The sequence below is a fragment of the Hylobates moloch genome, unplaced genomic scaffold (genome assembly GCF_009828535.3).
Source record: "Hylobates moloch isolate HMO894 unplaced genomic scaffold, HMol_V3 SCAFFOLD_18, whole genome shotgun sequence".
Taxonomy (NCBI): Eukaryota; Metazoa; Chordata; class Mammalia; order Primates; family Hylobatidae; genus Hylobates; species Hylobates moloch.
Window position 1 is genome coordinate 61,016,655 of NW_026652293.1, and position 281,737 is coordinate 61,298,391.

The 281,737-nt window shown below is 52.2% G+C and overlaps 7 protein-coding genes, 2 long non-coding RNA genes and 1 pseudogene across 15 annotated transcripts in view; 3 read left to right on the plus strand and 7 right to left on the minus strand.

Annotated features, from left to right (window-relative positions):
• Window positions 1-2,193: 2,193 nt before the first annotated feature.
• LOC116457237 (uncharacterized) lies at window positions 2,194-5,379 on the minus strand. Its single transcript, XR_004244977.2, has 3 exons — window positions 2,836-5,379; window positions 2,532-2,661; window positions 2,194-2,292 (listed from the first exon to the last, which is right to left on the minus strand). It is a non-coding gene; the product is annotated as an uncharacterized LOC116457237 (long non-coding RNA).
• Window positions 5,380-9,661: 4,282 nt separating this feature from the next.
• Window positions 9,662-177,958, plus strand: OBSCN (obscurin, cytoskeletal calmodulin and titin-interacting RhoGEF). Of its 2 annotated transcripts, XM_032136250.2 has the most exons (115): window positions 9,662-11,329; window positions 11,998-12,267; window positions 12,710-12,970; window positions 13,324-13,632; window positions 14,096-14,362; window positions 14,945-15,226; window positions 15,537-15,812; window positions 17,786-18,061; window positions 22,929-23,204; window positions 41,695-41,970; window positions 42,810-43,085; window positions 44,398-44,673; window positions 45,513-45,788; window positions 48,954-49,229; window positions 55,588-55,863; window positions 58,450-58,725; window positions 63,045-63,320; window positions 67,455-67,730; window positions 70,260-70,535; window positions 71,585-71,860; window positions 72,087-72,365; window positions 72,488-72,754; window positions 72,882-73,151; window positions 74,069-74,335; window positions 74,773-75,039; window positions 75,259-75,371; window positions 75,489-75,642; window positions 75,826-75,987; window positions 76,075-76,179; window positions 77,015-77,281; window positions 77,501-77,770; window positions 78,150-78,416; window positions 78,508-78,774; window positions 78,860-79,126; window positions 80,248-80,520; window positions 81,332-81,598; window positions 81,818-82,084; window positions 84,382-84,654; window positions 85,077-85,343; window positions 85,997-86,263; window positions 86,364-86,627; window positions 86,930-87,193; window positions 90,402-90,665; window positions 91,027-91,290; window positions 91,857-92,120; window positions 92,651-92,914; window positions 93,279-93,542; window positions 96,941-97,204; window positions 97,736-97,999; window positions 98,359-98,622; window positions 102,226-102,489; window positions 102,854-103,117; window positions 103,648-103,911; window positions 104,891-105,157; window positions 105,424-105,690; window positions 105,782-106,054; window positions 106,642-106,914; window positions 107,622-107,818; window positions 108,007-108,082; window positions 114,370-114,642; window positions 115,193-115,468; window positions 115,951-116,238; window positions 116,347-116,628; window positions 117,340-117,713; window positions 119,832-120,702; window positions 121,814-122,092; window positions 131,310-131,388; window positions 131,652-131,776; window positions 132,036-132,233; window positions 132,964-132,996; window positions 133,267-133,365; window positions 133,532-133,750; window positions 134,240-134,300; window positions 134,649-134,719; window positions 135,453-135,575; window positions 135,693-135,832; window positions 136,392-136,592; window positions 136,728-136,810; window positions 137,291-137,464; window positions 138,359-138,515; window positions 138,918-139,034; window positions 139,136-139,300; window positions 139,507-139,665; window positions 139,850-140,027; window positions 140,569-140,682; window positions 148,323-148,490; window positions 149,219-149,321; window positions 149,721-149,850; window positions 151,302-151,413; window positions 161,127-161,306; window positions 164,126-164,222; window positions 164,581-164,705; window positions 165,220-165,332; window positions 165,547-165,715; window positions 165,935-166,016; window positions 166,102-166,302; window positions 167,004-167,064; window positions 167,467-167,544; window positions 167,854-168,026; window positions 168,273-168,299; window positions 169,049-169,201; window positions 169,300-169,345; window positions 169,784-169,861; window positions 170,127-172,146; window positions 172,998-173,078; window positions 173,383-173,493; window positions 173,654-173,821; window positions 174,765-174,887; window positions 175,071-175,241; window positions 175,839-175,920; window positions 176,099-176,338; window positions 176,536-176,759; window positions 176,978-177,053; window positions 177,353-177,502; window positions 177,682-177,958. In XM_032136250.2, the coding sequence occupies exons 1-115, from the start codon at window positions 10,342-10,344 to the stop codon at window positions 177,857-177,859; spliced, it is 26,721 nt and encodes an 8,906-aa protein (XP_031992141.1). In that variant the 5' UTR covers window positions 9,662-10,341; the 3' UTR covers window positions 177,860-177,958. The 2 variants fall into 2 exon arrangements, with proteins under 2 accessions (XP_031992141.1, XP_058286464.1); XM_058430481.1 differs by lacking the exons at window positions 9,662-11,329; window positions 11,998-12,267; window positions 12,710-12,970; ... (4 more) ...; window positions 17,786-18,061; window positions 48,954-49,229 and adding an exon at window positions 23,979-24,030 and having other exon boundaries at window positions 23,069-23,204; window positions 164,123-164,222.
• A 14,403-nt stretch (window positions 177,959-192,361) lies between these two features.
• On the minus strand, window positions 192,362-205,240 carry TRIM11 (tripartite motif containing 11). The gene is made up of 6 exons (XM_032136761.2): window positions 204,818-205,240; window positions 200,761-200,856; window positions 199,668-199,898; window positions 195,825-195,847; window positions 195,632-195,732; window positions 192,362-193,955 (listed from the first exon to the last, which is right to left on the minus strand). The coding sequence occupies exons 1-6, from the start codon at window positions 205,223-205,225 to the stop codon at window positions 193,408-193,410; spliced, it is 1,407 nt and encodes a 468-aa protein (XP_031992652.1). The 5' UTR covers window positions 205,226-205,240; the 3' UTR covers window positions 192,362-193,407.
• Window positions 205,241-205,571: 331 nt separating this feature from the next.
• On the minus strand, window positions 205,572-215,465 carry TRIM17 (tripartite motif containing 17). Of its 6 annotated transcripts, none has more exons than XM_032136757.3 (8): window positions 215,127-215,295; window positions 213,200-213,633; window positions 212,356-212,451; window positions 209,553-209,783; window positions 207,998-208,020; window positions 207,782-207,885; window positions 207,176-207,354; window positions 205,572-205,711 (listed from the first exon to the last, which is right to left on the minus strand). In XM_032136757.3, the coding sequence occupies exons 2-8, from the start codon at window positions 213,626-213,628 to the stop codon at window positions 205,691-205,693; spliced, it is 1,083 nt and encodes a 360-aa protein (XP_031992648.1). In that variant the 5' UTR covers window positions 213,629-213,633; window positions 215,127-215,295; the 3' UTR covers window positions 205,572-205,690. The 6 variants fall into 6 exon arrangements, with proteins under 6 accessions (XP_031992648.1, XP_031992647.1, XP_031992650.1 ...); XM_032136756.3 differs by having other exon boundaries at window positions 205,589-205,701; window positions 215,127-215,296; XM_032136759.3 differs by lacking the exon at window positions 205,572-205,711 and adding an exon at window positions 206,067-206,143.
• Window positions 215,466-223,432: 7,967 nt separating this feature from the next.
• Window positions 223,433-224,004, minus strand: H3-4 (H3.4 histone, cluster member). Its single transcript, XM_032137038.2, has one exon. It carries the CDS (start codon window positions 223,933-223,935, stop codon window positions 223,525-223,527), a length of 411 nt encoding a protein of 136 aa, XP_031992929.1. The 5' UTR covers window positions 223,936-224,004; the 3' UTR covers window positions 223,433-223,524.
• A 22,989-nt stretch (window positions 224,005-246,993) lies between these two features.
• Window positions 246,994-247,527, minus strand: LOC116457758 (large ribosomal subunit protein uL23-like; annotated as a pseudogene).
• A 7,294-nt stretch (window positions 247,528-254,821) lies between these two features.
• On the minus strand, window positions 254,822-255,767 carry LOC116457646 (histone H2A type 3). Its single transcript, XM_032136960.2, has one exon. It carries the CDS (start codon window positions 255,660-255,662, stop codon window positions 255,270-255,272), a length of 393 nt encoding a protein of 130 aa, XP_031992851.1. The 5' UTR covers window positions 255,663-255,767; the 3' UTR covers window positions 254,822-255,269.
• A 124-nt stretch (window positions 255,768-255,891) lies between these two features.
• LOC116457647 (histone H2B type 3-B) lies at window positions 255,892-256,441 on the plus strand. The gene has a single exon (XM_032136961.2). It carries the CDS (start codon window positions 255,973-255,975, stop codon window positions 256,351-256,353), a length of 381 nt encoding a protein of 126 aa, XP_031992852.1. The 5' UTR covers window positions 255,892-255,972; the 3' UTR covers window positions 256,354-256,441.
• Window positions 256,442-262,268: 5,827 nt separating this feature from the next.
• On the minus strand, window positions 262,269-262,860 carry LOC116457222 (H2B.U histone 2-like). Its single transcript, XM_032136228.3, has one exon. It carries the CDS (start codon window positions 262,740-262,742, stop codon window positions 262,362-262,364), a length of 381 nt encoding a protein of 126 aa, XP_031992119.1. The 5' UTR covers window positions 262,743-262,860; the 3' UTR covers window positions 262,269-262,361.
• A 12,051-nt stretch (window positions 262,861-274,911) lies between these two features.
• LOC131381789 (uncharacterized) overlaps window positions 274,912-281,737 on the plus strand; it is an 8,861-nt gene continuing 2,035 nt past the window's right edge. Inside the window, exons 1-2 of the long non-coding RNA XR_009210727.1 lie at window positions 274,912-274,985; window positions 276,682-276,729. This is a non-coding gene — a long non-coding RNA (uncharacterized LOC131381789). The remainder of the gene's footprint in view (window positions 274,986-276,681; window positions 276,730-281,737) is intronic.

A 281,737-nucleotide genomic window follows, 5' to 3' on the forward strand; every position in this document is an offset into this window, starting at 1 on the left:
TTGTGATTGGTTGTCTCAGTGGCTAGCTCTTCACTTTCCCTCATTCTTCTTATTGCGTTAAAATACAGAGAACACAACATTTACCGTTTTGACCATTTTAAGTGTCCAGTTCAGTGGCATTAAGCGCATTCATGTGGTTGTGCAGCCATCACCATCACCCATCTCCAGAGCTTCTTCATGTTCCAAACCTGACAATCTCTCCCCATGACACACCAATCCCCATACCCCCACCCGAGCCCTGGAACCCCCATTCTACCCTCTGTCTCTGTGGGCATGAATCCTCTGGGGACCTCACAGGAATGGAATCAGTCTTTGTCTTTCTGTGCCTGGCTTATTCACTCAGCATAATGTCCTCAAGAATTATCTCTATTGTAGATGTTACAAATGTCCTGCTTTTAAAAGCTGAATTAAAAATAAACTGAAAGCCTGGCGCGGTGGCTCCCACCTGTAATCCCAGCACTTTGGGAGGTCAAGGTGGGTGGATCACCTGAGGTCAGGAGTTCAAGACCAGCCTGACCAACATGGTGAAACCCTGTCTCTACTAAAAATACAAAATTAGCTGGGTGTGGTGGCGCATGCCTATAATCCCAACTACTTGGGAGGCTGAGGCAGGAGAATCGGTTGAACCAGGGAGGCGGAGGTTGCAGTGAGCTGAGACTGCACCATTGCACTCCAGCCTGGGCAACAAGAGTGAAACTCCATCTCAATAAATAAATAAATAAATAAATAAATAAAATAAACTGAATAGCTGTCCTTTGTGTGTATCCACCACCTTTTGTTCATCCACTCATCTGTTGATGGACACTTGGGTTGCTTCCAGCTCTTGGCTGTTGGGAATAGTGCTGAAATAAATATGGGTGGGCCGGCTGTGGTGGCTCACATCTGTAACCCTGGTGCTTTGGGAGGCTGCAGCAGGAGGATCACTTGAGCCCAGGAGGTCAAGACCAGCCTGGGCAACATGGTGAGACCCTGTCTCTATTAAAAAATGTTTTAAAATTAAAAATAAAATGTGTGTACAAATATCTTTTCGAGACCCTGCTTTCAATTCTTTTGGGTGCATACTGATAGATGGAATTGCTGGGTCACATGGGGATTCTATATTTAATTTTTTAGGAACCATCATACTGTTTTCCACAGCGGCTGTGCACCAACTCTTTATTTTAATAAACCTTCTACAATGTAAAGGTGAAATAAATGATCGTATTTAGTAATTGTCATTTATTTCTCTACAATTTTCCTTATCTAAAAAGGTAGCATTTTCCATTTTATTTCCCATTTTTGGTGTGACTTTGCCTAATTTTGGAATAGATGATTTTAAAAATATATTTTGTCACCATAGAATAGATTTTTTTTTTTCAGCACAAACTGAAAAACCAAGAGCTTCTACCCCTTGGTCTTGAAATAGAAACAAAATGGACAAAACCATTTCAAATCAGGAGAACAAGAGAATTGAAATAAGAGATCTTTTCCTCCATAATAGCATATCTTGTTGTCAGACCAGCTTTACAAAGTAGCCTAACGTGTGATCTAAAGAGGAATGTGCTGAGGTAGGCCCAGGAGAAAAATCCCAGGAAGACAAAGGCCCTGTTATTTTTATGGTGCAATTTAATACACATGAATAACTTTGTAAATTAGGTGTTTTTCAAAATAGCTTTAGTCTGTTTCTAATATATAAGGAAAATAACTTTCTTTTGTTTTATGCTACCTAAGTGTGTGGTGTCTATCCATTATGTTACTAGGGTACATGTTCACTGTAGCTATTCATGATAGCCAAGATATGGAATCAACTTGAATGTCCAAGAAAACATGTTACATATACACAATGGAGTATTATTCAGCCATCAAAAAATGAGATCCTGTCATTAGCAGCAACGTGGATGGAACTGGAGGCCATTATGTTAAGTGAAATAAGCCAGGCACAGAAAGGCAAATATGACATGTTGTCATTCCTATGTGGGAGCTAATTTGCACTATGTAGACATATATCAAAACATCACATTGTACACTTTAAATATGTATAATTTTTATTTGTTATGCATGAGTAAAGCTGGGATTGGGGATGTGATGGTATAAAAACTAACTCTCCTCTCTACTTGTGCAAGTGCAAGATTCTCATCTGGGCAGTTGTCTTCAGATTTTTTTGTGTCCTCCTCAAGAATGTTTAGCCTCTTACAGTGAAAAAAAAAAAAAAAAAAAAAAAAAAAGCTAAACTCGAGACTATGTTTGGGTTTCACCAGTTCTCACTCATGTTGATTTCATGGAGGTAGAGCGTTGAATGATGGTTACCAGGGGCTGAGGAGGGAAGCGGGAAGGGAGATGAAGAGAGGCTGGTTAACGGGTAGAGACACACAGTCAGAGAAAATGAATCAGTTCTAGTGTTTAGTAGCATGGTAGAGTGACTGTAGGTAACAATAATTCATCATATATAGTTGACCCTTGAACAACATGGGTTTGCACCACTGGGTCCACTTATATGCAGATTTTCTGGAACCAAATGGAAGGGAACCAACAGTGTTCTCGGGATGTCAAACCTGGTGTATAGGGAGGGCCGGCTTGTCCTATACTTGGGTTCCACAGGGCCGACTGTAGAACTTGAGTATGCACAGATTTTGGTATATGTGGGGGTCCAGGAACCAGCTTTCCGTGTATGCTTCAAAATAGCTAGAAGAGAAGATTTGGAGTGTGAAGAAATGATCAGTGTTTGAGGGAATGGTGTCATAAACCCTGACTTGATCATTACACATTGTAGACAGGCATCAGGACATCACATGTGCCCTGTAAATATGTACAGTTATGTATCAATAACAAGCAAGTAAAATTAAAACAATAACTTACTGGGGTAGCAGTCAGATTTACTTGCTCCAAGTAGATTTTACTTTGCTCCTGATATGTTACTAGAGAAAGTTTACTTTGAAGTAGTGTATTTGTAAGCAACCCAGCTGCAATGAAAGGAGGTATTTCCATTAAAATATGACAGCATGACTTACAGAAGCCTTTAATTATAATTCACCATTTCTGGCCAGGCACAGTAGCTCATGCCTGTAATACCATCACTTTGGGAGGCCGAGGCGGGATGATTGCTTGAGCCCAGGAGTTCAAGACCAGCCTGGCAAACAGGGAGGCCCTGTCTCTTAAAAAAAAAATAAATAAATAAATTAGCCAGGCATTGTGGCTCACACCTGTTGTTCTAGCTACTCAGGAGTCTGAGGAAGGAGGATCATGAGCCTGCGCAGTTAAAACTGCACCACTTCACTCCAGCCTGGGTGATAAGATTATGTCTCAAAACAAAACAAAACAAAAAGGCTACATCACATTGTACACTTTAAATATAAACAATTTTTGCTTGTCAATTATAACTCAATAAAGCTGGGGCAGGTAGGGGACACGGCAGTACAATAAAAATTCCTCACCTATCTGCTTGCATAAATGCAAGCAGATTTCCATCTGGGCAGCTTTTTTCAAACTTTTGGCAGTTGCATCCTCACAACTGCCTTATTAATTACATAATATTTAACCCCTTATGCTTAAAAAAAAACAAACCCCACAAAACTACAGACTTCATCAGTCTTTGCACTAATGTCCTTTTGTTAAGGAAGAATCTCCTTCAGGGTGGGACAATGCACTTAGCAGTCACATCTCTGTGGCCACAAAGGCTGCTTCTCATTTATACCGGGAGAAACGTTGCCAGCACAGCCGCTGTGTAGGCTTAAGCAAGTTGTTTTCACCCTGTGAGCCTCAGGCCCCTCTTCTATAAGATGAGAAAACACCCTTGTTTGGGAATATCTAATAAAATACTGACATGAAAAGGCCTTATGAACGCAAAAGCGTGACACACCTGTGTGTTCTCTCGGTGCTGCTGGGAGTGTGTGTTTGCTGAATGTGTGTCATCTACAAGCTGGTCAAGGATGGAAAATGCCTTCCCTCCTAACATTCAGAAGGGAATGAAAACCCTCTTTCCTCCTAGAATACAGAGGAGGAAAGAACTTCATCTTTACACCCAAGCCAAGACACCAGAGATTCTTGACATGTTCAGATACGACTCGGGGATCATAAAATGTTCAGGAAACCCTGCAGAACTGACTTACAGTTTTTTTTGCCTATAGTTCATGGGCACCCAGGGCCCAGCCACCCCATCGCCTGGGCAGCAGGTGCAGGTCTGAGGCCTCTGGGCCCACCATCCCCCAGGCCTTGGGAGGTGGCTGTGAGAACACCCCCTTCAGTTAAACTGCACCCAGGATACCAGCCCACCCAGCTGTGAAAGCTCCTGGGAGGAGGGCTCATGGCGGGACATCCCTGTGGAAGCTGGCAACTTAAGGGACACAGTGACATTTGCTTTCCTCAGGAAATTGTGTCTGCTCCTCCTCCACCTGTACCCCTTTGAACAGACAGCAGCTCCATGAAAGTTCTCTTTGCAGTGGATTCCAGCCAGGAATAGGCAAGGTCCATGGCCAGCCACTGCGTCCTGTGGCCTCCCGTGGTGTGAAGGACACCCAGGGCGCAGTGCCTCTAGAAGCTCTGTAGGGTGAATATCTCACTGTCTTCAACAAATACATTGCAGGGAAATAAGGAACAATAGGGGTCCTGTGAAGGAGGCAGAAAATCCAGCCTGATGGCTGGCAGTGGTGTTTGGAGATGCAGCGGAGCAGGCAGCAGTGAAGAGGGTCAGGAGGGGAGGGCAGGCCGCTCCTGGAGGCTGTGGGGGCATCGCTTCTCCCAGGTCCAGGAGGACCTGCAAGGGGCTGGCCCGCACAGCCGTTTTCTCTGCACCCTCCACGGCCCTGTCCTGGAGAGGGTGGGCATGTATTCGAGCACACACAATGCACACACACTTCTGCATGGCTGGGGCAGCTCAGGGCCAAGCTCCTGGTGGGGGAGTGGGCTCTCCTTCCAGCCTTTCCTTTCTCCCTGGTGCTGTGGTCTGAATGTGTGTCCCGGAGATTCACACGTTGAAATGCTCACACCCAAGGTGACAGGATTAGAATGTGAGCTTTTGGAAGTGATCAGTCATGAGATAAGGCTGCAGAATGGCATGACCGTTACTCCAGAGACCCCTCGCCCTCTTTCTGATTGAGGATGAGAGATGTTGGCCATTGCCCGGAAGAGCCTGAGGTACCCTGTGAGAACACATAGAGGCCTGGCACTGGATCAGGGATGGGGGGAAGCCTGGAGGCACACAGCAGATTCTGAGCACTCCCATCTTCCCCACCCTCCCTCCTGCCACAGCCTGAGCTGTCCTCCTGGGCCCAGCTCCAGACCCTGTCCGGCCGGCCCCTTCTTTGGCTCCCTGGTGCTGGTAGCTGGGGCCCTGTTGGCAGCACACCTCAGGATAAGTGCCCCCAGGTGCAGGTTGCAGGGTCCAGCCTCACATGCCACTCTGGCTCCCTCCTCCCTCCATGGAGGCCCCTGTGGGTAGAGCCTTGGCTCCTCCTCTGGACCTGGGCCCTTCCTGGAAAGGCACAGGGCTCCCACTGGGTGGCCCTCTCTGGCTGCTCTTTCCCCGGTTGGGCCTGCCCAGTGCCCGGTCCACACTTCTTCCTGGCCAGGGCCGTGGGGACGGGGCCAGCCCCTCTTGGGTATGAAGCAGGGTGCCATCAGCATCCCCTCGCCAGGGCTGGTCCCTCCCCGGGGCAGGTTGGGTTCTCACAGGACACTCCTGTGCTCCCATGTAAGGATGACTCTGAGACCCAGCTGAGGGTTCCAGGAGGGCCCCGGGTGGGCAGCGGCTTGCCACAGGCCTGGGCCTGGCCAAGCAGGGTGCACCAGGCTCCTGCCCCCATCCCTCCACCGCTGGCCCTCAGGTGGGTGCTGGGTCCTTCTAGGGGGTGGTCCTGGGTCCCCTCTGGGGGCAGTACTGGGGCTGCCTCAAGATCCATCCTGGGCTCCCCTGGGGTGGTCCCTTGTCTCCCTCAGAGCCTTCCTGGGTCCCCCAGGCTCCTTCCTGCCCCACACGCCAGGATGCTGGTTTGAGGCGGGGAGCAGGCCAGCTACGGCCCCTGGCCGGCATCACTGCTAAGGACACAGGGTCCCCCCCATCCCTGGCTGTGGTACCCGGCCCGCATCACTGCTAAGGACAAGGGTCTCTCCATCCCTGACTGTGGCCCCTGGCCTGCATCACTGCTGAGAACACAGGCAACCCTGGCCTCCATCACTGCTGAGGACACAGGCAACCCTGGCCTCCATCACTGCTGAGGACACAGGGTCCCCCCGTCCCTGGCTGTGGCCCCCAGCCTGCATCACTGCTGAGGACACAGGTGTTCCCTGTCCGTGGCCGTGGCCCCCAGCCTCCATCACTGCTGAGGACACAGGTGTCTGTTCCCCATCCCTAGCCGTTGCCCCCCGGCCGGCATCACTGCTGAGGACACAGGGTCCCCCGTCCCTGGCTGTGACCTCTGGCCTCCATCATTGCTGAGGACACAGACGTTTGTCCCCCACTCCCTTGCTGTGGCCCCGAGCATCTGCCCTTTGCCTCCCACAGGGCCGAGGGTGAAACTGAATCTGGGACAGTGACACCCAGGCTATTTTGGAGCTGGGCTGGGCCGGCCTGGCCGGCACAGGGGGTGGAGTGGGGGCGGGCCCAGGCTTCTCCAGCTGACAGTGTCCGCCTGTCCTTTTGTCCCCGTCCAGTTTGAGGAGCGGCCGGAGTGTGGGCTGCTGGTAGGCAGCCTGCTGGTCCTGGGCCCTCAGAGGGAGGTGAGACCCGGCAGCCCCTGCCTCCCAGCCTGTGCCCCCAGCCTGCGTGCTGCCCAGAGCCCCCATAGAGAGAGGTGAGGAGACAGAGCCGGGCAGGGTGGGGGCCATTCTGTGCCCTGGAGGGTGGCTCTACTAAAGGTCACGTCTGGGGAGTGGGGAAGCCTTCAGGGTCTGGCCACAGTACAGCTCCCTGTGGTGGGGCTGGGGTTCCAGCCTCTGCTCCCTCTGAGCCCCAGAGCTGGGCCCCTCACATGGGAATTGAGCCACTAGGCTGGCCTGGGGCTGTGGGGTAGCTGGGGCGGTGCCCTACACCCACCATCCCCTCTACCCCGGAGTTGACCCTCGCTCAGAGAGCGGCCTGGGGGTCCGGCTGGCCCTGCCCCCAGCACTGCTGAGATAGATGCCCGCTGACAGCTGGGGCTATTTTGGGCCTGTTGGCTCAGCGGCGGAGGGGACAGCCAGAGGGGCGCTGACACTTGACTCCAGGAAAGAATTTCTCCAGAACGCTTGAAGCCTCCCGTGGGGTCTAAGGTGAAGCACAGCCCTGGGGCGCTGCCCTTGGAACTTCATGCTAGAAGGGCACGGGAGCACAGGCTGCCCAGGTTGCCTGTCAGTGTAGGGGTGGGGAGGGCCAGCGAGGTGGCGCCCTGGGAGCTGCCTCCCACTCTGGACTCTTCCGTATGATGGTCCCGGGCCCCTGGAGGACCAGAGTGGCAAAGTTCTGCAACAGTCAGGGTGGGCGGCTGTGGGCAGGGCCTGTCACCCGGCGCATGGTTGTGGGGGGGGGGGGTCCCACAGGGTTGGAGTGAGGCCTCAAGGGGCTGAGGAGCCCAAGTGTGGTCCATGGTGGGTAAAAGACTTTCCTGGGAGGCTGAAGTCTCCCCCTCCTGGGGAAGCTCGTGGGGTGCCCAGACCCAAAATGTGGCAGAGAAAAAAGACAGCCTCTGCAGATGTCCCAGTGCCCGATGGATTCCTGGGAGCCCCACGGGTGACTGTGGTGGCCCCCTTCCTGCTCGGCCTGTTTCCTCATCTGTGATACGAGTTGTCAGGGAGGAAGATGACTCCTGAACCCTCAAGTGTCCTTGCTTGGCGAGCCCCTCTCTGGCCCTAGGCCTGCTGACTGGTGGGGACGCCTCCTGACGGGGCTGCCATGAGCCCCCCAGACCCTGCAGTCGGCCCCCCAGACCCTGCACCAGGTGACAGAATGCAGGGCCATAGTGCCGTCCCTGGCAGCTGATGAGGACCTCAGTGTCTACCCGCTCTTCCCAGGCCAAGGTCAGCCTGTGCACCTCTGTCCCTTCAGCATGGGCAGTAACGGGAGCTCCCTGACCTGTCCGGTCCTCTAGGCCCAGAGAGGCTACCCACACATGCTGCCTCATCTGTTCCACTGTGACCCTGGCAGGGCCAGCTGGGGATCTGGGTGTGGAGGAGGCTGGGGGAAAGGATGCCCCGTTCTGCTTTTGGGGAACCCACAGACCTGCTATATAATTTTTTTTTTTTTAAGAGACTGGGCCTTGCTCTGTCACCCAGGCTGGAGGGCAGTGGCATAATCACAGCTCACTGCAGCTTTGACCTCCTGGGCTCAAGCCATCCTCCTGTCTCAGTCTCTTGAGTAGCTGGGACAACAGGCACCTGCCACCATGTAGAGTTAATTTTTTTAAATTGTTTTTGTAGAGATGGGGTCTCACATGTTGCCCAGGCTGGCCTCGAACTCCAGGGCTCAAGGGATCTTCCCACCTCTGCCTCCCACAGTGCTGGGATTACATGTGCTTGCCACCACACCTGGCCTGACTGTATGACTTTGGACAGTGCTGGGGACAGCCCAGAGCTCGTGGGCCCTGCAGAGTTGATGTCAAAGTAGCCCTTTGAGTCCTGGGAAGAGCCCATAGAGGCAAATTCCCAGAAAGGGTGAAACTCAGACCCTGGTCCCTGCTGTGGGCAGGCCCCTGCCCAGGTCCTCCCTAGCCCCAGAGCCCTGCTGTGGGTGGGGAGGCTGGGCTGCAGCAGAGGTGCTGACTGCACAGTGAGTCAGCAGACTGGTACCCGCTGCCCGTAGTCCAGCCCTGCTCCAGCCTCAGACTGTCCAAGGGGATTAAGGGGGATTAACTACCTGAATCACAGGACCAGGAGGAGGGCCCAGGAACGTCGCCCTGGCTCAGCCCACAGTGGGCAGCCCAGGCCCAGAAGCTGGTGGCTCTGGCCTGAGGGAGAGTGCAGGCGAGGTGCCCTGGCGGGGGCCTCTCCACCATGAAGTGGTTGTGCCTCTGCCAGGGCTGGAGGGAGTTAAGGCACCCCGGGCCAGCCCAGTGCCAGCGGGGCCCACTCACACCCGCTATGTTCCTACAGAAGAGCTGCATAGGCATAGTGTCACCCCACACCATCTATATGGGGGGATCTGTACTGGGGCGGCTGGCCTGCCAGGCTCGGCCTGGGGTGGTCAAAGGACAGCGTCACCCGGGGCCTTTGGCACTGGTGTCTACCCTCAATCCTGCAGCATGTCCAGCTGGCCAGTGTGGCTAAGAACTGTGGGGTGACCAAGTTGGGCCTGGCTGACCCAGCCCAGCTGGTCTCAGCCTGGAGGTCTCTAGCCCTTCCAGGGGGATGTTGCTGGCCTTGCCAGCTCCAGACTCTGGGGTCCCCCAGCTATGCTCCCAAGCCGGATCCCTATGTGCCGCCCTTGCCTCCCAATCCGACCCTGGGGCTCAGTGGAGGGGCCTGGGAGCAAGCAGCTAAGTGGTTTCCAGTCCTTCCCGCTCATGGATGAAGAGCATGCCCCTGGGGAGGAGGGAGGTGTGTGACCCTGCAGAAGAGGTGAGGCCCCTCTGCAGCAAGGACAGCTTCAGGCGGGACTGGCCCCTCAGTGCAACCTGGAGGGGCTGCTGAAGGAGAGCTGCATAGGGGTTGGGCGGAAGAGGAGGGAGTAAGGGCGTTCGTTGCCCAGGGCAGAGGGTGCATCTCACCTAGAAGAGGCTCAGAGGGGAGCCTGCCAGGGTGGAGAACCGGTGACCTCGTTGTGCGATAGGCAGAGGAGACACGCATGAGACCGGTGCCCATGATGGGCCTCCTGCACCAGGCCTACCGGGGCTCAGCGAGCCTCCCCTTCTTGGTGTGGGGGACACACAGGCCAGCTGAAGTTTTAGGCCCGAGAGGCAGCAGTGTGTGGGGTAGGAGAAAGGATACTCCCCCGCAGGTAGGGAGTGGCCTACAGTGCACCAGGCAGGTCTGCCTGCCTCAGGGAGGTGCAGCAAAGCTTGTAGGCTGGGAGGAACCGAAAATAGCGGGCACTGGGCGGGAGGGGGCCCTGTCTGGTTGCTAAGGGGTGTAGTTTTGGGACATGTGCTCCAGTAACTGCAGCTGGGGCAGTGGGTCCCTGTAGGTAAGGAGAGGGAAGGAGATGTTCTCAGAGGCTAGAAGAGCCATTTTCAGGTGAGGGTACCAAAACCCAATTGCCCAGAAAGGGGCAAGTCTGCACTGCTGGGCCACGGTGCCATCCGGTGATGCTTCCTCAGGGCGCGGGGAGTGGGGGGGAAATAGGATGTGTGGAGCTGTTGAACTGGGTTCCTCAGGCGGCACGGTGGGGTGCACCCGGGCCTCATTCCAATCCCCACTAAGGCCATCCCCACCTACTCACAGGTCCCCGCCACCACCCTCATGGATCAGCCACAGTTCAGTGGGGCGCCCCGCTTTCTCACCCGGCCCAAGGCCTTCGTGGTGTCGGTGGGCAAGGACGCCACCCTCAGCTGCCAGATAGTGGGTAATCCCACGCCACAGGTGAGTTGGGAGAAGGACCAGCAGCCGGTGGCGGCGGGCGCGCGCTTCCGTCTGGCCCAGGACGGCGACCTCTACCGCCTCACTATCCTGGACCTGGCGCTGGGCGACAGTGGGCAATACGTGTGCCGCGCGCGCAATGCCATAGGCGAGGCCTTCGCTGCAGTAGGCCTGCAAGTGGATGCGGAAGCCGCGTGCGCCGAGCAGGCGCCGCACTTCCTGCTGCGGCCCACGTCCATCCGCGTGCGCGAGGGCTCAGAAGCCACCTTCCGTTGCCGCGTGGGTGGCTCCCCGAAGCCGGCAGTGAGCTGGTCTAAGGACGGGCAGCGCCTGGGTGAGCCCGACGGCCCCCGCGTGCGCGTGGAGGAGCTCGGCGAGGCGAGTGCGCTGCGCATTCGGGCGGCGCGGCCGCGCGACGGCGGCACTTACGAGGTCCGCGCCGAGAACCCGCTGGGCGCCGCCAGCGCCGCCGCGGCGCTCGTGGTGGACTCGGACGCCGCGGACACGGCCAGCCGGCCCGGGACCTCCACGGCCGCGCTCCTGGCGCACTTGCAGCGGCGGCGCGAGGCCATGCGCGCCGAGGGCGCCCCCGCCTCACCGCCCAGCACCGGCACGCGCACCTGCACGGTGACCGAAGGCAAGCACGCGCGCCTCAGCTGCTACGTGACCGGCGAGCCCAAGCCCGAGACGGTGTGGAAGAAGGACGGCCAGGTGGTGACCGAGGGCCGGCGCCACGTGGTGTACGAGGACGCGCAGGAGAACTTCGTGCTCAAGATCCTCTTCTGCAAGCAGTCGGACCGCGGCCTCTACACCTGCACGGCGTCCAACCTCGTGGGCCAGACCTACAGCTCCGTGCTGGTCGTAGTGCGCGGTGAGCTCCTGGGTGCGGGGCGCGCGGACCCAGGCTCCTCCCCAACCCCTGCACCTGGGTCCTTTCGCCCTTGCCGTCTGCTGTTTCCCACCCGCTTCTGTCCGGTCGTGGAATCCAGGGTTGCAGGTGTCCGTTCCTGGTGCGCAAAATGCGGGCGACGCCCCACGACCTGTCCTAATGACCCTCAACCCGCTTTCCCACCCAGTCCCCTGCCCGCCCCGCCCCCTTCGCATGCCACCCCACCCCACGCTACCGCTGGCCCACAGACAGGGGCGAGAGGTGTGAGAGGGGCGGGGCCGCAGGGGATCCCACCTCCTCAGCCCCGCCCTCTCCCTCGCGCTGCTCCCAACCCAACCTCCACCACTCTGCCTTCTGCTCTTCTACTCCCCCGCCCCCCCGACTTCCCGTCTCCTCCCCTGCGCCCTTCCCAACCCTTAGCCCCTCTGCCTTCTGCTCGCTCCTCTCCCCACCCTACTCCTCTACCCTGCACCCTCTCCTTTCCAGCCTCTCAGCCTCTCTGCTCCTGTCCCCTATTCCTTCCCACACCCTCACCTCTGCATCCTCCAGTCTCCTTTCCCGCCCACAATCCCCCAATTTCCTCCTTCCCACCCCACCGTCGTTCTGCACCCTCCGGCCCTGCCCCTCTCACCAGTCTCCTCTCCTGGCAGAGCCCGCGGTCCCCTTCAAAAAGCGGCTGCAAGATCTGGAGGTGCAGGAGAAGGAGTCGGCCACGTTCTTGTGCGAGGTGCCCCAGCCGTCCACTGAGGCCGCGTGGTTCAAGGAGGAGACGCGGTTGTGGGCGAGCGCCAAGTACGGCATCGAGGAGGAGGGCACCGAGCGCCGCCTGACCGTGCGCAATGTCTCGGCCGACGACGACGCGGTGTACATCTGCGAGACGCCAGAGGGCAGCCGCACGGTGGCGGAGCTCGCAGTCCAAGGCAGGCGGGGCGGGGCACAGGGCGGCTTCGGGGAGGTAGCGGGGGCAAGGAGGCCGAGGAGGGAGCGAGGGGGTGGGGAGCCAGGCCGCACGGGCTGGGCGGGCACGGGGGCGGGCAGGGTGCGGACGGACTGGGCTTGCGAGGTACGAGTTGGGACCGGGGCAGGCAGGGGCGGGACTGGGGCGGGAAGGGCAGGTAAGGTGGGGGCGGAGGAGCAAGCTCGGGCGGGGCACGGGCTGGGGATTGGGGGGAAGGGGAGACGGAGTGGGCAGGGGTCTTGCGGGACCGAGCTGGGACTTGGGCCGGCGGGACAGGTAAGGGGTTGCGCGGAGGAGTGAATCGGAGGCAGTTGGGAACCGGGAGACAGGGAGCGAGCGGAGGAGCGAGTCTTGAGCGGGGCGTGCCGGGGCTGGTCTGACCGGCCCGGCTCCCTCCACCCCAGGAAACCTCCTCCGAAAGCTCCCTCGGAAGACGGCGGTGCGCGTGGGCGACACGGCCATGTTTTGCGTGGAGCTGGCGGTCCCGGTGGTCCCCGTCCACTGGCTGCGGAACCAGGAGGAGGTGGTGGCCGGGGGCCGCGTGGCCATCTCTGCGGAGGGCACGCGCCACACACTGACCATCTCCCAGTGCTGCCTGGAGGATGTGGGCCAGGTGGCCTTTATGGCTGGCGACTGCCGGACGTCCACCCAGTTCTGCGTGTCGGGTGAGGGCCTGAGGGTGCTCCCAGGATAGAGTCACTTCCCTGCTGTCTCCCTGGTCCCAGTCCCCTGCCCTCCATTAGCTCAGCTCTCTGGGCTTCAGCCTGCTGCACGGAGGGCCGCGGGGCGAGACCATAGCCCTGGCCCTCCAAGGTTAGGCTCACTGAGCCCCCGCAGTCTTTCAGCTGCAGTCAGAGAAGTGGCTGCAGGTCTGGGGCTGGAGGTTGTGGCCAGTGATCCAGGTCCCCAGAGCAGCCCCAAGAGAGCTGGGGATCCTGTGACACTCCTCCAGGTGATTCCAGACCCCGGGCTCAGGAAGAGGCTCCCAGTAGGTGACCTCTGCCCACCCTCTACACAGCCCCCAGGAAGCCTCCCCTGCAACCCCCGGTGGACCCTGTGGTGAAGGCCAGGACGGAGAGTTCTGTGATCCTCAGCTGGTCCCCACCACCCCATGGGGAACGCCCTGTCACTATCGACGGCTACCTGGTAGAGAAGAAGAAGCTTGGCACCTACACCTGGATCAGGTGCCACGAGGCTGAATGGGTGGCTACACCTGAGCTGACCGTGGCTGATGTGGCGGAGGAGGGGAACTTCCAGTTCCGAGTGTCAGCTCTCAACAGCTTTGGTCAGAGTCCCTACCTCGAGTTCCCAGGGACTGTCCACCTGGGTAAGTGGGGCCTCCCTGTTACAACCTACGGGGCTGCTCACCTGCCCCGGAATCCCCCAGGTCCAGCCTCAGGAGAGGCCAGAGTGGCCTCATGGAGACCTTCTGTGGGGAGGGGGGCTGCCAAGGCCTTGCCCTGGTGCAGTGTCCGTGGTGGGAAGGATAGGTGACCCCACAAAGGGCCCCTGGGAGGCTGCCTGTCTCCAGCAGACCTAGGGGACAGGGTTCCAGGGCTGTCCCACTCTGGTGGGGCTTGTAGGATGCTGGAGGGGTCTCAGGGCAGCTGTACCTTGTCCTTGTTCCTTCATGAGCCTGACTTGTGCTATGGTCGCTCTGTGTACTGGCTGGGCTTTCTGGAGGAGAAACATTTGGGTCTCGGCTCTGTAGGAAGAGGAGGGGAAGGCAGAGACCCCCTCAGCACTCCCTACTCCTCTTTGGCCCCTTTCTGACGCTGCCCGCCCCACAGCCCCCCAGCTGGCCGTGAGGACACCGCTGAAGGCAGTGCAGGCGGTAGAGGGTGGCGAGGTCACTTTCTCCGTGGACCTTACGGTGGCCTCAGCGGGTGAGTGGTTCCTGGATGGGCAGGCCCTGAAGGCCAGCAGTGTGTATGAGATCCACTGTGATCGCACCCGGCACACGCTTACCATCCGGGAGGTGCCCGCCAGCCTGCACGGGGCACAGCTGAAGTTCGTGGCCAACGGCATTGAGAGCAGCATCCGGATGGAGGTCCGGGGTAGGTGGAGGGCCCCAGCTTGCGACCCTGTGCCTCATTTCTCCAGGGTGGGCGGGGTCAGGGCTCCAGGTAGGGCTGCTACAGGTCTGAGGGCCCCAGGACACCCTGTCAGCCTGCAGGTCACCTGGATGAAGCAGGCAGAGTGGTGGGCGTGCGAGGACTCACCCAGGCACTGGTACCTGGTGTCTGGGTGAGGGCCTGGGGCTGCAGGGGTCCTGCTGGGCAGAGCCTCATGTCTGTCTCCCTCCTTTCCTCCTTTCCACCTCCTCCCTCCTCTCTCTTGTTCATCTTCTCCCTTCTGTTTCTTTCCTGCCTCTTTCTGTCTCTGCTGTCCCATGCCTGGCTGTTCCACCTCCGTCTCCCCTGCTTCTCTGGTGTATTTGTGACCTCTGTTCTGCCATTGTCTCCCCTGCCTGCCTCTCCCTCGCTGTCCTCCCATGCTGTTCTCCTGGGTCCCTCCCTTTATCTCTTTCTGTGCTCCGTGTCTGTCTCTCCTTGTTTCCCCTTCCGTCCATTCCCCTCTGTTCACCTTTCTGTGCCCCTCCATCCATTCCCCTCTGGCCATGCATACCCGGCCCCCAGCGGCACCAGGGCTGACTGCCAACAAGCCGCCAGCCGCAGCTGCCCGGGAGGTGCTGGCTCGGCTGCACGAGGAGGCGCAGCTGCTGGCTGAGCTGTCAGATCAGGCTGCGGCTGTGACGTGGCTGAAGGATGGTCGTACACTGCCCCCAGGCCCCAAGTATGAGGTGCAGGCATCGGCCGGGCGGCGGGTGCTCCTTGTGCGAGATGTGGCCCGGGACGATGCAGGCCTCTACGAGTGCGTCAGCCGCGGGGGCCGCATCGCCTACCAGCTGTCCGTGCAAGGTGGGGGCAGCTGGCAGCCTCCGCGGGGTTCTCTGACTTTGTGGGGAGGGTGAGGGACAGGGCAGTGGTGGTGAGCCCAGCTTGGTAGTGGGAGGGACTCCATAACTGGGTGGTTGCTCCAGTGGGCACAAGTCCCAAGGTTAGAGTCAGCAGGCCCAGCTGGCTGCTTGCCCAAGCAGGGTCCCTCTGGCCTGGTGAGCCTGGGTGTCCTGTGTGGTCCCAGAAGCCGGAGCAGCTCCAGCTTGTGAGCACTGTGGCCGAGTTCTTGCTCAGGCCCTCTGCAGCCCCTGACCCACCCTGTGTCCTGCAGGCCTCACGTGCTTTCTGCACAAGGACATGGCGGGCAGCTGTGTGGATGCCGTGGCTGGGGGCCCGGCGCAGTTTGAGTGTGAGACCTCCGAAGCCCACGTCCCCGTGCACTGGTACAAGGATGGCATAGAGCTGGGCCACTCCGGTGAGCGCTTCTTGCAGGAGGATGTGGGGACGCGGCACCGGCTGGTGGCAGCCACAGTCACCAGGCAGGATGAGGGCACCTATTCCTGCCGTGTGGGCGAGGACTCTGTGGACTTCCGGCTCCGCGTCTCTGGTGAGCACGCTCTATGTGCACGCGTCCGGGCCCATGCGGGGTGGGGAGCAGGTCCGGCTGCCTCCAGCAGAGCAGGATTGACCTTCCTGACCCTTCTTTTCTCCAGCAAATGGTTGAGGGTGTCAACTGAAAAAAAAATCAAGGTTTTAAAAGAATTAGTTTTATTCAGAAGGCTCGAGGATTGCGGTCCAGGAGGGTCTTTCAGACTTTCTGTTAAGCTGCTACAAAGCAGAGTTTCAGCCTGCAGCTCATACATAGGTGGGGAAGGCTCTGCAGCTGCTCAGAAGGTACCTTTAGAGCCAGAGCTCCTCACAGCCTGGGTGCACCTGGTTACAGATGACAGAGGCACAGTCATGAATACTGCCAGACGTCATCTCACGTGCAGGGATAAGAAGAGGCCAGCACCATTGAACTTACCTTTCCCAAAATTGCCATACTTCAGGCAAGAGTCATGGGAACATGCGCTCTGTCCCCCAGGGCTGTTCTCATTCACTGGGCCAGGATTGGTGAATTCTGCTGGCAGACCAGGATGAGCAAACACAGCTTCCTATGTTTGCTGCCTTGTCCCAGGGGACATTTGCTTCTCTGTTTGGGAAAAGAAATGACATGAAAAACTAAAGTTTACATGGATAAAGAATCTAAATGTAGAAAATAAGAAAAGATAACATGAAGGAAATTGTGGAAAGTGGATGTGGACCTGGTTTTTTTAGGCGTTAGGAGAATCTTTTCCATCTGCACCTGGGCCTCTGTCTCCTGTTGTGTCTCGTCCTCGCCGCCAGGGCTCACTCACAGCTCTGCAGACGCTTTTGTGTACTGTGTGTTTGTGGGCCAGGCCTAGGGCTGGCACTTCATTTAAAATGTGTTTTTATTTTATTTTGTATTTTATTTATTTTATTATTTTATTTTTTTTGAGACAGGGTCCGCCCAGGCTGGGGTTCAGTGGTGCCATCTCGGCTCACTGAAGCCTCAACTTCGCAGATTCAAGCAATCCTCCCACCTCAGCCTCCCAAGTACCTGGGACCATAGGTGTGCACTATCAAGCCCAGCTAATTTTTGTATTTTTTGTAGAGATGAGGTCTTGCTATGTTGCCCAGGCTTGTCTCAAGCAATCCTCCCAGCTCAGCCTCCCAAAGTGCTTGGGCCAAAAATGTTTCTAAAGCCCTTCTCTTGGTTTTTAAGATGAGGGGACTGAGGTTGAGCAGAGCCACAGACTGGAGTGTCTTTGACAGATTAAGATTTGAATGTAGGTGGCTCTGAGCCCTCGCTCTTTCTGGAAGCCTCCTGGGCTCAGAGATGTTGGCTGGGAGGCTGAAGGAGGAACACAGAGGGCTTCTCAAGGAGCATGGCTGCCGGGCCTCCATGGGCCAGGTCCCGCTCACAGACCCCACAACAGGGAAGGCCCCAAGGCCAGGCTCTGGAAAACTATCCTGCTGGCTTCCATGGGGAAGTATGTGGACGTTTAACATATGAAAGTTTAAAAATCATGCCAGCCCAGCCCTCCTAACTTTCACAGTCCAATGGCCAATTCATCCACAATGTAGAACACACCCTGTGCCTGCTCTCTGTTGTTTGAGTAATCAGGGGAGTGTCTGTGAGGCTGAACCCTCTCTCTGTCTTGGTCCACGTGATGGCCCGTGTCCATAGGTGGTGGACCTCCAGGACAGGCAGGAGTTTAGGGGAGAGAGAGACAGCATGCTGGGTCTGCGAAGGACACTCGGGCCACCAGGCCCTATTGACAGCTTCTTGTAGGCACACGCTCTGCCCTCCTGGCGCATGCCAGGGCCCTCACTGGGCAGGAGTTGGGCATCGCAGCTGCCTGTGCGTGGGAAGAGCTACGCCTGAGCACACGGACCACAGAGGAGCCCGTGGCAGGACTGCGTGCCTGGGGTACAGAATCTGATAACCTGAACCAGGCCCTGCAAACCTCACTTGGAAGGGCCTCTGACCCCACCGCCCCCCCTTATCCATCCCAGAGCCCAAGGCGGTGTTTGCCAAGGAGCAGCCGGCGCACAGGGAGGTGCAGGCCGAGGCGGGGACCAGCGCCACGCTGAGCTGCGAGGTGGCCCAGGACCAGACGGAGGTGACGTGGTACAAGGACGGGAAGAAGCTGAGCTCCAGCTCGAAAGTGCGTATGGAGGCCGTGGGCTGTACGCGGAGGCTGGTGGTGCAGCAGGCGGGCCAGGCAGACGCCGGAGAGTACAGCTGTGAGGCCAGAGGACAGAGGGTCTCCTTCCACCTGGACGTTGCAGGTGAGTCCCTAGTGGCACGGTCAGCACCTGTCCAGGCGGTGGAGCGTGTGCTGCACTGGCACTCAGCGCCCCTGCCCCTCTCTGCGTCACCTGTTCCTGGCCTGTAAGGGATGGCTGTGCTGCCCGCAGTGGTTCTGTTAGAAAATCCAGCATTCTTGTGCACACCCACAGAGCACTGTGCTGCACTAGCCAGGATCCCTCGTATGTTTATTCAGAAGCCTGTTTTCTGCTCCTGGTTGAGACCTTGCACAGACCTGTGGCTTTTGTCTTTGTTCTGAGGGAGCTTCAGTTGTGCCTTCTGTTTAGGGCACTGCAGTCTCAGCTGACCATGGAGTCTCCTCTCCCTTGGGGACCCTTAGTGTGTCCCCTCTGCTCCCAGACTCAGCACGTGGGGACGGCGTTCCTTGTCTTCCCCTCCTGGCTGCACTACTACCTGCAGCTTCTGCCTCTAGAGTAGAAGGAACCAGGAAGGTGCTGGAAACTCACGCTTGATTGGAGTTGCCTTAAGATGACCTTGTGTGGGCCCTGCCAGGGCTTTAGAGTGAGCCCCCCAGGTGGGTTCGTCGGCAGCCCCATCACCTGCCCCTGAGGGTCCACATGCCTGTGCCCTGCCGAGGTCATGCTTTCCTCCGGGCCACCTCGTTCTCTTCCTCTGCTTCCTAAAACACCAGACATCTTCATCTTCTTCCTGCGGAGGACGCTGGGACCTCTGGGCAGTCCTGTCGCTCCTGCAGACCCCTCCTGCTGCCTCGGCTCAGCCCGATCCTGGCTGAGGAAGCCCTGTGCATCTGTCGCCTGCGTGATTCGGGGAGGCCTCTGGCCGCTCCCCCCTTAGTGTTCAGGGTTTTTGGTGGGAGGCAGAATGCCCCTGTGGTTGGCGACCAGCTCTGGGACAGCTTTGGCACCACTCCCCGTGGAGTAAATGAACCCACCCCTGCCCATCTCAAGCTCCACATGTGGCTTTGCTGAGTTTGGGGTTGGGAAAGACGGTGGTGGCTCTCAGGAGTATGTGAGCAGCTCTGGCTGCTGTGGTGCCTTGGTGACTACAGGTGCTCCGTGTGTCCCCTGGAGGTGCTGGTCTTGATTGTAGGAGGAGCAGCCCTCTCCTCTCGGTGCTCCATGGGTGGGGGATGGGATGCAGGGATGCAGCATGTCCCTGTCCAGCGAGGTCTTTCCCGAGACCCTCCTCCGTAGCTGCCATGCTACTGTGGCTGCTACCCTGTGTGCAGGGAGAGGGTCAAATCAGCAAAACTGTTTTTTTTTTTTTTTTTTTTTTTTGGTAATTTTTTGTTGGTTTTTGCTTTTTGCTAACTTCTTTCAAGATTTGTCTCTCCTCCCGGCTTCCTATGTTAGAGTATCATATCTACTTTGTCTTGGTGCCTGAGCTAAAATTTCCAGTGTAATATTTGATTGCACATATAAAGTTGTTTTTGTTATCATGAAATTAAGGAAGCTCTGGTGCCAACAGTTTTTTTGTTTTGTTTTGAGACAGAGTCTCATTGTGTCACCCAGGCTGGAGTGCAGTGGTGTGATCTTGGCTCACTGCAGCCTCAACCTTTTGGGTTCAGGTGATCTTCCCGACTTGGCCTCCTGAGTTGCCGGAACCACAGGCATCTGCCACCACACGTGGTTATTTTTTAAGAATTTTTTTGTAGAGATGGGGTCTTGCTGTGTTGCCCAGACTGGTCTTGAACTCCTGGCCTCAAGCAGTCCCTCTGCCTCGGCCTCCCAAAGTGCTGGGATTACAGGTGTGAGCCACTGCACCTGACCTACAATTTTTTTTTCTTTTTGAGGTGGAGTCTTACTCTGTTGCCCAGGCTGGAATACAGTGGCGCAGTCTCAGCTCACTGCAACCTCTGCCTCCTGGGTTCAAGCGATTCTCCTGCCTCAGCATCCCGAGTAGCTGGGATTACAGGCACCCACCACCATGCCCAGCTAATTTTTTTATTTTTTATTTTTAGTAGAGACAAGGGTTTCGCCATGTTTGCTAGGCTGGTCTCAAACTCTTGACCTCAAATGATCCGCCCACCTCGGCTTCCCAACGTGCTGGGATTACAGGCATGAGCCACTGTGCGTGGCCCAACAATTTTTTAATAATGACATTTGAGATGTAATTAAGTGTATCATTTGAGGGATTTTGGAAAATGTAGATACCGTGCACCACCATGTCTGCGTCAAGGCACTGAGCATCTCTGTCCCTCTAGAAAGTTCCCTCATACAGTCCACCCTCCACTCTGCCCCAGGCAGCTGCTGCCCTGATTCTCTCCCCATAGGTCAGTTGTGCCTTGTCTTTCTTCTTTCTTTCTTTTTTTTTTTTTTTGAGATGGAGTCTCACTCTGTCTCCCAGGCTGGAGTGCAATGGTGCAATCCCAGCTCACTGCAAGCTCCGCCTCCCGGATTCACACCATTCTTCTGCCTCAGCCTCCTGAGTAGCTGGGACTACAGGCGCCCGCCACCATGCCTGGCTAATTTTTTGTATTTTTAGTAGAGACAGGGTTTCGCTGTGTTAGCCAGGATGGTCTCGATCTCCTGACCTCCTGATCCGCCTGCCTCGGCCTCCCGAAGTGCTGGGATTACAGGTGTGAGCCACCATGCCTGGCCCAGTTCTGTCTTTTCTAGAACGTCATTGAAATGTTCAGAAACCCACCCTCTACAAAATGACTTGAAATGGGACATCAAATGTATAAAGAACTTTGAAAAAAGGGATTGCCTAGGGACCAAAAAATAAGAGGGAACTGTAGGATGGGTGCAGTGGCTCACACTTGTAGTCCCAACACTTTCGTGGGCCAAGGAGGGAGGATCAGTTGAGCCAGAAATTTCAAGACTAGCCTGGGCAACATAGTGAGACCCCGCCTTTACAAAACATAAAAAAGTAGAATAATAATAATAATAATAAAACACAAAAGAATGACTGGGTGAAGTTGGGATCTGCATGTACCTTGCAGTACCATAGAGCAGTCAAAACGAGCAGGAGCACAGGGCTGTGCATTGCAGCTGAAGAAGGGCGATTGACGCATGTGGCGTTGTGCTGGAAAAGCAGGTTACAAAGCACAGCATGACGTTATGTGTTTAGTGGTTAACAACACGCAGTGGCAGCAACACACGGCAGCTGTGGTTTGTCTCCTGCCTGGAATCTCCGGAGATGCTCTTCTTAGCGTGCCACACACCTCACCTGTGTGAATCCTCGGTCATTCTATTTCAGACAGCAGGAAGTCGATGCACAGAGGTGAAGTCACTTTGTCCAAGGTCACACAGTGGGTAAACGGTTGAGCAGAGCAGCCTGACTTGCACATTCACCCTCAATAAACACACGTACTGAGATATAATAAAAGGAGATTCCAAAACCAGGATTCAGGCTGGAGTTACCTCTGAGGGGCTGGGAACTAGTGGTGATGGCGTTCTTCTTTCTTCACCAGGTGGGGAGTCTGTGGGTGTTCATTGTATTGGTTTTTTCTTTATTTTCTGCATATTCTTTCTTACCCACTGATCAACAGCATGTACATATTGTTTAGAAATAGGAAGGCAGAACCCAGGGGAAAAATGAAAGGACTTTAAACTGGAGTTTCTGCAGAGCGAAGTAGGGTGTGGGGACAGGTGGAGGGGTAGGGCATGGTGCGTTTTGGTGTGTTTTAGCTTATGTTTTTTTTTGTGGTATTCTAGTTTTTAATACTATTTTGTCTGCATGTGTATTTGTAGCTAGTTAATGGGCACAGATAGCACCCAAAGAGAAAACTGTTCTGATTTCATTTATTCAGAGTTCAAAGACAGGTTCTACGGTTAGGAATGAGAATGGTGGTCGCTTTTGTGGGGGAGGTAGCTGGGAACTGTGTGGGTGTGGGGTGTGGGTTACACAGGTGCACATAGCTGTCAGAACTCATAGAATTGTGCACCAGATCTGTGCATATCACTGTGCGTACATGTTTGTGCATATCACTGTGTGTACATGTTATCCTAGTTAAGAGGTAGCGTAAGAGATTTTTGTTTTTAGAGACAGGATTTTGTTCTGTTGCCCAGGCTGGAGTGCAGTGGTGCAGTCATGGCTTACTGCAACTTTGACCTCTCAGGCTCAAGCAATCCTCCCACCTCAGCCTCCTGAGGAGCTGGGCACTTGCATACCACCATGCTTAGCTAATTTTTAAATTTTTTTGTAGATACAGGGTCTCACTATGTTGTCTTGGCTGGTCTTGAACTCCTGGGCTCAAGCAGTCCACCCAGCTTGCCCTCCCAAAGTGCCAGGATTACAGGTGTGAGCCACTGTGCCTGGCCTCATAAGCAATTTTTCGATGTATGAGTTTCCTCTCTGTGTTGAGAGAAACCCCAGGCAGGTACAGGGCAGCTCTGGCTTTAGTGCAAACCAGGGGAGAAGTGGCCAGGGGATGGTCTGTTTGGGTCATGGTTTTGTGGGAGAGAGGTTCCCACATCTCCTGGGATTTTCAGCGTGAACCCAAGAGGGTGTCTGTGTTTGCTATTTCTCCAGGCTTTCTGGGTTCTCAGGCAGAGTTTTTATAAGTGCTGAGGGCATGATGTGGGCATTCCACACAGTACCAGCAGCTTTTTCTTTCAAAGGGGCACTCTGCCAGGGTGGTGCTTTTTTCTAAGGCGTTACAGAATGTTTGGACTCCAGAGTATCTGCTGCATGTTGCTGATGGGCCTTGGGAAATTCTTCCCTGTGCTGATGCTTGAAGCTTCCAATATGCGTTCTCTCTTACTCAAACCCATGTCCAGCTGGCAGTTGGCGAGGCCACTGTTCATGGGCCACAGACAGCCCGTCATCAGTGGGCTCCAGCCTGAGCAGCCTCTGCATCTGAAACTTCAGTTTCTGTGCTCTGGAGTCTCTGACTGTGCATCCTTCTCTGTCCATCCCCAGAGCCGAAGGTGGTGTTTGCCAAGGAGCAGCTGGCACGCAGGAAGCTGCAGGCAGAGGCAGGAGCCAGTGCCACACTGAGCTGCGAGGTGGCCCAGGCCCAGACGGAGGTGACGTGGTACAAGGATGGGAAGAAGCTGAGCTCCAGCTCGAAAGTGTGCATGGAGGCCACAGGCTGCATGCGCAGGCTGGTTGTGCAGCAGGCAGGCCAGGCGGATGCAGGGGAGTACAGCTGTGAGGCTGGGGGCCAGCGACTCTCCTTCCATCTGGACGTCAAAGGTCAGTTGATCGAGCAGACATTTGAGCATCTCATGGGAGCAGGCCTGGGGGCAGTGTTTCAGCATAGGCTGGGACAGTGCTTGGCGGCCTCCTAAGGGCCTGTTTCAGGTAGTTATCTGCTGCTGTATAACAGATCACTCCAAACTTAGAGGCCTGAAAGAATGATCAGTTTACCTCTCACCATTCTGCAGGTTGAGAATTTGGTCAGGGCTCAGCAGGGGTGGCTCATCTGTATTTCATGTGGTGTTGGCTGGGGCTGGGGGATCTGACTGGCCTCATTGGTGCAGTCCAAGCTGAGGTCCAAGCTGGGATGGCTCCAGTGTATGGGGGATGGCCAGGACGATGGACCTGTCTCTTCTTGTGGTGTCCTCTGGCCTCACTTCCATGTCTGCAACCTCACTCTTTCCTCCATGGTTGCTGTCTTTCTGGACTTCTTTCCATGGTGACTGGATTCTTCTCCTAGGGAATGGTAGAAACTATGAGGCTTGTTAAGCTGGGTTCTCGGGACTCCCAGAGTGTTACTTTCCCCCATGTTCTGTTGCTCAAAGCTAAGCATAAGGCCAGCCTAGTCTGCAGGAACTAGGGTGTAGAGAAGTAGACCCTACTGTCAGTGGGGGAGTGGCATGTCCTGTTGTAGAACATTGTGCACCCAGGGTGTCTTGACTCATCACAACCTTTTTAACAGTCTATCACAAGGACATGGGATCTGTTTGATTCTCTGCCATCCTGAACATGTTACCTTTTTCTTTCGAATGCTTGCCTCATGGTCACAAGGTGGCTTCCATAGCTCCAGCCATCATGTTCAAGATGGGAAGATGTGGAAAGGGTGTGTATTAGTGTTTTGTTTTCTGCTTATTTTTAAAACTGCTTTGTAACAAATCATCACCAACTTAGTGGCTTAAAACAATGCTCACTGAGTAGCTCACAGTTCTGTAAGTCAGAAGTGCAGGCATGGTGTGCCTGGGTTCTCTGTTCAGGGTCTCAGAAGCTGAAGTCAGGTGCCTGCTGATTAGTTCTCTTGGTTCCTATTTCCAGCTTACCCAAGTTGTTGGCAGAATTCAGTTCCTTGCAAATGTGGGTCTGTGAGCTCATGGGTCTGAGGCCCTATTTCTTGGCTGGCTGTCAGCCAGGGAGCTGCTGTCAGATCCTAGAGGCCACCTCATTCTTTGCCATGTGGCCTTCATCATCAGGCCAGTAATGGATAATCTCCCTTGTGTCAAGTCACTCTCAGACTTCAAATCTCTTTTGTCAGGGAAGAGACCCCTCCCATTTATGGCCTCACCTGATGAGGTCCAGCTCACTCAAGATCATCTTCCTTTGGAGGAACTTAAAGTCAACTGATTTGAGACCTCATTCCATCTGCAGGCTTCCTTCACAGCAGCACCTAGATTTAGTGTTTGGGCATTCTTAGAATTCTGCCTCCCTCATTGTGGATGTTTCTGGCTGTCTCTTCTGTTTGGAAAACAAAAACTTTTCTTGAAGTCGTGAGTACATCAACCCCCATGCCTCCCTGACTTGGTGGGGGTCTTGCAAGACCATGCTCAGCTCCAGGTAGCCTGGAGAATGTACCCCTGGCCTTATAGCCTTGGCAGGGGGATGTGGAGGAGGAGGAGGTGGACCTGGGATGGGAGAAGCTGGCCTGGGACTGGCCCCACAGCCCATACCCCACAGCCTGGGTTTCCACCCCTTTCTGAGGCAGGCTGGCGGCAGGATCGGTGCGTGTGTAGGGTCAAACTGCCGCGTGTGTCTCATTCCCGTCTGTCTGCTGAGTGACCTTGGGTGAGTTGTTGATGTTGTGTCATCCCCAAATTCACATCCACCTGGAACCTCGGAATGGGGCCTCATTTGGAAACAGGGTCTTTGCAGATGTAATTAAGTGAGGCACCTTGTGATGAGGTCATGGACTAGGGTGGGCCCTGAATCCAGTGACAGTGTCCTTAGACAGACCAGGAGACACACACAGAGGAGGCAACCATGGGAGATGGAGGCTGACACTGGAGTGATGCGGCCACAAGCCCAGAGACGCCGGGAGCCCCCAGGAGCTGGGAGAGGTAGGGTGGGTCCTCCCCTAGAGCTTCCTGAGGGAGCACAGCCCTGCTACACCTTGATCTCAAATTTCTGGCCTCCAGAACTGTAAGAGGATGATTTTCTGTCATTCTGAGCCACTTAGCTTGTGGTGAGCTTTTACGGCAGCCCCCAGAAACTCAGACAGTTGGCCTCTCTGTGCCTCAGTTTCCTCATCTGTAACATGGGAGTCGTGATTGTGGCGTCTGGGGACTGTGCTTGTGCAGGGCACTGTGAATTATAGCTGCTGGGATTGGGTTTTGGGGGATAAATAGGTCAAGGAAGGAGGGCAGGGCCAGCTTGGTGGTGTAGACACTGGCTAGCCTTCACCCCAGAGGGCCGTGGTGCAGGGTGGGAGGGGACAGAGGTGTGCCAGGCTGCAGGAGCTCAGAGGCACTAGCTGCCAGCAGAGTGGGTACCAGGGTCTCCGGAAAGGTCTCAGTGGCAGTGGCTCATCCAGCCTGCTTCCCTGTCTGTAAAACGCGGATCCCAAAGTGCACCCGGCTCTGAGGGCAGGAGAGGGGATTAACATGAGATGGTGCTTGGCAGGGGTGCACTAATTGCTTCATCCCATCTTCCTGCTGCTGTTTTTATCCCTGGGGTGACACACGACTCAGACACTAGGGGGCCCAGGCTTGCACATCTGCGGGCTCTGTCACATTGGTGCTCCAGGGAAAGAAGCAGACAATGTCTGCAGCGTGGGCCAGGGGTCCTGTGTGGCCACACAGAGGAATGCTGATGCTTAGCAAGTGCCTCAGTCCATGAGGGCTGCTAGAGCAGAACACCATAGCCTGGGTGGCTCAGAAACCACGGAAGTGTGAAGTGTGCTGCTTGCAGCTCTGGAGGTCAGAAGTCCAAGAGCAAGGTGCCAGCAGATTCCGTGTCTGGTGAGGCCGCTTTCTGGTTCATAGATGGTGCCTTCTCACTGAGTCTTCACAGTGGAAGGGGCAAGGGAGCTTTTGAGGTCTCTTTTATAAGGGCATTTATCTCATTCATGACCCAAGTGTCTCCTAAAGGCTCCTCCTCCTAACACCATGACCTTGGGGATAAGGATTTCAACGTGGGAATTTTGGGGGCCACAGACATTGCAACCATAGCAGTGAGAATGGGGGAGCTAGGTTTTGTGATGCTCTCAGGGTTTTACCCCAAAGGCAGGACTTGCAGGCTAGTGTGTCCTCTGTGTAAGTGCTTTTGTTAAATTGACTTCTTAACATATTGTATCACGCCTGTCTGCTGTTCTTGGAATGTTGTGTCCCCTCCACAGTTCATGTTGAAACTTAGTCCCCTGAGCAACAGTGTTAAGAGGGGGCCTTTGGGAGGTGATTAGGCATCGAAGGCTCCACCCTCGTGAATGGATGAGTACCCCTAGATTATAAAAGGGCGAGTTCACCACTTCCATCCTGTCTCGCATGTGAGACACAGCAATAATGCGCTGTCTTGGAAGCAGAGAGCAGCCCTCACCAGGCAGCTGAACCTGCCGGCACCTTTTCATTTGTTTGCTTTTTGAGACAGGGTCCTGCTCTGTCACCCAGACTGGAGTGCAGTGGTGTGACCACGACTCACTGCAGCCTCGACCGCCTGGGCTCAAGCAATCCTCCTGCCTCAGCCTCCTGAGTAGCTGGAACTACAGGCACGTGCCACCATACCTGGCTAATATTCTCAATTTTTTGTTTGTAGAGATGGGGTCTTGCTATGTTGCCCAGGCTGATCTCAAACTCCTGGGCTCAAGCAATCCTCCCACCTCAGCTTCCCAAAGTGCTGGGATTACAGGAATGAGCCACTGCACCAGACCTGATTGATTTTTTAAAGTACGTAATTCAAGTAACATAAAATTCACCCTTTTACAGTGTACGATTTGCTGGTTTTTAGGTTGCATAACCACACCACAGTCTAATTCCAGAACATTTTCATCAACCCTAAAAGAAACTCTATGCCCCTTCATAGTCACTCCCCATTCCCCTTCCCCTCAGCACTTAGCAACCACTAACGTGCTTTTTGTCTCCCTGGATTTGCCTGTTCTGGACATTTCATTTAAACAGAATCATATAATATGTGGCCTTTTATGTCTGTGTTTTTTTTACTGGGCATGATGTTTTCAAGGCTCATCATGTTGTAACATGTATCAGTACTTCCTTTTCATAGCTGAGTCACATTCCATTGTATGAACAGATCACATTTTGTTTATCTATGCATCAGTGGACAGGCATTTGAATTGTTCCCACTCTGGCAACTATACATAATGCTGCTATAAACATTTGTATGCAGGCTTTGTGTGAATGTATGTTGTCAGTTCTCTTGAGTAGATACCTAAAGAGTAGGGTTGCCAGGTCATACGATAATATTATTTGCCTTAGTGAGGAACTGTCAGACTGTTTTCTAGAGTGGCTGCACCATTTTACATTCTTCAATCAGCAATGTATGAAGGTTCCAGTTTCTCTACATCCTCACCAACTCTTCTTGTTTTCCATTTATTTATTTATATTTTATTTATTCTTTTTTTAGAGTCGGGGTCTCACTCTATTGCCCAGGCTGGAATGCAGCGGTGTGATCATGGTTCACTGCAGCATTGAACTCCCAGGATCAAGCAATCCTCCCATCCCAGCCTCCTGAGGAGCTGGGACTACAGGTGTGCACCACCACACCCAGCTAATTTTTGTATTTTCAGTAGAGATGGGATTTCACCATGCTGGTCTTGAACTCCTCACCCCAAGTGATCCACCCACCTCAGCCTCCCAAAGTGCTGGGATTACAGGTGTGAGCCACCATGCCCAGCCATGATGCTAGACCTTTTTTTTAGATAAATGATTTGCAAATATTTTCTTTCATTCTTTTTTTGATTATGTCTTTTGCTGCATGAAGCTTTTAATTTTGATAAAGTTTAGGCTGGACATAGTGATGTGTGCCTGTAATCCCAGCTACTTGGGAGGCTGAGGTGGGAGGATTGCTTGAGCCCAGGAGACTGAAGCTGCAGTGAGCTATGTTTGCACCACTTTACTCCAGCCTGGGCAACAGAGTGAGACCCTGTCTAAAAAAAAATTTTTTTTAAAATAAAGCTTAATTTATGCGCTTTTGTTGCTTGTGTGTTAGGTGTCATTTCTAAGAAATCATTGCCCAATCCAAGGTCATGAGATATACACCTCTGTTTTCTTCTAAGATTTTAGTAGTTTTAGCTGTTACATTTAGGGCTTTGATCCATTTTAAGTTAATTTTTGAATATGATGTGAAATAGTGGTCCAGCTTCATAATTTGCATGTGGAAATGCAGTCGTCCTAGCATCATTTGTTGAAGACATTTTTCTCCATTGAATTTTCTTGGCACCCTTGACCATGAATGAAAAGGGTTTATTTCAGATTCTCAATTCTGTTCCATCATTTCTAAGTTTATCTTTATGTCAATACCACAGTCTTGATTACCATATCTTTGTAGTAAGTTTTGAAATCAGAAAGTGTGAGTTTTCCAACTTTGTGTGTTTTCAAGATTGTTTTGGCTATTCAAGGTCTACTGCATTTACATGTGAATTTTAGAATCAGCTTTTCAAATTTTGGAAAAAAGGTAGGTGGGATTTTGATAGGGTTTTCATTGAATGTGTAGATCAATTTGGAGAGTATTGCTGTTTCTTCTAATCCATGAGTATGGGATACATTTCTGTTTATCTGGGTCTTTTAAGATTTCTTTCAGTGGTGTTTTCTAATTGTCAACATATAAAGTTTGCAGTTCCTCTGTAAATTTATTGCTAAGTAGTTAATATTTTGGATGCTACTGTCCATGGAACTGTTTTCATAATTTCAGTTTTGGAGTGCCATTGCTAAGGTACAGAAATAGAATTGACTTTTGTATATTGGTCTTTTATCCTGCAACCTTGTTGAACTTGCTGATTAGCTCTAATATTTCTTTTGTGGATTCCTGAGGATTTTCTGTACACAAGATCGTGCTATCTCTGAATAGAGACAGTTTTACTTCCTAATTTGGGACGTTTCTTCTTTTTAAAGTGTAGGCATTTACAGCTGTGCATGTCCCCCGAGCAGTGCTTTCACTGCATCCTGAAGTTTGGTATGTTGTGTTTTCATTTTCATTCATCTTAAAGTATTTTCTAATTTTTGTTTTAATTTTTTTTTTAAAAGTGTGTTGCTTTATTTCCACATATTTGTGTATTTTCCAGTTTTCTTTCTGTTTTCTAGCTTTATTCCATCATGGTCAGAGAAGATACTTTGCCTGACTTCAACTTTTAAAAATGTATTGACACTTATTTTGTGGCCTAATAGATGGCCTATCCTGGACAGTGTTCCATACACACTGGAGGAAAATGTGTATTCTTCTCCTGTTGATTGGAATATTCTATGTAGTCTCGTGTTGATTGGAATATTCTATAGAGTGTTCCCTGTGGGGGATAGGTTCCAGGACTCCTGTAGATACCAAAGTCCATAGATCATCAAGTTCCTTATATAGAATGATGTAGTATTTGCATATAACCTACGCATATCCTTCCTTATATTTTAAATCATGTCTAGATTACTCATAGTACCTAATACAATGTAAATGCTGTATAAATAGTTGTTATACTGTATTTATAAAAATTTATATTACTTTATTGTTGTGTCATCATTTTTTTTCCAGAATATTTTTGATCCTCGGTTGGCTGAATCCGCACACGTGTAACCTGTGAATTTGGAGGGCTGACTGTATGAATCAGTTAGGTCTAGTTGATTTATAGCATTGTGCAAGTCCTCTTGGTTTTAATAGATCTTTTTTCTAGTCATTCTGTCTATTATTGAAAGTGGGGTATTGAAGTCTCTAATATTGTAGACATTTTTTCTTTCTTTAATTCTGTTGATTTTTGCTTCTCATATATTGCCCTCTGCTTTAGGTGAGTATATGTTTATAATTGTGATATCTTATTGAGAGATTGGCCCTTTCACAGTGTGTAGTGTTGTTTGTTTCTTCTGGCGGTTTGGTTTTGGGGTCTGCCTTGCCTGGTGTTTGGGAGCCATTCCTGCTCTCTTTTGGCTGCTATGGTTTATGGAGCATCTTCGAGCCCTCCACCTGTTTGCGTCTTTGGCTCTAAAGTGTATGTCTTATAGATAGATGGATAATGACTTTTTAATTAAGAATTAGTTTTATAATTGAGCTGAAACTCATATACCATACAGTTAACCATTTTGAAGTGTATACTTCAGTGGCATTTAATGCATTCTCAATGTTGTGCAACCACCACCTCTGTCTAGTTTCAAAATTTTTCATCAGAAATTTTTCACCAGAACACCCCATAGTCATTGGGTTATTACTTTACACTCTTCCCTCCCCCCATCATCTGGCCACCCTGCATTTTGCTCGTTGTCTCTGCAGATTCGTTTGTTCTGGATACTTCATGTAATAGAAATCATGCAATATGTGTACCTTGTATCTGGTTCTTTTACTTTGTGTAAACTTTTCAAGATTCCTCCAAGTTGTGCATAACATGTTCCAGTGCTTCATTACTTTTTATGGCTGAATAATGTTCCATTGGATGTATATATCACAGCATATCACAGATGCTGTTAATTTTTGTTGCTGTTTCTGTTGCTTTTGTTTGTGTATGTTTAGTGACTTTTCTGAACTAATTCTGTAAAGCCTATGTTCCTTATCATGGGTGGCCACTGAAACCTCTGCTTAGTGAGCTTATTGGCCAGCTGATGATTGGAACAGTGATTTTACTAGATGTCTCCAACAATAAGTCTCCCTGTCTTTGGGGCCTGTGTGTGGGAGTTGGCCCATGCATTCAACACAGCTAGGCAGATGACAGCTGTACCTGTGCCTTTACTTCTGGCCTCACAGAACCTCAAGACTAGCCACATGGGTGAGTGTTAGGCCTTCTCAGGCGTTGCCTGAGTGTGCACACAGCCTGTGCATATGTGTGACTCTCTCTGTGCCTAGGAGTATGTTGTTGGAGCTTTCCAAAGCCTCCTGTGGATGTCTTGTTCTCCAGCATTTCCTTTTAGGCTGGAGACTTTTGGTTAGACTATTGTTCATTGCAACCGTTCTCCACTGCTTCAAGCAGCCATGGTGTTTGTAATTACCTCTGATATTTTTTCAAAAAATCCTTCTGGAGAAAATGCTTTTGCACTGGGTGAATTACTCAGGCCAAATAAATTCAGCCCTGGTGAGCGAGTTTTCCAGGGAGCTACCAAACCGGTGAAATAATGACAGTGCTCTAGGAATGGCCCTCTCTGCTGGTTGCCATGGTGCTGGTCTTCATCCTGATTGTGGACTGTTGGTTTTCACAGTTATCTCAGAGCTAGAGGCTGGTAGGTTTAAGAATTGGGTGAGTTAAAACACCACACATCTAGCTGTTCTTACTGAGATGCAGTTGTTTTTCGTGGGTGAATGCTCCCCAGATTGCTGCAAGTCTTTGATTAATTTTCAGACTTCTGAAAAGTTGAATTTCAACATTTTTTTGGCCAATGTTTTTCTTTCTTTTGTGGAGGAGAAGTTTTTCAGAAGTTATTATTTTGTCATTTTTGCTGACATCTCTGCCAGGGGTTTTTGAATATTGAACCAGCCTTGCATTCTTGGGATGTGTTTGTGTTTGTGGTGTGTTAATCTTTTTACATACTGGATTCAGTCGGCTGATATGTTGCTGAGTATTTTTATTTTTATGTTAATGGAGAATTTTAGTTTGTGGCTTTCATATACTGTCCGTCTGGTTTTGATATCAGGGTAATGCTGTCCTCAAAAAAATGGGATGGAAAGCATTTCCCTTCTCTTTTGTTTTCAAGAAGATATTGTGTAGAATTGATGTTATTTCTGTTACTTTTAAAACATCTTTTTAAGTTATTTCATTGACGATGCAAGTAAAGCCATCTTGGCCTAGAGATTTCTTTTTGTGGAATATTTAAATCACCAAGACAATTTATTTAATAGATGTGGGACTGTACAAGTTGTCTATTTCATCTTGGGTGAGTATTGGTAATTTGTGGTTTCTGAGGAATTGGTCCATTTATTCAAACGGATTTAATTTATGTGCATGGAATTGTTTGTAGTGTTTCCTTATTACCATAGTGTCTGTAGGGTCTGCAGGGATACCCTTGTTTCATTACTGATATTGTTAGTTTGTCTTTTCTCTCTCTTTTTTTCTTTGTCTTGATAGAGGTTTTTCAGTTTTATTGATCTTTTCAAGGAACCAGCTTTAGGTTTCATTGATTTTTCTCTATTTTCATCGATGTTATTGATTTCTGCTTTTTTCTTTATTTCCATCCTTCATCTTGCTCTGGGTTTATTTTGCTCCTCCTTTCCTAATTTCTTAAGGTAGACTATTAGTTTCCTGATTGAAATACTTCTTGCTAATATAAATATTTCATACAGCAATTTTTTTCTGTAAGCACTGTGTTAGCTTTATCACACACATTCTGATGTGGTATTTTCTTTTTTTTGGAGACGAAGTCTCACTCTTATCCCCCAGGCTGGAGTGCGATGGCACGATCTCAGCTCACTGCAACCTCCGCCTCCCAGATTCAAGCGATTCTCCTGCCTCACCCTCCCGTGTAGCTGGGATTACAGGCATACACCCCCATATCTGGCTAATTTTTGTATTTTTAGTAGAGACGGGGTTTCACCATGTTGGCCAGGCTGGTCTTGAACTCCTGACCTCAGGTGATCTGCCTGCCCCAGCCTCCCAAAGTGCTAGGATTACAGGCATGAGCCACCACGCCCGGCCCCGATGTGGTATTTTCATTGTTGTCCAGTTGAAGATAATTTCTAATTTCCCTTGATACTGCCTCTTAAATGTGTAGATTATTCAGAAGTGTGTTTAATTTCCATGTGTTCAGAGATTTTACTATTACCTTTCTGTTACTGATTTGTAGTCTAATTCCATTTTGGTCAGAGAACATAACTTTGAAACATTTCAATTCCCTTTAATTTGTTTCCTGAACCAGAATATGTCCTAGGTGGGTGAACATTCTATGTGTTCTGGAAAGGAGTGTTTTCTGCTGTTGTTGGGTGGATCCTACCAGTGTCACTTAGATCATGATGGCTCATGGTTCAGTTCACCTGTATCCTTGATGCTTTTCTGTCTGCCAGTTTTATCAGTTATTGAGAGAAGAGTGTTGAAATCCTCAGCTATGATTGTGGATTTGTCTGTTTTTACTTTCAGTGTTATCGATTTTTGCAGCATGTATTTTGAAGTTACATTGTGAAGATCATTTTGTCTTCTTTGCAAATTGACATCTTTATCCCTATGTAATGTCCCTCGTTCTCCCTGGTAATTTTCTTTGTTCTGAAATTTTCGTTGTTTGATATTAATATGAACAAACAATCCAGACTTGTGTTATTAGTGTTTGTATTACATGTATTTTGCCATTCCTGTACTTTGAACCTGCCCATATAATTATATTGGAGGTGAGTTTCTTGTAGATAACATGTAGTTGGCTCACTATTTTCCAACTGATAATCTCTGTCCTACTATGGATGTGTTTAGTCCATTTTCATTTATGTTGTGATTAATATGTTTGGATCTAGGTTGACTATTTTATTACGTTTTTCTGTTTTTTCCCCTTTTTTTGGTTCTTCTGTTGCAACTTTTCTGCCCATTTTGGGTTATTTAGATTTTTTTTTTTTAGTATTTCTTTTTAATTTATCTATTGTGATTTTTTTTTGTTCACCTAGGGATTGCACTTAACATACTTAACTCTTCATCATCTACTTAAGATCAGTATTTTATCACCTCCACTGGAATACAGAACTCCTCCCATCACATAGGTCTCTTTTACTCCCTGACCTTTAAATTATTATGGTAGTTATCTTACATATTATCTCTACATTCATTGAAAACCTCATCAGATAATATAATTTTTCTTTTTTAACTATGAAATTTATTTTAAATAACTCAAGAGGAGGAATATAATCTGTTTTATTTGCCTAGATGTTCAGCATTTCTGTTACTCTTGCCTCATTCCTGCTGTTGCAAGTTTCCCTGAGATATCATTTCCCTTCTGTCTGAAGGACATCCTTTAGCAATTCTTTTAGAGCAGCTCTGCCATCAATGCATTTTCTTAGTTTTCCTTTATTCAGAATGTGTCTATTTCACCTGCATTCCTGAAAGATATTTTTGGTGGATTGAGAATTCTGGGTTGATGCTTCTTTTATTTTAGCACTTGAAAAAATGTTCCACTTCCTTCTGGCCTCCATGATTAAAACAATATTTAATTGACAAATAAAGATTGAATATATTTAAGCTGTACAACATCATGATTTTACACACACACACACACACACACACACACACACACACACACACAGAGTGAGAAATTAACAGTCATTCAAACTGTTCCCCTACAAATAATGTAATAATGTGTTGGTCTTCTCTGCCTGCTTTAAAATTTTTCTTTGTCTTTAATTTTTAACTCTTTTAAAATGATACATGTGGGTGTGGATTTTTTGGGGGTTTATTCTGTTTGGGGCTTGCCAAATTCTTTTAATCTGGTTTATGTCTTCTTCCAAATTTGGGAGATTTTTAGTCATCATTTCTTCAGATTATTGTTTCTGAACTATATTTTATCTTCTGCTTGTAGGGATAATGACTTCAATGTTAGATCTTTCAGAATCATCTTACAGGTCCCTGAGCCTCTGTTTTTTTGTTTTGTTTTGTTTTGTTTTGTTTTAAATCCCTTTCTCTCTGTTGTTTGGATTGGATAATTTCTATTGATCTGTCTTCAATTTCACTAATTTTCTTCTGTTACTAATATTCAACTATTGAGCCTATACAGTGAATTATTTCAATTACTCTCTTTTCTTCTTATGAACTTTCCACTTGGTTCTTCTTTATATCTTCTCTTTCTTTGCTGAGACTTTTTAATGTTCCCATTCCTTTCAAGGGTATTTGCTTTTACTTGTTGAAGCATTTTTGTATTAGCTGCTTGAAAATCGTCGACACCAGCATTGGTGTCATCTTGACAGTGGTATCTCTTGGTAGTCTTTTCATGTGCGTGCTACTTGATTCTTCCTATGCCCAGTAATTTCAGATGGTGTCCTGGGTATTTTGAAGACTACGTTACATGACTTCAGGTTTTCTTTACATCCTAGGGGAATGTTGATTTTTTTTTTCTAAGCTGGAAATCAGCCTGGTTGACTTCTGTGGGTTGATGTCTTCAAAGCCTGTGCGGTTTGATCTGTCCTGCCTGTGCACCTCCTGTGGTCATGTGTACGTGGGCAGTGGTTTGTCCCCGAGTACAGTGACATATGCCTCTAGGGGGAGCCCTGGAGTTCATGAACAACTTTATGTTGTATTTTTCGAGCGTCTCCCTTTCCAGGACCCTCTCCAGGACTTTTTGCTTTCCTGGAGCTTCCCTTTCAGTTCTACAGACAAAAAACTGGAGCTTTGTGTTTGCTGCCCTGATACTGCTTCTTATGGTTGCAACTGTATGTGCCAGAGCTGAGCGCCAGGAGGACAGAGAAAAAAAAAATCAACAGTGCTTCAGTGCTTACCCTTGAAATCAGAGCCCCTTCCATTGAAGATGAGTGTTTCCTTTTTTTTTTTTTTTTTTTTTTGAAATGGAGTCTCGCTCTGTCACCCAGGCTATAGTGCAGTGGCACAATCTTGGCTCACTGCGACCTCCACCTCCTGGGTTCAAGTGATTCCCCTGCCTCAGCCTCCCAAGTATCTGGGACTACAGGCACCTGCCACCACACCCAACTAATTTGTTTTTTTTTTTTTTTTGCTTTTTGATTTTTTTTTAATTGAGACAGGGTCTCACTCTGTTGCCCAGGCTGGAGTGCAGTGGCACGATCTTGGCTCACTGCAACCTCTGCCTCCCAGGTTCAAGTGATTCTCCTGTCTCAGCCTCCCGAGTAGCTGGGATTACAGGCATGTGCCACCACACCTGGCAATTTTTGTGTTTGTAGTAGAGATGGGATTTTGCCATGTTAGCCAGGCTGATCAGGTGATCCATCCGCCTCAGCCTCCCAAAGTGCTAGGATTACAGGCGTGAGCCACTGTGCCTGGCCACATCTGGCTAATTTGTGTATTTTTAGTAGAGGCAGGGTTTCACCATGTGGCCAGGCTGGTCTTGAACTCCTGACCTCAAATGATCCACCCACTTCAGCCTCCCAAAGTGCTGGAATTACAGGCGTGAGCCATTGTGCCTGGACAGAGTGTTTCCTTTATCAGGAGTTTAGTTGTTCACACCTGCATGGTCTGGGGTGTGAGAAAGAAGAAGAAGCAGGGTGTCTTCTGTCCTCTCTGAGCACTTGTGCTTCTCTCTTCCATACCTTGAGGGAGGCTGCAGGATTCTCTGGGAGCCCGCTCTGCACAATTGCCCGCCTCTGGGTTTTGGGTGCACAGGTCGTGGGATGAAGGGTTCTGGGACTTTGAATGCTGTTCCTCTGCCGCCCCCATCCACCTGCTGCTCTCCTTTCTGAGTGTTCAGACATCAGCTCCTTGGTCTCACGGGTGAAATGTGGGGTGTGCACCTCCAGGACTGGAGCCACCAGTAGGTGCTTTTGAAAACTGCAAGTTTTATTATAAATATGCAAATGAACCCAGACCTTGGCATTTCTTGTGTGAGACAAGTCTAAGCATCCTTGGGAGGGTATTTGTATCTCATTCAGGCAAATGTGGCAGGTAAACCACCAGGTAGATAGCTGGGGGCCTGATAGGGTGGCTCAGCTGCACTGAGGGGCCGCCAAGACTGTTGCATGCTTCCTCCCTAGTGCAGCTGCAGGCGGGCAGTCACCTATGCACTCACATACACATGCATGCACACAGTGCACTTACACACACATGCACTCTCACACACGCCTACACATACATGTGCACACACACAATGCACTCATATGCACACACACAGTCTAACATGCACACCTACACACACATGCACTCACACGTATGAACATACACATATATGCACACGTGCACTCACATGCACCTCCACACACCTGCACAACATACACATGCACACATGCACTCATACACCACCCGCACATATGAACACACACACAAAGTCACACACACACTTGCACATACATGCATACATCCCCCAACATCACATTTACATATGCATACATACATTTAAACACACACAAACAACACACAAGACATATATACACACACATACATAGACACACACAAACCTAAACATAATACATACATAATACCTACATGTGCACTTACCTACATATATACACGCACAGACACCTCACTCCCACATATACCCTATACACATATACCCCCATACACACTTATACCATATACATACATTCAAACACATGTACACTTGCACACATACATACACACATTTAAACACACATATACACAAACACGTACACATGTGCATACACATGCTTCATCTCATGCACACAAATACATGCATGATACACATACATACACACACATGAAAACACTTAAACATACACACACACTTGCTCGTACATATTACATACACATATTAAAACACATTCCCATTCTCAAACACATCCACATGCAGTGTGATTGTGAGTGATTTTGTGAAGTGCATATCAGAGAGACACAGTTTCCTTGAAAGTACTTTGTGAGTCCTTCTCTAAAGCAAACATAACAAATGTCAAAGAGCTTGGGGAAGCCCTCCCTTGGTGATCAGGCTGATTCGAGGGCCATGGAATGAGCGGCAGATGCAGCTGCCCAGCTGGTTGAGCATGCTGCGGCTGTGTGACTGGATTTGCCTCTGTGCTCATGCTTAGAGGTGCTCACGCGGGATGCCGGTCTGCCACGTGCCCAGTGCTAGCACCGCTGCTGAAGATGTGTTGCTGACAGGCCGCTGTGTGGGTCCTTGCAAGATCCTTGCAGTGCCTGAATCCATACCCGGGTCCCTGAGAACATCTGGCTGCAGAGATTCGGCTCTGGGACTCCTCAGCATGCTCAGTGAGGCGGTAACACTTAGTCAACTTGGTTTAAAAACACAGCAGCTCTTTTAGTGATCATTTTGAAGACAGGTGTGGACTTGGAGGTGCATTTGAAAGCTGGTATCCACTCACTTGGGCTGTCCTGCACACCTCTGGAGTGGACTTTGGTCCTTAATTCCTGGGGATGAAAACATAGAAGTTTCACAGTTAGACTTTGATTGCACCATGGAGACTAGATTAGGATGAGGGGGGATCAGGGGCAGGAGGCTCTGCCCTGCCTGGTCCAGGGAGGGGAGGACCGGGCCTACAGAGGGACAGCGGTCCCGAGGGTGGAGGAGAGGGCTGGGCCTGCAGAGGGCCCCAGGTGCCGAGGGCGGAGAGGAGGCCGTAGGCTCAAGAGCCATTTAAGAGGTGGAGCACAGGCTGGGCGCGGTGGTTCACGCCTGTAATCCCAGCACTTTGGGAGGCCGAGGTGGGCAGATCTCGAGGTCAGGAGATTGAGACCATCCTGGCTAACACGGTGAAACCCCGTCTCTATTAAAAATACAAAAAATTAGCCGGGTATGGTGGCAGGCGCCTGTAGTCCCAGCTACTCGGGAGGCTGAGGCAGGAGAATGGCGTGAACCCAGGAGGCGGAGCTTGCAGTGAGCCAAGATTGCGCCACTGCGCTCCAGCCTGGGCGACAGAGCAAGACTCCGTCTCAAAAAAAAAAAAAAAAAAAAAGAGGTGGAGCACAGCAGAGGGGTGGCCGGGCGGGTTCAGGGTTGAGAACAGAGGAGATGGGAAGTGAACTGCAAGCTTGGGCAGATGCGTAGATGCAGGGGCTGTATCTGAGATGGGGCAGTAGGCAAGGAGTAGGTGTGCAGGGAGAAATGGGTAAGGAGCTGTTCCATCCTGTCCAACCTGGGGCTGGAGTTGCCACAAAGGCAGTGGCAAGGAGTTCCCACAAGGGAGTGCCCCAAACTGTCCCACAGTGGGATGGTTAGGATTCCACAGAAAGAAGCACCAAACCCCAGGGTGATGAGTCCAGAGCTTTATTAGAGGAACTTGCGTACAGAGGAGGACTGCAGTGTATGCTTGTAACAGACAGCAAGAAGGCAGAGGTCCCACCCAGGCATGTCTGCTATGAGGGGTCAGGCTATGGAGTTTATCTCAGGGTTGAGGACTCTGGCTCAGGGCCAAGCAGGACGGCTTTCTCTGTATTTAGCAAGATGGCTGATTTCTCAGAGTCTTGAGCAATGCCTAAACACCTTTATCCATGCCTGGTTCAAGCCTGGAGGGGAAAACTTGCAGGTGGGTCAGGACAGATAAAGAATGTGCTGGGGGTGCTGAGGGATGCTATATTAGCCTATGTGGGACATCCAGGAGGCAGTAGCTCTCTGGGCTGGACCTCGATCAATGCTGAGCTGACAAGGGATTTGTTGGCATGTCAACGGCAGGAGAGGATGGGCGTGCACTGGGGCACCATGGGCAAGGGACCATGATAACAAGGCTCGCCCTGGGGCAACACTGAGGAGGCTGAGACCACCAAGGAAGAGGCCCAAAGGAGCAGGAGGAGAATCTAGAGAGTTGTGTTTTGGGGTCAGTGAAGACTTTGATGCATAAGTGATGTGCCGGTGTGAATGCCATGGTGAAACATGAGCGGCTGGGGAAGGGCCGAAGGACCGCAGCCCCAGTGGGCACAGGTGACCTTAGCAGGAGCAAGGGCTCCATGGCTGCTGAGCAGATCTGAGATGAGGATGTGGACACAGCTGGTGTCTACGGCTGTTTCCCGAAGCCAGGCTTTGAAGGGCAAGAGAGAGAGCAGGGGTAAGATGCAGGGCTGGTTCTGGCCCCTGTGGTCCCTGGTCACTGCTGTGTCATGAGGGGGTGTCAGAGCCTCACCACCTGCCGCTGTCCATCTGCCGGCCCTAGCAGAGCCACCAGGTCACCAAGGATGAGCTAGTGAAAGGCAGGCAGCTGGATGCATCATTATTTCCTTTGTAAAAATTAATTTACAACATAAAAACACCACCTTTTGTATGTTGGGCACAAATATGTTTTTGAAAAGATTTTTAAAAAGTCTAAGTGTCCAACAGCAGATGAATGGATGAAGAATATGTGTTGTATATTATAGTATGCAGGGGGATGCTGTTCAGCTGCCACTCAACAACATGGGTGAAGCTGGAGGATGTTATGTTAAGTGAAATAAAACATAAAGACAGTTACTGCACAGTCTCACTTATATGTGGAATCTAAAAATGTTGAACTCGTAGAAGTGGAGAGTGAAGTACCAGAGGCTTGAGGAGGTGGTAGGTCATGGAGATGTTGGTCAAAGTGTACAAAGTTTCAGTTTGGAGGAATAAGTTCAAGACATCTATTATACAACATGGTGACTATAGTTAATAACAATGTATTGTATTCTTGAAAATTGCTAAGAGAGTGGATTTTTAGTGTTCTCACCACAAAACAATACATATGTGAGGTAATGCATATGTTAACTAGCACAATTTAGCAATTCCACAGTATATACGTATTTCAAAACACATTGCTTATAATAAATGTATACTTTTTTGTAAATTTAAAAAATTACTTTTAGGATAAACTACAGAGAGTGAGGAAGAAGCAAAAATAATAAAAGAGGTCATGCAGAAAAATTTCAGAAATGATAAACAACATGAATCCTAAAATTTATAGATTCACAAGGAATCATTGTAAGTGTAAAGAAGATAAATTCTCAGCTAGACATATCATAGTGAATTGCAGAAGGCCAAAAACCAAGAGGAGAGCCTTAAAACTACCAGACAGAAGAATATATTAACAGAACAACAGTTACCGTTCCTATAGATTATTCAGCAGTAATGAGGAGCCCAGAAATGAAATAATGGCATAATGTCCCAATTAGCAAGGGAAAACAACTGTCAACCTAGAATTCTGTACGCAGCTAAGCTATCATTCAAAAGTGAGTGTGAAATAAAGACATTTTCAGGAAGTAGATTGACAGAGTTTACCATTCACAAAACCTTCCTAAGAGAATTACCAATAGATACACTTCATAAGAGGAAAATGTCATCTAAAGTAACAGAATAGGTGCTGAAAGTAGTTATATGAGGAAATCAAAATAATGAAAAGATCCAATCCCAAGGCCTAGGATTAGATTATACCAATGGCAATTGGCCCTCTAGAAGTTGTAGGCTGCATTAGCAGTCCTTTGTGTGAGTCAGGGCTACTGCCCATTCTGCCAGTGTTACTTAAGGAATTATCTCTGAAAATACCTATGCATTGGCGTGCAGGTCACAAACTGTGCTTCTCTTTGTTTGTATACTTAGGAGATCACAACTGGTAAATAAATGGCAGAGCCTGAATTGCAACATATACCAGTCTGAAAATTATCTAACTGGGAGGCTTCAGATTCTGAGAACTAACCTATTGTCTGCCCTGTGCATCTTCAAAATGTAAAGTTCCTTTTGTTGAGAAACCCAGGAACAGGGCAGGTTTGTGGCTGAACCATCAGAGTTTTGAGATCAAGAAGGTGGGCCCTCATTCAGTTCTAGTAATTGGAATATGTCTGACCCTGTGTGTCCCACTCTGTCCCCAGAGCCCAAGGTGGTGTTTGCCAAGGACCAGGTGGCACACAGTGAGGTGCAGGCTGAGGCAGGGGCCAGTGCCACGCTGAGCTGTGAGGTGGCCCAGGCCCAGACGGAGGTGATGTGGTACAAGGATGGGAAGAAGCTGAGCTCCAGCTTGAAAGTGCATGTGGAGGCCAAGGGCTGCAGACGGAGGCTGGTGGTGCAGCAGGCAGGCAAGACAGATGCCGGGGACTACAGCTGTGAGGCCAGGGGCCAGAGGGTCTCCTTCCATCTGCACATCACAGGTGGGTTTCTTGAGATCTGTCTTATGTTCCTTAGGATAATTTTTAGTGACATTAGCGTGGAGGTGCCACCTAATTGCCTCTTTTCTTACAAAGCTTCCCCTATAATAACAACTAGCAGGTATTAATTTTGTGCCAAGGGGCATAGATTTTGTGAATGCTACTTGTCTTTCTGCTTGCTTAAACTTCAAAACAATTCTATGAGGAGGAACTCTGATTATTCCCGTTTTAAGATAACACAGAAGGAAGTAACTTACACAGTTCACAAAGCCAGAAAATTGCAGTCAAGATTTGGACCCAGTATTCTGGGATTATTATTCCTTTTTTTCTTCTTGAAGAGTTCTATCTTCAGTATTTATGTTAGCATCTCTGCTGGTTATATATATTCTCTCTTTTTTTTTCTCATATGAAAACATATTTGTTCTCCCTTTGATTCTGAGGGCTGTTTTATCTGGGTGTAGTGTTACAGTTTAGCAGCTACCCCTCCACCCCCATAATATTTTAAAGAGGTCATTCCACTGTCTTCTGGCTTCCGTATTTCCTTTGAAATATCAACTGTAAGATTTATTTTGGATATTTTAAGGGTAATGTATCTTTTTTCATCCTGTTGCTTTTAAGATTTTCTTTTTGAATTGGCTTTGTGGCATTTTTTTCTTTGATGAACCTAGGTGTGGTTTCCTTTGTCTTCATCCTGGTTGGGATTGTAGAGCATCTTGAGTCTGTGGGTTTATGTCTTTCATCAGCTGTTTGCTGTTACTGAATCCTGAATCTTCAGTGCCTGTGAAATGGGTTGGTCCCAGATTTGTGTCTCTGACTGTGCATGTCTCCTTGTCCACCCTCAGAGCCCAAGACGATGTTTGCAAAGGAGCAGTCAGTGCATAATGAGGTGCAGGCTGAGGCGGGTGCCAGTGCCATGCTGAGCTGTGAGGTGGCCCAGGCCCAGACGGAGGTGACGTGGCACAAGGATGGGAAGAAGCTGAGCTCCAGCTCAAAAGTGGGCATGGAGGTCAAAGGCTGCACACGGAGGCTGGTGGTGCTGCAGGCGGGCAAAGCAGATGCTGGGGAGTACAGCTGTGAGGCTGGCGGCCAGAGAGTCTCCTTCCGCCTGCACATCACAGGTGAGTTTTTTTAGGCCTTTCTTGTGCTTTTAGGATAGTTTTTAGGGACTTTGGGTACATCTGGAGGTCTCACCCAAGGACCTTTTATTCTCATAAAGCTTCCCCTGTAATAACAACTAGCAGGTATTAATTCTGTGCTGAAGGCCTAGATTTTGTGAAATGCTTCTTGTCTTTCTGCTTGCTTAAAATTCAAAACTATTCTGTGAGGAGTAACTTTGATTATTCCCATTTTAAGATAACACACACACAAGGAAGTAACTTACCACAGTTTACAAAGTCAGAAAGTTGTAGTCAGAATTTGGACCCAGTATTCTGGGATTATTATTATTTTTTTCTTCTTGAAGAGTTCTATCTTCAGTATTTATGTTAGCAGCTCTGCTGGTTATATATATTCTATCATTTTTTTCTCATATGAAAATATATTTGTTCTCCCTTTGATTCTGAGGACTGTTTTATCTGGGTATAACATTACAGTTTATCAGCTATTCCTCCACTCCCTAACATTTTAAAGAGGTCATTCCATTGTCTTCTGGCTTCCATATTTCCTTTGAAATATCAACTATTATTGCGGCACTATTCACAATAGCAAAGACTTGGAACCAACCCAAATGTCCAACAACGATAGACTGGATTAAGAAAATGTGGCACATATACACCATGGAATACTATGCAGCCATAAAAAATGATGAGTTCATGTCCTTTGTAGGGACATGGATGAAACTGGAAACCATCATTCTCAGTAAACTATCGCAAGGACAAAAAACCAAACACCTCATGTTCTCACTCATAGGTGGGAATTGAACAATGAGAACTCATGGACACAGGAAGGGGAACATCACACTCTGGGGACTGTTGTGGGGTGGGGGGAGGGGGGAGGGACAGCATTAGGCGATATACCTAATGCTAAATGACGAGTTAATGGGTGCAGCAAACCAACATGGCACATGGATACATATGTAACAAACCTGCACATTGTGCACATGTACCCTAAAACCTAAAGTATAATAATAATAATAAAAAAAGAAATATCAACTGTAAGATTTATTGTGGACATTTTAAGGGTCATGTATCTTTTTTCATCCTGTTGCTTTTAAGATTTTCTTTTTGAATTTGCTTCGTGGCATTTTTTTCTTTGATGAACCTAGGTGTGGTTTCCTGTGTCTTCATTCTGGTTGGGATTGTAGAGCATCTTGAGTCTGTGGGTTTATGTCTTTCATCAGCTGTTACTGAATCCTGAAGCTTCAGTGCCTGTGAAATGGGTTGGTCCCAGATTTGTGTCTCTGACTGTGCATCCTTCCTTGTCCACCCTCAGAGCCCAAGGGAGTGTTTGCGAAGGAGCAGTCAGTGCATAATGAGGTGCAGGCTGAGGTGGGGACCAGTACCATGCTGAGCTGTGAGGTGGCCCAGGCCCAGACGGAGGTGACGTGGTACAAGGACGGGAAGAAGCTGAGCTCCAGCTCAAAAGTGCGCATGGAGGTCAAGGGCTGCACACGGAGGCTGGTGGTGCAGCAGGTGGGCAAAGCAGATGCCGGGGAGTACAGCTGCGAGGCTGGGGGCCAGAGAGTCTCCTTTCAACTGCACATCACAGGTGAGTTTTTTGAGGTCTTTCTTATGCTATTAGGATAATCTTTACAGACTTAGGGTATGTATGGAAGTCCCATCCAATGGCCTTTTTTCTCATAAAGCTTCCCCTATAATAACAACTAGCAGGTATTAATTTTGTGCTGATGACCTAGATTTTGTGGAGTGCTTCTTGTCTTTCTGCTTGCTTAAACTTCAAAACAATTTGTGAGGAGGAACTCTGATTATTCTCATTTTAAAATAACACACAGGGAAGTAACTCAGCACAGTTCACAAAGCCAGAAACTTACAGTCAGAATTTGGAGCCAGTATTCTGGGATTACTATTCTTTTTTCTTCTTGTAGAACTATGTCTTCAGTATTTATGTTAGCAGGTCAGCTGGTCATATGCATTCTCTTACTTTTTATTTCTCTTGTGAACACATATTTGTTCCCCCTTTGATTCTGAGGGCTGTTTTATCTGGGTATAATGTTACAGTTTAGCAGCTACTCCCCACTCCCTAACATTTTAAAGAGGTCATTCCATTATCTTCTGGTGTCCATATTTTCTTTGAAATATGAACTGTGAAATTTGTTATGGATATTTTAAGGGTCATGTACCTTTTTTCATCCTGTTGCTTTTAAGATTTTCTTTTTGATTTTGCTTTGTGGTAGTATTTCTTTGATGAATGTAGGTGTGGTTTCCTTTGTCTTCATCCTGGTTGGGATTGTAGAACATCTTGAGTCTGTGGGTTTATGTCTTTCATTTGTTGTTTGTTGTTACTGAATCCTGAATCTTTGGTGCCTGTGAAATGGGTTGGTCCCAGATTTGTGTCTCTGACTGTGCATCCCTCCTGTTCACCCTCAGAGCCCAAGGCAGTGTTTGCCAAGGAGCAGTTGATGCATAATGAGGTGCGGACTGAGGCAGGGGCCAGCGCCACACTGAGCTGTGAGGTGGCCCAGGCCCAGACGGAGGTGACGTGGTACAAGGATGGGAAGAAGCTGAGCTCCAGTTCGAAAGTGTGCATAGAGGCCACGGGCTGCATGCGGCAGCTGGTGATGCAGCAGGCAGGCCAGGCAGATGCTGGGGAGTACACCTGTGAGGCCGGGGGCAAGCGGCTCTCCTTCCATCTGGATGTTTCAGGTCAGTGCTTTGGGGGTACTAACTTTGTAGAGGTGATGATGAGACTGGCTGATAGACTCTGGTGCTCTTCCCATTAGCCTTTACCTCTGTTGTTTCCTACCCTCCCAATTCTTATTTCATAACTGGTGTGGTCAAGGGAGGCCAGATGGGAAGGATATGTGTGGAGGGAGACGGGCTATTGCTGTGTACCTGGAGTGGTGTTTTCATGCAATAATGCTCAATCATACGTTCCCATCATCTGCCTAGAACCTTGCTGCTGTTCCTTCTCTACCACGGCCCTGTGGTCCAAGGTAGACCAGGTGTCTCCACCTGGGGATGTGTGAATTTCCTTCTACTGAATGTCTGGCAGCTCCCACATGCCTGCACCCCATACCTCATGCTTGTTCTCCCTAGTGACAGATGTTTGAATTTAACTCATCTGGGAGAAGGGGAAATTTCAGCCACACAACCATACATGGAATTATCTCAAGATCACACTGTGGATTATCTGATTTTCTATGTCCCGGGACCTTCTCCCCTCCTTTGCATGGACATGGAAGCTACCTGTGCACCCACAGGTAGCAAAACCTAGATCCATGTTTGTTGCAATGTCTGTGTCAAGTAAAACAGCAGCATGGATTGGTACATATGAGCCTGTGATATGCACCCACGAGGTCTGGAATTCTCTTCCAAGAACAACTCTTGTTTTCCTTGGTTTTTAGTTAGAACATGTCAGATTCTCCTTGGAGCTTGATTTTTAAATTTAGAAATGGAAAGGAATAAGTAGCTTAGGTGACATCACCAGGCGCTGATACAACTGAGATGCAATAGTAGCAGTATATTAGTCTGTTCTCACACTGCTAATGAAGACATGCCCAAGAGTGGGTAATTTATAAAGGAAAGAGGTTTAATTGACTCACAGTTCTGCATGGCTGGGAAGGCCTCAGGAAACTTGCAAGGCCTTAGGAAACTTACAATCATGGCAGAAGGGACCTCTTCACAGTGCTGCAGGAGAAAGAATGAGTGCCGAGTGAAGAAGCGAGTTCCTTATAAAACCATCAGATCTTGGTGGTAGTAGTCACTCACTATTACAAGAACAGCATGAGGGAAACTGCCCCCATGATTCAATTACCTCCACCTGGTCCCACCATTGACGTGGTGATTATTACTATTCAAGGTGAGATTTGGGTGGGGACACTGAGGCAAACCATATCAAGCAGCCCCTGACTGGCAAAAGCAGTATTTATTCAGTAGCATTTCCCAGTAATTATGTCGTGCCTGTGGCTTTTCCTGACTGAGTCATAGAGAATTCTGAAACTACATTTATTTTCTTTTCATTAAGAGAATCTTAACGTCAGAGATCTGTGGGCTGCAGCCTCATGTTGACACCTGGGGGCCAACACATGGCAGTCTGGTATTACCACCATGCAGTGGTTTGTGGGTGGGTATAGATGCCAGTAAACCCACTATATATCTTTCTAAAATGCTATTTTAGGAGAGTATGATAAATATTTACTGGTATTAAATAGAACAGGTTCAACAAATTGTTAAATTGCTTAAAAAGTATATGAAAAGTAACATAAGAAGAAATAGACAACTCAGATAGTCCTATAACTTTTAAATAAATGGGACTAGTAACAAAAGTATTTTCACTAAGAAATTTCTAAGCAATATCTAATAACTTTACAGTAAATTATACCAAACAATCTGCAAATAAATTATTCCATGTTCATGGAGATTCTTCTAGAGAATACAATGAAGAGATACACTCTCTGATTTGTTTCATGTAGATGGCATAACATTGATACAAAGTAGGAAGAATTAAAAATATAGGCCAACCTATTATGGATAGCAAGGACAAAATCTTAAGCAACATATTATTCATATATATTTCGCAATATACTAAGAGAATAGTATGCTATGAAGAAAGTCGTATTACTCAGGCATGGTGGTGTGCACTTGTAAGTCCCTGCTACTTGGGAGGCTGAGGCAGGAGGATATTTGAGCCCAGGAGTTGGAGGCTGCAGTTAGCTATAATCACGTCACTGCATTCCTGCCTAGGGCAACAGAGCAAGATCCCATCTCTAAAGAAATTGAAAAAAAAATTAGCTGGCTGTGGTGGCATATACCTATAGTCCCAGCTACTTGGGAAGCTGAGGTAGGAGGATGGCTTGAACCCAGAAGACTGAAGCTGCAGTTAGCTATGATGACATCACTGCACTCCACTCTGGGTGACAGAGTGAGACCCTATCTCAGAAAAAAAAAAAGAGAAAAAAAAACAACAACAGATTTTGGGCCATTAAACCAAATGGGAAAAAAAATCAGACCAGGATCTCAACCACACACAAAATCAACTCCAGTTGGTTAGAGATGTCAGAATCCCGGGGAAACCCATACAAGTCTTAGAGGAAAAGAGAGATGTTTCTAGTGACTTCACAGTAAAGCATGACTTCCTAAACAGAACACACATGCCCTGACCACAAGGAAACACATTTGATATATTTGAATACATTAAAATTAAAAATTTTGATTCTTTGGAAGACACCATAAGAGAATGAAAAGGCAAGCTACACAGAAAAGGAAGAGATTTCTAACATGCTAATGCTCTAGTATGCTAGAGCTCACTGCTCTAGTATTTAGATGTAAAAAGAGATCCTAAAATGAAGGTGTAAAAGAAAGACAGTGCTGTTGAAAGTCAGACAAAGCACTTGCACAGTGACACCACAGAAGAGTGAAGACTCTGACCCCAGACCATCAGAAGGCGCCCAGCTGACAGTCCTCCTGATATGGACCCAGGAAGCCATGGGAGGCCTAGGCCCTCCCGAAGAGGCCAGAGCTGACCCTCCTGACAGTGGCAGGAGCAGGAGCTTCAGACTCTGGGGCCCTGGGGTGAGGACGCACCCTGCACAGTCCTGTGGGGAGACCCCGGCACATCTATGAGGGGAGCTGTGCAGGCGTCAGGACTCCGGTCCCTGTCCTGGAGGATCTGTCATGGTGGCCCTGCCTGGGACAGCCCATGGCACCATGCAGAATGGATGGAAAAACTGTGTTCCTTGTGCTGGGAGGTGGTGGTGCAGCCTGGAGAGCATCTGTCCCTCGCACTTCCCCTTCCAGGCCTTCTCTCCCCAGTGCCGCCTTCCTGACCTAGATGGTGGTGGTCACCCTGTGTATCCCTGCCTTCCCCAGAGCCCAAGGCAGTGTTTGCAAAGGAGCAGCCGGCGCACAGGGAGGTGCAGACCGAGGCAGGGGCCATTGCTACACTGAGCTGCGAGGTGGCCCAGGCCCAGACTGAGGTGATGTGGTACAAGGACGGGAAGAAGCTGAGCTCCAGCTCAAAAGTTCGAATGGAGGCTGTGGGCTGCACACAGAGGCTGGTGGTGCAGCAGGCGTGCCAGGCGGACAGCGGGGAGTATAGCTGCGAGGCCGGGGGCCAGCAGCTCTCCTTCAGCCTGCACGTGGCAGGTCAGTGCTTTGTGGGCGCTGAGGAGCCTCTTCAGAGGTGATGGTGGTTCTGGCTCGTAGCCCCAGCATATCTCTGTGCACTTTCCTTCTGCCTTCATGTCTCAGGCTTCCCATCCTCCCGTTCCCATTTCCATCCCTGTGCATGGGAGGGAGAGGGGCTGTTCCTGCAAACCTGGAGGCGTGTTTGCACTTTGTAATGCTCAGTCACTCGTTCCTAGCACCTGCCCAGAGCCTTCTTGGTGCTCCTTGGCTTCTGGGACTCTGGATCTCCCTTGTCTTGGGCTCTGAGGTTGACCAGGCGTCTCTCTCCTGGGGCTCTGTGAATATCCTGTTCTGGCAGCTACCATATGCCCTCACCCAGCAGCACCTGCTAGTTCTGGTCAGCGAGAGATATTTTAATTTTTTTCCTGGTGGAGTGACCCAAACCTTCATTCCTGAAGGGTCTAGGTCATTTGTAGTCCTGCCTGGATTGGGTTGTTGTAGTTTCCCATTGACCTTGATCACAGGGCATGGTAATACTGGGAGACGCCCTAAGGGATTGCCTGTATTCCACGCATATGCCTCCTTACCTCCATTGTGAAGTAGTAGACTGATTTCATCTTGATAGTTCAGGTCAGTCACCCCAACCAACAATGTAACTCCTTTAGCCTGTTGACTTAAAGGTAGGAGGAGCCCAAAGTGGCCAGGTGGCAATTTTAACTTCCAGTTTAATGGGATCGTTGTTGTGTTTCCTGGTGGCAGCATTCCTCCTTCCGGAACTAAGACCTCTAAGCCGGCAGAACATAATGTCATGGGAACAGGAAGCAAAAATTTTGCTAGTGGGTCACTAGGGGTGATGGTGAGTGGTGCCACTTCCACTTCCATCCCTTAATTCCTGGACACGTGAATCCTGGCTATGGAAAAAACAGTGCCATGTATTGGACACCGATTCAAAGCATACACAGCCTCTGGAGAACTTTGCCCCAGCCCTGCAAAGTATTGTCACCTAGTTGGCATTGGAATTCAAAAGGCTATTGCACTGTTTTATCAATCCACTTGCTTCAGGATGATGGGGAACATGGTAAGACCAGTGAATTCCATGAGCATAAGCCCACTGCCACACTTTTTTAACCATAGAGTGCGTTGGTCAGAGGCAGTGCTGTGTGGAATACCATGACGGTGGATAAGACAGTCCGTGAATCCGTGGATGGTAGTCTTGGTCAAAGTGTTGTGTGCAGGATAGACAAACCCATATCTGGAGTAAGTGTCTCTTCTGGTGAGGACAAACCATTGCCCCTTCTATGATAGAAGAGGTCCAATATAATCAACCTGCCATCAAGTAGATGTCTGATCACCCTGAGGAATGGTGCCATATCGAGGGCTCATTGTTGGTCCCTGCTGCGGCAAATTGGGCACTCAGCAGTGGCCTTAGTCAGGTCTGCCTTGGTGAGTGGAAGTCCATGCTGCTGAGCACATGTGTAACCTCCATCCCTGCTACCATGGCCGCTTTGTTCATGGACCCATTGGGTGATGATGGGGGTGGCTGGGGAAGGAGGCTGAGTGGTGTCCATAGAACGAGTCATCCTATTCACTTGATTATTAAAATCCTCCTCTGCTGAGGTCACCCTTTGGTGAGCACTCGCATGAGATACAAATATCTTCACAATTTTTGACCACTCATAGAGGTCCATCTACATACCTCTTCCTCAATTTTCCAATCATGCTTCTTCCAAGTCCCTGACCATCCAGCCACACCATTGTCTACAGCCCATAAAACAGTGTATAACCACTCATCTGGCCATTTCTCCTTCAAGCAAAGTGCACAACGAGGTGCACCACTTGAAATTCTGACCACTGGGAAGATTTCTGTTTGCCACTGTTCTTCAGGGATGTCCTAGAAAGGGGCTGTAGTGCTGCAACTCTCCACTTTTAGGTGGTGCCCACATATCGTGCAGAACCATCTGTGAACCAGGCCCTAGTCTTCTCTTCCTCTGTCAGTTGATCATAGGGAACTCCCCATGAGGCCGTTGGTGCAGGCTGGAGGAGAGAAGGCAGGGTGGCGGGAGTGGGGACCATGGGCATTTGAGCCACTTCCTCATGTAACTTACTTGGGCCTTCAGGACCTACTTGAGCCCAATCATGTATATACCACTTCCATTTGATGATAGAATGCTGTTGTGCATGCCCAACTTTATCGCTAGATGGGTCAGAAAGCACCCAGGTTATGACAAGCAGTTCAAGTCACATGGTGACTTGATGATCCATAGTCAATTGTTCAGTTTCCACCAAAGCCCAGTAACAGGCCAAGAGCTGTCTCTCAAAAGGAGAGTAGTTATCTGCAGAATATGGCAGGGTGTTGCTCCAAAATCCTAGAGGCCTCCACTCTGATTCACCTGTGGGGGCCTGCCAAAGGATCCAGACAGCATCCCTATCTGCCACTGGCACTTCAAGCACCACTGGATCTGCTGAGTCATATGGCCCAAGTGGCAGAGCAGCTTGCACGGCAGCCTGGACCTGTTGCAGACCCTTCTCCTGTTCTGGACCCCACTCAAAACTGGCAGCCTTTTGGGTCACTTGGTAAATGTTCCAGAGTAACACACCCAAATGAGGAATGTGTTGCCTCCAAAATCTGAATAGGCATTATGCCTCTTTCTTGGTTGTAGGAGGGGCCAAATGCAGCAACTTATCCTTCACCTTAGAAGGAATATCTTGACAGGTCCCACACCACTCGACCCCTAGACATTTTACTGAGGTAGGAAGTCCCTGAATTTTAGTCAGATTTATTTCCCATCCTCTGGAATGCAAATGTCTCACCAGCAAGTCCAGTGTGTTTGCTGCTGTGTATGTCTGTGTTCCCTTGGGTGATACATAGGGAAGCCTGAGAAATACAATTAATTTCCTTTTTTTTTTTTTTTTTTTAAATAGAGTGTTGATGCCAAATAGGGGTGGGCTGAAGTCCCATGGTAACCTCTGGGTGCTAACACATAAGTTTGGTATTACATCAGCATCAGTGTTATGTGGATATGTATAGATAACAGAAATCCCACTGTATATTTCTGTGAAGTTATTTTCAGAGAATATGACAAAATGTTTTATGTAATAAATTTGAAAAGTTGTGACAATTTGGCTAATTCCTAGTAAATTACATGAAAACTCACATAAAAGGATACAGAAAACTTAAATAGTCCTATAAGTTTTAAATAGATGGAGGCAGTAGTAAAAAAACTTTTAAACCCAATAATTTTCTAGTAAACTGTTTCAAATATTCTGGAAAGCAGTTATTCCATATTTGTGAATATTGTTCTAGAGAATAGAAAAAGGAGATTGACTCCATATGCCATTTAATGTTTTGTTTGTTTGTTTGTTTGTTTGTTTGTTTTTGAGACAGGGCCTCACTCTATTGTCCAGGTTGGAGTGCAGTGGCATGATCTTGGCTCCCTGCAGCCTCTGCCTCCCAGGTTCAAGTGATTTTCCCACCTCAGCCTCCCAAGTAGCTGGGATTACAGGGATGTACCACCACCACAAAAATAGCATGTGTGCCAGCTATTTTTTTGTATTTTTTTTTTCAAAAATACATTAAAAACACGGGGTTTTGCCGTGTTGCCCAGGCTAGTCTCAAACTTCTGGGATCAACCTATCTACCCGCCTCGGCCTCCCACAGTGCTGGGATTACAGGCATGAGCCACCATGCCCACGCCATCATTTTATGTAGATAGCGTAACATTAATACCAAAATCTGACAAAGGAAGTAGGAAGAGTTAAATTGTAGACCAGTCTACATGGATTCGACATTGTGGATATCGAGAACACAATCATAAACAAAGTATTAGCAAATGGAATTCAGCAACGTATCAAGAAGACAGTGCCCTCTGTTGAAGATCCTGGTCCCAGAATGCAAGGCTGGTTTGGCTTTAGAAGCATTAGATCAGTATAATAAGCTTGACCTTAACAGATTGAATGAAAAATGATGTAATTATCTCAATAAATGCAGATTAAAAGTATTTGATAAAATCTAGAAGATATATTTGAGAAAATTTAGCATCAACTCATTTCATAGGATTCTTAAACTTTATAGAAGTGTTCTTCCTTAATTTGATAAATGGTACTACAGAAGCACCACTAGGATCCCACTCAGAGCAAACCTTGAAAGGTTTGATTCAGAGAAGGAGACAGGGCAGTGTCACCACTTGTATCCAACATTGTACATAAGGGTAAGGAGGAAAATAAAGCAAAAGGCATAGCACTTGGAAAAAGTAAAAGTGAAATTTACTGATGATATGGCCATCCACTTGGAAAATCCAATAGAGAACTTAGTAGACTAAGTAACATTGTTGAGAATGATTATCCTGTTAAAAAAAAAATCAACACACAGAAAATACTTCTGTATCTATATATAGCAGTAAACAGTTGCAAAATGAAATTTGAAAAGACTTACAGTAGCATCAAAATTACAATGTTTCTAATTCAAAGTCTAATAAAGATGTTTAAAGCCTGGGGAGGGGCTAGGAAATTGTTCTATATTTTGCAAGACAATTAAGACATCTAATTAAATGGATGGAAATTCATGAAAAATTAAAATATATTCATTAACAATCAGTATCCAAACAATTTTTTTTGTGGGGGAATGAAAAGAAAATCAAAGTATGAACATTACTCTACCAGATGCCAAAAATTATCATAAAGTTACAGTAATTTAGACAATGAATTTCAATTAATGGTTAGGTATCAGAACAAAGAAACGGAATAGTGAGCTCAGAAACAGTCCCATGCATCAGTGATCTCTGGATGTCCCCCTTCCTTTTTTTTTTTTTTTTTAACCATAGCATCTGTGCAAGGAGTAGAGAAAGGATAGTGTTTTCTTTTTTTGCTTGTTTTGAGATGGAGTCTAGCTCTGTCGCCCAGGCTGGAGTGCAGTGGCGCCATGTTGGCTCACTGGGTTCATGTCATTTTTCTGCCTCAGGCTCCCGAGTATCTGGGACTACAGGTGCCCGCCACCACACCTGGCTAATTTTTTTGTATTTTTAGTAGAGACAAGGTTTCACTGTATTAGCCAGGATGGTCTTGATCTCCTGACCTCGTGATCCGCCCGCCTCGGCCTCCCAAAGTGCTGAGATTACAAGCGTGAGCCACTGCACCTGGCCAAGGATAGTGTTTTCATAACTAGTGTGTGGACCATTTAAACATATGGGAAGAATTAAAGCATATTGGTAATTCATAGCTTGCGCGAGAGTCAGCTCCTGGTGGGTTAGAGACCTCAGGGTAAAAGGTAAAACCATAAACCCCAAGACGGTAAGCATAGGCTATCTACAGAATTTAGGGTAAGGAAGTGTTTAAATAGTACACAAATGCCCTAACCACAATGGACAAGATCGATGTATTTGAGTACATTAAAATTAAAAGGTCTGATTCATCAGAAGACGCCATAAGAGATGAAAACCCAAGTCACACAGGTAGGGAAGATACAAAGTACATAATTGTGACCTCTCTAACATTTAAATATATAAAGAAGACCTTAAAGCCAGGATCCCCAACCTCCAGGCTGTGGACCAGTACTGTTCTGTGGCCTGTTAGGAACCGGGCCGCACAGCAGGAGGTGAGTGGCAGGTGAGCGTTTCCACCTGAGCTCTGCCTCCTGTCAGATCAGCAACAGCATTAGATTCTCATAGGAGCATGAACCCTATTGTGAACTGTGCATGGGAGGGATCTAGGTTGTGCTCCTTCTGAGAATCTAATGCCTGATGATCTGAGGTGGAACAGTTTCATCCCGAAACTATCCCACCAACCCCCATCTGTGGAAAAATTGCCTTCCATGAAGCTCGTCCCTGCTGCCAAAAATGTTGGGGACTGCTGCCTTAAACTGAATAAAGACAAGACAGTGCTATTGATAATGGGATGGAATTGAGTAGTGGCACCACAGAGGAGCAAACAGGAATGGCCAATCCTCTAGAAAGATGCTCAGCCCTGTGAGCCATCGAACAATGAAGAAAGCCACAGCGACACACCCTGCTGAGGCCAAAGCTGACTGTCCTGACAGTGGCAGGAGCGGGAGCCTCAGGACTGGGGTTCTGTGGTGAGGATGCACCCTGCACAGCCGCATGGGGAGACCCTTGCTCCATTCATGAGGGGAAGGGTGCAGGCATCAGGACCCCAATCCCTGCCCCAGATGAGCTTGTGTGTGCAAGATCTGTCACAGCCACCCCACCAAGGACAGCCTGTGGCACCATGCAGAATGGATGGAGAAACTTCCTTGTGCTAGGTGGTGGTGGTGCAGCCTGGAGAGCGTCTGTCCCTCGCACCTCCCCTTCCAGGGCTTCTTTCCCCAGTTCTGCCTTCCTGACCTAGATGGTGGTGGTCACTGTGTGCCTCTTGCCTTCCCCAGAGCCCAAGGCGGTGTTTGCCAAGGAGCAGCCGGCACACAGGGAGGTGCAGGCCCAGGCGGGGGCCAGCGCCACACTCAGCTGCGAGGTGGCTCAGGCCCAGACGGAGGTGATGTGGTACAAGGACGGGAAGAAGCTGAGCTCCAGCTCGAAAGTGCGTGTGGAGGCTGTGGGCTGCACACGGAGGCTGGTGGTGCAGCAGGCGGGCCAGGCGGATGCCGGGGAGTACAGCTGCGAGGCGGGGAGCCAGCGGCTCTCCTTCCACCTGCACGTGGCAGGTCAGTGCTTTGGGGGATGGAGAGTGACCTTGTGTGGAGGTGATGATGAGACTGGCTGATGGACTCCATGGCCTCCAGTGCCGTTTCCATGAGACTCCACCTCTCCACTTCTCCATGCCCTCACTTCCCGGTTTCATGCCCCTGGCTGCTCCAGGCTTGGCCGGATGGGAAGGTGTGGGGAGGGCCAGACCCTGTGGTGCACCTGGAGCAATGCTCCCATGCAGTGCAGCCTCATCACACTGAGCCCCTGCTCCAAACCCCCATGCTCTTCGGTGTCCAGGCCCCTGGCGCTGTCTGGCCCTGTGGTCTGAGGTGGACCAGGCGCCTCCCCTGGGAAAGTGGGGATATCCTTTCCATCATTCAGTAGCTGCCTCCCTTCAGCACCACGTGGGGCTTCTAGCCCGTGAGAGACGTTTCAAATTCATATGAACCACATAAGGGGAAATTCCACCTACGCAGTGCCACTTGGAATGCTTTCCAGACTGAACTTTGGGACATCAACGCTTTTGGTGTCCCAGGAGCCTCTTTCCTTTTTTTTTTTTTTTTTTTTTTTTTTGATGGATCTAGAAGCTTTAGAAGCTCACTGTGCACCCATACATGGCAAAATCTTGGTCCTTGTTTTCTTGCAGTGTCTGTGCAAAAAATCCCAGCCCAGAGGGCTGGTGACTGTGCCCCGGGATACAATTGCGAGATTCCACGTGCTTTTCTTTTTTTCTTTTTTTTTTTTGAGACAGAGTCCCAGTCTGTTGCCCAGGCTGGAGTGCAGTGGTGCCATCTCGGCTCACTGCAAGCTCCACCTCCCAGGTTCACGCCATTCTCCTGCCTCAGCCTCCCAAGTAGCTGGGACTACAGGCGCCTGCCACCACGTCAGGCTAATTTTTAGATTTTTAGTAGAGATGGGTTTCACTGTGGTCTCGATTTCCTGACTTCGTGATCCGCCTGCCTCAGCCTCCCAAAGTGCTGGGATTACAGGCATGAGCTTCCGTTCCTGGCCTCTTCTTAAGGCTAATCTGGCTTTCCTTTTGTCTCCAGTTAACAACATTCTGAGTCAGAATTCCCCCTTGGAGTCTGATTTATGAATTTAGCAGTGGAAAGGAAGAAAGAGCTTAAGCTATCTCAGCACACCTAAGATATGTATATATTTTGTTAAGAGAGTCTGGGCACAGTGGCTCATGCTTGTTGTAGTCCCAGCACTTTGGGAGGGCGAGGCAGAAGGATTGCTTGATCCCAGCAGTTTGAGACCAGATTAGGCACTATAGCGAGATCTCGTCTCTACAAAAATTACAGAAATTAGGTGGATGAAATGGCACATGCCTGTAGTCCCAGCTACTCAGGAGGCTGAGGCAGGAGGATCACTTAGGCCCAGGAGTTCCAGGCTGCAGTGAGCCGTGATCACACCACTGCACTTCAGCCTGGGCAACAGAGTGAGACCCTGTTTCTGGAAAAAATAAAAGCAAAAACAACAACAGCAACAACAACAAAACAGGCTAAATATCAGAGAGAAAAAGGTTGTGGTACTACATTGACTCCCAAATGCCAACCCATGACAGCTTGGCATTCTATCAGTATATAATCATTTGTAGTTGTGTATAAATACCAAAAAAGCCCACTATGTATCTTTCTAAAATATTGTGTTAAGAGAGTGCGATAAATTCTTTAATGGTAATACATTTTATAAGTTTTGGAGAATTGCCAATTTGTTAGAGAAAACTATGAAAAAGTTACACAGGAAGAAACAGACAACTCAGATAGTCCTATAGCTTTTAATTAAGTGGAACCAGTGATAAAAAATATTTTTATAAAAGGTCTAAGCCCAGTGGATCTACTGATAAATTATACCAAATATTCTCAAAACAAATTATTTCATGTTCTTAGAGATCCTTCCAGGGAATAGAATGAGAAGATACACTCTTGAATCTGTTTTATGTGGATAGCATAACATAGATACCAATTATGACAAGAACAGTATAAAGATTTGAAATTACAGGCCAATCATTATGGATATCCAGGTCAATGCTTCAACAATATATTTTCAAAGTGGTATGACCAGTATGTCAAAAGGAAAATGCACTATGATAAAAGGCATAATTTAGAAATGCTATACTCAATATATTCAATATTCAAAACATCAGAAAATGTCATGCATATTAACAGATTGAAAGAGAAAAACAGTATGATTATTTCAATAAATGCAGAAGAAAAGTTTGATAAAATTTAAAATCATAAATTCTGAACAGCTGTTTGATAAAATTTAGCATCAGGCCTGGCACGGTGCCTCATACCTGTATTCCCAGCACTTCGAGAGGCTGAGGCAGAAGGATCGCTTGAGCTCAGGCATTTGAGACCAGCCTCCCAAGCAGCAGGGACCACAGGAACATGCCACCATTCTGCAGGGTGCCCTGGGGGTGTGACAGATCCTGCATGCAGAATGGATGGAGAAACTTGTGTTACTTGTGCTGGTAGGCGGTGGTGCAGAGCCTGGAGAGCATCTGTCCCTCACACCTCCTCTTCCAGGCCTTCTCTCCCCAGTGCTGCCTTCCTGACCTAGATGGTGGTGGTCACCCTGTGTATCCCTGCCTTCCCCAGAGCCCAAGGCAGTGTTTGCCAAGGAGCAGCCAGCATGCAGGGAGGTGCAGGCTGAAGCAGGGGCTAGCGCCACACTGAACTGTGAGGTGGCCCAGGCCCAGACAGAGGTGACTTGGTACAAGAACGGGAAGAAGCTGAGCTCCAGCTCGAACGTGCTTGTGGAGGCTGCAGGCTGTACACGGAGGCTGGTGGTGCAGCAGGCAGGCCAGGCGGACGCCGGAGAGTACAGCTGTGAGGCCGGGGGCCAGCAGCTCTCCTTCCGCCTGAACGTGGCAGGTCAGTACTTTGGGGATGCTGAGTTACCTTGTGTGGAGATGATGATGAGATTGGCTGATAGACCCCAGTACTCTTTCCATTAGAGTTCATCTCTGGAAGTCTCTCGTAATCCTACCTGCCATTTTCCTACCCATGGCTGGCCCGAGGTTGGCCAGAAGGGATGAATGTGTACAGGAGACACTGTGAGTTGTGTTTCCAGGCAGTAATGCTGTTCACATATTCCCAGCACCCAGTCAGAATCCACATGTGCTCCCAGGTGTCCAGCTCTTTGGCTCAATGGAACTGAGGGGGCTGCTACAGGAGGCTGAAGTAGACCAGATGTCTCTCACCTGAGGCCATCTGAGAGCTTGCACCCAGCCTCACCAGCCCGACCTGAGGGCTCCCCCTATGGAGAGATGGTTGAATTCCATTGAACAAGCATAAAGGCAAATTTCAGCCACACAATCATTCTTGGAATTATCTCATGATTGAACTTTGGATTATCCAAGTTTTAGGTGTTCGGGGACCCTCTTCTCATCTTTCTTATGGGCATAAAGAAGTCTCTGTGCACCCACAGGTGGCAAAATCTATATCCTGGGTTTTTTTGTTTTGTTGTTGTTGTTGTTGTTTTTGAGACAGAGTCTGTCACCCAGGCTGGAGTACAGTGGCACGATCTCAGCTCACTGAAACCTCTGCCTCCTGGGTTCAAGCAGTTCTGCCTGAGCCTCCCAAGTAGCCAAAATTACAGGTGCCTGCCACCACACCTGGCTAATTTTTGTATTTTCAGTGGAGATGGGGTTTCACCATGCTAGTCAGGCTGGTCTCAAACTTCTGGCTTCAAGTGATCCACCCGCCTTGGCCTCCCAAAATGTTGGGTTTACAGGTGTGAGCCACTGCACCTGGCTTGTTTTTATTACACTGCCTACAGAATAAATACAGAACTGGGAATTGGTGGCTCTGGACTGCGATACACCACTGTGAGGTTTGGAATTATCTTCTGAAAGTATATGAAGTTTTCATTTGCTCTTATGTCAGAACATTCTGTGACTGAACTCCCCTTAGTTTAATTTTGTATATTTAAAACTGAAGAGGAATAAACAAATCAAGCTACATCAGCACACATTTTAAAGATGAATTACTATACAGCAGCCACTGACAGATAAAGCAGTATGTGTTTCATACTGTTCTAATAATTCATGGCTAGTTGATAGAGAAATCTGAGAACAAGCTCTATTTTCCTTTAGTAAGAGAGTCTTTTGTTGGATGGAGGTGGAGTGCAGTCACACACTTGTTCATAGGTACTGACACTTAACACTGGTGTCATATCAGCATGTAGGAGTTTGTAGGGGGTGTACAGATGCCAGAAACCACACTTTGTAGGTACTTGAAATGTTGTTATATGAGAACATGCCATTATTATTATTATTATTTTGAGACGGAGTCTCACTCTGTCACCCAGGCTGGAGTGCAGTGGTGTGATCTTGGCTCACTGCCACCTCCTCATCCTGGGTTTGAGCGATTCTCCCACCTCAGCCTCCTGAGTAGCTGGGACTACAGGCACGCGCCACCATACCTAGCTAATTTTTTTGTATTTTTAGTAGAAACAAGGTTTCATTATGTTGACCAGGCTGGTCTTGAGCTCCTGACCTCAGGTGATCCACCCGCCTCAGCCTCCCAAAGTGCTCTGATTACAGGTGTGAGCCACCATGCCCGACCCTATATTTATGCAAGTAAATTTGAAAAGTTTTGGCAAATTGATCCATTTCTTCAAGACTATATCAATAGTAGAAGTAAGTTGAACAGTCCTATAACCTTTTATAGAAATGCAACAAATAATCTTCTCATAGAAGATTACCCCGGTGCTCTACTGTAAACTGTACCAAATATTCTGGAAAGAAATTATTCTATGTTCATAGACATTCCTCTAGAGTATTGAAAAAGGACCTCAGTGCTCTATCTCATTTTATGTAGGTAAATATCATTAATACCAAGCTCTGACAGGGTGAATATGAAGAATTAAAATTGGCCAATCTCTTATCAATATCAAGGCTCACTATCTTAAAGTAAATATTAGCACCCTGAATTCAGCAATTTATCAAGAGGCTAACACACAATGACAAAAGTCATAGTCCAGTAATGCAAGGCTGGTTTAACATGAGAAACATTAGAAAATCAGTACAAAATGTGACATTAACAGATTGAAAGAAAAACGAATGTGGTTACCCCAATATGGAGACTAAAAGCATTGGATAAAATACAACATCATAAATATGCAAAAAACATTTGGAAAAATTTAGCATCAATTCATGTCATACAATTCTTGACAAACTCTAAATAAAAATATTTTTCCTTAATTTCATAAGCAATAGTATAAAGAAAACAAGCTAACATTACACAAACATGAAACCTTGAAAGCGTTGCCTTTGAGGTTGGAAACAGGACAAAGACACCATCCATCACCACTTCTTCCAACTTTGTATAGCAGACAGAGGAGGAAAAGAAAGTACAAGGTGTAAAACTTGGAAAATAAAACATGCACCTCACAGATGATATGGTTATTAATTTAGAAAGTCCATAAAAAGTAATTATTAGTAAGAGATTTGGGAATGGTTACCACATAAAAGAATCAATATACAGAAAACACTTCTAGATCTATGTACCAGAAACAAGCAGATGGAAAATAATGTTTTAAGAGATTTCCAGTACCATCCAAAGTCTTGTAGTTACCAACTGCAAGCCTAACAAAATATCTTTAGATGGTTTGTGGGGGGAAATTATTAAACATTGTTGAGAGACAGTAAAAAAGATCTCAATAAATGGTTACAAAGCTGTGGGAGACCTGAAAGTGTAAATCTCAGTCAACCGTAGTTCTGTTGGGTAAGAGAATGTTGACAAGTGCATAGCAAAGGCCAAGCTGCCCTTCAGGAACGCAGTGTGGGGGCCTTTGCTGTACCAGACAGCAGGGTGTCCTCTAAAGCAGCGGTGATCCAGATTCCTGGACCCAAAGGCAGGAAGAGATGAACAGATCAAAATATTTGAATACTGGGCTCAAAACAGCTTTGATGGAATCAGATTCCTCCTCCCTTTCTTTATTTTTTACCCTGGTGCTAGGAGGTGGTGTAGAGGAAGGGTGATCTTTTCACAAATGGTGCTAAGACGATTAACTGTTTACAAAAATAAAATAAAATTGGGTGTCTACCTCCCCATACAAAAAATCAACTCAATGTGTGGGTAGAATAGCTCTTACCAGATAATATAGCTAATATAGATTATCTGGTGACCTCTGGGTAATAGAAGATGTTTTGAACAGGACATGAATGCACTAGCCATACAGGATGAATGATATATTTGCCTGCAATAAAACTGATCACTTTATTTCATCAGAGGACCTTCATACAGGAGTGAAAGGGCAAGGCACAGAGATGGAGAAGATGTTTGTAACATACATAGCATTTAATTATATGAAGTTCCTAAAAATAAATATGTAAAAGACAGTGCTATTGAAAATTGGAGTTGGGTGTGGTGGCTCATGCCTGTAACCCAAACGCTTTGGGAGGCCAAGGCAGGAGGATTGCTTGAGTCCCGGTATTTGAGACCAGTCTGGGCAACATAGCAAGATCCTGCCTCTAGAAAATGAAAAATAAAAGAGCTAGGCATAGTGGTACATGCCTGTGGTCCCAAGCTCCTTGGGAGGCCAAGTTGGGAGGATGTCTTGAGCCTAAGGATTGAGCCTGCAGTGGGCTATGATCACACCAATGCACTCTAGCATGGGTGACAGAATGAGACCCTGTCTCAAAAAAAAAAAAAAAAAAAATTGGGCAAAACACTTTAACAGTGACACCACAGAAGAGCGAAGACTCCGTCCCCAAACCATCAGAAAGCGCCCAGCTTGACAGTCCTCTCGACAGGGACCCAGGAAGCCACAGGAGGCCCAGGCCCTCTCCGAAGAGGCCAGGGCTGACCCTCCTGACAGTGGCAGGAGCAGGAGCCTCAGACTCTGGGGCCCTGGGGTGAGGACGTGCCCTGCACAGTCCCCTGGGGAGACCCCGGCACATCCATGAGGGGAGCTGTGCAGGTGTCAGGACCCCAGTCCCTGCCCTGGAGGATCTGTCATGGCGGCCCTGCCTGGGACAGCCCTTGGTGCCGTGCGGAATGGAAAGAGAAACTGTGTTGCTTGTGCGGGGAGGTGGTGGGGCTTCTCCCGACCACACAGCCAGTGCAGAGCCTGAGGCTGGGGAAGGTTCTCTCCCTCCTGCCTCCCTGCCCAGGCCTTCTCTCCCCACTGCTGCCTTCCTGACCTAGATGGTGGTGGTCACCCTGTGCATCCCTGCCTTCCTCAGAGCCCAAGGCGGTGTTTGCCAAGGAGCAGCCAGCGAGCAGGGAGGTGCAGGCCGAGGCGGGGACCAGTGCCACACTGAGCTGCGAGGTGGCCCAGGCCCAGACTGAGGTGACGTGGTACAAGGAAGGGAAGAAACTGAGCTCCAGCTCGAAAGTGCGAATGGAGGCCGTGGGCTGCACACGGAAGCTGGTGGTGCAGCAGGCGGGCCAGGCGGACGCCGGGGAGTATAGCTGCGAGGCCCGGGGTCAGCGGCTCTCCTTCCGCCTGCACGTGGCAGGTCAGTGCTTTGGAGGCCCTGAGGAGCCTCTTCGGAGGTGATAGTGATTCTGGCTCGTAGCCCTAGCATATCTCTGTGCACTTTCCTTCAGCCTTCATGTCTCGGGCTTCCCATCTTCCCGTTCCCGTTTCCATCCCTGTGGCTGGGCCAAGGGAGCTGTGTGCGTGGGAGGGAGAGGGGCTGTTCCTGCAAACCCGGAGGCGTGTTTGCACTTGGTAGTGCGCAGTCACATGTGCGGGGCGCCTTCCTGGTTTTCTTGGTATCCAAGGAGTCTCGCTGCCCCTGGCGCTGGGGGTTGAGGTGGACTGGGCATCTGTCACATGCACAGAGGTGAATGTGCTGTTGTTGGATGTCTGGTAGCTCCTGAGTCCTCACCCCACGGAGCGTATGGCTCTTGCCAGGGGGAGGGGAGATGCCTCCATTTCATCCAACCAAGATAATGGGAGTTTTCAGTCACTGAATTGTCCTTGGAATTTTCCCAAAACTAAAATTTGGCTTATCATCGTTTTAGAGGAGGGAGGACACTCTTCCCTCTTCCCATGTTACAAAATGTAGATCCCTGATTTGTTGTGATTGTGTGAATCGTAAGGAGTGGCGCCCTGGTGGAGACGTGCCTGCAGTGAATCCATGGGCTTAGAATACTATTTCTAAGACAAAGTATGTTTTCCTTTTGTCCTCAATTGGAGTATTTGGTGTCAGTGTTCTCCTTGTAGTTTGATTTAGAAATGGAAAAGAATAAGTAGAGTAGGCGACACCACCACACTTTGTCAAAGGCGAGTTCCCTTTGTAGCAGCCTCTGTTTGTTATGTGTATTTATTTTATAGAATTTCCTAATGGTTACTGTGTTTGAGCCTCCATGGCTGCTTCATAGAGAAGTCTGAGAAACAAATTTATTTTCCTTTCATTAAGACAGTCTTACTGTCCAGTAACGCTGGCTGTAGGTACTACACTGACCTCTAGATGCCACCACATAACAGTTTGTTATTGCATCAGCACAGAGTGGTTTTGGGGGTGTATATACATCCAAAATCTCACTCTGTATCTTTGTCAAATTTTAAGAGAATATGACAAATTATTTTATAGAAATACATTTGTGGTAATAAATTTTATAGTAATAAATTTGAAAATATTGACAATTTGGCCACTTCCTAGAAATATATCAAAAGTGACACAAAAAGAAATAGATAACTCTAGTAGTTCTAGAAACTTTAAAAAATGGAACCATGAAAACCATCTGCTCATAGCAAAAGATGTAAGCCTGGTGGCTCTAATTGCTAAATTATACTAAATATTTAGGAAAGAAATTATTCTGTGTTCATACAGATTCTTCTACTAGGGAACAGAAAAGCAGATATACTCCCCAGATAGTCTTGTAGAAACATGATATAGCCTAGGGCAGTGGCTCACGCCTCTAATCCCAACACTTTGGGAGGCGAAGGTAGAAGGATCACTTGAGCTCAGGAGTTCGAGATCAGCCTGGGCAACATAGCAAAACCCTGTCTCTAAAAAAACAATGAAAAAATTAGCTGGGTGTTGTGGTGGGTGCCTGTAAGTCCTAGCTACTTGGGAGGCTGAGGTGGGAGGACTGCTTGAGCCCAGGAGGTTGAGGTTATAGTGAACTATGATGGCGCCACTGCATTCCAGCTAGGTCAACAGATTGAGACTCTTGTCTCAAAAAAGAAAAAAAAAGAAAAATAAGAAATATAATATGGATATCAAAATATGACAAGGAATGTTAACAAGAATTAAAATTTTAGACCAATCTATTATGGATATCAAGACAAAATATTAGCAAACTGAATTTAGCTATCTATCAAGAGGATAAGACCATCTAAGGAAGGATGTAGTCCCAGAATGCAAGGCTGGTTTAGTTTTAGAAACAAGTGCATCTATATAAAGGACGATGGAATTGGATGTAATGAAAAAATTATGTGATCTCAATAAATACAGAATACAATGTTTGATTAAATTTAATATTAAAGTTCAGAAGTAATATTTGATAAAATTCAGCATCAATTCATGCCATGAAATTCTTAACAAATTATAAAGTATCCTTCTTTAATTTGGTCAGTGGTACTGCAGAAAACACCAGGTAACTGCATATTTAAAGAGAACCTTGAAAGCTTTGCCTTTGAGATAGGAATCAGCACGTGGAAGCCAACCATCCCCACTTCCATTCAGCACTGTACAGCAGAGGAAGGAGGAAAAAAAAAGAAAAGGTATAACACTAGGATAAGTGGGATTCACAGATTATATAAGTATCAATTCAGAAAATCCAAAAGATAGATAGATAAATAATAAGATAAAAAATAAGTAATAACCAATAATACGAGTTGAGAAACATCACATAGAAATTCAACATGCAGAATACACATATATATGTATGTATATATGCATACACACACACACTAGTAACACAGTTGTAAAGTGAAATTTTAAAAGATTTACAAGAGCATGAAAAGCATCAAGTATAGTAAAGATGTCTAATACCTCAGTGGAGGAAAATTGTCAGACATTTTTGTTTTTGAGTCAGGATCTCACTCTGTCACCCAGAGTGGAGTTCAGTAGTGCAATCATGGCTCACTGCAGCCTCGACCTCCTGGGGTCAAGAGATCCTCCCACCTCGGCCTCCTGACTTGATGAGACTACAGGCGTGCACCACCATGCCCAGCTAAATTTTAAGGAATTTTTTTGGTAGCGACAGGGTCTCACTATTTTGCCCAGACTGGGCTCAAACTCCTGGCCTCAAGCAATCCTCCCACCTCAGCCTCCCAAAGTGCTGGGATTACAGGTGTGAGCCACTGTGCCTGGCCATTGTGAAACATTTTTGACAGACAGTAAGAAGACCTAAATAAATAGATAGAAACTCATGGAAGACTCAAATATGTTAATGCCCAGTCAAAACCCAAGCAAATGTTTTTCTTTGGGGAGGTGAAGGATGAGAAGCAGACTCTGAAGGCCAAGTGGAGTAACACTCTTGAAGAGCCACTTGTGAGCATTTGTCTACCAGATATCAAGAACATTCAGCTGCAGGAATGGAGACAGCCAGGCACAACACAAGGACAGTTGTCAGACCAAAGGGACAGAATCGTGAGCTCATGATCAGACTCAAATACATGGATTCTCCCTTTTATTGTTTCTTGTTTTTTTGTTTTGTTTTGTTTTTGTGTTTTGTGTTTTTTTTTTTTTAACCTTCACACCTGCACAGGCAGCGGAGAAAGGATGATCTTCTAAAAAAAAATAGTTCTTTGATTTTTTAACCTTATAAAAATTTAGACTAGTAACTTACTTCACACTGAAAAGTGAGTTCCAGGGAGGTTAGAGGCCACAGAGTATAAAAGGTAAAACCATAAAGCCTCTAGATGATAACATAGATTGCTAAAAACTTCCGGGAAAGGAAAGATTTCTTAAAACTAAACAGTGGAACAATGGTATATTTAACTACATTAAAACTATAATTTGTCAAGACATCATTTGAGAGTGAAAAGGCAGGTCAAGGACATGGGTAAGATGTTTACAAATACACAGTTATCATTTGCTAGCATTTAACATATAGAAAGAGTTCCTAAAAATAAGGAAGGAAAAGACAGAAAAGGCTATTGAAATTGGACAGAAGCCTGAATAGCGACACCCTAGAAGAGCTGACATAACGGCCAGAAGTGGTGGAAAGGGCTCCACCTTGCATGTCACCAGGCAATGCATGACAAAGCCCAGGCCTTCCCCGCAGAGGCCAACGCTGACCCTCCTGACAGTGGCAGGACCGGGAGCCTCAGTACTCTGGGGCCCTGCGGTGAGGACACGCCCTGCACAGTCCTGTGGGGAGACCCTAGCATATCCTTGAAGGGAGCTGTGCAGGCATCAGGACCCTAGTCCCTGCGCTGGAGGAGCTCGTGCATGGAGGGTTTGTCACAACCGTCCCGCCTGGAACAGCCCATGACACTGTGCACAGTGGATGGAGAAACTGTGATTCTTGTGCTGGGAGGTGGTGGGGCTTCTCCCGGCCACACAGCTGGTGCCGAGCTTGGGAAGGTTCTGTTTCCCCTGCTTTCTTGTCTAGGCCCTCCTACCCGAGGGTGGTCTTCCTGACCTGGGCAGTATCTTTGACCTCGTGTGTCCCTCTTTGTCCATCCCCAGAGCCCAAGGTGGTGTTTGCCAAGGAGCAGCCAGCGCACAGGGAGCTGCAGGCTGAGGCGGGGGCCAGTGCCACGCTGAGCTGCGAGGTGGCCCAGGCCCAGACGGAGGTGACGTGGTACAAGGACGGGAAGAAGCTGAGCTCCAGCTCGAAAGTTTGCGTGGAGGCCGTGGGCTGCACACGGAGGCTGGTGGTGCAGCAGGCGGGCCAGGCAGAGGCCGGGGAGTACAGCTGCGAGGCTGGGGGTCAGCAGCTCTCCTTCCGCCTGCAGGTGGCAGGTCAGTGCTTTGGGGATGCTGAGTGAGCCCTGTTTGTAGCTGCTGCGGTGACTGGAGTAGAACCACTGCTGACCCAGTGGGCTTTCCATTAGACTCCATCCCTCAACTTCTCCCATTCTCTCACCTCCTACTTTTATGCCTGTGGAGGAGCTGGGCTACTTAGTGGGAAGGGAGTGAACGGAAGGGTCAGGGCCCTCCTTGTCCATGTTGGGTGGTGTTTCCGTGCAGACACACTGGGTCACATTTTCCCAGTACCTTCTCCGAACTACTGATGTCCCGAGGTGTCCAGGACTCTGGTCCTATCTAATGCATGAAATGGCGGTAAGCCAGACGTCCCTCCCTCGGGGATGCTCCTGCAGTCCCTGCACGGCCTCATCTGGCCCCATGCGAGGGCTCTCCCTGTGGAAAGAGATTTGAATTCGTTGAGTCAAGGTGTAGGGAAATTCCAGCCACACAGTCTTATTTGGAATTATATCAACACTGAACATTGGGTTCCCAAAGTTTTCAGTGTTCTGGGACACACTTCTGTCCTTCCCTGTGGACGTAGAAGCCCTGTCTGAGCCTTCACTAAAACCCAGATCCACAGTGTTAGTGTGTGCAAAACAAGTAAAGAGCAGCACATTGGCAGGTGCGCACACGTGACGCTGGAATTCCATTTCAGAAGCTAATCTCACTTTCCTTTTGTGTTCTGTTAGAATGTTCTGTGTCTGAATTCCCCTTGGAATTTGGATAGATTTAAAAGTGATAGGAATAAGTAGCTTATAGCACAGTCACACACTGGTAGAATTAAGTTATGGTGGTAGCAGTTGCTGACTGGGGAAGCCATATTTACATCATCCTGTTTCCTTGATGAGTCCTGTGTCTGCCCTCTCTGGATGATTCATAGGAAGTCTGAGAACGACCTTTACTTTCCTATTGTTTGTTAGGAGAGTATAACTTCAAACTCCAACTCTGAGCCCTGAGTGCCACCACATAACAGTTGGTGTTATATATGCCTAAAATGGTTTACAAATCTGTAGATACCAAAAATACTCACTGCAAGTAAATTTGAAAAGTGTTAACAAATTATATAATTTCTAGAAACCAAAAACAGACTTAAGAAATAGATAACCTATATGCAGTTATCTACTGTTACTGAAGTTATCTCAGTTACTACAACCTAGTAAAAACTAGAACCAGTAGCAAAAAATCTTCTCATCAAACAATACCTAAACCATGTGGCCCTATTGAGAAATTCTTCCAAACATTCTGGCCAGAAATTCTTCCATGTTCATGGAAATTCTTCTGGAGAATGGAAAAAGGAAGATATACCCTCTAACTCATTATATGCAGATAGCTTAATGCCATGACTAAAATCTGGCCAGAAAATAGGAAGTTTGCATATTGTAGATCAAAGAATTATGGATATCATGGCCAATTTTTTAAACAAAATATTAGTAAACAGAATTCAGCAATACATCAAGATGATCATACAGTAAGATAAAATTCACAGTCTAGGAATGAGAGCTGCTTTCATGTTAAAAACATTAGAAAATCATGATATGTGATTGAAATTTGAAAACAATGTAATTATCTTAAACTCAGAATAAAGTACCATATTCGATAAAAATGTAACTTCATATATTCAGAAGAAATGTCTGGCAAAATTTAGCATCCATCATGCCATACAATTTTTAACAAAGTATAAATAAAAGGTTTTTTTTTCTTAATTTGACACAGGGTATTACACAAAAATCACAAAGGGAGACTTTGTAAGCTTTGCCTCTGAGCCAGGGGACAGCATGAAGTCAGTGGTCAACACTTCCATCCAGCATTGGATGGCACAGTTAGGAGGAAAGTAAAATGAAAGGTGTAAAAGTTAGAAAAAAGTGAATTAACAGAAGATATGGTTTACCCAGAAGATAAATTATTAGAGAGTTGAGAAAGATCAGCCCTTACAAGATCTGTGTGAAGAAACTTCTGTACATGTAGACTAGCAGCAAGCAGTTGGAAAATGAAAACGTAAAAGATTGACAGACGCTTCAAAGGCATCATGTTTATGATCTCAGTCTAATAAAAGATGTCAAGAGGTTCTGTGGGGGAAGCTATGAAACACTTTTGAGAGACAGTAAAGATCTAAAGTGGATAGAAGCCATGGAAGAATGAAAGATGTTCAGTCTCAAAATCCAAACAAATGTGGTTTTGGGGGATGCGAGGTTGAAAAATGTCAAGTGGATTTAAAGCTCCATACGTGCTTGAAGAAGAGCCGCATGTGCAGGCACCCCAGTCCCTGCCCTGGAGGAGCTCATGCATGGAGGGTTTGTCATAGCTGCCCCACCTGTGATAGCCCATGGCACCATGCACAGTGGATAGACAAACTGATTCTTGTGCTGGGAGGTGGCAGGGCTTCTCCCGGCCACGCAGCCAGTGCAGAGCCTGGGGAAGGTTCTGTTTCTCCTACTTCCTCATCCAGGCCCTCCTTTCCTAGGGTGGTCTTCCTGACCTAGGCTGTATCTTTGACCTCGTATGTCCTTCCTTGTCCATCCCCAGAGCCCAAGGCGGTGTTTGCCAAGGAGCAGCCGGCGCACAGGGAGGTGCAGGCTGAGACAGGGACCAACACCATGCTGAGCTGTGAGGTGGCCCAAGTCCAGACGGAGGTGATGTGGTACAAGGATGGGAAGAAGCTGAGCTCCAGCTCGAAAATGCGTGTGGAGGCCGTGGGCTGCACACGGAGGCTGGTGGTGCAGGAGGCAGGCCAGGCGGATGCTGGGGAGTACAGCTGCGAGGCTGGGGGCCAGCGGGTCTCCTTCCACCTGCACGTGGCTGGTGGGTGCCAGGGTTAGGCGAAATGGAGGTGATGCTGAGTGTCGGGTGTGAAACTACAAGGGCACATTTGGGCGGCCCAAGGTGCTGTGGGCCCTGGCACCTTCCCTCTCTGTAGGCCTCAGAATCTGTGTCCCCAGCTCTCCCCAGCGGCTTTCAGGCCAGTGTCCTTATGTCATGAGACTAGAGCAGACCCATGGGCTGAGCTGACTATGGTGTGTGCCCTGCAGTGGCTGAGCTGGGGGTGGTAGGGACAGTAGCATGATGTCCTTGGGGTGGGGTCTGGGGTCTGGGTCTGGTCTCATGTAAGGACCCCTGTCTGGGTGGTAGGGACAATAGCGTGATGTCCCTGGGGGTCTGGGGTCCGGGCCTGGTCAGTTGTGATGACCTCTGTCTGGGTGGTGGGGACAGTGGTGTGATGTCCTTGGGGTGGGGTCTGGGTCTGGTCTAATGTGATCTGCTGATTCCTCTGTGGGTGCTGGGCCATGGGAGGGCCCGGCAGTGACTGGAGAGCGTGTACTGGGTGGTGGGGGCTTGTCTCTGTGCTCTGGGCCCTAGATCTCTGTAAGCCTGTGCTGGGCCCCTTGGTCATCACCATGTGTCCACCTGTCTTTTTGATATCCATCCCCCTTCCACCCTGTCCCTGAGCCGGGGACAACAGACCACACTCAGCTTGGCACCCTCTTTCCAATGGCCCTGCCAACACTCCGCTAGCTCTGGGCCAGCCCAGGTTGCTGGTCCATCCCTCCTGACCCTTCATGTCCTGCTGCCTGTGGCCCTGCGTGGTAGGGAGGGCTGGCGACAGGTGAGGGCCCCAGGACCCTGGAAGACCGAGGCAGGGAAGGGGCCGCATCCTGTTCCCAAGGGACATGATGGTGGTGCTGCCAACATGCAGCCTTAGACCTTCGGCTCTGGTAATGCTGGGGGGAGCTCTGTGCGTCACCGTGTACTGCTCAGTGATGGATAGCCCCACCTGGCTGTCGCTGGGCTGACACATGGGCTGTGTCTGCTCTGGAGCCTCTGACCCTGCATCCCTCCTTGTCCATCCCCAGAGCCCAAGGTGGTGTTTGCTAAGGAGCAGCCAGCATGCAGGGAGGTGCAGGCGGAGGTGGGGGCCAGCGCCACGCTGAGCTGTGAGGTGGTCCAGGGCCAGATGGAGGTGACATGGTACAAGGACGGGAAGAAGCTGAGCTCCAGCTCGAAAGTGCGCATGGAGGCCAAGGGCTGCACACGGAGGCTGGTAGTGCAGCAGGCGGGCCAGGCGGACGCTGGGGAGTACAGCTGTGAGGTGGGGGGTCAACGGCTCTCCTTCCACCTGCACGTGGCAGGTCAGTGCTTTGGGGTGGCGAATCCACCTCGCCTGAAGCTTATGGCCACACTGTATGGTCCCTGGGATTCTGGATGGTGGTTGATGGTGCTCAGGACTGCACTGGGCCATCTTTGAAGAGCAATGGGTATCGGGGTGCCACATGGCATTAGGGTGGCCCTGAAGGGGAGCGGGGCCGGTCCAGGGATGCCAGGGTCCCCCTCTCATGCCAACTCACCTCTACCCAGAGCCGGAGCCCCAAATTTCAGAGAGACCCTGCCGCAGGGAGCCTCTGGTGGTCAAGGAGCATGAAGACATCGTCCTGACGGCCACGCTGGCCACACCCTCTGTGGCCACGGTGACCTGGCTCAAGGATGGTGTGGAGATTCGCCGCAGCAAGCGGCACGAGACAGCCAGCCAGGGGGACACCCACACCCTGACCGTGCATGGCGCCCAGGTGCTGGACAGCGCCATCTACAGCTGCCGTGTGGGCGCAGAGGGGCAGGACTTCCCAGTGCAGGTGGAAGGTGAGCCAGGAGCTGGGCGGTGACTCCTCCAGACACTTCTGTCCCAGAGCTGGGCAGGGGCGAAGCTGGGGCTCAAGTCTGGTCTGTTAGGAGCCAGGCTGATGTCCCCTTCGTGCCCACAGAGGTGGCCGCCAAGTTCTGCCGGCTGCTGGAGCCCGTGTGCGGCGAGCTGGGCGGCACAGTGACACTGGCCTGCGAGCTAAGCCCAGCGTGTGCAGAGGTGGTGTGGCGCTGCGGCAGCACGCAGCTTCGGGTGGGCAAGCGCTTCCAGATGGTGGCCGAGGGGCCCGTGCGCTCACTCACTGTGTTGGGGCTGCGCGCAGAGGATGCAGGGGAGTACGTGTGTGAGAGCCGTGATGACCGCACCAGTGCGCAGCTCACTGTCAGTGGTATGTAAGGGGTCGAGTGTCCCTATCCAGGGCAGCCTCCTGGAGGAGGCGGCCTTTGGCACTCCTGCAGTGTAGGGGCTCTGCGGGTCCTGCGCGCCCACCTCTTAAGCAGTGCTCCTGTCTGCAGTGCCCCGAGTGGTGAAGTTTATGTCTGGGCTGAGCGCTGTGGTTGCGGAGGAGGGCGGCGAGGCCACCTTCCAGTGCGTGGTGTCCCCCAGTGATGTGGCAGTCGTGTGGTTCCGGGACGGTGCCCTGCTTCAGCCCAGCGAGAAGTTTGCCATATCACAGAATGGCGCCAGCCACAGCCTGACCATCTCAGGCCTGGTGCTGGAGGACACGGGCCAGATCACTGTGGAGGCTGAGGGCACTTCATCCTCCGCTGCCCTGAGGGTCCGAGGTGAGTGTGGGGGACAGCAGGACTTGCCTGGCTGGCCAGGGCTCCTTGCACAGGCACCTCTCCCGTGGGCTGGTTCTGTGTGGGAACCTGGAAGCTGTCCTGTTACGGCTGGTCCGGCTGACCTCAGGAGACATGGGGTATGTGGGCTGCAGAGAGGAGACTTGGGTAGGCTGGATGGGCCAGGTGCCTTCTCTTGGTATAGAGAAGATACAATCCTGCAGGTACACCTGGTGGGGAATGGGTGGAGGTTGAGGCAATCCAGGGAGGCTTTCTGGAGTAGGTGGGTGCATACTTAGCCTGATGGATGGCAGGGAAGACAGAGTGGGGTTAGCACCAGTGCGGGCAGTGACATGGGCTTCCCATGCTGCTGAAGCCAGAAGCCAGAACTTGCCCTGAAGGGAAGTGGGAGTAATGGCAGGTTCTAGAGTAAGGGAGTGATGCAGCAGATTCACCTGCGGAGTTCACTGGTGGCCTGAGGCAGAGAGGCCTGCCAGCGCCTCTTCCTTAACCAACCTGCGCAGGAGTCCTGGGCTTTGCTAAACCGCCGTTGCACCTGGGGAAGCTCTGTCTTCCCCCTTCTGCAGTTCCTGCCAGTGTTACTAGTGGGGATCACGTCTAGGATTTCGAGGCACCAGGGCATGGCGTCTTGTTCAGAGCAGGGGAGCTGGAGGTGGGAGCGGGGCTTAAGGAAGCTTCCTGGTTTCCTCACTTAAAGTCGCACCCGGGAGGGTGCGCAGCTGAGGCCTGCGTATGGCCAGGGCCGCGCTGTTTGGATTGGGATCCTGGGGCGCGGTGCGGGCAGCTCGGGCTGGGCGCGGCTCAGGGCAGGCGCCGGGGCTGTGCGGGCCCTCTGTACCTTGGCTTGCCCGTGGAGGAGGGCGAGGGCCGCCGTGACCTCCCCTCTCCTGCGACCCCAGAGGCGCCCGTGCTGTTCAAAAAGAAGCTGGAGCCGCAGACGGTGGAGGAGCGGAGCTCGGTGACTCTGGAGGTGGAGCTGACGCGGCCGTGGCCGGAGCTGAGGTGGACACGGAACGCGGCGGCCCTGGCGCCGGGAAAGAACGTGGAGATCCACGCCGAGGGGGCCCGCCACCGCCTGGTTCTGCACAACGTAGGTTTTGCTGACCGTGGCTTCTTTGGCTGCGAGACGCCGGATGACAAGACACAGGCCAAACTCAACGTGGAGAGTGAGCCGCGGGCGGGAAGGGCGGGGCATTGAGGAGTGAGGAGGGAGGTGGGGCACTGAGGAGGGCGAGTGAGGAGGGAGGCGGGGCATTGAGAATGAGGACGTAGGCGGCGTACTGAGGGGAGGAGGGAGAAGGGGCACTGAGGGGAAAAGAGGAGGGAGGTGGGGCGCTGAGGGGAAGAGAGAGGAGGGAGGTGGAGCACTGAGGGGAGGAGGGAGGAGCGAGGCGGGACACTGAGGGGAGGGGCGGGCCCTCTGGAAGGGGCGTAGGGTTGGGGGAGGGGCGGGTCTCCCGCCGGAGGGTCGAGCGCTGGGGGTGGGTGTGGGGCGGCTTCCTGGCCCTCCCCCAGCTCCTGGGGAAGCCGGCTGTGCCCCAGGGTTCTAAAGGCGGTGGTCTCAGAGCAGCGGCTTGCCCGTGACACCGCGTGTGCACCGCAGTGCGCCAGGTACGGCTCGTACGGGGCCTGCAGGCAGTGGAGGCACGGGAGCAGGGCACGGCTACCATGGAGGTGCAGCTGTCGCATGCGGACGTGGAGGGCAGCTGGACTCGTGACGGTCTGCGGCTCCAGCAGGGGCCCACATGCCACCTGGCTGTGCGGGGCCCCATACACACCCTCACACTCTCGGGGCTGCGGCCAGAGGACAGTGGCCTTATGGTCTTCAAGGCCGAAGGAGTGCACACGTCGGCGCGGCTTGTGGTGACCGGTGCGTTGGGGGGCCGGCAGGGCACGGCACAGAGCACGCCTGCCTGTCCCGAGGGGGCCCTGGGGAGGTCGGTGGGTTCTCTGGGGACCTGGATGAGCCAGCTCTGTGTAACTCCGTCCAGCTGGGGCACTGCCCCACCCCTGTCCCTGTCCCTGTCCCCACCTTGAAGGCTCCTCCAAGCCCTTTTTCTCCTCCCACCTCCTCTGTCCTCCTCCCCAGAGCTGCCCGTGAGCTTCAGCCGCCCGCTGCAGGACGTGGTGACCACTGAGAAGGAGAAGGTTACCCTGGAGTGCGAGCTGTCGCGTCCTAATGTGGATGTGCGCTGGCTGAAGGTGCCTCCCCGCCGACCCCACTCCGTTGCCTCCTCCCCTCCTCTCATGTGGATGGGCCCAAGCGGAACCCCAGGGCTGGACCACCTGAGTGCCTGACCGGTCCTCTGCGCTCCACAGGACGGTGTGGAGCTGCGGGCAGGCAAGACTATGGCCATCGCAGCCCAGGGCGCCTGCAGGAGCCTCACCATTTACCGGTGCGAGTTCGCGGATCAGGGAGTGTATGTGTGTGATGCCCGTGATGCCCAGAGCTCTGCCTCCGTGAAGGTGCAAGGTGAGGACTGCGTGGGGCATGTGGGGCATGGCAGGTGTGGGCACCTCCTCCTGTCCTCCAGCCAGTAGGCTTGGCCGCTCTACTTTCACCTTCACAACCCTTGGCATGCTGGGGCACTGGGTGGGGGGTGCTGGGAGCAGCTTTGTGCGTCCGGGTGTGGCAGGGCCTCCCTTGCCACCCCAGGCCGCAACATCCAGATCGTGAGGCCCCTGGAGGATGTGGAAGTGATGGAGAAGGACGGTGCCACCTTCTCCTGTGAGGTCTCCCACGACGAAGTGCCTGGCCAGTGGTTCCGGGAAGGCAGTAAACTGCGGCCCAGTGACAACGTGCGCATCCGCCAGGAAGGTGTGAGGACAGGCGGCTGTGGTGGGCACGGCCCGGCCCCCAGGTCTTCCTCTGCCCCCGCCCATACTGAGCCGCCTTTGTCCCCAGGAAGGACATACACTCTGATCTACCGGAGAGTCCTGGCGGAAGATGCAGGAGAGATCCAATTTGTAGCCGAAAATGCAGAATCGCGAGCCCAGCTCCGAGTGAAGGGTAAGGTGGGGGCTGAGGGGAGGGCGGGGCTGGACAGTGTGCATGTGTGGCCAGCTGGCTCAGCACAGGCCCGGACGCCCCAGGCCCACTCTCAGGACCAGGACAGCAGGGACTCACGAGGAGGGAAGGGGGTGTCACCTCCTTGGCAGGAAGATAGGGGCCAAAGAAGCGGCCATGAGGGGCTTCTCCCTTCCTTAAAACAGATCCTGATAAATGCTCCCTCGGGCTGCAGCAAGTGCTGGAGAGGCCAGGCGTGAGGCCCTGTGGGGGGGGCATGGTGGGGGCGGGGGGTGCTACCTGGTGGCAGCGAGGAGGAGAATCTGGGAGAGTGGTGCTGGGGCGGCAGGGAGGGAGGCTCTGCAGACAGGCGGGGTGGGGATGGGCCAGTAGGGCTAGTCAGAGGTGTACGGGAAGGGACATGAGTTCCTGGGACTGGGCTAGGGTATGTGGTTATGGTTCGGAAGTGGGGGTTTGAGGAGGACTGCAGGGGGTGGGGCTACATGGGGCGGGGCCTACCCTGCTCTTGGTGGGCCGGGACAGCGGGCAGGACCTGGGCGGTGGAAGTGGGAGTGTGGGATATGGGAGGGCAGGGCAGGCAGAGGTGGGCGCACTCCCCTTGCTGGTGGTCTGCTCTGTGGAGCAGGTCCTAGCACAGCTCTAAGGGGGACACTTGGCCTGACCACCTGCTGGCCCCTGGTGGGCAGACATGGGCTGTTGGGGCCTAGCAGGGTCTGGGCCCTTGGCTGCCCAAGACCCTCAGTGTCTTGTCGGAGCCTGTGCCTGGGAGCCTGGAGCACCGTCTCTGATCCACCCCATGCCCCCACCACGCTCACAGAGCTGCCAGTGACCCTCGTGCGCCCGCTGCGGGACAAGATTGCCATGGAGAAGCACCGCGGTGTGCTGGAGTGTCAGGTGTCCCGGGCCAGCGCCCACGTGCGGTGGTTCAAGGGCAGTCAGGAGCTGCAGCCCGGGCCCAAGTACGAGCTGGTCAGTGATGGCCTCTACCGCAAGCTGATCATCAGCGACGTCCAGGCAGAGGACGAGGACACCTACACCTGCGACGCCGGTGATGTCAAGACCAGTGCACAGTTCTTTGTGGAAGGTGCAGGCAGGGAGGGCAGCTCTGCAGGTTGCTTTTGTTGGGGGGAGTCTCCCAGGTCCATGGTTTGCCCTACACTCCTGGAGACGCTGGGTCCGGGCAGCTCAGGAGGATGCTAGCATGCATCTAGTGGGGTGGGGGCTTGTTCCCAGGAAGGAACCCTGCCGGAGGGGCAGCGTGTCTTATCTGCGGGATCCACCAGCTACTGCTCCTCCCCAACAGAGCAATCCATCACCATTGTGCGGGGTCTGCAGGATGTGACAGTGATGGAGCCTGCTCCTGCCTGGTTTGAGTGTGAGACCTCCATCCCCTCAGTGCGGCCACCTAAGTGGCTCCTGGGGAAGACGGTGTTGCAGGCTGGGGGGAATGTGGGCCTGGAGCAGGAAGGCACGGTGCACCGGCTGATGCTGCGGCGGACCTGCTCCACCATGACCGGGCCCGTGCACTTCACCATTGGCAAGTCTCGCTCCTCTGCCCGCCTGGTGGTCTCAGGTGAGCGCTCCCGCCCCGGTGGGTGGATGTGGGGCAGAGCCACAAGAGGACAAGGTTCAGGGCTGTTGGGAGGCCTGGACAGGGCTGTGGAGTGGGTACAGGGCAGGGCTGTGGGAGGAGAAGGCTTAGGGCAGTGACTGGACACAGTTCAGGGCCACAGATGGATATCACTCAGGGCCAGGGGAGGACACAGTTCAGGATCACAGAGGGCACAGTTCAGGGCCAGGGGAAGATACAGTTCAGGGAATGGTGGACATGGCTCAGGGCCAGGGGAAGACACAGTTCAAGGCCATAGGTGAGCAGGCTCAGGGCTTGGCAGGCAGGGCAGGGTGATTGGTTCCTGTGGCGCCGTGGCCCAGCCTGTCCCCACTCCCTGCAGACATCCCCGTAGTCCTCACACGGCCATTGGAGCCCAAGACAGGGCGTGAGCTGCAGTCAGTGGTCCTGTCCTGCGACTTCCGGCCAGCCCCCAAGGCTGTGCAGTGGTACAAGGATGACACGCCCCTGTCTCCCTCTGAGAAGTTTAAGATGAGCCTGGAGGGTCAGATGGCCGAGCTGCGCATCCTCCGGCTCATGCCTGCCGATGCTGGTGTCTACCGGTGCCAGGCGGGCAGCGCCCACAGCAGCACTGAGGTCACTGTGGAAGGTGGGGCATGAGGGGCATGGGGCTACTGAGAGGGTTTTGGGGAGGGGTTGCCTGGTGATGTGGGCACTGAGGCCCGGTGTGTCTCTTGCAGCACGGGAGGTGACAGTGACAGGGCCGCTGCAGGATGCAGAGGCCACGGAGGAGGGCTGGGCCAGCTTCTCCTGTGAGCTGTCCCACGAGGATGAGGAGGTCGAGTGGTCCCTCAACGGGATGCCCCTGTACAACGACAGCTTCCATGAGATCTCGCACAAGGGCCGGCGCCACACGCTGGTACTGAAGAGCATCCGGCGGGCTGACGCGGGCATAGTACGCGCCTCCTCCCTGAAGGTGTCAACCTCTGCCCGCCTGGAGGTCCTAGGTGAGTCGTCCTACGAGTCTTTGGGACTTCCCACTAGGGATGGGACATGCGCTGGCCTCCCCTCACCCTCTTATCCCTCCTGCAGTGAAGCCGGTGGTGTTCCTGAAGGCGCTGGATGACCTGTCCGCGGAGGAGCACGGCACCCTGGCCCTGCAGTGTGAGGTCTCTGACCCCGAGGCCCATGTGGTGTGGCGCAAAGATGGCGTGCAGCTGGGCCCCAGCGACAAGTATGACTTCCTGCACACGGCGGGCACGCGGGGGCTCATGGTGCATGACTTGAGCCCTGAAGACGCTGGCCTGTACACCTGCCACGTGGGCTCCGAGGAGACCCGGGCCCGGGTCAGCGTGCACGGTGTGTGGCTGCGGGCACGGCGGAGCTCGGGGAAGGGAGGTGTGCTGGGTGGGCATGGATGTGGGGCCGGCCACTACCTGGGTGGCCCACGTCATTCTCTGAGATTGAAGGGCTGCTCTGCCGAGCCGGGGAGGTCAGGGGAGCCTTCTGGGGGAGCCATGGCTTGACGTGGTCCTGTGAGGCCTGGGTGCAGGCAGGTGGACCCAGGGACGATGGGTCCCAGAGCCAGGGTTGGAGGCTGTGCTGTCCCTGCCTGGTGGTCCCGACATAGCCTGGGGATGTTGCCCTGTACCAGAGGACGTGTCTGCATGGAAGCCACCAGGCCAGTGTGGGGACACCAATGGGGATAGCCAGGGAGAAGCCAAGATGCCAGGCAGGGGCTGTGAATAGGCCACGTCTCTGTCCTTCACGGGGCCCCAGCAAGGCCCCAAGGCCACTGGGCTGGCAGGGTAGAGCCATCCCTGAACCCAGCCTTGCAGCCTTGGGGGCGTTCGTGCCCTGGAACCTGTCCTGCTTTTCAGGGGCAGTTCCCTCAACTGCAGCGGTGCTACCTAGCCCCCTCTGTGTGTGTGCCTGGTCCCAGTGGCATTCTCATGTGGGTGACAGGTGGCGTAACCAGCCTGTTTGCTGGTCCTTGACAGTCTTGTAACGAGATGGGGAAGGGGCAGGAGGCATGCCGAGTTTGTCCTGGAGCCAGGACTAGCCTGCCTGGGGGCCCCTCATCCGGGGTCCTGTGCCTCCTCTCCTCCCTGTGACGACCATGGGTTCTCCCTCTCCCTGCCACCCTGATTGGAGCTCAGAGCTGTTGGTTATGCAGGTGCCAGGGGACAGCCAGCTCCAGCGGAGGGGCATCTACTCATTGGCTGGTGCAATGTGGCACCCTGTCCCCCAGGGCCTGGCCTCTCCCAGGGTCTGGCACCCTCTCCCAGGGTTTGGTCCCTGTGGGGTCTGGTCCCTCTAAGGGATCCAGCTCCTCCTGGGGTCTGGTCCCTGTGGGCTCTGATCCCTCCCAGGGTCTGGTCCCTTGGGCTCTGATCCCTCCCAGGGTCTGGCCCTTCCTAGGTCTGGCCCAGGGCAGTGCTGTCCTCTCACCTGGCCTGACAGTCTCTGATGGCCCGCAGATCTGCACGTGGGCATCACCAAGAGGCTGAAGACAATGGAGGTGGTGGAGGGGGAGAGCTGCAGCTTCGAATGCGTCCTGTCCCATGAGAGCGCCAGCGACCCGGCCATGTGGACAGTCGGTGGGAAGACGGTGGGCAGCTCCAGCCGCTTCCAGGCCACACGTCAGGGCCGAAAATACATCCTGGTGGTCCGGGAGGCTGCGCCGAGTGACGCCGGGGAGGTGGTCTTCTCTGTGCGGGGCCTCATCTCCAAGGCCTCACTCATTGTCAGAGGTGGGCAGGGCCTGCCGGACGGGGACTTATCACCTGGGCTGAGGAGTGGGGACCCTGGGCCTGTCCCCAGGAGTCCAGGAGCTGGGCCCCCCTGGCTGCAGAAGCTGGTGGGGGTGCTTTTGGGCTCTGCCTGCCCCAGCTGCTGCAGAGCACCCCTTCTAGAAGCCACAGGGCCTGAGGCATCTGCTGGATGCTGGGGGCAGTTCTCGCATGGAATTGGGGTCGCACTCTTCTCTGAGCTCTGATATAGGCCTGGATTCTTTTCCAATCCGTGGTCTGAGTGCCCTGAGCACTTGGTAGCTCCCGGAGCTGTGGCTCACAGGGCCAGTCTGGCAGCACCGGCCTGAGGCCCCAGCCACCTGCTCCGCTGACATCACCGCCTGCGCCCGAGTTTGCGTCCCTGACGAGCACACTTGGTGTAGCTCTGTGGGGCACACTCAGAGGATGCCAGCGTGGGCCTGAGAGATGCCAGGGGATAAAATTCTGTAGTTTTTGATCTTCCTGCCTCCTGAGACCCACTGTGGTGACAGTGGGGACACTAACATTCCAGGACTCTGAAGCTCCTGAGGGCCGAGGTCCCAGAGTTTGGGGGTTGCAGGTTCTGTTGTCTTGGTCGCCAGAGAGTGAATGTTCTCAAACGCTTGTCCTTGCCCCAATCCTGGTCATGGTGGAGGTGGTAGGTTTTGGCTGGGTCTGTGCCTAGGGCTATGGCTGTAGCCCAGATGGTGGCTGGGGATGTGGCTGCAGTCGTCTGTGGCTGGCGCCATGGCCCTGGCTGTGCTTCAAGGGCAGCTGTCCCTGCTCCCTTCAGAGAGGCCAGTGACCATCATCAAGCCCCTGGAAGACCAGCGGGTGGCACCAGGGGAGGACGTGGAGCTGCGCTGTGAGCTGTCACGGGCGGGAACGCCCGTGCACTGGCTGAAGGACAAGAAGGCCATCCGCAAGAGCCAGAAGTACGATGTGGTCTGCGAGGGCACGATTGCCATGCTGGTCATCCGCGGGGCCTCGCTCAAGGACGCGGGCGAGTACACGTGTGAGGTGGAGGCTTCTAAGAGCACAGCCAGCCTCCGTGTGGAAGGTAAATGCCGCAGGAGCCCCACGCGTGGCCCTGGAGTGGCCTCTCTGCCCTAGCGGGGCACGGGGCCACCCCCTGGAGCCTGAGCTCCTCTGTCCCAGGTGGAAGGGCTCAACTCAGGTCCCAGAGCTTCCGCAGCCGGGCCTGGAAGATAACGGGGCCGGCCTGGGGTCTGTGCAGACCTCACGCCCCACCTATTCTGCCTCCATCTCCCTGCCCCAGAAAAAGCAAACTGCTTCACAGAGGAGCTGACCAACCTGCAGGTGGAGGAGAAAGGCACAGCTGTGTTCACGTGCAAGACAGAGCGCCCCGCGGCCACAGTGACCTGGCGCAAGGGCCTCTTGGAGCTACGGGCCTCAAGGAAGCACCAGCCCAGCCAGGAGGGCCTGGCCCTGCGGCTCACCATCAGTGCCCTGGAGAAGGCAGACAGCGACACCTACACCTGCGACATTGGCCAGGCCCAGTCCCAGGCCCAGCTCCTAGTGCGAGGTGAGGCGGCCAAGTGTGCTCGGGCCTAGGCTTTGAATGGCACTGGAGACTTGGAGGTGGACAGGCCCAGCCTCAGTTTCTTATCATGAGGGTATAGGGATGCACCCTGGGTGGTCACTGAGGCTCCCCAGCATGGCTGTGAATGAGCTGCTGGTGCTCACTTACTCGTGTTTATTTGCTCACTGTGTGTTTCTCCCACATGCCCTGTGTGCCTGGCCCCCATGTGTGAACTCAGCATGTGTCTGTACATACAACGTGTCACCTTTATCCCAGAGAGACAGCCTGACTCGGCCGTGCCAGGCAGCCTCAGGTGCTCCCAGGGAAGAACTGATGGTCATTAGGGTTGTCATTGAGAGTTACAGTGGCATTTTAGTCTTTTTTTCTTGTTTACAACAGCATACCTGAAACTGGGTAATTTATAAAGGAAATAAATTTACTTCTTACAGCTCTGGAGGCTGGGAAGTCCAAGGTCAAGGGGCCACATCTGGTGAGGGCCCTTTTGCTGACAGGGACTCTCTGCACAGTCTCCAGGGGATGGCACGGGGCGTCCCATGGGGAGGGGGCTGAGTTGCTAGCTTGGGCCTCTCTTCATCTTTTAAAGCCACCACTCGCATGAAAGCACTTTAACCCATTAACCTGTTAACCCATTGATCCATGAATGGATTAATCCATTTCCGCCTTGGACCCAATCCCCTCCTAAAGGCTCCACCTCTTAATATTGCCACATTGGGATTAAGTTTCAACATGAGTTTCCAGGGGAACATTCAGATCATAGTAGATGGCTGTTTGATCTTACTGTTTGGCTCCACATTTGAGTGGCAGGCAGAGTGAGAGCTGTCATTCTCTCCACTCTGTAGATAAGAAAACTGAAACTTTAGTGGGTCCATGGCCAGGGCAAGGTCATCAGGCACATTGGGATCAGAGCAGGCGAGGCCCAGCCCCCTCACCGCAGCCTTCACTTGGCTGTGAAATCCCGGACTGGTGTCCAGAGCTGAGTTTGCAGGAGGTCACTACTGGGGTCTGACCACAGGGCGTTCACAGGGTTCAGTATTTGAAAGGCCCCAGTTGTGATCATCAGAAGTAACATAAACCAGGAATCATCACTGATTTTTTTTCTCCAATGGATTTGGTGACCCTGGTGAAAGCATTCTGTTAGCACAGTAAAGCCCCATGATCTAATAAAGTTGGTACCCATAGTTAATTTTTTAAAAAGCCATCAAGAGTGAGAGTCATAAGCTAACAAAAGATGCTCTTTTAAAGTTTAACATGGCTGGGCTCAGTGGGTCACGCCTGTAATCCCAGCACTTTGGGAGGCTGAGGCAGGTGGATCATGAGATCAGGAGTTCTAGACCAGCCTGGCCAACATGGTGAAACCCCATCTCTATTAAAAATACAAAAATTAGTCAGGCATGGTGGCACGTGCCTGTAATCTCAGCTACTCAGGAGGCTGAGGCAGGAGCGTTGCTTGAACCCGGGAGGCAGAGGTTGCAGTGAGCCAAAATCGCGCCACTGCACTCCAGCCTGGGAGACAGAGTGAGATTCCGTCTCTACAAAAATAAAATAAAATAAAAATTTAACGTATGAGGATGTCGACTGGCCTGGTCTGGGAGCCAAAGCCATTTCCTTGTGTGCCATCCACTGATGAGAGCTCTTCCTCCGTGTGCATTGCCTGGGCTGGGGTCAGCTTCTTTGAGGTGGAGTTGTGCCTGCAGGACACTCGTGCATGCAGAAGGAATCTGAATGCAGGACCTGTCTCGATATTCAGAAACGCTCATCTCTTACCATCCCTAATTCAACAGCCAAAAAACCTCGTTTCTAGGAATTCACATTTCCTATCTTCTAAGCATTTGATTTAAATTTCAACATAAGTGTAGCCATTTTTTTTTCACACTCCTGTTTCATCTGTTACTACAAGGGTTAATTTCATGGCACAATTGTAATGATACACATAGCTGGGTAAGTAGGTTTGGGAGCCAACTGCTCCTGGGAGCACAGCTTGGAAAGGGGGCAGGAGTGTGCTCTCCTGGGTTCTCAGGAGGCTGCAGACTCACCCAGCAAGCCTTACAGAAGGACCTCCAAGGTGCAGAGAGGTGGGCTCGGGGCTCCCAGTGGTCCTCAAACAAGTATCTTTGGACCGTTCAAACTCTGACCCACTTACTGTTTTCAGAGTTCTGTCCCTGCAAACTTGTTAAAACACAGCCACCTTACTCTGTCCTGGGGAGCATCTGTCCTGGGGAGCACTGCTGGCTGAGCCTGCCCAGGATGGTGGGGCCCCTGAGCAGTCTGTGCCTTTGCAGGCCGGAGAGTGCACATCATCGAGGACCTGGAGGATGTGGATGTGCAGGAGGGCTCCTCAGCCACCTTCCATTGCCGGATCTCCCCGGCCAACTATGAGCCTGTGCACTGGTTCCTGGACAAGACACCCCTGCATGCTAACGAGCTCAATGAGATCGAGGCCCAGCCTGGGGGCTACCACGTGCTGACCCTGCGGCAGCTGGCGCTCAAGGACTCGGGCACTATCTACTTTGAGGCGGGTGACCAGCGGGCCTCAGCCACCCTGCGGGTCACTGGTGGGTCGCATGCCCACGTCGCACATGTTGCTCAGAGCTGCAGACAGGTGGAGAGGTGGATGGCAGCTCAGCCATGTACCCAGTATCCCTGGGCTCACAGAGAAAGCACCATTGGCTTACTGTGGGGTGGGGGCTCAGAAGGCTGAATTGGGCTCTTTCGGGATGAATGCTTCCGCATGGTTTGCAGAACTGTGCTTGGCGTGGCCCGGGCCAGGCTGCATCCCCACTGGGGCAGGAGCCGCATGGAGCCTGCCCCGTTCCCTCCGCGGCCTGTTGTGTGGCCCCAGCGTGAGGGTGGCTGGTGGGTGCTGAGCCAGGGTATTGCCTGGTCCGCAGTGAGACCCAGGGTCTCTCCCTGTTGGCCCCACCAGTGGCAGCACGACAGGATTCCACATGCTCCTGCTTCTCTCTCTGTCCCCCAGAGAAGCCAAGCATCTTCTCCCGGGAGCTCACAGATGCCACCATCACAGAGGGTGAGGACTTGACCCTGGTGTGCGAGACCAGCACCTGCGACAGTCCTGTGTGCTGGACCAAGGATGGGAAGACCCTGCGGGGGTCTGCCCGGTGCCAGCTGAGCCACGAGGGCCACCGGGCCCAGCTGCTCATCACTGGGGCCACCCTGCAGGACAGCGGACGCTACAAGTGTGAGGCTGGGGGCGCCTGCAGCAGCTCCATTGTCAGGGTGCACGGTGAGCCCCAGCAGCCCCAAAGCCCAGCTACAGGCCAGGTGCCTACAGCTCTCTTCTCAGGCAGCACCGTCTTCAGGGCAGGGCATGTGCACCCACAAGGAGCCCAAGGCGGGAGGACCCAGGTTCCCGTACATCCTGTATGGGGCACCCATGGCGCCCCGTGTCCTTTCTGGCTCTCCCTGGCACCTTGTCCACCCTGCTTGGCTTCCGCCCTGGCCTCTGCCACCTGCAGGAGCCGCCCCGCAGAGCTGTCTCCTCTGCGTCTCTGAAGGGCCGTCCCTCTGTGCATGCCTGTGTCCCTGACCTCCTATCTCAGGAGGTGCCAGCCACAGTGTGTTAGGGCCCACTGTGACCTCTTTTGACCTTACTTTCCTCATCACAGCCACGCTTCGAGGTCTGGGCTAGGGCTTCCAACTGTGAATTTGGCCGGCACAGGTCCCTCACACTCCGCCCTTCTGTTCTCCTGCTTGGTTCACCCTTTCTATCCCTCACCCTCAGAGCTGCCCCTTTCCAGAAGTCTCAAGGTCGCTGCCACAGGCCCCAAAGGAGAAGGGGGACCCTGCAGCTGATGTCCCCAGCCCTCCACCACCTATAGGGGACCCCTAGTGGACTTCAGTCGGGGGAGGGCAAGCTGAGCCTGTGCCTGTCTGCAGCACGGCCAGTGCGGTTCCGGGAGGCCCTGAAGGACCTGGAGGTGCCGGAGGGTGGTGCTGCCACACTGCGCTGTGTGCTGTCATCTGTGGCTGCACCCGTGGAGTGGTGCTGTGGAGACAAGGTCCTGAGGCCAGGTGACAAATACAGCTTACGCCAGGAGGGTGCCATGCTGGAGCTGGTGGTCCGGGACCTCCGGCCGCAGGACAGCGGGATGTACTCATGCTCCTTCGGGGACCAGACTACTTCTGCCACCCTCACGGTGACTGGTAAGCATCTCCGTCCACCCTGCCCATGTGGCCCAAAGATGCCACTTCCTCCAACGCAGGGGAGCAAAGACGATGCTCTCTGTGTCTGACTTTCCTGCAGCTCTGCCTGCCCAGTTCATCGGGAAACTGAGAAACAAGGAGGCCACAGAAGGGGCCACGGCCACGCTGCGGTGTGAGCTGAGCAAGGCGGCCCCCGTGGAGTGGAGAAAGGGGTCCGAGACCCTCAGAGATGGGGACAGATACTGCCTGAGGCAGGACGGGGCCATGTGTGAGTTGCAGATCCGTGGCCTGGCCATGGTGGACGCCGGGGAATACTCGTGTGTGTGTGGAGAGGAGAGGACCTCGGCCTCACTCACCATCAGGGGTAAGACTGTGTGTCCAGAGCCGTGTCCGGTGTCCAATTTTTTACCTCTGCTGTCAGTCACACCTGTTCCAGTCTCCCCGACTGTGCCATGCACTTCCCAGCACATCACGGAGTCCCTTCCAGCTTTCTGAGCTGTGGAAGGAACCAGGAGAACCTGGCATTTGCAGCCAGACTCCCACCCTCGAGGCACCCTGGGTCCTGTCCTGTGGGAGTCTGTCTTGTCCTCCATCTCGCCATGGCCTATCCACTTGTGCTTCCCAGAGTCTGATCCCCTCCGTGTCTGTCTGTCCATCCCTCCCCAGCCATGCCTGCCCACTTCATAGGAAGACTGAGACACCAAGAGGGCACAGAAGGGGCCACAGTCACGCTGCGGTGTGAGCTGAGCAAGGCGGCCCCCGTGGAGTGGAGGAAAGGGCGTGAGAGCCTCAGAGATGGGGACAGACACAGCCTGAGGCAGGACGGGGCTGTGTGCGAGCTGCAGATCTGTGGCCTGGCCGTGGCAGATGCTGGGGAGTACTCCTGTGTGTGTGGGGAGGAGAGGACCTCTGCCACTCTCACCGTGAAGGGTAATGACTGCCCCTGGCCACGTGCATGGGTGGCTATGTCCGAGCGGGTGTGCACATTCCTGCCTTGTGCCCACGTCTGCACTGTGGCCTTCCCTGTCTTTCTGCATGTGGTTCCTTCATTCCTTCAGTAGGGATTCCCCACAGCTGCTGCGTGTTACCCACCTCAGGAGCAGGAAGACAGCAGAGAAGAGAGGGCTGTTTGAGCTCTACGGGGTTGTAGGCAGAGACAGAGGATGTGGGGAGAACCAAATCATTAGAAAAGTGAGATCACAGATCTTCTCCATGGTAAACACTAGGAAGGCAGGAAGGCAATCAAGGAGGAGCCCCAGAAGCGGAACACAGACGGGAGTTGGGGGATGGCAGGTGGGCTGGAGTGCACAGCCAGGAAGGGGAGGGTCCATTGTGAGGAGGAGAGAGGCAGGGTGACTTTGGGGAGGAGGCGATGGGGGTGACTGTGGAGGGGAGGCGATGGGGGTGACTGTGGAGGGGAGGTGATGGGGGTGACTGTGGAGGGGAGGTGATGGGGGTGACTGTGGGGAGGAGATGGGGGTGAGTGTGAGGAGGAGGTGATGGGGGTGAGTGTGAGGAGGAGGTGATGGGGGTGAGTGTGAGGAGGAGGTGATGGGGGTGAGTGTGGGGAGGAGGTGATGGGGGTGAGTGTGGGGAGGAGGTGATGGGGGTGAGTGTGGGGAGGAGGTGATGGGGGTGACTGTGGGGAGGAGGTGATGGGGTGACTGTGGGGAGGAGCAGCCACAGTGACTCTTCGTGTGTGAGCCAAGCAGAGCAGCTGTGTGGAGTGGAAGAAGGGGCCCAAGATGATCCAAGATGGGGGCTTTGACCAGGACGGGACGTCCGGAGCCCTGTGGCCTGCTTGCGGCAGATCTAGAGTGTCCTCACGTGTAGGGGGTGGGAGTGGATCTCAGCCATGGCTGGGTCCCCTGGGGACGTGAGGCTGCAGGACTCGCCCTGGGCCCTGAACCTCTCAGTCACAGCACGGAGAGGATTCCAGCCTCAAGCCACCAGTGTTCTCAGCAGAAAGGGCAGAGCCCTGCAGGCCTGGCCTTGTGTGTCTGTGGAGCTGGGACCCATGGCCCAGTGTGGCTGGTGGCGTGGTGTGGCGTGTGCAGGTGCTCGGGGCCTTGGAGGGCCTGGCTCGCTTCCATCAGGGAAAGCACACGGGATAAAGCCGGCCCAGGTGGAGGGCCTGGGCACCTTACAGGGAATGCAGGGTAGGACTCTCCCAAGCTCTAGGGCCTTCTCGCCCAGGACTCTGGTGGTCTCCCCTCACACCGCAAGGAGGGATCCCTCAGGCCAGTGAAGGGGCAGGTTCTAGGGGCCAGGCACAGCCGTCTGGATGCCAGTGCCTGAAGCAGGTAGCTCTGGTCACAGGCACAAGTGTCATAGACCTTTGCGGAGAGGCCCGGCCTCCATGCACCTCCGGCGGTGTTGACAGTACAGCTTCCATGGCATGGAGGCACCACACCACCAGGCTCGCCAGGACACCCCAGAGGGGCAGAGACTTTGGGCCCTGTCACACGGCTATGTGGCATGTTGGAGAGACACAGGGGCCCAGGGGCTAATCTGCGTCCTCCTCAGACTGGTGGCTGAAGAGCAGATGACCAGAGTGGACCCCTGCCGGCTGCCTGAGGCAGTTGCTTCCAGAAGTGGGCGAGTTCCGGGAAAGCTTCAGGTGGTGGGTGCCCTGCTGGACCCCTCTGCTGCCTCCTAAGAGGGCACCCTTGCATGCTGGAAGTTTCCACCGGACCCCGAAGCCCCAAGGATGCTCCGAGCTGCAGTTCCCCTGGGGGCGTCCAGGGGATGAAGCTGGGCACTCTGAGGCTCCAGTCTCCATCTGGTGGGCTGGGAAGCCACCCAGCCTCAGTGCACAGGAGACAGTGGCCCTCACCTGTCCCTGTGATCCATGGCTATCTCCTGCACGCAGGGCATGTCCGGGTGGACGGTTCCTTCGTGTATTCAGTTGGTCATTTCTTATCTGCTGGACCCATGCACCAGGGCACCTGCTGCGTGGGGTTCCTGCTTGCATCACGAACACAGGGCGACAGTCAAAGTGGAGGGCGGCACCCTCCTCTCTCCCAGCAGTAGGCTCCTTACTCCCTGTCTGCCCTGGGCTCTGGCCGCAGGAGCAGCAGGAACTGATGAGAAGCAGGAGCCTGGATGATTTTGTGGGAGATTTTTAGACAGCTGATTTTGTGTCTTTTTCCTCCAGCTATTCATCAAGATCATGAGGCTGGGTGTGGTGGCTCACACCTGTAATCCCAGCACTTTGGGAGGCCAAGGCAGGAGGATCATTTGAGCTTAAGAGTTCCAGGCCAACCTGGGCAACCCAGGGAGACCCTATCTCTACAAAAAATATAAAAATTAGCTGGTTGTGGTGGTGTGCACCTGTGGTCCCAGCTACTCAGGAGGCTGAGGTGGGAGGATTGGTTGAGGCCACAAGTTTGAGGCTTCAGTGAGCTGTGATGGCACCACTGCACTCCAGCCTAAGCGACACACTGAGACCCTGTCTGAAAAAGAAAAAAAATTTTTGAAGGAGCTATGAAATAGGGAGCCACAGAATGAGACCAGGGCCACAGTGTAGTGTAACTGAGCCACCAGGCTGGTCTTGGGCCCTTGAGCATGATGACAGATTGGGTCTGAGCCAGGATGGGCTGCAGAAGATCCTGGGGATGGGGAGATCCCGTTTGGTTCCATCTCTGCCTCCCCATCTCATGGGTCCTGTGGCCATTGCATGTGTCTGCCATCATCTTGGGGTCCCTGCTAGGATTCCAGCTCCTCTGTGTCCTGGGCGGCTTTCCCCTGCGTGTCCACGGCCAGTCTATTCTCTGCTCCCAGGGCACTGTTTCACATCAATGTGTCCATGCTTTAAGTCCTAGTTTCCTCCAAAGCGGGAGTGTGTCCTTGCTGAGTGTCCCCAGGTGTCTCCAGAGGGCTTCATGGTCTTTGTGTCCTCTCCAGCCTTGCCAACCAGGTTCATAGAAAGTATGAGGCTGAGGATGCCTCAAAAGGGGCCACAGCACGATGCTAATGGGCTGGACCGTGGGAAGCTGCAGTGCACAGCCTGTACGCAGCACGCCCCAGGAGCGGCCCGTGTTCAGATGGCTTCCCTGTCTTCTCTGTGTTGTCCATGTCCTATCTCTTCTGTGGGCTCAGAGGGTGTGATTGTGGCCATCTCTTTCTGATCCCCCAGCCGTGCCGGCCAAGTTCACAGGGGGTCTGAGGAATGAAGAGGCCGTGGAAGGGGCCACAGCCATGTTGTGGTGTGAACTGAGCAAGGTGGCCCCTGTGGAGTGGAGGAAGGGGTCCAAGAACCTCAGAGATGGGGACAGATACATCCTGAGGCAGGAGGGGACCAGGTGTGAGCTGCAGATCTGTGGCCTGGCCATGGCGGATGCCGGGGAGTACTTGTGTATATGCGGGCAGCAGAGGACCTCAGCCACACTCACCATCAGGGGTAAAGATCATATGTGGCCTTGTGGACCCGTGGCTTGGTGTCTACATGTCACCGAGTCATCCTCATCTTCCAGTGTGGCACAGCCCCTGTGGCAACCCTGGGGTTGTCTTTTTTCCACCTGAGGTCCTCCGGTTGTCTCCCGCCTACCCTTCTTGTCCAGGAGGTGTCCTCATGCTCATGTTCATCCCTTTGTGTTCTCTGTTATTCCCGGGCCATTTGCTTCCTCCCCATGTGAATGTTTATTTGCTCCTTCACATGTGGTCCTTTGGCGGTTTGTGTGGCTCCTTGTGGGTGTCCATGTCCCATCCACAGAGTCTTCCAGACAGTCTGATGATCTCAGAGACTGCTTGGTCCTTCCCAGCTCTGCCTGCCAGGTTCATAGAAGATGTGAAAAACCAGGAGGCCAGAGAAGGGGCCACGGCCGTGCTGCAGTGTGAGCTGAACAGTGCAGCCCCTGTGGAGTGGAGGAAGGGGTCTGAGACCCTCAGAGATGGGGACAGATACAGCCTGAGGCAGGACGGGACCAAATGTGAGCTGCAGATTCGTGGCCTGGCCATGGCAGACAGTGGGGAGTACGCATGCGTGTGCGGGCAGGAGAGGACCTTGGCCATGCTCACCGTCAGGGGTAAAGGCCACATGTGGCCAAGGAGAGCCATCTTCTGGTGTCCATGTACTGATGTCATGCCGTGTGTCTGTACTCACCCCATGTGCTCTCCCTGCATCTGCACCACCCTGTTCCCATCACTCTACAGAGTCCCTTCCAGCCTCCAGAGCTGTTGTGGGAACCAGGAGAAACCGGCCTTGCAGCCAGCTTCCACTCCATGTGCCTCCAAGGATGGGCTCCATCATGTTGTCCTGTTGGCTTCTGTACCTTGCCCTTCATGCTGTCCTGTCCTCCCCCCACAGAGTGCTCCAGAGACTCTCACAGTCCTCGTGTGTGTCTGACATACTCTGGCTCTGGCAGCCAGAGTTACATGAAGTGTGAGGACTCAGGAGGCCATGGAAGGAGCCACAGCTACAGTGCTGACAGGCTGGAGCATGGGAAGCCCCAGTCCACAGCCTGTGCTCAGCACACCCCACGTGTGGCCTGTGTCCAGTTAGGTTCTGTGTCTTCTCTGTGCCATCCATGTTCTGTATCTTCCATGTGCTCAGACAGCATGATTGTGTTCATATATTCTGACCCTCCTCCAGCTCTACCCATCAAGTTCACAGAGGGTCTGAGGAACAAAGAGGCCACAGAAGGGGCAACGGCCACGCTGCAGTGTGAGCTGAGCAAGATGGCCCCCGTGGAGTGGTGGAAGGGGCATGAGATCCTCAGAGATGGAGATAGACACAGCCTGAGGCAGGATGGGGCCAGGTGTGAGCTGCAGATCCGCGGCCTGGTGGCAGAGGACGCTGGGGAGTACCTGTGCATGTGCGGGAAGGAGAGGACCTCAGCCATGCTCACCGTCAGGGGTAAAGGCCACATGCGGCCAAGCAGCGCTGTGCTCTCGTGTCCATGTGTTGACGCCATCCGTCTCTGCCCATGCTGCGTGCTCTCCCCATGTCTGTGCCCGCCTGTGTAACTGCATGAGCTTCTTCCAGCCTCCAGGGCTGTTGCAGGAAGCAGGAGGAGGCAGCCTCTCTAGCCGGCTCCCACTGTGTGCCTCCGAGGACTCTGTTGACATTGTCACGTTGGATTCTGTGTCTTCTATCCTGTCACATTCTTTCCCCTGATGTTCTCTGTGTGTTTCTGACCCTCTCTGGGCCTGGGTGCCAGAGATTCCTGTAAAGGTTGAGATGTGAGGAGGCCACAGGAGGGGCCCTGGCCATGTGCCGTACAGTCTGTACTGAGGGAAGCCCCAGTCCACAGCCTGTGCTCAGCACACCCCCATGCGGCCTGTGCCCATTTGGGTTCTGTGTCTTGTCTCTGCCATCCACGTCCTTCCTATCTCTTCCATGTACTCAGAGAATGTGATCATATCTGTGTTTTTTGACCTCCCCAGCCATGCCTTCCAAGTTCATAAAGGGTCTGAGGAATGAAGAGGCCACAGAAGGGGCCATGGCCACGCTGTGGTGTGAGCTGAGCAAGGTGGCACCGGTGGAGTGGAGGAAGGGGCATGAGACCCTCAGAGATGGGGACAGACACAGCCTGAGGCAGGATGGGTCCAGGTGTGAGCTGCAGATCCGTGGCCTGGCTGTAGTGGATGCCGGGGAGTACTCATGTGTATGCGGGCAGGAGAGGACCTCAGCCACACTCACTGTCAGGGGTAAAGATCGTGTGTAGCTGTGTAGACCATGGCTTGGTGTCTACACATCTCTGTGTCACCACCTTCTGCCTTCAAATGTGGCATGGTTCTGTGGCAACCCCATGGTTGTCTGTCCTTTAACCGGGGTCCTCTGGGCATCTCCCTCTTCCCGTCTTATCCAGGAGGTGTCCTCACGTGCATGTCCTTCTCCTTTTGTGTTCTCTGTTCCTCTGGGGCCATTTGCTTCCTCCCCATGTGTACATTTGTTTGCTCTTTCATGTGTGGTCCTTTGGTGGTTTGTGTGGCTCCTTGTGGGTGCCCATGTCTAGTCCGCAGAGTACTCCAGACGGTCTGATAATCACAATGACTGCTTGGTCCTTCCCAGCCCTGCCTGCCAGATTCATAGAAGATGTGAAAAACCAGGAGGCCAGAGAAGGGGCCACGGCCATGCTGCAATGTGAGCTGAGCAAGGCGGCCCCCGTGGAGTGGAGGAAGGGGTCTGAGATCCTCAGAGGTGGGGACAGATACAGCCTGAGGCAGGACGGGACCAGATGTGAGCTGCAGATTCATGGCCTGTCCATGGCAGACACTGGGGAGTACTCGTGTGTGTGCGGGCAGGAGAGGACCTCGGCCACAGTCACCATCAGGGGTAAAGACCACATGTGGCCACCTGAGTGATTCCTGTCTTCTCCCACCTAACCCACATGATCTGTGCTCTCCCAGTGCCTCTTGATGTCATTGCCATCTCATTCAATCACTCCCCTGTGTGATACATCTCACAAATGCACCTGGAACCCACTTGGATGACCTAATCTAGGGCCTGGGAATATGGACCTCAGGGGTGAATAGGGCAGGGACCCAAAGGAGAGCCCCACAGACAGACGTCAGGGTCCAGGAGAGCTGTCTGGGGCCACTGGCATCTTGCTGGGGCTTGCACATGCGCGTGGGCTCTGGGGCCCCAGGCCTAGAGGTGAGGGCCTGTGTTTCTGCTGATGGACATGCACAGTAGGGTTGGGGGCTCACCGAGGAGGTGGTCAGGCCAGGCCCCACTGAATCTGCTGAGAACGTTTGAGTAGTTCCTGTGGTCATGCCAGGCTCCTGAAGGACTGCTGCCTTTATCTGCTCAGCGAACACAGCAGAGCAGTGCATCTGGGTAACTTCACAGCAGATGTTTATTTTCTCAGACTTCTGGAGTCTGAAATTCCAAGATCAAGGAGTCACTCGGTTGGTTTCTCCTTAGGCCTCTTTTCTTGGCTTGTAGATACTCTGGTCATATTGGATTGGGCCCATCATAACAACCTCATTTTACCTTTCAAAGATACTATTTCAATACAGTGACATTGTGAAGTACTAGGGGTTAGGATTTCAACATACATGGATTTGGTGAGGGGACTCAATTCAGACTATGACATTCTGCCCTCTGGCTTCCCACAATTAATTACTTTCTAACATGCAAAATACACTTACTTCTTCCTAACAGCCCGTAATCTTAACCCATTCCAGCATCAACTCAAAATCAAAATCTCATCTGAATGCATCTAAGTCAAGCGTGAGGGAGGTGAAGTATGAGTCATTCCGAGGCAAAATTCTTCTTCAGTTGTGAAGCATGAAACCAGACAAGTTTTGTGCTTCCAAGATGCAATGGTGCTGCAGGCATAGGATAGATGTTCCTGTTCAAAAGAGGGGAGGTTGGAAGGAAAAAAAGGGTCATGAATCTTATGCAGGTCTGAACCTAGCAGAGCAAATTTCACTAGATTTTAAGGCTGGTGACTCAGTACAGTGGCTCACGACTATAATCCTAGCACGTTGAGTGGCTGAGGCAGGAGGATTACTTGAGGCCAGGTGTTCTAGACCAGCCTGGAAAATATAGCAAGACCCTTTTTCTAAAAGAAAAAAAATTTTGTTAGGTGTGGTGGTGCACATCTGGGGTTCCAGTTACTAGGGAGGCTGAGGCATGAAGATCACTTGATCACTTGAGGCTGCAGTGAGCTATAATTGTACCACTGCACTCCAGCCTGGGTGACAGTGAGACCCCATCTCTACTTTTTTTTTTCCAAAGTCTGAAAAATAATTCTCTTTGACTTAATTCCAGTCCTCCATGCCAACCAGAGTGTTATCCCCAATCTCTCAGACCTGGGTAATATCTTATCCACTCATCCTTGGGTGACAGCCTCTCCCCCTCCGTTCTGGGAAGAGGTGGTCCTGATCCCTGGACCTCTAGTGGCAGTGGCAGCCCTGCTGATGCCTTTGGGGCCATTGTTGTATTTTGAAGGGTAAGACATGTTTGCAGCCATATAGTGATATTAGCTCATTCTGTTGAATCCCTGAAGTCTGATAGCCTTCCTTCATTTTATCCCACCTCAATCCAGTTCACTCCAATCTGCTGGTATAAGATTATCAAAAACTGAGTTGGCCTCCCATGCAATTCATGGAGGTCCACACCATCAGACAAGAGGCTTTTCCAGATAACTGCATCTCTATTCCTGGCTTCTGTTGAGATGACTAATTGGATCCATAAATTGCACACCTGGTGCTTTAGCAAATGGTTATCTACCCACACCCTTGATGTTCTCTTCAGAACAGTTTCTCATTTTTTACCATGTGGTTAGGCTGAAGAATTTCCAAAGCTTCAAGTATTGGTTCCTTTTTTATTTACAATTCCTTCTTCAATTTATTTCTCTCCTCTTGCACTTCACAATAAGCAGCAAAGAGAAAACAGGTTTCACCTTCAACACTTTACTTAGAAATTTCCTCAACTAAACATGCAAAATTGTATTGTTTCTTAGTCCTACCTTCCACACACAACAACACAATTCGGAAAAGTTCTTTGCCACTTAATAATGAGGATCGCCTTTCCTCCCCTTTCCAATAACCTGTTCTTTATTTCCATCTGAGGTCTGACCAGAAGCATTTTTAATGTCCATCTTTCCATGAACAGGTTGTTCACAGCAATCTAGGTTTTTTCCAACATGCACTTCAAATATCATCCAGCCTCCACCCATTACCCAGTTCCAAAGCCACTTCCACATTTTTAGATAATTGTTACAATGGCACCCTACCCCTGGTACCAATATTTGTGTTAGTTTTCTGACTAGAAGTCTAGGTTGAAGTGTTATTAGGTTGACTTCCTCCAAGGCTTCTCTCCTTGGCTTGTTGATGCAGTCTTCTGTTTTTTCACATGGTCACTCCTCAGTGTGTCTCTGTGTCCTAATATCTGCTTTTTATAAGGACACCAGTCATATTGGAGTTGGGCACACCCTGACAACCTCATTTAACCTTAGTTGCCACTTTAAAGGCCCTATCTTTAATACAGTCATGCTCTGAGGTTCTAGAGGTTAGGTTTGAACATATGAACTTGGGGGGACACAATCAGACCATACGGGGTAACCAGGGTGGGGCTTGCTCCATTGTACCCTGTGAGCTCTCACTCTGCCTAGAATCAGGAGGGAAGAGAGGACAGCAGGTTGAAGGGTCAGAGGTGTGGTGTAGAAGCCACATCTGGAGTCTGTTGGGGGTTTTGGTGATTGAGCCAAGGCAATGTGTATCCAGTAAAGTCAGGACAGGAGCAGTGAGGTGGAGACAGCAGGTCCTTGTGTGGGCTGGGATGGTTGGCAGTGAGCCGAGGTATGCCCATGCATGAGCAGTGCTGGATGGAAGCCCTGCCTGGAATGGGTATCTCCTGTATGAGAATGGGGAAGCAGGTGTCAGGACAAGGAGGTGCCTCCTATGAGGCTGGAGAGAGAGAAGAGAGAGATGCATCACATTATTGCATATGTGGAAGTTGCAGGAGCCTGTCTTGCTTCCTAGTAATGATAGGACATGGGTAGGACAAGATGCCCTTTGAGAAGAGATCCAGGATGGAGCCCATCTCCCAGCCAATCTGCACCTCATAGGCAGAACACAGGAAGACCTCAGTCTCACATGGTCTTTGGTCCGCCTTATCCCATGTCTTCGAGATCTACTTCTGTTTCCTTCCTGCATAATCAGGTTGTGTCCCTCAGATCCTCCAGAGGGTTTGATGGCTTCTGTCCATGTGACCCTTCCTAGCCCTGCCTGCACGATTCACTCGAGATCTGAAGACCAAGGAGACCTCAGAAGGGGCCACAGCTATACTGCAGTGTGAGCTGAGCAAGGTGACCCCTGTGGAATGGAAGAAGGGCCCTGAGACCCTCAGAGATGGGGGCAGATACAGCCTGAAGCAGGATGGGACGAGGTGTGAGCTGCAGATCCATGACCTGTCTGTGGCGGATGCTGGGGAATACTCATGCATGTGTGGACAAGAGAGGACCTCGGCCATGCTCACCATCAGGGGTAAAGTCCATCTGTCCAGATCTGCATTCTGGTGTCCAGTTGTTCACTTCTTGCCATCAATCTCTGCTCATTGCATGGTCTCCCCCAGACTGCCACACTGTTCACTTCATGCCACGCTATCCCTTCCAGCTTCCTGGGCTGCTGAAGGAACCAGAAGAAACTCTCATCTACATCCAGATTCCCATGCCTGTGATACTGTGGGCCCTGTCTTATTGGATTGTGTCTTGTCTTTCATCTTGTCATGTCCTGTCTACCAGCACTTCCCAAGGAATTTAATGTTCTCTGTGTTTTTTCACTCTCTCTGGCCCTGCATGGCAGATTCACGTTATCTCTGAGGCCTGAGGAGCCCACGAAGGGGCCATGATTGTGATGTTACCAGGCTGAACAGAGGGAATCTATAGCCTGTGCTTGGCATACCCTGCATGTGGTCTGTGTCCAGTTGGGGTTTGTGTCTTCTCTGTGCCATCCATGTCCTGTCTTTTTCATGTGCTCAGTGTAATTGTGTCCGTGTCTTTCTGATCCCTCCACCAGCCCTGCCTGCCAGGTTCACAGAGGGTCTGAGGAATGAAGAGGCCATGGAAGGGGCCACAGCCACACTGCAATGTGAGCTGAGCAAGGCAGCCCCTGTGGAGTGGAGGAAAGGCCTCGAGGCTCTCAGAGATGGGGACAAATACAGCCTGAGACAAGATGGGGCTGTGTGTGAGCTGCAGATTCATGGCCTGGCTATGGCAGATACCGGGGTGTACTCATGTGTGTGTGGGCAGGAGAGGACCTCAGCTACACTCACTGTCAGGGGTAAAGATCCTGTGTGGCCATGTGGGCTTGTGGCTTGGTGTATACACCTCTCTGTGTCACCACCTTCTGCCTCCAAATGTGGCACATCTCCTGTGGAAACCCTGTGATTGTCAGTCCTCTAACTGGGGCCCTCTAAGTATCTCCTGCCTCCCCTTCTCATCAGGAGATGTCCTCCTGCTCATGCACGTCCTTGTGTGTTCTCTGTGCCTCCTGGGCCATTTGCCTTCTCATTGTTTGTGTATTGCTCATCTTGCTATGGTCCTTTGGTGGTTTGTGTGGCTCCTTATTGGTGTCCATGTTCTGTCCAAAAAATCCTCCAGACAGTCTGATGATATCAGTGACTGTTTGGTCCTTCTCAGCCCTGCCTGCCAGGTTCATAGAGGACATGAGAAGCCAGAAGGCCACAGAAGGGGCTACAGTCACACTGCAGTGTAAGCTGAGAAAGGCAGCCCCCGTGGAGTGGAGAAAGGGGCCCAACACCCTCAAAGATGGGGACAGATACAGCCTGAAGCAGGATGGGACCAGGTGTGAGCTGCAGATTCGTGGCCTGGTCATAGCAGATGCTGGAGAATACTCGTGCATATGTGAGCAGGAGAGGACCTCAGCCATGCTCACTGTCAGGGGTAAAGACCACATGTGACCACCTGAGTGACTTCTGTCTTCCCCTACTTAAGCCACATGGTCTGTGCTCTCCCAGTGTCTCTCAATGTCGTTGACATTTTATTCAGTCACTCATCTGTGTGGTCCATCTCACAAATGCACACTGAGAACCCACTTGGATGGCCTAATCTAGGGCCTGGGCATACAGACCCCAGGGGTGAATAGTGCAGGGTCCCCAGGTGTCAGGGAGAGCAGCAGGTAGGTGTCAGGGTCCAGGAGAGCTGTCTGGGGCCCCTGCTGTCTTGCAAAGGCCTGTGGATGTCCACCAGCTCTTGGGCCTCAGGCATGGAGGTCAGGAAATGTATGTCCTTTGACAGACAAAGCGATGGCTCAGGCCAGGCCCCTCTTCAGTCTGGTCCGTGTTCTGATTGATCCTTGTGATCATTCCAAGCTTCTAAAGGAGTATTGTCTTCATCTGCTCAGGCTAACTTAACAAAGCACTGCAGACAGGGTAGCTCAAATAACAGAGATTTATTTTCTCAGAAATATGGGGCTGAAATCTCAAGATCACGGTGTCAGCTCCTCTCTTCTTGTAGACAGCTGTCTTCTCCCCGTGTCTTCACATGGATGTCCCTCTGTGTGCATATGTGTGTCCTAACCTCTTTTTATAAGAGCACCAGTCATACTGGATTTGGAACCACCCTAACAACCTCATTTTACCTTTCAATGATTGTCTTTAAATACAGTGATATTCTGAAGTGTACTGGGGGTTAGGATTTCAACATAAGCATTTTTTCTGAGGCACAATTCAGACCATAACACTCCACCATCTGGATTCTCAAAATTCATGGCCTTCTCATGTGCAAAATATGTTTACTTCTTCCTAACAGTCCCAAATCTTAGCCCATTTCAATATCAACTAGTCCAAATCGCCTCTAAATATCATCTGAGTCAACTGTGAGGGAGACAAAGTGTGACTCATACAGAGGCAAAATTTTTCTTCATCTGTGAGGCTGTGAAGTCAGACAAGTTATTTGCTTTGAAGTCACAATGGTGGGACAGGCATAGGATGGACATTCTGAATCAGGGAGAAACTGGAAAGGAGAAATGAGTCATGGGTCCCAAGTAAGGTGTAACCCTAGCAGGACAAATATCATTAGGTTTTAAGGCTTTGGATTAATGCCTAGTCCTCTGGACCCAACAAGGTTGCTACTCTACCCCCTCAGCCTTGAGTGGAGGTGTCTGGCTCTTTGTAACTGAGGAGGAGACAGGCTTACTTCCAGGCCTGTGCCCTCTACCCCCTGGTTATAATGCCATGCCTATCAACCCCGAACGAACTTTGGGGTCATTATTCCTTTTTCTTGCAGAATATCATGTTTATATCCATGTAGCTCTATTGGACCATCCTGTGGATTCTCAGAAGTCTGACAACCTTCCTTCATTTTGTCCCATCTCTGTTCCAGTCAGTTCAAGCTAGCAGCATTTCCTCTGGTATAAAGGTCTCAAAAACTTTGTCCCATGCGATCCATGTGGGTCAAAGCCACCAGACGAAAGAGTTCTCCACAGATCTTTCCTTGATAATCTCATTTTTATTACTGGCTTCTGCTGAGAGGGCTGAATGGATCCATAAACCACACACCTGGATCCATAAACCTGAATGGATCCATAAACCACAAACCATTTGCTAATGGTTGTCCAGTGTTGATATTCTCCCCAGAATAATGCTTTCTCATTTTTTTTTTTTTTTTGCAGTATGTATAGCCTGAAAAGTTTTCTGTATGTTCAAGCTCTGGTTCCTTTTTGCTTAACAAATCCTTTCTGAATTTATCTCTCTCCTCTCACATTTTCATATTAGAGAGAAACCAGGCTATGGTTTCAATTCTTTGCTTAGAAACTTCCTCAGGTAAATATATTCAATTTTGTTGTTTGCAAGTCCTACCGTCCACAAAACACTAGAATAAAATTTGACCAGGTTTTTGGCCACTTTATAACAATGACTGTCTTTCTCCAGTTTTTAATAATATGTCCCCCATTGTCATCTGAGGCTTGACCAGAATCACTTTTAGCACCCATGTTTTCACCAACAATTGCTGCCTGCAAACACTGTTTTTCAGCATGCACCTGAAATATCTTTCAGCTACCTCCCATTACCGAGTTCTAAAGCCACGTCCACGTTTATAGGTATTTGTTCCTTTGACAAATAGCTATAGATAAATGGATAAATGGATGAATGGTACCCACTCCTGGTACCAAAGTCTGAATTTGTTTGCTTGGGTTGCCACAAAGAAAGTACCATAGACTGGGTGGTATAAATAACAGGAATGTATTTCCTCACCATTCTGGAGGCTAGATGGTTGAGATCCAGGTGTCAGTAGGGTTGGCTCCTTCTGAGGCCTCTCTCCTTGGCTTGTAGACAGCTGTTTTCTCTGTGTCTTCACTGGTCCTTCTCTGTTTGTGTCCTAATCTCCTTTTCTTATAAGGACAGCGTTTATATTGGATTAGATGCCACCCTTGTGATCCCATTTAGCATTAATCACCTCTTTAAAGGCCCTATCTCAAAAACAGTCATATTCTGAAATAGTGAAAGTTAGGACTTCAACATTTGACTTCTGTAGACACACAACCCATAGCAGTCTATGGCTATGTAATCGGGTTAGGCCCTGCTCTGCTAACTTGTGAGCCCCCTGCCTGGAGTCAGGAGGCAAGAGAGAATGGTAGATTGGAGGTTCAGAGGTGTGGTTCAAGGCCACATGTGGTGTCTGTCATGATCTAGGTGATATGAGTCAGGGTAATATGTGGGAATGTGGATTCAGTAGGGTCAGTCCAGGAGCATGTTGGATGGAGGTAGCAGGGCCTTGTGTGGGCTGGGATGTTGTATTGTGAGCCCAGGTGTATCTAGGCATGGGCACTGCTGGATGGAAGCCCTGTCTGGTCAGGCTATCTGTTGTGTGAGGGATGACAATGGGGCAGTGGATGTTGCGACCTGAAGGTGCCTACTGTGTCATCATAGAGAGATGTCCATCACATTATTGCATATGTGGGTTGCAAGTTGGAGGAGCCTGTCTTGCTTCCCCATAATGAAAGTTCACAGGTAGGATAAGATGCCCTCTGAGAAGAGATCCAAGATGGAGCCCATCTCCCACCCAATCTGCACCTCACAGGCAGAATGCAGGAAGTACTCACTGTCAAATGCACTTTGGTCCGCCTCATCCCAAGTCCCTCCAGCCTTCCTGCTTCTGTTTTCTTCCTGGATGTTCAGGTGTGTCCCTCATATCCTCCAGAGGGCTTGATGGCTTCTGTCCATATGACCCTTCCTACCCCTGCCTACCCAATTCCCTCAAGATCTGAAGACCAAGGAGGCCTCAGAAGGGGCCACAGCCACACTGCAGTGTGAGCTAAGCAAGGTGGTCCCTGTGGAGTGGAAGAAGGGACCTGAGACCGTCAGAGATGGGGACTGTGTTCTCTGTTCCTCCTGGGCCATGTGCTTTCTCACCATCTGTACATTCATTTGCTCATTCTGCCATGGTCCTGTGGTGGTTTGTGTGCCTCCTTGTGTGTGTCTGTGTCCTATCCACAGAGTTGTCCAGTTAATCTGATGATCTCAGTGACTGCTTGGTCCTTCCCAGCCCTGCCAGCCAGATTCATAGAAGATGTGAGAAATCACGAAGCCACAGAAGGGGCCACAGCTGTGCTGCAGTGTGAGCTGAGCAAGGCGGCCCCCGTGGAGTGGCGGAAGGGGTCTGAGACCCTCAGAGATGGGGACAGACATAGCCTGAGGCAAGACGGGACGAGGTGTGAGCTGCAGATTCATGGCCTGGCTGTGGAGGACACTGGAGAGTATTTGTGTGTGTGCGGGCAGGAGAGGACCTCAGCTACACTCACTGTCAGAGGTAAAGATCCTGTGTCGTCACATGGACTTGCGGCTTGGAATCTATGTGTCTCTGTGTTACCACCTTCTACTTCCAAAGGTGGCAGCCCCGTGGGAACCCTGAGGTTGTATGTCCTCTAACTGGGGTCCTCTGGGCATCTCCTGCCTCCGCTTCTCCTCATCAGGAGATGTCCTCCTGTTCATCCCCATCCCTGCGTGTTCTCTGTTCCTCTTGGGCCATGTGCTTTCTCGCCTTCTGTACATTCGTTTGCTTATTCTGCCGTGGTCCTTTGGTGGTTTGTGTGGTTCCTCGTGTGTGTCTGTGTCCTGTCCACCGAGTTGTCCAGATAGTCTGATGATCTCAGTGACTGCTTGGTCCTTCCCAGCCCTGCCGCCCAGATTCATAGACAACATGACAAACCAGGAGGCCAGAGAAGGGGCCACGGCCACACTGCAGTGTGAACTGAGCAAGGCGGCCCCTGTGGAGTGGAGGAAGGGACCTGAAACCCTCCGAGATGGGGACAGACACAGCCTGAGGCAGGATGGGACCCGGTGTGAGCTGCAGATTCGTGGCCTGGCTGTGGCAGATGCTGGGGAGTACTCGTGCGTGTGTGGGCAGGAGAGGACCTCAGCCACACTCACCATCAGGGGTAAAGATCACATGTGGCCAAGCAAAGCCATGTTCTGGTGTGCCAGTATTGATTTCGTGTCGTCTCCCTGTGTCCATGTCATCCTGTTCCCATAATTCCCCAGAATCCCTTCCAGCCTCCTGGACCGTTGCAGAAACCAGGAGAAAGCAGCATCTCTAGCCAGCTCCCACCTGTGTACCAACATGGGTTCAGTCACATTGCCCCGTTGGGCTCTATGTCTTGTCCTCCATTCCCTCATATTCTGTCTACCAAAGTGCTCCAGATGATCTGATTTCCATGTGTGTCTGGCCCTCTTCAGCTCTATATGTGCCAGATTCATATAAAGACCGAGGTGTGAGGAGGCCACAGAAGGGGCCATGGTCATGTGCTGTACAGCCTGGACTGAGGGAAGCCACAGTGCACAGCCTGTGCTCAGCACATCCCCATGTGGTTCATGTCCATTTGGGTTCTGTCTTTTCTGTGTCATCCATGTTCTGTCTCTTCTGTGGGCTCAGAGGCATGATTGTGTCCATATCTTCTGACCTCCCCAGCCCTGCCCGCCAAGTTCACAAAGGGTCTGAGGAATGAAGAGGCCACAGAAGGGGCCACGGCTATGCTGCAGTGTGAGCTGAGCAAGGCGGCCCCTGTTGAGTGGAGGAAGGGACCTGAAACCCTCAGAGATGGGGACAGATACAACCTGAGGCAGGATGGGACCAGATGTGAGCTGCAGATTCATGGCCTGTCCGTGGCAGACACTGGGGAGTACTCATGTGTATGTGGGCAGGAGAAGACATCGGCCACTCTCATTGTCAAGGGTAATGACCACACGTGGCCACATGGACTGATGTGGGTGTGTGTCCTTCCTCTGTGTGCAGTTGCAGGCACAGCACACCTCCTTGCGGATGCTCCTTTCCTCTTTCTCCTGCTGTTTCCTCTGTCCCCTCTGCTCATGGGTTCCAATGTTATCCTGTGCCCTGTTGTCTGTACTGAGCTTCAGCCATGTGACCTTGTGTACCAGTCATGGTTGTAGGGAAGGAATTCCCACCTTGTTTCCCTCCCACTGCCTCCCATCACCACCTAATCAATCCAACTTTCTGCCATCCTTCATTTGAGACCTGGAGTCTTTTAGCCACAGGGTCTCGTGTCCTTCTCAGAGGGAGGCCTCTGGTGCCCAGGAAAGGGAGGCAGGACCTAGAGCCCTGGCCCCTGCAGGCTGGCCCTGGTTCTCAGTGTAGCCTTGTGGGGCAAATAGCCCCTGTGGCACTTGAGGGTCTAAGGGAACCTGGTCCCTGCCCTGGAGTCTGGGCGACACGGCCCTGTCCTGGGGTCTGGAAGACACGGCCCCACTCTGGAGTCTGAGTACACATCCCTGCCCTGGGATTTGGGTGCCCACAGAGGGGAGGTGGAACCTGTAGCCCTGGGCCCTGGCCTCGCCCTGGGATCTGGGGAACTCACCTCTGCCCTCAGGTCTGGGGTACAGGGCCTCACCCTGAGTTCTGAAGTACACATCTCTGCCCTGGGATCTGGGGTGTGTGGCCCTGTGGGGGCTGGGGTGGGTTCCTGGGTGAGAGGACAGCCTCCTAAGCCCTGGGTAGATCTAGCCCCTCCCTGCTTTCCCACCACGCTGCCTCCTCACCCCTGAATCACAGACTGGTGGTCCCCAGTACCATCTGAGGCAGCACCTCCTGTGGAGCCAGGCCAGGGAGCTGGGAGGAGCCCAGGCCCTCATCTGCTGGCCTGGAGAGCGATGCCTGGTATAGATCTGGAGCTGACCCTGCCTCCTGCCCCCTGCAGCCCCACAGCCAGTGTTCCGGGAGCCACTGCAGAGTCTGCAGGCAGAGGAGGGCTCCACGGCCACCCTGCAGTGTGAGCTGTCTGAGCCCACTGCTACAGTGGTCTGGAGCAAGGGTGGCCTGCAGCTGCAGGCCAATGGGCGCCGGGAGCCACGGCTTCAGGGCTGCACCGCGGAGCTGGTGTTACGGGGCCTACAACGTGAAGACACTGGTGAATACACTTGCACCTGTGGCTCCCAGGCCACCAGTGCCACCCTCACTGTCACAGGTGGGCTCCCAGGCTAGCGTGGCCAGGATACAGCGCAGTTCCTGTGCTTTGGGCGGACCCTCGGGGCTGCCTCCCCACCTGGGGCTCCCAATTGAGGAGACAGGGCTCCACAGGGTGGGGGTCCTACCTGCCTTGAGGCCCTGCCTCCTTCCTGGTAGCTGCTCTGATGCGGTTCCCCCTCCCCACTCTGCCCTGTATCACACCTGTTAGTTCCCCCTTATAGCTCCTCAGGGACCTGCCCTCATACCCTGCTCCCTCCCCTGCAGCTGCGCCTGTGCGGTTCCTCCAAGAGCTGCAGCCCCAGGAGGTGGATGAGGGGGGCACTGCACACTTACGCTGCGAGCTGAGCCGGGCGGGTGTGAGCGTGGAGTGGCGCAAGGGCTCCCTACAGCTCTTCCCTTGTGCCAAGTACCAGATGGTGCAGGATGGTGCAGCTGCGGAGCTGCTGGTACGCGGAGTGGAGCAGGAGGATGCGGGTGACTACACGTGTGACACGGGCTACACACAGAGCATGGCCAGCGTCTCTGTCCGTGGTGAGCTGCTCACCAGCCCCTGCCTCCCACAGCCCCTCACCCTTGGTCAGCGGCAAGGGGCACTAAGCATCCCTTCCTGCATCCCCCCCAGTCCCCAGGCCCAAGTTCAAGACTCGGCTTCAGAGTCTGGAGCAGGAGACAGGTGACATAGCCCGGCTGTGCTGTCAGCTGAGTGATGCAGAGTCGGGGGCCACGGTGCAATGGCTCAAGGAGGGCGTGGAGCTGCATGCGGGCCCCAAGTACGAGATGCGGAGCCAGGGGGCCACGCGGGAGCTGCTGATCCATCAACTGGAGGCCAAGGACACGGGCGAGTATGCCTGCCTAACAGGTGGCCAGAAAACCGCTGCCTCCCTCAGGGTCACAGGTGAGTGGTGGGGCCTCCCAGAGGAGAGGGTGAGCCCTTCTCTGCCATCCCACTCCCTTATGGTTGCCTTCTGGGTGCACCTGAGTCCCCTGCTCTCACGCTGTCTTCCTCCTCACCCCTGCACCTCCTGGTGTACCTGTCAGGGCTCTCTGAGAAAACCTGGGCAGCAAGGAAACAGGCTGCAGCCCCTCAAGCCCACCCCTGAGGCCGGTGTGTGAGTGCCCTGCTGAGCCCCAACCTGTTTCTCCTGCAAGCCTTGCCTCCCTGCTGTGCTAGCCAGGGTGGAGCTGGCTGCAGTGTGGGAGTGGACAGGCAGTCGAGTGTCCCACAACCCCTTCCCATTCCTGAGACACAACTGCCCTCTTGGCCCACACCTCCAGCCCAGATTCTTTCCCCAAAGAGCTCAGTGTCATGGGGGGATCTGTGCTTGTGAGCACATCAGGGGACAAAAGCCGTGTGGGACAGATAGGCCATGGCAGAAGAGTGTGAGAGTGCCCAGGAAGGCTTCCTGGAGGAGGGGGCGTGGGAGCTTGGCCTGGGCTCTTTTACTTGGCTGGTAAAGGGAACCATCTCGCCCCACCCCTCAGAGCCTGAGGTGACCATTGTACGGGGGCTGGTTGATGCGGAGGTGCCGGCCGATGAGGATGTTGAGTTCAGCTGCGAGGTGTCCAGGGCTGGAGCCACAGGCGTGCAGTGGTGCTTACAGGGCCTGCCACTGCAAAGCAATGAGGTGACAGAGGTGGCTGTGCGGGATGGCCGCATCCACACACTGCGGCTGAAGGGCGTGACGCCCGAGGATGCTGGCACTGTCTCCTTCCATTTGGGAAACCATGCTTCCTCTGCCCAGCTCACCATCAGAGGTAGCCACAGGCGGGCCCCACCAGTGACTGCATGGGGTGAGAATGTCCGGGCCCTGCTGGGTATGGAGACAGACGGCAAAGGTTCCTGCCTTTAGAGGCTGGGGGCCTGGCAGGGAGGTGGACCTATGAGCTGGCATTTCAGGGTGGCCCTAGGATGTCAGGGGAGAGTGGGCTGAGTCAGGCTGGTGGGGCAGGTTGTCGTGGGCTTCCAGTAGGCTGACACAGTGTTGGATTTTGGGTCTTGGCCCTTGCAGGGGGGCCACTGCAAACCATAGCCCACTCCCAGCCCTCAGTCATCTGCACCATCTCCTCTAGTTCTCACACTAGTCCCATTTACCCACCCGTCATCCATCCTTTCATTCATCCATTTATCCATTCACCCATCCATCCACCCATTCACCATCCATCCATCCATCATCCATCCATTATTCATCGATCCATCTACAGTCCATCTATCCATTGATCAGCCATCCATCCACCCATTATGCATCCATTCATTCTTCCATTGATCCATTCACCTATCCACTGTCCATTAGAGCAGACTCTGCCTGCAACTGGAATGGGGAGCTGAGAACAGGCCCCCATGTGCGTGCCTTTGTGCACTAGGGGAGGATACCCAGGGAGGGACTCCCAGGATGATGAGACTGTGTTGATTGAGGGGGCACCTCAGATGCTGAGGCTGACGCCCATGCCTCCCCTGTGTCCAGCTCCCGAGGTGACCATCCTGGAGCCCCTGCAGGACGTGCAGCTCAGTGAGGGCCAGGATGCCAGCTTCCAGTGCCGGCTATCCAGAGCTTCAGGCCAGGAAGCCCGCTGGGCTTTAGGAGGGGTGCCCCTGCAGGCCAACGAGATGAATGACATCACTGTGGAGCAGGGCACACTCCACCTGCTCACCCTGCACAAGGTGAGGCCTCTGGGACCTAAGTGTACCAGGACGGGGATGCTTCCAACTCCATTCGGAAAGGTCTTCCACCCGGGGGTTGTGTTGGGGAGGTGATGAGCTCCTGTCATTGAGGTCTGGCAAGCTGGCTGGGCTCCTCCTGGTCGGGATGGGGGCTCCCAGGGCAAAGCATGTCTCTCCCTGCTTCCTAGGTGACCCTCGAGGATGCTGGAACTGTCAGTTTCCACGTGGGCACGTGTAGCTCTGAGGCCCAGCTGAAAGTCACAGGTGGGCAGCCCCTTTCCACACCAGTCACTCTGCCCGCAGATGCCCAGTTTCCTGGGCACCAGCACATCCTACCCATTGGCAGCTGTCTGCGGGCAGGGGGCAGAAACCCAAGACTTCCAACAGTGATCTTGTCTTGGGGCTGGCAATTTTCCAACCCCTGGCCACTGAAGCCATGGACCAGAGAGGTCACTGGGAGGTAGGCTGGTGGAGGTAGTCTTGAGAAATTCCAGGGTGTGCGTGGGGTCCCTGTCCAGGATTAATGCCACCTGTGGGAGGGAGATGGGGGGCCCAGCTGCCATAGGCTTGGGCCCTAAGGTGGAGGCAGGACCTTCCTGACTTCCACCCTCCAAATGCCTACTCCTATGATACGGATGCACGCACATGCCAGCACATCCATGTTTACACACATCTGCATGCCTGACAGGCTTAAAGGTGCAGATGCAAAAACATGCCTATGACAAGTGTATGGATTTGGGCAAGCATGCAAACAAGATGTTAGGAACCTTCAGCTTGGGTCATACCTTGCCCACAGAGCTGGTCATCCCTGAGTACTTGTTCTTGAGTGCCCTTCCCCTACTGTCCTACCTTTAGGTCTCAAACGGGTCCTATCTGTGTACTCATCATCCATCTATTCATTCATCCATTTATCCATTTATCTATCCACCTTCCACCCATCTGCTATCCACCATCCATCCATCCATCCATCCATCCACCCATCCATCCATCCATCCATCCATCCATCATCTCTCCATTCATCTATCATCCATCCTTCTATCGTCTGTCCATCAATGCATTCATAATCCATCCATTCATCCATTTATCATCCATACAGCTACCATCCATCCATTCACCATCCACCATCCATCCATTCACCATCCACCCATCCACCATCCATCCATTTAGTATTCATCTATCCATCTCGCTGTTCATCCATATATCCATCCATCTGCCCATTCACACATTCACCATCCATACATCATTTATACAACATCCATTCATCTATTCGTTATCCATTCACACACCCACCATCCATCCACCCAACCACTGATCCACCTGCTATCCATCCATTTACTATCCATCTATCCATCCACTGTCCATTCACCCATCCTTCCATTCATCTACCATCCACCCATCCATCCACCATCCATCTACCCTTCCCCCATCCACTCATGTATTCATCACTCACTCATCCACTATTCACCTATCTTTTCATTCATCCACCATCTATCCACCATCCATCATACATTCACAATCCACCTGCTATCCATTCATTCACCATAGAATATACCCTCTAAGCTCCTACCCTTAACCAAGTCCTGAACCTCATGATGGGCCAGATGCAGTCTGCCTTCAGGGGGTCCCCAATCTGTTGGAGGAGTTGGACATGGAGATAGTGTGTCCTTCATCCTAGGTGCCACCTCCCACTCCCAAGTCTTTAAAAGGAGACAGATGCAGTCAGTTCTGTTGCCTGTGGGTTCGGGAAAGGTTCCAGATGCCAGTGCCCTCAAGTTGAGTGATGAAGACGGGAAGTTTCCCAGGTGTCCTGAGCAGGGGCAGGATAGCAGGGGCCTGGTGTGTTCATCAGAGTGGGCAACTGTATGGAGCAGCATGGAGCTGGGCTGTGCTTTGGCCCCTCTCTAGGTGAGGTATTCTCAGCCTGGGTGAGCTGGCTCATGTACAGACACCTGGCTGTGACCTTTTGGTGAGGGCCCTGGCACAGGTGTGTAAATGGGTGCCCATCCCAGGCCCAGGTAGGTGGTGTGGTGGAAGAGCTTGGAAACTTGCTGGAGACAAGAATGAAGAGTTGGTGGGGCAAGATGAGGAGGTGGTCAGATGTGCACTTGGGGAAGACAGTCAAGGGAAGACCGGGAGCTGGCGCTGGGGTGTCAATGGTGCACATGAGGAAGAGCATGGAGAGGCTTCCAGTGGAGGGCCTGCTTGGGTGGGCACAGGGGCTGATTTGCCTGGTGTTGTCCTGATGGGTGGCTGGTATCTCTGTAAGTTCTCCCCACTCACGCTTCCTCACCCCATGGGATGGAAGTGTCTGGGCTTTGCCAGCTGCAGTTTCTCTCTCTTTGTGAGGAGGCTCACAGGATGGTCTTGGGAAGTTTCTCAGGGGCAAGCAAGGATGGAGGCCGGCATCTCCATTGCCTGATCCCAGGCAGCAGGTGGTGGAATAAGCCTTTGGTTCTGTCTTCCTCCCTTGCCTGTGGAGTGTGGGGTTCAACTCTGTGGGCAGCAGTAGCCTGGGCACGTTCTCCTATCTGCTGTGACCACCCTGAGTTTCCATCTGAGAGGTGGGTGGGAGGGAGGAGGAGAGTGTGGAAGACACAGGGCAGGCACTGGGCAGCTCCTTGAGTTTGGGCCCTGCTGTGTGACCAGGCAGGGAGCAGTTGCCACTCAACATAAGGGCCCTGGAATTCTGGGCTGAAGGGACCTTGGAGGACATCTGGACAAAATGCCCTCTTGGGATGGGAGAAGCGTCTGCTTCCACACCCCCAGGGACAGGGAACTCACTTTCTGAGGTGAACTGCCATCCGCTCACAGTAGCAGGCCCTGTGGCTTCTCCTTCCCAACCCACATTGGGTCAGATAAGGCACCAAATGCCAGAAAGAACTCCAGCCATGGGGCTTGGAGCTTGTCCATTCTGCCTGCTGAGAAGGGCATGTGTGCCTGTCATCAGCCTCCTGTGGGTGAAACCAGGCATGTTCTGAAGGGGTGTGTGGGGGTGCGGGTCTATGAGTTGGAGCTGAGCCACTCTCCACAGGCTCAATGTGGGTGGCCTCTGTGTCCCCCTCTGTGATCAGGGTGGGTTTCTATTCCCTAACCCTAGGTCACCCTCCTGGTCTGGGTGATGCCTGCTCTGGCAGACCCGAAGGTGGCCCCCGTACCAGTTACTACTAGCCCCAAGGCTATTCTAGCAAGTCCCACTTTTGGTGGGGGTGAGGGGACAGGGTCTCCTGTTGCCCAGGCTAGAATGCAGTGATGTGAACATAGCTCAGTGTAGCCTCAACCCCCTGGGCTCAAGCGATCCTCCCACCGCAGCTTTGCGAGTAGCTGGGATTATAGGCACATGCCTCCACAGGGTCTCACTATGTTGCCCAGGCTGGTCTTGAACTCCTGGGCTCAAACAGTCCTCCCACCTTGATCTCCCAAAGTGCTGGGATTACAGACATGAGCCACCGTGCCTGGCCAAGTCCCACTTCTAACACCAATTCTAGAGAACAACACACTCACTGTTTTTCTTCTATTATACTCTCACAGCACAGACCACTCTGTGACCAGATGTGTGGGGGCCATACACCAAGCGATTCTCTAGCAGACAGCAACTGGCTGTCCACACTTCAATTCAATTCTGATACTTTCTACTTGGAGTTAGAGTCAGATTTCATAGATTAAGGGCTCAGTCCCACAAGACTGCCCCACTTCAGATGCCAGTGGGAAGTCCCAAGCCACCCACACTTCTGACTGAACAGCTATGAAATGGGGTTCCCACTACCCTTCCTTGAGTTTGATTAACTTGCTAAGGCAGCTCCCAGAATTCATAGAAACACTTGTATTGAGCAGCTATCATAAAGGATACAGCTCAGGAATAGCCATGTGGAAAAGATTTAAAGGGCAAAGGATGGGGGTGGGGGTGGGCATAGACCTTCCATGTTCCCTCTGGGCGTGCCATGCTCCCAGTACCTCCATATCTTCACCAACCTGGGAACTCATCAAATCTCATTTAAGAGCTTTTATAGAGCATAATCTCTGTTCCCCTCTCCCCTTTCTAGAGGTGGGAGGGTGGGAAAATTCCAACCCTCTGAACACTTGGCCTTTCTAGGGGCCCATTCTGATGTTGTCCAGGACCCCTACCTGAGCGACCTCATTAGCATAAACTCAGATGTAGTCAAAGGAGTACATTATGAACACTCAGGAATTTCTGAGGGCTTTAGGAGCAGAGACACAATCTATTCTTGGGCCATACCCTCACACCAGTGAACCCTAAAGTGGCCCAGTCCTGTGGACTCCAGGGTGTCCCAGCCTCGCCCTCCTTCTTACCCTCTTGTGCAGAGGCAGCGCCGTGCCTGGTACGTGGCTTGCAGAATGTGGATGTCTTCGCGGGGGAGGTGGCCACGTTCTCCTGTGAGGTGTCTCACGCGGGTGGGCCGGAGGCCCGCTGGTGGCTGGATGGGACCCTGCTACAGGATGGCCCCCAGAGCGCCATCGCTGTGCGAGACGGGATCTTTCACTCCCTCATGCTCTCAGGCCTGGGGGTGGCCGACTCCGGCACTGTCACCTTCCATGCAGGGCCCCTGGTCTCCACGGCCAAGTTGTTGATCAAAGGTATTGGCCGATGGGAACCCCTGCCATGCTGGCACTTTTGTATGCTTCCTGCGGGCTCCTGGGATCAGGGATTGGCCCCCAGGGCCACAGAGTGGGCACCACTCTATGCATGCTGTCTGCCTGCAGTAGCACAGGTGGGCATGGAGGGTGGATGAGAAGTCTGGGCTTAGGGAGTGGTGTAGCTGGACACCAACCTGTGCCCTGCTGGCTATCACCTTGTTGGCCACACGTGCCCAGCCATGAAACCCAGTCCCTTGTGGAGGCAAGAGCAGCCCCTGCCGAGCCTACCCCTGCTGTCACCTGCTTCCTCTGCTGTGGGCTCAGGCTGGGTTTGTGCCCTTCTGGGAAAGAGCTGGCCATATGGGAGCCCCCTCCCAGTGACCCACATGGTGCCTTTGCCCCCTGTGCGCCCTCAAAGAAAATGTGGAAGGTTCACCTGGGTCCTGGGGCAAACAGCCATTTGTGGAGTAGGATTTGGACGGTGGAGATGGGATGGGGACCCCAAGAGAGATGGCAGAGTCCTTGCAGAAGGGGCGAGCTGGGCTGGGGCTCTGGCTCCTGAGCCAGGGCCAGAGGGCATGGGGTAGGGGGACTTTGGAGGGTGTATGTCCCTGTTGGGGCCATGTGCCCAGGGCCAGAGGGAGGTAGGGGCAAAGGGGACCAGGAGGGGCCCCCCTAGAAAGAGACCAAGCCTGACATTGCTATCCCCCATTGGTGGGGGTGAGGTGTGTCTGCAGTGGATAGCCCTGGGCTGTCGTGGTGGGCCCCCTTCCCTGGGCCATGTGCCAGGCGGTCACTGCTCTGCCATTGCCTGCCACAGCTCTGTGCTTGCTGCCGCTGAAGCCTCTAACGCTGACAGCAGAGGGTGGGATGGCTGCAGTGGCTCAGCTCCGGGGGCTGACGTATGTCCGGCATGTTGGCCGACAGATCCTGTGGTGGAGGTGGTCAGTGCCATGCAGGACTTGGCCGTGGAGGAGGGTGGCTCGGCCGAGCTCCTCTGCCAGTACTCACGGCCCGTGCAGGCCACGTGGAAGATGGACGAGCGGGAGGTGCGCACGGATGGGCACCGTGTCATCATAGAGCAGGACTGGAACGTGGCCAGGCTGACCTTCAGGCCGGCCTTGCCCTGTGACAGTGGCATCTATTCTTGTGAGGCTGCGGGCACCCGCGTAGTGGCCCTGCTGCAAGTGCAAGGTGAGGCCGCCTGGTGGGCAGCCCCAGGCCCGGGGCAGCTTTGGCACAGCTTGGGCTGTGCAGTGATAGTGGAATGGCAGGCAGTGTCTGGTGGCGCTGGGACACAGGTGGCTCGGACAGGTGGGAACAGGCCCCATAGGTGGTAAGCTTGCTGCACCAGGAGCTGAGCTGTGGGTAGGCACGGCATGCACAGCTGCTGAACTTGTGGCTTCCATGAAGAATGTGTGGCCAAATTCGAAACTCCTACATGTGAACCCACAAGAGAATTAGAAAGGGAGGGGAGAGCGGAGGGCACTGGATTAGGGAGGAGGTCTCTGGTTGTTGTGAGTCTAAGCATGGCATCCCAGGGGCCATGCAGCAGGTCTGGTAGCTCTGTTTGGGGGTGCAGAGAAAGGGGGATGTTTCCAGACCCTGAAGCTGTAGCAGGGCCATGGCGGGTAAAGCATGGCTCTGAGCCTCATGGTGTTTGAGCCTGGTTGTGCGGTTGGCGAGTTTCTAGTCTTGTGAACACCTGTGAGGTTTCTCACCTGTGAGGTCAGGAGCCCAGTGCTAAAGTGGGCAGGGCGTGGTGGTGGTGATGGGGGAGTGCTGGGTGACCACAGAGGCAGGCACGGGTGACTCCACCCTGGAAGCTGAGTGCCCGCCTCCACATAGCTTCTGGGGAGGGGGCATTTTGTTTGGCTTTTTGTAGTTTTCAGGGCACTCCCAAGGGACGTGGGGACCCTGGAAGCGCGGGCATGGTCTGATCATCCCTCTCCCCGCAGCCAAGAACACGGTGGTGCGGGGGCTGGAGAACGTGGAGGCGCTGGAGGGCGGCGAGGCGCTGTTCGAGTGCCAGCTGTCCCAGCCCGAGGTGGCCGCCCACACCTGGCTGCTGGACGACGAACCCGTGCACACCTCCGAGAACGCCGAGGTGGTCTTCTTCGAGAACGGCCTGCGCCACCTGCTGCTGCTCAAAAACTTGCGGCCGCAAGACAGCTGCCGGGTGACCTTCCTGGCTGGGGATATGGTGACGTCCGCGTTCCTCACGGTCCGAGGTGACTGCGCTGTGCCGGGGCGGGGCCAGATCCTTCCCACTGGAGACTGCGGTGGGCGGGCGGCAGAGGGGGCGGGGCTGGGGGCTGGGGGCTGCGGCTGCAGAGGGGACGTCAGTCTCCAAGACCCTCCGCAGGAGGCTGGGCCCCCGGAGCTGCAGAGGGGCTGAGGCCCTGGGAGCGGCACAAGGGGCAGGGTTCGCCAGGGGCCGGCCCCTCCCACCTGAGGCCGGGAGCCACCCGCTCCGCAGTGGGTAGAAGCCCAGGAGGGGTGGAACGGTGTGGGGCGCCATGCGCTGAGACCAGAGGCTCTCCGGAGCCAGGAGGGGGACGTGTTGGTCTCTGGGACCCCCAAGAGGCTGGGTTGAAGGCAAGCAGGACTGGGGGTCAGATGAGAGGTGTCTCCCGCGGGAGGCTGGGCTGTCTTCGGGAGAGGGGCTTGCTGGGTCTCCCAGACCCCTCCCACCCACGCAGGTGGGACGAAGCGAGGGTATGAAGCCCAGGCCCTGCTCCGGCCTTTGCCCTCACAACCCTTCCTTGGGCACACCCGCAGGCTGGCGCCTGGAGATCCTGGAGCCGCTGAAAAACGCGGCGGTCCGGGCCGGCGCGCAGGCCCGCTTCACCTGCACGCTCAGCGAGGCGGTGCCCGTGGGAGAGGCGTCCTGGTACATCAATGGCGCGGCGGTGCAGCCTGATGACAGCGACTGGACTGTCACCGCCGACGGCAGTCACCACGCCCTACTGCTGCGCAGCGCCCAGCCCCACCACGCCGGGGAGGTCACCTTCGCTTGCCGCGACGCTGTGGCCTCTGCGCGGCTCACCGTGCTGGGTGGGTGGTGGGCGAGGTCCCTTTTCCCTCCCCTGCAGCTTGGGTCTGGGGCGCGCCCTGCCTCCAGAGCTGGCGAGTGCGTGGGTGACCATCCTGGGCTGGGTTCTGCAGCGTCTGCCCACTGCAGAGCCTGGGGTTGACTGCCTGCGGATATGGGCCTGACTATGGGAGTCTGGGAGGCTGCTCTTGGCCAGGCATAACCATGCATGAGCCTACCACCCTGTGGATTCCTAAGGCCAAGGTCCCTTCGTCCTGCCCTATCTCCCCCTCAGCTCCCCCGACTCCTAATGCAGATCTGAGCCCAGCTCTGGGGAGACAGGAGGTACAGAGATGCCAGGGGCTCTCCACGCTGGGTGGGCTCTGGGCACATATAGTCTCCATGTGACATGCACCTGCAGCCAGTATCAGAGCCCAGTGGCTTCCAGAGGGACTGTTGGTGCCTACAGGGAGCCACCCCCCTGACCGGTCCCCCTTTTCCCCAGGCCTCCCTGACCCCCCAGAGGATGCTGAGGTGGTGGCTCGCAGCAGCCACACTGTGACACTGTCTTGGGCAGCTCCCATGAGTGATGGAGGCGGTGGTCTCTGTGGCTACCGCGTGGAGGTGAAGGAGGGGGCCACAGGCCAGTGGCGGCTGTGCCACGAGCTGGTGCCTGGACCCGAGTGTGTGGTGGATGGCCTGACCCCCGGGGAGACCTATCGCTTCCGTGTGGCAGCTGTGGGCCCTGTGGGTGCTGGGGAACCGGTTCACCTGCCCCAGACAGTGCGGCTTGGTGAGTTGCTTCACTGGGGCCTGGGGAGGGATCCCCGGGGGTGGGGCCTGCACCCTGGGTGCATCTTTGCTGATGGGGCCTGTTCTGTCTGTGGGCGCTGTTCCCCAGCAGAGCCACCGAAGCCTGTGCCTCCCCAGTCCTCAGCCCCTGAGAGCCGGCAGGTGGCAGCTGGTGAGGATGTCTGTCTGGAGCTTGAGGTGGCGGCTGAGGCTGGCGAGGTCATCTGGCACAAGGGAACGGAGTGCATCCAGCCCAGTGGGCGGTTTGAGGTGGTCTCCCAGGGTCGGCGACAGATGCTGGTGATCAGGGACTTCACGGCAGAAGACCAGGGCGAGTACCACTGTGGCCTGGCCCAGGGCTCCACCTGCCCCACGGCTGCCACCTTCCAGGGTGCGTTGTCCCTGTCCTTCCAGGTTCCAGGGTGGGGAGCTCTGGTGTGGGGGTGCAGCTTGGCCTTCCTCTCACAGGCTCTCTCAGGGAAGGGCTGAGGGCCCTTTTGAGGACCCCATCACATGGGAGAGACTGAGGCTCCATAGGGAGATGCAGCAAACCCCATGTTGCAGAGCCTTGATGGCCTGGGCCAGCCTGCCTGTCCCTGAGCAGGTCCTGGGTGGTGCAGCCCTTGGTTCTTCTATTTTGGTCCCTTTAAGCTTCTGGGCCCCTGCACACAGACATCCCCTGTACTCTGAACCCCCTGAAACCCCCAGTGCTCCGAGCCCTCCCACACTCTGAGGCCTGTCCCCTGAACTCTGAGCCTAATCCTCCCTGCATGGCAGCCAGCACCCCCATGAATCTAGGCATTCTATCCCAGAAGCAGGGCCAGAAAGGGCTCAAATCAGCCCAATTTGCTTTTGCAGAGTCCTTTCCTGTTCCGGTCATCACATACCCTGTGCAGGGAGGTAGACTGAGGCCCCACTCAAAGTGGGGGAGCCGAGGCTCAGGGGCTCTGAGACTTGCAAAGATTGTGCCATCTGAAGTAGCTAGTGCCAGGTGGGGAGAGAGGCCTAGCAAGGCCACAGCCCAGCTACATACTGATAAGCAGCTGAGGTCTGGGGTGATGGCTCTGAACTAGCCCACTGACTGGTCTTTTGCCTTCCTCAGTGGCACTGAGCCCAGCCTCTGTGGATGAGGCCCCTCCTCAGCCCAGCCTGCCCCCCGAGGCAGCCCAGGAGGGTGACCTGCACCTACTGTGGGAGGCCCTGGCTCGGAAACGTCGCATGAGCCGTGAGCCCACACTGGACTCCATTAGTGAGCTGCCTGAGGAGGACGGCCGCTCGCAGCGCCTGCCACAGGAGGCAGAGGAGGTGGCACCTGATCTCTCCGAAGGCTACTCCACGGCCGATGAGCTGGCACGCACTGGAGATGCTGACCTCTCACACACCAGCTCTGATGATGAGTCCCGGGCAGGCACCCCTTCCCTGGTCAGCTACCTCAAGAAGGCTGGGAGGCCAGGCACCTCACCACTGGCCAGCAAGGTGAGCCCCCCTCAACTTGGCCTGCAAGGAGAGGTCTGAGACCTTCACCATCTATCCATCCATCCATCCCTCCATCCACTATTCATCCATTTGCCATTCATCCACCCATCTATGCATCTACTCATCTATCCATCTTTTCTTCCATTCATCCACTCATCTGCCATTCATCCATCTATCCATGCATCCATTTGTCCATCTTTCCTTCCTTCCTTCCATGTATCCATCCATGCATCTTTCTGTCCATCCATTCATCCATACACCATTCATCTATCCATCCATCCATGCCTCCACCCACCATTCATCCACCCATCCACGCATCCATCCATCCACCATTCATCCATCCATCCATGCATGCATCTTTCTAGCCGTCGTTCATCCATCCATCCACCATTCATCTGTCCATCCATCCATGCATCCGTCCACCATTCATCCACCCATCCATGCATCCATCTACCTGCCATTCATCCATCCATCCATGCATGCATCCATCCACCATTCATCCGTTCATTCATGCATCCATCCATCTAAACCACTCATCCACCCATCTATGCATCCGTCCATCCATCCTTCCATCCATCCACCCATCCACCCATCCACCATTCATCCATCTATGCATCCATCCATCCATGCATCCACCCATACTTTAATTCATCCAACTGCCATTCATCTATTCAGGCATCTGTTTTTCCATCCTTCCATCCTTCTACCTAATCAATCCATTTATACATCTGTCTTTCCTTACTTTCATCTGTTTATGCATCATCCATCTACCATCCATCCATCCATCCATCCTTCCATCCATCCATACATGATCCATCCATCAATGCATGCATTTATTCTCTTCTGTCTGTCCGCCATCCATCCTTCAATCCATGCATCTGTCTATTCTTCCTTCTATCCATCTATCCATCCATGTATCCGTTCTTCTTTTCATTCATTCATCCATTCATGCATTTATTCTTTCTTCATTTCATCCACCCATTTATTTATGTGTCCATCTTTGTTTCCTTTCATCTATTCATCTGCCATCTATTCATCCATATGTTCATCTTTCTTTCCTTTCTTCCATCTATGCATCCACCATCTATCCATCCATGCACACATTCCTCCTTCCATCTAGTCATCCATCCACCCATCTGCCATCTACATACTCATCCATCTATCGTCTATTCACCATTCTGCCCTCTGTCCGTTCATCATCTGTCCATAATCCTTCAGTGTGTCCATCCATGCTTGTATCCATTCATCATCCATCTACCATCCTTCCATTTGTCCGTCCATGTATGCTTCCATCCTTCCTTCTTTTTATCTATTCACCCATCCTCCTATGTGACATGCATCCATCTACCCACTATCCATTCATGTATCTACTCACCGTCCTGTTATTCATCCGTCTATCTACCATCCACCCACCATCCTTCCATTCCATTCCATTCATCCATCCATCTACTATCCATCTGCCACTCCTGCACCTGTTCACCTGTTCATTCATTTATCTGTCAGCCTGTTTATCCACCTATACAACCATACAACTCATACAACTCCATCCATCTGCTGTTTATCATCCATCCACCTACTCATTCACCCATCCATCCACCATTCATCCATGATCTATTCCTGTACTTGTTCACCTGTTTGTCTGTTTATCTGTCAGCCTGTTTCCATACCACCATCTGTCTAACCATTCACTCATCCACCAGCCACCCACCCACTCACTCATCCATCCGTCCATCCATACACCTGTTCTCCCATTCAACCATCCATTCATCAACGTATCTCTCCATCCACCCTGCATCCATCCATTCATATACACATCTGACCGTTAAAACTTTTGCCTGAAGAGTTGGAACTGGTCTCTTTATGGTGTTCTTCACAACCCTGTTCATCCTGGTCTGAGTGACTGTGTAAAGCAATTTCCAGGAAGTGGGCTTGCTTTTTGGAAGGTGCTGTCAGACATCTAGGTCAATTGAAGCTAGTGTGGGTCCAATTGGTAGGAGGAAAAAGGGCATACTGGAGCAAGACCTGGAGCTGCCCCTGCCATGCATTCCACACCTGTCATGCCCTGTTCCTGGCCTCAGATTCCCTATCTCACCATGACATCAGGCTCTGTGCCCACAGGTTGGGGCCCCAGCAACCCCCTCTGTGAAGCCACAGCAGCAACAGGAGCCACTGGCTGCTGTGCACCCACCACTGGGAGATCTGAGCACCAAAGACCTGGGTGATCCCTCAATGGACAAGGCAGCTGTGAAGATCCAGGCCGCCTTTAAGGGCTACAAGGTCCGGAAGGAGATGAAGCAGCAGGAAGGGCCCATGTTCTCCCACACGTTTGGGGACACCGAGGCACAGGTGGGGGACGCCCTGCGACTGGAGTGTGTCGTGGCCAGCAAGGCAGATGTGCGAGCCCGCTGGCTGAAGGATGGTGTGGAGCTGACCGACGGGCGGCACCATCACATCGACCAGCTTGGGGATGGCACCTGCTCTCTGCTGATCACTGGCCTGGGCCATGCTGATGCTGGCCGCTACACCTGTCAGGTGAGCAACAAGTTTGGCCAGGTGGACCACAGTGCCTGCGTGGTGGTCAGTGGGACAGAGAGTGAGGCCGAGAGCTCCTCTGGGGGTGAGCTGGATGATGCCTTCCGCCGAGCTGCCCGGCGGCTGCACCGGCTCTTCCGCACCAAAAGCCCGGCTGAAGTTTCAGACGAGGAGCTCTTCCTGAGTGCAGACGAGGGCCCTGCAGAGCCAGAGGAGCCCGCGGACTGGCAGACATACCGTGAAGATGAGCATTTCATCTGCATCCGTTTTGAGGCGCTCACTGAGGCCCGCCAGGCGGTAACTCGCTTCCAGGAGATGTTTGCCACACTGGGCATCGGGGTGGAGATCAAGCTGGTGGAACAGGGGCCTCGGAGGGTAGAGATGCGCATCAGCAAAGAGACCCCCACCTCTATGGTGCCTCCAGAGCCATTGCCCAGCCTACTGACTTCTGACACCGGTGAGTCTGCACACAGCCTCGGTCTGGGGTCACGAGCCAGGGTGCAGAGGCAGGGAGAGACGGGAGAAGGCTCCAGGCTAGTCATGGCTAGAGTCTGCTGCAAGCTCAAGGGGTTACCTGTGCCCACCATTGGGCTTTTCGCAGGTGCAGCCCACTGAGGTGTGAAAAGCCCTGACTTTGAGGTTAAATAGAGCTGAATTTGAACTCCAACCCTGTCTCTTACTAGCTGTGTGCTTTGGTGGAAGCTGCTTAGCATCTCTGTACCTCAGCTTTCACATCTGTGAAATGAGAATGGGAATGCAGTTGTACTTTGGTATAACAGAGGATGGATTTCAGAACCCTCATGTGTACCCAAATCCACACACACTCAAGTCCCCAAATCAGCCCTGCAGAACCTATATATATGAAAAGTCAGCCCTCCCTGTACAGGGTTTTGCATCCCACAGATGCTGTATTTTTTGATCCATGTTTGGTTGAAAAATATCCACATGCAAGTGGACCCATGCAGTTCAAATGCATGTTGTTCAAAGGTCGTTTGTATCCACTCTCTAGAATTTTTTAAAAGTGAGACTCTGAAATGTAACCTGTATAAAATGCTGCACTCCTCATGGTCCAGTCTGCATACCATTTCCCATTCCAGCATCTAGGAGTAATTAAAAAGCCATTTCCTTATTTACTTGTATCTCTCTAGGAATGTTAAAGAAGGTGTGATGAATGACCCACAGCGTTATTTCTTGAAACTTCTCTCCAATTTTGAGCCTCTCCCTTGCTTCAAATCCCTCACCTGCTCCTCGTGGACTTGCAGGCCACACAGTCTTTATCTTTGCTTTACCTCCCTTTTCCTCCCTGTTTCCAGCCCTTTATCCCTTTTGCCTCAAAGTAGCTTGGGAACCAAGCTGCCAAACAGAATTCTTAGAGAACAAGGAAGAGAGAGAGGGTTAGCAGGCAAAGATACCATTCTGTTTAGCTGTCAGGGTCTGTGAATGCTCCCATAGGAATGATTGTTCTGTACATCGTATGTGTCAAACCATTCATCTGGTGGCAACTTGCATGTATGTGGCAGCCGGACGTGATCATTGTTCCCTGGGGTTAACTCACCCATCTGTCCCAGCCCCAGTGTTCCTGACCGAGTTGCAGAACCAAGAAGTGCAGGATGGGTATCCTGTGAGCTTTGACTGCGTGGTGACAGGTCAGCCCATGCCCAGTGTGCGCTGGTTCAAGGATGGGAAGTTGTTGGAGGAGGATGACCACTACATGATTAATGAAGACCAACAGGGTGGCCATCAGCTCATCATCACAGCCGTAGTACCAGCAGACATGGGCGTCTACCGCTGCCTGGCCGAGAACAGCCTGGGTGTCTCCTCCACCAAAGCTGAGCTCCGTGTGGACTGTGAGTACTGCATCTGGTTTGGTGTCTCCAGGGTGGGTGGTGTAGGGGCTCCTGAGTTGGTCTTGAGGATGGTTCAGAGAGCGTTCATCTCAGGCCAGGCAGGATTTGGGGCCTCAGTGTCTTGTGGCTGATGGAAAGCTCTCTGGGAGCTAGGGCCAAGACAGGCCCCCAGTCTGGAGCCCCTTGGGGTAAGGGGTTGAGGGATCTCATCTCTGTGAGAGGCATCCTGGCTGGGACAGAGGCTCAGGATGATTTGGAAGTGGACTTCGTGGAGTAAGGTGAGGGGGTCAAGAAGGGTGAGTCCAGCATACCCCAACCACTCCCTTGAGGTCCCTTTTGAAGGCTGTCAGATGGCTTGATCAAGAAGCTTCTCAGGAGAAGCTCAAGGGCATGGTGAATTGTTCGTGGCACTGTGGCATTATGAGAAATATTTATTTGACCTTTGTCCTCAGTTCTTGACACAGAGCTTCTAAATCCCTTGGAATTTCCTGGGTGATAGGAGCATCTTTTTTTCTAGTAAGGTGACTCTTGGTGGGCCCTCAGTTAGCTTCAGGATGAGGGGTGGTTTCCAGAAAGACTAAGCCTTTATTAGAAGCCCAAAACTTTCAGCACTACCTCCATCCTCTCAGGAGGATGGGGATGCTGGAGATTAAGTAATTTATCATGCCTGTGTGATACAGCCTCTATACAAACCCATAAACTAAGATGTTTGGGTAGCTTTCGGGTTGGTGAACACATGGAGGTGCCAGGATAGTTGTGCAAAGTGCCGCTCCTCTCCCTCACACCTTGCCCTATGTATCTTTTCCATGAGGCTATTCCTGAGTTACATCCTTTATAGTAAACCGTTAGTAATAAGTAAAAAACTTTTCTGAGTTCTGCGAGCCATTGTTGCAAATTATCAAACACAAGGAAGAGGGTTGTAGGAACCTCCAATTTACAGCCATTCAGTCAAAAGTATGGGTGGAAATCTGGGACTTACAGCTGGCATCTAAAGTGAGAACATACTTGTGAGATTGATTATGTTAATGTTTAGGGTCTGTGCTAACTTTGGGCAGTTAACATCAGAATTGAATGGATGTGTTGTACATCCAGTTGGCATCAGATGTGTTGTGAGTGAAAACAGCTCAGGCACAGACTGTGGAGCCACAGAGTTGGGTAAAATCTTGGCTCTGCCACTTACCAGCTATGTGATCTGGGAGAAGTGACTTTATCACTCAATGCCTCAGCCTCCTCATCTGGAAAATGGAGATCATGGAAACTGTCTTGTGGTATAGCTATGAGAGTTAAGTGAGTTGATTCATGTAAAACATTTAGTAGAACAGGCTGGCTACATAGTTAAGCACAAATTGTTAGCTGGTATGCAAGGCAGTTGTTGGGACAGGAGAAGGGTGCTGTATCTTTCAGCCTGATAAAGTCTCACTGAGTCCTCCAGCCTCTGGCTGGTACAGGCCGTGAGATGCTAAAGGAAGATTTCTTTTCTCTCTCCTGCCATCCCCTTCCATGTTGAGCCTGATGCCACAGGCCAGGCAGACAGTTTTGGAGGTGCTTTGGGGCTGGATGTGCAGCCATGGGATGGCCCTAAGATAAAACTAATAAATGGTTTCAACAAGATCACAGGATACAAGATTGACATGCAAAAATCAGTTGTATTTGTATATACTTAAAATGAACATGTGGAAACCAAAATTAAAAACACAATAATGTTTATAATAGCTTCAAATAAAAAAATTTTTTAACTTAGGTATAAATACAACAAAACATCTACTGGATCTGTATCCTGAAAATTACAAAATGCTGATGAAAGACAACAGAAAGGACCTAAACAAGCGGAGAGACATCATGTTCATGGATTGGAACTGAACATAGCTAAGATGCCAAATTGATATGTAGGTTTAATGCAGTTCCTATAAAAATCCCAACAAGATTTTTTTATATACACAGATGCGCTTGTTCTAAAATGTATATGGGAAGGCACAGAACTTAAAATAGCTAAAAACCATTTTGAAAAACAAGAATAAAATGGTAAGAACCATTCTACTTAATATTAAGATTTACTATTTAGCTAAAGTATTAAAGACAGTGTGGAATTTGTAGAGGGATTGACATATAAATCAGTGGGACAAAATGGAGAATACAGATTTAGACTCATACAAATATGTCCAAGTGATTTTTGACAAAAGTGCAAAAGCAATTAAATGGAGGAAGGATAGAATTTCAACAAATTTGGTGCTGGAGAAATTTGGACATGCATAGGCAAAAAATGACCCTTAACCTAAACCTCACACCTTATATGAAAATTAACTCAAAATCAATTGCATCCTTAAATATAAAACTTTTAGGGAAAAAAATGGCAGAGAATCTTTAGGATCTTAGGCTACGAAAAGACTTCTTAGACTTGACACTTAAAGCACCATCCATAAAAGGAAAAATTGGTAAACTGGATCTCACCAAAATTGAAAACTTTTGCTCTGAGAAAAACCCTGTGTAGAGGATGAAATGTTACAGATTGGAAGAACATGTTCACAAATTATGTATCTTGTAAGGGACTTTTATCTAAATAAATATAAAGAATGCTCAAAATTAAGCAGTAAAGAATTTTAAAAATCCAGTTGTAACATGGGCAAAAGACTATCCAGTCATTTCATGGGAGAGGATATGCAGAAGGTAAATAAGCATATGAAAGATGTTCAACATCATTAGCCATTAGAGATATTCAAGTTAAAACCCCAATGAGATATCACTGCATAACTACCAGAATGGCTAAAATTAAAAATGGTGATAGCACCAAATGCAAGTGAGGATACAGAGAAACTGGGTCACTCGTACATTGCTGGTGGGAAAGTAAAATGGGCCAGCCACTCTGAAAACTGTGGCAGCTTCTTACAAAACTAACCATGTGCTTACCATATAACCCAATGATTTCTTTTTTTTTTTTTGGCATTTATACCAGAGAAATGAAAAAATTGCATTCAAACTCAAACCTGCACCCAAATGTCCATAGCACCTTTATTCCTAACAGAGCCAGGGGCTGGTAACACCCGAAATGTCCTTCAATGGGTAAATGGTTAAACAAACCACCTATGTACGACTATTCTATGGAATGCTACTCAGCCATAAAAAGGAACTATTGACATATAATAACTGTGATAAAATTGCGTCTTACTACATAAAATTAAATATATAAACATACACTCAATTGTGTTCTTGTAAAACTTTTGAAATCTCAACAAAATCAATGGATTGCATCAATGTCAGTCTTCTAGTTGTGATATTGCACTATAGTTGGTGAGATGTTGACATTGCAGGAAGGTGGATGAAGAATAAATGGGATCTCTGTATCGCTTCTTAGAACTGCGTGTGAATTTACAATTATTTCAAAATAAAAAGGAAAAGGAACTATTAAAGAAAAGTCAATGATCTTAAATAAGAACTTATATATTTATCCATATCATTCCATTTCTGAGTGCTTCATTCCATTGTGTAGATCTAGATTTCCATCTGATACCATTTTCCTTCTGCCTGAGGACATCTTTTAATATTTCTTATAGTGTGGGTATGCTGGAATTCCTTCAGATTTTGTGTGTCAGAAAATGTCTTTACTTCACTTTTGTTTTTGAAAGATGTTGTTCCTAGGACAGTTTTTTTCTTTCCACATTTTAAAGATGTTGCTCCACTGTCTTCTAGCTTGCATTGTTTCCAATAAGAATTAGGATGTCATTCTTATCGTTGATTTTCTGTACATAATTTGTCTTTGTATAAGGATTTAAAACTTTTTACATATTTGCACACCATAAAATTCATCATTTACCAATGTTCAATTTAGTGGGTTTTAGTATATTCACAAGGTCTGTGCAACCATCACTTCTGTCTAATAGTATGTTCTGGAATATCTAATTCTGGAACATTTTCATCATGCCTGAAAAGAGACCATTAGCAGTTACTCCCCATTCTCCCATTCCCCCAGCCCCTGGAAATAACTAATCTACTTTCCGTCTCTATGGGATAACCTATTCTGGACATTTCCTATAAATAGAATCCTACAATACATGTCCATTTCTGTCTGCCTTCTTTCACTGAGCATACTGTTTACAAGGTCCATCCATGTAGTGGCATATATCATTATCGTACACATTTTTATGGCTGAAAAATATTCCATGGTATGTGGAGTATTTGTGCATTTATCAGGTGGCATTTATCCATTGGTTGTTTTGGCTGTTATGAACAATGCTGCAGTGAACATTTGTATATGAGTGTTTGTGTGAGCATGTTTTTAATTCTCTCATGTATATACACCTAGGAGTGGAATTCCTTGGTCATGTGGCAACTTGATTGAACTCCTAGAGGGACTACCAAGCTTTTCCACAGTAGCTACATCATTTTACGTTCCCATCAGCAACGTACAAGGGTTTCAATATCTCCACATCCTTGCCAGCACTTGTTATTGTTCATCTTTTTGATTATAACCATCCTAATGGATATGAAGTGGTATCTCATTGTAGTTTTGATTTGCATTGCCCTAGTGACTAACAATATTGAACAACTTTTCATGTGATGGTTGGTCATTTGTATATCTTTGGAGAAATGTCTATTCAAATCCTTTGGACATTTTTAAATTGGGTAATTTGTCTTTTATTTTTGAGTTGTAAGAGTTCTTCATATATTCTTGATACTAGAGTCTTATCAGATAAAAGATTTTCAAATATGTTCTCATTCTGTGGGTGTCTTTTTACTTTCTTGAGAGTGTTCTTTGAGGCACAAAAGTGTTAAATTTTTTTTGAGATAAGGTCTTACTCTGTTGCCTAGGCTAGAGTGCAATGGCATGATCCTAGCTCACTGCAGTCTTGAACCTCTGGGCTCAAGTGATCCCCCTGCCTCACCCTCCCAAGTAGCTGGGACCATAAGTGTGTGCCATTATGCCCAGCTAATTTTTTAATTTTTTTTTTTAGAGGCAGGGTCTTGCTATGTTGCCCAGGCTGGAGGACAGTGGTATAATCATAGCTCACTGTAACCTCAAACTCCTGGCCTCAAGTGATCCTCCTGCCTCAACAAAGGTTTTCAATTTTAATAAAGTACAATTTACCTACTTGTTCTTTGGTTGCTTGGGCTTTAGCTGTCATTTCTAAGAAACTATTGCCTATTCCAGGGTTATAAAGAGTTACACCTATGCCTATAGTAACTCATGTATTTAAGTCTTTGGTCCATTTTGAGCTTTTTCTGGGGTTTTTTTTTTTGTATATGATATGAATTAAGGGCCCAAGTTTGTTCTTTTAATGTGGATACCCAGTTGTCTCAGCACCATTTGTTGAAAAGACTATTTCTCCATTGAATTGTCTTGGAATTCTTGTCAAAATTTGATTTTCTCTAAATGTATGGGTTTATTTATGGACTCTAAATTCTGTTTCATTGATCTAAATGTCTTTCATTATGCCAGCACCACACTGTCCTGATTACAGTAGCTCTGTAGTGGGTTTTGGAATTGGGAGGGTAAGTCCTCCAACTTCCTTCTTTTTCAAGATTGTTTTGCCTGTTCTGGGTGCCTTGCATTTTCATATGAATTTTAGGATCAGCTTATCACTTTCTTCACAAAAATTCTCTAGGTATTTTTAAAGATTTAAAAAAATAACTGGTTATGAGGAATTTGATTATGATTTTCTTTGGTGTACTTTTCTTCATGTTTGTTGAGGTTGGACTTTGTTAACCCTCTTAGAACTGTGGGTTTAGAGTTTTCATTTCATTAAGTTTGGAATTTCTGTGACCATTATTGCTTCAAATATTATTTTCTTCAATTACACGTATATTAAGCCATATTATTATTATTGCTTCAAATATTCTTTTCTTCAATTACCTATATATTAAGTCACATGGAGTGTGTACAGTTCACTAATACTCTTTTCACTTTTAAAAATTGCTGTATCTTTCATTTTGCATGGTTTTTATTCGTGCCTTTATGTCCACTATCTTTTCTTCTATAATATCCATCCTATGAATATCATTCATTTTATTATTAGTCTCTGTAAGTTCTACTTGAGTCTTTTAAAATATATTCTACATCTCTACTTAACGTTTTGAATGCAGAGAATACAATTCCAATACCTGTTTTCATATTTCCTCTACCAGTTCTAACATCTGCATCAGTTCTGAGTTGGTTTCAGTTGATTATTTTCTATTTTATGGGTCATCTTTTCCTGTCTCTTGGTATGTCTGGTGATTTTGATTGAGTGCCTGACATTGTAAACTTTACCCTATTAGGATATTTTGTATTTCTGCATATCTTCTTGAGCTTTGTTCTGGGTTACAGTGAAGATACTTGGATGCGATTTTATTCTTTGGGGCCTAGCTTTTATGATTTCTTTGGTGGCTCCAGAGAAGTGCTCAGTCTAGGGCTAATTATTTCCCACTACTGAGGCAAGAACTTTCCTGAGTGCTCTACTCAATGCCCTTTGAGTTAGGAATTTTTCTAGTCTGACTGGTGGAACCAGGAGCTATTCCTGGTACTGTTTCCCCCAATCCTTTCAGGTGGGTCTTTCCTCACATGCAGATACTAATCAGTATTCTGCTGAGTCCTTGAGGCAGGTCCTTTCTCTGTACAGCTTTCTTTTCTCCAGTACTTTGTCTGTGAACTCTAGCTGCCTTAGTCTCCTAGGACTCTGAGCTCCATCTTCTCATCTCAAGGAGTCTGCTGGGCCCTGCCTCAGTTTCCCTTCCTTGAGCCTACAAATTCAAGGCAGGAAACTGGAGCAACCATAGGGCTCATCTTTGATTCTTGTGTTTAAGAAATCGCTGTCCTGGCCTGGTGCACTTTGGCTCATGACTGTAATCCCAGCATTTTGGGAGGCTTAGGCAGGAGGATCACTTGAGCCTAGAAGTTCACGACTAGCCTGGGCAACACAGTGAGACCCTGTCTCTACAAAAAAATACAAAAAATTAGCCAGGCGTGGTGGTGTACATCTGTAGTCCCAGCTACTTGGGAAGCTAAGGCAAGAGGATCGCTTGAGCCTGGGAGGTTGAGGCTGCAGTGAGCTATGATTGCACCACTGCACTCCAGCCTGGGTGACAGAGTGAGACTCTGTCTCAAAAAAAAGAAAAAAAAAAAAAGAAAAGTAGAGACATAGAATATATTTTATTTAATGTTTTTATCTGTCAAGATTTATTTTTCAGTTCTTTTTTTTCCCATAAGTTATTGGGGTATAGGTGGTATTTGGTTACATGAGTAAGTTCTTTAGTGGTGATTTGTGAGATTTTTGTGCACCCATCACCTGAACCGTATATACTGCACCATATTTTTAGTCCCTCACCCCCACTCCCACGCTTCCACCCAAGTCCCCAAAGTCCATTGTATCATTCCTTTTTTTTTGTGAGACAGAGTCTCGCTCTGTCACCCAGGCTGGAGTGCAGTGGCGCGATCTCGTCTCACTGTAAGCTCTGCCTCCTGGGTTCACGCCATTCTCTTGCCTCAGCCTCCTGAGTAGCTGGGACTACAGGCTCCCGCAACCATGCCAGGCTAATTTTTTGTATTTTTAGTAGAGACGGGGTTTTGCCATGGTCTCGATCTCCTGACCTTGTGATCCACCCACCTCAGCCTCCCAAAATGCTGGGATTACAAGCGTGAGCCACCGCGCCCGGCCAGTCCATTGTATCATTCTTATGCCTTTGCATCCTCATAACTTAGTTCCCACATATCAGTGAGAACATATGATGTTTAGTTTTCCATTGCTGAGTTACCTTACTTAGAATGATAATCTCCAATCTCATCCAGGTCACTGCAAATGCTGTTAATCCATTCCTTTTTATGGTTGTGTAGTATTCCATCATATATATATACAGTAGTTTATTTATCCACTCGATTGATGGGCATTTGGGGTTGGTTCCATGATTTTGCAGTTGTGAATTGTGCTGCTATAAACATGCATATGCAAGTGTCTTTTTCAAATAATGACTTATTTTCCTCTGGGTAGACACCCAGTAGTGAGATTGCTGGAGCAAATGGTAGTTCTACCTTTAGTCCTTTAAAGAATCTCCACACTGTACCATAGTGGCTGTACTAGTTTACATTCCCACCAGCAGTGTAGAAGTGTTTCCTGATCACTGCATCCACACCAACATCTACTGTTTTTTAATTTTTTTATTATGACCATCCTTGCAGAAGTTAGGTGGTATCACATTGTGGTTTTGATTCGCATTTCCCTGATGATTAGTGATGTTGAGACAGAATATATTTTAAAAACCCAAGTAGAACTTCCAGAGATAAAAAAATCCAATAGATAGGATTAATAGCAGGTAGAGAAGAAGAGTACAAATGTATTACAGAAGAGGCCGGGTGCGGTGGCTCACACCTGTAATCCCAGCACTTTGGGAGGCCAAGGCGGGCGGATGACGAGGTCAGGAGATCAAGACCATCCTGGCTAACATGGTGAAACCCCGTCTCTACTAAATATACAAAAAAATTAGCCGGGCATGGTGGCAGGCACCTGTAGTCCCAGCTACTTGGGAGGCTGAGGCAGGAGAAAGGCGTGAACCCAGGAGGCAGAGCTTGCAGTGAGCCAAGATCGTGCCACTGCACTCCAGCCTGGGCGACAGAGCGAGACTGCATCTCAAAAAAAAAAAAAAAAAAAAAATTGTTACAGAAGAAAAAATACATCATGCAAGGACATGATAGAAAGAGGATGAGGGAGCTCTCTGGGGTCCCATGGAAGTTCCACCCTCATCACCTAATCACCTCCCAAGGGCCCACCTCTTCATCCATAGGGGGTTAATATTTTCAGCATATGGTCTTTGGGGGGCATCTCAACATTTAGTCCGTAAGAGAGAGTAAGTCCAGCCTCAGTCACTCCATCTTGACTAGAAACACAAGTCCTAGCTTCTGGTTTTGAGGCCTGTATCTTTTCATCCCATTATTCCCTAGTAGGATGGAACTAGAAGGTTCTACCACTATCACTGTTTCTTCTGAGGCCTCTGGATCATTCGGTATTAGTTTGTTGTGTCAAAGAGGTTTGTAGTTAGTTATAGGCCTTGAAGAATGGTGCTGGAAATAGCCTGGGGTGGAGAGGCTACAATGTTGCTGTTCCCCCTGTGACTTCCTAGCTCCCAAGTCTAAGTGGCTCCCAGGCAAGGCTCTGTAGTCAGGACCTCTGAGGGCCGAGGCCATCCTGGTGCAGGAGCTTACGCTGGGGCAGACGGGATGGCAGACCTTGCTCCAGCTCCCCTTTTCCTTCCCCAGTGACAAGCACAGACTATGACACTGCAGCGGATGCCACAGAGACCTCATCCTACTTCAGTGCCCAAGGCTACCTGTCCAGGTAGGGGCTGCCAGAGGTGGGCTGTGCCCCACGGACTGACGCCACAGGGCCTCTCGGGGAGTGATGCTGCTGGGTGAGGGCAGGGCTTGGTCTGACAGCATCCAATCCTGGAGTCTTCCTCCAAGCCCTGGCGGTCTCTCTCCACTAAGTCAGCAAACAGGGGCTTCCAACGTCATCCATGCCCAAGCCCCTCAGCACCCCTCCCGCCCTGCTCCCCTCGCTGCCCTGCTTTATGGCTGACCCCTTTTCTGTTCTCCTGCCAGCCGGGAGCAGGAGGGAACAGAGTCCACCACTGACGAGGGCCAGCTGCCCCAGGTGGTGGAGGAGCTGAGAGACCTCCAGGTGGCCCCTGGCACACGCCTGGCCAAGTTCCAGCTCAAGGTGAAAGGTGAGAAGGAGAGGGAGTAGGGACATGGCCATGGCAGGATGGAAGCCAAGGAGCCATACCCCATCAGCCACAATTGAAAGGAGACCCCAGCAGCGGGGTCAGGCAGTCACTCATCCCTGCTGCCTGGGTGCAGGAGGCCGGCACTCTGTCACTGGTGGTGTGGGGACCCTCTCTCCAGGCCTTCATCTGTCTCCCATGTGGAGGGCACAGTGCCCATGGATGGTAGCCCAGGCTGACCACTCTCCCTCCCGTGGCCCAGGCTACCCTGCTCCCAGATTATACTGGTTCAAAGATGGCCAGCCCCTGACTGCATCTGCCCACATCCGCATGACTGACAAGAAGACCCTGCACACCCTGGAGATCATCTCAGTCACCCGGGAGGACTCTGGCCAGTATGCAGCCTACATCAGCAATGCCATGGGTGCTGCCTACTCGTCTGCCCGGCTGCTGGTTCGAGGTGGGTGCTCCGAGGGGCTGGGCAGAGACTTGGGCCCTGGGCAGCATCCTGGCCAGGGCTGACATCCCCTGCACACCCTGCCATATCAGGCCCTCAGCGAGGGTCTTTGGTCATTGCCCCTTGGTACACAGCGGCACAGGCGGCCGGAAGTTGGCCCTTCAGGGAGTGGTTGTGCAGCCCTCTGTCCTGACTGATGGGCAGGCTGGAGGTTGAAGTTGACCCAGGAAAGTGGGTAAACACTGCGGCTCTAGGTAGATCCACACACAGCCAGAGCCGGTGGTAGCTTGGGACTAGAGGACCCTACTTCCTTATTGTTCAAAAAGTTCTGATCACTGAGAGTTCATTCCAAGTTTCACCCAAACCCGTCCTGCCACTGCTGCGGCTTTCCCCAGCGTCCCCAGGTGTGAGTCCTCTGCTGCTCTGGGCAGCATTATTTGGTTGTGTGCTGATTCCAGTGTGGGGCCACAGAGTCTGTGGCAGGGCGAGGGTGGGTGGTGGGGCATCGGGTCTGGTCTATGCAGCCTGTTGCCTCTGTCACCCAAGTGTGTGAGTTCCAGGGCTCCATGGCCCAGGTTTCAGGCAGGGGTTAGGGCGTTTGCTTGGGGAGCAGCGCTGTCCTTGGGTTCCCTCACTGTAGGGGGTAGAACTGCCAGGCACCCGCACAGCACCAGGTAGGAGCCATGGCGGGGGCCTGTGTGTGCTGGGTGTCTGACTCTAGTGCCTCTTTCAGGCCCCGATGAGCCAGAAGAGAAGCCTGCATCAGGTGAGGCAGCCCCAGACTGGCAGGGAGAGGCCAGGTGGCCATGGGTGCTGAGGGCCTGAGCCTAGGGCTGGCTGCAGTGGAGGTGTGGGTGGCCATGGGCTGGCTCAGGGAGGGCGCAGCAAGGAGACAGCCTGGCCGAGGGGGCAGCGTGGTGCTGTCCAGGTGCTGGTTGTGGAGAGCCACCTGGGGGCCTGCAGACATCGTCTGGGGCCAGGAGGCAGGCGGTGGGGGCTGTGCTGAGGTCTCTGCCAGCCAGCCTGTGTCCCCTAGATGTGCATGAGCAGCTGGTGCCGCCCCGAATGCTGGAGAGGTTCACCCCCAAGAAAGTGAAGAAAGGCTCCAGCATCACCTTCTCCGTGAAGGTAGAAGGTAAGGCGTTTCCTGCCCTCAGCTATGGAAAGATCACCCCTGGAGGATGGGACAGAGGTGCCCCCTCCCCACTCACATCATCCCAAGGGAGGGCCTGTGGCAGGGCTTCACCTCCAGAGACCCCGCTCCTGGTGCGGTGCACCCACCACCTCCTGCCTGCCCCTAGGACGCCCGGCGCCCACCGTGCACTGGCTCAGGGAGGAGGCTGAGACGGGCGTGCTGTGGATTGGCCCTGACACGCCGGGCTACACCGTGGCCAGCTCTGCGCAGCAGCACAGCCTGGTCCTGCTGGACGTGGGCCGGCAGCACCAGGGCACCTACACATGCATCGCCAGCAATGCTGCCGGCCAGGCCCTCTGCTCCGCCAGCCTGCATGTCTCAGGCCGTGAGTTGGGGGCGGGGGGATGGGGGGCTGGGGCATGGGGGGTGGGCGCTGGGTGGCTTTGGGGTCTCCTTGGGGCACACTGCCCATCAACACCATCTGGGCTGGGACCCTATGGGACCCCCTCCTTCCTCTTCTCATTCTCTGACAGCACCAGGGAGACCCCAAAATGGGTCAGGCCCTGGTGGTGCTGGTGGTTTTGAGCCTCAGAGTCCCCTCTGGGCCCAGGCCCCGTGGGTTCTGCACTGCTGGCTCCAGGGACATTTCCTGAAGCCCCCTGCATCCTGGGCCTTGCTCAGCCCCTCTGAGGACGGGAGAACCCCTGTTCTCCTCCCATCACTGTCGGGGTGACCACGGGCCAAGAATGGGATGGGGAGGTGAGCTTGGGCACAGCCCCTGCTCAGGGCTTCGGAGGGACCCAGTCCAGATCTGGAATCAGACATGCCGGGGTTGGGAGCACTGTCCTGAGGGCTTGCCGGGTCCTCCTGACAGTGCCTAAGGTGGAGGAGCAGGAGAAAGTGAAGGAAGCGCTGATTTCCACTTTCCTGCAGGGGTGAGTGAGGGTTGCCCCTGGAGGCCAGTCCGGTCAGGGCCAGGGAGGACGCTTTAGGAGTGGGGGACGGGACAGCGCTGCCCCTGGGGAGAGCACCTATCCTGGAGCATGTCCTGGCTCTGCCCCATGCAGGCCATGTGGTTTGGGCCAGCTCTCTTCCTTTTCTGCACCTCAGTTTCCCCATTGTAAAGCGAGGGCTTCTGTTGGGCCTCTCTGGTATGGAGGCCCTTTCTCTGGTATCTTGGTTTGTTGCCCCCAGACCCTCTTTTTGTCAGGAGCTTCTGCGTAAGGACAGAGGGTGGTGGGGTCCAGCCCAGGCCTCTCAGGACACCCCCTTCACCTGTTTAGGACCACACAAGCCGTCTCAGCACAGGGGTTGGAAACTGCGAGTTTTGCTGACCTTGGTGGGCAGAGGAAAGGTACAGTCAGGGTGGGTGCATGCCTGTGAGGGGCCAGGGTGGCTGATCCCCTGATACTGGGGGGCAGGGAGGAGGCTGCCTGGGGGTAGCTCCAGGCCTCAGAGGCCCCTCCTGAGCAGCACAGCCCTGGGACACCTGCTCACACAGCCAAGACCAACCCATGTTCTCTTAGGCCTGGACTTGAGGCTTGGTTAGTGTCAGAACCATGTCTGATCCCCATGGATCCGGGAGCCTGTGGGGTCCCTGGGCCAGCCCTGGGCACAGAGCTCACATCCAGTGGGCTGTGTAGATACCTGAGTCTGGGTAGAACTCCTAGGTGCTGGGCACTGAGAACAGAGGCAGCACAGCCCCGCTTTGGACCCATGGCGGCTCCTGCAGCCTGATGCCCAGGTCTGGCCTCTGCCGACTCTGTCCCCAGTGCCCCTCGTCCACTGTCCACTGGTGGCCCCTGCTGTGCCCTCTGTCTCTGGACATTCTCAGCCCCTTGATCACGCCTCGGCTTGACGCTCATGAGCCAGAGTGACTCCTCATCCTGGCCAGTTCCCACTGGCCTCCCGCCGTGCTGGCCACTGAGTCTCATCATCTCCCTGCTGGCCATCAGCACCATGTGGGGGAGGCCTTGGCTCTTTGTTTACCATCGGCTCCCAGGGCCCAAGACGGGCCTACGGCATGGGGTGCCTGGTATACATCCGAGGGGCACGCAGCTGCCTGAGCAGAGCATTTGTATCCACAGGAGAGCCTCTGGCTGCTGAGGAGGCCCTCGGCCACCTGTCCCTCGCTGAGGTGGGCACAGAGGAGTTCCTGCAGAAACTGACCTCCCAGATCACCGAGATGGTATCGGCCAAGATCGCGCAGGGTGAGGGGCAGCGGCCCGTGTGCCAGGGTCCCTGGGGTGTGTCTGGGGTGTTTGTCCTTCCCCTGAGCCCTGGAGAGCCAGAGGCAGGCCAGGGTGTCATGATCCTTGCACCCCCAGCCAAGCTGCAGGTGCCTGGAGGTGACAGCGATGAGGACTCCAAGACACCATCCGCCTCCCCCCGCCATGGCCGATCACGGCCATCCTCCAGCATCCAGGAGTCTTCCTCAGAGTCAGAGGACGGCGATGCCCGAGGCGAGGTGGGCGGCTGGAACCCTCTGGGAGCAGGGCAGGGAGAGGCCCTGACCTTCCTGAAGAGAAGGTGCAGGGTGGAGAGGGGCTCAGGAGGCAGGACCCCCATGGGACTCTAGGGAGGTGGGACCCCCACCAAGATGCATAGGAGGCAGGAACTGGTGAGAACAGGGTCTTCTCCACACGGGGCCCTGCAGAGACTTGCCTTCTGGGAGAGCCATGTTTTGTTCATTCATTCACTCCTTCATTCCTTCATTGGAGAATGTGCCTCAGGCCTCAGTGTACCAGGCACCCTCTTAGGGCTTGGGGTGGGTGTGGAGATAAGGAGAAGGTAAACAAGTAACTGAGTGTAGGCAGTCCAGGCCTGGAGACCCTGGGACTGTGGTGACCTCTAAGGTTGGGGGTGGGGCAGGGGAGGTCTCCCACATTCCCGCTGTTCTGCATGGAGGGGGAACTGAGTGTGTGCACGCTGACTCTGGGGATCCCTGCCCTGTGGCTTGGGATCTCGGCAGGCCTGGCTGGCACCTCCTGGGTCTCACCACTTCAGCACCCCCACCCCTCTCTCAGATCTTTGACATCTACGTGGTCACCGCCGACTACCTGCCCCTAGGGGCTGAGCAGGATGCCATCGCGCTGCGGGAAGGCCAGTACGTGGAGGTCCTGGATGCAGCTCACCCACTGCGCTGGCTTGTCCGCACCAAGCCCACCAAGTCCAGCCCCTCACGGCAGGGCTGGGTGTCACCAGCCTACCTGGACAGGAGGCTCAAGGTATCTGAATGGCCAGGCAGGAGGGGTCCCGGAGGCCCCTAGGAGGGTCGTCCCAATTTGAGGGGCAAGAGCCTGATCCCCACGGGGCAGGGCCAGAGCTCAGCACCCTGACCGAAAATTCCTGTCCCTCACCAGCTGTCACCTGAGTGGGGGGCCGCTGAGGCCCCTGAGTTCCCTGGGGAGGCTGTGTCTGAAGATGAATACAAGTCAAGGCTGAGGTGAGTGGCTGCCGGGCTGGAGGTGGTGGCACTGGCATCCCACCGGCTGGACAGTCCCCCAAAGAAGCTGGCCGCTTGCCCTGGCTCTGGGTCCAGGCCCTAAGCCTGGAGGTCTTGGGGTCATGGCCATGCTGATTCCTCTGCAGGGGCCTCTGAAACAGCGCTCCTGTGTGAGCCTGTCAGGGACGGGTGGGGGCCGAGGACAGCAGAGCAGGCCCAGAGCTGCCTGGGTTCCCGCAGCTGCCCTCCTAGCCTCGTGCTGGCAGGACCCATCTGGGTGGCTTCCTGGTGTTGGGGTCAGCCTTGTCCGAGAGGGAGCCTCTCTCCACCTGCTCTCCCGCTTCCTGCGAGCAGGCAACAGGGTGCGTGGCAGGAGGCACTCCCATCTAGCAGCTGAGGGAGCAGGGGCCTCGTGGCCTGCAGTCCCTGCACGGGAAGCAGGAGCTCCGTGGTCCCTTACGGTGGCCCCCTCGTGCCCAGCTCTGTGATCCAGGAGCTGCTGAGTTCTGAGCAGGCCTTCGTGGAAGAGCTGCAGTTCCTGCAGAGCCACCACCTGCAGCACCTGGAGCGCTGCCCCCACGTGCCCGCAGCTGTGGCCGGCCAGAAGACAGTCATCTTCCGTAATGTGCGGGACATCGGCCGCTTCCACAGCAGGTGGGTGGGTGGGGCCACACACACACACACACCCATGCATGGACGCACTGTAGGGCCAGGCCTCCTGCAGGTGTGTTGGAGCCAAGGGAGGAGAGAACCTGTGCTGATTTGATTTATCCCTCAGCACCCCTCCCCTCAGAAACCCAGACGTGTGTACCTGGCTTACTCATGGGAAGGTCTGCGGTGCACCAACTGCTAATTGGCATGTGCGCAGACCCAAGTGCATGCACACCCTCACACGTGTGCACACGTGAACACATACATGTGTACAGGTGCAGCCTTTAACAGCATACACCCATGTGCATGGCGCATGTGCCCATCTGTAAATGCACACACATGCACACAGTACACACATACACCCACATACACGTGCACATCACCTATGTGCACACAGTGCATACCTATAGACATGTGCACACACATATGCCTGTATACATGTTATACACATGGACACACATATGTACATGTCCCCACACTATTTCTGCACATCTATGCATATGCACTTCTGCACACATGTGCACACCCAGCATGTACATGCACACCCTTTCATCTGCACAATTTAATACATGCACACATGCATATAGCATACAACACCTCCTTCCCCCACCACCTGCCTGTGTATGCAGCCACATGTGTGCTCATACACATTTACATGCTTCCACAAATGTGCATGCCCACATACATGTACACATGTAATATTCATGTGAGCTTTCATACATGGCACACAAGCCCTTCTTTGCATGCCCACACATGTCTGCACGCACACTCTCACAGACCCCAGGAGCCACAGGGCCCCAGCCCTTGTGCAGGGGCCAGCTTCCTCCTAGAGGTGGGGGCTCAGGGCCAGGCTATGGGGCGCAGGCTGAGTCCTGATGCCATCCCCCTTCACGGCAGCTTCCTGCAAGAGCTGCAGCAGTGCGACACAGACGACGACGTGGCCATGTGCTTCATCAAGAACCAGGCGGCCTTTGAGCAGTACCTGGAGTTCCTGGTGGGGCGTGTGCAGGCTGAGTCGGTGGTTGTCAGCACGGCCGTCCAGGAGTTCTACAAGGTGCCCATGCCTGAACTCATGGGCTCCTGAACCTCAGTGCCTGCCCTTGGCTCCCTCTGAAGGCTCACTGAGCCCAGGCATCCTCCAAGGTTCATCCTGGCCTGCCCACATCAGAGCCTGTGCTCATCTTCCCTGACCTCGCCACTGCCCACAGCCTCCCTGCAGCCCCCTTGGGCCTCAGTTCAGAAATGCGGGTGGAGCTGCTTTTGCAGCCCTGTGCTTCTGGGAAGGCCACTTCAGCAGCCCAAGTCATATGCTTGTCACCTGTCAGGAGGTGATGACAGCTGTCACCTGGGGTGCAGGCTGTGTGCATCCTGGGGACCCACCCTCCAGCTCTCAGGGACACAGCCATCAGGGGGCCTTGCATTCCTGCCCTAAAACCCACCCTCCTGGTTCCCACAGAAATACGCGGAGGAGGCCCTGTCGGCAGGGGACCCCTCTCAGCCCCCGCCGCCACCTCTGCAGCACTACCTGGAGCAGCCAGTGGAGCGGGTGCAGCGCTACCAGGCCTTGCTGAAGGTGGGCACCACCTCCCCTGCCCCACCTCCTCTGCCCAGGCTGGGTCTCTTGGGGTCCAGCCTGTGGAGCAGTCTGAGCCCTGACCTTTGCCTCGGCCCCAGGAGCTGATCCGCAACAAGGCGCGGAACAGACAGAACTGCGCGCTGCTGGAGCAGGCCTATGCCGTGGTGTCTGCCCTGCCGCAGCGCGCCGAGAACAAGCTGCACGTGTCCCTCATAGAGAACTACCCAGGCACCCTGGAGGCCCTGGGCGAGCCCATCCGCCAGGTTGGGGAGGGGCAGGGTCCGGGGCCGGGAGACGCATGTGATGTGGGTGGGTATTGGGGTGCTGGGGGCTTGTGTCTGGGGCTGCCAGGAGGTGGGGGTGGGTGCGTGAGTTGGGCAGGGCACTGGGTACCTGGGTGGCTGTGGGGCCTGCACTGCTGGGCCATCTGGCCCACCACAGGCTGACCGCAGCCCACACCCTCCCCCAGGGCCACTTCATCGTGTGGGAGGGCGCGCCGGGGGCCCGCATGCCCTGGAAGGGCCACAACCGTCACGTGTTCCTCTTCCGCAACCACCTGGTAATCTGCAAGCCCCGGCGAGACTCCCACACCGATACCTTCAGCTACGTGTTCCGGAACATGATGAAGGTCTGCGGACTCCGGGCTGCTGGGTGGGGCTCCCTGTCCCTCAGCCCCCGGGGTGGATGCCAGTGGCCACACCTGCAGCCGCTGGTCCAGGGTGGCCTGAATGTTTCCTTGTCGGGTCCCACATCTGTTGAAGATGGTCAGCCCGTGTCCCCCTCCCTGTGCTGACACCCTCCCTCACCCACAGCTGAGCAGCATCGACCTCAACGACCAGGTGGAGGGGGATGACCGCGCCTTCGAGATATGGCAGGAGCGGGAGGACTCGGTGCGCAAGTACCTGCTGCAGGCGCGGACAGCCATTATCAAGAGCTCGTGGGTGAAGGAGATCTGCGGCATCCAGCAGCGTTTGGCCCTGCCTGTGTGGCGTGAGTGGCCACCTCCCTGGGGGCCCAGGTGGCTGAGCCAGGATGGGGCACCCGAGCCTATTCTTGCAGTCACACAGGTCCCTGCCTGGGTGGGTGTGAGGGGTGGGCTTGTTCCTGGAACAGACGGCTCAGCCAGCCTGTGGCATGTGACGGCTACAGCCTTATGGGGAGCCCCTGGGCTGGGTGGGTGTTGGGTTGGCCCTGATCCAAGGTCGGGGATACCATGGGGGCCCCAAGCTCAAGGCACCCATCTGGATCATGTCAGGGGCTGTGAAGGGTCTGGCAGCCCGGGGTCTGCTTCCTCAACCAGAACAGAATCTTCCCCTGAGCCCCCACTGCTCTCCGTTTAACACGCGCCTGCCTCACTCACCTGACTCCAGATGGGGACCTTGGATGAGGGGTGACATGGGACAGTCCCCAAAGCAGCCACACCATCAGATGTGGGGCTTATGGTGCAGGGCAGGTGACCTGCCAGGTGCACCTGGGGGTGCCGCAGCCCGATGTCCCCCCACAGAGCACTCAGGGCCGTGTGTGTCCTCAGGGCCCCCGGACTTTGAAGAGGAGCTGGCCGACTGCACAGCCGAGCTGGGCGAGACAGTCAAGCTGGCCTGCCGCGTGACGGGCACACCCAAGCCTGTCATCAGCTGGTACAAAGGTAAACCCCAGGTCCAGGGGCTGTGGCCTTCCTGTGCAGGATGCAGGCCCTGCAACAGAGCTGCCTGAGAGAAACGGGCTGTGAGGGCTGGGGACCCAATATGGGATTTGGCTGGGAGTCTGGGGCATGAAGGACAGGCCTTATATGTTCACTTGCCACCCGCCTTCTGAATCAAAGACAGCATGGTTGGTGACACCGAGATGCCGAGGCTTGGAGAAGAGGGAGTTCAGTGTGGGGACTCGGCTCTGCAAAGCTGCTAGTCCCATAGTCAGGGCTGATTGCGGCCAAAGGACCCAGGTTAAAGTAGCTGCTGGGAGAGCCACCTAGGGAGAGGTCCAGGCGGCACTAGGCATGAACTTCTAGTTGTCCCCTCCCGGGGGGAATCATTTCTCCCAGTGACAGCACATGATGACATGCACAGGGTGGTGCCAACCAGGTGCTTCCCTGGCCATGGTGTCCAGGGTTTTGCAGGCTCAGCTGTGGAATCGTGACTCACTGCTCTGTGGTGGGCCTTGGGCTCCAGCCCTTCTGGAGGCCAAGTTGATGCTGCATGGCTCAGGGACCCCCAGGAATCTCAGAAATCTCACGGTCAGCATAGATGATTCCATGTGGCCCAGGGCTCCGAAGGAGAACAGATGCTTTTACCAGGCAGGATATCCCAAGGGCCTGAGATCACCTCCCAGGAGCTGGGGGCCTCTCCCTGGGGAGCATCGATCCTCCCTTGTGCTGGAGCCGTGTTGGGTTTGAGCAGCAGAGGGACACAGTTCGGCTCTGTCATCTGTCACCTTGGCTGTAATGCCAGGAACCTGCTGGGGAGGGCCAAGAGGGGACCTGGGACACCAGCCTGGGAGCCACCATGCTGGAGCTGGGGACCCGGGCTCAGGGGTGGCTGTGGATTCCAGGGGCGTGCTGAAGGCTGAACTGGCCCGATTTGCTGATGGGGTGGCTGGCTGTGTGGAAAGAGCTTGGCATCCAGATGCTCACACAGTTGGGGCTGGTCGTCCACCAGGGTGGTTCCTTTTACAAAGGTGGAAGGCTGGGGAGAGGCAGGGTGATGTGCAAACAGGGCTGGTGGGAGGAGGAAGCACCAGGCCTGGGAGGACCCTGCAGAGTCGAGGTGCCTGCAGGGATGCAGGCGGAGGGGCCGAGGGGTGGTTGGAGAAGTACAAATAGGGCTCAGGAGAGGGATGTGGCCGGAGACAATGAATGGAATGTCGTCAGCTCACAGAGTGTCTGACCTGCCAGTCGATGCAGACACAGAGTGCGTGTGGAGGGGTGAGGCCCAAGCACCCAGGCTTGAGAGCCCCCACTTCCAGAGTCTGCAGAGATGAGGGGACGCGAGCCCAGGGGGAGGAGTGGCTAGGGAGGTGGGGGCCCAGGAAGCCAGCCAGGGAGAGGCCAACGGGGAGTGGGCAGGGGGCGTCCAGGGCTGCCAGGGTCCCCAGAACTGTGGAATCTCCCATTCTACCCCTCACACATGTGCAAGTCAGCCTGTCACGGTTTACACACATACACATTTCACACACTTGTACACACACATACATAGAGACACATACAGAGATACATGCTACACACTCATGCATATGCACATACACACCACATATATATGCATTACACGCACATGTACATTAGCACTATATGTGTAATATACATAGATGCACGTCACACATATAGATACACATGCGTAGTATACAATACATATACGCAAATACCACACACATGAATATGTACATAGAGACACATTATACAGGTACACATATATGCACACATACCACGTGCACATGCATCATGCACAAGTGCACACTACATGTGCCTATACAACTACGTAGATATATACACAGATACATGCAAACATGCACTATACACATACACAGATACATGCACATTATACACACAAGTACATACTTTACATATGCACACACACTTTATACACAGCTACACATGTACATATATGCACACACTGTACACATATATAAATATACATATTAGAGACCACACATATGTGCACACATAGATAATACTGCACACATACACATATGTACATAGCCACATACCATACACAATACACATGCACAGATACATGCAACACACAAACATGCTACACACATAGACACCACACATGTATATTCATAAATACTACACACTCGTGTGCATGCATACATACACAGTACACATATATACACAGACCCACCATATACATAGGTACACACAGGCATATGTACTACACACATATCTGCATGTAAACATGCACAAATGCTACATATACACATATATACATGTATAGTTACTTGCACACACACAGAAGACACAAGACCTGTGGGTCCAAGATAGAAATGGTTCATCACTCAACATGAGGCAGCAGCCAGGACAGGCTCTTGCCGCAGCTCTCAGGGGTGGTGTGGGAGAAACCTGCACACGCATGCGCTGCACCATGGATTTCAGGGGCTGCATCTCAGCACCTCGGGTGTCTCCAGGGAGGGAGGCATCTCTGCTCCACTGTCCTGGAATGTCTCCTTGTGTGAGCGCTGCTGTCTGGAGCATCTGGGCTGGCCAACCGTGGGGCACTGTGCCCCAAGAGACCCAGCTCCACCCTATTTCCACAGGTTCCAGCCCCTGGGGGATTTTCCCACACTTGTGCCCAGCCCTCAGCCATCCTGGCTAATCTGACTGACGCTGGCTGGTATGCCGTCCTTCCGGTCTGACTCAGGCTGCATTTAATCAAGCCTCTGAGCAAGCGAGATGCCAACCTGTGGGACTGCCCTGGACCACCCCAAGGCACCAGCCAACATATGTGTGGCTCCCACACAGGAAGTCTTGAGAACACAGTTATTGTTTACAATTTGGGGGCTCCTAGGAAGGCACACATCAGTACTGATTGATGGTACCTCCCAGATGACCCCCCAGGGGGTCACCTGGGCTGTCAGGTGAACCTCATCTGGCCTGGCTGACGGGCCTCCAAGCCCGCAGTTCAGTCCTTATAACCGAGTGCTGTCCTGGTGTTGCAGGCACCATCTGGGCACTCAGCCCTTCCTGTTCTCCCTGTCCACAGCAGCCAGGCCCGCAGGTCTGCCCATGACTGAGGACGGGGTTGGAGAGGAGGGACTCTAGGGAGTTTTGCCGGGGTGTGTGGGATGGGCCATCCTGGTGTCCACTGGTCAGAGCTGATGAACACTGGCTTGGAGGGCTGCCCTGGGATATTTCTGGAGGAAGGCTCGGGTGGGTCATTAACGCCTGCTCCCTGGGGTCTTAGGAGCTCCCCTCCTGCCACCTGTCCAGACCTCTCCTCCGGGAGGTTAGGTTCAAGAGGAACAAAAGCTTCTTTATCAAAGCCTGCCAGAAGCCAGTTGAATTCCCTGAGCCCCTCTCCCTTTGGGCCAGGCTGCCACCAAGGGGTGGTCATGGCAGAGCCTGGGTTTCCCTGTGGATGGAGGCCCTCCCCTGTCCCTTGCTTCCTAACCACCAGCCCAGTAGGCAGCTTGCAGGAGAGAGCTCCTCTCTGGGGACAGCTGCACTTGGTGACCGGACTGCCTTCCAAAGGTCCACAGGCCAAGAGGAGGTGGGCGCAGTCAGACCGCCATCCCCTTGCTGAGTGGCTCTTGTGATAGATGTCATAGGACATCAAACTGCAGGATGTGTGTGTGGCACACGTGGCTCATGTTAGCCACACGCCTTCATGGTGTGGCTGGAGACCCAAAGCAGCCTCACAGCAGGTAGGCTCCACAGAGAGCCTGGAGAGGGACAGCTGGCCTAAGGGCCATGGAGAACATTCCCCTCGGCCCTCTGCAGGTTCGCTAAACAATCACTTGCAAAAGGCAGACAGATAGGAGGAAAGGCAGACACATTTATTGAATGTGTAGACACTGGATCCTTCAGAATGAAGACCCAAAGACCCAGAAGAAGCTGTCCATTTTAATGCTTAGGTTCCATAAAGTATGGACAACTGTGTGGAAATAGGATTGGGCAAATAGGGTTGGATCTAGTGAGAACAGACTGAGTGGGGACACCCCGCTAGGCCTGTCTGTCTGGATTCTTCTTGGCCTTCTGAGCAGTGCCCTTTTCTTCTGGGTGAGAAGCAGGACCCTTGCTGGAATGGGGGTCTTGGATCTACAGCCAAACAAAGTAGGTCAGATCATTTCTTCATGGCCAGGTTTTACACAGAAAGATGGAGAGAAAATTGGAGTCCTATTTTTAGGCTTTCTGGCTGGCTTTAGAGAAAAAGGTGTCCTGGTTTCTATGACCCACCTTGGGGAAGAGGGATTCTAGTTTCTATGTCAGCCTGGGAGGAGAATGAGGGGCTAGAGACAGGAGGGGAGGAGAAGGTCAGAGATAAAATTTTGCTTCTGAGGCTGCTTGGGAGGCCCTCATTTTGGGGTCTTGTTTTCTGAGCCCCAACACTGGGTTCATAGGAGCAGTATGCCAGGATGGAGAGTGGGTTCACCATGTGCAATGTGTCCTCCTCTCCTGTAGGCTTGAGATGTCTCTCCAGGATGTCCCCAGTCTGACATGTGATGTAGATTCTGCATCTGTGCCCTGCCTGTGGTGGGGCTCAGCGATGTGGTGTCCTGGGGGCTCTCTGCACAGGAGCCTTGGCGGTCTGGCTGGGGTGTCCCCATCAGCAGCCTTGATTCACTTCATTGTTCATTGCCTCAGGAAGAGGTGTCTTTAACTTGCCAGCCTATTTAAAATTATCTCTGATCCTGGCATGGTGTCGCATGACTGTGATCCTGGCTGCTTGGCAGGCCGTGGCGAGAGGAGTCCATGCACTCCCTGCCGTGTCCCCTCTGTCTTCCCTTGGGGGAGTTTGTCGTCTGGGGGAAATTGCTTGAGCCAGGAAAGGATCTGTGGTATAGAGGAGATGGAAGGGGTCAGAGGACAATGACAGAACAAGGCACACCTCTGTGGCTCAGCCAACCATGGAGGTAGGACCCCGTCTCTACCGCAAACACATAGATCCTCTACTGTCACCCCCGGAAGAATGGAAGGCCAGTATGGTGGATGCAGGAGGCTGCTCCACAAGATGCCCAAGCTGTGGCCGTTCTTCCTGAGTGCAGGCTCGGTGCCCATCCTCTCCCCTCCAAACCAGCCAGACCTAGATGGTCTGAGCCCTCTCCTGCCCCTGCCCATCGTGGCTGCTGGTGGCCCTCCCCGAGCACTCAGTTCAGGCATGAGTGTCCGTGGCTGTGGTCTGAACAGGGTTGGAATCTTCCTCAGATCCAGCACTGGCTCTGGCATTTATTGTGAAGTGGCTGAACTGAGGCTGAACCAGCAAAGTCCCTGGCAGGGATTAGAGAAAGAGTGCCAACCAAGGCACCGCCCAGGTGTCTGTGTTTGAACCCACTCTCAGTGCTCAGACTGCAACTACCTGCCTAGTTTCTCTCCTTAGCAGGGCAACAAAGTAGAGAAAGAGATCCACAGGGCCCCTTCTTCTTTCCCTTCCAGAAGGCCATGCCTCTAACAGTGTCACTTCCCTGTCCCCAAAATTGTAAATCAAAAACTGTAAATCAAAAACTGTGAAGGACCCAAAATTTTACCCCACTTGCAATCTTGCAAGCCAGCCTGCCAGCCAGAAATAGACAAAAGACACAAGACTCATGGGTCAGAGACAAAGACTTTTTACCAGCAGTGCCTCAGTGTCTCTCATCATTGCCCCCACCCGTTTCTGTGAGGAGGTGATGGAGCTACGTGTTAGGTGCTTGCAGGGGTTGCCCCACGAGAGAGAAACCCTGAATCTTAGGAGACATGGAGCTCTTTTTATGGGGCTGCTGGTACATCTGCCCATGCTTCATTCCAGAGATAGTGGGTGACTTCCTACCCTGGGGTGCAGAAATGTCTCCCAGGAAAGGAATGGAAGGGTTTTGTCTCTGTTGTCGTGGAACACAGCCAGGCAGATGGGCATCTTCTGCTTCACTCTCCTTACTTTCTACTCTACTCTCTTCTTATTCTATTCTAAACCTGGCTGTGAGTGCCTTTGCTCAGAGGGTTGAAATGTGGAATCTGAATTCCAAGGAGAATTGTTTTCTCACAGCAAGATGAGGACAGAGCTGCTGGTAGCGTGGCGGCCCTGACAGGAGCTTTGGGGGAGAGAAGTGGAGTCCAGTGGGGATGGGAAGAGACGCCTTGGAGGGCGTGAGCACAGCTCCTTTCTGGAGTTGCCATAAAGGAGTGTGGAGATCTGAGGCGGTAACTAGGTTTCTGAAAAAAATTATTTAAAATTATTTCTGAGCTGGGTGGGGTGGCTCACACCTATAGTCCCAGCTACTCAGGAGGCCAAGGTGGGAGGATCGCTTGAGCCCAGAAGTTTGAGGCCAGCATGGGCAACAGAGTGAGGCCCTGTCTCTACAGAAAGTTAAAAAATTAGCCAGGCATGGTGGTGCACCTGAGGCGGGAGGATCACTTTTTGCCCAGAAGGTCGAGGCTGCAGTGAGCTGTGATCGCCCCACTGCACTCCAGCCTAGGCAACAGAGCAAGACTCCGTCTCTACAAATATATATGTCTATATGTGTGTGTGTGTGTATATATATATGTATATATATCTTATAGTTCTGTACAAATCATAAGTCAGTGCTGATTGTGACCTTTGTGATTTAAGCAATCTGTGGGGCACACCCAGCACTATTGGAATGCGAATCGATGCCATTTTGTGTATTTAGACATTATGTGGGAAGGAGTTCTCCACAGTGAGAGGCCGTGCCTTCCCATCCCTCACCCGGGAAGGAAGCATGCCTTGGCCAGAGAGGTGTAGTCAGTTGTATGTTCATACCAGGGTGATTTACTTCACATTCTTCAGTCTTCAGTTATTCGTATTAGAAAGCCGTGCATTTGGAGGCATGAGGATGTGGCCTGGGAGAGGAGAGTGGAGTTGGGGGTGAGACTTTGGGCTGCTGTGTCCTCTGCAGGGGCAGATGCAGGGAGAGGAGGCATGGAGGGCTTGTGGGCAGTGATTTTGAGAAGGGGCTGTAGGCCCTAGGCTGGGCAGGCAGGGGTGAAGAGGGGATCAAGGTGCTGTGAGCTGGGGTGCAGTCAGTGCATTAGAGGTCCTCAGAGCATCGCAGGACTGCTGAGAGCTGGGGTGACCAAGGACTCAGCTGCCCATAGAGGATATCCTCTGTGGGGCTTAGGTCCCTTGTCCTGCCCCCTGCCTCTAGCTAGTGTCCAAAGTGGACAGAGAAAGAGACAGACAGTGAGAGACAGAGAGACAGAGACAGACACAGAGACAGAAAGGTGCAAAAGGCACAGACAGAAAAACAGACAAAGACAGAGACATGGAGTCAGATAGAGATACAAAGGCAGAGACAACGAGACAGAAAGAGAGATAGAGACAGAAAATAGAAACAGACACAGAGATAGAGACAAAGAAAGAAGTTGAGTCTGAGACAGAGAGACAAAGAAAGATGGAGATAAAGAGGCAGAGACACAGAGAGAAGGGGAGCTCGTGTCAGCCTCTCCCTCCAGGGTTGCAGGTCAGCCTGGAAGCTGGACCTGGCAAGGAGCCCGTGCCTGGCCCTTCTGCTACAAGTATGGCCCCTCCGTCCCCTCCCCGACCATGACTGCAGTCCCCAGGCCAGGCCCAGCTTCTCCCCGCTGATGGGGTAAGCCCTTGGGTCCCCACCTGGGTGATGGCCCCCGCTCGTCCTTTCCAGATGGGAAACCAGTGCAGGTGGACCCCCACCACATCGTCATTGAAGACCCTGATGGCTCGTGTGCCCTCATCCTGGACAGCCTGACCGGTGTGGACTCTGGCCAGTACATGTGCTTCGCGGCCAGCGCCGCTGGCAACTGCAGTACCCTGGGCAAGATCCTGGTGCAAGGTTAGCCCGGAGGCCTTCCTGGGGGAGGAGCCGCCCTGACCCTGCCACCATGGCAGGCTCACCTGCCGCGGGGTGGTGGGACAGTGGGGTGGACATCCGACCATGTTCTGAGGGGATCACTGGGGACACATAGAGGGCACTGGGAGGGGTGGGGATCCTGCAGCCCCTTCCCTGGCATCACCCTCAGCTCCATCATGGCATCTGTCTGTCTCTCTGTATGTCTCTGTGTCTGATGCACTGTATCTATCTCTTTCTTTGTCTCTCCCTGTCTGTATGTCTCTATCTCTGTCTTTGTCCTTTGATCTCTGTCTCTGTCACCCTGTCTCTGTATGTCTTTTTCTGTCTCTCTCCATCTCTATGTGTCTCTCTGTTTCTCCATCTCTGTCTCTCTGTCTGTTTCTTTATCTCTGTCTCCATGTCTATGTCTCTGTCTCTTTCTGTCTCTATCTCTGTCTCAATTTCTCTTTCTCTGTCTCTGTTTTTCCATCTCTGTCTCTTTGTCTCTATCTATTTCTCTCTGTCTCTATCTCTATTATTTCTCTCTGTCTCTCCATCTCTGTATCTTTATCTCTGTCTCTCTGTTTCTCCATCTCTATCTTTCTGTCTCTGTGTCTCTTTCTTTGTAAGTCTTTCTATCTCTGTCTGTATGTCTGTCATTGTCTCTCTGTCTCTGTCTCTAATGTTTCTATCTGTCTCTCTCTTTGTCTCTTCCCTCCACAACCCCACAGTCCCACCACGGTTCGTGAACAAGATTCGGGCCTCGCCCTTTGTGGAGGGAGAGGACGCCCAGTTCACCTGCACCATTGAAGGCGCCCCGTACCCGCAGATCAGGTGGGGCCCAGGCCTGCCTGGGGATGGGGCATGAGGGGGTTGGCTCCCACCTGGAGCATGGGGCACGGGCTATGTGTTCCCATGTCAGGGTGGGCTAGACATGGCCACTGGCCTTCAGCTGAGAATGGGCTTCATGGGGCTCTGGTTCATTCTGGATGTGTGGCCCCCCTCAGCCGGGAGGACACGGCCAGGCTGTGTCTTGGCTTCTGGAAGGGTGGGCTCTCTGAGGACCCCTGGGGTCTGAGGGCAGGGCAGCCGGGTCGTGAGCACAGGTAGCACAGCCGGGCGTGGCCCTGAGGTAGGACATAGGAGGATGTCGCCAGCGGGGTAGAGCATGGCCCTACCTCACGTCCTGCCTCACGTGAGTCCTGCCTCACGTGCCCTCTGGGTGGATTCCAGGTGGCACAAGGATGGGGCCCTGCTGACCCCTGGCAGCAAGTTCCAGACACTGAGTGAGCCTCGCAGCGGCCTGCTAGTGCTGGTGATCCGGGTGGCCGGCAAGGAGGACCTGGGGCTCTACGAGTGTGAGGTGAGCGGTGCAGGAATGGGGACCGGCCTCGGGGCCCGGGCCATCCTTGCCAGCCGTCCTCTGGGATCTGATCGTGGAGGGGCTTAAGAGCCCAGGCCCTGTCTGTCCTCCAGGTGGGGGGCACTCGGCAGAGACCAGGGGACACCATACCCACTGCTACACTCTTCCTTGATGACAGGCCAGGGGCCACCAGGCCACTGTCACCCCCCCCACCACAGGCAGGGGGCCACCATGGCACTGTCACTGTTATCCCTAGCCACACCACCGCCCCATGCCCTGGCCTTATTCTTCCTCTGTCTCGAAGCCTCTTCTCTGCTCCCATGTCAATCTGGACACCTTCCTTGGCTTCCCTGGCCATTTCAAGGATGCCGCTTGGTTTTTGCCTTTGGGGGGCCTGGTGTAGCCTCATGAATTTTGTCATTCATGTCAAATGGAGTGTCAGTCATCCAGTGTAGCCTGGCCCTGCTCAGGTACCTTTTACCTGTGGAGATGTCCAGCCTACGAGTGGACAGAGCTGCCTTCTGCTCCAGCCACTGTGTCTGCAGGACCAGGGCAAGGGCTCCTCAGGGTGGGGCCCAGTCCCAGCCCTCCGGTCCTTCAAAGCCTGCAGTGGTCGTGGTGGCTGTGTGCCAACTGTGGGTGCCCCAGGCTCCAGGCGCTGGCCTCTGTCCAGCTCCTCCAGGGGCACTTGTCCGGCCACCACCTCCCACCCTGTGGCTGCTGCTGTGAGCCTGTGGGGAGGCTGCCCCACACCACTCTGGCTGGGGAAGCCAGAGACCCAAGTGAGCTCTTGATTTGCACTGTCTAATACCATCACTAGCCACACATGGGGATTTAAATTTAAATTTAAATCAACTAAAGTTAAATCCAAAGCTAGGTGCTGTGGCTCACGCCAGTAATCTCAACAATTTGGGAAGCCAAGGCAGGAAAATAGCTTGAGCCCTGGAGTTTGAGACCAGCTTGGCCAACATATTGAAACCCTGTCTCTGAAAAAAAAACTAAAAAATTAGCTAGGCACAGTGGTGCACACTTGTGGTCCCAACTACTCAGAAGGTTGAGGTGGGAGGATCCCTTGAGCCCAGGAGGTGAAGGCTGCAGTGAGTTGAGATCGTGCCATTGCACTCCAGCCTGGGTCACAGAGCGAGACCCAGCTTTAAAAAATACATAAAATGAAGTTCAGTTCATTTAAAGATTCAGTTCCCTGGCTGCTCTGGCCCCATGTCCCATGCTCAGAGCTGCATGTGGACAGGGCAGACGGAGAGCATCCTCATCACTGCAGGGGGCCCTAAGGCCGTGTGGGTCCCCCAGGGATGCTGTGGCGGGGCTGGGGCCCTTCCCCTTGTGGGAGACACACCAGGATGGGGGCTGCCCATGCTCCCAACATGGCCACAGAGAGAGGGCCCTACCCATGGGGAGCCTTGGGCTCTGAGCCGGCCCTGCCGTCCTTGCAGCTGGTGAATCGGCTGGGCTCTGCGCGGGCTAGTGTGGAGCTGCACATTCAGAGCCCCACGCTGCAGGCCCGGGAGCAGTGCCACAGGGAGCAGCTCGTGGCTGCAGTGGAAGGTAAGTCCCAACCCTGTCCTCCCCACTAAGGCGGCTCCCCACGGCCCAGACCCAGGCTGGACCCTCACAGGCCTGGCTGTGTCCAGGAGGACAAGACTCTCACCCTTCCCAGTCAGGGTCTGCTGCCTGGAGGACCCTGGAGGAGGGGCTGGGCTGGCATCGTGGGGCAGGGAGAGCCCTTGTCTCCCCACAGATGGGAGGCAAGGAGGCTGCTGCGGGCCAGGCACAGGTCCCAGCCCCCGGCTGGAGGCAGCACCTGTGTGGGCTGGTGGAGGGTAGCCCCTGAGCCCAGAGCCTGGGTGGAGGCTGGAGAGGCCACTCTGGGTGGGCGGGGTTCCCAAAGCCCTGCTGCATTCCGGAGAGGGGAAGCCTGTGCACAGAGGCCAGGCCTACACCCAGGGCAGCTCGCCGGTGGCAGACAGGAGGCAGTGGGCAGACAGGAGGCAGTGGGCAGACAGGAGGCAGTGGGCAGAAGGAGGCAGTGGGCAGAAGGAGGCAGTGGGCAGACAGGAGGCAGTGGGCAGAAGGAGGCAGTGGGCAGAAGGAGGCAGTGGGCAGAAGGCAGTGGGGAGGTCGCAGCAGAACAGTAAGAAGGATGTCTCTGCAGAGGGCCAGACTGCTGGACCCCAGCTTGGCTCCCAGGAGAAGGGGCAAGTGTCAGGGGCCTGGCCCCTTTATTCAGGGTAGGGCTGGCTGTGGAAATACCTGGCCTGGTCTGGGGCTACTCCTGGGGTCCTGGGAGGGCCTTGGGCTGCAGAATGACTTCACTAGGGATGAAAGGTAAGGGGTGGAGGGAGAGGTGGGGCACATCACCTCATTCCTCCAGGCTCCCGGATGCTTTGTTCAGGGCAGGGGCGGCCAGGATAGGAAGAGGGTCATCGGGCATCCGTCTTGGGCTCCCAGTTGGAGCTGCCTGTCTGGACAGGCTTTGAGCATTCCATCCCTGGAGACATGCAAGTGGAGGCTGGTCCAATACCTGGCAGAGCTGCAGCTGCCACTGTGGGATGGGTTGGAGTACGTGTCCTCCAGGTCTTAAACATTGGCTCCTGCAAGCCCACCTCAACTGTCTCTCCCAGTGCCCAGTGTCTGAAAGTCAGTTGCCCATCTGGACCCCACAGAGCTGGGCCATCTTTGATACCCTCCATGACCCTCAGGGAGACCCCTCCCTTGCTGGGCAGAGGTCCTTGTTCCTCAGCCCACACAGTGCCACTGGCACTGGCCAACCTCCGACTGTGAGTGCCCCATGTCTGACGTGTCTCTGGGGGCCCTGTGACCTCCGTCAGCCCCACAACTGGTGGCCACAGCACCACACAGAACTGCGTCTGGAGCCGCCAGCACCTCAGCCTCCCATGAGTCTCGTGTCTCATGGCCAGGGAGGTGCCCAGCTGGGACACCCAGGGCTGCCTCTTGCTGGTGATAGAAGCGTCCTCCACAGTCGTTCACCTGGCTGTCACAACAAGTCTCTCTCTGGGTCTGGAGGAGGGGGTGGCAGGGGAGAGAGGCCACCAGTGCTGGACAGGGTGTCAGCGCCTCAGCGAGGTGAGAACGCAGGTCCTTGAAGAGCCTGGAGCTGGAGCCAACGCCTCCCCGCTTCTAACTCCTATCCTGCTGCTTCATCTTTAACCCAGCAGCTCTGCATCCTGAACAGGCCCTGGCAGGCCTCTGCGGGGTGGGCGCTGCCCCCTCACTTGTGAATCACGCTGTGCACGGCTGCACCCCTCCTGTAGTCGCAAATACTCACTCTGGCCCACAGCCAATCAGGTGACAGTTTAGGTCCATGAATGAAGGTGCCAGAGAGTGTATGGGCCCAGAGGTGCCTGGCTGTCAGCCCCAAGTGCAGGGAGGATGAGTGGGGAGGCCCCGGGTTTTCCCCATCACTCTGTGCAGTTCCCATCACTGGCCTGCAGGCGGTGGACACATTGGCTTTCTCTGGGGTCAGCTTAGTCAAAACACACAGAGCCTTTTGGTTGGATCTCATTCTCTCCTCACATGGGCTCTCCTCTCTCCAGGGGGAGCCTGTGAAATACACACCTACACATATGTATACGTGTGCATGCACACACATATGCATGCACATACATCTGTGCACACACACTTGCACGTGTGTGCACAGAAATGCACAGTACGTGTGGCTCCCAAGTGCACATATAGACGCAGGTAATCCCTGAAATTCACGTGCTCCTCATCTGAGACAGGTGTAAAGCCTTTCTCCACATGGCCGTCTAGCAAAGCAGATGGTGTCCCACCCCCTAACCCAGAGCTGTGAGGCCATGTGCCCCAGGCCACGTCACTTGACTTCTGGGCCTCCTGCTCGTTTTTTTCCCTCAGGGTGCTGGGGAGGGTCACTGAGATGTGAAGGTGCTGAGTGGCCCGTGGGCTGCCCGCTGGCCAGCTGGCTAGGGCTGGGAGGGGGCCATCTTTGTGCCCTGATGATTCTGCCTGGGAGCTGCAGGGGAGGAGTCCTTGAGGTGACTGGAAGGAGGAGCTGCCTGATCCCAGATGCATCCCATCCAATCGCCAGAACCACAGGCCCCATCCTGCTGGCTCTGGAGAGGGAGGCAGCTAGCAAAACCTGGAGAGACTATGGAGTGTGTGGACTGAGGATGCTCCTATAGGGAGATTTGGGCTGACGCTCACTCGGAGCTCAGCACCCTGCCCAGGCATCCCCTGGGGCTGTTCTTGGTAGGACTTCTGTGGCTTTGTGCCACAAAGCTCAGTTGTGCCACTTTCAGGATTCCAGAGTCCCTCTCTCCTGAGGATTTTTTTGTAACAGAGTCCCCAGCTGCCTCAGCCTCAGTGTGGCCGCTGGATCCCTGTGCAGCCACAGGCCATTTATTCCCTTCTAGGACTCGGTTTCTATGTCTGAGAAGTAGGATTATAGGTCTGACAAATTCACGGGGCTCCCTTGGCACATGGGTTGAAGGAGAAGCTGGGATTTCTGTGCAGGGAGCATAGGTAGGGTCCTCATTCTCCCCCCAGCCCCTGCAAGACCCTTGAGAGGGACAGTAGGTCCTGCCTTCACGAGGGGACACATTATCCTCAGCCCTCACTCCGCAGCCACTCAGGACAGGCACCCTCACCTCCATGTCAGAGGCCAGGGAACTGGGGCTCTGAGTAGACAGCCTGCCCAGGGGCAGCTTAGCAGGTGACTACAATGCTGTGCCACTCAGATAGCTCAGCCTCCAGCACTGGCTGGTCTGTAACCCTCGCTATTCCGACTGTTTTCTTTGTAGTCACTGAGCAAGAGACTAAAGTCCCCAAGAAAACCGTCATCATGTAAGTGCAGGCGTGTTCCTAACCTTCCTTCTGACTGCAGTGCCTCCTGCATGCCACTGACCTGCCTGGATCATGCCTGTGTGGCCCAGCCACCTGCTTGCTGCCTGTCTGCTCACATAACATGCACCCTCTGCCAGCACCTTACAGGTACTTGCAGTTACCTTGCATAGGCACCTTCCCCTGGGGCCTCGATTACCTCCACACTTCACAGCTCTCTCTTCCAGGGCCTCAGTACACTCCGTGGTCCCACTGTTTCAGCAGAGTAGACTTATTCCACACACTTCACAGTGGTTCATCCAGGGGTTCATCAGGAGCTAGGCCTGAGAGCTGCTTTCCTCAGTGGGCCAGAGACAGAATTCTAATCCTCAGCACCCTGGGATTTACAACAGTGTTGTCCAACAGAACTTTCTGTGGTAATAGAAATGTTCTATATCAGCCAGGCGCAGTGGCGCAGGCCTGTAATCACAGCACTTTGGGAGGCCAAGGCGAGTGGATCACCTGAGGTCAGGAGTTCGAGACCAGCCTGGCCAACGTGGTGAAACCCCATCTCTGCTAAAAATACAAAAATTAGCCAGGTGTGGTGGCGGGCCCCTGTGTTCCCAGCCACTCGGGAGGCTGAGGCAGGAGAATTGCTTGAACCCGGGAGGCAGAGGTTGCAGTGAGCCAAGATCACGCCACTGCACTCCAGCCTGGGTAATAGACCAAGCTCTGTCTCAAAAAAAACAAAAAGAAATGTTCTATATCTCCCCTGTCCACCACAGTAGCCACTAGCCACTTGCGTCTGTTGAAGCATCTGGAATGTTGTCCAGTGTGATTGAAGGACAAATTTTAAATTTTAATTTTTGTTCATTTAATTTACATAGTGCACCCATAGTGGACAGCACAGCCTTAGGGCCCTTAGAGGTCCCCAAGCCCGATTTTCACATTTGGACGATGGGGAAACTGAAGTTCAGGGAAGAGAGGAGGTTAGCTCTGGGTGGCTAATGACTGGAAGCCAGTGGAGATCCTACTTCCCCAGTGCCACGCCCACTGTCCCTTTCTTCATCCTTCAGTTCCTCAAGGATTTAGGAAAATCACACATGATGCTGCTGCTGATGGGGTAACACAAGAGGACCAGAACTGGGTGAACCCATAAATGTAGGGTTGGTTTTGACCTGAATAATCTGAGAGGACTTCCAATAGAAGGTGTGTGCAGGTTGGAGTGATGGACGAGCTTCCAAAAGCCAGGAGGCAGGAAAGACTGTGGTTTCCTAAGGCCAGATGGCTGAGAAGCTCCAGGATGGGAAAACTCTTAGTTCTCAGGGGCCTACAGCCTCCTAAAGAGGCCTTCAGTTGGCCGTATTGTGGGAAAATCCCATTGCCAGACATTTGTTGAGATCCTGGGTTAACCCTTCCTTGGCTTTCTCCCTCCTCCCCTAAAGCAAGTTGCTCCTATGATGCCACCCCACAATAGATGGGGCTACCTGGATGCTGGTGAGCACCCCACTCCTGGAGGTATGCAATGGTGCCAGAGCCTCACATAGATTAGGTCTACATTTTGTCCCTTTGGGAGCACTATTATTATCTACCTTTTATGGATAAGAAAAGGGAGGAGCACAGATGGAGCCAGAATGCCCCACTGGCAAAGCTTCAGAGGCCACTCATGCCTAGGGAAGGGAGGACCAGGTGATTTACAAGCATACAAGTCCAGTCTGTTCCAGGCTTAGGAAGGTGGCAACCCTCACTCTGCAAAGAATAATTTACCCACTCAGCTTGAGGAATGGAGGGAGCCAACTGCACAGGCATAGCACTGAACCCAAGGGTGGACCACACAGGGAGAGGCACCGGGGAGGCAGTAGACCTGAGAAGGAAACAGGGCTTGGAGACAGACCCCATATGCTGTGCTTGCAGTCTCAGTGCAGGATGCCCATGTGTCCTTGTGGGGGTGGCAGTGAGTCCAGCATTTGGGGGATATTTAGGAGTCCCAATCCACCTGTTGGGCTGCACTCAACTTACTACCCTGCATCAGCAGGTCAGGCAACATGAGGTGAGCAGATGGGGTCTGGCCCAGGCTCTCAGCAACAAGCCTACTGCCCTAGAGCCTGGGTGTGAGGCAGGAAATCAGGCCTGTGGGCACAAGTGGGCCACATCTCTGGGCCTCAGCTTCCCCTTCAGTTAAGTGGAATATATCACTCCCTCCTTAATAGCTGAGGGCTGGAGGAGGCAGGACCTGTCATTGCTGTGCACCCCAAGGGGTGGTCACACATCTCTGGGCTCATCCCTGGGAGCAACTGTTTCCAGATGGAGCCCTGAGTTAGACGAAAGCAAAACTAAACGAGAGAGAGACAGTACCTTGGACAAAGCAGACAGCTGGCAGGAGCTCACTTGGGGACAACTTTGTCACCTCATACATGCCACATCCCTTGCCTTGAGCCTGAGGGAAGTGCAGGGCTGAGGGCAAAATGAGTAACAGGCAGGGAACTGGTATGTGTTGTGTGTTACTCAGCACGGTCTGCTTCCCTACCTGTTAACTCAGTTTGCTCTCAGTGCTCCGCAAGGTCAGGGGCATCGGGCACCAGAGGACCTGGGCTGACTGCTGTGCTTCTCCCTCTTGGCCCCAGGCAGATTTCGAGCCTCTTTGACCCTCTCTGTCCCCTATAAAGTGGGATCAGACCCTCTCCCAGGTTACTGCAGAGTCAGACAAGACAGCTTGCAAGGTTCCCAGCCAGTGCCCCATGCACAGCCACATACAGCCGACCTTGTATTCTGCCTCCGTCACTCCTCCCCAGTCCCATTTTGGGAGATGGAGCCAGGCAGGAGGAGGGGCTTGTCTGACGTCACACGGCTCTTGATGGCCAAGCCAAGTCTGGGGCCACGTATCCAGCCAGGTTTCTCCCTTGGCCTGCCTAAAGCCTTTCTGGGCCTCACACTTTCAGACCCGAAGGCCAGGAGAACAGGTCTGAGCTCAGCCCCCACCCCACCCCCGCGGCATGAGCTGTCCAGCCCGTCCCTGGCTGAGGATTTTCAGGGTGTGCAGGCCCTGCCCTCTGAGAGTTGGCCACGCACCATCCCCCATGATACAAACCACAAAGCCTGCTGGTGGGATGGACCTGGAGGGGAGACTGGCACCGGAGCCACTGCAATCAGGATGTGACCCGGATTTTGGAGGCGCTTGCCTATGCAGTGCGGCACGGGCCTCCCCACGTACCTCACCTCTTGTTTTCAGATCTGCACACCAGAGACTGAGGTTGGCCACATGGGACCTTGTGCTTTGTTTCTCTGGTTCTGTGGCAGGGGGTGGGGGACTCGGCAGGTTGGGCTCACATGCATGTGTAAGAGTTCTTTGTGCACTCTCACCGCTCGCTTGCTGGTACAATAACCTGAGCTCTCACGCTGCCCTGGCAATCCTGGGCGCTGTGCCCATCTTTTCTCGGGCCCTCTCCTCCCTCCCCCAGAGAAGAGACCATCACCACTGTGGTGAAGAGCCCACGTGGCCAACGACAGTCCCTCAGCAAGTCCCCCTCCCGCTCACCTTCCCGCTGCTCTGCCAGCCCGCTGAGGCCCGGCCTACTGGCCCCCGACCTGCTGTACCTGCCAGGGGCTGGCCAGCCCCGCAGGCCCGAGGCAGAACCAGGCCAGAAGCCCGTGGTGCCCACACTGTATGTGACGGAGGCTGAGGCTCACTCTCCAGCTCTGCCCGGACTCTCGGGGCCCCAGCCCAAGTGGGTGGAGGTGGAGGAGACCATTGAAGTCCGGGTGAAGAAGATGGGCCCGCAGGGTGAGTCTCCCACCACAGAGGTGCCCAGGAGCTCATCGGGGCATCTCTTCACACTGCCTGGTGCGACCCCCGGAGGGGACCCCAATTCCAACAACTCCAACAACAAGCTGCTGGCCCAGGAGGCCTGGGCCCAGGGCACAGCCATGGTCAGCGTCAGAGAGCCCCTCGTCTTCCGCGTGGATAACAGAGGCAGTGTGGACTGGGCTGCTTCTGGCATGGGCAGCCTGGAGCTGGGGGAGACTGGCGTCACCCTGGAGGAGGAGTGCACCATGGAGGAGGCGGGAGAGGAAGAGGGGGAAGACGGAGACGCCTTTGTGACGGAGGAGTCCCAGGACACACACAGCCTTGGGGATCGTGACCCCAAGATCCTCACGCACAACGGCCGCGTGCTGACACTGGCTGACCTGGAGGATTACGTGCCTGGGGAAGGGGAGACCTTCCACTGTGGTGGCCCTGGGCCCGGCACCCCTGATGACCCTCCCTGCGAGGTCTCGGTGATCCAAAGAGAGATTGGGGAGCCCACGGTGGGGCAGCCTGTGCTGCTCAGCGTGGGGCATGCACTGGGTCCCCGAGGCCCTCTCGGCCTCTTTAGGCCTGAGCCCCGTGGGGTGTCGCCACCGGGACCCCAGGTCCGTAGCCTTGAGGGCACCTCCTTCCTCTTGCGGGAGGCCCCAGCTCGGCCTGTGGGCAGTGCTCCCTGGACGCAGTCTTTCTGCACCCGCATCCGGCGTTCTGCGGACAGTGGCCAGAGCAGCTTCACCACAGAGCTTTCCACCCAGACCATCAACTTTGGGACAGTGGGGGAGACGGTCACCCTTCACATCTGCCCAGACAGGGATGGAGATGAGGCAGCACAGCCCTGATGCTGCTGCCGTGGTGGCTTGGGGCAGCAGGGAGAAAGGAGTGTCCTTGAGGCCTAGGACGCTGCCCGGCCTCAGCAGCAGCCCCTGGGAGCCTCCTGAGGGCCTCCCTGTCCCTGGCCCCGGGCCGTTCTTACCTCACTCAGCTTCAGCCAGGAGGACTGGGTGGTGTTTGCAATGTTGGAATGACCAGCTCAAAGACCTCAGCTCTGGGCTGTTTCCTGTCAGCCTGGCAGGAGCCTCGGGACTGTGGACGAAGGAAGTGGCCTTGGGCATTTGTCCCGTTCCCACATGGGCCTGGTCCATCCCTCCTGGCCGCAGCCACAGCTGCCAGGCCTGGCATGGCCTTGCCTCTCCTGCAGTCTTGGTGACTGAGACCCTTGGGTGGCGCTTCCCAGCTCTGCAGGCCCTCCTGGCCTTCTCTGCAGGGTGGACACAGGGTCTGTATGTGGGCAGCAGCCCATCTCTCGGCAAGAATAAAGCAGCTTCCTGCGCACCTCTCTGACTCTCCTTGCCTCTCCACTGGGCAGCCCTGGGTCCCCTCCACCTGCAGCCCTCAGGGGAGCCCCTACCCTCATCTGCCCTTGACTGTGAGGTCCCCTGGCTGGCCACTGCCTGTGGAGTCCCGGCCTACCCTGGGGTCCCTGAGTGGATTTGCAGCAGCTGGTTCCCATCATGGAGGGGCCACTCACAGGGGCACATGGCATGGCCAGAACAGCCAGTCATGCTCCTTCCTTGCATGCGGGGTGCAGGCAGGCCTTCCCCAGCACTGGGCAGCTGGGACTGTTGTCATGGCAGACGTGGGGATGTGGTGACCCTGTGGGGCTCAGGATCTCAGCATCAGGGGTCAACTTCATTGTCTCTGGCTGGACGATCCCAGCACCATTAGAGGAAAACCTGAAGCCCTCCAGCCCCGAGGCTGGCCCGGGGTCCTGCTGACTGCCTTGGAGTGAGGAGGGTGGAGAGGAGGGTGCCCTGGCAGTGTAGAGAGCAGCCCGGGTCTCCTCTCCAGGCTGGCGACTGGGGATGCAGCAGGGGCTCTCAGCAAGGGCTTGAAGACACAAACAAGGCGGGAGGGTTGGGGCAGGTGACCTGCTGGACCCGCATGTGAGGTGCCTGGCTGATGGCCAGGTGGACAGGGAGGCTGCTGAGGGGGAGCTGCCAGTGGGGACCATGCCCAGCAGGGCTCTGCAGGAGTCTCTTGCAGCCAGCAAGGGGCCAGGTGGGGCGGCCGGGGCCGGGGTTGCAGGCGGAGGGGAGGGCAGATTTGGGTCACAGGTGGAGGAGAGAAAGACGCCTGACAGGCGGGTGCAGGCAGGGGCTGCCCTGGGAGGGAAGGCCCATCCCCAGGGAGGGGTCCACGGTCATGGCCGCCTGGACACTCACTGAACCCAAGCTTCCTCTGGTTCTCGCCTTGGCACCAGGCTGTGCCCAGGTTTGAGGAGAGGCCAGCCCTGGTGGGGGTGGTTGTGATCAGTGGCAGAGCCAGGGCCTGGGGCGGGTATCCAGGCCCAGCTGCTCCCTGGAGGTGGTGACACTCTCCCGAAGGTTCCCGGGGAGGAAGAGCCTGAGCTCCAGGGGGTCTAGGAGGAGGAAGTGCCTGCCTGCAGCATGGGTCTGTGGTTTTTTCCTCTCTGTGTCCCAGGCCTACACCTCCAGGCAGCCTCCTGAGAGGGGAGTGGGTGGGGAGGAGCCCAGTGTCGGCCCACCTAGGCAGTCTCTGAGGAGGGGGACGGGGTTCCTGGAGACCCCTCCGCAGGCTGCAGCTATACCAGACCCCTGGGCCTCACCCCCTCTGCACTCATCTGCCCCTTCTACAGACACCACCCTGGAGCGAGCAGACCAGGAGATCACATCCGTCCTGGAGAGACTGCTGGACCCTAAGGCGCCAGGCCCCTCCACAGGGGACCTCACTGGCCCCGGCCCCTGCCCCGGGAGGGGACCTGCACTCCAGGAAACTGGCTCCCAGCCCCCAGTCACCGGAACTTCGGAGGCACCTGGTGAGGCCCAGACGCATGCTGATCACAAAGACCCCCAGGGATTGACCCCAACCCTGGCTGTGCAACATGAGGGGTGCCCATCCCATGGGCATTAACTGGCCGGGCCCCAGTGACCCCGATTTGGAATCCCAGTGGCTCCATGCACTGGGGGTCCTGGGCAAAACCTACCTCTTGCTTGGCCTCAGTTTCCCCATCTGAATCTGGCACAGAATGGGTTCTGGAAGGTTCCTCCTGCTCTGAATCTGTTCCAGGAGCCAGAGGCTTCCCATGGTTGGCCTGTGATGGCCAATTCAGGTGCCCTGTGCTCCTCAGTGGACAGGGAGGAGGGGGAGCAGGGGGTGAGAAAGGAGAGGAGAGGGGAGAAGTAAGAGGGAGAGGAGGAGGGGGACAAAGGGGGAAGAAGACAGAGAAGGAGGAGGAGGTGGAGGAGGGAGGGGCAGAAGCAGCCAGTACCCCAGACAGACCAGACCAGACTGGCTGCTACAAGAGCCCAGCTCTGTGGGTCACTCAAGCCCTTTCCCCCAGGTGTTATGATCACCTAAGCCCCTTCCCGCAGGTGTTGGGGGTCTCCTGTTATGAAGCACTTTAACGGCTTCTTCTTTTTTTGTCTTTGGAATGGGGTCTCACTCTGTCACCTAGGCTGGAGAGCAGTGTGCAGGGATGCGACCACAGCTCACTGCAGCCTCAACCTCCTGGGTTTAAGCGATTCTCTCACCTCAGCCTCCCGAGTAGCTGGGACTACAGGTGCATGGCACCATGCCCGGCTAATTGTTTTATTTTTGGGTAGAGATGGGGTATTGCTGTGTTGCCCAGGCTACTCTCAAACTCCTGGGCTCAAGCCATTCTCCTGCCTCAGCTTCCCAAAGTGCTGGGATTACAAGTGTGAGCCTGGCCGCCAACCTGCTCGAGCCCTGGCCTCTCTCCAGCCCAGTCCTTAGGTCCCCGATCGAGGACCTTTTCCTAAAGGGACAGATGGTGCATCTGGGGAAACTGAGGCCTGGGTTGGGGGAATCTCATCCCAGGCCCTGCTGCTCACTGCAGGTGGATGGGAGGCCTGGAGTCAGGCGTCCAGAGAGCCATGAGGACGGGGCTGGAGCGAGGCCAGAGCTGGGGCAGGATGGCAGCCAGGGTCCTCCCCTGCCCTGTCCAGCATCCTCTGCATCCTGCTTGTGTGGGCTTCTCGGGTCCATGCCCTTCTCCTTCTCCTTGTTTGGCCCAGACCCTGCCTTGGTTATCTTCACACAAAGGATCATCATGGCCTTGCGTCCTGTGTGCCTACCCACTCTGGTCACCCCACCTCATCTTGCAGGGCCTTCCCTGATGCATCCTCCCCAGCCACCCCTATCTGGTCCCATCACTTTGGAGAAAGGCCATCAGACTGGAGCCAAGCACATGAGACCTCCAGGGCACAGTGCCCTCCCCAAGGACTGCACGAGACAGCCCCCCACCATAGTCTCACGCTTAATTCCCTGAACACATGCTCCAGCCAGTGTTTCCAACAGTCCCACAGTCCCTGTGCTGCTTCTGTGGCCTCCCACAGGGCCAGGGGGCATAGGGTTCGGGGCAAGCAGGCGGCCTTCCCCCATGAGATGAGAGGGCCAGCCCCTCGAGTCTGCTTCCCAACAGGCACGGAAGCCCCCAGGCCTTCAATGAGCTCAGGCTCCTCCCTCTAGCTGCCTGGGCACCCTGGGGCCACCTAGGGCCAAGGGGCATCACTCTAGGCCCCACCTTGGTGTACCTTTGCTCCGTGCGCCTATCACAGGGCTGGCTGGGTGCAGGGCCTGGCCCAGGAGAAGGGGCACAGCATCCCTGTCACCCTGGGAAGTGGTCTCTTCTCATTCTTCTGGCCTGTCACCCTTCCCCCCGCAGTGATCAAAGGCTGGTGTCTGCAAGGGAAGGACAGGTTGAGGCTGGGGCGGGGGTCTGGGAGGACTGGCCCTGGCCCTCACTCTCACTCTGCCTCGTGGGTGGAGTGCACCCCGCCACATCCAATGGGCTGTGTGCCAGGGCCACAGTGGCTGAGCAGACAAACCTGCCCCAGGTGCTGCTTGGCCCGTCCTGGGCAGATCTCGGGCTTCTTCGCAGGCCTGACGCTCATTCACTCTGCCCGATGCCTCTGCAGAGTGGGCATGGGTTGGCCTGCTCTGGTCATGACCCCACCCGCCCTGCCTGTGGCGGGCACCCTTCCCACTCGTCCACCTGCTTGAAGCTGACGTGTACCCAACTCCTACAGCCACCTGCCCTGCCTGCGCTGCCTGTGCCACCGGCCGGGGCTGTCCCAAGCCCCACTCCTCTACCCAGTCTGCCCTGGGTCTCTCCTGTCCTCTCCTCACAGCTGGGTGGAGCGGTATCAAGGGCCCTACCTGTGACCTCTGGGCTGCCCCATGGGGTGACACCCTGGCCCTCTGGATCCTGCCCACCATCGCTTGCATGCTAGGAACTTTTGAATGCTCCTGGCACGCACAGTGCTGAGACAGAGCTGCCTGTCCTGTCTGGCTGTCAGAGAGTGTTCTAGAGGAGCAGAGGCCACTGCACCCAGTGGTCAGCCTGGCGGGTGGGCAGGGGAGCCTCGGGGCTGGTGGCGCCAAGCCGGATATGGAGGGTGCTTGGGACCTGGGCTCTGCAAGGTGGCTAACTGCACATGCTTGAGCTGTGGGCTGGGGACTGGGTTTGGGGCCCAGGGCCTTGCCAGGATCTCATCCATGGCCCAGGGCCCCCGGACCCCAAAGCTCTGCCTTGGCTTGCCTAGCGTGGGAACGTGGGGACCTGTTGCGGGTACCACCTGGGCTCCATCTTATGAGGCCCTCGTCTCCCAGCAGCCGTGCCCCCGAAGGTGCCACAGCCCCTCCTCCACGAAGGCCCAGAGCAGGAGCCGGAGGCCATCGCCAGAGCCCAGGAATGGACTGTGCCCATTCGGTAACCTCCCCAGACTGCTGGGTCCTGCAGTGGGGGCCAACCCCCAGGGAACATCCCAGGGCAGGCAGGGCAGGGCACGGGTTACCGCGGTGGCCTCACAGCCCTCACTCCACTCCTTGACAGCAGCCATCCCGGGCAGGGCAGGGCGGGGAGGAGAGACCACCCTTGGGAAGAGAGGTGTTGGGGGGCCCCCTCCATACTAAGGGTTGGGCCCCCGTCTGTACACCTCATCCCAGAGAGGCTTTGCTGCAGCCTCTTCCAAGTAGTGGTGAGCAGGGATCCCCTATCTCATCGGGAGGCTTGGCTGCTCAGAACGTGTGGGGGCCCAGCAGAGCCTCACCCCACTTCCTAACCCCAGGATGGAGGGTGCAGCCTGGCCCGGGGCAGGCACAGGGGAGCTGCTCTGGGACATCCACAGCCACGTGGTCACGGAGACCACGCAGAGGACCTACACATACCAGGCCATCGACACACACACCGCACGTACGGGGTTGGGCCCAGCGGGGTTATGAGTGTGATCCCCATGCCCCCTGCCCAGGGCTGGGGGGCCTTTGCACATCTGCAAAGGCCACCCAGCCTGTCCCAGCCCTGCCCCAGCCTGGGACCCCCACATTCTACTCACCGTGTCCCCTCAGAGGGGCCAGAACCCTCCACTGGGGAGAGGCAGGTGGCGGTGAACTTGGTGTCCATAGGACCCTGTCCCTGAGAGTGGTAGCCAAGTTAGTGAGCTCCACTGGCCCCCACCAACTCCTCCTGATCACCTGGCCAGCTGAGGTCAGAGTGGGAGCGGCAGTGGTTCCATTGAAGGAGCACCCCTAACTGTCAGAAACCTGGGCGGTCAGGATGGGGTGCTGTTGCTTGGGCTGTGGGGAACGTTCAGTTGCCCACAGTGTATCTCAGGGTCTCACCAACCACCCAGGCATGGTGGGCTGTGGCTGGCCCCCAGGAGTGTGTGGCTGGGGAGGTGGTCTCCATGGTTCCCTCCCTGCCCTCCTAGGGCCCCCATCCATGCAGGTAACCATTGAGGATGTGCAGGCACAGACAGGTGGAACGGCCCAATTCAAGGCTATCATTGAGGGCGACCCACAGCCCTTGGTGACCTGGTACAAGGTAGGCACGCAGGTCCAGGTGGGTGAGATTCCGGGATGGGCCCAGGAGCTGGGGGGCCCACGGGAGATGGGTGCAGTCCACACCGTGCACTTCCCCCACATCCCCCCCGAGACTGGACACACAGCAGGTGTCAGAAGCACTGCTCAGTGAAGGGTGGGGTGACGGGGTCCCCCAGAGTGGGCTGATAGCAGCCCTGCCGGTCCTATGCCTCCAGGACAGCGTCCAGCTGGTGGACAGTACGCAGCTTAGCCAGCAGCAAGAAGGCACCACATACTCCCTGGTGCTGAGGCATGTGTCCTCGAAGGATGCCGGTGTTTACACCTGCCTGGCCCAAAACGCTGGTGGCCAGGTGCTCTGCAAGGCAGAGCTGTTGGTACTTGGGGGTGAGTTGGTCGACCCCTCCTGGGCCCCAGGCTCTGCAGCCGGGCTGGCCGGGTATAGGTCTTGGCTCCATGGGGCAACCTCTCTTCCCATGGTGGTACCTGTGTGGGTGTGGTACCTGTGTGGGTGTGGTACCTGTGTGGGTGTGGTTCCATAGTCTTGGGTGCCGTGGGGATCAGGGTGGTCACCTTTGCCCATATCAGCTGCTTCCCACTCCTTAGGGGACAATGAGCCAGACTCAGAGAAGCAAAGCCACCGGAGGAAGCTGCACTCCTTCTATGAGGTCAAGGAGGAGATTGGAAGGTAGCACCCAGCCCCCTTTGCCCTGGACTGCCGGATGGCTCCTTTCCCCAGGCCACCTGGGCTCCCCTCACTCCCTCCTTCCTAGGGGCGTGTTTGGCTTCGTGAAAAGAGTGCAGCACAAAGGAAACAAAATCTTGTGCGCTGCCAAGTTCATCCCCCTACGGAGCAGAACTCGGGCCCAGGCATACAGGGAGCGAGACATCCTGGCCGCGCTGAGCCACCCGCTGGTCACGGGGCTGCTGGACCAGTTTGAGACCCGCAAGACCCTCATCCTCATCCTGGAGCTGTATCCTGCCCTCAGCCCGAGATGGCTTGAGGAGGGGCAGGGAGGGCCAGGCCGGGGCTCAGAGGAGCCATGTGCACAGTGTCCCCTGCCTGGCTGGGTAGTGGCAACAGCCACCCAGCCAGGAATTTGGGTGGGGAGTCTTCTGTTCCACAGGGCAGTGACTGGAGTCCCCAGGGGGTACTGGTGGCTAGCTGGCCCTGATGACCTGATGCCCTCGGCAGGGATGGCGGGGGTCTGCTCCCACTCTGTAGATGGCCTCTGAGAAAGGAGCTGCCTGGCCTGGCTACTCTGGGGCTCACCCTGCCACCCCCGTGGCCCTGTCTTGGGGGTCTCCTCTGGTGCTCTTGACAGGGCTTCAGCTGGACACATGGCCCCCTGCCCCAAGTCGGTGTCCTCTTTGCAGGGAGAGGGTGCTGGATGGGCTCTCTATAGAGGGGACAGGATGCCCCCTCCCACCGTGCCACTGCAGTGAGTGGCCTCGGTCCCCAGGGTCAGCCTGCAGCCCCTCCCTCTCCTCAGAGCTGGGTGCCATCTGGGGTTCAGAGGGGTCCCTGCTCCACCCTCAACCCTGAGCCTCACCCCCCTGCTGCCCCCAGAGATCAGATGTGCCCATAGTCCTGGCCGCCTCATTGTGAGTGTGGGTTTCTGGGGGCAGGCGGGTCTCAGCCTCCCAAACCTCCTTTTCCTTGATGGGATCCCAGGTGCTCGTCCGAGGAGCTGCTGGACCGCCTGTTCCGGAAGGGCATGGTGACGGAGGCCGAGGTGACTGGGCCGCCGCCCGCCACTGCCCCAGCCACACACCCTGCCCCAGCCCCTGCTCAGACATCGGGCCCCTGCAGATACAGTCCCAGCCACAGCCCTCTCTAGCTCAGGGGCCTCTGGGGCTCCCCAGGGCCTCCAGGGGGTGTTGACCCCTTGTCGGGCTCTACACAGCCTGCCACCCCACCTCACCTGGCCAGCTGACCAGCCCTGCCTGCCCCTCCCCCACTGAGGTTCACAAGTCCATCGTGTCCTCCCCACCTTTGAGGGATCTCCTGGCTTAGGGGCACACAGGGCCCAGGAGGGCTTTGCATTATCAGCTGCTGAAGCCAGGAGGAGGCTGGGCTTGAAGTGGAGAGGGAGGCTGGGGCTGGGCTCCCGCCTGAACAGCAGCCCTTGCCGCAGGTCAAGGTCTACATCCAGCAGCTGGTGGAGGGGCTGCACTACCTGCACAGCCGTGGCGTTCTCCACCTGGACATAAAGGTTCGTATGTCCTCACCCCTGCACCCCAGAGCCTGGGGCCTACAGGCCGGGTGGGGCAGGCCCACCACTCCCAGCCTCATTGAGAAGACTTGCTTGCCTCCAGGGACAGGGAGCTCACCACCTCCAGGCAGCCCTTTCAGGTGGGGCATGGCTCTGGTGGAGCAGAGGCTGTCCCCAAATGGCTGCGCCGGGTGCTCCCCACTGCCCCACCCTGCCCCCGGGCCTCTGGGTGTCCCCACCAGGTCCATCCGCTCCAGGAGTCACCCCCTTAGGGCACGGCTCTCACCCACTCCCAACTCTCCCCAACAGCCCTCTAACATCCTGATGGTGCATCCTGCCCGGGAAGACATTAAAATCTGCGACTTCGGCTTTGCCCAGAACATCACCCCAACAGAGCTGCAGTTCAGCCAGTACGGCTCCCCTGAGTTCGTCTCCCCCGAGATCATCCAGCAGAACCCTGTCAGCGAGGCCTCCGACATCTGGTGAGTGGGTGGCTGGGCCAACAGGTCTGGGTCTGTTGGCCAACTTCTCCAGGAAGCCAGTTCCCACAGATGGCTGGGCCCTCTCCTCTGCCCCCGGGGGGCAGCAGGCAGCCTACTGGTCAGCCAAGGGGTCCTCCCTGAACCTGTCTCCTCCTGCAGCCCTGGGCTCCCCCCTTCCCTGTGTGTGTGCCTCTTACCTGAGGGCCAGGCCTGGGGTGACGCACAGTGTGTTGTTTTGTCTTGCAGGGCCATGGGTGTCATCTCCTACCTCAGGTGGGCAGAGCCCTGCCCCATCAGCTGCCTCCTCCAAAGCTGACCTGAGACCCCTCCCTTGTAGGCCCACCGAGGGCATGTGCACTGCTGGCTGCTCCCCAGATCAGAAACCCGAGACCCAAGGGGCTACTATCTTGGGAACAGGCGGTCAGCCAACCCTGATAAGAGGTTCCTGCCCGGAGTGTCTCACAAACACCCTGTCATCAGACGGCTGTGCTGGGTCACGAGGCAGCCAAACCACTGCCCTGCAGGGCTGGGGGTTGTCCGGCAGCCACTCATAACAGCCATTGCTGCCCTGAGAATGATGGTGGTATAGACTAAACCTGGACCTCCTCAGCAGGTTGATCTTGATCCCTGCCCCAGACTAAGCCTGGATCCCCATTTCAGACTAAGGCTGATGCCACCCAGGCTGATTCTAGATGCCTGACCCAGCCTGAGCCTGGATCCTCATCTTAGACTAAGGCTGGTGCCTACCCAGGCTGACCCTACATCCCTGCCCCAGCCTGAGCCTGGATCCCTACCTCAGACTAAGCTGGTGCCCACTCAAGTTGACCCTAGATCCCTTCTGCTACTTGAGCCCAGATACTCACCCCAGGCTCGGTCTGGGTCCCTGTTCCAAGCTGAGCCTGGATCTCGCTGGGCAAATCAGAGAAACCTGCTGGGATTCTCAGAGCTAGATGGGAGTGGGACTAAGAGCCCATCTGCAGTCAGGGCCTCACCTGAGGGCTGCGCCCTCCCTCTGCCTTCAGCCTGACCTGCTCGTCCCCATTTGCCGGCGAGAGTGACCGTGCCACCCTCCTGAATGTCCTGGAGGGGCGCGTGTCATGGAGCAACCCCATGGCTGCCCACCTCAGTGAAGACGCCAAAGACTTCATCAAGGCTACGCTGCAGAGAGCCCCTCAGTGAGTGCACCCTCAGGCTTCTCCTGCCTGGGGCCAGTCAGCCCTGCCCCGGGGGCAGCTGACCACCTGGCCCCTCCTGAGCCTTCCTCTCCCTGCAGGGCCCGGCCTAGTGCGGCCCAGTGCCTCTCCCACCCCTGGTTCCTGGTGAGTATCGGGGTCAGCCCTACGCTATGCAGGGGGAGCCTGAGGCCAACAGGGGCAGGGCCTCTGGGCAACAGGGCGTGTGAGCACAGAACTGTGGCTGTGGCCCGGCCTCTGCCCAGCCCAGAGGATGTTTGTCCCTGTGCATTAGTGAGAGGGCTGTGGGAACCTCAGGCTGGAACCACATTTCAGTGCCCCAGCCCCCAACCCCCAGCAGGAGGCAGGGAGAACTGCAAGGAGCTCAGGGACAGGGGTCGCTGTCACCTCTGACCTCTGGCCTTTGCCATCTGTCCCACCTGGACATCTTGGGTGAGGGCTGTGGTGTCCTGGATCTAGGGAATCCCAGGGCTGGGGCTGCCCAGAAGGGCTTCCATCATGGGAGGGCCCCTATCAGGGCACCATGGTCTCCCTGCCATGTGGCTGCCCACCTCGGTCTCCCAGAAATCCATGCCTGCGGAGGAGGCCCACTTCATCAACACCAAGCAGCTCAAGTTCCTCCTGGCCCGAAGTCGCTGGCAGGTGAGCCGTGACCACCTGAGTAGGGACCAGTGAAGGGGAAACTGAGGCCCCACAGGGCCAGCTGCGCACCTAGGAGTGCAGGGAAGCGGGGCTGGGCTCCTTAGAGCATGCTGAAAGGAGACGGGAGTCATCTGCTGGGCACAGCGGGGGTGGGTGCACACAGTCCCACAGGGCAGGAGGGCGGAATGACTGCACCCTGGGGGCAGAGGACCCCAGAGCTCCTGGGTCTCCCCACCTGATGCCTGCTGCCCCCATGCGGTTCCAGCGTTCCCTGATGAGCTACAAGTCCATCCTGGTGATGCGCTCCATCCCTGAGCTGCTGCGGGGCCCACCCGACAGCCCCTCCCTCGGCGTGGCCCGGCACCTCTGCAGGGACACTGGTGGCTCCTCCAGTTCCTCCTCCTCTTCTGACAATGAGCTCGCCCCATTCGCCCGGGCTAAGTCACTGCCACCCTCCCCGGTGACACATTCGCCACTGCTGCACCCCCGGGGCTTCCTGCGGCCCTCGGCCAGCCTGCCTGAGGAGGCCGAGGCCAGTGAGCGCTCCACCGAGGCCCCAGCTCCGCCTGCATCTCCCGAGGGTGCTGGGCCACCAGCCGCCCAAGGCTGCGTGCCCCGGCACAGCGTCATCCGCAGTCTGTTCTACCAGCAGGGGGGTGAGAGCCCTGAAAGCGGGGCCCTGGCCCCGGGGAGCAGGCGGCACCCGGCCCGGCGGCGGCACCTGCTGAAGGGCGGGTACATTGCGGGGGCGCTGCCTGGCCTGCGAGAGCCACTGATGGAGCACCGCGTGCTGGAGGAGGAGGCCGCCAGGGAGGAGCAGGCCACCCTCCTGGCCAAAGCCCCCTCCTCCGAGACTGCCCTCCGGCTGCCTGCCTCTGGCACCCACTTGGCCCCTGGCCGCAGCCACTCCCTGGAACATGACCCTCCAGGCACCCCCCGCCCCTCCCCGGAGGCCTGCTGTGAGGCACAGCGACTGCCTTCAGCCCCTTCTGGGGGGGCCCCTATCAGGGACACGGGGCACCCTCAGGGCTCCAAGCAGCTTCCATCCAGTGGTGGCCACCCAGGCACTGCTCAGCCAGAGAGACCATCCCCGGACAGCCCTTGGGGGCAGCCAGCCCCTTTCTGTCACCCCAAGCAGGGTTCTGCCCCTCAGGAGGGCTGCAGCCCCCAACCAGCAGTTGCCCCATGCCCTCCTGGCTCCCTCCCTCCAGGATCTTGCAAAGAGGCCCCCTTAGTACCCTCAAGCCCCTTCTTGGGACAGCCCCAGGCACCCCCTGCCCCTGCCAAAGCAAGCCCCCCACTAGACTCTAAGATGGGGCCTGGAGACATCTCTCTTCCTGGGAGGCCAAAACCCGGCCCCTGCAGTTCCCCAGGGTCAGCCTCCCAGGCGACCTCTTCCCAAGTGAGCTCCCTCAGGGTGGGCTCCTGCCGGGTGGGCACAGAGCCTGGCCCCTCCCTGGACGCTGAGGGCTGGTCCCAGGAGGCTGAGGATCTGTCCGACTCCACACCCACCCTGCAGCGGCCTCAGGAACAGGCGACCACGCGGAAGTTCTCCCTGGGGTGTCGTGGGGGCTACGCAGGCGTAGCTGGCTATGGCACCTTTGCCTTTGGTGGAGATGCGGGGGGCATGCTGGGGCAGGGGCCCATGTGGGCCAGGATAGCCTGGGCTGTGTCCCAATCGTCGGAGGAGCAGGAGGAGGCCAGGGCTGAGAGCCCGCTGCCCCAGGTCAGTGCAAGTCCTGTGCCTGAGGTCGGCAGGGCTCCCTCCAGGACCTCTCCAGAGCCCACCCCATGGGAGGATGTCGGGCAGGTCTCCCTGGTGCAGATCCGGGACCTGTCAGGTGATGCGGAGGCGGCTGACACAATATCCCTGGACATTTCTGAGGTGGACCCTGCCTACCTCAACCTCTCAGACCTATACGACATCAAGTACCTCCCATTCGAGTTTATGATCTTCAGGAAAGTCCCCAAGCCTGCTCAGCCAGAGCCGCCCTCCCCCATGGCTGAGGAGGAGCTGGACGAGTTCCCAGAGCCCACGTGGCCCTGGCCAGGTGAACTGGGCCCCCACGCAGGCCTGGAGATCACAGAGGAGCCAGAGGACATGGACGCACTGCTGGCGGAGGCTGCCGTGGGCAGGAAGCGCAAGTGGTCCTCGCCGTCACGCAGCCTCTTCCACTTCCCTGGGAGGCACCCGCCACTGGACGAGCCTGCAGAGCTGGGGCTGCGTGAGAGAGTGAAGGCCTCCGTGGAGCACATCTCCCGGATCCTGAAGGGCAGGCCGGAAGGTGAACCCCCACCCCACCCCAGGCATCCTGCACGTCCAGGGGACCCCATTCGTACCTAAGGTTACTGCACTCCAGGTGATGGCAGGAGGCTCCCAGGGGCCCCCCGCCGGTGTCCAGATGCTGCCCACACCTCCTGTCCCTGCCTCAGGCCTCTGAATCTTGGGGTCACCTCTCCAGCCCTGACAACCCTCCCCACAGGGCAGCTGAGACCCAGCCCTGGGACCTAACATAGCTGTGGAGGTCTGGGGAGGCTGTAGGTGGTATGCCCCTGGGGAAAGCATTTGAAGGGGTCAGAGTCTTCCTGAACCATAATCCTCCTTTACCCCAGAGTCCTCCCAACCAGCCCCAGACCCTCCCTGACCCCAGACACCCCAACGCTGCACTCTCCCAACCCCAGATCCTGCCTGACTGCAGACCCTCCTAACCCCAGATCCTCCTGAGTCCTCCTTGACCCCATAGTCCTCTCTGACCCCAGACCCTACCTTACCCCAGACCCTCCCCAACTCCATACTCTACGTGACCCCAGACCCTCCTGACCTCAGGCCCTCCCTGACCCCAAAACCCTTCCTGACCCCAAAACCCTTCACAACCCAATAGTTCTCCCTGACCACATAGTCCTCCCTGGCCCTGGACCCTGTTGACCCCGTGCCTGGAGGTGGGAAGGGTGCTTGGTCTTCATGTTTCCTCTGTCCTCTGTGGCCTGGAAGTCTGGGGAGTGGGCAGTGGGCCGGCCGACCCCAATTTCTTCCTGTCCCAGCTGCTCCGGGTCCTTGCAGCCAGAGGCGGCTGGTGCTACCCAGAGGGGCCAGGCCTCCTGACCATGACCTTCATTGGCCCCCTTCCTCCTGCAGGTCTGGAGAAGGAGGGGCCCCCCAGGAAGAAGCCAGGCCTTGCTTCCTTCCGGCTCTCAGGTCTGAAGAGCTGGGACCGAGGTGAGCAGGCCCAACAGAGACCAGGCCCCACTGCCTCTCAGGGTCCCACCAGCGTGGCCAGACTGGTGGGAAGCAAGCTTGCACTCACAGGGGTGCGGGAACAGATGAGGGGTCCTGATAGGTGTGGTGAACTGAGCAGTCTTGGAAGACTTCCTGGAGGAGGTGGTGGTGGTGCAGATGGGCCAGGCTGGGGAGTTGGGGGTGGTGGGGCAGGGCTCCTCCTGGTGTTCCCACTGCAGGGTCCAGGCCATGCTCTGGGGCCTGGAGGTCATCCCTGAAGGCTGACCTCACCCTCCCTCCTCAGCACCGACATTCCTAAGGGAGCTCTCAGATGAGACTGTGGTCCTGGGCCAGTCAGTGACACTGGCCTGCCAGGTGTCAGCCCAGCCAGCTGCCCAGGCCACCTGGAGCAAAGGTAAGAAGCTGTCCCAGGGGCTGGGGGCTGGGTGAAATCAGGTGAGTGGCCATCCTGTGAGCTGGCCCCACAGGATGCCTCGCAGTCCGGAGGGAAACTGAGGCCCAGGGAGAGGTGTGAGGCCTGGCTGTGGCATGAGGCTTGCTCTGTCCTTTTGCAGACGGAGCCCCCCTGGAGAGCAGCAGCCGTGTCCTCATCTCCACCACACTCAAGAACTTCCAGCTTCTGACCATCCTGGTGGTGGTGGCTGAGGATCTGGGTGTGTACACCTGCAGCGTGAGCAATGCGCTGGGGACAGCGACCACCACGGGCGTCCTCCGGAAGGCAGGTGCGTGGGCCACAATGGGGGTCCCACCAGGCCAGGGAGGCTGGGCTGGGCCTGCTGGGAAGCCTCATCCTGCGTGGAATCCTTCCGGGCCCGTGCATTGGCCGCCGAGGCATCCGCTCCCTGACCCTGAGCAGCCCACATCCCTGTGGGGCCAGGCACCACACACGGCCAGGGCTGCAGGAGGCCTGAGAAGGTCAACACAGAGTTCTGACCACCCGGGCTGCCCTGGGCTGGCAGGAGGCCCTGAGCTGGTCCCAGCAGAAACAACCAGCCTTGGGAAGGATGGCCGGACGCAGCTGCTGACGTTACAGGGCTTGGAAGGAAGCCTGTTCATCCACGCTCCCTGCCAGGGAGAAAGCCCATCCCATTGGCCACTTGCCGGGAGAACTGAGTTTCTCGGGCGCATGACCCATCGCACCATCTTCCCACATTCCTTCCACACCCATCCCTCCAGCCCATGCAGGAGTGGGCTGCTTCCCGTTCCATACCTCAAAGTCGAGTTACAAGCACAACACAGTTCCCTGGGGCGTGTTTCTGAGGTGGTCAGGATGGGGGCTACAGGCCTAGCTCTGGGACCCCTGGCCCAATGCCCAGAGTGGGCCGGCCTGCTTGAACCTGTGCAGGGCAACCCAGTGAAGCCCAGCAGCCCCACCAGGGCCCCTCTGACCAGACCCTGGGCCCCTGCACAGGGTTCTGGTCACACCCAGGTGAATGGGCCAGCCCAGGAGTGGGGTCTGGCAGGGCAGACACCTCCCCAGCCCCTCGCCAGGAGAGGCCCCTCCTACCAGTCCTCACTGTGACTGGACCCTGAATGAACAGGACCAGGGAGGGTGGGCTCCAGAGCCCTGGTAGCTGCAGGGTGAGGCAGGCGTCAGCCAGATATTGGCCCCTGGAGGCTGGGTGCCCACCCTGGAGTCACTGACCATTGGGCAGTGCCTTGCAGAGCGCCCCTCATCCTCGCCATGCCCGGATATCGGGGAGGTGTACGCGGATGGGGTGCTGCTGGTCTGGAAGCCCGTGGAATCCTATGGCCCTGTGACCTACATTGTGCAGTGCAGCCTAGAAGGTATGACGTGGCCCCTGTGCCCGAGGCTCCGGCCACCCCTCCCGGGGGCCATGTCGAGGGGCCCTTGGGGAGATGCCTAGCCTGCTCTGTTCCCATGGGTGGCCTCAGGGAAGGGTTTCTCCACCCCCACTGACGTGGTGCGCGGAGGCCTCAGTGGCCCCTCACGTGCTCCTATGTGGCCAGGCGGCAGCTGGACCACACTGGCCTCCGACATCTTTGACTGCTGCTACCTGACCAGCAAGCTCTCCCGGGGCGGTACCTACACTTTCCGCACGGCATGTGTCAGCAAGGCAGGAATGGGCCCCTACAGCAGCCCCTCGGAGCAAGTCCTCCTGGGAGGGCCCAGCCACCTGGGTGAGCCACACCACACTCGGGGCTTGGAGGGTGGGAATAGCAGCTAGAAGACCCAGATTACGCTCCCTCCTGTGCAGGGTCTCCATAGCTGTCCACTTCCTTCTGGGGAGACAGCTGCTCCTGGGCTTGGCATTCGAGGCCTACACACTTTAGGGGCCGCCTCACCCCCAGGTCCCCCCTTCACTCAGCTACACTCCCAGACACTTGTTGACGAGCACACAAGTCCATTCTGCTTCATGCTGAGTGTTGGTAGTGACTGGCCTGGGCTGCCTCTAGCTTTGGTGGAGGAATGCTGGGGTTGATTAGTAATGGCTGCCCTGGGCTCAAGAGAGGAAGAGAGGGCATGATTGCTATGGGTGGTCCATTCTCAAATGCCCCTGCAGCCCTCACACCCTCACTCAGGTTGCCTCTCACTGCTTGCTGTACCCCCTCCCTGTCCCCATACCCCCAGAACCTGAGGAACAAGAGGTGGGAGTGCGTAGCTCAAAGCCCCAGTTGTCAGGGTGCCTGGGAAGGGGTGATGGGAGAGGTGGGGAGAGCTGGGGCTGTGGGGATGCCCTCTTCGCCCCCTCTTATCACCTGCTTCTCCTCCCACAGCCTCTGAGGAGGAGAGCCAGGGGCGGTCAGCCCAACCCCTGCCCAGCACAAAGACCTTCGCATTCCAGACACAGATCCGGAGGTGCAGTGGCCTCAGGGGCTGCAGGCGGGTGGGGCCAGGGCCTGGACCGCCCCCTTGCTGGCCACCCATGCTCCCACACCCATCTTCTCGCTGAGCTGGGCTCCTGCTGCTCTGAGTGTTGCGAGTCGGGGAATGGGAGGGGACCACCCACCAGCCTGACCGCTGTCCCCTTGAGCAGGGGCCGCTTCAGCGTGGTGCGGCAGTGCTGGGAGAAGGCCAGCGGGCGGGCGCTGGCCGCCAAGATCATCCCCTACCGCCCCAAGGACAAGACAGCAGTGCTGCGCGAATACGAGGCCCTCAAGGGCCTGCGCCACCCGCACCTGGCCCAGCTGCACGCAGCCTACCTCAGCCCCCGGCACCTGGTGCTCATCTTGGAGCTGTGCTCTGGGCCTGAGCTGCTCCCCTGCCTGGCCGAGAGGTGAGGGTGGCCTGAGGTGGCGTGGTTGAGCTGATGGACGGACTGATGGACTGATGGACGCAGGCCTTTGGGGTGGGGCTGGAGGACCAGGCCCCTCTGCACAGCCAGTGCCCCTCCCAGTCCACGGGGAGTAGTCTCAGCCCTGGCCCTGGTGGCCCCCACCCCGGAGCCTGGGCTAAGCAGCTTCTGCCCCCCAGGGCCTCCTACTCAGAATCCGAGGTGAAGGACTACCTGTGGCAGATGCTGAGCGCCACCCAGTACCTGCACACCCAGCACATCCTGCACCTGGACCTGAGGTCCGAGAACATGATCATCACCGAATACAACCTGCTCAAGGTCGTGGACCTGGGCAATGCACAGAGCCTCAGCCAGGAGAAGGTGCTGCCCTCGGAGAAGTTCAAGGACTACCTAGAGACCATGGGTACGTGTGTGGACAGTTGGGGGGACCTCACTTGGGGTGAGGGACAGGAAGAAGCCCCCCTCCTCCAGTGCTGTCCCCTCTCCCAGCTCCACTGCCACCCACTCAGCCGCACACCTGGCCCACACACCTGTGCCCCCACCTATCCCACCTGGGACCACTCACTCATGGCTACCACCTGTGTCCCTCCACCTGAGCCCAACCACATGTGCCCCTCCCAGCTCCAGAGCTCCTGGAGGGCCAGGGGGCTGTTCCACAGACAGACATCTGGGCCATCGGTGTGACAGCCTTCATCATGTGAGTCCTCCAACCTGTCTGGGCGTTGCTAGGTGGGCGGGGCACTCTCCCCCCTCCACCCGAGGGTGACATCAGGGCCCCTGCACCCCCGTCCACCCGAGGGTGACCTCACGGCCCCTGCGCCCCGATACTCGAGGGTGACTTCACGGCCCCTGTACTCCCGTCCACCCGAGAGTGACCTCACGGCCCCTGCACCGGCCACCCGAGGGTGACCTCAGTGCTCCTGCATCCCCTCCCCCTCCGCTCTGGTCTACCCGAGGAGGGTGACCTCAGGGCCCATGCACCCGCCACCTGCGCAGGCTGAGCGCCGAGTACCCGGTGAGCAGCGACGGTGCACGCGACCTGCAGAGAGGACTGCGCAAGGGGCTGGTTCAGCTGAGCCGCTGCTACGCGGGGCTGTCCGGGGGCGCCGTGGCTTTCCTGCGCAGCACTCTGTGCGCCCAGCCCTGGTAAACCGCGCCCCTCTCCTCCTCCTTCTCCCCGCCCCCTCCTCCTTCCGCCCCGCCCCGCCCCGCCCCGCCACTCCTTTTCCCCTACGTCCTCTCCCCTCCCCCTCTCCCCTTTTCCACTCGCCTTCCCCACACCCCTCCCGCCGCTGGGCCACGTGCTGAGCCTATGTCCGTCCCAGGGGCCGGCCCTGCGCGTCCAGCTGCCTGCAGTGCCCGTGGCTAACAGAGGAGGGCCCGGCCTGTTCGCGGCCCGCGCCCGTGACCTTCCCTACCGTGCGGCTGCGCGTCTTCGTGCGCAATCGCGAGAAGAGACGGGCGCTGCTGTACAAGAGGCACAACCTGGCCCAGGTGCGCTGAGGGTCGCCCCGGCCGCACTCCTCGGTCTCCCCACTGGGGCTCGCTGCAGACGCGCAAATAAAAACGCACAGCCGGGCGAGAAGTCTTCCGTCTCGTTGCATTATTTTCTTTTGGGGAGGGGAGGGAGTGAGGGCTCTGTCCCCGCCTTTCTGGCTGGGGCGCCGATCAGCCTGCCCTGCTGTGTCTGGGCCTGCGAGCTCCTTAGAGGGCGTCCTTAGGGGTCGATGCTCCGCGCGTTCAGCCCCGCGGGGCGTCTCCATCCTCACACCCGTGCGCGTTTATTCCACCCGCCGTGCGCCTTCCTCTCCTGCATCACGCTGACCTCCAGCCCCGCAGCCCGTTTTCTCTCCGCCGTCGGGCCAGCCGCTTGTTTCCAGAACTTCTCTGCCCCAGGAAGAGTTCTTGGGCAAAGCGTGCAAGCGAGGGCAGGGAGCCGCGGGCCACGATCCGCTGGCGGAGAGGAGGCTTCAGAGTCGCTGGCGCGTGGCCTCGGTGAAAAGCAACCCAGTGTTTTGAGATTCCACGGGCAATGACTGCGCTGGCCGAGCCCCGCCCTGCCCCTTGCCAGGAGTACAAGAAGCCTGGGCCGTGGGGTGCGCGTGTTGTCTCTCAAACGCTCCTGAATGTCCTTTCTCCTACTCTTCTTTGACGTGGGAAAGGGAACTTGAGACAGGTGCAGCCCAGGAGACCTGGGAGCTGGCAGGGAGGGCCTTCTCCTCTTGCACATGAAACCTTTTGCAGAGGTCCCTCAGACACAAGACCAGGCCCCTCATACCTATGTCTAAGCACAGATGGAGAGGAGGCTAACCGACCCCTCTTGGCTAAAATGGGTCCTGCTGATTCCTGGCCAGCTTAGATTTATGGGGACATCCAGTGATGGAGTTGTCCTGGCTCTCTCTGACAGCATGCAACCCAGAATGAGGCCCCGTTGTTTTAAACACTCCTTTCAATCACCAAAACAGTCAGCTCTTCATAGCATCCTCTTCTTGAGCAGCCCCACGGTTCCCGGGGTGGGGATATGTTCTCCACGGTCCCCAGCAACAAGGCTGACTTGTTGGACGACAGCTTCGTTCCTGGGGGCCTGGGGCTGCAGGGTGTAGACGGCAGTCTCTACCCTCCTGATTCTCCTCATCCCAGGGGCCCAATGACGACCACATGCTGATGGGTCCGTTCTGCAATGTCCAAATGCTGAACACCTCCCCTGAAATCTTACTGAGCCCAGGACACTTTGAATTAAAATCCAAGCTTCAGCCAGGCACAGTGGCTCACACCTGTAATCCCAGCACTTTGGGAGGCTGAGGTAGGAGGATCACTTGAGCCCAGGAGTTCAAGACCAGCCTGGGCAACAATAGGGAGACTCTTATCTCTACAAAAAACAAAAAAATTAGCTTGGCGTGGTGGTGCATGCCACCAGCATGGTACCAGCTACTCGGGAGGTGAGCCCAGAGGTCAAGGCTGCAGTGAGCTGTGATTGTGCCACTGCACTCCAGCCTGGACCACAGAGCAAGACCCTGTCTCTAAAAAGAAAACAAATCCAAACATCTTCTAACTTGAACTGACTGCCCTCACTCCCTCTGCCCCCACACTGCCTCTGACTTTACCTTCCTCCTCCTTTATGACGTCCTGAGAGTCAGCATGTCACCACTCAATGCATCACAAAGGGCACAGGCACCGTGCACTCACTTTCCCACAACATTGATGTCAGGGCGCGGTGGGGGGAAAGGTAGTATCTTTTCCTCACCCATTGCAAGGCGCATGGATGAACCTTGCATGTATGGCCCCAATCACAAAGACAGGTTAACAAGATAAAGCACAACACACACCTATTTAACAAAAGGTTTTATGTGACAAGTGAGCCTTCAGAAACAAAAACCCAAAGAAACAGGCAAATCTGTCTATTTTTTATGCTTGGGTTTGATGAAGAATGAACAGTCATGTAAAAATATGCTTAGACAAAAAGCAGGTGCAACTTAATGATAATAAACTGGGGGCAACTTGCCAAGGCCTGTTTGTTCAGATTCTTCTTGGCCTCTGGAATGAGGATCCTATGACCCGCTTTTGGGGGAGGTAGGTCAGAGAATTCTCTTATGGCTTCCTTCAAGGGAGAAAAGCAGGAGAAGGTCAGAGGGAGACAATTTCCTTCAGCTTGAGATACTCAGCATGCCAAGGTGCCATATTTTGGGGTATTGCATTCTGAGCCCCATCACTGACATCTCACAAAACTGTAGTACAGTACGACGACCATTAAGACTGGTACAGTCAAGACAGAGAACATTTCCATCTTGAGGAATCCCTTATGCTGCCCAAAAAGGCATAAAAATAACCACACCCACTTTCCTCCCACAGTAACACTCCTTAACCCTGGCACCCAACAATTTGTTCTGCACTAATATAACTTTGTCATTTTAGGAACGTTCTATAAATGGAATAATCCTGTATGTGGTATCTTTTGCCTGGCATCTCTGGAAATTCATGAAGGCTGCTGCATGTGTCAATAGTTCATTCCTTTTGATTGCTGCAGAATATTCCATATTATGGATGCACCACTGTTTGTTTAACCACTTATCCATTGAAGGACATTTGAGTCATTCCCAGTTTTGGGCAATTACAAATAATGCTGCTATAATCATTCATGTACACAGGTTGCTGTGTGACTGTAAGTCTTCATTACTCTGGGATAAATGCCCAAGAATGCAATGGCTGCACTGTGTTGTCATTTCATTGGCCGGCTTTATATCCTCATGGGTGAAATATCCATTCATGTCTTTTGCCCATTTTCTAACCGGATGGTTTGTTTACTTAATGTTGAGGATGAAGAGTTCTGTGTATATTCTGGAGACCAGCCATTTGCCATATATGTGGTTTTCAAATATGTTCTCCCACTTTTGGGCTTGGGCTTGTCTTTTCTTCCTCCTAACAGAGGCTTTTTTCTTTTTTGAGGCAGCATCTCAGTCTGTTGCCCAGGCTGGAGTGCAGTGGCGCAACCATGGCTCATTGCAGTCTTGAACTCCTGGGCTCAAGAAATCCTCCTACCTCAAGCTCCTGAGTAGCTGGAACTAAAGGTGTATGCCATCACACCTGGCTCATTTACTTTTTTTAGAGATGGGGTCTCACTATGTTGCCCAGGCTGGTCTCAAACTCCTGGGCTCAAGAGATTTTCCCGCCTCAGCCTCCCAAAGTGCTGGATTACAGGCATGAGCCACCTCACCTTAACAGGGTCTTTCATGGAGCAAAAGTTGTTAAAAAAAAGTTTTAAGCTGTGATAAAATACACATAACATTTATCATTCAACCATTTTCAAGTGTACAGTTCTTTTTTTTTTTTTTGAGACAGAGTCTTACTCTGTTGCCCAGGCTGGAGTGCAGTGGCACAATCTCAGCTCACTGCAACCTCCGCCTCCTGGGTTCAAGCAATTCTCCTGCCTCAGCCTCCCAAGTAGCTGGGACTACAGGCATGTGCCACCAAACCCGACTAATTTTTTGTATTTTTGGTAGAGGCAGGGTTTCTCCATGTTGCCCAGGTGGTTCTCAAACTCCTGACCTCAGGTGATCTGCCCGCTTCGGCCTCCCAAAATGCTGGGATTACAGGCATGATCCACCATGCCCAGCCAAGTGTACAGTTCTGTATTGTTAATTATATTCACATGTGGTGCAACCATCATCATCATCCATCTCCAGAACGCTTCATCTTGCAAAACTGAAACTCTGTCCTCATTAAAATCCATTCTCCCTTCTCCCGGGCCAGGGTAGCCCCCATTCTACTTTCTGTCATTATGAACTTACTTCCTTTGATACCTCACGTAAGTAGAATGCTATGGTATTTTCCTTCTGTGACCAGCTTATCTCACTTAGCATAGTGTCTTCCAGGTTCATCCATGGTGGTTTTGCTTGACCGCGAGACTAGGCTGTGCAGTGCCAACATTCAGACTGATCAGGAGTTCCCGAATAGTTCTCAGGGCTGTTTTATTGCTCACAGGTCTCACTCATATTGGGGAAGTCAGAAAATCACAGTGGATGAGGAAGGACAAAATGTGTTTGAACCAGAGCAAGAACCGTAGGAATGAGCATGAGTTGCCATAGGAGTTGCTGGACCGTCCACTCAGAGAGTTATGTGTGAAATAAACATGGTCTGAATCTGAAACCCCTCAAGGACCAGAACACTGGACACATAGGATGGATTAGGTCTGTGTCTCTTGTCCCAAGTAACTTTCCAGTAAGGACAAATACAACATAGCCCCGGCACCAACCAACCAAAATGATGGTGAATAATAACAATTAACATTAACAACAGGGCTTAACACCATTTATAGTGCCTGTTATGCTTTAGGCATTACCGCAGGGAAATTACTCATATTATCCTAATATATCAGAACTGTACAAGGGAAAAGCTGTCTTAAATGGCGTTTCTCCTCTGCTCTCACACCACAGCAGCAATCAATACAGAAGAAGATTCCGTGGCCAAACCTGTGAGGTTTCTTCCCACCACCAAGCAGCAGACACCAGCTGGGTGTCCTCACTCCAATTCCAACACTGTCTACCTGGAGATAGACCCCACAGGATTGGGGCTCACTTCCCAAGACTGCCCCCAACACAGACACCAGTCAAAAGTCCAGGCCTCTGGAACATCTGACCAACTGGCTTCAATTTGGGGTTCCCACAAACCCCTGTCTGGGTTCCATTAATATGTTACAGTGGCTCACAGAACTCAGTGAAACACTTACTTATGTTTACTGCTTTATTAAGAAGGATGTTACAAAGGATACAGACGCATAGGGCAAAGTATGAAGGAAGAGGCGCGGAGCCACCCTGCCCTCCCTGGGCGTACCATTTCCCAGGAACCTCCACATGTTCAGCTATCCGGAAGCTCTCTGAACCCCGTCCTTTTGGGTTATGGAAGCTTCGTTACATAGGCATGATTGATTCAACCATTGGCCATTGGTGAACAACTTGACCTTCAGCCCCTATCCCTTCCCTGGAGATCGGGTGTGGGGCCGAAAGTCCCAACTCTCTACTCCTGCCTTTGTCTTTCCAGGGACCAGCCCCACCCTGGAATCTATCAGACAAAAGGCATTCTAAAGAAAACACTTTGGCAATCCCAAGGATTTTATGAGTTATGAGCCAGTAACTGTGGGTGAAAATCAATCAATCTATCTATCTATCTATCTATCTATCTATCTATCTATCTATCTATATAAAATCACAATAACTTAGTATCTAGGAAACAGAAAGCTATGGCAATAAAAGGCAAAATTGATAACTGGCGCATTGGTAATCGTAGAAAATTTTAATATATTGTGTTTAGAAATCAATAGGTCAGATATATAAAAATAAATCAATTTCTGTAACTATTGATGGCATCACTGGAAACATTTATGTGATAGGAAGATAGGTAGATAGTACTTTGAAACCAGCAAATGAAGGATTCATATTACTTTCAGATATCCAGAGGCCAGCCACATAAATGACCAGGCATTAGGTCAAAATCCTCTCAAAGTGGAGATTATACAGCCCACATTTCCTGGCCATTGTGAAATGACATTAGTCACTGTCAATCAAAGAATAAACAGCAAGTTATAGCTAGCCACTTGGACATTTTAGAAAACATCCTAAATAATTTCTCCATTAAATAGGAAAACCAAACTAATAATTAATTTTAAAGAGGTATCCTAAGGAGGAAGGAAGGAGGCTGGCAGCAAAGGACATTCCTTTATTTCCCCAGCTCTAGGAATTCTTAGTTCAATGTTGAGAAAATAATTTATTCTGGTCATAACAGGTTTCCTTTGGTAACATGAAAATGAGACTACTACAGAACATAGAACATTAAGTTAAAAATTCAAGTTTTTAAAATCATACCATGCAAATTTTTACTACCATATGGTACAGAAACAAATAGCATTCAGAATGCAAATAATTGGCCTAGCTCCTGAGACCCTGCATTCTTTATCCAAAGGTTGGTGTGTCTTCAACACAGATGTCCTCATGCTCACCTGCAGATAAGGATACTGGTACCTTGGGCAACTGGGCTAAGAGATAAGATAGATAGATAGATATACACAGATATAAATATATAATAGAGATATAAAGATACAGATAGAGGCAGATAAATATAGAAATGATAGATGATATGATAGAGATCTAGAAGACAGAGAAGATAAATAGATGATATAGGTAGAGATAGAGGCAAAGATATATTGAAAAATGGATAATAGAGCTATAGAAGATAGATATCTACACATATAGATCAATGGATTGATAGAGATAGAAGATAGACACAGATAGGTAGATAGATATGCTAGATAGAGATATGGATGGATGGATATAAATACTACAGATAGAAGAGATAGGTATAGAGATAGAAGATAGAGACAGTTAGATGATAGGTAGATGTAACAGAATAGACATGATAGATATACAGAGATACAGAAGATAGAGATGTAGAGATAGATATACAAAGATAGTTACATAGATGCATACATTTGAGGCAACTGCATAATTTAGAGTATGTTATCTGCCCATAACATAATTAAATTGAAAACCAGTAACCAGTTAAATATATCTGAAAAATCTCCAAGTGTTTGACATAAACAATACACTTCCAAGTAATCCATGAGTCAGAGAAGAAATGACAAAGGAGACTGAATGAGAATGAAAACAAACTATGTCAAAATTTGTGGGATACAAAAATGAATCAAACAGGAATTCAGCTGAAGAATACAGTAAGTGGACTGAAAAGTTCACTAGAGGAATTCAAGAGTAGACTTGATCGAACAGAAAAATTGGCAAACTCAAAGACAGGTCATTTAAAATTATCCAGTTAGTGGAGCAAAAAAATAATAATAAAAAGGAATAAAGAAAGCCTAAGGGAATCCTAGAACAGAGAGAGAAAGGGGCAGAATGCTTATTTAAAGAAATAATGCCCTAAAACCCAAAAAAGAAATAATGCCTTAAAACTCCCCAAATCTGGGGAGGCAAATGAACATCTAGATTTGTGAAGTCTAAACGGCCCCCAATATGATAAACCAAAGAAGTCTACACTAAGACACATTATAATCAGATTGCCAAAGTCAAAGACAAAAAGAGAATTTTGAAAGCAGCATGAGGAAAGTGACATACATGGGAGCTCCAATCGGATTACTGGGGGACTTCTCAGTAGAAACCCTGCAGGCCGAAAGAGAGGGGGATAATAGTTTCAAAGTGCTGAAGGAAAAAAAATTGCTAACCAAGAATCTTACTCCTAGCAAAGCTTTCATTTGAAAATAAAGGCAAGATGAAGACTTTCCCAGACAAACAAAAGCTGAGGGAGTTCATCACCACTAAACCTTCCTTACAAGAAATGCAAAATGGCATTTTCCCACCTAACAGCCGAGCAAACATGAACAGAACTAAAGGAAGAAACAATAACACAATAATAGTAAGAGATTTCAATACCCTACTTCCAATAATGAATAGAACAACCAGAAGATCAATAAGGAAACAGAAAACTTGAACAACATTATACACCAATTGGATCTAAAAGACACATACAAATATTCTACCTAACAACAGCAGAAGACGCATTCTTCTCAAGCACATAGGGAACATTCTCAAGATAAACCACGCTGGGCCACAAAACAAGTATTAATAAATTTAGGAAGATTGGAATCACCTTATAAACATACACACACCTGACAACAGAGTCTCAAAATCCATGAGGCAAAAGCTATCAGAACTAAAGGGAAAAATGGACAATTCAACAATAATGGTTAGTGATTCCAATAGCACTTCCTCAATAATGAACAAAATAACTAGAAAAAATGACCAAGAATATAGAAGACTTACAAAACACTATCAGCCAATTGGGCAAAACTGACATCCATAAATGTTCTGTGTTTTCTTTTCTTTTTTTTTTTTTGAGACGGATTTTCGCTCTTGTTGCCCAGGCTGGAGTGCAATGGCATGTTCTTGGCTTACTGCAACCTCTGCCTCCCAGGTTCAAGCAATTCTCCTGCCTTAGCCTCCCTAGTAGCTGGGATTACAGGCACGCACCACCATTCCTGGCTAATTTTTTGTATTTAGTAGAGATGGGATTTCACTATGTTGGTCAGGCTGGTCTGGAACTTCTGGGCTCAGGCAATCTGCCTGCCTCGGCCTCCCAAAGTGCTGGAATTACAGGTGTGAGCCATCATGCCTGGCCACAACTGTGTGTTCTAACATTCTAGATTTGTCTGTTTGGCAACCTGTCATCACAGTGCCAACTGTATTCACTATATATTTTTATTTTCTATATTCTTGTTGCTCTGAACATGTGGCCTAGATGGCAGGAGAGAGACAGCCTCCTCCTCCCAGGGCAGGCCATTTCTTAGAGACAGCCAGAGGGCTTGCCCAGGACCGCAGCTTTAACCTCCAGACTAACCAATCCAGAGCCCAGATCCCAACAAGCTCCTTATCAAACCCTCAGCACAAGCCAATATGCCTAAATTAACCCAGGGCCAGGCACCTGGCAGCTAGGGACAGTCTCTGTGCCCAAAGCCCACCAGAATTATAGAAAGTCACCAGTCGTAAGTGTTACCCTGTCCTGCCTTGTCTTTCCCGCAGAAATCCCATCAAAGGTTCTGGCCCAGGCTTGCCCCTGCTCCTTTATACCCCCTGGCTGACCCTGGTGTTTCCTCGTGTGGCCCTGGTGTCCTGGCATGCTCCTTCTCTTGGGAAATGTAAGTGATAAATTCTTCTTTCTTTCTTTTTTTTTTTTTTTTTCTCTTTTTGAGATGGAGCTCGCTCTTTCACCTAGGCTGGAGTGCATGATGTGATCGTGGCTCACTGCAACCTCTGCCTCCCAGGTTCAAGTGATTTCCCTGCCTCCTGAGTAGCTGAGATTATAAGTGTGTGCCACCACGCCAGACTAATTTTTGTATTTTTAGTAGAGACAGGGTTTCACCATGTTAGCCAGGCTAGTCTCAAACTCCTGACCTCAAGTGATCTGCCTGCCTCGGCCTCCCAAAATGCTGGGATTACAGGTGTGAGCCACAATGCCCGGCCATAAATTCTTCTTTCAATAACATTAGGCTCTCCATGTTGTCATTCAGTCATCTCCATAAATTAAACTCTCGTGGGTATAGTCATGGACAGAACAGAACCCTCCAGTGGGTAACAGCAGAATGCATGTTCTTCCCAATGCACGTGGAGCCTTCTCAGGATTGGCAATCCGCTAGGCTGTAAAACCGGTCTCAGCTGACACCACACAAAGAACATTTTCTGACCAAAATGGAGTTTAATTAAAGTCAACAATAGAAGGAAACTTGGAAAATTTACAAATATTTGAAAATTAAACAATGCACTTTAAAATAAACTGTCAAAGAAGAAATCTCAAACACAATTAGGAAGTATTTTGGCCAAATGAAAATGAAAATGGCGTACTGAAAATCATGGGATGCAGCTCAAGTAGTGCCTAAAGGGAAATGTATAGCCATAAATTCCTGCATTAGAAAAGAAGAGGCTGGGCGGCTTACACCTGTAATCCCAGCACTTTGGGAGGCCAAGGCGGGTGGATCACTTGAGGTCAGGGGTTTGAGACCAGCCCAGCCAATGTGGTGAAAACCCGTCTCTACAAAATACAAAAACTAGCTGGGTATGGTGGCAGGCACCTGTAATCCCAGCTGCTTGGGAAGCTGAGGCAGAAGAATTGCTTGAACCTGGGAGGCAGAGGTTGTAGTGAGCAGAGATCGTGCCATTGCCCTACAGCCTGGGTGACAAGAGCAAAACTCCATCTCAAAAAAAAAAAAAAAAAAGAAAGAAAAAGAAAAGAAGAAAGGGTTGGGTCTGTTGGCTCATGCCTGTAATCCCAACACTTTGGGAGGCCGAGGCAGGTGGATCCCCTGAGATCAGGAGTTCAAGACCAGCCTGGCCAACATGGCGGAACTCCATCTCTACTAAAAATACAAAAATTAGCTGGGTGTGGTGGTGCACACCTGTAATCCCAGCTACTCAGGAGGCTGAGGCAGGAGACTCACTTGAACCCAGGAGGCAGTGGTTGCAGTGAGCCCAGATTGCACCACTGCACTCCAACCTGGGCGACAAGAGTGAGACTCCACCTCAAAAATAAATAAATACAAAAGAAGAAAGATCAGAAATCAATAACCTAAGCTTCTTTTTTTTTTTTTTTTTTGAGACAGTCTCCCTCTGTCGCCAGGCTGGAGTGCAGTGGTGTGATCTTGGCTCGCTGCAATCTCCGCCTCCCAGGTTCAAGTGATTCCCCTGCCTCAGCCTCCCGAGTAGCTGGGATTACAGGCACGTGCCACCACGCCTGGCTAATTTTTTGTATTTTAGTAGAGACCAGGTTTCACCATATTGGCTAGGATGGTCTCAATCTCCTGACCTCGTGATCCACTTGCCTGGGCCTCCCAAAGTGCTGGGATTACAGGCATGAGCCACCGTGCCTGGTCTAAGCTTCAATTTTAAGAAAGCAGAAAAAGGCTGGGTGCTGTGGTTCATGTCTTCAATCCCAGTGCTTTGGGAGGCTGAGGTGGGAGGATTGCTTGAGCCTAGCAGATAGAAGTTGCAGTGAGCTTTGATCATGCCACTAGACTCCAGCCTGGGCAACAGAAAGAGACCCTGTATCCCCCCCCCAAAAAAAGAGGCTGGGCACAGTGACTCACACCTGTAATGCCAACATTTTGGGGAGGCCGAGGAGGGAGGATTACTTGAGTCCAGGAGTTTGAAACCAGCCTGGGCAACACAGGGAGACTTTGTCTCTACAAAAAAATTTAAAAATTAGCTGGGCATGCTGGTGTGCACTGGTGGTCCTAGCTACTTAGGAGGCTGAGGTGGGAAGGCTGCTTGAGCCTGCTGCAGATTGAGACTGGCAGTGGCCGCAGACTGAGACTTGCAGTGAGCTGAGATCATGCCACTGCACTCCAGCCTGGGCTACAGAATGAGATGCTATCTCATAAAAAAGAGAAGCAAACTAAAAGCACAAAAAAGAAAGAAAACAATAAAAAGGAAGGTGGAAATTATTGAAATAAAAAACAGAAACATAATAGAGAAAATTAAATGAAATAAAAAGTTGTGGCCGTGTGCAGTGGCTCACGCCTGTAATCCCAGCACTTTGGGAGGCCGAGGTGGGCAGATCACGAGGTCAGGAGTTCGAGGCCAGCCTGGCAATATGGAGAAATCCTGTCTCTACTAAAAATGCAAAAATTAGCCAGGCATGGTGGCACATGCCTGTAGTCCCAGCTACTTGAGAGGCTGAGGAAGAAGAATTGCTTGAAGCTGGGAGGCGGTGGTTGCCGTGTGCCGAGATTGTGGCACTACACTCCAGCCTGGGCAACAGAGCAAGACTGTTTCAAAAAAAAAAAAAAAAATCAATTTGTGACCAAACGTTAGTTTTACTGACCAAGAGAAAATAAGCAAATATCTAGAAAGACAAAAGTTACCAAAACTGACATAATAAATGAACTATCTGACCAGTCCCATAACAATTAAAGCAATTGAGCTAGTAATTTAAAATCCACTACAAGGGAAAGGCTGGGATCACACGGCTTCACTGGATTTTACAGAGCATTAAATAAAGGGAGAAAGCGACCCTCTCAAATTCTTTCAGGACAGTGGGGGAGGGTGCTTCCTAACTCAGGAGTCCAGCATCACCCTGGTACCAAAGCCACACAAAGACACCACGAAAACACTATGGACCACAGCCCAGCGGGTGGCTCAGGCCTGTAGTCCCAGCAACCGGGGAGTTGGGCGGGAGGATCACTTGAGGCTGGGGGTTCGAGACCTCTGGGAAACATAGTGAGACCCTGTCCTTTTAGAAAACTGCAGAGCAATATCCCTCACGAGTATAGGTGTAAAAATCTTGAAGTATTAGCGAACTGCATAGAGCAAGACAGTAAAAGGACCAAGTGGGATTTACCCCAGGAACCTAAGACTGGTTCAGTGGTGGAAAAGCAGATAATGAAATGTGCTATATTAGGAGACTAGAAATAGGCCAGAGGCATCTTTTTGAGGTAATGAAAATGTTCTAAAATTGAATCATGATGACGGTGGATTTAGTAAAAATCATTTTAATGGTACACTTGAAATAGCTGAATTTTACCGTGTGAAAACTATACCACAATTAAGTTGTTACAAAAAGTCAGGGTGGTCGGAAGAGGTGACTCCGGGCTGGGAAGGGCAGGGTAGGGCAGGGAGAACACAGGGGTCCAGGGCACGGTGGAGACAGAGCTCCACACCAGCACCAGGAGGCCTTCCTCCAGATGGCAGGGTTGCCCCTGCGAACACAGGGCGCCTGGGAAGGGACAGGACATGGGAGGCATGGAAGCAAACAGGGTGTGCGGGGCTTCTCTGGGTGCCTGGAGTGCACAGGGCTGGGTGTGGGGTGACCAGAAGCTCTGGGCACTGCTAACATGGGAGGCACTGGGCTCCGTGGCCACCCAGGGCATAAGGGGATCTAGGGCGCACGGGTGACCCATGGGCCCTGGGGGGTCTGAGCTCACTGGGAGGCTACAGGTGCAGGAGGGGGGCATTGGGCACACGGGGGGGCATGTGGTGGGCAAGGGTGAGATGGGGAGGGTACAGCATGCAAGATGGGCACTGGGGTGCAGGGGGCTCGAGGGCGCGGGGGGCACCAGGACAGATGGGTGCTGCACAGGTGGTGCTGGGCACCCTCCATGCAGCCCACGGCACGACAATGTCCTGCAGCTCTCAGAACATTGTGGGCACTCTGAGGGTGGCCAGCTACTGTCAGGTGGGCATGGCAGGTGTGGAGGAGAACATGCAATGGGTAGCCTGCACAACGACCCTGTTTTTGGACCATGCTTGACAGTGCACTGGCGATGTACTGTGCAGACCCCCAGACCTGGTCCCATTGCAGAGGGCCTAATCTCATTCATGAGGGCACCGCCTTCATGAACTAATTGCATCCCCAAAGCCCCATCTCCTCATAACATGAACTTGCGGTGAGGATTTCAACATATGAATTTGGGGGAACCTAAATATTTGGTCAACTGCAAGCTGCACACAGTGGGGCTCCCTGATAGTGCAGGACACAATTGTTCAGGCCGTTCACTGTCAGCCCCTCTGAGAGACCAGCTCCCTGCTCAGGGTCCTGCATGTTCCCATCATCTCTCCACTGCCTGGAAGCATGGGTGACACCCACAGGGTCCCAGCACTCAGCAGGGGGACATCCGGAAAGATGAGTCATGAAGTCTGCCCTTCTGTCATGGAGTGTGCAGCTTTACTTTACAGCTATGGCCAGAACTATCCTGGGTGCACACCTGTGGTCTCACCCACAAGGCTTCCCCCGGCTGTTACACCAGCCAGATGGGCTCTCCGCTCTTTGCTCAGGTGTATGGTCCTTATGTGGAGCTGCTGAAGGAATTGTTTTTTGAGATAACCTGGTAAATGTTTCCTGTGTTCCACTGTGCTTCACTACAGTCTCCTGAATATCATTTATTTAGTCATTCTCCCATTCTTGTCTTTTTTTTGGTAGGGGGATGGGTGGCATTACATAATACCATGTTGAACAAGATCAGCAATTTTAAGGTGGCGGGGGCTGCCTCACTCCAGGAGGCACAAACGCAGCAGCCGGAGTCTTCAATTGGAGGGAAGCCCTGGACACAGCCGCTTGGAAACAGGCTACGGCAATACTCACCCCACCAGGCCTGGTGGCTCAGCCTGAAATCCCAGCACTTTGGAGGCCAAGGCAGGTAGATCGCTTGAGCCCAGGAGTTTGAGACCAGCCTGGGCAATAGTGAGATTCCCACCTCTCAAAAAAAAAAAAAAAAAAATTAGCTGGGTATGATGGTGTGCGCCTGTAGTCCCTCCCAGCTACTTGGGAGGCTGAGGCAGGAGGATCTCTTGAGCCCAGGAGTTCAATACCAGCTTGTGTAACATGGCAAAACCTCATCTTTACAAAAATTAGCTGGGCATGGCCCCATCTGCAGCGTGCACCTGTAGTCCCAGCTACCCGAAAGGCTGAGGTGTGAGGATCACCTGAGCCTGGGAAGTCGAGGCTGCAGTGAGTGAGCCGTGATTGCACCACTGCACTCCAGCCTGGGTGACCCTGTCTCAAAAAACAACAAACAAACAAACAAAAACCCCACCCCAACACAGAGAAATGCCCAGGCCCCTGGGTTCCACTCAGACTTCTCTTTGTTGCAGCTGAATGAAACTGCTGATCTTGTTCAACATGGTATTACATAATTCCCCCCGCCAGGCCCCTGCCAAAAAAAAGACAAGAATGGCAGAGTGACTGAATAAATGATATTCAGGAGACTCTACTCATTAAGCACAATGGAACACAGGAAACATTTACCAGGATATCTCAGAAAAACATTCCTGCAATAGCTCCACATAAGGAACATATATATTGAGCAAAGAAAGTGGAGAGCCCATCTGTGCCTGGGTGTGGGAAGTGGCTGCCCATCCCTTACTCTATCCGAGCTTCCCGCCTGCCCCATCAACAGCCTCTCTGGGGCTCTGCCCTCTGCTGGGCACAGTGGGGCACCCGCTATTGTCCCTGAACTAAGCAGGCACCAGCAGAATGACTTGTAGACAACAGCCAAAGTTTATTTAACGTGGGAATGCTTACAATAAATAAAGCAGAGGGGTAAAGAGAAACAGAACAGTACCTTGAGGACAAAGAAACCCCAAACCCAACACAAAAATCAACTCCTGCCTTCTTGTGTATGCCCCAGGCTCCGGGAAGCCACTGTTCCTCCCCAGGGTAGGCAGACTGCAAGGCCAGCGGCCAGCAGTGCACATCCCCAAGCAGCAGCTGGGACCCTGGGTCCTGAGGGGCCACTGGAGACCTGGGAAGCTTTTGCAAGGGCAAAACCCAATGGCCTCATGCTCATGAAAGCTTCAAGTCAGAACGTGGGCCTACAGAAGACATTTCTGGGCTCTGCTCTCTCCTCTAGGCCCACACACCTGCTGAACAGACATCTGTGCCCAGGCACCTCCCAGAAGCCCCTTTATTCTGGGACATCTACTCTCTGTTCCTGTCCTCACTGGCCCCTCCCATCATCTCTCTGAAGACTCTTATTATGGCTGCCTCCTAATCCTGCCAGAGCAGCCACACCCAGGACTGTGATGGGCTCTCACCCACTGTGGGGTCACAGACAGGCATGGGGCTGGCTCCCATCCCAGCTGCCTCCCCCAGCATCTTCAGAGGTGGGGTACACAAGACTTTCGGGTGGCTGGCAATGCTGCAGGAACTGTGCAGCTTAGGCGAACCCTGGATTCTGCAAGCCCCAGTGGAGCTTTCTCGGCTTCTGGAACCACGGGCCAGAGCTGCCAGGGTGACGGGGCTCCCAGCTTTGGTAAGGGCTGTTGGCATTAAGTGGCACCCGGTGGCTGGAGGGGTCTCCCAGGGAGGACGGAGCCTGCCCCACACCCTCCCACAGTTTCCTGGAGTGCTAGAATTGGGGTTCTCCCACGCAGGCTCAGAAAGGCACCAGGAGTTCCTCCTCTTTCTCAAAGGACACGCTCCCTCCTCCCAGGTCCTCCAAGTGGCCAAAATACTCAGTGGCCTGGAGGGGCAGGAGAGGCAACAGGACTCCTCCAGGAGGGCCCGAGTCACTGGGGAGCCAGGGTGTCCCCGGACCCACCTTTCGGCCGGCAGATAGTCATCGGGGTCGGGCTGCTGGACAGGGGCGAGAAGAGGGGCCGCAGTGTCCCCGAGAAGGGGATCTCGGGGAAGATGAAGAGCAGCGACCCATCGGTGGCGCTGTAGAAAGAGAGATGTCCGGCCTCATAGTCCAGAAAGATCCCCACGCGCCTGGGTGGGTCCCGGAGTGGAGCCAAGGCCCGTTCCGAGGAATTGTAATAGCTCCCTAGGAAGACCAGGATCCAGAAGCCGTTGCCCGCGGACAGCTCGCCCTTCTCCTTCCTGTTCACGTTCTCCCTGCACACCCCCAGGGCCCAGCTGGTGCGGTCCCCAACCTCCACCTCCCAGTAGTGGCGGCCTGAGGTGAAGCGCTCCTGGCCCAGCACACAGGGGCCGGGGTCGAAGCGCTCCGGGCTGTCCGGCAGGGCCTGCCGCAGGTCCCCCCGCTGCACGCTCCGCCTGTCTTCAGACAGGATCAGCTCAGGGTTGGCGGTGTCCGGGTCCAAGGTCACGTCCCCTGCAGAGAGAGGCCCAAGGTCACCCAGGCACAGCCACAGGCAAGCTGGGGCCACCTGCCCATGTCCTGGGCACGTGGGTACGATCCTCCCAGTCGGATGGCCTGGCTCTCTGCCCCGGAGTCCTGTAGCCTCACAACCTCCTGGAGTAACTGTCTCCAAGTGGACATCCTCTCCCCACCTAGCTACGTCCAATTGCAACTTACAATGTCCTAGAAATTGGTCCATGTTTTGCCTTCAGATATCAAGAGGGAATCTTGGTTGCTTTTTTTTTTTTTTTTTTTTAAGAGGCAGGGTCTTGCTCTGTGGCCCCAGGCTGCAGTGCAGTGGTGCGATCATGGCTCACTGCAGCCTTGATCTCCTGGGCTCAAATGATCCTCCCGCCTCAGCCTCCCAAGCTGCTGGGATTACAGGCGTGTGCCACCATGGCTGGCTCATTTTTTTTATTTGTAGAGATGGGAGTCTTGCTATGTTTCCCGGGCTGGCCTTGAACTGATGGTCTCAAGCAATCCTCCCGCCTGAGCCTCTCAAAGTGCTGGGATTACAGATGTGAGCCAATGCATCCAGCCCGTTTTTTCTTTCAATCCCCAAATGAAGGATGTGAATTAGGGCAGCTATCCCAACCCTGACCACTCCGATTTCAGATCTATCCACCTCTGGAGGCCTGCACACAGTTCCTACACAACAGGCTCCTGACCTGCTAGCAAGAGCTGAGGATAGTACTTCCTTTGGGTGACTGTGATACAAGACTCAGATTTGGGTTTTGTCCCCAGTTCCTGGCACAGAGCTCAAAGAACCCTGGGAATTTCCTGAGTGATAGAAGCATCTTGTGTTATCATAAGATGCCCCTTTCCATCACACCTAAGTTGACGCCACTGCAGTGGCTGAGGTGGGGATCTGAGAGAGCCCAGCGTAGGGCCAGCCACCAGAAAGACCAATCCTGTCAGTAGAGGGTGGGAACGCTCAGCCCCAGCCCCTGACCTCAGGAAGGGGAAAGGGGTCTGAGGTTGAGCCCCATCACCAATGACCAATGATTTAATCAATCATAACCATGTAATGGAACCTCCACAAAGACACCTAAACAGCTCTTGGGGCTCGGGGAGTTTCCAGGTTGGTGAGCACACTGAGGTGCTGGGAGGGTGCACCCAGGGAGGGCAGGGAAGCTCTGTGCCCTTCCCCAGGCTCTGCCCATGTGTCTCTTCCTGAGTGGTATCCTTCACAATAAACCAATAACAGTAAGTAAAGTGCTCTCCTGAGTTCCGTGGGCTATGCTAGCGAATGCTCACATCTGCAGAGGGGCTGAGGGAACAGAAGTATGGGCAGCCCCTGGAAGTTGTGACTGGCATCTGAAGTGGGGGCAGTCTTATGGGACTGAGCCCTTAATCTGTGGGGTCTGTATTAACTCCTGTAGTGTCAGCATTGGCAATTCTGTTCAATGCTGAATGGAATCCTTGGATACCCAATTCATTTCCAGAAGTTGAAGAATTGTTTGGTATGAAAATACCCACACAACTGATGTCAGAAGTATGAGCAGAGGACGTTTTCCCAACAACCCACCACCATGACACTGTGAGTTTGGAGCTGGCAGTGGCAGGGCACAGAACATGTGGCTGGCTGCCCAGGTCCTTGGCGGGTCCCCTCCTGGAGTCATCTCCCCACCTGGGGCCTCCACACCCACCTCGAAACCTCCGCAGAGTCTCTACCAGTCCCGGGACCCTGCACACGGTTCTCAGCTCCATAGGCACAACTTCTGGGGGCTGCAGCTTCACGTCCTGGACCCTAGAGGGGACAACCCAGGTGTTGTCGCCATGGCCAACAGCTGGGTCCCACCCCACTCCCTCCCGCTCCCCCAGGAGAGGCTGGGCTCGTACCTGCGCAGGGCATCCTTGATGTCCTATGTGGGGAGGAGAAACAGCACACTCGGTGTCAGTGACCATCGCCTGCTCCCGGAGTCCCCTCCCCGCCCCTGGAGCCTCGCCCCGTCCTCCTCTCCTACATTTGAGCCTCAGGCAGCAAAAACACACACAGGGGGCCATAAACCACCTGCAGCAAGGCTCAGACACACAGGAATGCTGGACAGAGGCTCTGGCATGTGTGCCAGGAGGCATCACCAATGGGGTGCAGCCCAGCCCTGCGGACCAAGCCCCACTTCTGCCTGACACTTGGATGTAGGGCATCTGGCTGTCAGCTCACTCACCCAGAGCCCCAAGTGGGCGCCCCTGGGTGCCAAGGACAGGACAGGCATGCATCCCAGCCTTCAGCGTAGGGGTGCCTCCACCCCAGCCGGAGTCCAACACTGCGGTTGCACTGCTCCCTCTCCCACCTCCGCCTGCCTTGCGGGCTCCCAGCTCAGCCCCACTCCTGGGCGTGCGTTCTTCCTGTGTCACTGCCTGATACATGATAGCATCTGACTCCATGTTAGGGCCCAAATTGTGTCCATCCCGCCAAATCCGTATGTTGAAGCCAGAAACTTCAGGACTTCAGAACTTGACTATTAGAAAAAAGGGCTTTAAAAGAGGAAATCATAGTAAAATGAGGCCATTAGGTGGGCTGCAATCCAAAATAACTTGAGTCTCATAAGAAGGGGCGACTAGGGCACAGACACCCACAGAGGGAAGACCCTGTGAGGATACAGGGAAGAAAAGGCATCTACAGGCCCAAGAGAGAGGCCTCAGGGGGAACCAGCTTTGATCTCAGTCTTCCAGTGTGCAGGACTGGGAGACAATCAGTCTCTGCTGGGGAAGCCTCCTGGCAGGTGGTACTCAACGTGGCAGCCCGAGTTGGCATGATACACCCAGGTATTGGAATATCAGCTCCTAGGAGGCATGGTCTTGTATCTCTTAGAGCAGTCTTCAGTGCACTGCAGGGATTTAACTCACACTGTCAAATAGATGATCCCACACCATGTTCATTCTAACACACATGGTGCCAGCTACCAGGCCAGGATGCAGAGGTCAGTAAGACAGAATCCCAGACAAGGGTTTCCCTACATGTAGGAGAAATGGCAAAGGAAGATGTCCACATATACGGGTAGTTAATTCTGTCTAGGGGGACAACAACAAACTCTAGGCCCCAAAAATTTTTTAAAAAGGAGGCCAGCACTTTGCGAGGCCAAGGCAGGCAGATCACTTGAGTCCAGGAGTTCAAGACCAGCCTGGGCAACATAGCAAGGTCCCATCTCTAAAAAAAATTTAACAAATTAGCTGAGCTTGGTGGTGTGTGCCTACAGTCCCACCTACTCAGGAGGCTGAGGCGGAAGGATCGCTTGACCCCAGGACGTCGAGGCTGCAGTCATAATCACATCACTGTACTCCAGCCTGGGCAACAGAGTGAGACCCTGTCTCAATAAATAATTCATAAATAAATAAATAAAGAGGAGACTCTTGGTAGGGTTCTGAAGCCCAAGAAGAATTTGTTGGTAGACACAGGGGGAGTGTGCAGGGTGAGGAGGGGCATGCACAGGGCAGGGGCAGATGGTGCCGATGTGAGCAAGGCAGCTGGGAGCAGCTCCACCTTGGTTATTCTACCTGGGGTGGGCGGCCCACCCCGGTGTCATTTGGAAAACAGGTGGTGGCTGTCACCAGGCCGGGTGCAGGGGCGGCAGGAGAAGGGCTTAGGGGTAGAGGAGAACCTTGGCCTCGACGAGGGGGTTTGGTCTCTGGGCAGAACATGGGCCCTCCAGGCGCAGCACTGACTTGAACAAAACCACTCTGCGGCTACATGCAGGGCCTGCTGAAGGGGGCAGCCAGGATCCCAGAGTCCATAGCATCCAGGGCCCCAGAGTCCACAGCAGCCAGGGCCCCAGCGGGTGGATTCCTGGGAGTCACTCAAGCCCTTACCTCCACTGTGCAACCCCTGTCCATTCGGCCTGGGTGCTGGGAACCCGGGTTGGGTTCCCCAACCTAACTGGGGGCCAAGGGTACAAAGCCATCTCCACCTCTCCCTCTCAAACCAGCACACAGCTCACATCAACACAGAGCTGCTGGTGCTGCTCTCCTGCAACCCCCATGTGGGCAGACCCCCACAGCATGCAGGCCAGGGCAACTCTGTGCTGGCAGGTTGCGGGGACGGGAGGGACCTCCCTGAAGCCTTGTAGCCAGGCCAAACCTGGGCAGGGAGCTTGGCCAAGGCATGGACAGGTGGGCCACTGAGCGGGGTGAATGCAGATGGGTGTACGAGACCTAACACCCACCCACCCGCCCACATGCCACAATGTCTCAGCTGAAAGCTCAAATTGCATCTTCACACAAACCCTGTGGGTCCCCATTTCCAGGTCAACTCACCTTCCTTCTAAACCCTTCCTGGCTTCTCCAACACCTGTCCTCTCTGCCCTCCCTCAGGGCTCCTCCTCAGTCTTCTGGGTACCTCCCCAGCCTGAAATTTACTGACCACAGGACCCTCTCCTAACATTCCTCAGTCTTCCTACAGACGCTAGCCAAGCGTCCTTCCTGCTTCCCAGGCTCAAAGCCAGTTGATGTCCAACCTGATGCACACGGCACATGGAGTGGAGGAGCAGATGCTGCAGACTCAGAGGTAGGAGGTGGGAGGTGGGGGAAACTACCTACTGGGTACAATGTGCACCATTCGGGTGATGGCTACACTCTGACTGCACTTGTACCCCTTAAATCTACAAAAAAAAAAAAAAAAAAGAAAGAAAGAAAAAAAAATACAGAAAAAAGCTTACAACAGAAATGACAAACGAAACCAGGAGCCGGTGCCTGGACTGATGTTCTGCTGGGCTCCAGAGGCCGGCAGCAGGCCACCCCCTGTGCAAAGCCGTCCAGCCCACATCTGCAGCATTGTGGGCTCCACCTGGGTCTGGCAGCCCTGCCCCACCAGTGGCTGAATTCACTCACACACGGCTTCTCTCCTCTGTGGGAGCCAGAACTGCCCAGGGGCCCATTTCCCTCTGAATCTTGGGGCCCCTTGGGTCTACACCATGCTGGGCATGGAACGCATTCTCCATTTTGTGGGACAAACACCCAGCTGAACCCCACAGGAAGATGACAGCAGACACTCCCAGCCCACACGGGGCCTCTCAGCATGGGAGTGGCGTCAGTCCTCATCAGCACACGCTTGCCAAGCGGGGAGAGCTGACTCCAGGCCGCCTGACCTGCCACCAGGCCAGAGGCCAGGGCGCCCACTGGTTCCGGTTTGGGGGCGCACCAAGGAAAGCCCAGGCCCAGGGGGCCGGCTTGAGGAATGGAGCCCACACATGGGGAAAGACTCTTCTGGAAGCAGAGGAGGAGGAGACTGCCCCCCCATAATGGAGATGCATGGGGTGTGCCGGTGGGGCAAAGACAGAGTGAAGGGTGAGGACTTCCTGCTGGGGACACCATGGCGGGAGTCCTATGGGAGGCCCAAGGTGGTCCCAGTGAGCACACGCCCACTCTGCTGTGCCCACAGGGAACAGCAATGTCAGTCAGGCCGAGATGGAGTGACCTTACGTAAGCACTTAAGCAATACCACCTGTTTACATCTACAGAGGAAAATTGATTTTCCCTTTCTCGGCACATGGGTTTGGGGGTGGGACATCTGTCCTGCTGCTGACTCAGTGTTTCACAGGCAAGAGCCAGGCACATCCAGCCATGCCATTCACCTCTCAGCCCAGATAACCTCTCTGCCCCTGCTTCTTGCACTTTCTGGTTCTCCCTCCCCCAGTGTGGTCAGGCCATGCCCATGTGGCCACCATGGCTGCTCCCCACCCAGCTCACCTGCAGCAGCCCCAGTGCAGGCAGCTGGCAGCGGCCCTCGAGCTCGGCAATGAGCTCAGCTAGGTGGGCGCTCTGCTGGCCTAGGCGGGCTGCACCCTCCCGCAGCCGGGGCAGCACCTCCAGCTCCTCCTCCTCCAGCCTCTGCAGCAGCTGCTGTTCCTCCTCTGCCAGCAAACGGCGAAGACGCTCAAACTCGCCCAGCACGTTCTGCCGCTGGCTCTCCACCATCTTCTGTGGGGCCCAGGGAGAAGGATAGCTGAGGCCAGATCCCAGGCCCAGCCGGACCCCAAGTATGGTCAGACCCCAAGCCCACCCAGAGGCCTGGCCGCACCCAACCCCACCCCCGGGGCCTGCTAAACCCAAAGCACAGCACCAGGTATGGCAGGACCCCAAACCTACCACCTGGTGCTGGCCAGACCCCAAACCCACCTGTGGCACCTCCCAAACCCCAAATCCACCACTCAGGGACAGCCAAATCCCATTCTACCACGCAGGACTGGCTAGACCCCAAATCTAAATCCAGGGCCGACTAGATCCCAAATCCACTATCTAGACCCTCCCCAACTTCCAAATCCACCCCTTGGCTTAGTAGAACCCTGCATCTACCACCTGGAGCCAGCTGGACCACAAATCTACCACCCAGGGTCCCTCCTGACCTCCAAATTCTCCCCTGGGGCTGCCCAGATCCCAAATCCACCATCCAGGGCCTCCCAGACCCCAAATCTACCCCAGAGCTGGACAGATCCCAAATCTACTCCTCGGGATGGCTGAATACCACATCTATGACCTAGTCCCTCAAAACCTCCAAATTCACCTCCAGGGCCCAGACCCTAAATACACCTGAGAGTTGCCACCCAAGCATGCTGGATGGGGCCCTAGCGGTATGGCAGCTCACGCCCGCGACCTGGCAGGACAGGTGCACATGGGAAAGCACCAGCCCTTCAGTGGGCTGGGTGGGGCCAGGCTGAAGCAGTGACTGGTCCTGGGGCACCAAGGGCAAGTGTGCCTGGCCAGCATCGCCCCCTAGGGTCTCCTATACAGGACCTTCACCCCCTTCCCTGCCACCCAGGACCCTGGGAGCCCCAGCACCTGCCTGCCACAAGACGCAGGTCTCATCCGCCTGGGCTTGGAACAGCAACGCATCCTGCATCTGCTTCCGGAGGTGCTCCAGCGACTTCTCCAGCTTCGCCTGAGGGAGAGGCCAGGCAGGACCATGAGACATGAGTCCTGTCACAGAAGCCTGCCCTTTTGCACCTGACACCCTGTCCCCTCCTCAAAGACAATGGGGACAAACTGAAATCTGCCTGGTGAATGAGGGAACTCAATGCCCTCCAATGAGCGTGAGCCCTCATGGTAGGTGGGCAGCCTCTTGCCAGAGGCTGACAGCCCCAGCCACATTCTTTCCTTTTTCTCATATGGGGCGTTTCTAGTCCTTGACCTTGCTACCCTACCCTAGGACTCACCCCCCTTTGCAAAACTACCTCAAGGGTTCTGGCTGCTCACCCCATCTGTTCCCAAGCTGGCTCTCAAGGTGCTGAGCTCTCCTGTTCCCAAGCCAGTGTCTCCTCCTCCTCTTCCTTCTCACCTGCTGGCTCACATAAGGGCCTTGGGCCAAGCCTATGCTGGGGTCCAAAAATTCTGCCCTATGCCCCCACAAGTTCATAGGTTGAAATCCTAACGCCCAGTGTGATGACGTTAGGAGGCGGGGGCTTTGGGAGGTGACTAGGTCAGGAGGGCAGTGCTGCCACGATGGGATTAGTGTTATAAAGGAACCCTCGCCCCTTTCACCATATGAAGACGCAGTGAGAGGGCGTCATCTGTGAACCAGGAAGCGCCCTCACCAGACACCAAATCTGCCAGGGCTTGATCTTAGACTTCCAGCCTCCAGAGCTGTGAGTAGTATACATCTGCCATATGCAAACCATGGTGTTTTGGTAGGACAGTCAGCACGGACAGACATGCCTGGCTGCCCACCCCATCTTTTCTCCAAGCCACTCGGGATCTTGTGCATTTTCAGCTTCATCAGCCATCACTGTAATAAGCCCCAGGACGGATACACTTGCATTCTGCTTTCTTGGCCCTTAATTCTCATTCCCACAGTTCCTCATGCTGTGCGTACCAGGAAGCAGTGAGAATCCTATACACAAGCTCGCTGTACTGTGTGTGCTTGGGGTGCCCTGAACCCACTTCTTGAAGGGTCTGCTCACTTCCACCCCATCTGACACCCTTACCAGCAACGGGCCCTGTGCTGGCCACACCTCTTTGCTTCTCAGCCACCCCAAGTCTTGGCCCTCATCTCTGTCTATCCACGCTCTGGAAGGATGGAGGTGCTGGGAAGGTCCAGAAGCCTGCCCCGGTAGCAGAGCCAGGACTTCAGCCCAGCTGCCTGGCTCCAGGTCCTCACTTTGGTTCACCACTTGGCCTCGCAATTTGGGAAGACCGCCTGGCACCTCTGGAGCACCAAAGACATGTCCAACTGCTTTACTGTCTCTGCCTAGGCTCAGCTCTCATGTGAGCTACAAGAACCCCAAATGGGGGTCCCCGTCCCCAGGCCTCTCTCCTCACTGCTGCCGACCTGTTCCAGAAAACTCAGGCCTGGCCCCTGTGACCCCAACCCCACCTCAAACACTTGGCCCAGTGCCTCTCACTTCTCCCTCCATTCCTCAGTCCCTACATGACGTTTTCAGTTTTTTTTTTTTTTGAGACGGAGTCTTGCTCTGTCCCCTCAGCTGGAGTGCAATGGCATGATCTCGGCTCACTGCAACCTCTGCCTCCTGCGTTCAAGTGATTCTTCTGCCTCAGTCCTCTGAGTAGCTGGGATTACAGGTGCTGGCCACCACACCCAGCTAATTTTTGTATTTTTTGTACAGATGGGATTTCACCATGTTGGCCAGGGTGGTCTCAAACTCCTGACCTCAGGTGATCCGCCCACCTCGGCCTCCCAAATTGCTGGGATTACAGGCATCAGCCACCACACCTGGCCAACGTTTTCAGTTTTCAACACTAAGGTTACAAACAGCATTTGATCAGATGGAATAGGCTGTAAAGCAGCACAACGTACCCAGCATGGCAAAGATCCTGCATTTGGCCAGATCAGAACGGAAACCTCTTACCCTACGTGTCATCAGAACTGGGATGCTGGGGCTTGGTGCAGGCCTGGGATCTTCCCTGGCCTCCTCCTTCCTGTGGCAAACCCCCTCCTCACCCAAGTGCCATCTGACACACAACCCAGAGAGATCTGGGGGCCGTCTTCTCTCCCCCATGGTGCTGCTTCCTGGAACTGGAGCTTACTGGGACTTCCCTGTTTACCACCTCGCGGCAACCCAGCCGGGAGCTTGTTCAGCTGTCACGACCCCAGGTCAGGGCCAGGCAAGGAGTGAACCTGTCATGGAGCTAATGGACCCCAGCTCTGGCAAGTGGACACACAGCCCCATAGGTGGCACTGAGCTTTCTAGGCCCATGGGGGCAGGTAAAAGCAGTTTGCTGCAGTTAACATAACCTAGGCCCTAAGGCAGTGAAGAAGAACAGGATATGTCATCCCCAAATATACCACTGTGGTATAAGAATTATTCTGAGTAAAAGCAGATGCAGGAAGAGCTCTCTCTACTCCTATCTGCCTAAAAGTAGGGTATTCATTCCCCATGAGAAAGGCACCCTCCCTCTACCAGGAAGAGGAGGGCACTCTAATCCCGGGAGATGATTCTGCCTAAACAGACCTTACTACAATGACCATTATCTTGTGTTAGTTCTTCCCATCTATTTCCTAGTCACTTCCCCACAATTTATCAGTCCTAGACGCCCAATCCCACTTCTGTGTCCAGTCACTTCTCCACAATTTACAAACCTTTGCTGAAATACGCTTTTCTATGAAGTTCTTGTGCATGTGAAACTTAAAATATTAATCAAATTGTACGATTTTTTTTCCCGTTAATTTGTCTTGTGCCAGTTTAATTTGCAGCCCCCAGCCCCTGAACCTAACAGGGTAGAGGGAAATTTTTCTCTTCACCTGCAAAAGAAAGGGTTAAGTGCTATCCCATGAAACTATATTGGGTCAACTCTATAGAGCTACTGGGCACTCTCTGCACCCATTGGGGTAATTGGTGTCAGAAGGGTAATTCTGCTGGGCTAACATGTTTGAGGTATAGACATTCCTGCATGGGCAAAGAAAGAAAAACCAAATGAATCCGTGTCTGAACAAGCCCACGGATATGGCTCTAAACCACCTTTCTGCTAAAATCCAAAGCAGAAGGGGACAGATTCAGATTTATTCTAGTATCCCAGAAGTTTGCTCTGTGATAGGGACAGACCAAGCTCAGTACTGATTCTAACACTGGCTTAACTGCTCATCTGGCACACACAAGTGACCATGATGCAACACATAAAGTGCAATCAAGAAAGCTCCAAAGATGCTGCCATCTGCCCCACACATGGGCTCCCAGGAGCACACCTGCAGCCGGTCAGCGAGGAAAGACGACAGCGGGAGAGAGCGCAGGCCAGGGAACGTGTGCCCCAGGCCGTTCAGCTCGGGGTTTGTTTGGGTTTTAAGCAGCAAGACAAGGGGAGAACAGGCGGGCTGAGCCCTGGCATCTCAGATGGCAGAGATGGCTTCCAGTATCCCACCCAGAAATGCAGGGCAGCCCTGGAGGGGAGGTTAGAGAGGAAACGACTGTGTCTCCCTCATCCTGCCCAGTCTGGGGCTTTCCCAGGACTTAAGTACTGACCTGCTAACACAGTCCCTGCAGGGAGTCCATCTAGGATCGGCCACCTCTGCGGTTCTCCCACTTTCCTCTGATTCCGGCTCCTTTCTGGCCAGTGTATGGCCACATTTTCCTTGCCCCCACTCCACCACCTTCCACCTTCCTCTCTTAGCCTCTATCTATGGGAGGTACGCCCCTCACCCCCGAGAGCAGGGTCTCATTGGCGGCCAGCGCCCCAGCCTCAAGGGGCCTGCTTGAAACAGGCTGTGTCATGAGCCCCCACAGCCACCCTGCACGACACCCCCCTCACAGGCCCACGGCAGGCTGCATCCTGAGCTCCCCGCCCTAGACAGACATACATTACTCCCGGAGCAGTCCCCCAAACCTCCCGCCCAGGCCTCCCCAGTCCCCGGCTCCCCGACGCCCCTGCGCGCCACCCCGGCCCAGGCGCACCTTGAGGTCTTCGGCCGCGTCCTGCAGCGGCCGGACGCGGTGCGCCCAGTGCTCCCCGGAGCGCTCGCAGGCCGCACACAGGAGGCGCAGCTCGTCCCCACAGAAGGCGGCCAGTGGCTCGCGGTGCGCGGGGCACACGCCCTGCGGGACCGGCGACGGCGGGTGCAGGCGCCGCGCCATCTCGGCCATCTTAGCAAGCGGGCGGTTGGGCCGCAGGTTCCTCTGCGGGGACAGCTCGCGGCACTCGGGGCACGCGTACGGGCCCTCGGGCTGGCCCCAGCAGCGCCGGATGCACTCGCGGCAGAAGTTGTGGCCGCAGTCGGTCATCACCGGATCCGTGAAGTAGTCGAGGCAGATGGCGCAGGTGGCCTCCTCCTGGAGGTTGGTGGACAGGTCGGGGGCGGCCATAGCGCGGACCGAGGGGAGGAAGGCGGTACTGTCCGCGGGGCGGCGGCGGGCGGGCGGACTTGGGAGCTCGCGGGGACGCGGGGTATCCGGGTGCGGTGGCGCAGGCTCGGGCACTCCGGGGCGCGAGGCTCGGGACTCCCGGGTGTTCGGGCTCCGTGGCGCGGGGACTCCAGGGCGCAGGACTCTGGGTTTCGGTAGCGGGGGGCGCGTAGGCTCCCGGGCGCTCGAGGGACACGGGACGTAGGGATCCCGGATGCCGGCAGGAAGAGGAGCCGAGGCGGAAGCAGGAAGCGACTGGGTGGGTTTTGTGTGTTTTTTTTTTTTTTTTTTTTTTTTTTTGGAACAACCCGCTTTTGCCTTCGATTGGCCGCTGCCCGTCACGCGGCCCGCGGGCGGGACGGAATTGGAGAGCTTTCACTTGCTGACCTGGCGTCCCCGCCGCTCCAGTTCGTGTGGCCAGGTCTTTTACCGCTGACCTGGGGAGGACTTAGGTGCAGGGGAGGTATGGAGCAGGAGGCAGGGCAAGGAGGGATGGGGGCTCAGGGCGGGGCACGCGGAAGCAACTGCGAGGACTAAGGGAGCCCGCGGCCTGGGGCATTGGAGCCCCTCGCCATACCCCTAGTGCGTCCTCACCCCCTCAGCCCGTGCTTCCCAGGGCCGGTATCCTCGGAAGGCCCAGCCCTCACAGCCTTGGCAGGCCAAGGTCAGAATGATTGGAGTTGGGGGATGGGACGGGGGTATCCCTCCAGGACCAGCTCTCCAGGAGGCCCACATTCTCTCTGCGGGAACCACTCCAAAGGGGCACGCTGTTCCAGGCAGCCCCTCGCGCAGACACTCCGGCTTTGTCGAGGTAGGAGTAGGCTAACCCCGGAATTCTGCCGCGCTAGTGACTGACACAGGCTGTTAAAGTGCTTGACCCTGCAGGGGTGGGTGGGGGAGTTCCTTGGAAAAGGTTAGGGCGCTGTGGAAAGGAGGCCCCTACATAAATCCTAACCTCTTTGGGATTTTGCCCCTGCTTGTGCAACTTTGGGGGTCGAACGGGATGGGGGTGGGCAGCTCTGAGGCTTTTTAGGGGTTCAGCCTTTCCCATTTTCCCCCTTCGAAGGACCCAATAGGGTGCATAGGACATTTCCACGGGCAACCTGGGACCATCCCTGACACAACAACCTAACCACCCCCGCTCCTCCCGCGTATAGGATATTTCTACTTCTTTGACAGTGTAACCTAAACCCCTGGGGGGGCTGGGAGCCACAGATTCCTGTCATTCCAAAGTGGGGGTGGGGGCATGGCTAAAGAAAACGTGACCACGCTGTTCCTGGTGTGTAGGTATGGATTTAGAAATCGGTCCACTCAGAACGCAGGGGCTTTCAAAAGTTTCCTCTAGGAAGCGTCTGTCAGTATACCCTCTTAATGTTTGACAGTTCTAATCACAATTATATTTAGACTTTGAGAAACCCCCCTGTGTGTCTAATGGCTGCCAGCGTGATGCCAGAGAACCCTGGCAGGTGGCCTGCAGTAAGCAGAAGGCCTGCACCTTCTGCAGAGCCAGGGGCAGTGCCAGAGTCCCCTGGCCTGTGTCTACCCTTTCACCCACATGGTCACGGTGGAGATGACCATCTGACCAGATTTCGGAGCCCCCAGGCAGAAGAAAGGCTGCAGGGGGCCCGGGAAGGCGGCCTGGGAGTAGGTGTGCAGGTGGGACCCATCGCTTACACTGTAGAAGGACACCTCCCCAGCCTCAAAGTCCAGGAAGATGCCCACGTGGCTGGGAGGCTCCATCAGCATGACCGGGGTCAGGGCAGACAAGGTGGATAAGTACTTGGTCCCCTTGGACAGCTGCACCACCCAGAAGCCGTTTTCGGGGCACTTGGGGACCCTGTCTTTCCGGCTCACGTTGTCTCTGCACACACCCAGGGCCCACAGCGCATCCCCGGTGATGTTCATGCCCACCTCCCAGTAGTGCCTCCCAGAGGAGAAGGTCGTCTGGCCCACAGCACAGGGGTAAGCCACAAATCGGTCCTTGCTGCAGAACCCGCTGCCCTCTGGCGAAGAGCTGAGGTAGCGCCTCTGGCGGCTCTCATACAGGAGGAGGTAGGGGTATGCGGAGGTGGCATCAGGCACCACATCCTCTGTAGATGGGCGTGGTGGTGGAGAGATGGGGAGAGGTGCAGGGCATTCAGGGTCAAAGGTGGGAGCGCCCGGGCCCTAGCGGTGGATGTGGCCAAATGGTCCCCTAACTCCCCAGAGGCCTCCCCTGCTGTGAATCTTGGGGGAGGGGAGGCTTCCACACACCAACTGTGTGTGGGTATTGATGGCAATAAGGTACAGGGGGCTGGGCGGAGGGACCACTGGGAACTCAACAAGATTCTAATTCATGAATTAGAACCATCAGTAACGCCGCCCTACAAAGGCACAGTGAATATAGCCAGTGACCGTCACTAGGCAGTGCACTTGCAGACCCCCCCCCCCCACTGGTGGCTTCCAAGGCTAGGGGGTACAGTGGGGCATTGCCAAGAGATCCTGGGTCAGAGGTCCCGGCCCTGGGTGCCCACTTACCTAGAAAGCTTCTTAGCATTTCAATCTGTCCAGGAACTCTGCACACAGTCCTGGGTCTGGTTGGGGGGGCAACCTCTGGGCACTGCACACTCACGTTGTTCTTCCTCCGGTGGGCACGCACAGGGAGTCTTATTGACTCCCCTGGCCCCACAGTCTTATTGTCCCCCCCGCCCACCACTGCCACTGCCCCCGCGCCTGCCTGAGGGGACCGCATACCTGCTCAGGGGTTCCTTCATGTCCTGCAAAAGACAGGGACGGAGGGCGGGGAGTGAGCCAAGCTCCTGGCTCACCTCAATGTCCCTGCTCCCTTCTTGTCCGTGTCTTAGGGCAAGACCCATCCTGTCCCCTGGGCATTCCCTTCCCACAATTGAGCTTCATGGCACTCCTGAGCCTTCCCCACTGCCCTGGCTCCCACTACCATCAGATCCCCCAGTGCCTCACCTAAGCTGAGCTACGCTGTCAGCCCATGGTCACACGCCTGAGGTTCTGCAACTCAGGAGAGGTGGAAGGAGCCCCTCCGGGCAAGTGGCCACTCAACACTGACCCTCCTCTCCCATTTCAGGTGGCTGCAGCCCACCCAGCAGGAATGGGGTGGGGGCGCAATTGGGTGCAGTTTGGGGAGGGAGGGGGGTGGGTAACAGACTGAGCCACCTGGGGATTTTCTGTAGCCTCTTTAGGGATTCAGAGTTCCCTAAAGAGATCACTGTTTACTTCTCTGGTCTGGAAGCTACAAGGGACTTGTTTTCCAAAGGCCATATTTCTAGTTTCCAGAGCGTGACCCTAACTCTCGGCAGGGACTCTCATGCAGGTGACGCGCTTGGCCCTCTGCTCATAGAAGTACCCTTCTACCAGCTGTAGGGGCTTTTCCCCTCAGTTGGTCAGCAAACCAACGTAGTGGGTTATGAACAGGCTGCTTTGTTTTTCCTTTTCCTTTTTTTTTTTTTCCTAGATGTGATCTCACCATCACCCAGGCTGGAGTGCAGTGGCGCAGTAGCTCACTGCATCCTTGAACTCACGGGCTCAAGCAGTCTTCCTGCCTCAGCCTCCTGAGTCCTGGGACCACAGGCACACACCACCATGCCCTGCTAATAGGTTTAAGTTTTTGTAGAGATGGCGTCTCGTCAGCCGTAATCAAGCCCCCTCTCCAGGACCATGGCACACAGGCTGGTCCCAGCAGGCAGGCTGGCTGCTTCACCTCCCCACCGCCATTGCCATGCAACTCACTCCTGGGACAGTGCGCCTCCCCCACACCGAGACATGGAGTCCCTGTCCCAAAGCCGCACCTGGCTGCCAGGTGTCCCAAGCCACCTCTCTGGACTTGGAAGGAAATAGGGACACTGTCTCAGGTTGGAACCTGTAAGGGGCTGACTTGTGTCCCCACTAATTCACAGGTTGAAGCCCGAACCCTCAGGACCTCAGAATGTGACTGTTTGGAGATAGCATCTTTAAGGAGGGAGTTGAGGTCACTGGGGTGGGCCCTAATCCAGTCTGACTGGTGTCTTTATAGAAGGAGATGATTAGGACACAGACGTGCATAGAGAGATGATGCTGTGAGGACACGGGGAGGAGACAGCATCTTCAGGCCCAGGAGAGAGGCTCAGGAGGAACCAGGTCTGCCAGCACCTTGGCCTCAGCCACCCAGCCTCCAGGACTAGCAGACTGGGAGCTAACAGCCCTTTCCTGTTGGCTGCCTCTTCCCCAAGCCCAGTGCTCCCTGCCCATGCCTGTCAGAGCTCACATCCCGCCCTGCCTGCCAAGCCTACTGGCTCACCTGCAGCATCTGGAGGGGCCCCTGTGTGCTCCGCTCCTCCAGCTGCAGCAGCAGCAGCTCCAGGGAGTGGCTCTGCCGGTCCAGGCAAGCCACGTTCTCCCGGAGCCTGCTGGAGGTCTCCTCTTCTTCCCTCTCCAGAGCCTGGAGGAGCCTCTGCTTTTCTTCCACCAGGTAGAGGTGATTCTTCTCAAACTCCAGCACAATGCGTTCTCTCCGCTCCTTCACCTTGTTCTGCAGGAGTGGAGAAGCCCGGCATGTCGCCAGCAGGTGGCTCAGCTCCAGGGATGCTGGCACCTCACCCCAAGGCCCTGGTGACCCACAGATCACCAGCAACTGGAGCTTTAGCTGGGGACCAGGAACTGTGACAGAGGCCCCCACCCCTGCTATCCTGTGATACACTGAGTGTAACCCTCCGAGCCCCAAACTGCAACTTCTATACATCCGAACACCCATGCACCCTTGCTCTGAGGAGGTTCAGAATGTCCACCCCCAGATAAGCCTCTTGGGCATGTTAAACAAAATTGATGGGTGGCCATTGTTTTTTGTTTTGTTTTGTTTTGTTTGAGACAGGGTCTCGCTCAGTTGCCCAGGCTGGAGTGCAGTGGCACTTACTGCAACCTCGACCTCCTAGGCTCAAGTCATCTGAGTAGCTGGGACCACAGGCATGCACCACCACATCCAGCTAGTTTTTAAATTTTGTGTAGGGACAGGGTCTTGCTCTGTTGCCCAGGCTGGAGTGCAATGGCACAACCACAACTCACTGCAACTTTGACCTCCTGGCCTCAAGTGACCCTCCCACCTCAGCCTTCCAAGTAAGTGGGACGACAGACATGTGTCACCACCACCATGCCCAGCTGATTTTTAATTTTTTTGTAGAGACAGGGTCTTGCTATGTTGCCCAGGCTGGGGTTCAGTGGCACGATCATGGTTCACTGCTGTCTCGGACTCCTGGGCTCAAGTGATCCTCAGGGGCCACTGTTTTGAACTGGGCTACTGTGCTAGGTCCCAGAAGACCAGACCCAACCAGAATGGAGTCACTGGTGCTAATGAAACCAAGGGGTTCATTGATCAGGTCAGCCTGCCCTGATTGCTTTTTGTTATTTTGTTTTTCCTTTTTCCATGAAGCTGAAGGCCATGCCTCTGAACACTGACGCCCAACCTTCACTGGCTGCTTTACAGATAATATTCACAGGTCACCATGGGACTGGTCGTTTCAGGAATGTGGGGCAGCTCCTGTCCAGCTGAAACTGGTTGAGACCATCTGCCCTTCAAGTGGACCTGTCCCAGTGCCTGAGGTGGCCTTTTGATGTAAGAGGGCCAAAACTTCCAACCTCAGATCATGCTAAGGCTGCCATTTCTGGTACCTGTGTCCTGTGAAATGCCATGCACCCCGACAACACCTGCACAGAATGGGCCTGCTGGACCACCCTGCCTCTGTAGTTCATAAAGACTCCCAAGCTGTATCACTTGGGAGGCGGTTTTAAGAGCTGTTCTCCCTCCTCCTCACTCAGTGGCCTTGCAAATAAATCTTTTCTCTTAGCTGGATGCAGTGGCTAACACCTGTAATCCCAGTGCTTTGGGAGGCTGAGGCAGGAAGATAGTTTGAGCTCAGGAGTTCAAGGCCAGCCTGGGCAATAGCAAGACTCTGTCTCTACAAAAAAAAAAAAAAAAGCCGGTCTTGGTGGCAAGTGCCTGTAGTCCCAGCTACTCAGGAGGTTGAAGCAGGAGGATCACTTGAGTCCAGGAATTTGAGGCTGCAGTGAGCTATGATTGCATCACTGTGCTCCAGCCTGGGCCACAGAGCGACTCTGACTCAAGAAAAAAACAAAAAATAACAACAAAGATCTCTAAATCTGTTTTGATTTTGTATTTTGACAGGCATTAGGATTAGGGTAAACTAAAGGCTATTGAGAACCCGCAGAAGCAGGAAAACCTGTTTGCCTCTCCATTAGCTGCCTAAAAAATAAAGTGCCTGGCCTGGCGTGATGGCTCATGCCTGTAATCGCAGCACTTTGGGAGGCTGAGGTGGGCAGATCACCTGAGGTCAGGAGTTTGAGACCAGCCTGACCAACATGGTGAAACCCCATCTCTACTAAAAATACAAAAGTTAGTCGGGCATGGTGGTGGGCACCTGTAGTCCCAGCTGCTTGGGAGGCTGAGGCAGGAGAATTGCTTGAACCCGGGAGGCAGAGGTTGCAGTGAGCTGACACCGCACCATTGGATTCCAGCCTGGGCAACAAGAGTGAAACTCCATCTCAAAAAATATATAAAAATAAAAAAGTGCCCTTTCATGAAGGAAATTTCCAGTGGTCAAGGCATCTATACCAGGAAGAGAGTTCCAAAAACAACTCTTCACCTGAGACACTTGTTTAAATACTTAACCAACATCACCTGCCTCCCCAGCCCAGAGGCCTCCAAGCCCTATTCCTTTGTGGTGCTAACCTACGCCCCTGCCGTCTGGTTGCCTCCTTTGTGGTACTGAGCCCCCACCTTCTGGCTGCCTCCTTTGTGGTACTGAGCCCCTACCCTCTGGCTGCCTCTTTGAGTCTGATTTTTGAGGCCCCTTCTCTACACCCTATGTGTGCATCTGTAATTTAAAATTGCCTATTTATCTTTTTCCCTGCTGTTCATCTGTCTTAAGTCAGTTTCATTCTGAGGCCAGCCACAGAACCTAGAAGGGTAGAGGCAACTTTCTTCTTTTCCTGCTGCTGTGGCAGCATATCCCCATGGGCAGACACAGATGTGGAAATGCAGGAAGATGGAGCAGCAGCAGGAAAGGGACTGGACAGCCCTGGGCACCCACCTGCCACTCGGCTAAGCTCTGCTCCTCCCTGGCCTGCAGATTCCCTGCCCTGGTGATCTGCTCCTGAAGGTACTCCATGTCCTCCTCCAGCTTCAACTGTGGGACACACAAACCGCAGGATTTGGGATCAGCGATCTCCCCACCTCCTGCCTAGAGTCCAGTTGTGCTCGCTGAAACTGCACCCACCCCAGAGAACCTCCTCAGGAGGGGCAGGGGATCAAAATACATCACCCAGAATGTGCCACCTTGGATTATTTTGAGCTAAAGTCACTTAAAAAAGGGCAGGTGTAAGAATTGCTTTGACCCTCGGCCTTCCTAAGAGCAGAAGGCACAGCCACCATGCCAGAGAGGCCTGCCCTAGGCCAGGAGGAAAGCCATATTCTTAGCAAGGGCGGGAAAGCTGAAACCAGAGAAATGTGTGCAAAGGGACCCTGCTAAGCTAACCCTCATCCTCCTTAGGTACATGTTTGGCTCTAACATGCTTCTATGGGCCTCTGGCTCCTTGGGAGGGACTCCTGGGTCATGGAAAGCTTACAGGGAATGAATTTCAGTGCTTTGCTTCTGCTTATCTGTCTCAAATCAGCTTGGTTCTCAGAGCCACCCAAAATAAGAGAGGAGAGGTAAGATTTTGCAATGCCTGCATCATACAGTGTAGGCCCACATTGTCCCCAGGGACACCCCTCCCCAGCCACAGGCCACCTTGTCCCCTGGATGCCTCCTCCCCAGCCCCTGACTTGGGCCACTTTGTCCCTGGACACCTTCTCCCTCCCCCATGATCTGGGTCACCTTGTCCCCCTGGGTGCCTCCTCCCCGGCCCCTTGAGCTGGGCCCCGATGTGGCCCACCTTGTACCCCTGCACTGCCTCCTCCGCAGGCAGCACCCTGTGCAGCCGGTGCTCCCGGGACTCCCTGCACACCACACAGATGGGGCTCTGGTCCTCCTGGCAGAAAAGCTTGAGGGGCTCGTGGTGCTCGTGGCACAGGTCTTGCTTCTGCAGGCCAGGATGCTGCCGCACCATCTCGGCCACCTTGGTCAGCAGCCGGTTGGGCAGCAGGTTCCTCTGCGGGGACATCTGTCTGCACTCGGGGCAGGGGAAGGAGCCCTTCTGCTTCCGCCTCCCCTTCTTGCCCCGCGCCTTCTCCCAGCTCAGCTGGATGCATGCTCGGCAGAAGTTGTGGCCACAGGCGGTCATCACAGGGTCTGTGAAGTAATCCAGACAGATGGAGCACGTAGCTTCCTCCTGCAGCTTTCTGGCCAGTTCCACAGCCTCCATGGCTCCTGGGAGACACAAGGCAGGTTCCCGCTTGAGGGACGCTGGAGAGAGGTGGAGGGAGCAGCCCGATGCTCTGGGCACCCGGCAGTGTGCAACCTTCCTGTACAGCCTCCCTTTACAGAGGAGGGCTAGGAATGCAGTCCAGTTAGAGAGTCCAGAGTCATCATTTTTTTAGCCTTGTCAACAACAGACACAGATGCCTCCCCAGAAACTACACAGACCCTCCCTGACCAATGCTCGGCAGGCCCCTCCGCCTCTCCTCTCCACTGGGCCTGGACCCTACCTGTCCACTTCCGCCTGCTGCTGGCTACCCCCAGCTCCACATCTCATCAGTTCCTCCTCCCCGACCGACTGTTGCTGGCTAGGCCTTCAACCTGCCTTTCTGGAGAAGCCTGCTAGGTCAGCTTAGGGAGAAGCCCCTACCCTTGGGGCCTTCCCTTAATCACTTTCCATCCGCTGACCCTATCCAGATCCCCACTCCCACTCCCCCATACATCCCCAGCGGTCTTTGCTGGCGCAACTCTCCCATTGCAAGTAGCCTGCCTAAAGAGCCTTTCAAGTGTCAGAAGAATTTTTTCTTTAACAAAACCCTGTACACCAAAGGAAAAAGGGATGGGCTATCAGAGGAAAAAAGCTCTCTTCCATTCGGTAGTGAGGTGGGGTTCAGAAAAAACACGCGTGTGCATACACGCGCCCACAAGCACAAACGTGCATACATGCACAGAAGAACACCCATACACATACCCATGCATGTATACAAACGTGCATGTGCACACACGCACACCCACGCATACACACCACACAAATACACACAAACATGTACGCACAGAAACACGCATCCACAAACAGCACACACAGGCACAGATGCACATATCGGTAAACATGCATGTATGTACACACAGGTACACGTGCGCACACACGCACAGGCACACGAGCATGCACACAGCCGCCCCCTGCAATCTGAACACTCGCGACCCCACGCAGTGGAGATCTACAGCCTTTCGCCTACGCCACGGGGTTGCTATGGGGACCGAGTTGCAGAGGGAGTTGAAATCGCGTCTACACTGCAAGTACGATTCTCCCCTTCCGTTCTGCCATCGCCTAAAGCGAGGGCGTCTAGGGGTCTCAGACTTCCCGGGCTTTGTCCCACGTCCATTTTCTCGGAGCTTTCTGCACGCCAACCACCCGGCGCCAGCCCTCCCACTCCCCCCAAGAGCCCTAAGGGAGGCACCCAGCCCATCCTGACCGAAGCCGGGCAGGGCGGAAGCGGGCGTGGGGCTCTGGCTCTGGCTCTGGCTCTGGCTGCGGGGATGGTTGTCCTTCCCGCTCTGGTCCGCTAGGGTCCCGGTAGAGTTGAAGCGCGCTAGCCCCTCCAGGGACGCGGCGGCCGGCGGAGGCGGGAAGGCCGGGCGTTGGAGGGCGAGCAGGACCGGGTTAGGCCTAGGTCGCGGCCCAGGCGCCACAGGAGGGTGGCCTAGGCGGGGGGGCGGGTACTCACCGCGGGGGGTGCCCCGCACAGCGCCTAGCGCACCTGGCCGAGCGCTCGCTGCCGGGAAAGGCTGGGTCTGCCCCCACGAAGCCCAGGAGGCCGCGGCCCGGCCCGGGGCGTGGGGGCGTGTGGTCGGGCGGCCGAGGGGCTTTGTGGCGTCAGCGGGGGATGGGGGGCGGCGGGGGATGGGGGGCGGCGGGGGAGGGGAATGCTGGGCGAGGGAGTGAGCGGCGGCCGGGACTGGGGCGGCGCCTCTTAGGAGAGGTTGCGCGTGGCTTGGGGAAGGAAGGCGGCAGGGGGTGGGAGGCTCTGGATGAGCCGGGGACGGGCGCAGCGGGGAGCTTACTGGGCGGTGGGGGAGGATGTGGTCCACAGCCCAACGAAGGGAAGAGTCTGTTGGCCTGGGGTGGGACTTTTAGGGGAGGTTAAGGGAGTGTGGAGGGTGGGGAGTTGGGGGGTTACTTGGGGGTGGGGAGTGGAATGGGGACAGCTGGTGGGGCAAGGGGCGGGCGGGCGAGCGTCAGGGTGGGGGGAGTGGGATTGGAAGAGGCTTCTCAACCTGGGGTTGGGGCTGCGGGAGGGCACGCGAGCCCCAGGCTGGAGGGTTAGGTGAGAGGGGCTACGTTGGTCGGGGTAGGGGATGGAGAGGAGTTTGTGGGGGCTGGGTGGGGGCGAGGCAGCAGGAGCGAGTGCCGGTTGAGAAGCAATGAAGGGGGTCCCCAGGAGCAGCCAGTCAGCCCCCAGGTCTGCCCACATGGTGGGCAGTCAGCATCAGGCTGAGGGTACAGGGAGGGGCGTCCCAATCCTGTGGGCGGACCGGTTTGGAGGACCACCTGGCAGGTCAGGTCCCCTGGGGCGAGGGGGTACAGGGTGGGTCTTGCTGACACCCCAGGTGGTTTTGTTGCCAGACACAGGTCCTGATCCAGATCCCAAGAGAGGGTTTTGGATCTTGGGCAAGAAAGAATTCAGGGCAAATCCATAGAGTAAAGTGAAAGCAAGTTTATTAAGAAAGTAAAAGAATAAAGAGCAGCCCCTCCATGGGCAGACCAGCCCCAAGGGCTGCAGGTTGCCCATTTTTATGGCTATTTATTGATTATATGCTAAATAAGGGGTGGGGTATTCATGAGTTACCCAGGCAAGGGATGGGCAATTCCAGAAACTGAGGGTTCCTCCCCTTCTTAGACCATATAGGGTAACTGTGACCTTGTCTTGGCGTCTGTAAACTGTTGTGGCACTGTTGAGGGTATCTCATAGCATGCTAACGTATTATAATTAGCATATAATGAGCAGTCGTGATAACCAGAGGTTATTCTGGTCACCATCTAGGTTTTGGTGAGATTTTGCTGGTCTCTTCACCACATGCTGTTTCATCAGCAAGGTCTTTATGACGTGTATCTTGTGCCAACCTCCTATCCCATCCTGTGACTTGGAATGTCTAACCTCTGGGGAATGCAGCCCAGCAGGTCTCAGCCTTATTTTACCCAGCCTCTATACAACATGGAGTCGCTCTGGTTTAAAAGTCTCTTACGGTTTCAGCCAAAATGCCGCCCCCAGCCCTGCCCAGGTCCTGGCTGGTGGCCATTTCTCTTGGCCGTGAGCCCCCACACCTAGTCATGACGCTTCATCCTCCCGTAGAGGGATGCACCTTTCACGTGGAGGGTTCATCTCCTGCTTTCAGGAAAAGGGGCCAGAGGCCTGTGTGCACTGAGTCAGAGTCCTGGGATTGGGGAGAGAGAACAGATGAAGAAACTAAGGCTTGGCCCATACCGGGGGTGCAGGCAGGCAGGAAAACAGGGCCTCAAAGGCTAAGAGGCACCATTCTGCAATCTCCTGGGTGTGCGGGTGTAGACAGCTGGCCATGGGCATAGATGGCTGGCTTTCCCTGGGCTCACTTGGTGGAGTGTTTCTTCCGTGGTCTCTCATCACTTGCACACACAAAGGGGTCTGTGTGCTGTCAGGTGCGAGCTGGCCGCGCCACTGGCCGATTAAGTGAATTACCCTTGTGAACCCCGAATATCTGAGACTAGTTTCAGTCAATTAGGAAGTTTATTTTGCCAAAGTTAAGGACACACGCCCATGACACAGCCATGTGCCCAAGGTGGTCTGAGCACAGCTTGGTTTTATATATTTTAGGGAGACATGAGACATCCATCAATATATGTAAGATAAACATTGGTTCCATCCAGAAAGGCGGGACAACTGGAAGTGGGGAGGGGGCTTCCAGGTCATAGGTAGATAAGAGACAAATGGTTGCATTCTTTTGAGTTTCTGATTAGCCTTTCCAAAAGAGGCCATCAGATATATATTTATCTCAGTGAGCAGAGATACGACTTTGAATAGAATGGGAGGCAGGTTTGCTCTAAGCAGTTCCCAGCTTGACTTTTCCTTTTAGCTAGTGATTTTGGGGCCCAAGATTTATTTTCCCCAATAAATTGGGGACTGGGCAGACCCAATCCTCTGCCTGTCGTTTGCATCAGTGAGGGGATTGTGAGCTGCAGGTTTCCTTCAATTGGGAAAATGGAATCACAGAATTAGGGGGAAAATGGAATATATATATATATCTCGCATAGCACCACACATGCCCTACTCACCTGCTGACACTTTATCACGCTTTGTTACAAATGGTTTACAAGCAGCTGAGCCTAACAACTTCTTTGGGTTTTCACTTCTTTCCTGTACACCCCATGCATGTAAAAATATTAAGGTCAATACAATGTGGATGCCGTTCTCCTGTTCGTCTGTCTTTGGTCAGTTTAATTCACAGTATCCCCCCATACTAGCATGATGTGGGGAATTCAACAAATACTTGTTAAAATGCAGCATCAGCCCAGGATGCTCATTATTAATGCTCTTTAGGCTCACCTGGTTATTGAGCTGAGAAATCTATCATCATGATAAAACAATTGGAACAACCTTCATATCCTCAAGTCATTAAGAAAAAATCAGATAGCAGTTATGTGTCCTGATAAATTGTTAGGTTTAATAAAAGGTAGGATGTAGAATATATGTAGTCTGCCACTATTTAGGTAAACATAATTACTGTATATGTATCTCTTGGAAAATATACAAGAAATATACAAGAAACTCCATCTGATAAGGGAAATTAAGGGCTGAGGAACCCCCTAATTGAGGGAGGCTCAATTTTCACTATATATCCTTTTGGAATTCTTGAATTCCACTTTAGGAATTTAATTCTTAAATTAAATACCACTGCTGTGGATTGTCTTTTTTTTTTTTTTTTCAAATTATTTAAGCAAAGGATCAGCAATGTCTTGAAACACAAGTCTTACTTTCACTGTTACAAGGTAAATATCCTTTGCCCTTACTGAATGCAGCCCCCACTAAGTTATTAACATTGTAGAAAAGATTCAAGAGCAAAATTTAAGTGCTCATGCAATTTAAAATGTGCTGAATTAAATGAAAAAGAAGAGGGGCTCCTGAAAATAGGGTAAGAGAGCCACGGCCTCTTTATGTCTTCAATTCAGACTGCTCAACAGGAGAGTCCACTGAGCCACAGAAGAACAAATCCAGGTTGTTATGAACTGAATATTTGTCTCCAAAATTCACACTTTGAAATCCTCACCTCCAAGGTGATGGTGTTAGGAGATGGGGTTCTTTGGAAAGTAATTATGCCATAAGGGTGGAGCCTTCATGAATAGGATTGGTGCATTTCCAGAGATTTATTTTCACCTTACCCCTTGCACCACATGAGGACACAGTGAGAAGGCCCTGTCTGTGAACCAGAAAGCAGAATCTCACCAGAAGCTGAATCTGTTGGCACCTTGACCTTGGACTTGCCAGCCACCAGATCTGTGAACAATAAGTTCCTGTCACTTATAAACCACCAAGCCCACAGCATTTTGTTATAGCAGCCTGCGTAGACTAAAACGAAAGAAGACAGATTAATGGGAGAAAGCATACATATTTCATTTTTACATGTACATGGGAGCCTTCACAGCAAAATGAAGACCTCAAGAGTAGTTAGGCCTAAGTGCTTACGCACTGGATGGAACAAAGGGTAGTAATTGTGAGAAAGCAACTGGAATATCTGGGGAGGCTGGGGAAGGTAAGAGCTATTTTTGTTTGTTTGTTTGTTTGTTTGAGACAGAGTCTCACTCTGTCACCCAGGCTGGAGTGCAGTGATGTGATCGTGGCTCATTGCAACCTCCACCTCCTGGGTTCAAGCAATTCTCCTGCCTCAGCCTCCCAAGTAGCTGGGACTATAGGTGCGCGCCACCACACCCGGCTGACTTTTTTTGTTTTTTAGTAGATACGGGGTTTCACGTTGGCCAGGCTGGTCTGGAACTCCTGATCTCAGGTGATCTGCCTGCCTTGGCCTCCCAAAGTGCAGGGATTACAGGCATGAGCCACTCTACCTGGCGATAAGAGCTATTTTAACAAAGCCTCTTTGTATACATTTTGCTGCACTTCAGTCCCCATGCCTAGTCATGCTGTTTCTCCCCCGGCTAGAGGCAAGCACCTTTCCCACGGAGGGTTCATCACCTGCTTTCAGGAAAAGGGGTCAGAGGGCCCTTCTTACACCTGCTGTTCTTCAAGTGCCTTCAGCTCAAAATAATTCTTATATCAAATCTGCATATTTTGGGGAGGCCTATTCTGCTATCTTGTTAGGAGCCGAAAGCCTGAGGGTCGTGACCAACTCAGCATTCCACTGGAGGCTATATGACTAAACAGCAAACTGTTTATCATGAATGCAGGATGTGGGCAAACTCGCATCTGTGCCTGCCACCAGAAGGTACGCTGAGGGCCTCGTTCCCTGGCTCTGTGCTCCTTGAGGTTATCTACTGGGACATCTGGGGCCTACTGTTCAAAGAATGCAGTCATGCAGGCCTGCACTAAGTCAAGCAGCTGACCACAACCACCTCCTTCTCCCTGTCTCCTTTACTCAATAAATACGAAGGGCTCTAGAAGCTCAGGGACCTTGTTCACTAGAAGCAAGGAGCCCCCTGGCCCCTTTTTCCAAATATACTCTTTTGTCTTTAGTCCCACGTTTGTCCTCCTTTGTTCAGTCCACCAAGGCCCACGGCACTATCTCTTAATGCCTAACTCTCCTTTCTATTGTTTATTTCTGGAATTTTAACTTTTTGATATTTAGAACCACTCATTCCACTTTTATAAACACTGCATGCTCAGGCTGCCTCCATAGTGTATATGTGCTCGAAGAGTTGAGTACACAGTGAAGAGATATCCACATTTCAGTTACTATCTCACATCGTTAGAACCCACAGGATACAGAAGCAAAGGCTCTGGTCGTAATTGTAAGGGTCTGGCTCTGTTGCCCAGAATGGAGTGCAGTGGTGTGATCACAGCTTACTACTCACTGTAACCTGGAACTCTTGGGCTCAAGCGATCCTCCCACCTCAGCCTTCTAAGTAGTTAGGACCACATGGCCATCATGCCCAGCTAATTTTTGTATTTTTTGTAGAGACAGAGTCTTGCCATGTTGTCCAGGCTGGTCTTGAACTCCTTGGCCTCAAGAAATCCTCCCATCTCAGCCTCCCAAAAAGCTGGGATTACAGGCATGAGCCACCATGCCTGGCTGGAAAGGCTTCCTCAAGTACCCACTTACACGACCCAGAAAGACTTCGGTTACTTTTTTCCTGTGTCTAAACTTCTTTCCTTATCTCCTCACCTTAGGTCCTCAGCAATCAGTTCTGAGATACAAATTGCCCTGTGTTGCCTTGTTGTATCTTTATAGGGCATCAATTTGTGCACTATCCACTTCATTAAACAGTGAAAACAAGGAACATATAAGGCGAAGCTCTTGTTTTTTTGTTGTTGTTGTTGTTGTTGTTGTTGTTTTTGACAGGGTCTGTTGCCCAGATTGGCCTCAAAAACTCCTGGGCTCAAGCCATCCTCTCGCCTCCCCAGTAGCTAGGATTACAGGCATGTGCCACACTGCCCAACTTAGACTCTGATCTTCATACAAAGACCAGAACGACAGGAGGCTGCTCAAGTGTCCTGGTCTCCTACAGAAGGCAAAGCTTGATCATGATCCTGTCAACAATGCATTATCTGCATCCAGTTCCGCAAATGTAGCTAACTGCCCAAATTCCTGCTCCCTCCAAGGCTACCCAGCAAGATCATCAGCAAGGTTACATACGTTTAGCTCTCCACCATTGGGCAAGACTTTGTCAGGACAAGGGCTTTGTAAAGCACTGAAGACTTGAACTTTACCTGCTCGGGAGGCTAAGGCAGGAAGATGGCTTGAGCCCAGGAGTTCAAGGCTGGCCACTATGCTCACCTCTGTGAATAGCCACTGCACTCCAGCCTGGGCAGCATGGCAAGACCCTGTCTCTGAAAAAACAAAACAAAGAGGGAAAACTTAAATTTATCCCAAAGGAGTCTAGTATTGAAAGTCAGAGCTGACTTTCAAAACCAGAACACAGCTGTCCCTGAATATTCTAGGCTTTCTGGATAGCCCTCCAAGGATATGGCACTCATAAGTTTAAATACATCCTGAGATTTAAAAGGTATGATGTTCAGTTGTGTGTGTACTAATAAATTGATGAAGCTTTTGAATTTTGAATCAACAGGCTATAAATTGGGTTCAAAGAGACTTATAAAATCCACTGTTGCCTATTGATAGCATTTTATGCACACTCCTTGCTATGTATAAGAGCACCTTTTACTATCATTGCTTCTACACACGATACAGGCCCCGTTCACTCAAGCATAAGCACCTTGAAAGCAGAGTGGGCAGCAGCCACAGGAAATGGATTTTATTCCCTCCATGATCCCAGCATGGGGTAGTGCTTGGCTTCATTCAGTTTAATAAAGCCTTTAACAAATAAATGATCCTAACCTGTACCAGAGGGAGATAATCCCTACATCCTTATCCTCACAGCCATCCTCAGGTTTTCCCAACATAAGTCTACTATTGGATCTGTGGCCTGCTGCCCTAGCTGTAGGATTTCTCAGCAAGTTGGTCTCCGTGTCTCTCATCCCCAGAGCACTGCCAGACTACTTTGTGGCACTGGGAAGCCTGTTTCAAAGTACCGGGCACATGGGCCACCCCTGTCTGTGACTGCTTGGTAAACTGACTTCCAGGGCAGAGTGCCCTCTTTGAACTTTAGGCTGGGGTTTCCCAGTATTGATTTCACTTAGGCTGAATTAACAATGCACACGCCTGGCTGGGCTTCTCACACACAACTAGCTAGTCATCTACCCTAACAGAAGATAGGGTGAATTTACAACATACATGACTAGCCAGCCTTTTAACTGAATGGGAGATTGGGTATGTTAACACATACAATGACATGGACTTCTAACTGGAGATGGGCCAACACCACAGCTACATATGTGTGTGCACATGGGCACACGTGCACGTGCACGCACGCACACACACCCCCCTAGCCAGCCTTCTAACCTAATGGGAGATAGCCCAAGTTAACAAGATATACAACTAGCCAGCCTTCTAAATTAACAGGAGGTAGGCTGAGTTAACACACACAAGTAGCTGGACTTTTTTTTTTTTTTTTTGAGATGGAGTCTCGTTCTGTTGCCCACGCTGCAGTGCAGGGGCACGATCTTGGCTCACTGCAACCTCCACCTCCTGGGTTCAAGCAGTTCTCCTGCCTCAGCCTCCTAAGTAGCTGGGATTACAGGCATGTGCCACCACACCCGGCTAATTTTGTATTTTTAGTAGAGATGGGGTTTCACCATGTTGGCCAGGCTGGTCTGGAACTCCTGACCTCAGGTGATACACCCGCCTCGGCCTCCCAAAGTGCTGGGATTACAGGCGTGAGCTGCCACGCTGGTGAAGTAGCTGGTCTTCTAACTGAAAATAGGCCAAGATAACACATACTACTTGCTGGCCTTAACAACAGATGGGCTGTCAAGGCAGAAGACTAGCTGGATTGGTAGCCTCGTTGGAAACAAGCTGCATGCACACACACACACACCCACGCAGGACTTGTAACCTAATTTGAAAGAGGCTGAGCTGAGAACACACAAGACCAGCCAGCCTTCAAACCTAACTGTAGACAGGCTGAGCTGACACAACTAGCTGGGGTTGCTTACCTAACTGGAGATAGGCCAGCTAGGCTACCCTCAACACCCCATCCCCAAAACAGACCAACCATGATTGAATTATCTAAAGAGATAGGCCAAGTTAGCCCCACACACTACTAGCTGGATGTGTAACTGGAGACAGGCTAAGAGGTAACGCGTGTGAGCAGCTGGCCTCCTAACTGGACAGGGTGAACACAGGATTCGCCAGCCTCCCACCCTAATCAGAAGTAGGGAAGCCAGCACCGGCCAGCGGAAGGAACCCCCCGAAACCCGAGAGCCTGGCTTGCTACAGCAACTCTTCCGACCAGGTGGGTGGCTCTTAAAAGAGCCTTTGGGGTGAACGTTGCGCAACCTCTCAGGTGGCGAGATGGCCCTCCTAGGCCCGCTCGCCGCGGATACGGCGTGCCAGCTGGATATCCTTAGGCATGATGGTGACCCGTTTGGCATGGATGGCACACAGGTTGGTGTCCTCAAACAGCCCCACCAGGTAAGACTCGCACGCCTCCTGCAGTGCCATCACGGCTGAGCTCTGGAAGCGCAGGTCGGTCTTGAAGTCCTGAGCGACCTCGCGCACCAGCCGCTGGAAGGGCAGCTTGCGGATTAGCAGCTCAGTGGACTTCTGGTAGCGGCGGATCTCGCGAAGCGCCACCGTGCCGGGCCGGTAGCGGTGCGGCTTCTTCACGCCGCCAGTGGCGGGTGCGCTCTTGCGAGCCACCTTGCTAGCCAGCTGCTTGCGCGGCGCCTTGCCACCCGTCGACTTCCGCGCAGTCTGCTTGGTCCGCGCCATCGGTCTGGAACTGTTGCTCCCGCTACGTCGTCGGCCCAGACCTCAGCGGATTGCCTGCTTTTATAGAGCTTGCCGCGTTCCCATTGGCTGGCCTCAGGTGGCGTGATGGCCCACTGCTCTCTGATTGGCCCACAGGGTACTCCACTCGGCCGCCTCTCCCTTATATTCGTGCCTGTTGGTAGTGGCCACCAGAGCTGGCACCAGCATTGTGAAGGGTTGATGCGGGTAGGCCGCAGTGGTGGGGATCATCTGTCTCCAGCACAAGCTTCCTCATGTCTTCTCAGAGCTCCTTTTCTCCCTTCCCCGTGAGTTGGGTGGGAAGAGCATTCCACAAGCCAGCACATGGCATTCCACTTTTTTTATTTTTTTATTTTTTGAGATGGGGTTTCACTCTTGTTGCCCAGGGTGGAGTGCAATAGCGCGATCTCTGCTCACTGCAACCTCTAACTCCCAGGTTCAAGCAATTCTCCTGCCTCAGCCTCCCGAGTAACTGGGATTACAGGGATTACAGGTGTCCACCACCATGCCTGGCTAATTTTGTGTGTTTTTAGTAGAGATGGGGTTTCACCATATTGGCCAGGGTGGTCTCGAACTCCTGACCTCAGGTGATCCACCCGCCTTGGCATCCCAAAGTGCTGGGATTACAGGCATGAGCCACCAGGCCCAGCTGGCATTCCACCTTTTTTTTTTTTTTTTTGAGACGGAGTCTCCCTCTGTCGCCCAGGCTGGAGTGCAGTGGCGCAATCCCGGCTCACTGCAAGCTCCACCTCCCGGGTTCACGCCATTCTCCTGCCTCAGCCTACAGAGTAGCTGGGACTACAGGCGCCCGCCACCACGCCTGGCTAATTTTGTTTTGTATTTTTAGTAGAGATGGGGTTTCACCATGTTAGCCAGGATGGTCTCGGTCTCCTGACCTCATGTTCCACCCGCCTCGGCCTCCCAAAGTGTTGGGATCACAGGCGTGAGCCAGCACGCCCGGCCGGCATTCCACTTTTACACAGTGACAAAGCTCTGGGATCCAGCCAGAGTTAAAGGAATCTTCCACTTTTTATGACCTGCAAAGAACTCCCTTCCCTGTATGGCTCAGATGAGCCTTAGGATGCTGAAGAAGGTAAAGATATGCCTTTCTGGTATATTGACTATTCTGAGAAAAAGGCACTCAAAAAAAAAAAAAAAAAGAAGAAGAAGAAGAAGCAGGTGTAGGAAGATCATTCTGAATTTCTTGTTATTTCTTAAAGACAAGAGATGAAATTCCCATATGAAAGATGTTCTCCTTATAGTAAAAGGAAGGGAATGTTCTTATCATCAAGGACGGGAGGTGGAAGCTTCCAAATCTCCTCCAACTCTCAAGTTGAAATTTGATCCCTAAAGTTGGAGCCCCCGGGGTGGGGGCCCAGTGGGAGGTGTGTGGGTCCTGGGGTGTCACCCTCTGAATAGAATCCTGCCCTCCTTTAGGGTGAGTTCTCACTCTGTTGGTTCCCTGAAGAGCTGGTTGTTGAAAAGAGCCTGGCACCCCTCTCCCCTCTCTCTGGCTTCCTCTCTGGAGGCAGCCCTGTGACCTCTGCACACACATGGGTTCTCCTTCACCTTCCACCATGAGCAGAAGCAGCCAGAGGCCCTCACCAGAAGCAGAGATGGGCCCTATGCTTGCTTGCTTCCTTTCTCCCTCCCTCCCTTCCTTTCTTCTTCCCTCTCTTCCTCACTCCCTCCCTCCCTTCCTTCCTTTTTTTCTTTTCCCCTCTCCTCCCCTCCCTTCCCCTCCTTTTTTCATCTTGCTCTGTTGCCCAGGCCCCTCCTACCTCAGCCTCCCAAGTAGCTGGGACCACATCCAGCTAATTTTTAAATTTTTAAATTTTTTGTAGAGATGGGCTGTCATTATGTTGCCCAAGCTGGTCTTGAATTCCTGAGTTCAACTGATCCCCCAACCTTGGCCTCCCAAAGTGCTAGGATTACACCGTGCCCGGCCACTACGCTTTTTTTTTTTTTTTTTTTAATTTTTTGACCTGAGTCTCACTCTGTTGCCCAGGCTGGAGTGCAGTGATGTGATCTCAGCCCACTGCAACATCCGCCTCTTGGGAAGTTCAAGCGACTCTCCTGCCTCAGCCTCCTGAGTAGCGAGTAGGCCTGAGCTACTGCGCCCAGCCACTGTGCTTCTTGTACAGCCTGCGAAACCATAAGCCAAATAAACCTTTTTTTTTTAATAAATCATCCGGCCTCAGGTATTCCTTTAACAACACGAAACAGACTAAGATAGAAGCCAAGAGAAATCTATACAAACTTTATTAAACTAACCCTTATCTTCCTAGTTGTTGCCACAGTTACTACTCTTTGTTCAACCTAGTGTGTAGTGTGTAAGCATTTTGACCTAGTCATTTCTTCACCCCATTAACTATCCTCACCCAAGCCCCGTGGCCTTATCAAATCTGACAACTTACTGGTGTTTGTCCACCTCTATATATTAGTGACTCTAACTGCCTCTTTGCGTCTTCATTTCCTTATGAGGGCTCCTGTGCCACATTAAATTTGTATTAAATAACTGTATGTTTTTCTCCTGCTCATCTCTCTAATGTCAGTCTAATTCTTGGGCTCACCCTGGACCCTAAGATAATGGAGGTAGAATTCTGCCTCCCCTACAGCGCCGCTTGTTGACGCATGACAGGCCCACTGTCTTGGTCTGTTTTGCGTTGCTGTAAAGGAATACCAGAGGCTGCGTAGTTTATCAAAACTTTTTTTGGCTTATGGTTCTGCAGGCTGTATAAGAAGCAAGCCTCCAGCATCTGCTTCTGGTGAGGACCTCAGGAAGCCTCCACTCGTGATGGAAGATGAAGGGGGAGCCCCTGTGTGCAGAGGTCACAAGGAAAGAGACAGGACGGGGTGCTGGGCTCTTTTTAACAACCAGCTTTGGCAGGAACTAATAGAGCAAGAACTCCACTCCCCACAAGGGAAGGCAGGAGTCTATTCATGAAGGATCTGCCCCCAGGACCAAAGCACCTCCCACCAGGCTGCACCTCCAACACTGGAGATTAAATTTCAACATGAGAATTAATGAGACAAACCCCTCATTCAAACTATAGCACCCACTACATTGCCATCTTTGCCTTATCAATGATTACCTGAACTCCTTGTCCCCATGGGTCAATCCACACAAGGTGCTTGTTTGCCCAGCCTTGGTTCAGCTTCTCCCCTCCCCCAAGGCCCTGATGTTTGGCCCCTCCTGGAGCAGGCCAGGCTCAGGGTAAAGTATCCTCAATCTCTTGTCCCCTCAGCCACGCTTCATCCCACTTCCCCAGACATGGTTCTTTCCAGCCTCATTCATTCCTCCCTATATGAGAAAACTCCTTCTCTGTGTCACCTTTGGGAGCTTGCAGACTTTAAGGTCAATGCTTTCTCCCTATTGCAGTATTCCGGTATCTCCTATTGCAATATCCTTTTGCATAAACATCTCTCCTTACTAAGTCTGGATTGGTTTTTTTATTGGACAGTGGTTGTTACACAGAAGGCCTGCTTCCCTCTGCTCATCGCGTCTGGTTGGCTGGGCAGACAGGTGGAAGGACCCTAGGACCATCCACCCGTGAAGCCCACCCAGGTTCGCCCCTGGTGTAAATGATGTGGGGTCTGACCTGGCCAGACCAGATGCTGCTCAACCCTTTAACTGCCTGTGAGGATTTGGACACGTTCCATCTTCCTGGAGCTGTCCCTCACTCAAGAGAGGCAGCCTTGGGACTCTCCAGGTGTCCTTAGGGCTAATGGGGCTGATGATGGGCGGATGATGGATTCCAGGCACCTGCTGCAACCTCCCCAGGAGCACCTGCAAAGCAGCCCTTTCTGCCTCATGACTTTGCCCAGGCCTCTCTGTGGAGCGTGGCACAGGCTTGGCCAGTTCTCCAAGTGCAGCCAAGAGGCTCATGGGTTTTGGGCACATGTCTGCGACCTCACTTTTCCAGTCATAAGGGCTTTTGCTTTTAGATTCTCAGGGGCTTTGAGCCCCCAAACCACCCAGACATAGCACAGGATGCCACCTGGTTCTATGTGTCTGAGCAAACAAATGCACTCACACGAAGCACAAGAATGAAGGGCTGCCTAAATGCGGACCCACCCACCCCTGGCAAGGCTTGAAAACAGCCTCTATATTACATGTAAAAGCTCTTTTTAGATGATCAGCTGAACAGTTCATTTTCTTGATCTCCAGTCATTGAGTTCTATGTCGTTCAAACCCCCAGGAGGACCAAGACCTAGAGAAAAATGTCCCCTGAAAACTTCTCAAGAGGAGAGATTTCCTCTGCAAACTGAAGAGAATGTGAGATACAAACATTCCCCCCAAGGAACTGGTCTGAGGCCACATGCATTCAGTTTGAATAGATGGCAAGAATTCCTCACACCATAAGCTTTTTTTGTTGTCCCATGAGCCCCTATCGCAGTTTGATAAAGTCTATAGATTCTGTCTTAGAAAGATTTTTTTTTTGAGACGGAGTCTTGCTCTGTCACCCAGACTGGAGTGCAGTGATGTGATCTCTGCTCATCGCAACCTCTGCCTCCTGGGTTCAAGCACTTCTCCTGCCTCAGCCTCCTTAGTAGCTTGGACTACAGGGACTCGCCACCACACCTGGCTAATTTTTTTTTTGTATTTTTAGTAGAGACAGGGTTTCACCATGTTGGCCAGGCTGGTCTCGAACTCCTCACCTCAAGTGATCCACCCACCTCAGCTTCCCAAAGTGCTGGAATTATAGGCATGAGCCACCATGCCAGGCCAAAAAGTTTTTAAATGCACAAAAATATTTAAAAATTATTAATACAAAGGAAATCAATTATATTGAAATAAGTTGTGAAAACATATAAAATTAACTTGTCATAGAGTTATAAATGTGCATCTTTATGAATGCATTAAATAACATTTGAATTGGGAAGTACTTGTAGCTACTGTCATTTCAAAGTCATGATGGGTGTTAAGGGTCTTCAAAGATATTTGCCATGACTGCACTGTAATAAAACTCCATCTTCTCTCTGCATATCAATTACACTTCTTTCTCAATGTTTTCATGATTGCCCTGGAGTTTGTAATACACATTTACAACCTAAGTCTACTTTTAATAACACTATCCTGCTTCATGGTCAGGAGTGGTAGCTCATGCCTGCAATAAATCCCAGCACTTTGGGAGGACAAGGCCAGCAATGGCTAGAGCTCAGGAGTTTGAGATCAGGGCAACGTAGTGGGACCCCATCTCTACAAAAAAATACGAAAAAATAGCCGGGCGTGGTGGCATGCACCTGTAGTCCCAGCTACCTGGGAAGCTGAGGTGGGAGGATACCTTGAGCCTGGGAAGTTGAAGCTGCAGTGAGCTGAGACTGTGCCACTGCACTCCAGCCTGGGCAACAGAGCGAGACCCTGCCTAAAAAAAAAAAAAAAAAAAAAAAAGAGAAGGAGCCAAACTCTGACGCCCCCTAGGCCCAGTGATAGTGCCAGCACAAAGCCCACATAGGCACTTGGCAAATGTGCTGTGTTCTTATTGTTGCAAATGGCCTGTTAGCTTCCCAGGTCACAATGACCCCAAATAACTCCCACACCTGCACCATGCACCCAGTAGGCACTCGGTAAACACTGACATCAGGAATGGTCCATGTGAGTCTGTTTCTGGTTCTCGTTTGTCTCTTCCGATTGTGTGTTCTTGCCTTTTGGCACGTCTTGTCATTTTGTGTTGAAGCTGGAGATAATGTATCAGGTAATAAGAACTCTGGTATGGCTAGGGGTGGTGGCTCATGCCTGTAATGCCAACACTTTGGGAGACTAAGGTAGAAGGACTGCTTGAGGCCAGGAGTTCAAGATCAGCCTGGGCAGCATATCAAGACCCTGTCTCTAAAAGAAAAAAAAAAAGTTAAAAAAAAACTTAGCTGGGCATGTTGGTGTGTGCCTGTAATCCCAGCACTTTGGGAAGCCAAGGTGAGAGAATCGCTTGAGCCCAGGAGTTTGAGTCTGCGGTGATCTGTGACTGTGCCACTGCACTCCAGCCTGGGCCACAGAGTGAGTCCCTGTTTAAAAAAAAAAAAAAAATCAGGAACATAGGCCGTTAGTGTGAGCATTTACATCATCTGGCTTGAAATCGGGCTCTTTTTCATGTTTATTATAGCCATAGGTACCCGAAGCTTTGTTTTCCTAGGGTTCTTGTTCTCATCTCCCCTCCTGACTTTAAACTTCACTAAGAGCTCCTTCACACACTGTCCAGTGTATCATAGTTAGGACTAAGCGCTGACCTTTTATCTTACCCAAATAAGCTCTCACCTTTTATCTTACCCAAATTCCCACCGACGGGGTCTAGGGAGTCAACCCCTACAAACCATAAATTCTCATCAGATGGGTTTTATTTGACCCTATATATTGTGACCGACTTTTCAATCTGACTCTGGCATAAAATTTTGAGACAAGGAAAAAATATTCAACCCCAATATATATTTCTTTGCCATGCCTTGAAATTGCCCTGAAAAATCTCTTGTGGGAAAAATCCACATTCTATAGAGAATCCCCTTTCCCCTTTGTTTTCCTTCCTTTCTTTCCAGATCCAGGAGATAATCAACTAAGAGCCAGGCACCCTTTTAAGTCCCATAAGAAACCATTTACAACCTGCTGTCTCTGAAGTTGGCTATCTGAGCGCTTCCTCTGCACAATAAAACTTGGTCTCCACAATCCTTTATTTTTAACCTGAACATTTCCTTTCTATCGATCCCAGGTCTTTAGACAAACTCAACCAATTATGTATCAGAAAATGTTTACATTTACTTATAGCCGGAAGCCCTTGCTTCGAGTTGTCCTGCCTTTCTGAACCAAACCAATATATTTCTTAATATTTGATTAATGTCTCATGCCTTCCTAAAATATATAAAACTAAGCTGTACCCCAACCACCTTGGGCACATGTTCTCAGGACCTCCTGAGGGCTGTGTCATGGGCCATGGTCACTCATATTTGGCTCAGAATAAATCTCTTAAAATATTTTACAGAGTTTGACTCTTTTCATCAACAGTAGCTCTTTCTGTCAGACTGTACTCACGCTGGAGCCTTATGGCGTGGTGGCCGGCGTGAGATGGAGGAAGCATTCCATAGTGTTATGACGAAATCTCAGCCTCTCACTCGGCCTGTGCCCCTGGACTGTGACCTTCACAGGTGTTTCCTAGCTGCTTTTGTCTCCTTAAGGCTAGAGGTGGCTGAAGTGGAGGGACTACCTTTCGGGAAAGGAAAATAAATCTGAAAGGAAAATAAATCTTGGGGCCCCAGAATCACTAAGCTAAAGGGAAAAGTCAAGCTGGGAACTGCTTAGGGCAAACCTGCCTCCCATTCTATTCAAAGTCACCCCTCTGCTCACTGAGATAAACGCATATCTGATGGCCTCATTTGGAGAGGCTAATCAGAAACTCAAAAGAATGCAACCATTTGTCTCTTATCTACCTATGACCTGGAAGCCCCCTCCCTGCTTCAAATTGTCCCGCCTTTGCCTCGAGTTGTCCCACCTTTCCGGACTGAACCAATGTACATATTACACATAATGATTGATGTCTCATATTTCCCTAAAATGTATAAAACCGAGCTGTGCTCAGACCACCTTGGGCACATGTCGTCAGGACCTCCTGAGGCTGTGTCACAGATGCACATCCTCAACCTTGGCAAAATAAACCCTCTAAACTAATTGAGACCTGTCTCAGACATTTGGGGGTCACACCTTCCCCAGCTGGATTAAGCCTGTTAGTGTCTCTCCCCCGGAGGGCAGGCCTTTCTTGGGGGCATGTCCTGGGGATACTTCACCATGGTTGCTTTCCCACTTCCTGCCACAGCCTGGAGGGGTCTTTTCTATTGCATCAAGAGAACCTAGTGGGCTTCCTACAGGTAAAAACCAAGAAAAGAGTGGGCCACCCACACCCACACTTTTGGAATTCAATTTTCCACAAATTGAAAAAAATTAAAATTCCCAAAATGGAAACACCTTCAGTCCCCAGGAAATTCTTACTCTCAGGCTGTTCCACACTGATGGCTGGAGATTTCCTGCCAGTTAAAGGCTCCCGAAGCTTCTGCTCCGGGTAATCCTGGGCTTCCTTCTCACTGAGGAAGGATGTATTTCATCATCACACAGGACGCTGGGGTTTGGTGTGCGTTGTTTTATCATAATAAGAAATGATCAATTTATTTTATTCAAACTTTGCTATTTACTTAAAAAGATAACTATCCAATATTAGCAAACATAATTTTAGAACTAAGAATTTTTACTTTTCAAAATTTGTGAACATAATGAGTCACATTTACAGATTTCCCAATGGTGACAAGCCCTCCCATTCCTTAGAGTAGTGCCGCTTCATTCTGGCGGTGGAGAGTGCTTGGCAGGCTGGTATGTGCATTCTAATTGACTGACATCCTGCAGTGGTTTGGTCCAATTAGAGAGCTGAACTGGTAGCATCTTGTTTAAATGTGCACTTTAATCCAATCAGATGCTGGATTTCTCTAAGCCCTCATTTGAATGTAAGCCATACAAATGGGACCAGCTGTGCAAATGACCTTTGCAAGGCAATGCCTTATCTCCACTCAAACTCCATTTCTCCACCTAGGAGGAGAACTTCAACGCTAGATGTGGTTTGTGTTCAGAATAATCAGGGGCGGGTTACAGGCTCCCCCATCATGCACCTAGTGTCTACAAGTGTGCACATCTCCACAAAGTTCCCCAGCTGCAAGGAAGCAGCTTGTATTTGCAGTAAAAGCTGTAGTTGGCAGTGTCAGCTCTTTTTGCCAGCCTAAAGCTTGTGAGAGGGACTCAATTCAATTCCACCTGAGTCTGATGAATTTAATGGAAGAAAACTGAATTCCTGGGAAGGGTGGTGGTCTAACAAATTCCATCAATAGGAAGCATTTTCTTGAGTTCTGTACTTCAAATATGCTATGGAAGCAGCCACATTCCTTGTTGATGATAATCAGGGAAGTTTCAACGGGTTCTAGTTGGCACAGGGATTTCTGAATCTAAAAGACAAAAATGTGGAGAGAAAATGTTAGTAAGAAAAAACAATGGGAATAGCTGACAATACCAGCTCCTAGTGTGACTGTCATTTTGTGCACTCGGGCCGACCCTCTCCTGCCCCTCAATGGTATGATATAATAACATGGTAACTATGATGGGATTCTTGATTGAAAGGAGGGAATGCAGATGAGGAGGAATTTCATTCTTTCTGAAAGTCTGAACTATTGACACAGAGTATGCAATCTTATGTCCTCTCCTGAGTCTTAGAAATCCCAGAAAGGCTACTCGATAGAAATCAGTGTCCTCACCTGGAACTGTACTAAATGGATACAGCCTGGATGAGCACAGTAAGGTAAAAGTGTGTTTTACTTTTAAGTATCTTGTATTTTACTTTTAAGAGTGCTGAAGCTCTTATGTAGTAACTTTCTCCTTCTTTACACAGATTATGTGTATTTAGCAGTTAACTGTGCACCGTCAATTCATAATGCCAACGAAAATATTGTCTAGACAGGGCTTCAGTATGCCCTGTCTATTCTTACAAATTCCAGAAGCCGGCTGGGCGTGGTGGCTCACGCCTGTAATCGCAGCACTTTGGGAGGCCGAGGAGGGCAGTTCACGAGGTCAGGAGTTCGAGACCAGCCTGGTCAACATAGTGAAACCCTGTCTCTATTAAAAATACCAAACTTTGCTGGGCGTGGTGGCTCGTGCCTGTAATCCCAGCTACTCAGGAAGCTGAGGCAGGAGAGTTGCTTGAACCCGGGAGGCGGAGGTCACAGTGAGTAGAGATAATGCCACTGCACTCCAGCCTGGGTGACAGAGCAAGATTCCGTCTCAAAAAAAAAAAAAAAGAATTCCAGAAGGCTCTATTAACCCAAACTATCCTGGCTACCTCTAAAACAGACTTTGCATTCATTTTCTATTGTTGCCATAACACATTACCACAAATACAGTGGGTTAAACAAAAGCCCATTTATTGTCATGCAGCCCTGAAGGTGGGAAGTCCAGATCACCCTGTGGGCAGCGCTGGTACCCTCTGAGATCTCTCTTCTTGGCTTGCAGGTGGCCGTCTTCTCTCTGTGGCTCCTCACATTGTCTTCCTTCTGAGCGTGTCTCTGTGTCCAAATTTCCCTTTTATCAGGACACTAGTCCCACTGGATTAGGACCTACCCTAATGACCTCCTTTCAGCTATCTCTGCAAACACCCTATCTCTAAATAAGGTCACATTCTGAGGTGATGGGGGCCAGGACATATTTATTTCCAGTATTCATATGAATTTTGGGGTGTGACATAATTCAGCCTATAGCACACAGTCACTGTAGATGTGAGATCTCATAGAATCACCACAAACTGCAAAACAGACCCCTGATCACAGTTGTCAAACAAACTTAGCCATGGGCCTTTGAGGGAATCCCCTGCGGTCAGCTGCCTCTAAAATGCCCGAAGGATTCCTGCCTCCTGGTGTTTGTGCCTGTGGGCGGTCCACACCCCTTGATTTACTGACTGGTTTGAACAAGTGGGTTCTGATAGCAGTGATGACACTTGTGGGATTAGGTTATAGAAAGACCTCGGCTTCTCACCAGGGGTTCCCCCCTGCTCTCCCTGGGTGGCTCCATCTGGGGAAGCTGGCGGCCAGGTTGTGCGCAGCCCAGAACAGAAACCCACAGGAATGAATCTAAAAGTGGATCTTGGCCGGGCCCGGTGGCTCATGCCTGTAATCCCAGCACTTTGGGAAGCCGAGGCAGGTGGATCATCTGAGGTCAGGAGTTCGAGACCAGCCTGGCCAACATGGTGAAACCCCATCTCTACTAAAAATACAAAAATTAGTCGGGTGTGGTGGCAAGTCTGTAATCTCAGCCGCTTGGGAGGCTGAGGCAGGAGAATTGCATAAACATGGGAGGCGGAGGTTGCAGTGAGCCGAGATCACGCCACTGCACTCTAGCCTGGGCAACAGACTGGGGACTCCACCTCAAAAAACAAGTTAAATAAAGTAAAAAAATAAAATAAATAAATAAAACTGGATCTTGAATCCGCTGACAGTCAAATGCCAGAGCCTGGGGGCAGGTTCTGCCCGAGTCAGGTCTGAGATGACTCCAGCCCTGGACAGCGCTGATGGCAGCCTTCTGACAGCCCCTGGGCCACAGGCCCCACCTAGGCAGCACTGCGATTCCCGACTGCCACACAGACACTGTGGGACAATATGTATGTGTTGTCTGGAGCTGCTAAGTTTTGGGGGTAATTTCTTAGGCAAATGTTACCTCCTTTCCAGACCAGGTCAGCCATATGTTGGATCTCTATTTGGTTAAAACCACGAGTCACTTTGTAAATATCAAAATCTGCCTTATGTAGCCTTTGGCCCCTAAATCAAGCTGTTAAGCAATGAGAACCTGAAACTTCAAGGAGTTTTATAGCCAGTGAATAGAAGAAAGTTCCTTTTAGGATAATTGGGATAATAAAATAATGTCAGCTTTTTATTATAGATTTCTAAATATCTCTAGTGTACTAAATCAGGGACTTGGATTCCCACATTAGCCAGGATTTGGGGGTGAACTGCCAACGAACAACCCCACAACCGCAAATTGGCCTTTCCTGCCTGTGGGTCTGTGAGTGGCTACAGGGCCCCCAAATGAAAGAGGGGTGCTCAGGTGCAATTAGTACACCTCTCATTTGGGAATTCTTAGTTTAGGAGTGAGGGAATGCTATTCATCCCATCTAAAGAGGTGGGGAGTCAGCATTAGCTGGACCATATTAAATCTAAAGGAGCCCAAATCTTTGTCACAATAATTCATTATTCTTCATTCCACACTCAATGTACATTGCCCTTGAAAGATAGGAGAATATCCTCCCCAAAGGATGCCACCCCCTCCCCAAAGGATGCCACCCCTCCCCCAAACGATGCCACACCCTCTCCAAAGGTTGCCATACCCTCTTCAAAAGATGCCACCCCTCTTCAAACGATGCCACTCCCTCCCCAGATGATGCCACACCCTCTCTGAAGGGTGCCACCCCCTCCCCAAAGGATGCCCCACCCTTCCCAAACGATGCCACACCCTCTCCAAAGGATTCGACCCCTCCCCAAAGGATGCCACTCCTCTCCAAAGGATGCCACCCCTCCCTAAAGGGTGCCACACACTTTCCAAAGGATGTCATACTCTCTCCAAAGGATGCCAGCCCTTCCCAAATGATGCCACCCCTCCCCCAAAGATGCCACACCCTCTTCAAAGGATGCCACCCCTCCCCAAACAACGCCACCTCTCCTCAAAAATGCCAAACCTTCTCCAAAGGATGCCAACCCACCTCAAACGATGCTATCCCCTCTCCAAAGGATGCCAGCCCTCCTCAAACGATGCCACCCCCTCTCCAAAGGATGCCACCCCTCCTTAAATGATGCCACCCAAAGGATGCCCCCTCCTCTCCAAAGGGTGCCATTCCCTCCCCAAATGATGCCACTCGCTCTCCAAAGGATGGCACCTCCTCTGTAGAGTGTGCCATCCCCTCCCGAAAAGATGCCATCCCCTCCAAAGGATGCCACCCCTTCCGAAATGATGCCACACCCTCTCCAAAGGATGCTACCCCGTCCTTAAACAATGCCACCCCTCCTCAAAGGATACCACCCTCTCTCCAAAGGAAGCCACCCCATCTCTAAAAGGTGCCACCCCCTCCTCAAGGGATACCACCTCTTCCCCAAAGGATGCCACTTTGGCACAAGGATTATTTGGAGCTGAAGGCCAATAATAATCTGTTGTTGAGAAACAACGGATGTAAAAAAGCTTTCTGCTCGCCCCTATTTTCCTAAAAACAGGACAAAATGGACAAAGTTATCTTTGCCTCTCCACCAGGAAGGAATCAATTTAATCATGTGAGATGACTTTAGACGCTTATCAGCCAGGAGACAGCACCAGTGAAATCTGCATGCCAGGCCTTACTTGCCGGCCCTCTCCACCACTACTTCCCATAACTCCCCTCCTCTGCATCTTTCACTCTTCGCCTTAGCTGAAGGTGCTACACAGGCCGGAGTTCTCTAGATGAACTAAGGAAAGGTCCTGCAGCAACAGTATTTGTTGGAATGTTGGGGTGCTCAGGCCTCCGAAACAGAACCTGTCTCTCTGACCTTCTCCCACCCTCCTTTTACCTACTCCTTTTGCTCCCCAGGCAGGCCACAGAAACGAAAACTGTAGTCTTTCCCCACCTTTCTGTCTTGGACCTGGCCATAAGGACATTTTCTGACTTCCCTTTTCTGATTGTGGGTCATAAGACTCCCAGTTCAGAGAGGGTCCTGCCCCATACCCAGGAAGAAGGATGCTGCCCAGAGGGGCCAAGAAGAGTCTGAACACAAGGGCTCTGCTGGGGTCCCCGCTCAGTCTGTTGGGGTTACATCACGCACTTTCTGTCCGGTCACATTTCTACACAGCTGTCTTCTATCATGTCTATCCAATGAAGTCTCCATAAAAGGCCCAAGGGGACAGGTTTTGGGGGATTCTGGAGGGCTGAACACGTGGGGGCTTGCAGGAAGGGTGAGGGAGAATTCATTTGCAGGCTGGGAGGGTGACGCAGCCCAACTCCCTTGGTTCAGAAGGCCCTGAGCTTGGACTTTTGCAGACCTCTCCCTCTGCGTCCCTTCATCTGGCTATTTATTTGTAGCCTTAAACTATTCTTTAAATAAATAGGTAAATGTAAGTAAGTGTTTCTTTAGTTTTATGAGCTGCTCTATCAAATTAATCAAGCTTAAAGAGGGGGTCGAGGGAACCCCAACTTACAGCTGGTCAGAAGTTCTGGAGGCTTGGACTTGCCCGTGGTGTCTGAAGTGGGGGCAGCCTTGGGGACTGAGCCCTCAACCTATGGGATCTGACGCAATCTCCAGGTAGATACTGTCAGAATTTGTTTATTTAGTTAGTTTTTTTATTGTTATGATTATTTTGAGATGGGGTCTTGCTCTGTTGCCGAGGCTGGAGTGCAGTGGTGAGACCCTAGCTCAATGTAGCCTGGAACTCCTGGGCTCAAGCAATGCCTACTTCAGCCTCCTGAGCAGCTTAGACTTCAAGTGTGCACCACCATGCTCAGCTACTTATTTTATTCTTGTAGAGACAGAGTCTTGCTATATTTCCCAGACTGGTCTCCAATTCCTGGGCTCAGGCGATTCCCTCCCACCTCTGCCTCTCAAAGCTGGGATTACCAAGACATGGTGACTGTGCCTGGCTGGAGTCGGAATTAAATTGGATTCAAGGACACCTAACTGGTGCCCACTAAAACATTGGTTGCTTGCTTGCTTGCTGATAGGGAGAAATCCTCACATGTTTGATCACAGATGTCTTCTGTGTTCATTGTTGTGTTGTGAGATCAGAGGAAAAACAGTGTTTTTTTTTCTACATCGGAGGACACAAATATTCAGACCATAGCAGCTGTGGCAGGAATTTGCTGTTCTATTCCAGCCAATGCCTGCAGACTGGTCCAGGCTCTTCCTTTCCTAGAGCTTTTACTGAAACCAGCTCACAACTGGGAATGCTTCCTCTGACGCATTGAGATGTCCATGTGTCTCCTACAATCTAGCAGTGGCTCCTTGAGGAACCCAGAGCCATTCCTTTGAAACCAGGAGGGAGAAGGCCTCAGTCTCTGCCAGAAGGTAGAATCCTGACTTTGGGCCTGGCTGGCTAGCAGACGCAGATGGTCTCATCTGATTGGCACGGAGCCCCCGCTCACCCCATCTCCTTCCCTTTAAGACACCTCGCCACCCCTGCACAAATTAGAATGGAGGCGGCTCTGTACTGACTGCAGCCGGCACTGAATGGAAATCTGTTTTCACTGCTTTAATGTCCAGCTTTATCTTTGCGTTAACTGAAAAAATCACAGGATCTATAAATTGGAAAAGCAGATTTCACTTCTTGTAGAGGGTTACAGCCTGCAAGATGGAAGCGCAGCCTCGGCCAAACCCAGTGCCTCGGCCAAGCCCAGGCACTTTGGGGGAGGGAGGAGTTGGGGCAGGAGCTCTGTGCTTGTTTGGCTTTGCCAAACACACATTCCACAGCCTACGGGAGGGCTATGGAGATCCATGAGGGCAGCCCTCACACATGTTCACGGAACACACATGCACATGACATGTGACGCATGCTTACCTTGGGGTGGAGGCTTCACATGTAAATGTATTCCGATTAGGTCTTTCCAGGACTCAAAGGTGGTCAAGTGCACAGCCTCTGTAAACTGGCCAGGACTAGCCCAAGGTCATGGTCTCTCATCAGGAGAAAGCTCTTGAAGTCAGTGTCTTGTCCAGTGAACGCTGCCGTCATGGCTGGTGGAGCAGGGGGTTGGAGAGTCAGCCTCTGTGAGCTGGGTAAGCTGCAATTGTCTTAATGTTCCTTAGCTGGAGGCCAGTGCTTGTTTAGCTGCTGGAGCAAAAGAAAACCTTGTAGCACAGTTAGAACACAGTTTATTCTTTAAGTGTAGGGTGCTGACTTAACCCTTAGGTCTTGTTTATAATTTGGCACCTTATTGCCACAAAGACTCCATCCTGTGTCTGTGTTTTTTTTTTTTTAATTCTCTTTACCTCACCTGGACTGTCTCTATGTTAACATGAATGCTGTCAGTTGTGTCTAAACCTCAGCAGAAAGGGGTATAATGAGATGTATCTGACTCCCATCCTATCATGGCCGGAAACTCAGTTTTTAAGGTTCTGTGGGGTCCCTTTTACCAATAGGGTGTCTGTGCAATTGGTTGGGGGTGCTTAGGATTTTATTTTTAGTTTACAGTCTCTAAATCAGGAGACATAGACCGGCTGGTCTATTTGTAGACATGCCAATTAGCATCCAGTGAAGCCTGGCCCTGGGTTTATGTGAAATGAGGAGGGTGAAACCCCAACCTGCAAGTCCTTGGGCCCAAACTGCAGTAGCAACCATGCCAAAGTTGCAGCATTTTTCATAAAACAACTCTCACGTATTATTTTCCTTGAATTGCTTGTCATAACAAGTGCGGAAGATTCACCAGAACCATCAGGCAGAACCACACGTTTTCAGAAATGTCTTTCCTTTCTTTCCACAATGTTGCTTTGGCTTAAATGTTTGTGTCAGAGACATGTGACCCAGAGCAACTCCATCTTGAATAGGGGCTGGGTAAAATAAGGCTGAGACCTGCTGGGCTGCATTCCCAGGAGATTAAGGAGGTTAAGGCATTCTAAGTCACAGGATGAGACAGGAGGTTAGCACAAGACACAGGTCATAAAGATGCTGCTGATAAAACAGGTTGCAGTAAAGAAGACACCCCAAACCCACCAAAACCAAGATGGCGATGAGAGTGAACTCTGGTCATCCTCACCACTACACTCCCACCAGTGCTATGACAGTTTACAAATGCCATGGCAACATCTGAAAGTTACCCTATATGGTCTAAAAAGAGGAGAAACCCTCAGCTCTGGGAATTGCCCACACCTTTCCTGGGAAACTCATGAATAATCCCCACCTTATTTAGCATATAATCAAGAAATAAACATAAAAATGGGCAACCAGCACACCATGCCACTGCTCTGCCTATGGATTAGTCATTTTTTATTCCTTTACTTTCTTAATAAACTTGCTTTCACTTTATGGATTTGCCTCAAATTCTTTCTTGCACCAGATCCAAGAACCCTTTTTTGGGATTTGGATTGGGAGCCCTTTCGGGTAACATTTGTGTCCCCAGCCCAAACTCATCTGTGGAAGCCCCAACCCTCAATGTGAGGATGGCATAGGAGGTGGGGCTTTGGGGAGATATTTAGGTCATCAGGGTGGAGCCCTCACTGATGGGATTAGGGCCACTGTAAAAGGGACCCCAGAGAGCTGCCTCACCCCTTCCATCACACGAGGTTGCAACCACAAGACTGCACTCTACAGCCCAGAAGAAGACCCTTACCAGACCCTAGCCCTACTGACACCTTCATCTTGAACTTTCAGCTTCCAGACTGTGAGCAAAAATTCTATTGTCTACAAGTTGCTCAGTCTCTGGTGTTTTGTCATAGCAGCTTGAAGTTACTGAGACAAATGTCCTCACTTGAGGATGAGGCATCAGCATTATCATGGAACGACTACCAATGATCATGGTGACTTTTTTTCTTCTTTATTTCTTTTTTTATTTTGAGACAGAGTCTTGCTCTTTCGCCCAGGCTGGAGTGCAGTGGCGCAGTCTCGACTCACTGCAAGCTCCGCCTCCCGGGTTCACGCCATTCTCCTGCCTCAGCCCCCCGAGTAGCTGGGACTACAGGCGCCCGCCACTGTGCCCAGCTAATTTTTTGTATTTTTAGTAGAGACGGGGTTTCACCATGTTAACCAGGATGGTCTCGATCTCCTGACCTTGTGATCCACCCGCCTCGGCCTCCCAAAGTGCTGGGACTACCGGCGTGAGCCACCGCGCCCGACCTCTTCTTTATTTCTTTAAACTGACAAAAATTGTATATATAGTGTACAAGGTGATGTTTTGAAATATGTATTGTGTTTGGAATATGGATTGGGGAATGGCTAAATCAAGCTAATTAACATAGACATTACCTCACATATTTATTTGTGGTGAGAACACCTAAAATCTACTCTCTTAGCAATTTTCATGTACTACCTTGCTGTGAATTATAGTCACTGTGTTGTACATTAGATGTCTTGAACTGACTCCTCCTGTGTCACTGAAATTGCATGCTGTTTAGTCAGCATCTCTAGCCCCCAGATCCTGGTGACCATCATTCCACTCTCTGCTTTATGATATCAACCTCTTTAGATTCCACATAAAAGTGAGATTATGCAGTGTTTGTCTTTCTATATCTGGCTAATTTCACTTAACATAATATTTTCATTTCACCCCTGTTGTCCCAAATGAGGGAATTTCATTATGTTTTAAGGCCGGAATAGTATTTCATTGTGCCTATGTACCACATTTTCTTTACCCATTCATCCAACAATGGATACTTAGGTTAACTCTATGTCTTGGTTATTGTAAATGGTGCTGCAGTGAACATGGTGTAGATCTCTCTTCTGGATACAGATTTCATTTCCTTTAGATATATCCCCAGCAGTGGGGTTGCTGTATCGTGTGGGAGTTCCATTTTGAATTTAATAATGTTTTCCATAATAACTGTACTATCACGGTGATTTTGAAGATCAATATATCTCCACAGGGTAGACATCTACACCATCATTAAAAAAAGAGAACAGTGGCCGGGCGTGGTGGCTCATGCCTGTAATCCCAGCACTTTGGGAGGCCAAGGCGGGCAGATCACAAGGTCAGGGATTCGAGACCAGCCTGGCCAACATGGTGAAACCCCATCTCTACTAAAGATACAAAAAATTAGCCAGGCATGATGATGCAGCGCCTGTAGTCCCAGCTACTTGGGAGGCTGAGGCAGGAGAATTGCTTGAACCCAGGAGGCACAGGTTGCAGTGAGCCGAGATTGCGCCATTGCACTCCAGCCTGGGGGACAGGGTAAGACTCCATCTAAAAAAAAAAAAAAAAAAAAAAGAGAACAGTGAAAAGGAGAGACAAAAGTAGCAGATTCCCAGCTTCAATTTTGTCTATAATACTAATTTTCATGAAGAGCAACATAAACTCCTTGGAGTGCAGTTAAGTCCACATCTGGAGTCAAAAAAACAAAAATTCAAAACAAAACACCCATGATAGGTTGAAGTAAATTTTTGCTGTCAGAAAGCAAAGATGAGCAGGGTGCCAGTGGCTCACACCTGTAATTCCAGCGCTTTGGGAGGCCGAGGTTAGAGGATGGCTTGAGCCCAGGAGTTCAAGGCCATCCTGGGCAATGTAGGGAGAATCCGTCTACAAAACAAAACAAAACAAAACAAAAACAAACCAAAAACACGCACACACGCGCACACACACACAAAAAAAACAAAAAACCAATTAGGCACTGTGGTGCTCACCTGTAGTACCAGCTACTTGGGAGGCAGAGGCGGGAGGATCGCTCGAGCCAGGAGTTTTGAGGCCACGGTGAGCCTGATTAGGCGTCAGAGCTAGACCCCGTCTCAGCAAAACAAAAACAAAAGCAAAGATGCTTCCAACAATCAGGGTGACCCTAAAAGGACAGAGCGGCGTTTTGAAAATACCTCCCTGGGGCTGCAGTGTGACCATTTGAGCACTAAAAACAACGATACAAATGGTTAATTAGAACATGCCTCATTTATAAAAGGAGGAAAGTTAACATAACTTTTTTTTTTTTTTTTGAGACGGAGTCTCGCTCTGTCGCCCAGGCTGGAGTGCAGTGGCGCAGTCTCAGCTCACTGCAAGCTCCGCCTCCCGGGTTCACGCAATTCTCCTGCCTCAGCCTCTCCGAGTAGCTGGGACTACAGGCGCCCGCCACCACGCCCGGCTAATTTTTTGTATTTTTTTAGTAGAGACGGGGTTTCACTGTGGTCTCGATCTCCTGACCTCGTGATCCGCCCGCCTCGGCCTCCCAAAGTGCTGGGATTACAAGCGTGAGCCAACGCGCCCGGCCTTACATACACGTTTCTAATAATAAGACAACAAAAGGATGGAAATAACATTGTGTTGAATTTTTGTTGATTTTGTTGAAAAGGAGAGCGTTGACACATATGGGGATTTTGTTTCTTTAAGTTCATGCCTGTTTATATAAAGTTTAGGTCTAGGTGTGTGTGTGTATCTGTGTAAGCAGGAAAGAGTAAACAAAATCGAGATCCCGGGACAAATGCACTTAAGAAGGGGCGACGGGAGGGCCAGGCTCGCCCGGCTGAGGAGGGGGCGCGTCCCACCCATGCAAGCCCGGAACAAAGGCGCCTGTCACTCGTCACTCTCCACGCGGGCTGGCTCTGGAAAGCCCAAGGGAAAAAACCCTTACTTTCAGAAAGAATAAGCCTCAGCCCATGTATCTAGGGAACACGCGATGCTGCAAGAAACCAGTAACTTAACGCGTGTAAAACCAGGAGAGCGTCGGAGGTTCTGACCCGGGGGGAGGAGCAGACCCGCGGCAGCGTGCGGAGACTCAGAGGGCGCAACCTGGCCCAGAGGTTTTGAACTGACCAATTGGGAGACGTCCCCGAGCATGACTAAGGGCCTCAAAGGCTTAGCGTTTTATGCAGAGCCGCAACCACCCAGCGCTGGGAACCTGAGCCCGCACAACCCACTAGAAAGCACCCGTGACCGTCCCCTGCGCCTGGCATCCTTGCGCCCCGCACCCCTGTATCCCCAGCTCCTCTGCAGCTGTACACCCTGCACTGCGGAGCCTCCCAGTCCCGCTGTCCGCTCCATCGCGCAGGTCTCCAAGACCGATCCCGGCTTGGAGGGGCTCAGCGGCCCTGGGCCTGTGCGCCGTTGCGGCCGGGAGGGTCATTTTCATGCCTAAGGACCCGCCCCTTGCACGCAACCTCGGGTTGCCAGCCGGAAACTGCGTCCCGGGCTCCAAAGGACATCTCTTTTTACATTTCAGCAAAACAGCCGCACACTTTCTCCCCAGATGGCCTCTGTGCAGCCTGAAAATGCCCGCTCCCTCCAAGCCCCTGGGCAATTGCTGGGACGCATCTCAGAAACTGCGCGGGGCGGAGGAGGGGTTTGTGCTTGGGCCACTAATTTTATTTTCTTGGAAACTTTCTTCCAGTCCAAACCGGAGTCAGCTCCTCTCACCCTTGTAGAAAAGAATCCCGTGGGGGCGGGGCGGGGTGGGTTGGGGCTCAGCGTAGGGGTGGGGCGGTCAGCACACCACCCTCCCGCCCTTTGTTAAGCTATTGAAGTTCAATTTCATTCCTTCTCCGTCTTCCATTGACCAGAGAGGAAAGGAATCCTTTGAATTTTTTTTTTTAAGTTCATCAAATATCCATTTAGCATCTACTATGTGCCAGGCATAGCTGTTAGTACTTGGGGTGAACGCATCAGATGAAAACATGCCTCCCTGGAGCTTGCAATTTAGTGGAGGAGGAGGTGAGAGTAAACGTGAGGTGATGGCACGGTGTTGGAGGGGTTTCCAGGAGGCCGGTAGTCGCGCAGGACAGGGAAGGCTGCAGTTGGAGAGCAAACCTGGAGGAGCAGCCGCGGTAAGGCCCAGAGTGCGAAGACGCCGCGTCTAAGGGCAGCAGAGGGGACCTGGAGCTGGAGGGTTGGAAGAAGGGTGGTCACAGGCAAGCAGAAGGGAGCCTCAGTGTACCATCAATAAAGTACCCTGTGCTCAGCAAAAAAAAAAAAAAAGAAAGACTGAACCTTGTTTTGAGTTTTTGGAGGAACCTCCGTCCTATTTTCCGTGACGGCTGCACCAGTTTACATTCCCCTCAACAGCCTGCGAAGGGTCCCTTTTCTCCACATCGTGACCAACACTTGTTGTCTCTTGTCTTTTTGATATTAGCCATTCTAACAGGTGTTCGGAGACATTTCATTCTGATTCTGATTTGCATTTTCCTGAATTTTATTTATTTATTTATTTATTTATTTATTTATTTATTTATTTATTTATTGCTACAGGGTCTCCCTCTGTGGCCCAGGCTGGAGTGCAGTGATGCAATCTCGGCTCACTGCAGCCTAGACTTCCCGGGCTCAAGGGATACTCCCGTCTCAGCCTCTGGACTAGATGGGACCACAGGAACCACCACGCCCCGCTGATTTTTAAAAATTTTTTGTAGAGACGGAGTCTTCCTATGTTGCCCAGGCTGGTCTCCAAAGCCTGGGCTCTAGCAATCCTCTCACCTCAGCCTCTGGGATTAAAGGCATGAGCCACCGTACCGACCCTCCTTGATTAGTAATGTTGAACACCTATTCATATACCTGTTGGCCATATGTATGCCTTCTTGGGAAAAATGCCTATTTAGATCCTTTGTCTATTTTTAAAGTTAGGTTATTTGGTTCTTGTTTTGGTTTTGTTTTTTGTATTAAGTTGTAGGAGCTCTTATATATTTTGGATATTAACCCCTTACCAGATGTATGGTTTGCAAATGTTTTCACCCATCCATAGGTTGCCTTTTAATTTTGTTGATCCAGCCATCTCACTTCTGATTATGCCCAAAGGAAATAAAGTCACTGTCATAAAGAGATACTTGCACTCCCATGTTCATTACAGCGCTATTCACAGTAGCTGAGATACAGAAACAACCTAAATGTCCATCAGTGAATGAATAAAGAAAATGTGGTATAGATATTATTGTTACATGCTATACTATACTATAATAATGAAAATTATTCAGGTCTAAAAAAGAAGAAAACCATGTCAACAACATGGATGAACCCAGAGGACATTATGCTAAGTGAAATAAGCCAGGCACAGAAAGACAAATAATACTGCATGAGCCAACTTATATATGGAATCTAAAAAAGTAGGGGGCTGGGTGAGGAGGAGTACAAAGCTTCAGCTATAAGATAAGTAGTTCTGGAGACCTGAAGCACAGCACGGAGACTCTGGTTAATAATATATCATGGACATGAAATTTACTGAGTAGATCTTACATGTTGTCACTGCACACACAGACACATGCACACACACACAGGTAACCACATGAAGTGATGTGTGTGTTAATTGATTCGACTGTGGTAATCATTTCACCACGTGACATGTACCAAGACATCATGCTGTGCACCTTGAATATGTATGAGCTTTATTTGTGGATCATACTGTCAGAGGCATTTGAGTTACAGCAACTCTATCTTGAATAGGGGCTGGGTAAAACAAGGCTGAGGCCTGCTGGACTGCATTCCCAGGAGATTAGGCATTCTAAGTTACAGGATGAGATAGGAGGTCGGCACATGATATAGGTCACGAAGACCTTGCTGATGAAACAGCACGTGGTAAAGAAGGCAGCCAAATCCCACCAAAACCAAGATGGCGACTAATGTGACCTCTGGTCATCCTCACTGCTCATTATAATAAATTAATTATCATTAATTATAAGTAAAAGATACTCCCACCAGCGTCATGACAATTTACAAATGCTGTGGAAACATCAGGAAGTTACCCTATATGGTGTATAAAGGGGAGGAACTCTCAGGTCCAAGAATTGCTCACCCCTTTCCTGGGAAACGCATGAATAATCCACCCCTTGTTTAGCATATAATCAAGGAATGACCATAAAAGTGGCCAACCAGTAGCCCTCAGAGCTGCTCTGCCTATGGAGTAGCCATTCTTTTATTCATTCACTTTCTTCCTTTTTTTTTAATGGTGAAAAGATATGCATATATTTAGAATTAGCCAGCTGGACTCAGTTTAGATGATCCCAATTTTGTTGGTAACATCCAAAGCATTGTAATCAGGAGCCAGTTGAACATATGCTCTCCATCAGGCTGATCAGGGTGTTGACCTTGGCCACATTAATGTCATAGAGCTTCTTCACAGCCTGTTTGATCTGGTGCTTGTTGGCTTTAACATCCACAGTGATCACAAGTGTGTTGTTGCCTTCTATCTTCTTCATGGCAGACAGTGGTCAGTGGAAACTTGATGATAGCACACTGGTCAAGCTTGTTGGGGACACTCTGCCGAGGATATTTGGGCTGCCTCCGGAGTCACAGTGTCTTGGGCCACCAGAAGGTGGGTGACATGTGGATCTTCTTTTTGTGTGTGTGGCTGTGGACACCTTTCAACACTGCCTTCTTGGCCTTCAAAGCCTTTGCTTTGGCTTCAGCTTTAGAAAGGGCAGGAGTTTCCTTCTTCACTTTCAGTGCCATCTTGTGAAAAGCTCCTTTATTTTCTTAATAAACTTGCTTTCACTTTATGGACTTGCCCTGAATTCTTTCTTGCATGAGATCCAAGAACCCACTCTTGGGGTCTGGATCGAGACCCCTTTCCGATAACAGTACCTCAATAAAGCTGGGAAAAAATAAAAAGGGACCAATAAAGCATTCTCAACAACAAAGAGCATGGGGCTTTTCTTTGTAGGGCCCTGTGAGGCCTCTGAGTGTTTTCCAAGAAGCAAGGGCTTTGAGACTGTGTGGGTATAGCTCCTGGAGTTGGAAATGTGACAGTTTTATAACTGTGATGATAGGGCCAGACACAGTGGCTCATGCCTGTAATTGGGAGGCCAAGGCGGGAGGAATGCATGAGCACAGGTGTTGGAGACCAGCCTGGGCAACATGGTGAAACCACTGTCTCTACAAAATACAAAAAACTACCCGGATTTGGGGAGCCTGCCTGTAGTCCTAGCTACTCAGGAGGCTGAGGTGGGAGGATCGCTTGAGGTCGAGACAGCAGTGAGCTGTGATTGTTGCCACTGCACTGCACTTCAGCCTGGGCAACAGATTGAGACGCTGTCTCGAAAAAAAAAAAATGTGATGATGGCAAGTCTATCATGCACAAACATGCTGCCCCGCACACCTTCAGGGACAGTCCCACTGGTTGCACTGATCCGCTGTGCAGGTGTCCTTGAGAATGCAGCCAGGCGGGGTTTCTCCTGCCTTCCCAGAGCTCGGCTTGTGGCAGGAGTGACGTGACAGTCACCCACTCAGTGCCACGAAGGGAGGTAAAGTGGTGATTGGATGGAAAGCAGTGTGTCTCGGCTCCCTTGCCTTGGGGTCGCCTCCAACAGCTGCTGTGCCCGGAGGACTTGTGAAAAGTCCCCTTGAAGCTACAGGTTGTGGCATGGAAGGGCTCACAATTTTAGAGTAAGAGTGTCACACCTACACTAGGTGAGTCAACTTACTGCTCTCCGCCCCCCGATCCTGGGTGCATGTGTCCATAGGTGTTGTCTCTCTCTGCTGTCAGACTTTTCCCAGGATAAAGTCCTGCTTACGAAGACCATGGCTCAGGTGCGAGAGCAAGAGTGCCGGGCAATGGCATGCAGGTGTGGCCACTGAGACACAGGCTGTCCTGGCCATGCCGCAGAGAAAGGTGGACTGGAATGGTGATCCCAAAGTGCCTCAAATGAGCCAGGCCTGTTTAGCCTATCCTGAATATTCAGTGCCTATTTTATACTTAGCATTGTCCTGAATATTTAGTGCCTCTTGCATATCTAGTCATCCCAGATACCTAAGCTTCATGTTTATTTATCTTAATATTTAGTGCCTCTTGTATACTTAGGGATCATTAACATCTAACACGTACTGCATCTTGTATATATAGTGATCATAAGTATTCAGTACCTCTCATAAATTTAGCAATCCTGAATATTTAGTGCTTCTTGTATAGTCAGTGATCATGAATATTTAGTGCCTCTTGTACACCTAGTCACCATGAATATTTATGTGCACTTTGTATACCTAGTGATCATGAACACTTAGTACCTCTCATACATTTATCAATCCTGGATTTTCAATGTCTCTAATATATTTAGTGATCCTGAATATTTAGTGCTTCTTGTATATTTCGTGATCGTTAATATTTAGTTCCTCCTGTGTGTTTAGTGATCCTGAATATTTAGTGTCTCTGGTATATATATATATATATATACATTTTTTTTTTTTTGAGATGGAGTCTCACTCTGTCACCCGGGCTATAGTGCAGTGGCATGATCTCCGCTCACTGCAAGCTCTGCCCCCCAGGTTCATGCCATTCTCCTGGAGTAGCTGGGACTACAGGCGCCCACCAGCACGCCTGGCTAATTTTTTTGTATTTTTAGTAGAGATGGGGTTTCACCCTGTTCCCCAGGATGGCACGATCGCGATCTTCTGACCTCGTGACCCGCCCGCCTTGGCCTCCCAAAGTACTGGGATTACAGGTGTGAGCCACCGCGCCCGGCCTATTTCATGATCATTAATGTTTATTTCCTCCAATGTATTTAGTGATCCTGAATATTTAGCGTCTCTGGTATATTTTATGACTATGAATACTTGGTGACTTTCTGTTGTATATTTAGTGATCCTGCATATTAGTGGTGCTTATATACTTAGCAATCATCAATGTTTAGTGCCCTGAGGCCTTCTATTTACTCACTGTCTCCTGCATATTCAGTATTTTGGTCCTGCGACCGCCTCTGCCTTTGAGGCCCACAAGCTCTACTTATGACTTACTTCTGGATCTTGTACTCCAGCCTCCAGAGCTGCAAGCCCTAAACCCTGTTGTCTGTAACTTTCCCAGGCTGTGGTATTTTGTTACAGCAGCCTGCATGGACAACTTTCGTTTGTCTATTTTACTTAACTGAGTGACCAAAGAAGGATGGAGCCATTCCTGGGCTGGGGATGACTCAGGGAAGTCTCAGTGTTTGGATGGGGCTGGGGCGTGGAGAACCCTCTGTGGGATTCTCTGCAGGGTGAAGTCAGGCCCCTTGAACAGGTGCAAGTATCAAGAGGGTGAGTATTAGCCTGGAGCTCTGGGAAACGTCCACAGTCCATGGTTTGTGGTCACTCAAGTCGTGGTTTGGATGAGCTCATGGGAAAAAGGCAGTGTCAGGGTGGAGCCTGCAGGACCTGTGGTGAGTGGTGAGAGGTACCCCTGCCCTGGCACACACGGCCTTGGAGCTGTCCCTCAGCACACCACACCAGGTTGGCCTGCTGACTTGCTGTGACTCTCAGCGTGCAGCCTGAGGTAGTGAGCAGTTTCCAGGCGAGGCCTTGGCCCCACCACCAACCCACTGCTGAGTCACTGATGACCCCTTCTTAATGCTCTGGCTGACCCCTCCTAACCCTCCCTGACCCACCAGCTGACCCCTCCTGACCCTTTGGGTGACCCCTCATGCCTCCTCCCTGACCAAACCCTGACCCCTCCTGACCTTCCACTGACCCTTTCCTGACTCACCAGCTAACTCATCCCTGACCTTCTGGCTGACCCCTCCTGACCCATCAGCTGACTCACCCCTGATCCCTTCTGACCCTCCACTGACCCTTCCCTGACTCACCCACCAGCTGAACCCCTCCCTGACCTCTCCTGACCCTCCACTGGCCCTCAGTGGGTGGCGAATGCCCAGGAGCCAGGTCTAGCCTGTTCACCAGACACCTGCTGTCCGGGAAGCCTGGCTCCCACCCCGGCCTCACAGGCCCACCAGCCACAATGCTTTGGACTGGTTTGCTATCTTGGCAGGAGAGATCTGGAAGGGCCTGGCCAGCAGGTGACCAGCAGGGCCCACTCAGGGCCATGGGTGGGCTGAGAGCACAGCCCACTGGGCAACAAAGGTGGCCTGGGGCCCAAAGGCAGCTCCACGAGGGGTGGCTGCTGGGTCCAGGGTCTGGAAACCAGGTGGTGCCATGGACTTGGCATCCCCAGCCGCCTGCACAGAAGCAGCTGCCACCAGGCAGCGGTGGCACAGATGTGGCCAGCATCCCACTGCCCCTGACGCTTGGTGAGCGGCATGCAGGAAACTAGACTCTTCTAGGCAGGCCCAAGACCTACTCTGGCGATCAGAGTCGGGGCCCCTGTGGGACGGGATAACAAACAGACAGGGACAACGAGGATGTGTTCAGCATGACCCACACTGGACAGGGATCAGAGCAGGTACCCAAAACTGCTTCCCTGAAGGACTGGCATCACAAACGCTTCAATGTAGCATCTCAGGAGAGGAAGAAATTGCAGGGAAGAGGGTGGTTGTTTTTTTCGTTTCATTTTGTTTTTCAGTTGGAAGACTTGAACATTTTGGTGTTGAGCATGTGGGAACTGACCAGCTGGGGCTGGGGAGAGACCCACGGTCAGGAGAGAGGAGAGGGATGCGGGACACAGCTGAGCCAAGCCGAGAGTTCTGCAAAACTGCAAGCTCTCTCTGTGGGTTACTCTTGAGGCTGGCTTCAGCTGCATCCTCCCCCTGGGATATATCTCCTTTTCTCTTCTTCCTCCATAAAGTGCCTGCCCATAGGGATGTGTGAAGTGTGATGAGCAAACTTCCAGTGAAGGTGGGTGCATGTTGGGAATGCAGCGGGCAGGGAAAGGTCACGATGCATCCACAGGACAGACAGCCAGTCCTGCGGAGATGAGTTGCCCACAGCCACCAAGAGGGCCCTCTTCTCTCCACAAGGTCCCCAAGTGATGGCTGCTGCTGCACCAAGGGCAGTCCCTGCTCCCCGTCTTTATACCTGGGGTAGGCCAGTGGCATCCTGAAAAGCACTAGGATGGGCCTCTCTCCTCTTGGGCATCTGGTCTACCCTCCTCACAGCCCTTCTGGGACCCCAGGCTTTCTTGCCTTTCCTTCTTGTTCTCCTGGTTACTGTGACGATTTGGTACACACTTGTGTATTAGGTGCAGATTTTTAAAAAAATTGAGCGGTGAAATTCACATGACACACAATGTACCATTTTAAAGTACACAATTCAGGTGCATTTAGTACATTCACAATATTGTGCAGTTACCACCTTTGTCTAGTTCCAGAACATCCTCATCACCCCTAAAGGAAGCCCTGTCCCCACTAGGCAGGCACTCCCCTCCTCCAGCCCCTGGCAGCCAACAGTCTGCCTTCAGTCCCTGTGGATTTGCCTGTTCTGGACATTTCATATCAGTGGACTCAGACAGTCTGTGGCCTTTGTTATCTGGCTTACTTCACTGAGCATGCCGTCAAGGTTCATCCCTGTAGTATGTCAGTGCTTCATTCCTTTTGAATGACTGAATAATATTTCATTGTAATTGGATAGATCCCAATCTGCCTACCCATTCCTCAGCTGATGGACATTTGGGTTTTTTCTACCTTCTGTATTTCATGAATAATGCTGCCGTGAGCTTTTGTGTACATGTTTGTGAATAAATGTTTATTTTCATTTCTCTTGGGTATGTATACCTAGGACTGGAATTGCAGGGCCATACGGTGATATCTTCTTTATGCGAGAGTCTAATGAAGCTGGGTGCTTCATTACAGGCTCATGCCTGTAATCTCAGCACTTTGGGAGGCCAAGGTGGGCAGATCACTTGAGGTCAGAAGTTCGAGACCAGCCTGGCCAACGTGGGGAAACCCTGTCTCTATTAAAAATACAAAAATTAGCTGGGTGGCCGGGCGCGGTGGCTCACACCTGTAATCCCAGCACTTTGGGAGGCCGAGGTGGGTGGATCACCTGAGGTCAGGAGTTCGAGACCAGTCTGACCAACAAGGTGGGGAAACCCTGTCTCTACTAAAAATACAAAAATTAGCCGGGCATAGTGGCAGGCGCCTGTAGTCCCAGCTACTCGGGAGGCTGAGACAGGAGAACTGCTTGAACCCTGGAGGCGGAGGTTGCAGTGAGCTGAGATCGCACCACTGCACCGAGATCACGCCACTGCGCTCCAGCCTGGGCTACAATGTGAGACTCCATCTCAAAAAAAAAAAAAAAAAAATAGCTAGGCATGGTGGCAGGCACCTGTAATCCCAGCTACTTGGGAGGCTGAGGCAGAAGAATCACTTGAACCCGGTAGGCAGAAGTTCCAGTGAGCCGAGATCACGCCACTGCACTCCAGCCTGGGACACAGGGCATGGCTTTGTCTTAAAATAAATAAATAAATAAATAAAGAGTCTAATGAGCTTTCTCTTACCAAAGCAGGCAGCACTGGGTAACTTACTACATTTCTGAATCAGATAACCCGATAGAGAACCAGATCTTAGACCAGAGCTGTCCAATGGAACTTTCTGTGATGCTGGAAACATTCTGTATCTGTGCTAACATGGTATCCACTGGCCACATGTGGTTAGCATGACTGAGGAACTACATCTTTGTATTAAATTTTAATTATCTGAAAATTAAATAGCCTGTGTGGCTCGTTACTGTGTGTGAAACACCATAGCCTCAGAGATAACAAACGCAGTGCTACCCCAAAGTAGCCCTCCCACCACGCTGCCTCCCCCTTCACCCCATTTGAGCACCTTTTACAAAATCTGGAAATCCATGGTGATACTTGAAACACCTAAGCCCCCAGACCCTGCAAAAACCTTAAATACCACTAAAGGGTATTTGAAGAGATAGAGTGACCTACATAGATATAAATACATAAAGATAAATTTCAACTGAAAATGAAGGCTTTCACAAGAAAAATAATGAAAAGATCTCTGGAAGGCTACACCCTCTCCTGGCCAGTCCTTGCAGCTTTGTTTTACTGAAATGGTGCCCACTCATAATAAACACTGTGAATATTGTGCTGTTTAGATGCACACTGTTGGAGCAGCTGCTTACCAATTTTTGGTTCCAATAGTTTCATAGCACTGGGATATTTTCTAAAGACATGCAAATTTGTGGTTAGCTGGTGTCCAGGAAGCCCTGACTTGAGTAGACCCAATTTTAGTAGGGTAAATATAAATTATATAATATTCCTGAATCATTTTACTGGCCTGTATTTATTATTACAATAAATACCTAATAATTGCTAATTACCGTGATCTGATAATAAGTGTATTCAAAATATCACTATGTACCCCATATAATATACAATTGTTAGGTGTCAATTAACTAAATACTATCACATTGGGGATTAAAGAAAAAATAAAAACAAAGAAGGAATCATCCATATTTTGAGAAATAGATTAATGAAAACTGTACAGATAACAACAGAAGAATAACACTTTCTGAGATCTGATTTTGTGGCAAACATTTTTTAAGGGATTATCATGGATTAAATCAATGAACCTCTCTCCTCCAGGATTTAGGGGCTATTAACACAGCCATTTCAGTTAATTTGGCTGGAGGTCTCTGACGCTCTTAAACCCTCCTTTTTATAAGGAAAAATGTACTTACAAACCGTTATTTTCCTAAAGTCCACATCTATCATCATTCATCTGGTTCTAACAATACTCATTTTAAATTTGCTTAACTCGCAAATTTAGTTTTCCTTTTCAAAATCAGTGTACAAATTATTTTGTTCTCCGATTTTAGCAATCAATTGATCTTTGATTAATGTTTGACCAACCCGAATTAAACAAACTAGATCCTTTAAATAATTATCCTATTCCAGATTAAGTCTTCTTAAAAGGTTTATACCTTTCAGCATCTACTAATCTGGTTCCTTTTAAGTACTGAACCTTTCCTCATGACCTTTAGAATTCCCAGCCAAATACATTAAATCGTAACAATGGTGGAGCTCACATTGTTAAAACTTAGCAATTTAAATAGAAATCCATAGACTTACTCTTCAGAATTAAAGTGCAAACTACTTAGAGATCATAAATACTTTTAATATCAGATAAATCGTTAAGAAATTGCATTCTGTACTTGATGACCACACGGGAACCTTGCCGGAGTCAAGAGAACTTGTCACTAGTAATTATGAAGACACTTTTACGGTGAGCGTTATTAAAACCCTACTAGAGGTTTTGGGTGGGACTCAAGAGCAAGGGGTGGCCACCTGTGGACGAGGGTTCCCTGCTGTTAACAGAACACGTTGCCCACCTCACGAGTATATGCGGCCCAATCAGTCCCCAGGGTCTCGGTTCCCGTTGCGCCCTTCCCCATGGCCACTGCGCTCATTCATGAACCTAGGGTGATCAGGCCTCCGGCCTATAAAGAACTGCAGGATCAGTGCGGCTCTTTTCTCGAGATGGTAGGTGGCTCTGAAAAGAGCCTTTATGTCCATCAAAGGGGCCCCGGGGGCGGCGGGTGGCCTCACTTGCCCTTGGCCTTGTGGTGGCTCTCTGTCTTCTTGGGCAGCAGCACGGCCTGGATGTTGGGCAGGACGCCGCCCTGCGCGATGGTCACGCGGCCCAGCAGCTTGTTGAGCTCCTCGTCGTTGCGGATGGCCAGCTGCAGGTGGCGCGGGATGATGCGCGTCTTCTTGTTGTCGCGCGCCGCGTTGCCGGCAAGCTCCAGGATCTCGGCAGTCAGGTACTCCAGCACCGCGGCCAGATAGACCGGGGCGCCGGCGCCCACGCGCTCCGAATAGTTGCCCTTGCGGAGCAACCGGTGCACGCGGCCCACGGGGAACTGCAGCCCCGCGCGCGACGAGCGCGACTTGGCCTTGGCGCGCGCCTTGCCGCCCTGCTTACCACGACCCGACATTTCCTATTCAGGGAAAAAAGACAACGACAACCGAAAAGCGAGACTGAAAACAACAGGGAGATGAAGGCCAGCGAGCCCTTATGTATGGTACAGAGGTAGGCTAGACCGCGGCGTTCGATTGGATGGCTATGGTAGCCAATCAGAAAAAGAACCTGGCACTCCTAATTTGCGTATTCCTTTCCCAGCGACGACGTAGAACAACGTTTGATCCAATCAGAAGTGAGCAAATCCTGAGCCTTCATCTGAATACAAAACGTACAAATAGAGTTACTCCGAGCGCCGCTCGTTTGTTTGGAGAGACTCAGCCATCATGCCAGACCCGTCCAAATCGGCTCCTGCGCCCAAGAAGGGTTCTAAGAAGGCTGTCACCAAGGCACAGAAGAAAGACGGCAAGAAGCGCAAGCGCGGCCGCAAGGAGAGCTATTCTATCTACGTGTACAAGGTGCTGAAGCAGGTGCACCCCGACACCGGCATCTCGTCCAAGGCCATGGGCATCATGAACTCCTTCGTCAATGACATCTTCGAGCGCATCGCCAGCGAGGCCTCCCGCCTGGCGCACTACAACAAGCGCTCCACCATCACGTCCCGCGAAGTGCAGACGGCCGTGCGCCTGCTGCTGCCCGGCGAGCTGGCCAAGCACGCCGTGTCCGAGGGCACCAAGGCTGTCACCAAGTACACCAGCTCCAAGTGAGGCGTTCCCCGGCGTCCTGAACCCAAAGGCTCTTTTCAGAGCCACCCACACGATCGAGAAAGGGTTTCGAACACGGTGAAGGGTTATGTAACCTAATATGTCTCCATTCACCCTAGCGGTTGCCGGGTGCGGCCGAATCTGAGCCGTGTGTGCGTGTGTGTGTGTGTGTGTGCGCGCGCGCGCGCCCGCGGGCAGAGAACGAGAAAAACTGCTCATTACGGAAATCGGGGTAGAAACAGTGCTCAGGTGATGTAGCTCAGTAATGTTGGGAGGCGATCAAGGACCCCCCTCTCCACTCCCTCCCTCCGCACAGAGCTATTAACTCACGACGAGATTTTTTTTTTTTTTTTTTTTGAGTCTCGCTCTGCCTCTAGGCTGGAGTGCAGTGGCGCGTTCTCGGCTCACTGCAACCTCCGCCTCCTGGGTTCAGGCTATTCTCGTGCCTCAGCCTTACGAGTAGCTGGGATTACAGGCACGCGCCACCACGCCCGGCTAATTTTTTTTATTTTTAGTAGAGACGGGGTTTCACCATGTTGGCCAGGATAGTCTCAATCTCCTGACCTGGTGATCCATCCGCCTCTGCCTCCCAAAGTGCTGGGATTACAGGCGTGAACCACCGCACCCGGCCCCAAATGTCTTTTATAAGCAAGCGGTGCATTCCTGGATGCTGAGCGCTTGCGCCCGGTTCAGGACCGGGTCCAGCTGAACTTGGCGTGCGCCGTGCAGGTGAGGGGTGCGGGTCATCTCCCCCAAAAGACCCTGTGCCAACCTCCCCAACCCTACCCGCCCCCCATGGGCGAGGCCAGACGTGGCGCAAGACCACGGGCTCTGGAGGCCATGGGTGTTGTCACTTTCCCCTGGCGGTGGTGCCTGGCTCTGCATTTGCTTAAGACTTTTCCATCCCTGCCTGGACCAGAGAGACATGTTTAGATTTAAGCAATGAACATTCCGGGAGGATATTTTCCTGGCAGGATACTGCGATGGCAGGATGTTTGATACCGAATCGAAGCACGGCGTCAAAGCAGCGCCCTGAGCGGGGGAGCCGGATGTAATAAGCGACCCCAGCTGCCGGTAACTTTAACCCTTATGGGAATGGGGGTGGGGGAAGGGGTTAATTTAGGAGGAAAAGAATTCCCTTTTTCTGAGCAAATGTAGCTGCCTCCCTCTTCAGCCACATTATTTTCTGCGAGGCGTTAGCAACACAGAATTCCTTTCCTACCCCCTCCAAATTCACGGCATTTATTTGGGGAGTGCCATTTTGGCGCAGGAAAGCTCTTTGGCACGAAGAGTTTTCGCTCTGGAAAGGGCATCGTTTACGTTTTCATGACTTGGCTTTTCTTTAGAAAAAGAAGATTTCCAGTAATTGCGTCCTCAAACCGTTGTGAAAATTCGAAGTATTGAGCGTTTGTGTCACCCTTTCCAGCAGGGAATAAAAATTCAATAAAGTTAAATGAGAAATAATTTTTTTTTTTTGAGACGGAGTCTTGCTCTGTCGCCCAGGCTGGAGTGCAATGGCGCGATCTCTGCTCACTGCAACCTCGGCCTCCCGGGTTCAAGCGATTCTCCTGCCTCAGCCTCCCAAGTAGCTGGGACTACAGGCGTGTGCCACCCACGCCCAGCTAATTTTTTTAATTTTTAGTAGAGACGGTGTTTCACCATGTTGGCCAGGATGGTCTCAATCTCTTGACCTCGTGATCCACCCTCCTCAGCCTCCCAAAGTGCTGGGATTACAGGCGTGGGCCACTTCTGGCCGAGAAATAATTTTTTAATAAAATTCAATGAAAAATATTTTTCCCCCCAAGTCATTTCTCCAAAGGGAACCCGTCGCGTGCCTGGGATGGGGAAGGAAAGGTCACCGTAAACATCCTCGACCAAAACGGCTTTGTCCCCTACTCCCCACCTTTTTTTCCTGCGTGGTTCCTCTAAAAGAATCTTTGAGAACCTCGCATGTTTTAAAGCTATCTAAAATATTTTTATTTTCAATTAAAATAGTTGCAAAGATACTAATACCAACATTGGACTTTTTAAAAATCAAAATTCTCACATCAGTCTTAAGGTGCCTTTTGGAATATCAATATGAGAGTATAATCAATTAATAAAATGCATGACCAAATTTTTCTTTGACAATGCGATGTTTCAGATGATTTTTTTCCTCCTGAATGCCTATTTCCATTCTCCATTTGCCTTACAATTTCACCCTACCATAATACAGCTATTGTATGTTTAATAATCTTTTGCCTATTATCGTTCTCTGCAAAAAAGTCTACATTGAAATGTAAGCATACCTCTGGGTAGTCTCTCACTGTTAAGAAAAATCATCTCGACGGTACACAATTGTTCAAAACATAACTAATTTGATATTATCAAACAGATAAACTTTTAGTGAAACTGACTCTTTTAATGAGCTGGATGGTGCACCCACTCTCTTCTCCCCTCTCCCTTCTGCCTCAATAACTGCACACATGCACTGTTGATATTGTTACAGTGTTAGCAGAGCATGGGATCATTTCCATATGGTTACAATGCTAGCAGTGCACGGGGTCATTTCCATTCCGTTTTGTTTTGCTATATGCTTCAAAAAAATTTACAAAAAATACACAGGAATGACAATTTTGTCATAGGCATTTTATTCAATTCTTTGCATCCCTAGTTATAATCCAAATATTAAACAGTGATCCATCATCAAAAGTAAGTGGGACTTGTCTACATCCTTAGTACTTTCAAGAAATAACAGGATTTGTATGAAAAGCTGTTGAATCCAATCCTCTCCACTGTGAAACAGGTGCCCAATGACTGGAACATCCAAGCCCTCAGCCTCCTACCAGCATGGATTGGAAGTCAATACCTTAAACATTTGCAGTTGTGAAACTACTCTCACAGACCCATATAGTACTCCACCTTAATGAACTTAAAACATAGGTTTAATAAAGTAAAACCAGTCTCCAGCGGAGAGAGTGAATGATTGTGTTAGCACAAGGCAACAACACTGGTTAGTGCCGGAGATCAAATCAAGGCACAAGATGAACATTTCATGACATTTTCCAAGTGTAATTCTCTAAGAAGGCATTTTGTGATGGATAATGCCAAATGTCAGTCAATTCATGTCTCAGTCCTTCTGATTCCCCTGGCACAAACTTGAAGTAGCAACAGGCTGTCATGGCCGGGCGCGGTGGCTCAAGCCTGTAATCCTAGCACTTTGGGAGGCCGAGGTGGGTGGATCATGAGGTCAGGAGTTTGAGACCATCCTGGCCAGGATAGTGAAACCCTGTCTCTACTAAAAATACAAAAAAAATTAGCAGGGCGTGGTGGCGGGTGCCTGTAGTCCCAGCTACTCGGGAGGCTGAGGCAGGAGAATGGCGTGAACCCGGGAGGCGGAGCTTGCAGTGAGCTGAGATGGTGCCACTGCACTCCAGCCTGGGGGACAGAGCCAGACTCTGTCTCAAAAAAAAAAAAAAAAAAAGAAAAAAGAAACAGGCTGTCTCTTCCTGCTGCATTAGCACCCCCCAGGCCCAGAATGGATGGGATTTGTCCGTCTCTCCTAGGACAGGGATATGTTAAGGGAGAGGCAAAGAAGGTAAAACAGTATCCTTGCTACTGAGATTTTATAATGGAGAAAATTCAGAGCAATCGTGTCCAGAACCCATTTCTCTAATTACAGTGTTACAACAGAGAAAGACAGATGTTAATGATAAATGAAGGGAGTGCACAACAAATATGTGAGAATCCACGGATACTAAGGGAATTAGGACTCACTCAACAAAATGGAAGCATTTTCTGGGTTGGAGAGACATGCCAAGATTCTCAAACTAAGACAAATTTTTAAACTAAGGTTCATCTCACCTATCTGAGATGGGTGAGCAACAATCACTTAAAAACATGTCAGATTGTATGCCTACACAATCCCTCCAGACTGGCGTACAATCTGACATGTATTTAAGAGATTGCCCCTCACCCATCTCAGATGGAAATTTCAAGTCAGATTTGCTCATTATTATGCAGTAAATAAAATAATTTGGACGGAATCATCTCCAATTAAAGCGACTTTGATTAAAAAAACAAAAAATAACAAATGTTGGTGAGAACGCAAGGAAAGGGGCTTGTACACTGCTGGTAAGAATGTAAATCAGTACAGCCACTATAGAGAGAAGTATGGGCATTCTTTAAAAAACTAAAAACAGACTTACCATATGATCCAGCAACCCCACTGCTGGGTATATACCCAAAAGAAAGGAAATCAGTATATCAAAGAGATGTCTGTGGTCTCACGTTCATTGCAGAACTATTTATAATAGCCAAGATAGAAAGTCAACCTTAGTGCCCATCAGTAGATAAATGGATAAAGAAAATGTGGTATATTTACACATTCAAACACTATTTGGCCATAAAAAAAATGAAATCCCGTCATTAGCAGTAACATGGATGGAACTGGAGGACACTATGTTAAGTAAAACAAATCGGGCACAGAAAGACAAATACTGCATGATCTCACTCATACATGGGAGCTAAGAACATGCGTCTCATGGAGGTAGAAAGTTGATTGCTGGTTACCAGAAGCTGGGAAGAGCGGTGGGGAAAGGAGGAGATGAAGTTGATTAATGGGTACAAAAATACACTTAGAAGAAATGGTAACATCTAGTGTTAGTTAGAAAAGTAGGGTGACTGTAGTTAACAACAATTAGTTGTATTGCTGGAGGAGAGGAATTGGAATGATCTGTACCTAAAGAGGGGGTGAATATGATGATGGATGTCCCAATTGCCCTGATTTGATTGTTATGCCTATGCGTATATCAAAATATCATATGTACCCCCCAAATATGTGCAACTATTATGTACTACTAATAAAAAAGCTTATTGCTCTGAAAAAGTGCTCTAAAAAATAAAGCATATTTACAAAAAGAATTTGGAGGAAAGAAAACTCCCTTTAAGAAGAAACTAACCCAAGAAAATGGATATACTTTATGAGACCATAGAGGTTAAATGTTGATAAATGCGTGGCTGTCATTGTGTTGGGGGTGTGCAGTGGGAACTGAGCCTGGGTAGAGTGCATCCTCTACCAGTGGGAACTGAGCCTGGAAACCGAATCCTAATTCCAGGCAACGTTTCTGCTTAGAGGGTGGGTGGCTCTCAAGTATTCGTGGTTGGGGTGACACCGGTATGGGGTATTTTTAGGGGGAGGACAGCCTGGGCCCCAGTCAGGCCTGCATGCCTTAGTTTTTACTTAATGTGTCATCCAGAGATCATACTTATTTTTCCTATGATTTGCTGAAAATTTTTTAAAAAGCACTATATTTGCATTATTCAAAATAATCTTTCACTGTGTATTATGCATACGCACACATACACACACATTTTTGGGGTAAAATGCGAGAATTCCTTAATTGGGGAAATTTTAGCTGAGTGATAAGGAGATCTGTGAACCTGCTGTTTTGATGTTTCAAGCAGGAAGGCGTGGCATAAAGAGCTGCTTAGGCGCAACGCTGCTGAAATGGTTTTGGCTAGAAGCTCAAAATGTCTAGTTGTGGCTAAGGAGGAAGGAAAGGGGCGGGAGAAGGACCGACCCAAGCGCCTGCGCCCAGACGGCGCGATAACCCCTTCACCCCCAACCCCGGACCTCAGTGAGCACGTCCTCCAGTCTCAGCCGCCAGGAGGCACTGGGGGCCGGGACGTGGCACAAGATTTTCCTGGAGGTGATTCACGCTCCTCACGCGCAGGGGGTACGCCACACACAGATCTTTGGATGGGATCCATGGCGCAATCGCCTGTACTGCGCCCTCTCTGACTTTGCCTGTAGCCAAAACTACACGAACGCAGCCTTTCTAAGGGAAATATGCCATTACAAACAAGAAGCCTAATTTTATCTCTAAGACTTGCGCCCCCACGGCTCACTCTACCTTCCCCCATTACTCCAATTGAATCACAGGTCACAACCAGACCAGGTGGCACGCTCCTTTTTGAGCTTGGAGGTGGCTCTGAAAAGAGCCTTTGGGTTCGGGGCGCCGGGACGCGCCTCACTTGGAGCTGGTGTACTTGGTGACAGCCTTGGTGCCCTCGGACACGGCGTGCTTGGCCAGCTCGCCGGGCAGCAGCAGGCGCACGGCCGTCTGCACTTCGCGGGACGTGATGGTGGAGCGCTTGTTGTAGTGCGCCAGGCGGGAGGCCTCGCTGGCGATGCGCTCGAAGATGTCATTGACGAAGGAGTTCATGATGCCCATGGCCTTGGACGAGATGCCGGTGTCGGGGTGCACCTGCTTCAGCACCTTGTACACGTAGATAGAATAGCTCTCCTTGCGGCCGCGCTTGCGCTTCTTGCCGTCCTTCTTCTGCGCCTTGGTAATGGCCTTCTTGGAGCCCTTTTTAGAAGCCGGAGCCGCCCGCGATGGCTCCGGCATGGCGAGGTGACCAGAGGGCCTAGACGAACGCGGATGCGGGGCGGGCAGGGCTATTTGCCATCTTTATATTCAAATTAAGGCTCCAAATCTGTAGTGTCTGATTGGACGGCCTGACGCCGCGGCCGCCACTGGGAGGAATTTCTGTAAATAGGAGAGTCCGGTTCTTCTTTCCTATTGGACGGTGGTCCAACCAATCCCAAGGCATATCCGCCGCGCGCAGGAGCTGAGGTTGCGCATCTTTGTTCAAAGCCTTTGTTTTAAACCTGGAGATTTTTGTGTCCGCAGCGGATCCGGACGTAGCTAAAGAGAAACTGAAAAACGGCTGCAACCCCAAATTGAGGTATTCTCTGGCTGTGAGGCACATACATGGGGGCATTTTTTTTCTGAGGCCCACAGCTAGGGAGGGGTAGTTAGTGCTTATTTAGAAGGGTAGGTGGCGGTGGGAATGGCAGTTTGCAACGACCTTAACCCTTCATTTCTTGCCCTTCCCTCCATTCCTCCAAAGAACAAAGAGATGCATTCTCAGAATGTAACTGTAAATCCAAACGGTTCGTTAGGAAATACAGAAAATAGTACAGAAAACATGCTAAGGTACTTCAATTGGAATTGTAGTCATGAGGCAGAATTTTAACTGGAGAAAGAAACTGAATGTGTTTCAAATGAAACCTAGTCTTTCCTATTGTTTTTAAGATCTGCCCAAACCCCTTCGAAGTGACCGAGAGGTGGGTACTGTGATTGCTCTAACTCCGTCAGAGCGCAGGCTTATGGACGGCACTGTCCGAGCTGCGCCCCTCTCCCCGCCATTATATTAATTCCCAATGAAGAAACGTAAGATGTTGTGTGTTTCAGCTTCAACTGAAGAGCTGGTTAAAAAAGCAGAATCTCGGGCCCACTCCAATCTGATTGAGTCAGAATTTGCATTTTAAAAAGACTTGTGTGCACTTTACAATTTGAGAAGCCCTAGTCCGGAGGTCATTTATCTGCCCTAGCTGGGGCAGATAATTTACCTCTCCACACCTCCATACACTCATCTGTGAAATGAGGCTGCTAGTGCCCGCCTGGTAGCGTTGCTGAGCATTAATGAGTGTGAAGCAGCGGGCAGGGTGCCCAGCATCTGTTTTGTGCTTAGTTACTGTTAGCGCCTTTCCTTCTTAGGACTGATCCAGCCATAAGCAGCTTGGGCTACCTCAGCAGAGCCTGAAAGATCTGAAAAGAAAGACCTGAAAAGAGCCTGAAAAGAAAGATCTGCCCTGGGCAGATCCATCACATAAATATGTAGCACGAAGCTTTCTCTCCCACCAGCATGCTGACTCAGCCTAATTCACAAGGAAGGATGTGGCTTTCATGTCTGAGGCTCCAGAGCATAGAGTGTGGCACCAGCAGGGGCCCAGTCAGTATTTGCTTGTGAATAAGCCTGTGAGATGAGGCAGTACGCTCTACATTCAAGTCTGTCCTCTGAGGTCTTCTGGGCATCTTGAGACTGTGGGTTCCCTGAGTGGCTTTGGGCATACCCAGCATTAAGCACTTTATCTGTTTCCTTTTGAAATATGTGGTTGATTTAACAAGCATTTCCAGAGTGCTCACTAAAAGCTGGCTAGGTAACCACTTAATAAATACTTGATTCAATTTAGTTCTCAAACAGCACTTTGACAAAGATTCTCTGCTTGGCCAAACTCTGGTCAGGCTTCAGAACCTCCTCCTGGGTCCATCTGTGCACTTTCTTGTGAAATCCAGTTTTAGGAAGAGCCCTGCTAAGTCAGTTTAACCAGCACCCCGATTCTGAATATCTGATCACCCTCTTTGCTATCTGATGGGGTTCCTCATCCTCCATCCCCAGGTGATGTCTGATCGCCCTGCCTGCCTCCAGCAAGAGCCCTGTTGAGGTTGGTTTACCCAGAATCCCCCTCACCCCTGATGTCTTCTTCTTCTTCTTCTTCTTCTTCTTCTTTTTGAGATGGAATCTTGCTCTGTCTCCCAGTAGCAAAATCTCAGTTCACTGCAACGTCCGCCTCCTGCGTTCAAATGATTTTCCCGCCTCAGCCTCCTGAGTAGCTGGGATTACAGGCATGCATGACCATCCCAGGCTAAGTTTTGTATTTTTAGTGGAGACAGGGTTTCGCCATGTTGGCCAGGCTGGTCTCAAACTGCTGACCTCAAGTGATCCACCCTCCTCAGCCTCCCAAAGTGTTGAGATTACAGGCATGAGCCACCATACCTGGCCCTGATGTCTACTCTTAATACTGTTCTATCCACTGATCTACCCTACTCCTGTCTATAAATTTCCACTTGTCAGTGCGGTACTCAGAGTTGAGCCTAGTCTCTCTACCCTGCTGCAGAATCCCCCTGCAATGATCCTAATCCTACTCCATCGTCCTGAATGAAGTCTTCCTCACAATGCTTTAACAAATGTTAATATATATACGTATATAGCACTGCTTGCCTTGGTCCTGCCTGCCCAGTGAGAAGCTGGTCTTCCCACCAGGTTCTTATTAAGGCTTCCTGGCTTCCTACTGGTGTGGAAAGGTTTGAAACAAAACTTGGAGTGAGACAGGAGGTGGGCATTCTAAGGACTTTGGGTAAGAATATGCCTTTCAGGTGCTAAGATTTAGGATTTGCTCTGCCCACCATATGGCAGCTGCTTGGTGGTGTCAGGAAATCAGCCCTGGTTCTCATGGGTGGTGATTGCTAGGGACTCAATGTCTGTGTCCCCTCCAAATTTCTAGGTTGAAAACCCCCATCCCCAGGGTGATGGTGTTAGAAGGTGGGGCCTTTGGGGGATGATTAGGTCATGAGTGTGGAGTGGCATGGTAGGATTCATGCCCATAGAAGAAGAGACACAAGACAGCTTGCTTTTCTCTTTCTCTCTGCTGCAGGGCCCAAGGAAAAACTTTCCTATCACCCTCTGAAGTTTTGCTAAAAATCAGCTGACAAAAGACAGATTAAAAGAGAAAAGGCATACTCATTTATTTGATCATAGTTTTGTGTGACACAAAAGCCTTCAGAATGAATACAGAAGAAGCTGTCTATTTTAATGCTTAGGTTCAACAAAATATGGACTGCTATGTAGAAATAGGATTGGGCAGGATCTACTGCTAATACACTGAATGGGGACATCCAGCAAGGCCTGTCTGTCTAGATTCTTCTTGGCCTCTCTGCGTGGCATTCCTTCCTCTTGGGTATGAGACAGGACCCTCTGTGGAATGGGAGTCTTATGGCCTACAACCAGACAAAGTGGCCCAGAGAGTTTATGGTCAGTATTTGCACAGAAAGGCAGGAGTTAGAGTAATATTTTTAGGACTTGTGTCTGGCTTTGGAGAAAAGGGGTTGTGGTTTTTATGACCTGCCTTGGGGAAGAGGGATTCTAGTTTCTATGGTCAGTCTGGGGGAGAATGGGACTGCGACAGGAAGGCAGGAGATCAGAGAAAGTTTTTTTTGCTTCTGAGGTCTTCATTTTAGGATATCGCTTTCTAGCACCATGTGAGGACACAGTGAGAAGATGGTTAGGTGCAAACCAGTAAGAGTGACCTCACAAAACCCAACCCTGCTGACACCCTGATATCAGACTACTAGCCTTGGATAATCAGCACTCTTTGGGGGAAAATAACGACACAAAATGTATGTGTTGTGTAATTGTAATGTGCAATTTGTATTAAATGTCTTTTGTGTGTCTGTGTGTGTGTGTGTGTGTGTGTTTTAAGAGACAGGGTTTTGCTCTGTTGCGAGGCCAGAGTGCAGTGGTACGATTCATAGCTCACTGCAGCCTCAAACTCCTGGGTTCAAGCAATCCTCCTATCTCAGCCTCCCAAGTAGCTGGGACTATAGGTGTGTGCCACCATGCCTGGCTAATTTTTTTTTTTTTTTTTTGTAGAGACAGGGTTTTTCTATGTTTCCCACACGGGTCTCTTTTCCCCCAAAGACCTTGATAAATTTCTGTTGTTTAAGTCTCCCCTTCTGTAGCATTTTGTTAGAACAGCCTGAGCCAATTGAGACAGTGTCTCGGCTCAAGACCAACATGATGTATTGGCAGACGGACACTATGGAGTAAACTTGAAGCTTTCCTCATGTGAAGAAAAGAAGGAAAAAAGAAGAGAGGGAAGGAAGGAAAAGAAAGAAAGAAAGAAAGAAAGAAAGAAAGAAAGAAAGAAAGAAAAAAGAAAGAAAGAAAGAAAGAAAGAAAGAAAGAAAGAAAGAAAGAAAGAAAGAAAAAGAGGGAGAGTTGGGTAGATGGAGGGAGGGAAGGACAGGGAAAGAGAAAGAAAAAAGAAAAAGAAAGAAACAGTGGCCTCTAGCTTAGTGACCAGGTTTAGGTGATTAAGAAAAATAATAAACACCTCCCCCCTGCCCCCCGCACTTCTTTAATTGTTCTAGAGTACAGTACCTGGGCTGGAAGCCAGTCCACAAATGTGTTGAATGAATAACTGAATGCATGAAATCAGCCCATCTTTACACCTTAGATTTTTGTGCAGCTCTAGATGATGCATCCTTCTCTAATAGGATAAGGGCTTCCTGCAGTGAGTGCTTTCCCCACCAGCCAAGAAGCCGGGTCCCTTTAAGTCTTACAAACAAGCATTTAACACAGGGGGCCCGGTGGCTCAGGCGTGTAATCCTAGCACTTTGAGAGACGCAAGCAGGTGGATCCCTTGAGTCCAGGAGTTTAAGATCAGCCTAGGAAACATAGGGAGACCCCTGTCTCTATTTTTTTTTAAGCATTTAATAAAATTGCACATTGCAATGGCAAATGCACATGCTCCATCCAGACCCCACCGGTAGAGTGGGATCTGTGTGGGGGACAGCACCCTGCAGATAGAGAGACGACAGGCTTCCAGGCTTCTCAAGGACTAGAGGGAACCTTGTGGGATTTAGGGCGGAGGAACTGGGGGTGGCTGAAATGACAGGGTGTGCTGTGGAGTTCTGCAGGGAATATTGGGGCCTCCGTAATGCTTTCAGGATTGCAAAGAAGGAAAAAAGGGTTTGGGCAGCCTTGCTTTTCCCAGGGCTTCCAGTTGACATCCTATGGACAAAGGCCTTCCTGCCACAGCCAAGGCGCATTTCCATCAGGGGCGACTCCTGGGGCGCCTGAGAGCAACCTCCTCCCGGCGCGCCCCCACCCTGCTTAAAGGCACTGGGTTGCGCAGGGCCAGCACCTGGGGGCTCCCCAGCCCAGCGCTCGGAGCACCGGGGACAAAGGCCGGTGCCCCAGGGGACCTGACGCCCAAGAGGGCAGGCCCTCCGACCAAGGCGAGGAGGCACACCGGCTGATTCCGAACGTCCGCAGGAGCTTTTGTGCTCATTTCCGTTGCATTTCAGCACTTAGAAAAGAGCTGCAAATGCCAGCGACAGGTGGTGTGGATGCAGAAGCAAAGCAGGAGCATGAAAGCCAATCAGCGAAGCAGCGGCGAGGCCCGGGCGAGGGCGCCAGCCTGGGAACCCGAGGCGTGCTCCCTGAGCAGCGGGTCTGGGGTAACCTGAACGGCGGCCTTTGGTGGCCCTGTCCACCCAGCGAGGCAGCTCCTGCCCTACAGTAGCTTTTGGCGAAAAGCTTTTCAGCGCCAGTGATCTCCCCTCCCCAAGCTGATATTATACCACAGATTTCTCTTCTTAGGTACTGCAATTAAATATCTTACGGGCTGCTGACTGCGAAGCTGGTGGCTTCAAGCGGCATTTGGAGAAGATATGGAAACCGGCAACGTACCTATCACAAGACGTAAGGGAATTTTATGCAATAAATAATAAATAATAAATATTTATTATTTAACCAGGAGAGGTGGTTTCCACCAGGGAAGGGAGAGCCGAGGAGTGTGCGGGGAGGGGTGCCCTACAGTGGGCTAGGAGCGGTGCAGGGGGAGTGCAGGAGGCGGTGGGCAAGTGGGGGGTACCGGGGTGGGGCGGGTTGGGAGGGGAGGGGCTCTCAGATGAGAGACGAGGTATGTGGGGAGGGACGCTGGGAGGAAGGGGGGTGGGGGTGGGGGGAGGGTCGCGGGGAGGGGAGCAGGAGTTGGGGGAGGGGCTCCGGGGGATGGGTGGGGAGGGGAGCTGGACTGATCCCCGATTTACCCTGAGGAACACCCAAGCCGGCCTCCTCCACCCCGCAAACCCCGAAGCAGCCTCATCCCTGTGCCACACGGGTGTCGGGAAATCTTGGTGACATACAAAGATTGGGGAGAAAACATTAAGGCGCAAACGTGCATGAAATACAACAAATTCCAAACTCAGAAACAAAACCGAAGGTCGCACAGAGGCAACGGAATGAAGGGTGGCTTTGGAAAGCTCCAGAAGGCGCATTAGCCAAATGGTTTGTGGTGTGAGGCGGGTGAGAATGAATTTAGAACCAACTGGATACTGCACCCTTCAGTATTGGGGCGTCACAGCACCGCGGCACCCCTGCACTGTGTACCCATCTTCCCCGGCACCCCTGCAGCCCCAGCATCCCAACAGTCCTGCACTCTGGTGCCGGGGCTTCCCTCTATCCCTGGCACCCCTGTGAACTCAGCACCACACCATTTGACAACTCTGTGCCCGGCACCCCTGCACTTCTGCACTCGGGTACCACTGCACCCCTGCATTCATATCCTCTGCCCCCACACCCCATGTAACCCCAGCACCCCCGAGCCCCAGCACTCCTGCACTCAGGGACCCCAGCATCCCTGCAACTGGCCACCCCTATAATCCCAGCAGCACCCCATCTGACACCCTTGCGTCCGGCACCCCAGCACTGCGGTACCCCGGCATCCGTGAAGCAGAGCACCCTGGCGCCTCATGCCCTGAGCCTGGGCTGCCCCATCGCGCAGGAACCCAAGACGGAGCCCACTCGCGTTGCGCCTGAGGAGGTGCGAGGCTGGTCCGCCAGACCCGCCCAGCACGTCACCAACACACCTAAGGAAGCCGGCTCCGGTGCCGCCTCCGTGGGGCGCAGGCTGGAGATGGAGGTCCAGGTCTCTGGACTGCGCAGAAACGCTTTTCCCAGAACCGCCCAAGACATTAATTAAGTGAAGTGGTTTATTTTCCCGAGTGCATTTGACGCTTCTTTCCCAGGCCGGGATGGGAAAATGGGCTGACCACCGGGTCCCTGTTCATCTGTGTCCTCCAGAGGAGGCTGGAGGATCACTTGAGGCCAGGAGTTCAAAACCAGCTTGGGTGACACGACATAGCGAGACCTCGTCTCTACAAAAAAAATTTAAAAAGTTAACAGGCATGGTGGCCTGCGCCTATCGTCCCCCAGCTACTTGGGAGGATGAGGGGGGGCGATTGTTTGAGCTTGGGAGTAGGAGGCTGCAGTGAGCTGTGATCGTGCCATTGAAGTCCAGCATGGGTGACAGCAAGATCCTGCCTCCAAAAAAAAAAAAAAGAAAAAAAAAGAAAAGCTAACCTGAGTCTAGACTGGACTCCCCAGCCAAGTCTTCTGGTCTTGTTTTGTAGCCTCAGATTCTGCACCCTGCCGTCTTCTTAAGTCACCCCTAGGGGGCATTTTGTTCCAGTGGAAGACCAGAATATGCCTCCTGCAAGATGAGGGATTGTTGGGCTCAGGGCAACGGAGAAGAAAGTATACAGGAGAGCTCACTGCCCTCCCTCTGGGTGGCTAAAAGCAGGACATGGATTTACAGAAGGCATCCAGCCCCCACCCCACTTCACCAGGGAGAAGGGAGGTTAGCACTGAAGACAACTTTGCACCTCTATTGACTGGAGATGCTACCAGGGGATCTGCATTAGCAAGGGCTACTAACTAGACTTCATGTGCCCTTTACGTGCCTTTCTCCAAGTTGCTGCTCCTAGAGACTCAAAGTTCATCTCTCTTATCTTGTCACTTCTCTGCAGATTTACTGTTCTTTGTTGAAGATGCCATAAAAGCGGGAATTCAAAGCCACCTCTTTGAGGGCTATCCATTCTTTGGGGGCCACCCATGTATCTAGGAAAGGTAGCTGCTAGTAAGCCGCCATTTGTGCCTCTTGCTAATGTGTCTTTTATAACAGGGGTCAGTTCCAACCAAGAATTGATGGGGTGGGGGGTATTTTCCCCCTACATGATGTCATTAATGTGCTGGACCATCAAATAAATTCTAACACGTAATCAAAAAATTCTTCCTTCCAGAAAAGTAAGAAACTCGTATACTTTCTCTAGCAGGAGGGCTGTGGCTTGTTTGGTTTGCTATTTTAACCGTTTTTCTACCCTGTGCCTACACCTGCATGGGTTCTCAACTGTACAGCTGACCCTTGAGCAACCAGAGTTTGACCTCCGAGGGTTACTGATACGCAGCTTTTCTCCAGCCTTTGCTACCCCTATCCCTGAGACAGCGAGATGAAGCCCTCCTCTCCCTCCTCCTCCTCTTCAGCCTCTCAGTGTGAAGACCACGAGGATGACCTTTATGATGATTCACTTCCCTTTCATGAATAGTAACTACATGTTCTCTTTCTTAGGACTTTCTTAATAACATTTTCTTTCCTCTAGCTTACTGTATTGTAAGGACAGAATATGTAATATATAGAACATACAAAATTTGCCTTAATCGACTGCTTATGTTATTGGTAAGGCCTCCAACAGTAGCGTATTAGTAGTTAAGTTTTGGGGGATTCAAATTATATGTGAAGGCCAGGCACCATGGCTCACGCCTGTAATCCCAACATTTTGGGAGGCCAAAGTGGGAGGATTGCTTGAGGCCAGGAGTTTGAGACCAGCCTGGGCAACATAGCAAGATCACATCTCTACAAAAAAAAAAAAAATACAAAATTTACCTACGCATGGTGGCTCATGCCTGTGGTTCCAGCTATTTGAGAGACTGAGGTGGGAAGACTGCTTGGGCTCAGGAGTTCTAGGCTGCAGTGAGCTGTGATTGCACTCCAGCATGGGCAACAGAGTGAGACCCCAACTCAAAAAAAAGTTATACTTGGATTTTCAACTGGACAGGGGTCAGCACCCTTAACCCACGCTGTCTTGTCCAAGGGAGAACTGTGCATGCAATTACACAAGTGCTTTCTGAGTGCTTTTCCCTCCTGTTCATCCTGTTTAGCTTCTCACACCACCCTGTCCCCACCTGTAGTAACAACTTCCCTAAATTCCTCCTATGGGCTTTACAATTTTTGGGGAGAGGGTTTCCCAAAATGTGGTTCTGATATCCACACACCTACCTAACATTTCTTACTCCACATCCTCAGGGGGCTGGTCTCGAACTCCTGACCTCAAGTGATCTGCCTGCCTTGGCCTCCCAAAGTCCTGGGATTACAGGTGTGAGCCACCGTGTCTGGCCCCCAGTGAGATTTAAAAACACTCCTCAAAGGCTCCAGCCTCAAGCTGAATCTTCTACAAAACTGAACTCACCTTCTCACCCCAGCTCTCCACTCCAAGGGATGCACACCACATAGAAGCCCTGGTGGCATCATCTCACTCTTCTCCATTTCTAGTCAATGGCCACACTTATCTCCCTAGCTCAGAATGTTGGTGCTGCTCACACACAGGCTGGCATTCTAGATGAGTCCCCCACCTGGCCTAGGAACCTCCTCCCTGGCACTTGGTCTCCCTCCAACCAGTTCACGTTTCTGCATTGGGGCCCTGAGAAATTCCAGCACCTGGTCACATCACTATTGTGTAAGCCCTCATTATGTACATGGTCCCTGGATGCCCCACCCACAATCCTAATCCTGCAGCCCAGCCAGGACTCCGTGCTGTCTCTTCTTCTGGGCCTCCTCTCACTTTTTAAAAATAGAATTAAAGGCCGGGCATGGTGGCTCACGCCTGTAATCCCAGCACTTTGGGAGGCTGAGGTGGGTGGATCACGAGGTCAGGAGATCGAGACCACCCTGGCTAACACGGTAAAACCCCGTCTCTGCTAAAAAATACAAAAAATTAGCCAGGCGTGGTGGTGGGCACCTGTAGTCCCAACTACTCGGGAGGCTGAGGCAGGAGAATGGCGTGAACCCAGGAGGCAGAGCTTGTAGTGAGCTGAGATCGTGCCACTGCACTCCAGACTGGGAGAGAGAGCTGGACTTTGTCTCAAAAAAAAATAATAATAAAAAAGAATTAAAAAAAATTACTCAGGTACAGTGAGTCCAACAGATCAGGAGACAAACACCATTGAATAGATAGTTTATTACTCACAGTTCCCAAGAGGAGGGGGTTACTATTGCTATGCCTTCGATGCCACGTGGGATAGCGCCAGGGTCAGTTAAGAGGCAGATGGAGGGAGGGGCAAGTGTGGGCAGGAGCCTTTACTGTGGCTTTCACCAGAAGGAGCAGGCAAGGCAGACCAGGCTAGCTCACAATGGCAGGTTTGAATAAGCCCAGCAGGCTCTGAGCGCCTAACCTTGGGGCGCTTTGGGCCACACACCAAGCAAGCAATTCTATAGATTCCCCAGTGGACACCAGCTGGGTGTCCTCTAATGCAATGCAATTCTGACAGCAGAAAAATGCAAATGGAAAATTTTAAAAAGAGTCTTCAGTTTTGGCAGGTTGGCAATATGTGTAGGTATTAACCTGATGTGCTCCTTTTAGTCTCCTTTTATATAAGACACAGGGGCTGGACTGTGCCATTCAAAGACATCTGTCAATTTTAACACTTCGTGATCTCCCTCACCCTTTTTCCATTTACACATAGAAAATTTGGAGTGCCAACCAAAATAACAGAGAGAGACGATAGTGGCCTGGAGTGTGACAGCCCCATAGATGAGGTGGTTGGGGGTGTGGGCTCTGGGTTGGTGAGTTTGTATATGAAATGCACAATCCCAATAAATTTTTTTCTAGCTGTAAATTTTTTTTCTAGCTATAAAATTGGCCCTGGGAGAAGCCGTCCATCCATGGCCAGTGAGGTCCTGGATGTCAAAGCATCTGAAAATATAGAAAATCAAAGGCATGGTTACTACACTTGCATTCCTCTTTCTGCCAAGAATGCTGTTTGCTCTTGTTGGGGCTCAGAAACTGATACCCCAGCGCTTTGACATGCTGAACTGAATAAGAAGCCTCCAGGTCTCTCTGACCTTCCCCTCCTTCCTGTCTCCCAATCTTCTGTCTCTCCCAAAGCACTGGATGAGGCTGTTCTCTGAAATTCCCCTATCTGCCTAAAGTGCAGACGTGCTGCAGCAGAAAACAATGGCCTCCGATCCCTTCCCTGAGTTTCAAATGGCTGAATTCTCATCACAGGAATGAGGACTGAAGTCTGTCAACAGTCCTGGACAGACCTTTTTTTTCTAGCTGTCAATATTTTTTTTAGCTATAAAACTGGCCCTGGTAGAAGCCGTCTTTGTCACAAACCAACAGACTGTCCCAGACCATTGTATGTTCTTCAAGCCCATTGAATTTCTGTAAGAAATATTTACTATCCCCCTAAAATAATGCACACTTCCCTATCTCCCTTTCCTCTAAGAGGAGAATAAAGGCCTCTGCACCCCATTGCATGGTGGGGTAACCACCCTGTGATTCTCCCCATGCACGTTAACATGTTAATAGATGTGTAAGCCTTTCCTCCTAGCAATCTGCCTTCTGTCAGTTGATTTTATAACAAAACTTAGGAGGATAAAGGAGAAGTTTTCCCTTGGCTCCTAAGCTGTCCACTCTGTTGATCAGAAGCAGGGCAATGCTGATAACACACCAGTAACGTCCTGATCCTTGATGCCCCTGCCTCCCAACTTTCTAGGTCTGTGCAGTGAGCCCACATGTTTTTTTTCTTTCTCTCTCTCTCTCTCTTTTTTTTTTTCTTTAAATGGAGTTTCGCTCTTGTTGCCCAGGTTGGAGAGCAATGGCGTGATCTCGGCTCACTGCAACCTCTGCCTCCCAGGTTCTCCTGCCTCAGCCTCCCGAGTAGCTGGGATTACAGGCGTGCGCCACCACACCTGGCTAATTTTGTATTTTTAGCAGAGATGGGGTTTCTCCATGTTGATCAGGCTTGTCTCGAACTCCCGACTTCAAGTGATCTGCCTGCCTCAGCCTCCCAAAGTGCTGGGATTACATGCGTGAGCCACCGCGCCCAGCTAGCCCACATCTTATGATGTCCCATGTCTAGAGAGAGGGCTGTCGTCAACAATGACCTCAGAGGCACACAAACCCTCAGTCAGTGCAAGAATCCAAGTATCCCCAGAGGGCCAGCAAATCCAGTTCAAACAGGAGCTGGGAGGAAACCTGGCTGGTGCTCACCTGCTTGTTGGGGTAGGGGGCTGTTATAAAGTGAATTATGTCCCTTGAAATTCACAGGTTGAAGTCCCACCCCCAGGACCTCAGAATGTGGCTGTGTTTGGAGACAGAGCCATTAAAGAGGAAATAAAGGTAAATGAGTTCCTTGGGGTGGGCCCTAATCCCATAGGTCTGGTGTCCTCATAAGAAGGGATTAGGGCACAGACTCACAAGGAGGGCCCTATGAGGACCGGGGAGGAGACTGCATCTACAGCCTCAGGAGAGAGGCCTCAGGAGGAAATGACCTTGTTCACACCTTGATCTCGGACTCCAGCCTCCAGCACCATGAGAAAGTAAACTTCTGTTGTTTACGGCACCCAGTCTCTCTGCTGCAGTGTTATGGTGGTGTGAACCCTGAAAATCTGAGACAGGTCTCAGTTAATTTAGAAAGTTTATTTATTTATTTAGTTTGAGACGGAGTCTTGCTCTGTCGCCCAGGCTGGCGTGCAGTGGCGCGATATCTGCTCACTGCAAGCTCCGCCTCCCGGGTTCACGCCATTCTCCTGCCTCAGCCTCCCGAGCAGCTGGGACTACAGGCGCCCGCCACTATGCCCGGCTAATTTTTTGTATTTTTAGTAGAGACGGGGTTTCACCGCGTTAGCCAGGATGGTCTCGATCTCCTGACCTTGTGATCCGCCTGCCTCGGCTTCCCAAAGTGCTAGGATTACAGGCGTGAGCCACCGCGCCCGGCCTAGAAAGTTTATTTTGCCAAGGTTGAGGACATGTGCGTGACACAGCCTCAGGAAGCCCTGCCAACACACGCCCAGGGTGGTCGGGGCACAGCTTGGTTTTATACATTTTAGGTAGAGGTGAGACATCAATTAATATATTAAGAAGTACATTAGCTCTATCCAAAAATGCGGAGACAGCTCAAAACAAGGCCCCCCCACCCCCACTGTACTGGGGGCTTCCAGGTCACAAGTAGATGAGAGAGACAGATGGTTGCATTCTTTTGAGTTTCTGATAAGTCTTTCAGAAGAGGCAATCAGAATATGCATCTATCTCTGTGAGCAGAGGGATGACTGAATAGAATGTGAGGTAGATTTGACCTGAGAGGTTCCCAGCCTGCAGGGGTCCAACTATCTTCCTTTCACAGCGGCCTGAACCAATTGAGACAGGGAGGTTGCAAGTTTTAGATGGAAGAAACCACAGAGCTTTAACTTGTGTCTGAATGGTGTGCAAGACAAGCAAGGCCCTTTTGTGCTCCAGTCCATATTTTCGTCAACATCCCGGTTCAAGCTGGGAACCAAGTGATGGGATCTGAACAGAGATTATCATTCATTCACTTCAGGGCCCTGGGAGAGAAAACCAAATTTGCTTGGGTCAGGATTATGGAATTGCTTTAGAATTATATATAGTGAATCAAAGGCTTAGAATAATAATAATAATACCTATTATTATTATTACTTTCAGTTTAGAAATATCTTAGCTTCTAGGCCAGGCATGGTGGTTCATGCCTGTAGTGCCAGCATTTTAGAAGACTGAGGTGGGAGAATCACTTGAGCCCAGGAGTTTGAGACAAGCCTGGGCAACATGGTGAAACCTTTTCTTTACAAAAAATTTTAAAACTTAGCCAGGCTTGATGGAACACACTCTGCTACTTGGGAGATTGAGGTGGGAGGATTGCTTGAGCCAGGGAGGTGGAGGGTGCAGTGAGCCCTCATAGCGCCATTGAACTCTAGCCTGGGCAACAGAGCAAGAGGAAAGCCCTGTCTCAAAATAATAATAATAATAATAATTTTAAAAACCATTATGTCTCTAAATTTGTTGTAATTTTGTCTTTTGATAGGCATAAGGATTAGATTGAACTAAAGGACACCGAGAACGCATCTCTTAAGTAAGTAAATAAAATAGAAATACCTTAGGTATTTGAACCCTGAAAATTCGAGACAGGTCTCAGTTAATTTAGAAAGTTTATTTTGCCAAGATTGAGGACAGGCACCCATGACACAGCCTCAGGAAGTCCTGACGACAAGTGCTCAAGGTGATCGGGGCACAGCTTGGTTTTATGCATTTTAGGGAGATGTGAGACATCAATCAATATACATAAGTACATTGGTTCAGTCTGGAAAGGCAGGAAAACCTGAAGCAAAGGCAGAAAGATTCAAAGTGGGGAGGGGCCTTCCTGGTCACAAATAGGTGAAACACAAACGGTTGCATTCTTTTGAGTTTCTGATTTGCCTTTCCAAAGGAGGCAATCAGATATGCATCTATTTCAGTGAGCAGAGGGGTGACTTTAAATAGAATGGGAGGCAGGTTGGCCTTAAGCAGTTCCCAGCTTGACTTTTCTCTTTAGCCAAGTGACTTTGGGGCCCCAGGGTTTATTTTCCTTTCACAGGTATATTTAGATTTTTAGAATCCTAATTTTTTGAGCAATTTTGACATCTGAAATATTGAAAAGATTACCATTACAATTGCATTTAAAATGAAACATTGAGTAATTGGTTTTGACATGAGTTTTTAAGTTGAAAGGTTTAAAAATTATACAAAGCCTATCCATAATATTGGATAATACAGTTAGCTTAATATTCACCATCTTTAAGTATAGCAGTTAATTTTGTGAACGTTATCTCTGCCTGTGTGGAGGGTTGCAGCGAGAGAGGCCAGGGCTCCTGGCTGTTGAGGTATGGATTGTAGCCCAGTGCACCCATGCTGTCTCTGGCCCTGCAGGTGACCACAGTCCCTCATTTTTGTCTATGGTGGCGATGGCATCTGTGCAAGGCTGTGGTCGTTTTTTTTTTTTTTTCAATCAGGCCCCTTCATCATTTCCTTCCTTTCCTCCCTTGGCCCCTAGCTGGTGTGTGGCTCTGGGCTTGGGCCCTGCTGGAATGCATCCTCTTTCTCTGGCTGGAGCTGGTCCAGCCCTTGATGGGAGGTCTGACCACTGGGTCCTCAGGCCCTTCCCTGGTCATGATAATGGCATCAGTACTGGGCCCAACACCCACCCTGGACATTTGGAGGAGGGGAGCTCTGATTTGCTGGGCTGGAGTGGCTGTCAATGGAAGCCTGACCTGGCCAGTGGGCCTTGAGGAGACAATTGCCTGGGGCTGTAGGGGGACCAACCAGGAGGAAGGGGATGGAGGAAGAAGTGTGTGTCCTGGGATATCCCCAGGCTCCCAGGGCTCACACTGCCTGACAGTAGCAGGCTGCACTTGCAGTCTCAGGAGCCACAGGCCACCCTCCTCCATTGTCATTTACAGCCATCTGCAGTTAGGTCCTGTCACCTGCAACCTAACGCTCCTGACACATCAAAGCAGCACACAGAGGCTTATGGGGGTTGATGCCATCAGCCCATTTGCGATGTGTCCTCGATTTGAGAACCATGTTGCATAAGGTTGTGGTCATCAGTGGGAACTCATTTTAGTGAGGCAAGGGTGGGATTGCCTAAATGCATGTGAGATTGAAGAGCCAAGAAGACATTTTGAATTGTATTTATTTATTTGACTGTGGTTGAAACATGCAGCATGAGTTGTGCCCTCCAAACAGATCTGGTGTAGGTACAGAACTGCTCAGGTATCATTTATTGCATGCTACTCTACACAGGCACAAGGCTCTAGTTAAAAAGCATACATCTTAGCTCAGAGTCCACCTTTATCACCAGCCTGTGTGGGCCCCCTCTTATGTACACACACACACACACACACACACTTCCAAGTACCTTGCCTGTTAAACCCATTTTCCTTGCTTAAAGGAAAGGGGTTTCCATCCCCTGCAACTCAAGACATACAGGAAAAATCAATGGACGTGTTTTTTTCCAACTCTCCACTCAACATGTCCCTTCTGCCACCAGATGTTAGCAGGAGTGTTTTCCCACACACCAAGCAAGCAACTCTGCAGATTCCCCAGTGGACACCAGCTGGGTGTCCTCCAGGGCAATTCTGACAGCAGAACAATGTAGACAGAAATGTTTAAAAAGAGACTTTATTTTCAGCAGGTTGGAGTGTGTGTGTGTGTATGTGTTAACATGCTTAGTCTCTTAGTAAGACACAGGGACTGGACTGAACCTTCTGGAAGACATCTCTCCATTTTGACACTGTATGATTGCCCCCTAACTTTTTTTCACTTACACATAGAAAATTTGGTGTCAACTGAAATAAACCGAGACAAGCTCTCTAAAAGAAATTTATTTGGGAATAAAGCATTGCAATGGGAATACGTGTGCCATAGTAAAAACTAAGTGGGTATTCAGAGAGGTAAAGGAAGACAAAGGTTTTTCAAGGAAAAAATAAGAAGAATTACATAATTGCTTTGAAATAATTATCTGTGGTTAGAAATATCAATAACAAGGGTGACACCAGTCTGAAGTTAAACAGGAGGTTACTGGGGAGATGTCCTTGCAAAAGTCTTTTTTGTGTACCCTGGCGATGGCCTCTGAGCAAGGCTGTGGTTTTTGTAGTCTCTCTCTCTTTTTTTTAATCAGGCATGCAAGCCGGACAATCTTCTCTTCAGGACTTCTCCAATCCTATTGGTCAGGGTTTTGTGAACATTCGTGACTCCATTTCTATTCTGACAATTTTCTCAGGCAGAAGAGGAGAGTGATTTCATACCACGTAGGAAGTTGTGTTTCTTAGTTGTATTTCTGCCTTTTAGGAGCAATGAAAATGAATTACTTCAGATTCCTTTTCCGTGTGCTGGACATGAGATTTCCCAAGTCATATCTTCCTATCCAAACATCCTTGCATCTCCATATTTCTTTTAAATACACAGCTTATGGCCTCTTCAACATTCATTTTTGTACACTCTGATTTGTGAGACTACAATTTTAAATAGGGTAACCCGCAATGCCATAAAATACACATAACAAAAGACATGTCAAATATACAAGGTAAATGTGGGACTAAAATTTCCTGTAATTAAGGCTGGGTGTGGTGGCTCTCAACTGTAATCCCAGCATTTTGGTAGGCTGAGGCGGGTGGATCACATGAGGTCACAGGTTCGAGACCAGCCTGGCCAACATGGTGAAACCCCATCTCTACTAAAAATACAAAAATTATCCAGGCATGGTGGTGTGTGCCTATAGTCTCAACTACCAGGGAGGCTGAGGCAGGAGAATCGCTTGAGCCCGGGAGGCGGAGGTTGCAGTGAGCCGAGATCATGCCACTGTACTCCAGCCTGCGTGACAGAGTAAGACTGTCTCAAAAATTTCCTATAATTAGAATCGTTTACCTCTCTTCTAGTCATCCATTTTTTGGTTGTTTCTGTTGCCTTAAAAAAAAAAAAAAAGACTGGCCAGGAGCAGTGGCTCACGCCTGTAATCCCAACATTTTGGGAGGCCAAGGCGGGTGCATCACCTGAGGTCAGGAGTCCAAGACCAGCCTGATCAACAAGGTGAAAGCCTGTCTCTACTAAAAATACAAAAGTTAGCTGGGCGTGGTGGCAGGCGCCTTTAGTCCCAGCTACTTGGGAGGCTGAGACAAGAGAACTGCTTGAGCCCAGGAGGCAGAAGTTGCAGTGAGCTGAGATTGTGCCACTGCACCCCAGCCTGGGGGACAGAGTTAGACTCCATCTCACACACACACAAAAAGACTTCATCGCACTCTTAGAGAAAATATTCACATGCTTTTGTGGTTGCTAGTGAAATCCCCAAACATTTTACATTAATCAGTTGAAACTATTATCCTGAGAAGATGATGGTTTAGCATCTAGCACCGTTTTGTAGCGCAACAGTGTCTTATTTAGTTCTTTGATGCCAACGCGATGGGAATTCAAGAGCCCAGAGGCACCCAAGACTCGTCAATGCTCTTCTGTCTTTGTGGAGTCTATAGATGTCATGCTGAGAAAAAACAATCAAACAAACAAACAAACAAAAAACCCACTGCCCACTTTGATCCTGTCTCTGATCAGAAAGTGAGAGCCTTCAGTGTTCCAAACAGTTCAAGAGGCAGATGAGAAAGGAGGAGTACTCTTTCCCCACCCAACTGAGTGCTCAAACGGCATCAGGCTCAGTCTCTAATCTGGAGGGTAAAGAGGAGGGAGGCTGGATGGAGAAGTGCCAGGCGGCTCAGAAAACAAGACCCCAAATGAGGGCATCCTAAGCAGCCTCAGAAGCAAAAAGTTTTCTCTCAACTTCTCTGGCCCTCCTGTCTCTAGCCCCTCGTTCTCCCCTGTCTGGCCATAGAAACTAGAATCCCTCTTCCTCAAGGTGAGTCATAGAAACCAGAACACAAAGCCAGTCATAACACCTAAAAAATATGACTCTAATTTTCTTTCTGCCTTTCTGTGTAAAACCTGGCCATGAAGAAATGATCTGACCTACCTTGTTAGACTGTAGATCTTAAGACCCTCACTCCAGAGAGGGTCCTGGATGGAAGGAAGGAAGGAAGGAAGGAAGGAAGGAAGGAAGGCAGGCAGGCAGGCAGGCAGGCAGGCAGGCAGGCTGCTCAGAGAGGCCACAAGAATCTAGACAGACAGGCCTGGCTGGGTGTCCCCACTCAGGCTCTTCTCATTAGATCCAACCCTGTTTGCCCAATTCTATTTCTGCATGGCTGTCCATACCTTGCGGAACCTAAGCATAAAAATGGACGATTTCCCTCATATCTTGGGATTTCCCTCATATCTTGGCTCACGCCTCTAATCCCAGCACTTTGGGAGGCCGAAGTGGGCGGATCACAAGGTCAGGAGATCCAGACCATCCTAGCTAACATGGGGAAACCCCGTCTCTACTAAAAATACAAAAACTTAGGCAGTATGGCATGCGCCTGTAGCCCAGCTACTCGGTAGGCTGAGTCAGGAGAATCACTTGAACCCAGGAGGCGGAGGTTGCAGTGAGCCGAGATCACGCCACTGCACTCCAGCCTGGGTGACAGGGCAAGACTCCATCTCAAAAAAAAAAAAGGACGATTTCC

Bases quoted from the DNA above. Each gene is read 5' to 3' on its own strand.
- OBSCN (XM_032136250.2), top strand. From the start codon at position 10,342: ATGGATCAGCCACAGTTCAGTGGGGCGCCCCGCTTTCTCACCCGGCCC. The intron at 78,775-78,859 runs GTGAGTCGTCCT...TCCCTCCTGCAG, and splicing joins TGCCCGCCTGGAGGTCCTAG to TGAAGCCGGTGGTGTTCCTG. The intron at 165,333-165,546 runs GTAGGCACGCAG...CTATGCCTCCAG, and splicing joins CCTTGGTGACCTGGTACAAG to GACAGCGTCCAGCTGGTGGA.
- TRIM11 (XM_032136761.2), bottom strand. From the start codon at position 205,225: ATGGCCGCCCCCGACCTGTCCACCAACCTCCAGGAGGAGGCCACCTGC. The intron at 199,899-200,760 runs GCAGGTGCTGGG...TGGGCCCCACAG, and splicing joins AGACCTGCGTCTTGTGGCAG to AAGATGGTGGAGAGCCAGCG. The intron at 195,733-195,824 runs GTACGAGCCCAG...TGTCCCCTCTAG, and splicing joins ATCAAGGATGCCCTGCGCAG to GGTCCAGGACGTGAAGCTGC.
- TRIM17 (XM_032136753.2), bottom strand. From the start codon at position 213,628: ATGGAGGCTGTGGAACTGGCCAGAAAGCTGCAGGAGGAAGCTACGTGC. The intron at 209,784-212,355 runs GTGGGTGCCCAG...CCACTCCTGCAG, and splicing joins AGAGCTTAGCCGAGTGGCAG to AACAAGGTGAAGGAGCGGAG. The intron at 207,886-207,997 runs GTATGCGGTCCC...TGCCCACCGGAG, and splicing joins ATGAAGGAACCCCTGAGCAG to GAAGAACAACGTGAGTGTGC.
- H3-4 (XM_032137038.2), bottom strand. From the start codon at position 223,935: ATGGCGCGGACCAAGCAGACTGCGCGGAAGTCGACGGGTGGCAAGGCG.
- LOC116457646 (XM_032136960.2), bottom strand. From the start codon at position 255,662: ATGTCGGGTCGTGGTAAGCAGGGCGGCAAGGCGCGCGCCAAGGCCAAG.
- LOC116457647 (XM_032136961.2), top strand. From the start codon at position 255,973: ATGCCAGACCCGTCCAAATCGGCTCCTGCGCCCAAGAAGGGTTCTAAG.
- LOC116457222 (XM_032136228.3), bottom strand. From the start codon at position 262,742: ATGCCGGAGCCATCGCGGGCGGCTCCGGCTTCTAAAAAGGGCTCCAAG.